Source organism: Oncorhynchus mykiss, chromosome 19 (assembly GCF_057628025.1).
Source record: "Oncorhynchus mykiss isolate SJ-2025 chromosome 19, ASM5762802v1, whole genome shotgun sequence".
In the NCBI taxonomy this organism is placed as follows: Eukaryota; Metazoa; Chordata; class Actinopteri; order Salmoniformes; family Salmonidae; genus Oncorhynchus; species Oncorhynchus mykiss.
This window is the reverse complement of record NC_143040.1, coordinates 23,147,544-23,435,901: the sequence shown is the minus strand read 5'-3', so window position 1 is coordinate 23,435,901 and position 288,358 is coordinate 23,147,544. Positions and strand designations below refer to the sequence as shown.

General features: G+C 43.5%; 11 protein-coding genes, 4 long non-coding RNA genes and 2 other non-coding genes across 27 annotated transcripts; 12 read left to right on the top strand and 5 right to left on the bottom strand.

Moving 5' to 3' along the window:
* Positions 1-7,623: 7,623 nt before the first annotated feature.
* Positions 7,624-11,331, bottom strand: LOC110497414 (uncharacterized). 2 transcript variants are annotated; one of them, XR_002469670.3, is made up of 3 exons: positions 10,902-11,331; positions 9,848-9,975; positions 7,624-8,791 (listed from the first exon to the last, which is right to left on the bottom strand). It is a non-coding gene; the product is annotated as an uncharacterized LOC110497414 (long non-coding RNA). The 2 variants fall into 2 exon arrangements; XR_005037590.2 differs by lacking the exon at positions 9,848-9,975 and having other exon boundaries at positions 10,902-11,330.
* On the top strand, positions 10,770-16,017 carry LOC118941340 (uncharacterized). The gene is made up of 3 exons (XM_036953787.2): positions 10,770-11,235; positions 11,664-11,794; positions 11,977-16,017. Exons 1-3 carry the CDS (start codon positions 10,977-10,979, stop codon positions 13,162-13,164), a joined length of 1,578 nt encoding a protein of 525 aa, XP_036809682.2. The 5' UTR covers positions 10,770-10,976; the 3' UTR covers positions 13,165-16,017.
* A 2,583-nt stretch (positions 16,018-18,600) lies between these two features.
* On the top strand, positions 18,601-27,724 carry LOC110497403 (uncharacterized). Its single transcript, XM_021573501.3, has 3 exons — positions 18,601-19,107; positions 25,663-25,787; positions 26,016-27,724. Exons 1-3 carry the CDS (start codon positions 18,825-18,827, stop codon positions 27,324-27,326), a joined length of 1,719 nt encoding a protein of 572 aa, XP_021429176.3. The 5' UTR covers positions 18,601-18,824; the 3' UTR covers positions 27,327-27,724.
* Positions 27,725-31,672: 3,948 nt separating this feature from the next.
* LOC149975119 (uncharacterized) lies at positions 31,673-36,384 on the top strand. The gene is made up of 3 exons (XM_090210481.1): positions 31,673-32,035; positions 32,419-32,543; positions 32,751-36,384. The coding sequence occupies exons 1-3, from the start codon at positions 31,777-31,779 to the stop codon at positions 33,867-33,869; spliced, it is 1,503 nt and encodes a 500-aa protein (XP_090066607.1). The 5' UTR covers positions 31,673-31,776; the 3' UTR covers positions 33,870-36,384.
* A 2,659-nt stretch (positions 36,385-39,043) lies between these two features.
* Positions 39,044-63,968, top strand: LOC110497407 (uncharacterized). Of its 2 annotated transcripts, XM_021573502.3 has the most exons (7): positions 39,044-39,323; positions 40,787-40,917; positions 41,861-42,019; positions 47,691-47,843; positions 48,878-48,989; positions 53,105-53,226; positions 62,261-63,968. In XM_021573502.3, the coding sequence occupies exons 1-7, from the start codon at positions 39,047-39,049 to the stop codon at positions 63,362-63,364; spliced, it is 2,058 nt and encodes a 685-aa protein (XP_021429177.3). In that variant the 5' UTR covers positions 39,044-39,046; the 3' UTR covers positions 63,365-63,968. The 2 variants fall into 2 exon arrangements, with proteins under 2 accessions (XP_021429177.3, XP_021429168.2); XM_021573493.3 differs by lacking the exons at positions 39,044-39,323; positions 40,787-40,917; positions 41,861-42,019; ... (1 more) ...; positions 48,878-48,989; positions 53,105-53,226 and adding exons at positions 60,823-61,549; positions 61,953-62,083.
* On the bottom strand, positions 48,684-50,841 carry LOC149975118 (uncharacterized). The gene is made up of 2 exons (XR_016488820.1): positions 49,268-50,841; positions 48,684-48,965 (listed from the first exon to the last, which is right to left on the bottom strand). It is a non-coding gene; the product is annotated as an uncharacterized LOC149975118 (long non-coding RNA).
* A 2,354-nt stretch (positions 63,969-66,322) lies between the features above and the next one.
* Positions 66,323-69,125, top strand: LOC149975117 (uncharacterized). Its single transcript, XR_016488818.1, has 2 exons — positions 66,323-66,430; positions 67,831-69,125. It is a non-coding gene; the product is annotated as an uncharacterized LOC149975117 (long non-coding RNA).
* Positions 69,126-76,393: 7,268 nt separating this feature from the next.
* LOC110497412 (uncharacterized) lies at positions 76,394-86,307 on the top strand. The gene is made up of 5 exons (XM_021573508.3): positions 76,394-76,568; positions 80,126-80,278; positions 80,704-81,620; positions 82,011-82,141; positions 83,024-86,307. The coding sequence occupies exons 3-5, from the start codon at positions 81,362-81,364 to the stop codon at positions 84,182-84,184; spliced, it is 1,551 nt and encodes a 516-aa protein (XP_021429183.3). The 5' UTR covers positions 76,394-76,568; positions 80,126-80,278; positions 80,704-81,361; the 3' UTR covers positions 84,185-86,307.
* Positions 86,308-98,867: 12,560 nt separating this feature from the next.
* On the top strand, positions 98,868-140,723 carry LOC110497400 (uncharacterized). Of its 8 annotated transcripts, XM_036953689.2 has the most exons (9): positions 98,868-98,998; positions 99,104-99,356; positions 102,359-102,489; positions 102,685-102,834; positions 102,909-103,028; positions 103,498-103,650; positions 103,976-104,087; positions 107,070-107,191; positions 113,480-115,755. In XM_036953689.2, the coding sequence occupies exons 1-9, from the start codon at positions 98,972-98,974 to the stop codon at positions 114,539-114,541; spliced, it is 2,130 nt and encodes a 709-aa protein (XP_036809584.2). In that variant the 5' UTR covers positions 98,868-98,971; the 3' UTR covers positions 114,542-115,755. The 8 variants fall into 8 exon arrangements, with proteins under 8 accessions (XP_036809584.2, XP_090066599.1, XP_036809583.2 ...); XM_090210473.1 differs by lacking the exon at positions 102,909-103,028; XM_036953688.2 differs by having other exon boundaries at positions 98,936-99,356.
* LOC149975116 (uncharacterized) lies at positions 99,954-101,284 on the top strand. Its single transcript, XR_016488819.1, has 2 exons — positions 99,954-100,024; positions 100,288-101,284. It is a non-coding gene; the product is annotated as an uncharacterized LOC149975116 (long non-coding RNA).
* An 8,527-nt stretch (positions 140,724-149,250) lies between the features above and the next one.
* Positions 149,251-162,333, top strand: LOC110498656 (uncharacterized). The gene is made up of 8 exons (XM_036954340.2): positions 149,251-149,741; positions 153,022-153,131; positions 153,365-153,476; positions 153,649-153,803; positions 156,591-156,681; positions 156,956-157,080; positions 160,338-160,431; positions 160,857-162,333. Exons 1-8 carry the CDS (start codon positions 149,444-149,446, stop codon positions 161,834-161,836), a joined length of 1,965 nt encoding a protein of 654 aa, XP_036810235.2. The 5' UTR covers positions 149,251-149,443; the 3' UTR covers positions 161,837-162,333.
* A 200-nt stretch (positions 162,334-162,533) lies between these two features.
* Positions 162,534-162,606, top strand: trnak-cuu (transfer RNA lysine (anticodon CUU)). Its single transcript has one exon. It is a non-coding gene; the product is annotated as a tRNA-Lys (tRNA).
* A 685-nt stretch (positions 162,607-163,291) lies between these two features.
* trnae-cuc (transfer RNA glutamic acid (anticodon CUC)) lies at positions 163,292-163,363 on the bottom strand. The gene has a single exon. It is a non-coding gene; the product is annotated as a tRNA-Glu (tRNA).
* Positions 163,364-168,389: 5,026 nt separating this feature from the next.
* LOC110497398 (DNA repair protein complementing XP-A cells homolog) lies at positions 168,390-173,362 on the top strand. Its single transcript, XM_021573485.3, has 5 exons — positions 168,390-168,817; positions 170,857-170,962; positions 171,253-171,418; positions 171,819-171,936; positions 172,326-173,362. Exons 1-5 carry the CDS (start codon positions 168,538-168,540, stop codon positions 172,478-172,480), a joined length of 825 nt encoding a protein of 274 aa, XP_021429160.1. The 5' UTR covers positions 168,390-168,537; the 3' UTR covers positions 172,481-173,362.
* Positions 173,363-175,264: 1,902 nt separating this feature from the next.
* saraf (store-operated calcium entry-associated regulatory factor) lies at positions 175,265-178,827 on the bottom strand. The gene is made up of 7 exons (XM_021573484.3): positions 178,558-178,827; positions 178,002-178,186; positions 177,709-177,889; positions 177,283-177,561; positions 176,843-177,086; positions 176,136-176,230; positions 175,265-175,835 (listed from the first exon to the last, which is right to left on the bottom strand). Exons 1-7 carry the CDS (start codon positions 178,622-178,624, stop codon positions 175,810-175,812), a joined length of 1,077 nt encoding a protein of 358 aa, XP_021429159.3. The 5' UTR covers positions 178,625-178,827; the 3' UTR covers positions 175,265-175,809.
* Positions 178,828-180,152: 1,325 nt separating this feature from the next.
* Positions 180,153-220,176, bottom strand: LOC110498655 (protein WWC2). 2 transcript variants are annotated; one of them, XM_036954338.2, is made up of 24 exons: positions 219,651-220,176; positions 211,050-211,159; positions 204,772-204,887; positions 204,494-204,581; positions 204,313-204,389; positions 203,434-203,513; positions 200,364-200,493; positions 199,983-200,111; positions 199,238-199,311; positions 197,725-197,967; positions 196,281-196,370; positions 195,246-195,925; positions 194,345-194,456; positions 192,728-192,814; positions 192,490-192,576; positions 188,294-188,492; positions 187,907-188,065; positions 187,084-187,199; positions 185,885-186,113; positions 185,531-185,698; positions 185,295-185,387; positions 184,001-184,252; positions 183,320-183,447; positions 180,153-182,867 (listed from the first exon to the last, which is right to left on the bottom strand). In XM_036954338.2, exons 1-24 carry the CDS (start codon positions 219,782-219,784, stop codon positions 182,801-182,803), a joined length of 3,648 nt encoding a protein of 1,215 aa, XP_036810233.1. In that variant the 5' UTR covers positions 219,785-220,176; the 3' UTR covers positions 180,153-182,800. The 2 variants fall into 2 exon arrangements, with proteins under 2 accessions (XP_036810233.1, XP_036810234.1); XM_036954339.2 differs by having other exon boundaries at positions 192,728-192,811; positions 219,651-220,169.
* A 10,062-nt stretch (positions 220,177-230,238) lies between these two features.
* Positions 230,239-273,992, top strand: LOC110497396 (deoxycytidylate deaminase). Its single transcript, XM_036954336.2, is given in 7 exon segments — positions 230,239-230,388; positions 234,645-234,762; positions 240,104-240,239; positions 251,651-251,744; positions 251,746-251,762; positions 266,135-266,231; positions 273,571-273,992. Coding segments are annotated over 7 exon segments (582 nt in total). The 5' UTR covers positions 230,239-230,347; the 3' UTR covers positions 273,650-273,992.
* The last annotated feature ends 14,366 nt before the right edge of the window (positions 273,993-288,358 follow it).

Sequence of the window (288,358 nt, the reverse complement as noted above, 5' to 3'; positions counted from 1 at the left end):
GATGTATGCAGGGGATATCTGGGAACCATTTTTTAGCTGACATATTATAGTTATTATGTGAAGTGTCTTGAGGTAAGCGTTTTCTTTCTGTGTCCTTTCACATTCTCAGATGACACAGACTTGTTGTTTGGTGTGCTAGCATAACAGAAACACTGTCATTGAAGTGTAGCACTGCATTTTTTTTGTTTTTTTCCGATGTTCTATTCATAACAGATATACCCCAACATTATGTGGTACCTGTTTCTTTATGTACCAAACATTTTTAAATAGGTGATAAAACCTGTTGATACGTTGACTCTGCCTGTTTATCATTTAGAATTTAAATTGGCCTTGGTTTTATTGGCTTCCTTCAAACCTATATAGGTTTCTGTCCCTACCACTGATGGGATTTAGCCAGCCATTCTTTTCAGGTCATTTCCGGTCATTTGTCCACCTCACGTGTAGTGAAAGATCGTGGGATGGCAATCGGCAGATCTATCACAGAGACCAACTGGCTGTATACACGGGAGAGCTGTGTTAAGGGTTGCGTCAATCGAATCTAGTATCAGGATAAAATTGTGAACCAGAGTCACTGATTTAAGTATATTACTTTAAGTATTTTTATTTAACACAAGCGATAAATGGCAAATGCAATTTTCGTATATTCGTATATAACACCGCTGTAACACCACGCAGGGTAGAACAGAGAACTAGCCAACACACTAATATTATCTTCTAAAATACTCTGACAGAAGTAGTTCCTGCTTCCGAGCTGGCCTGTCAGAGTAGAGATTGGGCGTGGTTTAAACTCACTCAGCCTATCGTTGATTGTTGGCGCATGAACTGGTCCCAGCCCCTAGGCGCTTCAGCGGTCAGGCGTTGTTGCTGTGTAGAATATCTATGCGCTCATACTCTCGATACAGTTATCACACACCTGGCTCCTGTTATCTAACAAAAGACTGTTTGTTCTCGCAACACTATGTTCTGCATGTGCCCCCAACAACTCATGATAACTGCCTACACCCAAGGCCAGCCACAGCCTTCTAACATACACAGACACCCTCATGATAGGCCAAGCATATTTTCAATCCTCACAGCTGATGGCAGTACTGTTGTCCTTGCAATGGGGAGGGTTGCTGTGTGTTCGGACTCGTGTGCAGTATTGATAAGTGAAGTCATTCAGATCACGGAGGAGACAAGACATGATATATGAGGTACTCCAAATTCATTCCCGGTGAGGCAGATGGCCATGTGGGGGTGGAAGAGACTGAGGAAGTAGATGTGCTAGCTAGACAGGCCCTTAGGAGAGAGGCGGTGCCCATGAGCAAGGCAGAGGCTAAGGGTGGGACGCAGCCGGTTGAATAAGACATTAAGGGCGCTATTGCTCATTGGCAATTTCAACTTGTTGAAATTGGCACTCTGCTATTTTCCAACCCTTGCGCCAGGGTTGCTAATTTACCTGTTTAACATCAACTCGCTTTCGCTGAGATGGGAGGAAATATTTGAGATGTGTCCTTAAAAACGTGAACCAAACTGGAGATATGTAAGAGTGAGAAGGTTACAGAGGCATAAATATCATACCCCCACTCAAAATAAAATGGCTAACCTCCCCTGTTATTGGTAATGGTGAGAGGTTAGCATGTCGTAGGGGTATGGTTTTTGTGCCTTTGACTTTCTCACTCATCATTATTCACGATTCGTTCATGATTATCCGCAATCGTTGTAGCATCCACATTAATGTAGCAGTGTTCAGAAACAAATTATATTCTTATTTACAATAAAAGTGACACCAAAATAATACAATACATTATTTACCATTAATTTATATTGGGCACAACATTATCCCCTCATATGAAACATTTGATCTCAAATCCAAAATGCTTGAGTATAGAGTCAAATTAAAAGTTTTAGCTTCAATGTTCAAATAAATATGTAGGGGAGTGTACATCAGTGTTTTTAGTCTACAGTCCTTGACCTCAAGCTGTTTGCAGTAAACGGTCAATTACAGTGGTCACCAACCGGTCGATCACGACTGACTGGGCGATCTTTAAGGCAATCCTAGTCCATCACCAAACATTTCTGTAGAACAGCCAACTATTAAGGCTTGTGCTCCGTTTGTTTTTGTGTTGAGCTGTTGGCGCACTAGATTCAGAAGCCATGTGCGCCGAGTAGGCAAGGTGATAGGCCTACGTTTTTATTAGTAGTAGCTCGTCGTGTCTATTATAATATCGAGGAATATTTAACTTTCTATGGTCATAGGAGTTTTGCCATCATCATCTGAGTTTTTAATCGAGTTTCGCCATCAGGTGGAAGACAGTCTCACCAGAGAAAAGGAGAGATCAGGGACCATGAGAGGCAGACACCCTCTGCTGAACTATCCTTCCCTCAGCTCAGACTAATGCTGTATTCAAAACAACTGGGAACTTGGAAATCTCAGACTTCAGTTTGTGGGAACTTAGACTGTGAAAAATAGTTTTGAACGGTAATTTCACCTGGTGAGAAGGTGGAAAGCTGAAATGGTGATCCACCCACACAGACAGTGTGGTGAAGAAGGCGCAACAGTGCCTCTTCAACCTCAGGAGGCTGAAGAAAATCGTCTTGGCCCCTGAGACCTTCACAAACTTTTACAGATGCACAATTGAGAGCATCCTGTCTGGCTGTATCACCGCCTGGTATGGCAACTGCACCGCCCGCAACCACAGTGCTCTCCCGAGGGTGGTGCGGTCTGCCCAACATATCACCGGGGACACACTGCCTGCCCTCCAAGACACCTACAGCACCCGATGTCACAGGAAGGCCAAAAAGATAATCAAGGACATCAACCACCTGAGCCATGGCCTGTTCACCACGCTATCATCCAGAAGGCAAGGTCAGTGCATGTGCATTCAAGCTGGGGCCGAGAGATTGAAAAACAGCTTCTATCTCAAGGCCATCAGACTGTTAAATAGCCATCACTAGCTAGCTACCACCCTGCTACTCAACCCTGCACCTTAGAGGCTGCTGCCCTATATACATAGACATGGAATCACTGGCCACTTTAATAATGGAACACTAGTCACTTTAATAATGTTTACATACTCATCATTTGTATATACTGTATTCTATTCTACTGTATTTTAGTCAATGCCACTCCTACATTGCTCATCCTAATATTTATATATTTCTTAACTCCGTTCTTTTACTTTAGATTTGTGTATTGTTGATACTACTGCACTGTTGGAGCTAGGAACACAAGCATTTCGCTACACCCGCAACAACATCAACTAAATACAGTGTGGCAAAAAAGTATTTAGTCAGCCACCAATTGTGAATGTTCTCCCACTTAAAAAGATGAGAGAGGCCTGTAATTTTCATCATAGGTACACTTCAACTGTGACAGACAAAATGAGGGGAAAAAATCCAGAAAATCACATTGTAGGATTTTTTATGAATTTATTTGCAAATTATGGTGGAAATAAGTATTAATACGTATCACATATAGGTTTGCAAATTATGTAAAAACATGGTCTCTTTTTTTGCTTTCTTGAGTCATCACAAAATCGACAGGTTGAGCTTGAAAATTCAAGCCCCTTGGGTAATGCCATAGTATAGAGTTACATTAGAAGTGCCCTTCCAAGAAGGCTTTCACTCTATAGCTACTCCTTGTTGCATGCTGGGCACCTGCAGTGTTTCCTCAGACCCATTGGTGCGGCTGGTTTCCGGGTTATGCAAGTGGGTGTTCAAAAGTGCGGTTTGGCAGGTCATTCAGAGGACGCATGACTTGACCTTCGCCTCTGCCGAGCCTGTTGGGGAGTTGCAGCGATGAGACAAGATCGTCATCATGAAATTGGGGAGAAAAGGTGGGTAGAAATTACCATCGGCCATTGGACATAAACATTACACAACAAGTTGGAAATCGCAAATTCAACAATGAGTGTTTTTGAAGGAATCAGTTGCCAACTGCAAGCATTGCAAAGCAATCACTAGCCTGATATTCAGTGTGTGGTCCAAGTCTGGGTTTTAGGGTGTCTTTTCCCAAGCTTAAAAGGAGAAACATTCAACACAATGGGCCAGAAAAAGTTGAATAAATTGGCCATGCTGTCAATCCAGAATGACTTCTGCCATATTCAAAACAACTGGAAACTCAGAGAAGTGGAAATCTCAAACTTCATTGAGTTCAAGACAACTGGGAACTCGGAAAAAATTAGCTCTGACTGGAAAAATACATTTTGAACGGTCATCCAACTCGGAATTCCAAGTTGGGAACTCGGGCCTCTTTCTAGAGCTCCGACCTGAAGATCACTGACGTCATAATTCAACCTTATTTTTTTTCCAGAGTTCCCAGTTGTGTTAAATGTACCATAAATCCAGACAATGTCAGAATTTGATAACAAAATTGGCCCACAACGACCGCCGCGCCACCTTCCTTTTCAATGGAGCACAACAGGTGGGGCTCAAAACTGCCCTGAATGACGGGATGCCACTGAGAGGGGGCAGAGTGGTTGAAGCCAAAATGCTGTAAAGTAAGAAAGAGGGGCAGAGAAGTGAAAGCCTGTCAGTACTATTAATGTTTGAGAAGGTTTTGCCTAAGAAAGTACAGATGGTCTTCCTGACTTTCACTGTTAGAGAGTTGGTCCCACCTTCATTAAGGTGTTTTGAATGCCAAAGAATGGGACATGTAACAGCTCTGTGCAAAGTAAAGAAAAGATGTGCCAAGTGAGGACATGATTATGGTGAATGTGTGAACAACGTCAAAGTTAACTGTGGTGGTGGGGGCATGGTGCAGCATTTGGTGGATGCCAGGTGCAAAAAGAGGCTAGAGAAGCCCAAAGATATAAAATCACTCATAATGTATCTTATGCAGAGGCTGCAAGGCAGATTGGTGGAACTATTAGGCAGAATGATGTAGATAATCGGGTTACTCCTGGAATAAGTGGACCTACTGTAGGAAATATTGCTTATGTTGGTCCTGACATGGATACGAGACCTGTTCAGAAATCTTGCTCTCACAAATGTGTTGTGTCAAAGGACACTTTGATAGTTCTATCAGATTGACTTCATAGCCGTCATTGGAAAGGTGATCAACCTGGCGGCGTTTGTGGAAGGAAGAACTGCCAGGTTGAAGATCACTGTGGAAGCAGCAATGGTTTTTAGGAGTAACAGATGTTAATGTCGCCATGATTGTTGATATGTTGATTCCCAATAATACTAATGATGTAACGTCTCAGTGTGATGATAGTTATTGTCATCCTTTAGTGGAATTCCAGAAGCCTTATTGCTAACGGTCAGCATTTTAAGGAATGTGTAATTGATTTAGAGATCAAACCTGATGTGATATGTGTTCAAGAAATGTGGCTTAGACCACGTCTTGTTTTTATTATTCCTGGTTATTGATCAACCAGTTCTGATAGATCAACTGGACAGTGTGGTGGCTGTGCTACGTTCATAAGGGAAGGTCTTGTATATCGTAATACACCTGTCCCATCTGAATATGTGAACATCTACAGTGCAGGTAGTACTATTAAATGTTTTTTTTTAAATGTACAACACTTGTCATCAAATACCTGTAGAGATGTTTGATGAAATATATGTCGAATTGGGCTCTAGAGAGATAGTGCTGTGACTTTAATGCACATAACTAGTTTATGAGGAAGAACAGATGCTGGTGGTACTATTGTGGAAGATGTGATGGAAACGAGCATCAGTATGTCTTAACGATGGATGTGGTACAAGAGTTGATGTTGTTAGAGGGGTTACATCCTGCCTGGACCTCACAATGGCTTCTAACTCTATTGCATCTAAGTGTGAATGTAATGTAATGAATGATTCTAGTGTTGGAGGTGATCATTTCCTGATTTGGTGTACCATGATTTGTTCCTGATTTGGTGTACCATGAACTGTGATGTTACTATTCCAGGTAGAGTACCATTCAGAAGATGGGGCTTTCATAAAGCAGACTGGTAAAAGTTTGGGGATCATTGCTTAAAGTCTGTTGGAGAGTTGTCTTTAGAGAGGCCGGTTGATGTATGTTCTGCCTCTGTGACCTCTCTGATTTTGAGTGCTACAAATGTATACAGTGCCCTCGGAAAGTACTCAGACCCCTTGACTTTTTCCACATTTTCTTACGTTACAGCCTTGCTCTAAAATTGATTAAATCGTCCCCCCTCATCAATCTACACACAATACCCTATAATGACAAAACAAAAACAGGTTTTTAGAAATGTTTCATTTACATAAGCATTCAGACCCTTTACTCAGTACTTTGTTGAAGCACGGTAGCGATTACAGCATTGAGTCTTCTTGGGTATGACGCTACATGCTTGGCACATCCGTATTTGGGGAGTTTCTCCCATTCCTCTCTGCAGATCCTCTCAAGATCTGTCATGTTGGATGGGGAGTGTTGCTGCACAGCTACTTTCAGGACTCTCCAGAGATGTTCGATCGGGTTCAAGTACGGGCCACTCAAGGACATTCAGAGACTTGTCCCGAAGCCACTCCTGCGTTGTCTTGGCTGTGTGCTTAGGGTCATTGTGCTGTTGGAAGGTGAACCTTCACCCCAGTCTGAGGTCCTGAGCACTCTGGAGCAGGTTTTCATCAAGGATCTCTCTGTACTTTGCTCTGTTCATCTTTGCCTCTCCCAACCCCTGCTGCTGAAAAACATCCCCACAGTATGATGCTGCCACCACCATGCTTCACCGTAGGGATGGTGCCAGGTTTCCTCCAGACGTGACACTCAGGCCAAAGAGTTCAATCTTGGTTTCATCAGACCAGAGAATCTTGTTTCTCATGGTCTGAGGTGCCTTTTGGCAAACTCCAAGCGGGCTGTCATGTGCCTTTGACTGAGGAGTGGCTTCTGTCTGGCCACTCTACCATAAAGGCCTGATCGGTGGAGTGCTGCAGAGATGGTGTCTTTCTGGAAGTTTCTCCCATCTCCACAGAGGAACTCTAGAGCTCTGAGTGACCATCTGGTTCTTGATCACCTCCCTGATCAAGGCCCTTCTCTGCCCAGCTCTAGGAAGAGCCTTGGTGGTTCCAAACTTCTTCCATTTAAGAATGATGAAGGCCACTGTGTTCTTGGGGATCTTCAATGCTGCAGTAATTTTTGGTACCCTTCCCCAGATCTGTTCCTCGACACGATCCTGTCTTGGAACTCTACGGACAATTCCTTTAACCTCATGGATTGGTTTTTGCTCTGACATGCAATTTCAATGTGGGACCTTATATAGACAGGTGTGTGCCTTTCCAAATCATGTCAAATCAATTGAATTTACCAGAGGTGGACTCCAATCAAATTGTAGAAACATCTCAAGAGTGATAAATGGAAACAGGATGCACCAGAGCTCAATTTAGAGTCTCATCGCAATACTTATGTAAATAATGTATTTCTGTTTTTTATTTGTAATACATTTGCAAAATTTCTAAAACATGTTTTCAATTTGTCCTTATGGGGTATTGTGTGTAGATTAAGGGTGTGTTTAATTTAATCAATTTTAGAACAAGGCTGTAATGTAACAAAATGTGGAAAAAGTCAAGGGGTCTGAATACTTTCCGAAGGCATGTGCCAGTGAGTGAAGTGGATGAGTGGACGCTTCATGTGCAGATAGTTACAGACCAATAGCACTGATCTCTAAATTGTGTGAACTGATGGAAAAGATGATTGTCAGATTTCCTGGAACATAGATTTTTATTGAGTCAATGGCAAAGTGGATTCCATAAAGGTAGATCTACTTTGGATGCATTAGTAAAGGTGAACAATGAAGTTGAAAAAACTCTGGTCATGAAGTAATGGCTACTGTCTTTTTTGACATTGAAAAGGCATACAATACAATGTGATTAAGATGGATAGACTTGGTATTGGTGGGAGAATATACAACTGAGTTTTGGTGTTCTTATTTAATCGCTCTTTTTTAGTTAAAATAGGATCCATTTTATCTGATGCCTGTGGAGTTGACAATGGTATTCCTCAAGGCAGTGTGATCAGTCCTATTTTGTTCAATATTATGATTAACAATGTGTTTTTGAATGTAGGTTGGGGTATTGGGGCTTACCTATATGCTGATGATAGAGCTATTTGAAAGGGGACAAGGAATATCTCTCATGTGACAATCTATTCAACAAGCTATAGTGGATTTTGAAAGATGGTCAATTGACTGGGGTTTTGAATTGTCAGTGGCGAAAGTCTTGCTGTATGTTCTTCTCTAAGAAGAAAGTTGCTGATAATATACAGTTGTTTCTGTAAGGTCAGCCTATGGGGAGGGTTTCTAAGTACAAATATTTGGGTCTATGGTTCAATGAGCGATATACATGGAAATATCATGTCAAATGTTGAAAAAAAGTGTTAGAAGGTGGTGAATCTTATGTGCTTGGTCTTTGGTTATGAATGGGGTGCTGATAGACAATCGTTGATGGATATTTATAGAGCTCTGATCAGAACGACAATTGATTACGGGTGTATAGTTTATGGAACAGCGGCAAAGACTTGTCTTCAGCAGCTGGACAGAATCCAGTATATAGCTTTATGGATATGTATTGGTGCATTTAAATCAACATCTGTATGTGCCTTACTAGTGGAGGTAGGTGAGATGCTTTCGGATATTCAGTGTAAAAATGGTAATTAGCTTATTGGGTTAGGCTGAAAGGCTGTGAGGTTGACCATCCCACTGCTACTGTTCTAGATGACTGTTGGGAATATATTAGTAGACAGGGCAGTGGTTTTGGTTGGACAGTTGGAAAGCTTGCTGATGAGTGGTCTGAGGGAATTGGAGGTTGGCCCTTCTGTGGTGATAGGGGATGTTCCTCAGTGGTTACTCCAAGATCCTGTTGTTGATCTAACCTTGGTAGAGAAAAGAAAAGATAGGTCAGAAGTCAGTGATATAGGGAAACTGGTTGACAATTACATTGGTATTAGTTTTTATGCATTTTTACGGCTTTTCACAGATGGATCCAAGGACCCAGCTAGTAGGCGCACAGGTGCAGGTGATTACGTTCCTGAATTTGATGTGCAGATATGTAGAAGACTAACAGATGAACTTTCCATATACTCAGTTGAACTGTGGAGGATGTACAACCTGTCAGAATTATAGTATGCTCAGATTCCCTGTCTGTACTGAATAGTTTATCATCTGGCAAATCGAATAGGAGTGATGTACTATTGGAGGCATTAATATTATTATGGAGAATTGAGAACCTAGGTATATTAGTGAGATTCTGCTTGGTCCCAGCTCATTCGGTCATGGAAGGGAATGAAATTGTAGACCAGATAGCCAAAAGAGATTTGAAACAAGATGTAATTTATATTAATGTTCCACTGGGTAGAGGTGAGGCCAAATGTAAGATCAAAGCCATTTTGATTGATGTGTGGCAGAAGAGATGGAAAAATGAGACCAAGGGTCTGCATTGATATGCCCTCCGAAGAAAGTCAGATTAGGAAGGAAGAGGTGGTTTTTGCCCGATTGTACCTAGTACATTACATCTGGTTGCCAAGCATGTGAATGGTTTGTGTCTGAAGTCTATGGTCGATGTATAGGGTTATTGAGGCTTAACGGGGTTTGGAAGGGATTTGGAGGATGGGGGGGTAGCCGTCGGTGATGGCAGAAGTGAATAGCGAGTTTGAGTTGAGTTGAAGGAGAGGAATGGACAACAGTAGTGTCGAAGAATGGAATGAAAAAATTAAAAAGTGTCAATAATTACAGGGGATGATAATATATCCGACAAGGATTCGTTTCTTGTTGGGGATGAGATTTTTTGATGATGATGTTTATCTGGCATATCCGTTCGGGGTCTCGAAGAGGGTGAATCGTATGTTGATAAAAGTTCAATCAGAGTGACCAGGAGTGGGCTAAATTCATTTTGTGTCTGAGGAACAGAGGAAGAGGGCAGTGGGTCTCACAAGAATCGAGTCACCCAAAGTATCGTGCTTTGAACTCCGGAGTAGGGTGTCTCCAGGGTGTCGATGGAAGTTAGGGAGGAAAACCTTGTGACAGGAATCCCAGGTGTGGTTCGTGCCCGTCGCTTGACCTGCATGGTGGAAAGAAGATTGGAAGAAAGTTAGTCGGTTCTATTGTTTTTTGATGATGAGCACCTCCCTACGCATGTGAAGCTAGGGTATATGAGTTACGCAGCAAGAGCTTTTATCACCAAAACAGTGTACAAATTGTATAGGATATGGCCATGTTTCAAGTGTGTGCAGACGGGTGGAGTATACAGATCGGAGTGAAGAATGGCCTTGTTGCAATTGTGGTTGGGATCATGGCCCAGAGTTCGTGGAGTGCCCTGTAAGGGTGAAGGAGGTTGAGGTGGCAAAAGTTAGGAGCTCAGATGTACAGCTCTATGCGGAGGCAATCAAAATAATTGAGTGAGCAAGTGAAGTTGAAGAAATGGTACTGTAGTTGATGCATCAATGCTCATAGTCAATAGGCCCATTTGACAACCAACAGAAGCAGACTTGCTGTATGTAAAGAAAGTGGATTTTGTGGCTTTCATTGCAGCTGTGAAGCTGCACAGCTCAAGTAGAAAGGAACTAATTGTAGCTGCAGCAGGAAAAGTATCTGGGTCTTCAGTAATTCACAGCGGAAGATTTACCAGGGTTATTGCAGATGGAAGAGGTGCTATCCTCCCAGGCTCCTGAGCCGGTGTAGGGATCAGACATGGATTATTGATTTAAACAGATGAAGACAGGATCATGTTGATGTGAGATTTCGGGTAGTCAGTATTTTTATCGACATTAATTTAGTATTTTGGGATCTTTTATTTCATTCCGCACAGTTGGTGGCGACAATACATATTTTTGCTTGTAGTTCGACATAAAACCCAAAGAAGAAGTGTAACCGGAAAAGAACAGCGACCAAGAACAATTTCCACGTTAGAGTTGTTGTTATTTATACGTTTATTAACACCATGGAACTCAAAATGAACAATTTAACTGCACAACATCACATACTTACATCACTTGGTTGACAGATGTTATCGATTGTCGAGGTAACGCTAGCCAGCTAGTTAGCGGATAACGTTAGCTAACGATGGCTAACAGTATGTTTTTTCACACTCAAATAGCCTCCATCATGGAGGTGCTAGCGAATGCAGCCGTGGCAGAGATCTGTAAACTCGTAGACGACGACTATGCAGTGTTTCGTTTGGAAATAACTCAAAGCCAGAAAGAAAACAGGGCATTGCGAAGGAAACTACAGCTTTTCGAACTGAAGGTGGCACGGGAGCGCGTCCTCGCCAGTCGTCCCAGTAGTGTCAAGCTCGTCGACAGACACAGAGGAATGGCAAGAGGTACTGTACATGTTGCAGAAGGCCGAGCTTGTGCGGCCTGTCGCGGTTCATATATAGCTCAGTGCCTGTCGCACCGTTCACCTCTGCACATGTGTTCAGATGTGTTCCTCAGAATTGGGTCTTGGTCATATTTTGGATAGTATGCAATAATTCGCCTGATTACTTAGTTATCTTGAGCAAAGACACAATATGATATTTTAACCATATTCTTATCAAATTCTTGATTTACTGCATGTCCTATTATTAACTCAATGAAAACATTGTGATGCATCAAACATAATACATTTCTCAATAAATAGTTTATCAATTTATGAGAAGCGTTATCTTACACCCTTACCAATTATAGCCAGTTTCAAAACTGTCAATAGAGTACAATACAGCGTTGAGCATTAGCTAACCTAACCATCTCTTTTCCCCCAATCACTCAGGTGAAGGACATCTCACTGGAGGCCACAGGAGTTTTGCGAAACCAGTGGGACACAATACATGGAGAGATGACCAACCAATCACTGTTGATGAGGGGAGTGGAACCTCAACCCAGCCCGTTATCGTGATAGAGGTTTGTGTAATAGTGTTACATTAAAAAACTACAGTTACTTTGTGAATCAAATGTGGCCGGCTATTCACTTGCTTACATGTACATCCTTATTTATCTGCCATAAGGGAGCTTGTGAAACTTTCTTCCCTACAACATTTATCCAATTTTACTAATTTAATGGTAACAACCTCTTCTTGAGTCAGTCTGCAGATGCAGAGGCTGCTGGTCCTGGGGTCAAGCAGGAGAAGACTGAAAGAGAGGAGGACCCACAGCAAAGCAGAGACATCCAGACTGGACCGACTGAAATGCCCCCTGTAGCCACGGAGGACACCGCCCCAGCGCAGTCCAGTTACCAACGCATTGTCACTGAGGTCTGTGGAACACCAAACGCTGTCCTAAAGTCAGAGACGGACACTGAGACTTTAACTGTAACACACAGGCTCTTACACACAGGACCTGACCACGAATCAGACCCAGAGAGACTTGGGCTGGGGCCATTGGGCTGTCCTCCTGTTCCTAGCTCAGAATACTTACCGATATTTCACCAGGTCCAGAGGACGGTTCATTCTCGTGGAGATGGTGAGGTGTTATACACAGGCATTGATGACCTGTCTTGTACTTACGCTACAGAGATGGACCCTGGCAACGTATCCTTGGATTTAGAGACACAGAATGATCTGTCTAGAGGGGACTGGAACCGGTACAGTAGTAGTGTATACTCTGAAGGGTGCCTAGATAAGAAAGGAGAGGTTATAGTCGTCGACGAAGTGACTGTGAAAGTGGAGGGTGACGCTCCTCCCACATGGAATGCAAATAGTCACCTAGGAGACAGACACTCACAAGGCAGAGATTTCTTAGATTACAGGGAAAACTTAGAGACAAATCCAAATGTCGTCCACCCGTTCCGGGATCGCGACCCAGTGTCCACGTCAATGGGGCCTTCCGATTCACACGGCTGTGCCCTTTTGGATCAGGCATTGAACTCAAAAGACAGGGCTAGAGCCCAGGCTCTGGGAGGGGAAGCAACATCTGGCAAAAAACAGGGGGTGAAACCCTTTAGCTGTACCCAGTGTTCTATGCGCTTCGCCCAGGCTGGCAACCTGAAGAGGCACCAGAGGGTCCACACAGGGGAGAAACCATTCAGCTGTACCCAGTGTCACATGTGTTTCGCCCAGGCTGGTGACCTAAAGAGGCACCAGAGGGTCCACACAGGAGAGAGACCTTACAGCTGCCCCCAGTGTGAGAAGAGGTTCTCCCACCAGCACCATCTGAAGATGCACTTGAAGATCCACACTGAAGCGAGGCTGTTTGCCTGTACGCCCTGTGGGAAGAGATTTTCAGATAGGAGCTACCTCAGGATACACCAGCAGAAAAACCATTCCACTCTATAACATAGAAAGTAACCATTTGACTCGATAGCTTCTGACTTTTAGATCAAACCCTGCATTAAAAGATTAACTTTCATTGTTGTCAGCAGCACATTTGGATTAACAAGAGTCACAGATTTCAGTGTTGAATATTCCTGGGTAGAATAATGCATCCTACAATACTGTGTAGGCCAGTGGTCACCAACCTATTCAAGATCACTTTCATTGATCTATCGCTCAGAATTTAAAAAAAACATTACTTAACAGTTTTGTAGGAATGAGGTTTGGGCAGTAGGACTAATACATTATCACAGCATTATCACAGCATGCCTGGCCTGCCAATATTTTTTCTTCTCAGACCTCTCAGACATATTTCAAAACTCAAGCTTTGTTTACAAAATAGATCAGTTGGTGTAGCAACTTGCTTAGCATAAATTGAAATCATTTGCTTTTTTATTTTACTGGACTGATGGTACCTGCATCTGATTGTCATGGTGCTTTCAATACAAATGAGAGCTCGGGGAAAAAACTAGGTCAAATCATGATGTCAGTAATCTTCAGGTTGGAAAGTCTGAGGTCTAGAAAGATGCCAGAATTTCTGACTTGGAATTCAAAGCAATTCTTTCCAGTTGGATCTCGATTTTTTCAGAGTTCCCAGTTGTTTCGAACACAGCATTAGTCTCAGTGGAGGGAGGGAAAGAACAGCAGAGGGTCCACTTCTCACAGTCACTGCTCTCTCCTACTTTTCCTCTGGTGAGACTGAACAGAGAGAGGGGACATCGTCTTCCACCTGATGGCGAAACTCGAGTCGGAAGTGAAATATTCCTCTTAAAGTAGACACGACGATGGACTAATAATAATAAAAACCGCAGGGCTAGCAATACACTTGGCTACTCATTCATTGCAGCTGCATCGTGAGTGGAAGTAGTATTGAAGAGCATTTTATGTATTGCAATGGTGCTGAATCATTTTTATTTTTGACATGAACTCACTCATAAAAACAGCAGCTCTTTACTGTATTCTTTGACAGTCTCTGTGGTCATGGTTTTAAAAGTTATTAAGTCTTACGTAGGCTAGTATCAAACTTTACTGTGGAAGCTCTGTAGGCACAGTGATTTGAGCTACCTGATTGGCCAGTGCAGTAGGCGCACTCACTCGGTCCGCCTGGTAGGTTTGTCTTTTCAAACAAATGGAATGGTTCAAAATGGGAAGACTTTGCTTAACCGGTGACGGCACCTACCGCCAACAGCGCAACACAAATCAAATTTAAAAAGGAGCGCAAGCCTTTATCACAACCTTTATCGTGTTTTCACAACCTTTACCTTCTTTTCTACAGAAATGTTTGGTGTGGAATGTCTTGAAGATTGACTGGTTGGTGATCACTGGTGTAGGCTATATGATGTTCACAAATGCCTAATTTATACATCCATTCACCAACTACATTTTTTTCCCAAGGCACTTTTAATGAGGAAATTAATGCAGTTTATCAAGTTAATGCAGTTTCTTAGTTGAGGTCTGTGTGTGTGTGTGTGTGTGGTTTTCACCCTGTTCTGCATTCACCCGACAGCGCTTTAACAAATCTAATCAAGTTCACTGGTCGCATACACAGATTTGCAGATGATATCGCAGGTGCAGCCAAGTGCTTGTGTTTCTAGCTCCAACAGTTCAGTAATTAATACCAGGTAACATAAAACAATACACACATAATCCCGAGTGGCGCAGCGGTCTAAGGCACTGCATCTCAGTGCTAAAGGCGTCACTACAGACACCCTGGTTCAAATCCAGTCTGTATCACAACCGGACGCAATTTGGAGTCCTATAGGGCGGTGCATAATTGGCCCAGTGTCGTCTGGGTTTGGCCGGTGTAGGCCGTCATTGTAAATACGAATTTGTTCTTAACTGACTTGCCTAGTTAAATGTTAACAAATATATATTTTATATATATGTAGAAATTAAGAAATATTAGAACGAGCCTTGTCAGAGTCCGGAATATACATTGAAAGTATTCATACCCTTTGACTTATTCCATATTGTGTTGTGTTACAGCCTGAATTCAAAAACGTGTTTTTAGACATTTTTGCAAATGTATTAATAATGAAATACAGAAATATCTAATTTACGTAAGTGTTCACACCCCTGAGTCAATACTTTGTAGAAGCACCTTTTGGCAGTAATTACAGCTGTGAGTCTGTAAGTCTCTAAGAGCTTTCCACACCTGGATTGTGCAACATTTGCCCATTTTATTATTTTCAAAATTCTTCTATCTCTTTCAAAGTGGTTGTTGGACATTGCTAGACAACTGTTTTCAGGTTAGATTTTCAAGTAGATTTTAGTCAAAACTGTAACTCGGCCACTCAGGAACATTCAATGTCTTCTTGGTAAGAAACCCCAGTGTCGATTTGGCCTTGTGTTTTAGGTTGTCATGCTGAAAGGTGAATTAATCTCCCAGTGTCTGGTGGAAAGCAGACTGAACCAGGTTTTCCTCTTGGATTTTGCCTGTGGTTAGCTCCATTCCAATTATTTTTTTATCCTGAAAAACTCCCCAGTCCCTAAAGATTACAAGCATACCCACAACATGATGCAGCCATCACTATGATTGAAAATATGGAGAGTGGTGCTCAGTGATGTATTGGATTTGCCCCAAACATAACACTTTGTATTCAGAGCAAAAAGTTAATTGCTTTGCCACATGTTTTGCAGTATTACGTTAGTGCCTTGTTGCAAACAGAATGCATGTTTTGGAATATTTTTATTCTGTACAGGCTTCCTTTTCACTCTGTAATTTATGTTAGTATTGTGGAGTAACTACAATGTTGTTGATCCATCCTCAATTTTCTCCTATCACAGCCATTAAACAATGTAACTGTTTTAAAGTCACCATTGGCTTCATGGTGAAATCCCTGAGCGGTTTCCTTCCTCTCCGGCAACTGAGATAGGTAGGATGCCTGTTTCTTTGTAGTGACTAGGTGTATTGATACATCATCCAAAGTGTAATTAATAACATCACCATGCTCAAAGGGATATTCAATGTTTGCTTTTTTTTATTTGTACCAATCTACCAATAGGTGCCCTTCTTTGCGAGGCATTGGAAATCCCTTTCATGGGATTTCCACAACATTCTAAAGGGTCCATTGTGACATCTTGACTTCCAACATTCTATTATATTCACTGTAAACAACAATATAACATTTGACACAAATCTGCTACTTTGACAACTTTCACAAAGTGTGTGTTTGAACTCTTCCTCTACTTTTCTGCTATTCAAATCTGAAATCAGAGCAAAAATATCTAACGATAGAGCTGTTTTGGTAACCTCATAAAAAAAATTCTAACAACTGCAATTCTAACCACTTTCCCAAGAAGTGAGACAAAAAGTTAGTGTAGGAAATCTTCCTCTGCTTTTCAAATATGAAATCAGAACAGGAATAGTTTCTAACAATCAAAGGTTAAAGATGTTTTAGTAACCTCATCGACTGCTTTCATTGAGCTAACGTCCCACTCATGTAACTTCGTTGGTGACATTTCCCTGGTTAGCATAGCAACATTTGGTCTCACTTTGCATTTAATAGCCCTCTTGACTCAGTCTGTTAGATGTGCCACAATTTTTGTTTTCTACAGTTAAGAAGTCACAAAAACATTGAGACCAGTACACACACTCCTTCCACAAGGATCTGCTGTCCAGATTGACAAGCCCATCTTGACGTTGTTGTACGAGAGAGGGTACGCACAGTTGATACAAGCTACGACCACAGAAAATAATACCCTGCTGGATCCAGTGTTCATTTCACAACCACAAACTTGCTTCCATTCAGATGTGCTGCAGAGATACTGAAGCTATCACAACCCAGTGTATTGCATTTTCACTTCAGACATCTCCCAGGTATGAATCTTGACCAAAACATTGGTATCACATTTCACTGCTTGCATTAGTTCTGTCTTCATTAGCATTAAAAAAAAGTCTACATTTGCATTTCAAATAATGAATTTTCACATGTACATTATGCTATACTCAGTTAATGTGTGTCCACGCCGGGGTCAGAGGTGCTCTGAGAGAAAGGGGTTCCCCGTTCCAGGCAGAGAGTCCCTCTACCCACTGATCCTCCTCCAGCCCAGAGAGGACTTCATGAACATCCCTCTGTTGTCCAAATACGTTGTGAAATATATATTTTTTTAATTTACTTAACTTCAGTGCCTCATTGTCTTCTGTTCTCTATTATTACAGTTGTCATATACTTATGACAAGTGTTTGATATACTTCATACTTTATAAAATATTGTAACGACCCTGGGGTTGTAAGTGCGGAAATCGACTCTGCCGCACGAGAATGCTTTTGCGGCACGGTCGATAGCGCGCCGGGGCTCGAAGGTCGAGGGTTCGAGACCTGCTCCCTGCCTGTTTCGTTACACTATGAAGCTTTTTGTCCATCTACTTTCATGGGATTTCCTCAGCATTCTAAAGGGCCCATTGTGACATGACTTTCAACTTTTGACACAAATCAGCTACTTTGACCACTTTCCCAACAAGTTAGACAATAACTTAGAGCAAATGAAAGAGATCCAGAGAGGATACATTTTAGAAAGGTTGGATTTCTTGTGTGTATAGCCATGGTGATCAACTGCACTGCACTGATGGAGCAGAAATCACATAAATCAAAGATAGATGTGGTAGTTGCAGCAGCAGAGAAATATTTGGGTATGAGGAATTCTAGTACAGAAGACCTACAGGGAGTTCCTCCCAGACCGGCGGCCTGATGTAGGATCTCTTGGGGCCAAAGTAGTGGGATGGGGTGGTGGGTTTTGGGGGATAGCATATAGGTGCAGGGTTAGATAGTGCTGCAATTTAAATGTTTCCCCTTTTCTCTTTTTTTTGGGACCAAAATGTAAAATTCACACTCCGACTTGTGAACAGCAGCTATACGCATCAAAGCGTCCAGTCTGCCGGAAAATCACATGAAGAAGAAGTAAACAACCCAGATAGTGGTCGCACAGGAACAGGCGTATACATTCCTGAATTAGATGTTCAAAATACTGTATGTAGAAGACAAACCGATGAACTCTGCCACTGGGTAGAGGTGAGGCCAAATGTAAGATCAGAGCCTATTTGATAGATGTGTGGCAGAAGAGGTGGGACTCTGAGCCCAAGGGCCAGGATTTATATGCCCTCTAAAGAAAGGTTGGTGGACCAAGATTCAAAGGTCAGATTAGGAAGTTATAGTTGGTGTTCGGTAAGCATAATGCTTTGCGTCTGGAGTGCATGGTTGATGTAACAGTGGAGCATGTGTTGTATTGTTACAGGTATGTTGAGGAGAGGGTGATATTCAAGTGTAGGGTCATTAAGGTTGGGGGGGGTTGGAAGGGATTTGGGGGATGGGAGGTCTGTTGGAAGTTAATATGGCTATTTTTTATTTTCTTAGTAGTATGAGGATTTAGTTTTATGTTTTTTTCTTTTCTATCAAAGTAGAGCTTTGAGAATCGTGATTGATCACGCACTCCAGCACAGTAGGTGGCGGCATGCACCTTAGACGTTTAAGACCGCCAATCTACCAAAGAAGAAGTCAACGGAATCAAGAACGACCAAGATCAATTTCCACGTTAAGCGTTTTTGTTTTTATTTAGACATGTATTAACCCTAGAACTCAAAATATTGATATATATTATCTAGGTAACGCTAACTAGCTACTAACAATGGCTAACTGTGTGGTTTTTCACACTCAAATAGCCTCCGTTATGGAGGTGCTAGCGAATGCTGCCGTGGCAGAGATCTGTAAACTCGTAGACGACGACTATGCAGTGTTTCGTTTGGAAATAACTCAAAGCCAGAAAGAAAACCGGGGATTGCGGAGGAAACTACAGCTACTGGAACTGAAGGTATCACGGGAGCGCGCAGAGAGAACAATGCGAGAGCGCGTCCTCGCCAGTCGTCCCAGTAGTGTCAAGATCCTCGACCAATACAGAGGGATGGCAAGAGGTACATTTTGCAGGACGAGGCTTCTGGGCCTGTTGCCCCGTTCCCCTCTGCGCATGTGTGACTTTAGATGCGTTATTAACCACATAGTTAACCAGAATTGGGTCTTTGACAGTTTTGGAATAGTATGCAATAATTCCCCTGATTACTTAGCAATCTTGCACAAAGACACAATATCATATTCTAACCATATTTAATTTATTTACTGCATTTATTTACTCAATGAAAATAAGATGCATGGAACATAATCTATAAATAGTATGTCAAGATGTTTTGCGACGTGTTACCTTACATCCGTGCCAAATCTAGACAGTGTTGTGTCCGAATACCCATACTTAAACTGCTTACTGTGTACTCATCGTCGCATACTATTTAGCAAGTACCATTAGTAAAAAAGTATGCAGTATGCAACGACCGCAACGCAGTAGCTACTCCTGACTGGCTGAGTAGGTGGGGCAGGACTGAGTGCGGGTGGATTTTTACAAATTCAGCAGACATTACATTAACCAACTTGATAATGATTAATTTCTCTAAATAGAATAGGCCTACTCAGGCTGGTTATAGTTAACTTGTCACATTCGACCTGCACTGTAGCCCAGGGGTCAGCCTGGTCTTATAGACTAGATGTAACATAGTAAAATGTAAATCCGGGAGACCAAATTAGTATGGTAGGTTATGTATGGTTACATAAGGCAGATGGTTACTTAAGGCAAAAAATTTAGTCGGATAACTCGAACATCTAGCAACCCGAAGGTTGCGAGTTTGAATCTCATTACGGACAACTTTAGCATTTTTAGCTAATTGGCAACTTTAACTACTTACTTTTTTTTAGGTACTTTGCAACTACATAGCATGTTATCTAACCCTTCCCCTAACCTTAACCCCTAGCCTAGCTAATGTTAGCCAGCTAGCATTCATAGCATATGTTCTGCAAATTCGTAACATATCATACGAAATGGGTGATTCAAATCAAATGTATTTATAAAGCCCTTCTTACATCAGCTGATGTTACAAAGTGCTATACAGAAACCCAGCCTAAAACCCCAAACAGCAAGCAATGCAGGTGTAGAAGCACGGTGGCAAGGAAAAACTCCCTAGAAAGGCCAGAACCTTGGAAGAAACCTAGAGGAACCAGGCTATGAGGGGTTGTGCCGGGTGGTTGTGCCGGGTGGAGATTATAACAGAACATGGCCAAGATGTTCAAATGTTCATAGATGACCCGCAGGGTCAAATAATAACAATCACAGTGGTTGTTGAGGGTGCAACAGGTCAGCACCTCAGGAGTAAATGTCGGTTGGCTTTTCAAAGCCAATCATTCAGAGTATCTCTACCGCTCCTCCTGTCTCTAGAGAGTTGAAAACAGCAGGTCTGGGACAAGTAGCACATCCGGTGAACAGGTCAGGGTTCCATAGCCGCAGGCAGAACAGTTGAAACTCGAGCAGCAGCACGGCCAGGTGGACTGGGGACAGCAAGGAGTCATCAGGCCAGGTAGTCCTGAGGCATGGTCCTAGGGCTCAGGTCCTCCTCCGATAGAGAATACTTAAATTCATACAGGACACCGGATAAGACAGGAGAAATACTCCAGATATAACAGACTGACCCTAGCCCCCCGACACAAACTACTGCAGCATAAATACTGGAGGCTGAGACCGGAGGGGTCGGGAGACACTGTGGCCCCATCTGACGATACCCCCGGACAGGGCCAAACAGGCAGGATATAACCCCACCCACTTTACCAAAGCACAGCGCCCACACCACTAGGGGGATATATTCAAACCACCAACTTATCATCCTGAGACAAGGCCGAGTATAGCCCACAAAGATCTCCGCCACGGCACATCCCAAGGGGGACACCAACCCGGACAGGAAGATCACGTCAGTGACTCTACCCACTCAAGTGACGCACCCCTCCTAGGGACGGCATGGAAGAGCACCTGTAATAGGGTTAGAGGCAGAGAATCCCAGTGGAGAGAGGGGAACTGGCCAGGCAGAGACAGCAAGGGCGGTTCGTTGCTCCAGTGCCTTTCTGTTCACCTTCATACTCCTGGGCCAGACTACAGTCAATCATAGGACCTACTGAAGAGATGAGTCTTCAACAAAGACTTAAAGGTTGAGACCGAATCTGCGTCTCTCACATGGATAGGCAGACCATTCCATAAAAATTGAGCTCTATAGGAGAAATCCCTGCCTCCAGCTGTTTGCTCCCATGCTTTTCTAGGGACAGTAAGGAAGCCTGTGTCTTGTGACCGTAGGTATGTACGGCAGGACCAAACCGGAAAGATAGGTAGGAGCAAGCCCATGTAATGCTTTGTAGGTTAGCAGTAAAACCTTGAAATCAGCCCTTGCCTTAACAGGAAGCCAGTGTAGAGAGGCTAGCACTGGAGTAATATGATCAATAGTCAAGATTCTAGCAGTCATGTTTAGCACTAACTAAAGTTGATTTAGTGCTTTATCCGGGTAGCCGGAAAATAGAGCATTGCAGTAGTCTAACCTAGAAGTGACAAAAACATGGATGAATTTTTCTGCATTATTTTTGGACAGAAAGTTTCTGATTTTCTAATGTTACGTAGATGGAAAAAAGCTTTCCTTGAAACAGTCTTGATATGTTCGTCAAAAGAGAGATCAGGGTCCAGAGTAATGCCGAGGTCCTTCACAGTTTTATTTGAGACGAATGTACAACCATCAAGATTAATTGTCAGATTCAACAGAAGATCTCTTTGTTTCTTGGGACCTAGAACAAGCATCTCTGTTTTGTCCGAGTTTAAAAGTAGAACATTTGCCCTCTATCCTCTTCCCTATGTCTGAAACACAGGCTTCCAGGGAGGACAATTTTGGGGCTTCACCATGTTTCATTGAAATGTACAGCTGTGTGTCATCTGCATAGCAGTGAAAGTTAACATTATGTTTCCTAATGACATCACCAAGAGGTAAAATATATAGTGAAAACAATAGTGGTCCTAAAACGGAGCCTTGAGGAACACTGCAATTTACAGTTGATTTGTCAGAGGACAAACCATCCACAGAGACAAACTGATATCTTTCCGACAAATAAGATCTAAACCAGGCCAGAACTTGTCCGTGTAGACCAATTTGGGTTTCCAATCTCTCCAAAAGAATGTGGTGATCGATGGTATCAAAAGCAGCACTAAGGTCTAGGAGCACGAGGACAGATGCAGAGCCTCAGTCTGACGCCATTAAAAGATTTACCACCTTCACAAGTGCAGTCTCACTGCTATGATATGGTCTAAAACCAGACTGAAGCGTTTCGTATACATTGTCTTCAGGAAGGCAGTGAGTTTCTGCGCAACAGCTTTTTCTAAAATTGTTGAGAGGAATGGGAGATTCGATATAGGCCGATAGTTTTTAAAATATTTTCTGGGTACACATCCGGTGGATAGAGAGCCCTTTATTATGTTCAACATAGGAGGGCCAAGCACAGGAAGCAGCTCTTTCAGTGGTTTAGTTGGAATAGGGTCCAGTATTCAGCTTGAAGGTTTAGAAGCCATGATTATTTTCATCAATGTGTCAAGAGATATAGTACTAAAAAACTTTAGTGACTCCCTTGATCCTTGGTCCTGAAAGAGTTGTGCAGACAGGACAACTGAGCTTTGGAGGAATACGCAGATGTAAAGAGGAGTCGGTAATTTGCTTTCTAATGATCATGATCTTTTCCTCAAAGAAGTTCATAAAATGTATCACTGCTGAAGTGAAAGCCATCCTCTCTTAGGGAATGCTGCTTTTTAGTTGGCTTTGCGACAGTATCAAATGTTTTTTTGGATTGTTCTTATTTTCCTCAATTAAGTTGGAAAATAGGATGATCAAGCAGCAGTGAGGGCTCTTCGATACTGCACGGTACTGTCTTTCCAATCTAGTCGGAAGACTTCCAGTTTGGTGTAGCGCCATTTCCTTTCCAATTTTCTGGAGGCTTGCTTCAGAGCTCAGGTATTTTCTGTATACCAGGGAGCTAGTTTCTTAAGACAAATGTTTTTGGTTTTTAGGGGTGCGACTGCATCTAGGGTATTGCACAAGGTTAAAATTAGTTCCTCAGTTGGGTGGTTAACTGATTTTTGTCCTCTGACGTCCTTGGGTAGGCGGAGGGAGTCTGGAGAGGCATCTTGGAAGCTTTGGGTTGTCCGAGAATTTATAGCACAACTTTTGATGATCCTTGGTTGGGGTCTGAGCAGATTATTTGTTGCGATTGCAAACGTAATAAAATGGTGGTCCGATAGTCCAGGATTATGAGGAAAAACATTTAAGATCCACACAACTACCTCTTTCCCTACTGTATTTGTTTTATTTATTTATTTTGCTCCTTTGCACCCCATTATTTTTATTTCTACTTTGCACATTCTTCCACTGCAAATCTACCATTCCAGTGTTTTACTTGCTATATTGTATTTACTTTGCCACCATGGCCTTTTTTTGCCTTTACCTCCCTTATCTCACCTCATTTGCTCACATCGTATATAGACTTGTTTATACTGTATAATTGACTGTATGTTTGTTTTACTCCATGTGTAACTCTGTGTCGTTGTATGTGTCGAACTGCTTTGCTTTATCTTGGCCAGGTCGCAATTGTAAATGAGAACTTGTTCTCAACTTGCCTACCTGGTTAAATAAAGGTTAAATAAATAAACATTTGTTACACTAGGTCCAGAGTATGACTGTGGCAGTGAATAGGTCCGGAGACATGTTGGACAAAACCAAGAGTCGATGATGGCTCCGAAAGCCTTTTGGAGTGGGTCTGTGGACTTTTACATGTGAATATTAAAGTCACCAAAAATGTGAATATTATCTGCTATTATTACAAGGTCCGATAGAAATTCAGGGAACTCAGTGAGGAACGCTGTATATGGCCCAGGAGGCCTGTAAAACAGTAGCTATAAAAAAGTGATTGAGTAGGCTGCATAGATTTCATGACTAGAAGCTCAAAAGACAAAAACGTAGTTTATTTTTTTGTGAATTTAAATTTGCTATTATAAATGTTAGCAACACCTCCGCCTTTGCGGGATGCGCGGGGGATATGGTCACTAGTGTAACCAGGAGGTAAGGCCGCATTTAACACAGTCAATTTATCAGGCTTAAACCATGTTTCAGTCAGGCCAGTCACATCAAGATTATGATCAGTGATTAATTCATTCATTGACTATAACTGCCTTGGAAGTGAGGGATCTAACATTATGTAGCCGTATTTTGAGATGTGAGGTATCACAATCTCTTTCAATAATGGCAGGAATGGAGGTGGTCTTTATTCCAGTGAGATTGCTAAAGCGAACACCACCATGTTTAACCTAGGTCGAGTCACAGACACGGTCTCAATGGGGATAGCTGAACTGACTACACTGACTGTGCTAGTGGCAGACTCCACTAAGCTGGCAGGCTGGCTAACAGCCTGCTACCTGGCCTATACTCTATCTCATTGTGGAGCTAGGAGAGTTAGAGCCCTGTCTATGTTTGTAGATAAGATGAGAGCACCCCTCCAGCTAGGATGGAGTCCGTCACTCCTCAACAGGCCAGGCGTGGTCCTGTTTGTTGGTGAGTCCCAGAAAGAGGTCTAATTATCTACAAATTCTATCTTTTGGGAGGGGCAGAAAACAGTTTTCAACCAGCGATTGAGTTGTGAGACTGCTGTAGAGCTCATCACTCCCCCTAACTGGGAAGGGGCCAGAGACAATTACTCGACACCGACACATCATTCTAGCTGATTTACACGCTGAAGCTCTGACTGTTTCATCCTAACATCGTTGGTTCCGAAGTAGATAACAATATCCCTATACTCTCGCCAGTTTTATCTTTAGCCAGCACCATCTTCAGATTAGCCTTAACGTAGGTAGCCCTGCCCCCTCGTAAACAGTGTATGATCGCTGGATGATTCCTTTTAAGTCTAATACTGCGGGTAATGGAGTCGCCAATGACTAGGGTTTTCAATTTGTCAGAGCTAATGGTGGGAGCCTTCGGCGTCTCAGATCCCGTAACGGGAGGAGTAGAGACCAGAGAAGGCTCGGCCTCTGACTCCGACTCGCTGCTTAATTAATGGGGAGAACCGGTTGAAAGTTTCTGTCGGCTGAATGAGCGACACCGGTTGAGCATTCCTACAGCATTTCCTTTCAGAAGCCATGAGAAAGTTGTCCGGCAGCGGGGACTGTGCGAGGAGATTTATACTACTATCTGTACTTACTGGGGGCATCCATACCTATGTAGGACATGCAAGGGTTAGGTTAATAAACAGGCTGGAGCTAGAACCTCGTTGTCGCGCGTCTTTATTTTAGATCATACTACATCCTACACTGAAATTACCATTGCCTAACGATTGCGTCTGAAGCTGGGCTTGCAGCACATCTATCCTCGCCGTAAAGCGATCGTTCTCCTGTATATTATGAGAACAGCGACTGCAATTAGAAGGCATAATGTTAATGTTACTACTTTTAGCTTTGGCTGGTGGAGGTCCTGACGAACCATGTCCAGATAAAAACTGTCAATGGTGTACTATATGGCGTTGAGCATTGACAGTAGCTAACCTAACCACCTCTTTTCCCTCAATCGCTCTCTCTGGTGAAGGACATCTCACTGGAGGCCACAAGAGCTTTGTGAAGCCAGCAAGAGACAATACATGGAGAGATGACCAACCAATCACTGTTGATGAGGGGAGTGGAACCTCATCCCAGCACATTATGGTGATAGAGGTTAGTGTAATAGTGTAACATAAAAAAATTACAGTACATCAAATAGGCCGTCATTGTAAATAAGAATTTGTTCTTAACTGACTTGCTTATAAATAAAGGTTTTTAAAAAAACAAACAATTAACTTGCTAACATGTACATCCTAATTTATAGCTTGTTAGACTTCACTATGACGTTGTTATCCAATTCAACTCATGTACCAATAATAACCTCCTCTCTTCTTGTGTCAGTCTGTAGATGTAGAGGCTGCAGGTCCTGGAGGATCGTCTCTGGTCAAGCAGGAGAGGACTGAAGAAGACGACCCACAACAAAACAGAAACATCCAGACTGAAGCAGCGGCTGGAGTGGCATCCCCTTTAGCCACAAAGTACCTCACCGCCTCACCCCAGCCCAGGACCAAAACCAACATCACAGAGGACAGTGGAACGCTGAACGCTGTCCTCAAGTCAGAGACCGACACAGAGACTTTAATTGTAACACAAAGGCTTTTACACACAGGATCTGACCACAGGTCAGACCCAGAGAGACTGGGGCTGGGGCCACTTGGCTGTCCTCCTGCTCCTGGCTCAGAGTATTTACTTTACAGTAACCCGAGCCCAAGGACAGTTCATTCCCATCGAGATGCAGGTGACGCGTTAGAGACGGGCAATGATCCGTCTTGTTCTTACAATACAGAGGTGGACCCTGGCAACATGCCCTTGGGTTTAGAGACACATAATGATCTGTCTAGAGGGGACTGGAACCGGTACAGTAGTAGCGTATACTCTGAAGGGTGCCTAGATAAGAAAGAGGAGGTTATAGTGGTAGATGAGGTGAATGTGAAAGTGGAGGGCGATGCTCCTCCCACATGGAATGCAGATAGTCATCTAGGAGACAGACACTCACAGGGCAGAGATTTGTTAGATTACAGTGGAAGCTTAGGGACAAATCAAAATGTCGCCACCCACTCCCCTTTACACGCGTTCAGGGATCGCGACCCAGTGTCCACGACAATGGGGCCTTCCGATTCACACGGCAACATCCTTTTCAATCAGGTATTGAACTCGAAGGACCAAAGGACCAAGGCTCAGGCAGGGGGAGCAACATCAGACAATAGTAATGAGAAACGGTTCCTCTGCATGTTCTGTAACAAAGGGTTCAGCTGCCTCCAGAAGTTGGAGATCCACCAGAGGGTCCACACAGGGGTGAAACCCTTCAGCTGTACCCAGTGTCATATGCGCTTCTCCCACTCGTCCAGCCTTAAGAGGCACCAGAGGGTCCACACAGGGGTGAAACCATTCAGCTGTACCCAGTGTCACATGCGCTTCGCCCAGGCTGGTGACTTGAAGAGGCACCAGAGGGTCCACACGGGGGAGAAACCCTATAGCTGTACCCAATGTCACATGCGCTTCGCCCAGGCTGGCAACCTGAAGATGCACCTGAAGGTCCACACGGGAGAGAGGCCGTTTGCCTGTACGGACTGCGGGAAGAGGTTCTCTGAGAGGAGCTACCTCATGATACACCAGCAGAAAAACCATTCCACTCTAGAACATAGAAAGTAACCTTTCCACTCGTTAGACATTTAGATCAAACTCCGCATTAAAGACAAAGATACAATTTCATTGTTATCAGCAGAAAAGATCCAGAGATCCATTTGGAATAACAAGAGTAACAGATTTCAGTGTTGAATATTCCTGGGTAGAATATTGCATCCAGACATAGTAGATATATAAGCCGAAAAAGTGTTATATATTGTGTTTGTACTGTGTAGACTATATAATGTTCACAAATGCCTATTTCATTACTTCCATTCAACTACTTTAGTTTTTTCCCCAAGACACTTTTAATGAGAATGTATGCAGTTTATTAAAATCATGCAGATTTTTTGTTGAGACGTGGTTTTCATATGGTGTATTTCAAACGTGTTTATGTTTAATAAACACAAAATGGGACTTTTAAATTCTAAGACTTTCATTGAGACTCCCTTTAACATACATCATATCTGATCTCACCCTATTCTGCATACACAAAACAGTGCTTATAAGCAAATAACTTACTAAATAATACTAACAAACCTACTGTACACGTCAAAATAGTTAGTCAGGTTGGTCTGACTTTTGACTTATCACAGCTGACTTATTTTTACCCACAGCAATGTTTATGTCCACCATGATGGGTTTAACAACAATGAAGTCATTGTGTAACTACAGTATAGGACTGAAACGTATCTGTGCGTGTGTACGTACCCGAGGGAGTGTATGTCTGTGTAATCTGTATCACCTGTCTCTTCCAGGAGGAGGGTCCAGAGGTGCTGCTTGTGAAGAGGGAGGGATGTGAGGAGGGTCTGGGGAACCATGGTCATGGAATTTCTATAACATTTAAGCTTATTTACTGCATTTCTACACAATTTAAAACTCTAAAATACAATTTGGAGAACAACAAAAACAAATGGACATCTTGTTGCTGTAGCTTCAAATTGAGGAGCAATTAGGGTTCAGTGCCTGGGTCAAGGGCAGATGAAGTAGACATGGAGGATGGGAAGCCTGATCTGCACTGGTGAAAGAGGAAACAATAGAAGACTAACCAGAGAGTATTGATCTGCTGAGTGGACAAAAGATGGGAGGAGCAAGGTAAGGGAGACATACAGTTAATTAGGTACACCCATTAGGTACACCCATCTAGTACCAGGTCAGACCCCCTTTTGCCTCCAGAATAGCCTGAATTCTTCGGGGCGCAGATTCTACAAGTTGGAAACGTTCCACATGGATATTGGTCCATGCTGACGCGATGGCATCGCGCAGCTGTTGCAGATTGGCCGGCATTACACCACCGCTACCAGCCTATACCGTTGACACCAGGAAGGATGGGTCCATGGACTCATATTGCTTGTGCAAAATCCTGACTCTGCTATCAGCATGATTTAACAGGAACCGGGATTAGTCAGACCAGGCAATGTTTTTCCCTCCTCCAGTCTTGGTGATCGCGTGCCCACTGGAGCCTCATTTCTAGCTGATAGGAGTGGAACCCGGTGCTGCAATAGCCACTCTGTGACAAGGATCGATGAGTTGTAAGATGTCGTTCTGCACACCACTGTTGTACTGCGCTGTTATTACTTTATTTGTGGCCGCCTGTTTGCTTGCACGATTCTTGCCATCTGGGTGGCCATCTTGGATTTCCAGACCCAGACGGGTGCAGCCAAGTGCCCAGGGAACGGCATCACCGAGCGGACCAGAACTGGAGGTTAGTGGCGACATAGTGGAGGTCAGTGGATGGGACAGCGTCCTCAACTCTGGGCTGGGGAACAACACTGTTAACCACAACCAGAAACAGACAGTCAAACACAAAACTTCCAAACTTAGTCTCCATGACAACAGACTGGTAGAGACCATGGCCAGCCTGCCTTCTATAGGTTCTATCAACTGGAACATGGACCCTGCAACAACACAGACACTTCCTGGCCTTCGTCCTCTTCACACTCTCCTTATGTTAAACCAGACCTGACAATGCCAGTGCCTCAACGCCGAATGGCTACACAAGCACATTGGCAAATGACAGTAGTTGAGAAAGAATCAGTAAAGGTGGCAGCGCCAAAGAGAAATTATTCCTGTGTTCATTCTGTGGGAAAGTCTTCCATTTCCCCAAACAGGTGTAGATCCACCAGAGGATGCACACGATGGAAAAACCATTCGGTTGCCACTTGTGCCCGGACTGTTTCACCCACTCGTCCAGTCTGAAGAGGCACCAGAGGTTCCACACAGGACAGAAACCCTACAGCTGACCCCGGTGTGAGAAGAGGTTCCAAAGAAACACATGAAGATCCACACGGGAGAGGCCGTTGCCTGTACCCACTGTTGGAAGAGGTTCTCAGAGAAGATCAACCTCAGGATACACCAGCAAAAATGCACATGGCCCATGTATAGAGTATAGTAATGTAATGTAGTACTAGGTAGTTTGTTTGTACTTAATTCTGTTGGTTTTGGATGTAGTAGGGAACTGGATGAGGTGAACTGAGGAAAGAATGAATATGATGAGGCAGAGTAGATGACATGGGGATGGTTGGTGTGATGGTGTCTGTAAAAGTTTAATACAAAATTGACTCTGTGCTGACTGACATGGTCATTTTTGTATCATTGCAGGGACTGAGCTCAGACGAATCAGAACCCTAGATCACTGTTCTGTTCCGGAACACTAGAGATCACTTTTGTTCCCGGTTCTGTTTCGTTCTTTTCCGGTTTTCGGTTCTGTTCTCTGAACTGGTTCCAAACCTCTTGAATGTTTTGTCATTCAGGTCCAAAAAGTCACTGTCTGAGCACTTCTACATTGGGCAAATATGTATGAAAGGTTTCATTTCAATCAAAAAGGGTGCAGTCAAAAAGGGATTAAATTCCAATAGATATACCCAGAGGCATAAATCAGGAATCTAGTCTGCAGCCCAGACCCTTCTCTTCACGGTCAGTGGAGGGAGGAAGCTGATAGAGATAGACCCTCCTGATACTACGATATTAACACCACAGTATCCATAATGAACAGAGCAGGTCACTCTGGGCTTCAGGATTCACAGAGAGTGGTGGGAGACTTAACAGGAAGTCTGTCTTCTCTTTCAGGATCTCATCTCATGCCTGGTGAATGGGTTCATACAAAGACTGGGCCTGGTTCAAGCCTTCCTCAGCTACCTCAGAGTTACCCAACCAATACAGACAAGCTAAGGACGGGCGTTCACCACAAGCGGTACCTAGCCTATAACACAGCACACAATCCCAACAACACCCAAACAATGGTTAGAGGTCAAGGAGGGAGCTCAAAGACTAACTACTTGAGGGTGGTGGCTCGTGCTTCTACCTCCTCTGGTGTAATTTGGTCACAACATGGGAGGGCGAGTATTGGGACGGACACCGATAAGCCTGCCACGTGTGGGAAGTGCTTCACTGATGAGAACTATATGAAGAAACACCAGACCATTCACACCAAGGAGAGGCCCTTCAAGTACAAACTATGTACACAATAACTTTTCCTTCCTGAGTACCCTTATCAGACATAGGCGTATCCACAACAGGGAGAAATTGTTGCAGTGTGTCTTGAGATGTACACAGGGGATATCTGGTAACCATTCTTTATCTGACATATTATAGTTATCATGTGAAGTGTCTTGGGGTAAGAGGATATTTAACCACATACCCCTCATTAACCCTTTGTTAAATTGTAATTTGAAACAGGCTTGTATAAATACCTGTTTTTAGAGAGACAGTAAACCTAGGCTAGAACAAGGACAGTTTAATATTTACCTTACTGAGGTGTAGATGGAATAAAGTAATATTATTTTCTACTATATTATTGCTAACACACTGTTCTTTTTTAAACAAGTCGGCTCTCATCTTGAAAGCTAGTGATCTTAGGAGATTTGATGTGTAATATAATAGATGGGTTGGTTGTTTAGCACCAAAACCGACATGTACAATAATGGAGCAAAACAGATTTTAGCCATATTTAGCCACAGATTTTAGCCATATTAGTATCGACATGAAATCAATCAAAACACCTCAAAACAAGGCATGGTATTAAGAACAAGCTGAAACGAGCCACTTATGATTCCACAATTAGCAGTTTCTTGTCATTCTTGCTAGCAATCTGGCCATCCTGAAACACAACAACAGGATGACTTTTGCCCCATGGAAACGCGCATTTTTCATGACGGCGTCACGGTCTATATGCAGCACTGTAAGTCAAAGAACAGGGCGCGTAACTTTCTCATTTAACCACACCATTTGAGCTATGACGCCAACCAATAAGATCACTTCTCTTTAGTTTAAACGGAAGTGAACATTGACCATGAACAATTTCCACGTTAGCGGTTTTTTGGTTATTATTTCGACGTTTATTGAAACCATGTAACTCCAAATATGACTAATTTAGCGGCACGGCATCACATACTTTTCCCAGGTAGTGTTTAGTTCGTGTTGGAGACAGGACTTGGTTGATAGATGGTATCTTGGTAAAGCTATCTAGCTGCTAACAATGGCTAACTGTATGGTTTTTCACACTCAAATAACTTCCATCATGGAGGTGCTAGCGAATGCAGCCGTGGCAGAGATCTGTAAACTCGTAGACGACGACTATGCAGTGTTTCGTTTGGAAATGTCTCAAAGCCAGAAAGAAAACACGGCATTGCGGAGGAAACTACAGCTACTAGAACTGAAGGTGGCACGGGAGCGCGTCCTCGGCAGTCGTCCCAGTAGTGTCAAGATCCTCGACCGAAGCAGAGGAATGGCAAGAGGTACATTTTTCAGAGGGCCTAGCTGCGGGGCCTCTCGCCCCCTTCCCCTCTGCGCATTTGTGACTTAAGATGAGTTAACCAATATTGTGTCTTGGTCAGTTTTTGGATAATTCCCCTGATTAATTAAATATCTTGCACAAAGACACTCATATTCTTACGACTTTCTTGATTTACTTCATTCCCTGTTATTTACTAATTGAAAACAATATGATGCATGGAACATAAATCGATCTATAAATAGTATATCAAGAAGTTATAAAAAGTGTTACCTTACATCCTTGCCAATTCTAGACAATGTCAATAGTGTACAAATATAGTGTTGAGCATTGACAGTAGTTAACCTAAACACCTCTCTTCCCCCAATCACACTCTCTCGGGTGAAGGACATCTCACTGGAGGGCACAGAAGCTTTGTTAAGCCAGCGGGACGCAATAGATGGAGAGATGACCAATCAATCACTGTTGATGAGGAGAGTGGAACCTTAACCAAGGATGTTATCGTGATAGAGGTTAGTGTAAAAGTGTTGCATAAAAATATTCCAGTTATTTGTAAATCAAGTATGGCCTGTTTATTTCAGAAATGTTTCCATCAGCTATTCACTTGCTTACATGTACATCCTAATTTATCTGCCATAGGGAGGCTTGTGAGACTTCCCTGCAACATTGTTATCCAATTAAACTCATGTGCCGGTAATAACCTCCTCTCTTCTTGTCAGTCTGCAGATGCAGAGGCTGCAGGTCCTAGAGTCAAGCTGGAGAAGGCTGAAGGAGAGGAGGACCCACGGCTCATCAGAAACATTCAGACTGGAGCGGTTGGAGAGTCCCCTATAGCTACGGAGGACTCCACCACCGCCCCAGCACCTTCTAGGACCCAACCCAGCATCACGGAGGTCAGTGGAATGCCGAACGCCGTCCTCAAGTCAGAGACAGACAAGGAGACTTTAACTGTAACACACAGGCTCTTACATACAGGATCTGACCACGGATCAGACTCAGAAAGGCTGGGGCCACTGGGCTGTCCTCCTGCTCCCGGCCTAGAGTACTTTCCGGTATTTCACCAGAGCCAGGTTCATTCCCGTGGTGATGGTGACACGTTAGACACTGGTGGTGATGATCCGTCTTGTTCTTACTCTACAGAGATGGACCCTGGCAATATGCTCTTGTCTTTAGAGACACAGACTGATCTGTCTAGTGGGGACTGGAACCAGTATAGTAGTAGTGTATACTCTGAAGGGTGCCTAGATAAGAAAAGGGAGGTTATAGTCGTAGATGAAGTGGATGGAGATGTTCCTCTGACATGGAATGCAGACCAGACTCAATTAGGAGAAGGACACTCACAAGGCAGAGATTTCATAGATTATAAGGAAAGCGTAGAGATGAATCCAAATGTCGCCACCCACTCCCCTTTACACGCGTTCAGGGATCGCGATACAATGTCCACATCAATGGGGTCTTCGGATTCCCACAGACGCGTCCTTTTCGATCAGGTATTGAACTCAAAGGACCAAAGGGCCATGGCTCAGGGAGGGGGAGCAACATCAGGCAATAGTAAAGAGAAACGGTTCCTCTGCATGTTCTGTAACAAAGGCTTCAGCTGCCTCCAGAAGGTGGAAATCCACCAGAGGGTCCACACAGGGGTGAAACCCTTCAGCTGTACCCAGTGTCACATGAGCTTTGCCCAGGCTGGCAACCTAAAGATCCACCAGAGGGTCCACACAGGGGTGAAACCTTTCAGCTGTACCCAGTGTCATATGCACTTCTCTCATTCATCCAGCCTGAAGAGGCACCAGAGGATCCACGCAGGAGAGAAATCCTTCAGCTGCCCCCCAGTGTGAAAATGCGTTTTCCCTCCAGAACCAGCTGAAGAAGGACCTGAAGGTCCACACGGGAGAAAGGCTGTTTGTGTGTACGCACTGCGGGAAGAGGTTCATAGAGGAGCTACCTCAGTATACACCAGCTGAAAAACCATTCCACTCTATACCTGAAACCCTACATTAAAGTCAAAGATTCATTTTAATTTCATTCAGCGGAAAGGTCCACAGATACCTTTTGTAATAACAAAAGTAACACATTTCAGTGATGAATATTCCTGGGTACAATATTGCATTCAGCCATTGTCTGATATATACGGCATATATAAACATATACAGTACCAGTCAAAAGTTTGGACACACCAAATCATTCAAGATTTTTATTTTTATTTTTTACTATTCTCTACAGTATTCGAACAATAGTGAAGACATCAAAACTATGAAATAACACATGGAATCATGAAGTAACCAAAAAAGTGTTAAACAAATCGAACCATATGAGATTCTTCAAAGTAGCCACCTTTTGCCTTGACAGCTTTGCACACTCTTGGCATTCTCTCAACCAGCTCCATGAGGAATGCATATGTGGGAAGGAGTTCCCACATATGCTGAGCACTTGTTGGCTGCTATTCCTTCACTCTGTGGTCCAACTCATCCCAAACCATCTCAATTGGGTTGAGGTTGGGGGATTGTGGAGGACAGGTCATCTGACACAGCACTCATCACTCTCATTCTTGGTCAAATAGCCCTTACACGGCCTGGAGGTGTGTTTTGGGTCATTGTCCCGTTGAAAAATAAATGATAGTCCCACTAAGCCCAAACCAGATGGGATGGCATATCGCTGCACAATGCTGTGGTAGCCATGCTGGTTAAGTGTGCCTTGAATTCTAAAAAAAATCATCGACAGTGTCACCAGCAAAGCACCATCACACCACCTCTTCCATTTTTCACGGTGGGAACCACACATGCGGAGATCATCCGTTCACCTACTCTGCGTCTCACAAAGACGCGGCAGTTGGAACCAAAAATCTAAAATTTGGGCTCAGACCAAAGGACAGATTTACACCGGTTTAATGTCCATTACTCATGTTTCTTCTTCTTATTGGTGTCCTATTAGTAGTGGTTTCTTTGCAGCAATTAGACCATGAAGGCCTGATTCATGCAGTCTCCTCTGAACAGTTGTTGAGATGTATCTGTTACTTGAACTCTGAAGCATTTATTTAGGCTGCAATCTGAAGTGCAGTTAACTCTAATGAACTTCTTCTATGCAGCAGAGGTAACTCTTGGTCCTCATGAGAGCCAGTTTCATCATAGTGCTTGATGGTTTTTGCGACTGCACTTGAAATAAACTTTCTTAATATTTTCCAGCACTTGAAGAAAAAGTTATTGACATTTTCCAGATCAACTAATCTTCGTCTTTCAAGTAATGATGGACTGTCATTTCTCTTTGCTTATTTGAGCTGTTCTTGCCATAATATACTTTAAAAACATTTTTTAAACCAAATATACCCTCCCCTACCTTGTCACAACACAACTGATTGGCTTAAACGCATCAAAGAAAGAAATTCCACAAATTAACTTTTAAGAAGGCACAACTGTTAATTGAAATGCATTCAAGGTGACTACCTCGTGAAGCTGGTTGAGAGAAGGCCAAAAGTGTGCAAAGCTGTCATCAAGGCAAAGGGTGGCTACTTTGAAGAATGTCAAATATAAAATAAATGTTGATATGTTAAACACTTAATTTAAGATGGGATTCATTTATGATACTCTTTGAAGAGGTAGGGTTTCAGAAATTTTCAGAAGATGGGCAGGGACTCTGCTGTTCTAGCTTCAGGGGGAAGCTGGTTCCATCATTGGGGTGCCAGGACAGAAATTAGCTTTGATTGGGCTGAGCGGGAGCTGATCCCTCGTAGGTGTGGGACGGCCAAGAGATAAGATGTGGCAGAACAGAGTGGTCAGGTTGGGATGTAAGGTTTGAGCAGTTCCCCTTGCTGCTCCGTAGGCAAGCACCATAGTCTTAGTGGATGCAAGTTTTTACAGGATGCCACTGGAGGAGCAGGGTGACATGGGAGAACTTGGGAAGGTTGAACACAGGCAGGCTACAGTGTTCTGGATAAATAGCAGGGGTTTGATGGCACAAGCAGGGAGCCCAGCCAAAAGAGTTGCAGTAGTCTAGACGGGAGATGACGAGCCTGGATTAGGACCTGCACCGTGTGAGGAAGGGTCGTACTCTACAGATGTTGTAGAGCATGAAACTGCGAGGAGCGAGTCACGGCCTTGCAGAGAATGACAGAGTGTTGTCCATGATCACACAAAGGTTCTTTGCACTCTAGGAGGACACTGTGGTGTTGTCAACCGTGATGGAGAGGTCTTGGAGCGGGCAGGCCTTCCTCAGCTCCTTCTTGTTGCGCTTGATGTGCTGCGCCGACATTAAGCTAAGATGTCTCTCTGCGTGCCTGGCAGACATGTATTTGTAGTTTTCATATTGTGCATTTAACACTTATGTTTAATAAAGACAAAATGGGACTTTTCATTCTAATACTTTCATTGAGACTCTCTTTATACATCACATCTGATCTCACCCTATTCTGCATACACACAACAGAGCTTTATAACCAATATACACTTACTAAATATACCTACACATAACCACACACACTAACAAACACCTACTGTAAACATTAAAATGATTTAAGGTTTGTCTGATTTTGACATCATAGCTGACTCATATTTACCCACAACATATTTATGTCCACCATGATGGGTTTAACAACAATGAAGTCATTATGTGACTACAGTATAGGACTCAAACGTAGTGGAGATGGGTAAACACTCCATGTTGAAAGTGTGTTTTATCTGTGTGTACATACCTGAAGGAGTGTATGTCTGTGTAATCTTTATCACCTGTCTCTTCCAGGAGGAGGGTCCAGAGGTGCTGCTGGTCAATGAGGGGTGTGAGGAGGGTCTTGGGAACACCTCCTCCTGAACCTACAGAGGAACCAGCTGAACAGCACTGAGGTGAGCCCACTGAACTAGTGTCTTAATGGTGTTAGGTTAGGGCCCGTATCCACCAAGCCTCTGAGTGCTGATCTAGTATCAGTTTAGCCTTTTAGATTATAATGAATATAGTAGGCTAGTAGCAAACCCCCACATTTTTTAGATAGTAGTTCTACCTACATACAAACAGCATTAGGATATCTTAATGCATCTAGGAAATATAGACCTGTAAACACAGAGATACAATAGATGGAAATGTCAACTATGAATATGTATCATGAATGTAAGCTTTACTTTTTTGTAGCTGATTAATAGACTTTCCAAGTCATATGTGCTCTCGTTCATGTATGGTCCTGCCTGACAAAAAGACAGTTACGTTTTGAATTCTTATATTTCTTAAATGTTTGGGCTATTGTAATCTGCTCAAAACAATTGGGCTCAGACATCGGAATTCGATTTTTTGGGGTGTGAGGTTGCTTGAAGGATTTTGTATCTTTAGCTCCTAGTCTTGTAATTAAGTCAAGCCACCAAAGATTATCTTTGGGGCCTCCATAGATTTAGCTTCAAATCCAATATGGTGTCCAAAATCCAATATGGCTGCCGTAATAACATTTGCATATAAAATTGCCCTTGTTTATTTTGGATTGTGTTATTCTGTCTTTAAAAGGGTTTCATAGGGCTGTTAGTATATAGTTGAAGTCAGAAGATTACATACACCTTAGCCAAATACATTTCAACTTAGTTTTTCACAATTCCTGACATTTAATCCTCGTAAAAAATCCCTGTTTTAGGTCAGTCAGGATCACCACTTTATTGTAATAAACAGTACCGTATTTCAAAGAACAGCGTGCTTTACTTTTTATTTAGCCACACCCTTTGAGCAATGAGGCCAACCCATAAGAGCCTTTCTCTTCAGTGTAAAAGGAGTTGGGTGCAGTTGAATCAGTGAAGGTAACCTGTAGTGAACTTGTGATATTTGTTTGTGTTTCTTCTGATCAGAGGGAGCAGGCACTCCGTATCACGCAACTTGGGTCAAGATCAGTTTCTTGCTTTGCTCTTAGGAAGAGGGCATCATAGAAAGGAGTGATTTCTGGGGTAGCGTTAAGTGTGGCGCTGGAGCAATTGAAGTTTGTGTTTGTGATGCCCCCCATTTGGTGTGTCGCAGACCCGGTGGGGAGGGTGGTGAAAGAGGAGTCACCGTCAGTCCATTTTTGAGTGTTGAGTCAGTCTACCCGGCAGTCATGTTAGGATATATCAGTTATCCTGTTAGAGCTTTTGTGCCAAATCCACTGCATTGTTTCAGGTGCAGCAGTGTGTAGGAGGGAGATTCCAAGATGTGGGAAGTATGCAGGAGGGCATGGGACAGAGGATTGTGAAGTTGTGTGTGTTAACTGTAGGAGTGCCCATCTTGCTGGGGTTTGGATGTGTCCGGTGCGAGAGAGGCAAATTGAAGTGGCCAGAGTCAGACTAATGCAGAGGGTGTAGTATGCTGAGGCCGTTTTGAAAGTGGAGGAGGATGGGTCACAGGTGAGGGTCCTGAGAGGATCCCAGTGGGTAATCGAGTTGTACCAGTACGGAGGGATAGGGTAACGAGTTATGCTTCAGTAAGGTTGGCTTCTTAGCAATGGTTATCAACTGTACCGCAGAAATGGAAAGTAAATCACATAAAATGGATGTGGTGGCAGCTGCAGAGATGTATTTGGGTATACGATTTGACTTCATAAGAGTTTTACTGGGTGTGTTGAGGGGTGGTGTCCCATCCTTCCAGTCCGTTGGTATGGTGCAGGAGATGATAGGGTAAAAGTAGTGGAATGGGGTAATGGGTTTTTAATGAGTGTAGGTGTCTACGGCTATATGTAACTTTCTTATAGGACCAGAACTAATTAAGATAATTTTATGTAGGTAGGCTGTGATTGGCCTCACACTCCAGGACTGTAGGTGGCGGTGTATGCGCCTACAATTTGGATGCGATCCGCCAACCAAATTCCAAGGACTAAGTAAACGGAAGTAAACATGGTCATGAACAATTTTCACGTTTGTGTTTTTGTCATTTAGACATTTTAACAACCATGGAATTCAAAATATGACGAATTTAACTGCACAGCACTAAACACCCCAGATAATCGTTAATTCGCGTTGGCGACAGGACTTGGATGATAGATGTTAACGTTATCTAGTAAGTAACGCTAACTTAGCTGCTAACAATGGCCATGGTTTTTCACACTCAAATAGCGTCCATCATGGAGGTGCTAGCGAATGCAGCCGTGGCAGAGATCTGTAAACTCGTAGACGACGACTATGCAGTGGTTCGTTTGGAAATAACTCAAAGCCAGAAAGAAATCACTGCATTGCGGAGGAAACTTCAGCTAATCGAACTGAAGGTGGCACGGGAGCGCGCAGAGAAGACAATGCGAGAGCGCGTCCTCGCCAGTCGTCCCAGTAGTGACAAGATCCTCAACCGATACAGAGGAATGGCAAGAGGTACATTTTGCGCAAGGGAGGAGGGGGGGGAGTTAACCAGAATTTGGTCTTGGTCAGTTTTGAGATGGTATGCAATAATTCTCTTGATTACTTAGCTTGCACAAAGACACTTTCAAATGTACTGCATTTCATATTATTTACTAATTGAAAGCAATGATGCATGGAACATAATCACTCGATCTATAAATATTATCTCCAGTTGTGTAGTGGTGCTTGGAGAAGTGGGTATACTTCAATTTTGCCCAAAAATTTCCAAACGGCCCACCCAGCGAAGGAAAGGCGCCCTTGTGTGAAAAATTGAGAAACCGTGACACACTCTGAATGACCTAAAATCATGAAAACCATATTGGTCTTTCAATATCAGGCCAACCCAAGCTGTACTGTGCAAGTAGAAGGCCAGCATCCCGGAGTCGCCTCTTCACTGTTGACGTTGAGACTGGTATTTTTCCGGTACTATTTAATGAAGGTGCCATTTGAGGACTTGTGAGGCGTCTGTCTCAAACTAGACACTCTAATGTACTTGTCCTCTTGCTCAGTTGTGCACCGTAGTTCTGTGAAGGGAGTAGTACACAGCGTTGTACGAGATTTTCAGTTTCTTGGCAATTTCTCGAATATCCTTAATATCTCAGAACAAGAATAGACTTGACAGGATTCAGAAGAAAGCCCTTTGTTTCTGGCCATTTTGGGCCTGTAATCAAACCCACAAATGCTGATGCTCCAGATACTTACCTAGTCTAAAGAAGGCCAGTTTTATTGCTTCTTTAATCAGAACAACACTTTTCAGCTGTGCTAACATAATTGCAAAAGGGTTTTCTAATGATCAATTCGCTTTTTAAAATGATAAACTTGGATTAGCTAACATAACATGCCATTGGAACACAGGAGTGATGGTTGCTGATAATGGGCCTCTGTACGCCTATGTAGATATCCCATTAAAAGTATGCTGTTTCCAGCTACAATTGTCAATGTTGTAAGTGACTGTCTACACTGTTTCTGATAAATTTGATATTTTAATGTACAAAAAAATAGCGTTTCTTTCAAAAACAAGGATATTTCTAAGTGACCCCAAACGTTTGAATGGTAGTATATGTGATTATTGTACAAATCTTGAGTTTGCTTCATTTAGTATCATCTTAAATTAAGATATTACATTTTTATCTAATTAATAATTGAGTCAGTTGACACACCGTGCAAGAATGGTCCACCACCCAAAGGACATCTAGCCAACTTGACACAATTGTGGGAAGCATTGGAGTCAACATGGACCAGCATCCCTGTGGAATGCTTTCAACACCTTGTAGAGTCAATACCCCAATGAATTGAGGCTGTTCTGAGGGCAAAAGGGGGTGAAACTCATTATTAGGAAGGTCTTCTTAATATATTGTACATTCAGTGTATAATATAGCGTTGAGCATTTACAGTAGCTAACCTAACCACCTCTTTTCCCCCAATCACACTCTCAGGTGAAGGACATCTCACTGGAGGCCACAGAAGCTTTGTGAAGCCAGCAGGACACAATACATGGAGAGATGACCAGCCAATCACTGTTGATGATGGGAGTGGAACCTCAACCCAGCACGTTATCGTGATAGAGGTTAGTGGTATACTATTACACCCAGGGCTTTAAACATACTATTTTTTGTATACCAGGCACTGTGGCAGGCAGGTAAAAAAATATATTTAAAAAAATATCATAATTAAAGCTATAATCTAACAGCCACTCAGATTTTTTTTTTACCAGACAAAATATTTTTGCCGCCATAATAAATAAAAAACATGAGCATGCATAGTAGAGGCAAAAAAATTAGCTGCCCCTTTAAGGTTACCTTAGTAACAGGGACACTTGCCTGTGACGATACCATATCTCTTTTTGCTAGCAGTGGAAGCAAACTCAAACATTGAAAGCAACCTAGCTTGTGAACAAAGCAATGTAAATAGACAAGAAACACAAGAACAAAGTCTCATTTTAGTAGACTTTTGAGAAAATTAGACCAACATTTAAGGCTGAGCGCATTGCTTCTAAAAAACAAATCCTTCAAGACTTCGCCCACAGCACAGGCAGTGTTGCTTTGCAAGGTGGGGTAGCTATAACGTTTGAATTCTGATTTCTTTGCGCATTACCAGATATGAAACAAAACTGCAGAAATACTTTCAAAACAGCTGCTGCAGCATTTATTTAGCTATATATCACAACTTGCACTTGTGCCCATACTTCACAAGACTATTTTTATGAAATGCTTGCACTGTAGAGCCCTGAGTGTGACCACCCACAAACGTAGCAGGTGAATTAGGCATTCTTACCCGCCAATGTCAATCTACACGCAATTGGTGGGTGTGCATTTTAGACCGTGATTACATCAAAATTACAGTATATCAAATGTGGGCAGTTTATTTCATAAAGGCTCCCCTCGGCTATTCACTTGCTTACATGCACATCCTCATTTATCTGCCATAAGGGAGCTTGTGAGACTTCCCTACGGCATTATTATCCAATTCTACTCATGTATCGGTAATTACCTCCTTTTTTCTTGTGTCAGTCTGAAGATGCAAGTCCTGGTGTCAAGCTGGAGAAGTCTGAACGGGAGGAGGACCCACGGCACAGCAGAGACATCCAGACTGGAGTAGCCCCCCCTGTAGCCACGGAGGACCCCACCACTGCCCCAGAGCTGCCCAGGACCCGACGCAGAATCACGGAGGTCAGTGGAACGCTGAACGCCATCCTCAAGTCAGAGACAGATACAGAGACTTTAACGGGGCTGGGGCGACTGGGCTGTCCACCTGCTCCCCGCTCAGAGTATTTACTTCGCGGTAACCTGAGCCCGAGGACGGTTCTGTCCCATCAGGACTCAGGTGACACGTTACAGACTGGCAATGATCCGTCCTGTTCATATGCTACAGGGACAGAGATGATACCTGGTGACATGACTGTGGGCTTAGATACACAGACTAATCCAATGGGAGCGGACTGGAACCAGTACAGTAGTAGTGTATACTCTGAAGGGTTCCTAGATAAGAAAGGCGAGGGTCTGGTCATAGATGAGGTGACTGTGAAAGTGGAGGGCGATGCTCCTCTGACATGGAATGCAGACGAGACTCACTTAGGAAAACAGGGAAACACCAGTGACTTCTTAGACTACAGGGAAAGCTTAGAGACAAATCTAAATGTCGCCACCCACTCACCTTTACACGCACTCAGGGATCGCGACCCAGTGTCCACGACCTTGGCACCATCCGATTCACACAGCAGCGTCTTTTTCGATCAGGTATTGAACTCAAAGGACCAAAGGGCTAAGGCTCAGGGAGGGGGAGCAACAACAGGCGGGAAAGAGAAGCGGTTTCTCTGCATGTTCTGTAACAAAGGCTTCAGCTGCCCCCAGAAGGTGGAGATCCACCAGAGGGTCCACACAGGGGTGAAACCCTTCAATTGTACCCAGTGTCACATGCGCTTTGCCCAGGCCTGCAACCTGAAGAGGCACCAGAGGGTCCACACAGGGGAGAAACCTTACAGCTGCCCCCAGTGTGAGAAGAGGTTCTCCCACCAGCACCATCTGAAGATGCACCTAAATGTCCATACGGGAGAAAGGCCATTTGCCTGTACGTACTGCGGAAAGAGGTTCTCAGATAGGAGCTACCTCAGGATACATCAGCAGAAAAACCATTCCACTCTATAACATAGGAAGTAACCATTCCACTCATTAGCTTCTGACATTTAGATCAACCCCTACATTAAAGACAGATTAATTTTCAGTGTTGTCAGCAGGAAAGATCCACAGAAACCTTTGGAATAATGAGAGTAACAGATTTCAGTGTTGAATATTCCTGGGTATAATATTTTATCCAGACATTGTGTGATATATTTAAGCATAACAAGTCTGTTACATGTTGTGTTTGTACTGTGTAGGCTATATGTTGTTCACAAATGCTTATTTATTTGATCCATTCAACTACTTACACTGAACAAAAATACAAGGGCAACAATTTCCAAGATTTTACTGACTTACAGTTCATATAAGGAAATCTGTCAATTTTAAATAAATAAATTAGTCTATGGATTTCAAATGACTGGGCAGGGGCGCAGCCATGGATTGGTCTGGGAGGGCATAGGCTCACCCACTGGGGAGCCAGGCCCAGGTAATCAGAATGAGTTTTCCCCCACAAAAGGGCTTTATTACAGACTGAAACACTCATCAGTTTCATCAGCTTTCCAGGTGGCTGTTCTCAAGACTATCCCGCATGTGAAGAAGCCAGATGCGGAGGTCCTGGGCTGGCAATGTTTGTGGTTGTGAGGCCAGTTGGATGGACTGCTAAATTCTCTAAAACAACGTTGGAGGCGGCTTATGGTAGAGAAATTAACATTAAATTATCTGGCAACAGCTCTGGTTGACATTCCTGCAGTCAGCATGCCAATCGCACTCTCCCTCAAAAATGTAGACATCTGTGTCATTGTGTTGTGTGACAAAACTGCACATTTTAGTGGCCTTTTTATTGTCCCCAGCAAAAGGTGCACCTTTGTAATGATCATTCTGTGTCATCAAATTATTGATTTGCCACACCTGGATTATCTTGGCAAAGGAAAAATGCTCACTAACGGGATGTAATCACATTTGTGCACAAAATTTGAGACAAATAAGCTTTGTGTGCATATGAAACATTTCAGGGATCTTTTATTTCAGGTCATGAACCACGGGACCAACACAAGTTGAGTTTATATTTTTGTTCGGTGTGACAAAACTGCCACTCTATATGTATGGTTTTCATATGGTGTATTCAAAATGTTTATTTTTAATGAACACAAAATGGGACTTTTTGTTCTAAGAGTTTCAATGAGGCTCTCTTTAGCGGGAGGCCCCAAATGTCATACTTGAGTAAAAGTAAAGATAGCTTTATAGAAAATGGCTCAAGTGAAAGTCACCCACTACTTGAGTGAAAGTATTTGGTTTTAAATATACTTATGTTTCAAAAGTAATTTACAAACAAAGCATGTATTTAGTGCGTCCACCAGATCAAAGGCAGTAGGGATGACCAGGGACGTTCTCTTGATAAATGTAGGAATTTGGCTATTTTCCTGTCCTGCTAACGAGTACTTTTGGGTGTCAGGGAAAATGCATGGAGTTAAAGTACATTATTTTCTTTAGGAATGTTGTAGAGTTAAAGTAAAAGATGTCAAATATAAATGGTAAAGTGCAGATAAGCAAAAAATCGCCCGCGCAGTCATGGGTGAACAGGGAGTATAGGAGGGAACTAAGCACACACCCCTGAGGGGCCCCCGTGTTGAGGGTCAGCGTGGCGGATGTGCCTACCCTCACCACCTGGGGACTGTCCGTCAGGAAGTCCAGGAGAGATGTTCACAATATACAGTGCATTCGGAAAGTATGTTTTCTTAAGTACTTTACACCACTGTTCATTAGTATACATCACATATTCTGCATACACCCAACAGCGCTTTATAACCATTACACATAAGGCCTACTATATATACCTACAAATCAAATGTTATTTGTCACATTAAATGTGCTTCGTAAATAAAAGGTGTAGACTAACAGTAAATTGCTTACTTATGGGCCCTTCCCATGCAGAAAGAAACATTTACAAATAATAGAAAGATGATAACATGAGGAATAAATTCACAATGAGTAGGGATAACTTTGCTATATACAGGGGTACCAGTACCGAGTCAATGTGCTTGGGGGTAGAAGCTGTTCAGGGTCCTGTTGGTTCCATACTTCGTGCATCAGTACCACTTGCCGTGCGGTAGCAGAGAGAACAGTCCTGGGTGGCTGGAGCCTTTGACAAGTTTTAGGGCCTTCTTCGGATACCACCTGGTATAGAGGTCCTGGATGGCAGAGAGCTCGGGTCCAGCGATGTGATGGGCCGTACGCACTACCCTCTTTGGCGCCTTGCGCTTGGATGCCAAGCAGTTGCCTAACCAAGGGTTGATGCAGCCAGTCAAGATGCTTTCAATGGTGCAGCTGTATAACTTTTTGAGGATCTGAGGGCCCATTACAAATCTTTTCAGCCTCCTGAGGGGGAAATGGTGTTGTGCCCACTTCACGCCTGTTTTGGTGTGTGTGTGGACCATGTTAGTTCCTTAGTGATGTGAACACCAAGATTGAGACTCTCTTGACTCGCTCCACTAAAGCCCTGTCGATGTGAATGGGGGTGTGCTCGGCCCTCCGTTTCCTGTGGTCCACGATCAGCTCCTTTGTCTTGTTGACATTGAGGGAAAGGCTGTTGTCCTGGCACCACACTGCCAGGTCACTGACCTTCTGCCTATAGGCTGTCTCGTCGTCGGTGATCAGGCCTACCACCGTCATGTCGTCAGCAAACTTAATGGTGGTGTTGGAGTAGTTCACGCCCGCGCCATCGTGGGTGAACAGGGAGTATGGGAGGGGACTAAGCATGCACCCCCGAGAGGCCCTGTGTGAGGTTCAGCGTGGCGGATGTGCATACCCTCGCCACCTGGGGACTGCTCGTCAGGAAGTTCACAATGTAGAGTGCATTCAGAAAGTATTCAGACCCCTTTGCGTTTTCCACATTTTGTTATTTACAGCTTTAATCTAAAATGGATTTAAAAAAAATGAAAACTCTTCAATCAACACACAATAGCCCACAATGACAAAGCGAACACAGGTTTTTAGAAATTGTGGCCAATTTATTAAAAATAGAAAAACATGAATGCCTTATTCACGTGTTATGTGTTCAGACCCTTTGCTATGAGACTTGAAATTGAGCTCCGGTGCATCCTGTTTCCATTTGGTCATCCTTGAGCTGTTGAACAACTTGATTGGAGTCCACCTCTGGTAAATTCAATTGATTGGACATAATTTGGAAAGGCACACACCTGTCTATATAAGGTCCCACAGTTGACAGTGCATGTCAGAGCAAAAATCAAGCCATGAGGTCAAAGGAATTGTCCGTAGAGCTCAGAGACAGGATTGTGTCAAGGCACAGATCTGGGGAAGGGTACCAAAAAATGTCTGCAGGATAGAAAGTCCCCAAGAACACAGTGGCCTCCATCATTCTTAAATGGAAGAAGTTGGGAACCACCAAGACTCTTCCTAGAACTGGCCGTCTGACCAAATTGAGCAATAAGGGGAGAAGGGCCTTGGTCAGGAAAGTGACCAAGAAGCTGATGGCTACTCTGACAGAGCTCTAGAGTTCCTCTGTGGAGATGGGAGAACCTTCCAGAAGGACAACTACCTCTGCAACACTCCACCATTCAGGCCTTTATGGTAGAGTGGCCAGACGGAAGCCGCTCCTCAGTATAAGGTGCATCACAACCCGCTTGGAGTTTGCCAAAAGGCACCTAAAGGACTCTCAAACCATGAGCAACCAGATTCTCTGGTCAGATGATTCTCTGGTCAGATGAACCAAGATTTGAACTATTTGACCTGAATGCCAAGCGTCACATCTGGAGGAAACCTGGCACCATCCCTACGGTGAAGCATGGTAGTGGCAGCATCACGCTGTGTGGATGTTTTTCAGAGAAAGGGACTGAGAGACTAGTCAGGATCGAGGGAAAGATGAACGGAGCAAAGTACAGAAAGATCCTTGATGAAAACCTGCTCCAGAGCGCTCAGGACCTCAGACTGGGGCGAAGGTTCACCTTCCAACAGGTGAACGACCATAAGCACACAGCCAAGACAACGCAGGAGTGGCTTCGACATGAGTCTCTGAATGTCCTTGAGTGGCCCAGCCAGAGCCCAGACTTGAACTCGATCGAACATCTCTGGAGACACCTGAAAATAGCTGTACAGCGACGCTCCCCAGCCAACCTGACAGAGCTTGAGAGGGTCTGCAGAGAAGAATGGGAGAAACTCCCAAAAATTTTGTAGCATCATACAAGAAGACTTGAGGCTGTAATCGCTGCCAAAGGTGCTTCAATAACGTACTGAGTAAAGGGTCTGATTACTTATGTAAATGTGATTTCAGTTTTTTATTTTTAATACATTTGCAAGGGATCTGAAACACCTACTGTACACTTCAAAATAGTTTAGTCAGGTTTGTCTGATGAATTTTAACTTATCATAGCTGACTTACTTTTACCCACGACATATTTATGTCCACCATGATGGGTTTAACAACAATTATGTAATTCTGTAACTACAGTATAGGACTCAAAAATAATGGGGCTGGGTAAACACTCCATGTTGAAAGCGTGTTTATTATCTGTGTGTGTGTTCAATCACTTGCAAGTAAATTGATGATTTTAATTGGCTGATGAGCATTTTTTTAATTGTATTTATTTTTTTGACTGTTTCTAATGTTCACAAGTATGGCCCATCCATCATTAAAGTGTGTATTTTCTGTGCGTGTGTGTACCTAAGAGAGTGTATGTCTGTAATCTGTATCATGGCTCTCTTTCAGGAGGAGGAGGGTCCAGAGGTGCTGCTGGTGAAGGAGGAGGGTTTGGGGAACCCTGAGGGGAACATGGTCATGGAGGACAACCAGACTAAACCTCCTCCTGAACCCACAGAGGAACCAGCTGAGCAGCACAGGACCACACACAGTCTCACTGAGGTGAGCCCACTGTAAACTACTGTCTGAATGGTATTAGATCAAATCAAATTATATTTGTCACATACACCGAATACAACAGTGAAATGCTTACTTACAAGCCCTTAACCAACAATGCAGTTTTAAGAAACAAGAAGTTAAAGTATTTGCTAAATAAACTGAAGTAAACAATAAATAAATAAAAATGATGACATTTTTTTGGAAAACTAACATAAATAAAGAGCAACAATTAAATAACAGTAACAAGGCTATATACAGGGGGTAACGGTACAGAGTCGATGCGTGGGGGCACAGGTTAGTAGAGGTAATTGAGGTAATATGTACATGTAGGTAGAGGTAAAGTGACTGCATAGATAATAAACACAGAGTAGCAGCAGCGTAAAGCGGGGGGGGGGGGGGGGGGGGTCAATGCCAACAGTCCTGTTAGCTGTTAAGGAGTCTTATGGCTTGGGGGTAGAAACTGTTAAGTCTTTTGGACCTATACTATCCAGTACCGCTTGCAGTACGGTAGCAGAGAGAACAGTCTATGACTAGGGTGGCTGGAGTCTTTGGCAACTTTTAGGCCTTCCTACACCGCCTGGTATAGAGGTCCTGGATGGCAGGAAGCTTGGCCCTAGTGATGTACTGGGCCGTGCGCACTACTCTCCGCATCCACAAAGCCTCTCAGAGTACAAGTGCTGATCTAAGATCAGTTTTGCTTTTTAGATTATAATGAATAAGACTATGTAGACAGGAGGGGACCTGATCTTGGATCAGCACTTCTATTCTGAGACTCTCTTCGGATATGGCCCCAGGTCTTGATTCATTTTGTTGTGTGGGACAAAATTAGTGTGGGACTATGCCTTTGAATTATCAAACCATTTTAATGAGCGTCATGTAATTAAATTAACTAATACATTTGCATAGTGTCAAATCAACTAACATGTTTGCATAATACTCATAGCAATCCCTCATTGCCCAATCAGAAGATGCTCCATAGCAGGGTGCGCATATCAGATTTCTTGATCCAACATCCTCTCACTCTGTATCTCTTACAGTCAGTAGACATGGAGGATGGGAAGCCTGATCTGCTGCTGGTCAAAGAGGAGACGATAGAAGATGGACCAGAGAGCGTTGATCTGCTGACTGGATTAAAGATGGGGGAGCAAGGTAAGGGAGAATTACATATAGCCAACATATAGATCTTCAATGGGAATAGTGATACATATAGCCTAGATACAAAATAGAATAGTGATGCAACTGGGTACTATTCTTTTATCAAATGAAATTAATACAACTTGTTTTTGTATACAAACATCACATTATAATGTATGAACTTGACCAGTTAATTGACTCAAATTATGTATGAGTTTCCCTTCAGTCAGTCAACTTCGACACAACATACTATGTGGAGTCGCACTCTCGCGACTTTGGTTGAAAGATCTCACCTGACAAGGCTAATGAAATCCGTGCCTCGCTGGAAGCCCCGCCTTCCACAGGTGATAAGCATGAGGCACAGATTCCATCCTTCAATTATTCTGCTCTTCACCTCGGTGTGAACAGGAACGATTCACGCTAATAAAACAAAGAGAGAATTTCGTTGCGCCAACTAAACTGTCCCATAGTGGTAGAGCGTGCTCACCCTCTGTATGTTGTGTGCTTAGTTTGTATTTGTTCTCACAAGTTTCCTAATCACAAACAATTAGTTCATCTTCAATTTGCTGGAAGAAAATTATTAAAACGGTTAAGAAAGAGACCGAGACGACGATGTGTTCATTCCCCCAGTCATGCAGTTATACTATTTCTCTGAAAGATGCTCACGATTTATGTGTATTTTGTCTCGGCTTTGAACACGCTCAGGCGGCCCTCGCTTGAATCAGTCTGTGTGAGCATTGCCACATACTGCGTGCAAACTCCCTGGCAAGACGTCTCGCATTCTTGATGGCAACTTTCCTTTCCCGGATGCCGGTATCTCGCCTGGGACTGAGGTGCAGGAAACAGAGAGAGATTCGGATGACAACATGGTGTTCTGGACGCTCCAGGAGTTTCTCGGAAGAGGACTTAGTTCCCGGACAGCCACCCCCTAACACTATGTGAGTAGCGGAGTAAACCCTTGTATCCAACGCATTGTTCATAGAATTGTGCCGCAGGGTGGCTATACATTTTGGAGTTGAAGAGGCCATGTTCACACCCGTGGCAAAGTCCAGGTTCGGTGGGAAGTATCAGCCCCCTGTGGTTGCCACAGTCAAGCACCACCTATCCCTGTTTCTGGATTTTGTCGAAGAATTGATGACAACCTGGTCCAACCCGCATTCAGCTCAGCTGATGTTGCATTGGTGTGCCCCCTTCATGGATCTGGAGGGGATGGATTGGGCGGGGCTGGTGCACACACCTCCAGTCTATAGCAAGTTACCTGGCTACCTAGCCTGTTGGTTAACAAGGGTGTGGCTAATGCGGATCCTATGCTCCCTAACAAGCACTGTCGCTTTTCAGCTGCTCAGCTGGATAAGGTGTATTGCACAGAGGGGATGGCTGATCCCTGTTGTCTTTAACTGTATTGCAGGTCTACTAGACAGAGTTGCTGCCGGAGCTTGGCATGGCTTTGGCTGCAGGAGAGTCCCACACAGAGCTCCTGGATGAGATTCGTGTTACGGCCAACTTCATTCTGTTCACGTCCCGGTGTACCGTTCTGGCACTCGGCAAGAGCAGGGGTGCTACTGTGGTGGCACACTGCCATCTTTGACGTTTTCAGAGAGAGCGGGACAGACAAATGTACCTCTGATGCTGGGCAGGCTAAGCGGGCTGTCCCAGGGGCCCGGCCCAGCACCAGGTCCAACCGGCCTGATTGACAGGCGCAACGCAAATCTGCCTGGCACAAGCGCCGCACCGCTTCCAGGGGCGACATGGTCCTGCTACGGCACAGGAAAGGAGACTTCGGGCAAACGTTTCCACCTAAACATATTGTTTCAACCCCATTGTTTGCAGATGTTAAGAGTGTTGTGTATTCCACATGTGAGATCACTAAAACATGTCCCTCCACATTCAGATATCAAATCAAATGTATTTATATAGCCCTTCGTACATCAGCTGATATCTCAAAGTGCTGTACAGAAACCCAGCCTAAAACCCCAAACAGCAAGCAATGCAGGTGTAGAAGCACGTACAAGTTTGTTGAGTGTGGTTGAAACATATTTTTCCCAGGCCACTACTGGGGGTGTCATGCCTTCTCAGATGGCCCTTTACAGGAGACTCACTGCCTGATCTGCCCTGGATCATGCGAACAGTGATGTCAGGCTACAATTCATTGTACGAATCCCCCCCACGTTTTTGCGGCATCATCACGTCAACTGTTCCCCTGGCCTCTGCCAGTATTAACTGAGGAAATATCCTCCCTGCTCCAGAAACAGGCAGAACGAATGGTTCCTCGGTTGGAAGCCCAGGACAGCTGGTACAGTCTGTATTTACTGGTTCCGAAAAGGGACGGTGGTTTAAGTCCTATTCTAGACATGCTTGCCCTGAACAAGCATCTCAGAGTTCGCAAGTTCAAAATGCTCACAAACCAGCGGCTGTTTGTGTCCAGGCAATTGGTTCACCCACTATCGGCCTAAAGGATGCGTACTTTCGTGTGCCCATGTACCCCAGTCACATAAAGTTCCTGAGGTTCCATTACAAGGCGATAGCCTACACGTTTTTGGTACTCCCATTCGGCTTGTCTCTCTCGCCTCTCGTCTTTTCACAGGTGATGGAGGCGGCTCTGGCACCCATCAGGAGCTGAGGGTGTTGGCCTACCTAGACAGTTGGCTGATAGCAGTCAAAGGAACAAGCAGTGTTTCACACCACGGCTAGTGCCCCATGTTCATTCTCTAGGTTTTATTGTAAACCAGAAAAAGAGCTTCCAGCTCTGCTTGACCCAATTTCGGTTGAGCAGCACAGTACGTTTTCACCAGTTCCTGCGCCTACTGGGGATGATGGCTTCTATTAGGGTGGTCAATCCCCTGGAACTATTATTAATGTGGCTGTTCCAGTGCTGGGTGCTAGCAACGCGCTTGGAAGCATCTCGCCACCTAAACCAGTCAATTCCAGTGTCCCCGACATATCTTCGGGCACTGGCCCAGTGGAGGGATCCCCAGCTACTGTCGCAAGGGGTTCTCATGGCCCAGGTGTTGTCCCGCAAGGTGGTCACAACAGACTCATCCCCCCAGGGGTGGGGGCGCGCTGTGCGATGGGTTACTCAATTCGGAAAGAACGGACGGTGTCATAGTGGGGCGCAGGGCGCTCTCTAAACACTCTCTCTCCCACTGGGTTGTGGTGGCTATCTCCCTGGCATATAGCGGCAAGGGTTACCTAGCTGTGGCAGCTCCTACTTCACAAGGGGTCTGGCAGCATATTGGGCATTGTTTAAAAGGTTGACTAGAGGAGATATTTGTGCCGTGGCGAGTTGGGCATCACCACACATTTTCTTCAAAGGTTTTAATCGCTTGGATGTCACTGCTCCAGTGTAGCCCACAATGTGCTTATGGCTGGGATGGGAAATAACCACTGTCGGTGGTCTGCCATGGGCTGTTTTATTTAGTATCCGTTGGGGTCGGCTTAGGGCGTGATTATTGTTCCCCATAGTATGCTATTCTGAATTGGACTGACTGAAAGGGAATGTAATGTTATGTCTATAATACTGTTCCCTGAAGGAGAGAAATTAGGTACAACACCCATTTGGCCCTGCGCTGCCCATTCCTGGACTTGGTGAAGAGCGGTGTTACATTTATGGAATAAATCCAGTTTCACTCCTTCAGGGAACAGTAGTTCTAGTCATACCGTTATGTTTTCTCTGGCATGTTTGTAAAGTCTTGTTAGCAGTTGATGTTATTCTTCAATAACACAAACTCCAAAGCAAATCAGTAAGAAAAATAGGTTTAGTCAAAGAGGACCAATCATAGATGTTATGCTGGGAGGTAGATGTTCAGTCTCTCCTGTCCTCAGCTTTTCTCCACAGAACAAAGGAACAGGATGCCATTCATAACCCTCCACCCTAGCATGCGGTTGACCAATCAGAAGCCCTTGCAGTACAACTGGGCCAATGGCCAAATAACAAGTATCCTGCTCCAGACACAATGTACAGACCAATGAAAACGTGGCACTCGTAGCACTGAGTGCAGGACTGCCATTCCACAGATTCTAGACAGCTGTTGAACTGAAGACCAACTATTTACTCTCGTCCTCGCTTCCTCTGCGTTGTGTATTTATCTTCTAAATATTCTTATAGTCTGTTTTGTTACCTCTTCCTGCAGGTGGTTGGCTGGAGGTTAACAGAGGAGACTGGGTGGCCATTTTGGATTGCCAGACCGGTGCAGTGAAGGGCCCAGGGGAGAACGTCACTGAGCAGGCCAGATCCAGTAGCGACATAGTCGAGGTCTGTGGATGGGACAGCGTCCTCAACTCCGGGCCTGGGATCAACACTGTTAACCACAACCAGAAACAAACTGCCGAACACAAAACCACAACTGAACTTAGTCTCCATGACAACAGACTGACTGAGACGACAGCGAGGCGTAGATTTGGTCTGCAGGGACGGGGAGGTGTCCGTATGCGGTTGGAGAGAACAGACACAGACTCGGCTAGCGATGCTCCGTCCTGCTTCTATAGTTGTGATTCAGAGAGACTGATGGCGCCTCCGGTTAACCCCCTAACAGATGCTGCCTTCAGCCTGCCTTCTATAGGATCTATCAACTGGAACATGGACCCTGTGAGAACACAGACACTCCCTGGCCTTCATCCTCCTCACACTCTCCTTATGTTAAACCAGACCTCAGACAATTCTTCAACACTAAATGGCTACACAAGCCCATTGACAAATGACAGTAGTAGAGACGGAATCAGTAAAGAGAAGCGCTTCCCGTGTTCGTTCTGTGGGAAAGCTTTCAGTTTCCCAAAACAGGTGGAGATCCACCAGAGGATACACACGGGGGAGAAGCCATTCGGCTGTCACCTGTGCCGTGCCCGTTTCTCCCGATCGACCCACCTGAAGAGGCATCAGAGGGTCCACACAGGAGAGAAACCCTACAGCTGCCCCCAGTGTGAGAAGAGGTTCTCCCACCAGCACAATATGAAAGTGCACCTGAAGGTCCACACGGGAGAGGCCGTTCGCATGTACGCACTGCGGGAAGAGGTTCTCAGAGAGGAGACACATCAGGATACACCAGCAGAAAATGCACAAGACCCATGTCTACCGTATAGGGACATGTAATGTATTATAAGCATTTTGCTACACCTGCAATAACATTGCTAAACACGTATGTGACAATATAATTTAATTTGATTATTTAGTGCTAGTTAGTTTGGGATGTAGTAGGGAACCGGATGAGGAAATGAGTGTGATGAGGCAGAGTAGATGATATGGTGTCTGTAAAAGTGCTTCGCTGATGTAAAGTGATAACCTTGTCCTGTTTTTGTGCAATGTAATGTTTTATCCTTTTCCAAAGTGTTCTAAAATGTATTTTATTAAAGTGAGAGTTCTAGATGTACGGTAAGTTTTACCATAGTGAGAACAGTTATTAAACTTGTCACACGTATCATTTTGTATAAAAAGTACTGAACTTCGTTATGAGTGTAGGACTATTTGGTTTACGTTAAATACAACATTAACTCTGTGCTGACTTACTTGGTTATTTTTGTATCATTGTAGGGACTGAGTTTTCCTTCTCTCAGTCGAACCGAAACATACACTGCTCAAAAAATAAAGGGAACACTTAAACAACACAATGTAACTTCAAGTCAATCACACTTCTGTGAAATCAAACTGTCCACTTAGGAAGCAACACTGATTGACAATACATTTCACATGCTGTTGTGCAAATGGAATAGACAACAGGATGAAATTATAGGCAATTAGCAAGACACCCCCAATAAAGGAGTGGTTCTGCAGGTGGGGACCACAGACCACTTCTCAGTTCCTATGCTTCCTGGCTGATGTTTTGGTCACTTTTGAATGCTGGCGGTGCTTTCACTCTTGTGGTAGCATGAGACGGAGTCTACAACCCACACAAGTGGCTCAGGTAGTGCAGCTCATCCAGGATGGCACATCATTGCGAGCTGTGGCAAGAAGGTTTTCTGTGTCTGTCAGCGTAGTGTCCAGAGCATGGAGGCGCTACCAGGAGACAGGCCAGTACATCAGGAGACATGGAGGAGGCCGTAGGAGGGCAACAACCCAGCAGCAGGACTGCTACCTCCGCCTTTGTGCAAGGAGGAGCAGGAGGAGCACTGCCAGAGCCCTGCAAAATGACCTCCAGCAGGCCACAAATGTGCATGTCTGCTCAAACGGTGAGAAACAGACTCCATGAGGGTGGCCCGACGTCCACAGGTGGGGGTTGTGCTTACAGCCCAACACCGTGCAGGACGTTTTTCATTTGCCAGAGAACACCAAGATTGGCAAATTCGCCACTGGCGCCCTGTGCTCTTCACAGATGAAAGCAGGTTCACACTGAGCACATGTGACAGACATGACAGTCTCGAGACGCCGTGGAGATCGTTCTGCTGCCTGCAACATCCTCCAGCATGACCGGTTTGGCGGTGGGTCAGTCATGGTGTGGGGTGGCATTTCTTTGGGGGGCCGCACAGCCCTCCATGTGCTTGCCAGAGGTAGCCTGACTGCCATTCGGTACCGAGATGAGATCCTCAGACCCCTTGTGAGACCATATGCTGGTGCGGTTGGCCCTGGGTTCCTCCTAATGCAAGACAATGCTAGACCTCATGTGGCTGGAGTGTGTCAGCAGTTCCTGCAAGAGGAAGGCATTGGTGCTATGGACTGGCCCGCCTGTTCCCCAGACCTGAATCCAATTGAGCACATCTGGGACATCATGTCTTGCTCCATCCACCAACGCCACGTTGCACCACAGACTGTCCAGGAGTTGGCGGATGCTTTAGTCCAGGTCTGGGAGGAGATCCCTCAGGAGACCATCCGCCACCTCATCAGGAGCATGCAAAGGCGTTGTAGGGAGGTCATACAGGCACATGGAGGCCACACACACTACTGAGCCTCATTTTGACTTGTTTTAAGGACATTACATCAAAGTTGGATCAGCCTGTAGTGTGGTTTTCCACTTTAATTTTGTGTGACTCCAAATCCAGACCTCCATGGGTTGATAAATTTGATTTCCATTGATCATTTTTGTGTGATTTTGTTGTCAGCACATTCAACTATGTAAAGAAAAAAGTATTTAATAAGAATATTTCATTCATTCAGATCTAGGATGTGTTATTTTAGTGTTCCCTTTATTTTTTTTGAGCAGTGTATTTAATTCATATGGACACGAAAGTTACCTAGCCTCCAACACAGCACACAATCCCAACAACACCCACAACGATGTCTAGAGGGAGCTCCTGCTTCTCCCTCTGGTGTCATTGGGTCACAACGTGGGAGGTCGCGCATTAGGATGGACGCCGACAAGCTGTGCGCCTACCCCTCGTTTGTTAAGCACTTTACTGAGGTGTACTGCAAATAAGCACCAGACCGTTCACACCAAGGAGAGTTCCTTCAAGTGCAAACTATGTTACAAGAGCTTCTCCTTCCTGAGTAACCTTATCAGACATAGGAGAGTCCACAATGGGGATAAATTGTAGCAGTGTGGCTTCAGATGTACAGTGGGGCAAAAAAGTATTTAGTCAGCCACCAATTGTGCAAGTTCTCCCACTTAAAAAGATGAGAGGCTTGTAATTTTCATCATAGGTACACTTCAACTATGACAGACAAAATGAGAAAAAAAATCCTGAATATTCATTAAAAATCCTACAATGCGATTTTCTTCACAAAGTTTTCACACACTGCTGCTGGTATTTTGGCCCATTCCTCCATGCAGCTCTCCTCTAGAGCAGTGATGTTTTGGGGCTGTTGCTGGGCAACACGGACTGTCAACTCCCTCCAAAGATTTTCTATGGGGTTGAGATCTGGAGTCTGGCTAGGCCACTCCAGTACCTTGAAATGCTTCTTACGAAGCCACTCCTCCGTTGCCCGGGCGGTGTGTTTGGGCCATGCTGAAAGACCCAGCCACGTTTCATCTTCAATGCCCTTGCTGATGGAAGGAGGTTTTCACTCAAAATCTCACGATACATGGCCCCATTCATTCTTTCCTTTACACGGATCAGTCGTCCTGGTCCCTTTGCAGAAAAACAGTGTGACTGTTTGAGGTTGTGGACAGGTGTCTTTTATACTGATAGCAAGTTCGAACAGGTGCCATTAATACAGGTAATGAGTGGAGGACAGAGGAGCCTCTTAAAGAAGAAGTTACAGGTCTGTGAGAGCCAGAAATCTTGCTTGTTTGTAGGTGACCAAATACTTATTTTCCACCATAATTTGCAAATAAATTCATTAAAAATCATACAATGTGATTTTCTGGATTTTTTTTCTCATTTTGTCTGTCATAGTTGAAATGTACCTATGATGAAAATTACAGGCCTCTCTCATCTTTTTAAGTGGGAGAACTTGCACAATTGGTGGCTGACTAAATACTTTTTTGCCCCACTGTACATGTGAAGTGTCTTTGGGTAATTAACCACATACCCCTTATTAACACTTTGTTAGCTTGTCATTTGAAACAGGCCTAAACAAATACCTGTTTTTACAGAGACAGTAAACCTAGTATAGAACAAAGACTGTTGAATATTTACCTTACTGAGGTGATGTTGATGAAGACTTTTACTCAAGTAATTGTGAGAACAACACAACATATCGCATGACTCCAAGTTTACTTCGATATATTATTATATCAATATTTGCGCATAAAGGCGTTTCCACCGCCATTTCTCCCATTTATTTACCTGACACAAAAAGATCCCACCATGTTGAACAAATAAATTGTCTGTCAGCATTAATAAAATTGTATCAGCATTTCATGTTCCCATCAGCCCTGTCGTTTCCTTTTTCATGCGTCAGGTACTTAATCTGCATGAAATGGTTGGATGGAAACGTGGTTATTGATTAATTTCTCAGAAGAGGGGGAGAAAAACATCAACAAATTCAGTAATACATTACATAGGATGAAGAAACAATACTCCATGCCGTAACTCCATACTACTTCTAAGACATAGAGAACTGATAATGTATACCTGGTCTCAAGAGCATTTTGTATTATTCTGTAAGTAAATCCGAGACACTCCATTTAGTATGATATGTTACGTTTGGTATGGTTACATACGACAGATGGTTACTTAAGACAATGGGTGGGCATATAACCAGAACGTCTAGCAACCCAAAGGTTGTGAATTCGAATATTATCACAGACAACTTTAGCATTTTAGCTAATTAGCAACTTTTCAACTATTTAATATTTTTTAGCTACTTTTCAACTACTTAGCATGTTAGCAAACCCTTTCCCTAACCTTTTAACCTAACTCATAAACGTAACCCTAACCCCTCGCCTAGCTAACATTACCTAACGTAATACAGCTAGCCAAAATTTGTAACAGAGCGTATCATACATTTTGCAAATTCGTAACATATTGTACGTTTAGGAAATTCGTAACATGTACACTACTGGTCAAAAGTTTTAGAACACCTACTCATTGAAGGGTTTTTCTTTATTTTTAGTATTTTCTACATTGTAGAATAATAGTGAAGACATTAAAACTATTATATAACACATATGGAATCATGTAGTAAACAAAAAAGTGTTAAACAAATCAAAACATATTTTATATTTGAGATTCTTCAAAGTAGCTACCCTTTGCCTTGATGACAGCTTTGCACACTCTTGGCATTCTCTCAACCAGCTTCACCTGGAATGCTTTTCCAATAGTCTTGAAGGAGTTCCCACATATGCTGAGCACTTGTTGACTGCTTTTCCTTCACTCTGCGATCCGACTCATCCCAAACCATCTCAATTTGGTTGAGGTTGGGGGATTGTGGAGGCCAGGTCATCTGATGCAGCACTCCATTATTCTCCTTCTTGGTCAAATAGCCCTTACACAGATTGGAGGTGTGTTTTGGGTCATTGTCCTGTTGAAAAAAAAATGATAGTCCCACCAAGCCCAAACCAGATGGGATGGCATATCACTGCAGAATGCTGTGGTAGCCATGCTGATTAAGTGTGCCTTGAATTCTAAATAAATCACAGACACTGTCACCAGCAAAGCACCCCCACACCATAACACCTCCTCCTCCATGCTTTACGGTGGGAAATACACATGCGGAGAACATCCGTTCACCCACACTGCATCTCACATAGACACGGCAGTTGGAACCAAAAAATCTTACATTATGACTCCATACCAAATGACAAATTTCCACCAGTCTAATGTCCATTGCTTGTGTTTCTTGGCCCAAGCAAGTCTCTTCTTATTATTGGTGTCCTTTAGTAGTGGTTTCTTTGCAGCAATTCGACCATGAAGGCCTGATTCACACAGTCTCCTCTGAACAGTTGATGTTGAGATGTGTCGGTTACTTGAACTCTGTGAAGCATTTATTTGGGCTGCAATGTCTGAGGCTGGTAACTCTAAAGAACCTATCCTCTGCAGCAGAGGTAACTCTGGGTCTTCCATTCCTGTGGCGGTCCTCATGAGAGCCAGTTTCATCATAGCGCTTGATGGTTTTTGTGACTGCACTTGAAGAAACTTTCAAAGTTCTTGAAATTGTCCGTATTGACTGACCTTCATGTCTTAAAGTAATGATAGACTGTCATTTCTCTTTGCTTATTTGAGCTGTTCTTGCCATAATATGTATTTTACCAAATAGGGCTATCTTCTGTATATCCCCCTACCTTGTCACAACACAACTGATTGGCTCAAACGCAATTAAGAAGGAAAGAAATTCCACAAATGAACTTTTAATTAAACACACCTGTTACTTGAAATGCATTCCAGGTGACTACCTCATGAAGCTGGTTGAGAGAATGCCAAAAGTGTGCAAAGCTGTCATCAAGGCAAAGGGTGGCTATTTGAAGAATATCAAATATAAAATCTATTTTGATTTGATTAACACTTTTTTGGTTACTACATGAGTCCATATGTGTTATTTCATAGTTTTGATGTCTTCACTGTTATTCTACAATGTAGAAAATAGTACAAATAAAGAAAAACCCTTGAATTAATGTGTTTTAAAACTCTTGACCGGTAGTGTACGTTTTTGCAAATTCATAACATGTCATTCATAACATATCATACGAAATGGGTGATGGAAATCCACACATGAATACATACCATAAGAAACGTAACGTTTCATACTAATTGGAGTGTCTCCGATTTACGTACAGTGCGAGTAGGCTAGTGAGTCTACATGATGAGATTATTATGGATAAGAGCCAGAATATTTGTATTTGTTATTCAAATTTACTGTGTATTTTCACCACCCTGTGAAGTTCAGTATAATTTATTTAATCTGTAGTTTAATAAACTGCATGGTTTCCCGAGTCGTAGTGGGAAGACCACACACCATATCATCGCGTGACTCCAAATTTACTTCGTTAAGATAGTTATTATATTAATATTTGCGCATAAAGTTGTTTCCACCGCATTTCCTAGTATAATTAATGTTAATGACACAAAAATATACCATGTTAAACGAACAAATGATCTGTCGGTAATTATAAAATTGTACCGAAACTTCCTGTTTCCATCACAGCTGTTGTGATTTTTTTTATATGGTAGGATTTTACTCGCATACAACTGTGAAGGGAAACGTTGTTAGAGTTACAAAAAAGTTTGGTTCAAATTGGATGTTAGGTACTATGTTTATTGAATATTATATGAGTCCTATAAATTAAAATGGCCAATTTGGGTGCCATCAATTGCTTTAATTTCAAATGATATTTCATCAAAATAATGTTTCTAACTACAGAAACGATTTCAGGACAGCCTAAAATGGCTTGCTGAAATGACATGGAACGACCCCTGAGATCATATCAGTCAGTTAATATGACCTTTATGAATTATGAAGTCTTTATGTGCGTGCATTGATTACATAAATGTTTTAACGTCTCAAATGCTTCAGAATTCACAAAAAGTTACGTTGGCTGATGAAGAATATCTCATAGAAGACGTATAAGATCTCCCAAACCTGTGTTTACCACGAACATGATGTTTTTTTTCGCGTTTATCCAAAACTCTTACACTTTCACCTTGGGCTTTGACCAACATGGCTGAACGTGTGCTTGCAGAAAGACGCCATTAGGTAATAACCAGTACAGTACTTCAAAGAACAGCGAGCGTACGTTTCACTTTAACCACACCCTTTCAGCTATTACGCTAACCAATAAGATCCTTTCTCTTTAGTGTAAACGGAAGAGAACAGTAACCAAGAACAATTTCCACGTTAGCGTTTTTACTGTTGTTATTTAGACCTGTATTAACACCCTGGAACTCAAAATATGATTAATAATTTCCCCAGGTAATGTTTGATTCGCGTTGGAAATAGGACTTGGTGGATAGATGTTATCTAGGTAACGCTAGCTAGTAGCTGTTAACAATGGCTAACTGTATGGTTTTTCACACCCAATTAGCCTCCATCATGGAGGTGCTAGCGAATTCAGCCGTTGCAGAGATCTGTAAACTCGTAGACGACGACTATGCAGTGTTTCGTTTGGAAATAACTCAAAGCCAGAAAGAAAACAGGTCATTGCGGAGAAAACTGCAGCTACTGGAAATGAAGGTGGCACGGGATCGCGCAGAGAGGACAATGCGAGAGCGCGTTCTCGCCAGTCGTCCCAGTAGTGACAAGTCCCTCGACCGATACAGAGGAATGGCAAGAGGTACATTTTGCAGATGGCAGGGGTTATCGCCCCTTTCCCCTCAGTGCATGTGTTCAGATGTGTTACCTATAATTGGGTATTGTAACATTTTTCGATAATATCCAATACTTCCCTTGATTATCTAGCTTTTATTTTACCAGGTAGGTCAATGAAGAACAAATTATTCTTGCACAAAGACAATATCATATTCTAACCAGATTCTTGATTTACTGAGTTTCCAATTATCATACTCAATTAAAATAATGTGATGCATGGAACATAATCAATCCATCAATAGTATATCTTGACTTTATGAGAAGTGTTACTTTACATCCTTGCCAATTGTAGACAGTCTTCAATATAGTGTTGAGCATTGACAGTACCTAACTTAACCACCCCTTTTTCCCCAATCACTCTCTCTCAGGTGAAGGACATCTCACTGGAGGCCACAAGAGCTTTGTGAAGCCAGCGGAACACAACTCATGTAGAGATGGCCAACCCATAGCTATAGATGAGGGGAGTGGATCCTCAACCCAGCATGTTATCGTGATAGAGGTTTGTGTCATAGTGTGACATTGAAAATGACAGTTCGTCAAACATTGCCCGTTTATTTCAGAAAGGCTCCCTCAACTATTCATTTGCTTACATGTACATCCTCAGGATGTGAGAGCCCTACGACATTGTTATCCAATTCCACTGTACCGGTAATAACCTTCTCTCTTTTTGTGTCAGTCAGCAGAGGCTGCAGGACCTGGGGTCAAGCAGGAGAAGACTGAAGGAGAGGAGAACTCAAGACACAGCAGAGACATCCAGACTGGCACAGCAGCAGGAGTGGCGCTCCCTGTAGCCACGGAGGACCTCACCACCTCCGTCGCACCGCAGGTCAGGACCCGACACAGCATCATGGAGGTCAGTGGAACGCCGAACGCCATCCTCAAGTCAGCGACAGACACAGAGACTTTAACTGTAACACACAGGCTCTTACGCACAGGATCTGACCACAGATCAGACCCAGAGAGACTGGGGCTGGGGCCACTGGGTTGTCCTCCTGCTCCTGGCTCAGAATACCTACCAGTATTTTACCAGAGCCAGAGAATGGTTCATTCTTGTGGAGATGGCGACACGTTAGACACTGGCAGTGATGATCTGTCTTGTTCTTACACAACAGAGATGGACCCTGGCAACATGCCCTTGGGTTTAGAGACACAGACTGATCTGTCTAGTAGGGACTGGAACCAGTACAGTAGTAGCGTATACTCTGAAGGGTGCCTAGATAAGAAAGGGGAGGTTATAGTTGTAGATGAGGTGACTGTGAAAGTAGAGGGCGACACTCCTCTGACATGGAATGTAGACGAGACTCCCTCAGGAGAAGGACACTCACAAGGTAGAGATTTCTTAGATTATAGGGAAAGCTTAGAGACAAATCCAAATGTCACGACCCACTCCCCTTGCTCCCAGAAGGTGGAGATCCACCAGAGGGTCCACACAGGGGTGAAATCCTTCAGTTGTACCCAGTGTCACATGCGCTTCGCCCAGGCTGGTGACCTGAAGAGGCACCAGAGGGTCCACACAGGGGTGAAACCCTTCAGCTGTACCCAGTGTCACATGAGCTTTGCCCAGGCTGGCAACCTGAAGAGGCACCAGAGGGTCCACACAGGGGAGAAACCCTACAGCTGCCCCCAGTGTGAGAAAAGGTTCTCCCGCCAGCACCAGCTGAAGATGCACCTGAAGGTCCACACGGGAGAAAGGCCATTTGCTTGTACGCATTGTAGTAAGAGTTTTTCAGAGAGGAGCTACCTCAGGATACACCAGCAAAAAAACCATTCTACTCTATAGTATAGAAAGTAACCATTCCACTCGATAGCTTCTGACGTTTAGATCAAACTCTTCATTAAAGACAAAGATTAATTTTCATTGTTGTCAGCAGAAAATATCCATAGATGGGTTTGGAAAAACAAAAGTAACACATTTCAGTGTTGAATATTTCTGGGTAGAATATTGCATCCAGACATTGTGTGATTATATAAGGCATACAGTTTATAACCCTAAAAAGTATGTTACATATTGTGTTTGTACTGTGTAGGCCAGGGGTCTCTTGTAGGTTTTCGCTCCAACCCTACTTATATCGAGCCTGGGTCAGCTTATCAACCAGCTAATTATTAGAATCAGTTGTGCTAGATTAGGGTTGGAGTGAACCTACAGGACGATAGCTCTCCAGGAACAGGGTTGGAGAGTCCTGGTGTAGGCTGTATGATGTTCAAAAATGCAGATTTCATGACTTCCATTCAACTACTTCATTTTTTCCCCAAGACACTTTTAATGAGAAAATGTATGCAGTTTATCAAGTTCATGCAGATTTTTAGTTGAGACGTGTATGTGTGGTTTTCATATGGATTATTTAGAACTTGTTTGTTTAATAAACACAAAATGGGACTTTTAATTCTAAGACTTTCATTATTATTTTTAGCCAGTTCTTCTGAAAGTAGCCCACGAGCCAAAAATGGTCCCCGAAAATTGCGTACTACCTCACATCACCTAAATTACGTGGACACCTGTTCGTCGAACATCTCATTCCAAAATCATGGGCATTAATATGGAGTTGGTCCCGTCTTTGCTACTATAACAGCCTCCACTCTTCTGGGAAGGCTTTCCATGTTGGAACATTGCTGCGGGGACTTAATTCCATTCAGCCGCAAGCATTAGTGAAGTCAGGCACTGATGTTGGGTGATTAGTCTTGGCTCGCAGTCTGTGTTCCAATTCATCCCAAAGGTGTTCTATGTGGTTGAGGTCAGGGCTCTGTGCAGGCCAGTCAAGTTCTTCCACACCGATCTTAACAAACCATTTCTGTATGGATCTCGCTTTGTCATGCTGAAATAGGGAAGGGCCTTTCCCAAACTGTTGCCACAAATTTGGAAGCGTCTAGAATGTTATTGTATGCTGTAGCATTAAGATTTCCCTTCACCGGAACTAAGGGGCCTAGCCCGAACCATGAACAACAGCCCCAGGCCAGTATTCCTCCACCAAATTTTACAGTTGGCACTATGCATTGGGGCAGGTAGCGTTCTCCTGGCATCCGCCAAAACACAGATTAGTTCGTTCGACTGCCAGATGGTGAAGCGTGATTCATCACTCCAGAGAACGCATTTCCACTGCTCCAGAGTCTAATGGCGGCAAGCTTTACACCACTGTGTGTGGCTGCTCGGCCATGGGAACCCATTTCACGAAGCTCCCAACAAACAGTTATTGTGCTGATGTTGCTTCCAGAGGCAGTTTGGAACTCATTAGTGAGTGTTTGCAACCGAGTACAGACAATGTTTACGTGCTTCGGCGTTCCCGTTCTGTGAGCTTGTGTGGCCTACAACTTCTCGGCTGAGCCGTTGTTGCTCCTAGACGTTTCCATTTCACAATAACAGCACTTACAGTTGACAGGGGAAGCTCTAACAGGGCAGACATTTGACGAACTGACTGGTTGGAAAAGTGGCATCCTATGATGGTGCCACAATAAAAGTCACTGAGCTCTTCAGTAACGCCATTCCACTGCCAATGTTTGTTTATGGAGATTGCATGGCTGCGTGCTTGATTTTATACACCTGTCAGCAATGGGTGTGGCTGAAATAGCCAAATCCACTAATTTGAAGATGTGTCCACATACTTTTGTATATATAGTGTATGTTCAATTCATGTCATTGCTCTCTCTCTTGCTCTGCTGTGTGTGATTCTTGCTAGCTATCACTCAAACGTCGAGGGGGTGAATGTCATTGGCTGGAATTCGAATTGCTAGGGGGCTGGTCCACGTGGGGAGAAATGTAGGGAAAATGGCGCAGCACAGCTTCCAGAAAACTGTTTGTCGCTTTCAAACTAGGGATTTCGTGGCTAATTGAGGTAAGACAGTAACTGATCTCACCCTATTCTGCATCCTGACAGCGCTTTATAACCAATATACACTAAATATGCCTACCTGCTCACACACACTGACAAACACCTACTGTATAGTTTAGTCAGGTTTGTCTGACTTATCATAGCTGACTTATTATTCCCAACATATTTATGTCCACCATGATGGATTTAACAACAATTATGTCATCCTGTAACTACAGTATAGGACTCAAACGTAGTGGAGATGGGTAAACACTCCATGTTGAAAGTGTGTTTTATCTGTGTGTGTGTATGTACCTGAGGGAGTGTATGTCGTGTAATCTGTATCACCTGTCTCTTCCAGGTGGAGGAGGGTCCAGAGGTGCTGCGGGTGAAGGAGGAGGGGTGTGAGGAGGGTCTGGGGAACCCTGTGGGGACCATGGTCATGGAGGACAGACTACACCTCCTTCTGAACCCACAGAGGAACCAGCTGAGCAGCACAGTCTCACTGAGGTGAGCCCAATGTAAACTATTGGTTGAATGGTATTCGTTCAGAGCCCGTATCCACAAAGTCTCTCCAAAGTAGGAGTGCTGATCTAGGATAGATGTAGCCTTTTAGATCATAATGAATAAGACTATAGACAGGTGGGGAACTGATCCTCGATCAGCACTTTGTGGATATGGGCCCAGTTTATCTTAAGTGTGGGACCATGCCCTTGAATTATCAATCCATTAAAGAGTGTCAAGTAATCAAATCAACTAACATGTTTGCATAGTATCACATCAACTAACACATTTGCATATTATCAAAACAACTATACATTTGCATAATACTCATAGCAATCCCTCATTGCCCAATCAGAAGATGCTCCATAGCAGGGTGCTCATATCAGATGTCTTGATCCAACATCCTCTCACTCTGTATCTCTTACAGTCAGTAGACATGGAGGATGGGAAGATTGATCTGCTGCTGGTCAAAGAGGAGACGATAGAAGATGAACCAGAGGGCATTGACCTGCTGAGTGGACTAAAGATGGGGGAGCAAGGTAAGGGATAAATACATATACAGAACATAATATACAGTGTCTTCAGAAAGTATTCATACCACTTGACTTATTCCACATCTACACACAATACCCCATAATGATCAAGTGAAAATATGTTTTTAGTATTTTTTCACATTCATTTAAAGTGAAATACAGAAATATCTCATTTACATAAGTATTCACACCCATTTGCTATGACACTCCAAATTGAGCTCAGGTGCATCCAATTTCCTTCAATTGTGGCCAATTCAATTGTTTGGACATGATTTAAAAAGAAACACACCTGTCTATATACACTGAGTGTACAAAACAGTTTAACTTCCTAATACTGAGTTGCACCCCCTTTTGCCCTCAGAACAGCCTCAATTCGTCAGGGCATGGACTTACAAGGTGTCAAAAGCGTTCCACAGGGATGCTGGCCCATGTTGACTCCAATGCTTCCCACAGTTGTGTCAAGTTGGCTGGTAGTGGATCTCTACTCTGAATAGCTCGTTCCATCTCATCCCACAGATCCTCACTTGGATTGAGAACTGGTGACTGTGCAGGCCACTGCAGTAAGCTGAATTCACTGTCATGTTTGTGGAACCATTCCTGGACAATCCTAGCCTTGTGGCATGGGACATTATCCTGCTGGAAAAAAATGTATTCACAGATGGATACACTGCTGCCATGAAGGGATGCACCTGATTGGCGACGATGTTCAGATATCCTGTGGCATTCAAACGTTGCTCCACTTTTATCAAGTGCCTAAATGTGTGCCATGAAAACACACCATCACACCACCACCAGTCTGCAATGTTGACACGTGGCATGATGGATGCATGTTTTCTCCGTACCCCAGTCCTCCCATCAGTGTAAAACAGCTGGAACCAGGGACGCACAATTGGCCTAGCGTCGTCCTGGTTAGGGAGGGTTTGGCCGGTAGGGATATCCTTGTCTCATCGCGCACCAGCGACTCCTGTGGCGGGCCGGGCGCGACTCTAAGCTGTAATCGCCACCAAAGGTGCTTGGGTGTAAATTAGATTTTTGCATTTCATTTTCAATATAATTGCAAACAGTTTTCACTTTGTCATTCATTATGAGGTATTGTGTGTAGATGGGTGAGAAAATAAATATATTAAAACATTTTGAATTCAGGCTATAACACAATAAGTCAAGCGGTATGAATACTTTCTGAAGGTTCAGTTGGTAGAGCATGGCACTTGCACAGTCATGGTTGTGGGTTCAATTCCCAGGACCACCCGTACATAAAATGTATGCACGAATGACTAAGTCACTTTGGATAAAAGTGTCTGCTAAATGGCATGTTATTACTATTATATTACTAATGGGCATACAATGAAATTGAAAAAACTTGTTTAGATACTAAAACAAACATTGACTCAAAACTGTATATGTAGAGTTCTCTAATGGTGGTTGGCTGGAGGCTAAAAGAGGAGACTGGGCGGCCATCTTGGATTCCCAGACCCAGATGGGTGCAGCCAAGGGCCTGGGGGAGGACATCACTGAGCATGCCAGGACCAGAAGCGACATAGTGGGAGTCAGTGGATAAGACAGCGTCCTCAACTCTGGTCTGGGTATCAACACCACAACCAGAAACAGTCGAACACAAAACAACAACTGAACTTAGTCTCCATGACAAAAGACGGGCTGAGTACCAGGGCGAGGAGTAGATTTGGTCTGCGGGACGGGGAGGTGTCCGTATGCAGGGGGAGAGAACAGATACTGACTTGGCTAAAGATGCTCCATCCTGCTCCTAATAGTTGTGATTCAGAGAGACTGGTGGCGCCTCAGGTTAACCCACTAAACGGTGCTGCCTTCAGCCTGCCGCCTTAAGGATCCATCAACTGGAACATGGCCCCTGCGACAATACAGACATTCACTGGCCTTTGTCCTCCTCACACTCTCCTAATGTTAAACCAGACCTCAGACAATGCCAGTGCCTCAACACCAATTTGTTACACAAATTACAGTAGTAGTAATGCTATCAGTAGATCCGGTGGCAAAGAGAAGCGCTTCCCATGTTCATTCTGTGAGAAAGCCTTCAGTTTCACCAAACAGGTGGAGATGTACCAGAGGATGCACACGGGGGAGAAATCATTCTGCTGCCATCTGTGCAGGGCCAATTCCTCCCACTTTTCCAACCGGAAGAGGCACCAGACAGTCCACACAGGGGAGAAATCCTACAGTGTGAAAACAGGTTCTCCCACCAGCTGAAGATGAACCTGGAGAGAGGCCGTTCATCTGAACGCACTGCGGGAAGGGGTTCTCAGAGAGGAGATACCTCAGGATACACCAGCAGAAAAGCCCATGTATAACGTTAGTTCCATAAAGTTTTCAGTCACTGCCATGGATTTCAGTCATATGGATTCTGGTTTAGAGATGACATAGCCTAATACAGCATGTCTGTTCTACGAAATATATTCCCAAACATTGTATTTTCTCTGTTAAACTGTGTGCACTGAACTGACATGCAGGATTGTTGATGACACGTCAATGTTCAGATGGAAGGGATGAAATGGTCTGTAAAGGGCACCTCAGCAGCGCTCTCAACTCAGACAGTGGTGTGTAGCTTACTGTAGCTGCTGGCAAAGTAATTCAAAGCCTCTAATTTATCACTCAGGATGTTACTTTCCAGTGCTACTATTTTTTTCCATGTAATGTTATTATTAAAACAAAATAAGACAGCCCAATAGTAGAATAGTGTTCAGTGCTTACTTTGTAAATTGGGAGGTACCAGAACAAAGTGAGCCCGAGAGGGGGGTGACCTGGGGAGTTCTAAGGTACCAGAATACATGAGAAAAAAGCAGGAGAGTAGAAGCACTTAGAAGTTGCACACACGGGGAACATTTTTAGTAGACTAGGGTCCAAGAAAATGTTGGCCTTTTATAAACGCATCTCATGCAATTCTAGGTCATTTACATGACTGGAGACTTTGGCAGAATCTTTTTTTTTTTACATTTTAAAAATTCTGCACAAATTATCTAAATGGCAGGTTACTTTCTCACGTTCAAACCGAGAATCTGAGATCAATAAAAAACCACCGTGTCTTGAATCCATCAATAGTCTAGGTGTGTATATAGGCTCGCTGGTGATTGTCGATGCGCTCATGCCAAAAGCCTCTCTCTCTTTTTGTAAAACAATATTTGGAAGTTGATCAAATATTTTGGTAGCATACAGAAAAGTCTTCTCTTTTCAGCAGGAGCCATTGCTTTCCAACCTGTGTTTTTCCCTCGATTGTATTTGAAATATTGCTTAGGGCCTGTTTGGTCTGCGTGCTGATTTTTCACTGACGGATTTGCCGGGCGTTCCCGACTATAGGCTATCCCTTGTTATTGGGGTACAATCCAAAGCTAGGCTATTTAAAAAAAGAAGCCAATGATCCTCTGTTGCTAAATTATAGTAATTGTCATGGTGTAGTAGGCTATTCAGAATGATTTCGGTTATTTTTGAACAAACATCAGTAATTCTATAACTTAGGCAAATGTGTTTCAATTTATCAGGGCTGCTGCAGTTCCTCCAGAACCCTTCGCGTAGCTATGATTCTATAAGGAAATAAATGATGAAGTGCAACGCTGGAAAGATAAGTTGCAGGCTCATGTCTATCAGAGCAGAGAGCGAAAGATCATAGAAAGTGAATCTCATTCTAGTTAGATACAGGCGCGCTTCTCACAGCCACCGCCAAGCGTTGGTCTCAAACATAGGTTACAATGTTACACAAACTCTAAACCCGGTCCGGCCCAACCCAAATCAAATCTTAGAACTGAAATCCTCTCCTGAAAATGTACTTTTTCACATTAGCTTTTTTTGTGGGGGAAGGAGAATAAACAGAGGCAATTGAGAGAGAAATCCATGTCAAAAGAGTTACCGGATCCTGACAAATAGGTTCCGGGACAAAACAGTCTTAAACCGAGAGGTTCCAGATCCGCCTCAAATGAAGCACTGTACCTGTTTACCTTGTTGTGTGTTATGATTCAGAGGGGTTGGGTTAAATGCCACATTTTCAGTTCATTCACTTCATTCATTTAGTTGTACAACTGACTGTCATGTACCTTTTACCGAGGAGTGGCTTCTGTCTGGCCACTCTACCATAAAGACCTGATTGGTGGAGTGCTTCAGAGATGGTTGTCCTTCTGGAAGGTTCTCCCATCTCCACAGAGGAACTCTAGAGATTTGCCAGCGTGACCATCGGGTTCTTGGTCACCTCGCTGAAAGAATAGACCCTACTGGTTTCAGTGGGATATGAGGCAGTGTTTAGAAAATAATCCCCCTTACCATTTTCCAACCATAGGAATGTTAAGACATGCCTCATAAACTGACAAAAAATGTCCAGGTTTTAAACAGTTCCATTTACAGTTAAATAGTTTCAAAATAAAATACAGATTGCAAGTTGGGTAATGTTGCAGTGCACTGGCACTGGCCTTTCTCTCCTGTCGGAATGAACAATGCCTCAAGTATTTGACAGAATCAAGCCTTTAGATAGTAATAATGATGCTACATTGTATTTGTCAAACATGACTGGTGTTTAGCCTAATAAATATATATATATATATATATAGTGCCTTGCGAAAGTATTCGGCCCCCTTGAACTTTGCGACCTTTTGCCACATTTCAGGCTTCAAACATAAAGATATAAAACTGTATTTTTTTGTGAAGAATCAACAACAAGTGGGACACAATCATGAAGTGGAACGACATTTATTGGATATTTCAAACTTTTTTAACAAATCAAAAACTGAAACATTGGGCGTGCAAAACCAATTTTTCAGTTTTTGATTTGTTAAAAAAGTTTGAAATATCCAATAAATGTCGTTCTACTTCATGATTGTGTCCCACTTGTTGTTGATTCTAAACAAAAAAATACAGTTTTATATCTTTATGTTTGAAGCCTGAAATGTGGCAAAAGGTCGCAAAGTTCAAGGGGGCCGAATACTTTCGCAAGGCACTGTATATACACACAGTATATAATGCGCAATTAAAAGTCTCATTACAGTTTGGCTACATTTTCAGGTGCCTCCCTCATGTCAGCATCGGTCTGGACATGACAGGCTGTAGCCAATAGGCATAGGCTATCACTTACACTTTGACTTGTAGGCAAATTATTTATGTACATTTACACCCACGTATGTTTTCTTAACAGAATAGCTAGTGTTTTTTGGTTTTCAAATCAATTTAATTGGCTATTTTTGTATATGGCCTTGGTGCCCTAGCAGATGGCCTTGGTGCCCTAGCAGATGGCCTTGGTGCCCTAGCAGATGGCCTTGGTGCCCTAGCAGATGACCTTGGTGCCCTGGAAGATTTGGCACCTCTTGAAGTTCAAATGGCCTTGCCACTAAAATCACGAAATTCCAGCATCCCCTGTGGGGAGTCTATCAGGAAGTCTGTCTTCTAATGCTTGGTGAACGGCTTCGTAGAAGGCCTGGACCTAGGTCTAGCCTTCCTCACCTACCTCATGGTTGCCCTATGAATACAGACAGCGTCTGGATGGGCATTCACCAGAAGAGGTACCTAGCCTATTACACAGCACACAATCACAACAATACCAAAAAAATGGCTAGAGGTCAAGGAGGGAGCTCAAACACTAACCACATGAGGGTGGTGACTCCTGCTTCTACCTCTGGTGTCATTGGGTCACAACATGGGAGGCCGAGTATTAGGACGAGCGCCAATTAGCTGTACGCCTGCCCCACGTGTGGGAAACGCTTCGCTGTGGCGAACTACGTAAAAAGGCACCAGACTGTTTACACCAAGGAGAGTTCCTTGTAGTGCAAACTATGTTACAAGAGCTTCTCCTTCCTGACTAACCTTATCAGACATAGGAGTGTCCACAATGGGGAGAAATCATAGCAGTGTGGCTTGAAATGTACACAGGGGATATCTGGGAACCATTCCTTAGCTGACATATTATAGTTGTGAAGTGTCTTGAGGTAAGAGGGTAATTAACCACATAACCCTCATTAACCCTTTGTTAATCATTTGAAACAGTCTTGTAAATACCTGTTTTTAGAGAGACAGTAATCCTTGGCTAGATAAAGGAGAGTTGACTATTTACCTTACTGAGGTGATGTAGATGGAATAATGTCTTTCTATTGTATTGTATTTTATTCTATTTCTACTCCATTCTTGCGAACACACTTTTTCACATTTTCATACAGTCCATTTATATTTTCCAACAGGGCTATACATTTGTTGAGGTTTTTTTCTCACCCGTGTAACCTCGTTTCACTGCCAAAAATAAAATCTAGTGTTCAGCAAAATAACAACACCATGTCAAATACAGGTAGACTAGACTAAATTCAGGTAGACTACACTAAATACAGGTAGACTAGACTAAATACAGGTAGACTAGACAAATAATTAACATCCAGTCACATTAACCGTTACTCTCTCGTGGGAATTCCACCAACGGTCCGTATGTAGCCAAACTGATAAAATTGATAAATGGTTTTAAAAAAGTAAGGCCCACGTCCAAAGAGACACATACCTGCTCTACTGGTAGTACTGCTAGTTGACACAAGTTGTTCTGCTTCCACGAGCACATCCAATGCTAGCATCAGTAATTCCACATTTGTTGTTAGACGAGTTATCATGGACACTGACAGTTGTGAATCTGATGCAGCCGAAGAGCTACTACCCCCTTACAAGAAAAGACTGACGAGTTTCAGAAGAAAGTCCTTTGTTTCTGGCCATTTTGAGACTGTAATCGAACCCACAAATGCTGATGCTCCAGATACTCAACTAGTCTAAAGAAGGCCAGTTTTAACAGTTTTCAGCTGTGCTAACATAATTGCAAAAGGGTTTTCTAATGATCAATTAGCCTTTTAAAATGATAAACTTGAATTAGCTAACACAACGTGCCATTGGAACACAGGAGTGACGGTTGCTGATAATGGGCCTCTGTATGCCTGTGTAGATATTCCATTACAAATCAGCCTTTTCCAGCTACAATAGTAATTTACAACATTAACAATGTCTACACTGTATTTCTGATGAATTTGATTTACTTTAATGGTCAGAAAATGTGCTTTTCTTTCAAAAACAATGATATTTTTAAGTGACCCCAAACTTTTGAACGGTAGTGTATGTGCAAAAGTACTATCCCATCTCGATGAAACCTTCACTCTTCACAAACATTTAGAAAGAAAACATGCCAATTTGAAAAATAAGCCACAGGAGTTTTTTGAGCAAGAATTAAGACAACTTTACAGTAGTAAGGTGTGTATAAAAGCAACAGATACCATTAATGAGAAGGGGCTAGAAGCGTCTTATATGGTGAGCTACGGAGTGGCTAGGACAGGCAAGCCCCATACTATTGTGGAGGACTTAATTATTCCTGCTGCTGCTGATATGGCTGGGACAATGCTGGGGGAAAAGGCCATAAAAAACTATAGACAATGCCTTCATCAAGCAACACTGTTTCACGACGCATCAGTGACATAGCAGGATATGTTTTAAAACAATTACTGCTTCGCATACAAGCGAGTCAACAGACGTGGCGGGCCTGGCACAGCTCCTGGTATATGTCCGTTACTTTTATGGGGGGTCAATTAAGGAAGACATCCTCTTCTGCAAACCAGGACAAGTACTGGACAGCTTTGTGATATCAAATGGACTTTGGTAGTCAAGATGTGTTGGTATTTGTACTGATGGCGCAAAAGCCATGACAGAGAGACGTAGTGGAGTAGTAACACGTGTGCAAGCAGTTGCTCCCGATGCCACTTGGGTACACTGCAGCATCCACCGAGAGGCTCTTGCTGCCAAGGGAATGCCTGACAGCTTGAAAGACGTTTTGGACACTACAGTGAAAATGGTTAACTTCATTAAAGCAAGGCCCCTGAACTCTTATATTTTCTGAACTATGCAATGATATGGGCAGCGACCATGTAACGCGTTTACAACATACAGAAGTGCGCTAATTATCAAGGGGAAAAGTATTGACACATTTCTTTGAATTGAGATGAGCTTAAACTTTTCTTTACTGACCATCATTTTCACTTGTCTGACCGCTTGCATGATGACGAGTTTCTCACATGACTGGCCTATCTGGGTGATGTTTTTTCTCGCCTGAATGATCTGAATCTACAATTACAGGGACTCTCCGCAACTATATTCAATGAGCGGGACAAAAATTAGGCTATGATTGAGAAGTTGGAGCTCTTCTCTGTCCTCATTAACAAAGACAACACACAGGTCTTTCCATCATTGTATGATTTTTTTGTGTGCAAATGAACGCAAGCTTACGGATAATGTAAAATGTGATATAGCGAAGCACCTGAGTGAGTTGGTTGCACAATTACTGTGGTGAAATTATTGTCATCAAAAGGAGAGACTTTTAGATTTCTTCAAAACAATCCAACTTTATTATTTAATTACTGCAGTAATGGAGCTGGTCGGTAATCACCCCTGGAGGTGATCACTGCGAACTCAACGAGCTGGTTTGAGCCACAGCATTTTATAGCAAAGTCCATCCTCCTTCAGTCTACATGACAAACAACAGATGTATGGAATTGGTCACAAGGTTAAGATCTGTATGAAAGATACTTATAATTCACAGCAGACAGTATCTGCTGTAAAAACAGTTATCATTGTGTAGAGAACAGTGTCTGGCCCCCCAACTCCATACTGAAGCCATCTCCCCCTGGTACCCCAGTACAGAAACATTAACTCATGTTCTGGAATGCCGTATCACCCAAATACATTGTAAATCTCTAGAGTCCCATCCTCGGTAGAACACACACAAATGAGTGTTCTAACAACCCCTTATTCTGTTGCATTAAACAACCATTTGATGCAATAACAGCATTATAACATAATCTTGTAATTTCCACCATATTATGCAGGTACTTTCCTGAAACGAATGACACAAACAACTGGATTCGTTATCCCTTTCATGTCCTGCCTCCAGTCCACTTACCGATATCTGAACAAGAGAGCCTCATCGAAATTGCAACAAGCAGTTCTGTTGAAAATTTTATTTAATCAGAAGCCACTGCCAGATTTCTGGATTGGGCTGCAATCAGAGTATCCTGCCTTGGAAAATCGTGCTTTTTAAGATACTGATGCCCTTTGTAACCACGTACCTATGTGAGAGTGGATTCTCAGCACTCACTAGCATGAAAACTAAATACAGGCACAGACTGTGTGTGGAAAATGATTTAAGACTGAGACTCTCCAATACAACCCAACATTGCAGAGTTTTGTGCGTCCTTTCAAGCACACCCTTCTCATTAACCTGTGGTGAGTTGTTCACAATTTTTGATGAACTAATACGGTTTTATATGTAAAATGGCTAAGTAAAGAGCAAAATGCCCTGGTCCTTTGTAAATTCCCACAATCTTGATTGTGACCAACTCACACTCATTCTAATGTATTGTAAAGTGTGTGTGTGGCAGACTTACAATGATGGCAAAAAAACAACATTTGAGAGTGCGATGACCCTAGTACTAGAGGGGGTACAGCTGGAGGTTGAATGTTTGAAGGGGTGCGGAACTATAAAAAGTTTGGGAACCACTGCTCTACCGGATGCTCGAAAAGAACAAGGTGAATGCTTCTCCTTTCAGGGTTTTTATTCATTTTCTTCATCACCACCACACATTTAGCACACACACACACTTTGGTTATTTACAATGGATCTTGGAATAACTGTTACTCTGAATGACTAGTGTGTATAGCCTATTTATATTGCATATTTATAACGCTTTAACTAATACCGTTTACATGTTGTGCACACTCTTGCCTAAAAGAACCACAACAGTTCAACTGCTGTCCATTCCTAATTGTAACCATGACGATCACTTTTAGTCTGTGCTTGTGTGGTAATGTGTTGTTGTGGCCAAGAGCCAATAAAACATCTGCCTTGTTCTTGCCGGACAGCCTGTAGTGAGTCAGATCCTTAATCAGTATTAAGTACTAGCGGATGAGGGCATTCACAGCTAACTGCTCAGATTTCTTTTTTTTTTTCAGACCATTTTTTTTTTCCTGGTCCTTCGTATTGCCTGATACTGACCTGGCTACAGTGAAGATGTTCCAGTATCCAAAAGAGTGTTATCAATGTGCGAAGGAAGAAGACATGTTTTTCTGAGGAGTTTTTATTGTGGACATTAACCCGAATACCTGAATGTCGTGTGTACGTCGAAATGTAAGTTGTATGAATTCTTATTAGGGGGTTTGACGTGCTGTGTAATAATAATAATAATTACCACTAATTACTTAAAGTTATTTTGATAAGCTTGCAGACATATTTTCTACTATACTACCAAACTGTAATGTAAGTGTGTTGCGAATACTGCTATGCATATTGTCTATATATACACTGAACAAAAATATAAAACACAACATGCAACAATTTCAAAGATTTTAATGAGTTCCAGTTCATATAAGGAAAAGAGTACATTTAAATACATTCATTAGGCCCTAATCTATGGATTTCACATGACTGGGAATAAAGACATGCATCCGTTGGTCACAGATACCTTACAAAAAAAGGTAGGGGCATGGATTAGAAAACCAGTCAATTCCCAGTTAATGCCGGGAAGAGCACACTCATCCAGCGTGCCAGTGGCCATTGAAGGTGACCGTTTGCCCACTGAAGTCTGTTATGGTGCCAAACTGCAGTCAGGTCAAGACCCTGGTGAGGACGACGGGCACACAGATGAGCTTCCCTGAGACAGTTTCTGCAAAAATGATTTGGTTGTGTGAAACCACAGTTTCATCAGCTGTCCGTGTTTCTGGTCTCAGACAATCCCGCAGGTGAAGAAGCCAGATGTTGAGGTCCTGGTCTGGCGTGGTTACACGAGGTCTGCGGTTGTGTGGCCAGTTGGACATACTGCAAGATTCTCTAAATCTATGTTGGAGGCGGCTTATGGTAGAGAAATTAACATTAAATTATCTGGTAACAGCTCTGGTGGACATTCCTGCAGTCAGCATGCCAATTGCATGCTCCCTCAAAACTTGAGACATCTGTGGTATTGTGTTGTGTGAAAAAACTGCACATTTTAGAGTGGTGTTTTATTGTCCCAGAACAAGGTGCACCTGTGAAATGATCATGCTGTTTAATCAGCTTCTTGATATGCCACACCTGTCAGGTGGATCTTGGCAAAGGAGAAATGCTCACTAACAGGAATGTAAACAAATTTCTGCACAAAATTTGAGAGAAATAAGATTTTTGTGCGCACATCGAAAATTTCTGTGATCTTATTTCAGCTCATGAAACATGGGACCAACACTTTACATGTTGCCTTTATGTATTTGTTCAGTGTAAGTGCCTGCTACTGCATTGGTTGCACAGGGGGTTATGCACAAGTGCACTGTTATTGCTTGTACTAGTAAATAGAGTGTCATATGAGCATGCTACCGTGACGCTTCTCATAGCCACTTACTGTTGTTGTTGTGCACTGTAATTTACGACTCTGTGGCGCCAGGCAGATCAGATCTTTAACCTAGCAGATTCAGAAGACAGCTTCACCAGGCTGGAGAGAATGCCAGAAATCTTTCTCTTGTCTGTCTTAGTAATTGGTTTCTCTCTCCTAGTGATTATTATTTAGGTTAATGTCATACTGCTATGTTTATAGCCCTGTTTATAGTTGTTATAATAGTGTAATGCTATGGTTATTCATTCATGTGTATATATCCTATTTATATTGCATATTTGTAACACTTTAACTACTGTTCACAAGTTGTGCATATTCTTGTCTTGTAAAACCACAACAGTTCAACTGCTATTCACATCCATTCCTAATTGTAACCATGAAGATCACTTCCTAATGTTTTAAAAGGCTGGTCATTGCTCACATCATCATCCCAGGCACCATGGAGCCACTCTGATTTACATACCGCCCAAGCAACCTCTTGGCATCCGACCTACAGAGGGTAGTGGGTACGGCCTAGTACATCACTGCCATCCAGAACCTTTATACCAAGCGATGTCAGAGGAAAGCCCTGCTGAACAGTTAATCAAATGGCTACCCTGACAGTTTTTATTGCAGCACGAGTATTTCGGGTATGAGCCCTTCTTCAGTAACGATGTCATTACCCAAATGTTTGGCCTATTTATATACTACTACAAAAACATACAACGAAAAATAACTTTCTTCATTCAGGCCTGCTGGGGCAAGAGTGCCCAAGTGGACTATCCAATATGTCTCTCTTTGGAGAGGTAATTGAGCACCATCTCCTCTCCTATGTGGCGTTAAGTTTATTTACCGGAGTGCTGTCCTATTTCTGTTCATTGGATTATATACGAGGATCGAGCACTTAGTTTATCTTTCCATATCCTGACTATTTGCATTGACACCTTTTTATTTGCACTGAGTCACTGACTCTCTTGCACCAGCTCTATGTTCACTCACTGGACTCTACCCACACACTGACACATACTACACTGACACTCCAACACAGAATAACACTTTTACACTCTTCACATACGCTGCTGCTACTCTGTTTATGATCTATCCTTGTCCATCTAGCCTAGTCCTTTTTACCCCTACCTACATATTACCTCAACTACCTCATATCCCTGCACATTGACTCAGTAGCGGTACTCCTTGTATATAGTCTCGCTGTTGTTTTATTGTGTTGCCATTTCCTTTTTTTCTAAATGTTCTCCATTTTTATCTCATTGTTCCCATTGTTGGGAAAGGGCTCGTAAGGTAAGCATTTCACAGTAAAGTCTACACCTGTTGTATTCGACACGTGACAAATAAAATGCTATTTGATATTATGTAAAGGCTTATTTATTCTACATGGACCTGATACTACATTTGAAAGCTATCAAAACACTTAGTTTAGAATATCTTGTTACTCATTTTGTATTTATTCCAAATACTTTTTATATTATTCTCTCTGCAATGTTGGGAAGGGCCTGAAAGTAATCATTTCACAAACATGTTTTTATTAAATGTTTTGATCTACATACATTTAGCAATTCCCCTTAAAAGAAAAAATATTTTGCATTGTTGTCACCAGAATCAATCAACCAAATGTATTTATAAAGCCCTTTTTTACATCAACAGATGTCATAAAGTGCTATACAGATTCACAGATGCATTTGGAATATTGGATTAACAGATTTTACTGTTGAAAATTCCTGGGTAGAATGTTGCATTTAGGAATTGTATATGAACCTAAAAAGTCTGTTAAATATTGTGTTTGTACTGTGTAGGCTATATGATGTTCACAAATGCCTATATTTTCAGATTTCATGCCTATTAATGCAGTTTAACAAGTTCATGCAGATTTTAAGTTGAGATGTGTATGTGTGGTTTTCATATGGTGTATTTAACACTTGTTTATGTTTAATAATCACAAAATGGTACTTTTAATTCTAAGACTAAATTGAGACTATTTAGTATACATCATCTGATCTCACCCTATTCTGTATGAACCCATCAACCATTATACACTTACTAAATGTACCTACACATATCCACACATTAACAAACACCTACTGTATACATAAATAGTCAGGTTTGTCTGATGACTTTTGACTTATCATTAGCTGACTCATATTTACCCACAACATCATATTTATGTCCACCATGATAGTTTAACAACAATGAAGTCTGTCACAGTATAGGACTCAAAACTAGTGGGGATGGGTAAACACTCCATGTTGAAAGTGTGGTTATTATCTGTGTATGTGTGTACGTACCTGAGGGAGTGTTGTCCTGTGTAATCTGTATCATCTGTCTCTTCCAGGAGGAAGAGGTGCTGCTGGTGAAGGAGGAGGGGAGTGAGGAGGGTCTGGGGAACCCTGAGAGGACCATGGTCATGGAGGACAACCAGATTACACCTCCTCCTGAACCCACAGAGGAACCAGCTGAGCATCACATCACAGGGCCACACACTGAGGTGAGTCCACTATGAACTCAAAATAAAATAAAATATAATTTGTCACATGCTTCATAAACAGTAGGTGTAGACTAATAGAGAAACAACTCTGAGCAGGAGTGCCTTTAGATAATAATAAATAAGACTATGCAGACAGATGGGGAACCTGATCCAAGATCAGCACTTCTACGCTGAGATACTTTGTGGATATGGGCCCAGGTCGTGATGAAATGTGTCTTAAGTCTGTACATGCCTTTGAATGATCAAACCATTAAAGAGTGTCAAGTAATCAAATCAACTAACACATTTGCAAAGTATCAAATCAATTAACATGTTTGCATAGTAATCATAGCAGTCCCTCATTGCCCAATCAGAAGATGCTCCATAGCAGGATGCTCATATCAGATTTCTTGATCCAACATCCTCTCACTCTGTATCTCTTACAGTCAGTAGACATGGAGGATGGGAAGTCTGATCTGCTGCTAGTGAAAGAGGAGACAATAGAAGACTGACCAGAGAGCATTGATCTGCTGAGTGGACAAAAGATGGGGGAACAAGGTCAGGTAGAAATAGACTACATTCAGTAATATATATTCGATGGGAGTAGTGATGCACACGCCTATATTTTTTTATTATTGTTCTTCATTCATAAAATGAAATCAATACAACTTTAGTACTAGTGGGTGCGGGCATTCATTACCGACCGCTCAGACGAGTTCCAGCTAGTCATTTTTTTCTGTTCTGAGCTTTAAAGATACTGATCATGAATAGGAGATTTAATGTGTAATGTAAAACATTTCCGTAATTCAAAGAACAGCACGCACATCATTTTCATTTAGCCACACCCTTTGAGCTATGACGCCAACCAATAACATCCTTTCTCTTCAGTGTTAACGGAAGTAAACCATGACCAAGAACTATTTCCACGTTAGCGTTTTTCTTGTTGTTATTTAGACGTTTATTAACACCATGGAATTCAAAATATGACTAATTTATCTGCACAGCATCACATACGTACCCCATGTAGTATTTAATTTGCGTTGGAGACAGGATTTGGTTGATAGATAGTATATAGGTGACGCTAGCTAGCTGCTAAGGTTAGCTATGGCTAACTGTATGGTTTTCCACACTCAAATAGCCTCCATCATGGAGGTGCTAGCGAATGCAGCCGTGGCAGAGATCTGTAAACTCGTAGACGACGACTATGCTGTGTTTCGTTTGGAAATAACTCAAAGCCAGAAAGAAAACAGGGCATTGCGAAGGAAACTACAGCTACAAGAACTGAAGGTGGCACGGGAGCGCGTCCTCGCCAGTCGTCCCAGTAGTGTCAAGCTCGTCGACCGATACAGAGGAATGGCAAGAGGTACATTTCGCAAAGGCACATTTTGCAGAAGGCCGATGCTGCGGGGCTTGTCACTCCGCTCCCTACTACACATGTGTTCAGATGTGTTACCCAGAATTTAGTTTTGGTCAGTTTTTGGAAAGTATGCAATAATTCCCCCAGTCCCCTGATTACTATCTAACTTGCGCAAAGACAAAATATCATATTCTAACCAGATTCTTGATTTACTGTTTTCCCCATTATTTACTCAATGAAAAATATATGATGCATGGAACATAATACATATATCAATAAATAGTAGGCCTATATCAAGAACTTATGAGAAGTGTAACATTACATCCACCAAATAGTGTTGAGCATTAACATTAAGTAGCCTGACCACCTCTTTTCCTCCCAACCACTCTCTCTCAGGTGACGGAAATCTCACTGGAGGCCACAGGAGCTTTGTGAAGCCAGCGAGACACAATACATGGAGAGGTGACCAACCAATCAATGTTGATGAGGGGAGTGGAACCTCAGCTCAGAACGTTATTGTGATAGAGGTTAGTGAAATAATGTTGAATTGAAAATGAGTCAATTAAATGTGGCCTGTTTATTTCAGGAAGGCTCCCCTTGGCTATTCACTTGCTTACATGTACATCCTCATGTATCTGCCATAAGCAGGCACGTGCACAGATAGACAACTATGCAGTGTTTCGTTTGGAAATAACTCAAAGCCAGAAAGAAAACAGGGCTGCCCTTCCAGTCTCCAAGGTGTCCTTTTGGGTGGTCGTATAATTTCCTCCAAAATATTTTTTTGTCATTGTTGTTCGGGAACCCATTGACCGCAAGTTGTTGTCAGGCTCACCACCCCCCTCCCCACGCCCTGTTGGTTGCGCCTGTTGATCTGCCCTGTACGGAGCTTGCGCACGCCCGGTTGCGTCTTTTTCCCAGTCTGCCCTGTACGGAGATTGCTATTAAATATCAACAGTGCTGCCATAGCAGCATAACATTTTATTAACACTTGATTAACACTTGATCACACATGATTTAGCCTACATCATCGTCAATATTTGGTTGGCTGATACGAGCAGCAGAGAGAGGCAGAAATACAGAGGTTAATCACAATCAGTAAAATAAATCGAGCTAGCTAACTAGCAGATTTACATCAATCATCAACACCAATAATCAGCTGATAGCCCAACCTCTTTTCCCGATGCCAGTCATCTCTTTAGGAGTTACTGTAACTAGCTTGCTTACAATTTGTGATGATTCAGTTGTTGCAGAAATAAATAGGCTTATGTTCATTATTTATTTATTTTTGCTACAGAGGCATTTTGGGGGGTCTGTGCACGGCCCTGTCCATAGGAGCTTATGAGACTTCCCTATGACATTTTTATCTAATTCAACTCATGTAACGATAATAGCCTCTCCTATTGTGTCAGTCTGCAGATACAGAGGCTGCAGGTCCTGGAGTCAAGCAGGAGAGGTCTGAAGGAGAGGAGGATCCACAACACAGCAGCGACATCCAGACTGGAGCGCCCCATATAGTCACAGAGGACCCCACCACCACCCCAGCGCAGCCCAGGGACATCAGTAGGACGCCGAACGCCGTCCTCAAGTCTGAGACAGAGACTCTAACGAGGCTGAGGAGACTGGGCTGTCCTCCTACTCCCCGCTCAGAGTATTTACTTTACGGTAACCAGAGCCATAGGACGGTTCTGTCCCATCGGGATTCAGGTGATGCGTTACAGACTGGCAATGATCCGACCTGTTCATACGCTACAGAGACAGAGAAGATACCTGGTGACGTGCCTGTGGGCTTAGATACTAATCCAATAAGAGGGGACTGGAACCTGTACAGTAGTAGTGTATACTCTGAAGGGTTCCTAGATAAGAAAGGGGATGGTCTGGTTGTAGATGAGGTGACTGTGAAAGAGGAGGGTGACGATCCTCTGACATGGAATGCAGACCAGACTCACTTAGGAGAAGGACAGTCGCAGGGCAACACTAGTGACTTCTTAGACTACAGGGAAAGTTTAGAGCCAAATCCAAATATCGCAACCCACTCCCCTTTACACGCGCTCAGGGATCGCAACCCAGTGTCCACGTCGATGGCACCTTCCGATTCACACGGCCGCATCCTTTTCGATCAGGTATTGAACTCAAACGACAAGGCTAGAGTCCAGGCTGGGGAAGGGGGAGCAACATCAGGCGGTACTAAAGAGAAACGGTTCTTCTGCATGTTCTGTAACAAAGGCTTCAACTGCCCCCAGAAGGTGGAGATCCACCAGAGGGTCCACGTAGGGGTGAAACCCTTCAGCTGTAGTCAGTGTCAAATGCGCTTCTCCCAGGCTTGGAACCTGAAGATCCACCAGAGGGTCCACACAGGGGAGAAACCCTACAGCTGTAGCCAGTGTCACATGAGCTTTGCCCAGACTTGCAACCTGAAGAGGCACCAAAGGGTCCACACAGGGGAGAAACCCTACAGCTGCCCCCAGTGTGAGAAGAGGTTCTCCCACCAGCACCAGCTGAAGATGCACCTAAAGGTCCACACGGGAGAGAGGGCCCAGTATTACCCCCAGACGAGCGGTCACGAGTCATGACCTTAGTTTAATTCCACGTGACTCACGGTAACTTGGCTACTCCAAAACTGCGCTCTGTAAATGAATGGCGCTGATGGGCGTTATAAGCCTGCCAAACTTGCTAACGGCCTTCAATTCGCTAATAACCTGATACTCGGCGCTCTAGTTAAAATTATAAAGTGTTGCATTCTGAAAACGCAGGTGTATTGACCATGACACTCAATTTCAAGTTCCACATTTTTATATTTAAATAGACTCGCTGCTATTATTCGAAACATCTCATCCATCCTCCAAACCACACTCTCTCTCTCTGGACTCTGAGTGAATGGGAGAGGAGAGTGAAATGCAAATCAAATTGCAATTGCGGAAAAATGACAGTTTGAAAAGCCAACAGGCCCACTGTTGTGACTGTTGGAGAGATGAGGGTCTCAGCTTTCCGTAGGTATTACATTTATTTCTCAACTCTCAATATGAATTGCTGGATCACTGTTTTTTAACCAAACTATCTGGTAGGCTATGGCTTTGAGATATAGCTTATACGGAATGGTGCCTCCTGTAGCGCACATCTGCCATTTGCAGTGATTGCGTAAGCCTATAGACATCATTGGGTATGCTGCAAAGTTTAAGACATTACATTAACTGTTAGATTAATGTTAGATTAGCTTGGTGACCCAAGCTATAGGCTTCTGAGCGCCGAACCTACCAAGTCGATTTATGCGCTATAGAAGGTTTTAATTATATGCCTAGGCTTTTCTCTATTTTTAATTTTTACAGTTTATAATGTTAAATAGTATCCATTCAATTGGGAGCCACTGCCAGTAATACCCACATTAATTTATAACTGTCACTTTAGTGTTAGTTTCTTTCAATTTGTAGCCTACGTTTCACATCCTTCCATTGCCATTCTATTTACCTTTCTTTCCTCTGTCACGTCCTTGTAAATGGTTCCAGAGAGTCACTAGCATTAGTGGCTCATATTAGGCTTACATTCTGCAATCATTTGGATCATGTAGCCTATTTAAATCATTATGGAACTGAGACCACACTTAGCAGTTTAAACCTGGAGCCTGGTTCATGATTACTGGACCAGTCATTAGGCTACAATTCCATGATTAGTGAGGGATAATGTATTTATAGGAATATTCTTGAACCCCTATTGTACAATTTTCTCACCTTCCAATATCTCATAGATTGAACTTGAATATGGCAACTTTCAGGATCAATATTTTGCGTGTAAAAGCTCTCCAAACCAATTTTTTTTGTGATTCATAAATACTTTCCTTACCCTAAATAATCTACAAGAGCAGAGTATTTTTTAAATCTACCAATTGGTGCTGAAACGGAGGCAAATATGCATATATTTAGATAACTTTCTTTCATTGATCCCTAATATTCTGAACCCGTTCTGTCGATATATTCTAGTGAGTCTGTTGACAAAGTTCTAACTGAAAAGGTACAGCGTATTTAAAGGGATTGCTTAAAATACATGTACTGAAAACCCTGTTGAATGGAAACTCCACAAGAAAATCTGTTGGACAGCAAGTGGGAGGGTTTTCAGCGGTTGAATGAAATGTATTTAGAGCATGCAAGGTAACCGCACCTGCAGAGCACGTTACACGACTGAGCAAGGTAACTCTGAATACCAAATACAGACATCGACAGCATCATTGCGTTTCGGTACATCAGAAGTACATTCATTTCCAATGGACTGCTGCGTTTGCCTTGCAGTTTCAGTGCGTTCTGTGTGGTACAAACCAATGTATGCATCAAATGGTATGCTAGACTTCACAGAAATAGTAGGAAAAGGTGAAGGTTGAATTTTTGATGCACACATCCGCTAAACATGTTGGATTACATATTGAAAAATGTTTGACTGCAGAATGTATTACGCTGTATTGATGTAATTAGCTGTCAGTCTGATTTGAGGCTTCAGAAGTGCATAGGAAAGTCATACATTTCCAAGACTGAATCTGCCCCTTTGAGTTTCCACTTCATCAGATGGTGAATTAGCCCAAGTACATTTGTTATATATTTTATCAATAAGATGTCCCTACTGTTGGTGAGTGCATCTGTCATTTCAACTGAACATTGTGGTTACATTAATGAAGAATGAAATCAAATAAATCGTATTCATAATGAATGAATGATGAGTGTCAGGAGCTTTTCATTTTTCCAACACACCTATTATAGCGCTCGTATTTCATTAACACTGTCCAGTACAAGCATATTAAGGCTATACTATCGATGGCAATTTGAATGCACAGAATAAGAGACTAATGAACAGTGTACACAGTCTAGGCAAGAAACTGAGAGCATTACCTTTTTTTTTGCGACTTTCAAATCATCAGACTAAAGTTGCATCATGCAGCCAATATGTTTTGATTTGTAAGAGGTTTGTATCACAACTAAAGTAGCCAAATAATTTTAAATTAAGTGTATAGGACCTGTTTTAAATGATCACTTTTTACATTCAACACAGAATAGCTGCTCCATGTGAGCACTGGCTAGGGAATCATTAGATAGCTGAATAAAATAGAAAGGATATTTCTATGTTCATTTATTCTTCTTACTATAAAGTTATATAATATACACTACCGGTCAAACATTTTACAACAGCTACTTATTCAAGGTTTGTTATTTCATTTGTTTTACTGTTTTCTACATTGTAGAATGATAGTGAAGACAAACTATGAAATAACACACATGGAATCATGTAGTAAACCAAAAAAAGTGTTAAACAAATCAAAATAAATGTCAGATTCTTCAAATAGCCACCCTTTGCCTTGATGCCAGCTTTGCACGCTCTTGACATTCTCTCAACCAGCTTCATGAGGTCGCCACCTAGAATGCATTTCAATTAACAGGTGTGCCTTGTTAAAAGTTAATGTGTTTAAGTTCTTTCCTTGTGTTGTGACAAGGTAGGAGTGGTATACAGAAGATAGCCCTATTTGGTAAAAGGCCAAGTCCATATTATGGCAAAACAGCTCAAATAAGCAAAGAGAAATGACAGTCCATCATTACTTTAAGACATGAAGGTCAGTCAATCCGGAAGATTTCAAGAACTTCTAAAGTTCCTTCAAGTGGAGTCGCAAAAAACATCAAGCGCTATGTTGAAACTGGCTCTCGTGAGGACCACCACAGGAATGGAAGACCCAGAGTTACCTCTGTTGCAGAGGATACGTTCATTAGAGTTAACTGCACCTCAGATTGCAGCCCAAATAAATGCTTCACAGAGTTCAAGTAATCAACATCTCAACATCAACTGTTCAGAGGAGACTGGGTGAATCAGGCCTTCATGGTCAAATTGCTGCCAAGAAACCACTACTAAAGGACACCAATAAGAAGAAGAGACTTGCTTGGGCCAAGAAACATGAGCAATGGACATTAGACCATTGGAAATCTGTCCATTGGTCTAAGGATTCCAAATTTGAGATTTTTGGTTCCAACAACTGTGTCATTGTGAGACGCAGAGTAGGTGAACAGATGTTCTTCGCATGTGTGTTTCCATGAAGCATGGAAGAGGATGTGTGGGGGGTGCTTTGCTGGTGACACTGTCAGGGACACTGTCAGGGATTTATTCAGAATTCATGGCACACTTAACCAACATGGCTACCATAGCATTCTGCAACAATACACCATCCCATCTGGTTTGCGCTTAGTCGGATTATCATTTTTTTTAACAGGACAATGAACCAAAACACACCTCCAGGTTATGTAAGGGCTATTTGACCAAGAAGGAGAGTGATGGAGTGCTGCATCAGATGGCCTGGCCTCCAATTTCACCCGACCTCAACCCAATTGATATAGTTTGGGATGAGTTGGACTGCAGACTGAAGGAAAATCAGCCAACAGGTGCTCAGCATATGTGGGAACTCCTTCAAGACTGTTGGAAAAGCATTCCTCATGAAGCTGGTTGAGAGAATGCCAAGAGTGTGTAAAGCTGTCAAGGCAAAGGGTGGCTACTTTGAAGAATCTAAATCTAAAATATATTTTGATTTGTTTAACACTTTTTTGGTTATTACATGATTCCATATGTTTAAAAAAATAGTTTTAATGTCTTCACTATTATTCTGAAATGTAGAACATAGCCAAAATAAAGAAAAACACTTGAATGGGTAGGGGTATCTAAACTTTTGACTGGTACTGTATATCGTGAATTGGTTTGGAAAAAATAGAGATGATTTTTAGGCCATATCGCCCAACCCTGGTCCTGCTGGTTGCAGACTTGGTGCACTGGTACCGCTTGCTGTGCACAGTGGTGTGAAGTACTTAAGTAAAACTACTTTAAAGTACTTCTTAAGTAGTTGTTTTTTTTTTTGGGGGGGGGGGTATCTGTACTTTACTTTACTATTTATATTTTTACTTCACCACATTTCTAACGAAAATAATTGACTTTTTACTTCGTACATTTTACCTGACACCCAAAAGTACTTGTTACATTTTGAATGCTTAGCAAGACAGGAAAATGGTCCACTTCACGCACTTATCAAGACAACACGTGGTCATCCCTTCTGCCTCTGATCTAGTGGACTCACTAAACACATGCATCTTTTGTAAATTATGTCTGAGTGTTGGAGTCTGCCCCTGGCTATTCATACCTTTTAAAAACAAGAAAATGGCGCCGTCTGCTTTGCTTAAAAGAAGGAATTTCAAATGATTTATTCTTCTACTTTACTTTTGATACTTAAGTATATTTAGAACCAAATACTTTTAGACTTTTACTCAAGTAGTATTTTACTGTGTGACTTTTACTTTTACTTGAGCAACTTTCTATTAAGGTATCTAAACTTTTACTCAAGTATGACAATTGGGTACTTTTTCCACCACTGGCCGTTCGGCAGCAGAGAGAACTGTCAATGTCTTGGGTGGCTGGAGTGTTTGAAAAGTTTCTGGAACTCCAGACATCACTTTTTCAGTTACCTGATACATCCCCTGTGTGTGATAAATGTCAGGCTGCGCAGGGTACACTATTCCACTGCTTTGCCCTATGCTCTAGCTTGTATGGTCATTGGTGTGGAATTTTTAGGATCCTCTGAAGTTCTGGAGACTTCAATAGGCCCAGACCCGCTTCTGATCCTCCTTGGAGTGTCTGATTCCCTAAACAGATTAACCAGCCCCCAAAAACAACTCATCTCTTAGTCTCAAAAATAATCTTTAATGTTTTGGAAAGGAGGGAAGTGCCCTCTACCAAAATATGGCTCAGCGAATTGGCAAACACTGTACACTTAGAAATAATTATATATATTCTGAACAATAAATTATCAACATTTGATCAAATCTGGCAACCTTTCCTCTCTTACTTGGACCAGTCGGCGCTGTGAATTTGTACATTTTAACGCACTCTCAATTGTAATATTTGAATCTACCTTTGGGCAGCATGTGCTGGCCCCGCCACCGAGCAGTTGGGGGGGATAAGGGGGGAATAAGGGGGGGACTAAATGGGGGGGATGTATGTATAAATGTATGTCATGTTCTGTATGATTTTTTTTGTACCCAGAACTCTGGGTCTTGTAGTTTCTGTCTGCTCTTTTATGTTTAGATAATAATTGTATACTTGTCTTTTATACCTATACACCATTATTGTGTGTTCAAGAAAAAATATTTGAACGAGAAAAGTTTTTGGACCTTTCCCTGACACCACCTGATATAGAGGTCATGGATGGCAGCGAGCTCGGTCCCAGTGTTATACAGCTGTAGAACCTTTTTAGGATCTGAGTGCCTCCTGAAAATCTTTTCATCCTCCTGGGGGGAATAGGTGCTGTCGTGCCCGCTTCACAACTGTGTGGGTGTGTGTGGACCATGTTAATTCCTTAGTTTCTTAGATCAGCACTCCTAATCTGAGACTCTTTGTGGATATGGGCCCAGGTCTTGATTAATTTAGTTTTACGTGTGGGACCATGCATTTGAATTATCAAACCATTAAAAGAGTGTCTAGTAATCAAATCAACTAACACGTTTTCATTGTATCAAATCAACTAACATCTTTGCGTAGTACACATAGCAATCCCTCATTGCCCAATCAGAAGATGCTCCATAGCAGGATGCTCATATCAGATTTCTTGATCCAACATCCTCTCACTCTGTATCTCTTACAGTCAGTAGACATGGAGGATGGGAAGCTTGATCTGCTACTAGTCAAAGAGGGGACAATAGAAGACATATCAGAGAGCACTGACCTGCTGAGTGGACTAAAGATGGGTGAGCAAGGTAATGGAGAAATCATATAGCCCATATAGTCTTCCGATGCTCATTCCCCCTCATAGCACCAGTTTCAATCCAACTACCAATACCGTTCCGCAAACTCCAGGCGGTGCTATGGTGAGATGACTTGAAAATAAAGCATATGTAGAAGACAACCTAATCTCATACCTACTGTAAAATATGATGGTGGATCTTTGATGTTATGGGGCTAATTTGCTTGGTTTCCACTGGTCCTGGGGCCCTTGTTAAGGTCCACGGAATCATGAACTTCCCTAAGTACCAGGACATTTTAGCCAAAAACATGGTTGCATCTGCCAGGAGGCTGAAACTTGCCCGCAAGTGGATCTTCCAGCAAGATAATAACCCCAAGCACACATCACAATCCACAAAGTAATGGTAAATTGACCACGAAATCATTTTGCAATGTCCATCTCAGTCTCCCGACCATTGAAAACCTATAGTTTAATTGAAGAAGGCAGTCCATAAGCGCAGACAAAGGATTTCAAGGATCTGGAAAGATTATTTATGGAATGGTCTAAGATCCCTCCCAATGTGTTCTCCAGTCTCATAAAACATTTTAGAAAAAGGCCCAGTGTCATTGTCCTTGCAAGGGGAGGGTGCTGGAGTATTGAAAACAGGGGTGACAATAATTTTGGCACCTATCTTTTTTTAGTATTTTTCATTCTCTGACCAGTTGTGTTAATATAAAATAATATAATTTGCCATTTAAAAAAAAGATGTTCATTTTTACTTCCACAATTCCACAACTTCCACAATTCCACTTTGACATTATGGGGTATTGTGTGCAGACCAGTGACACAATCTCAATGGTTTGCAAAGAAGGGCACCTATTGGTAGAAGGATTTAAAAAAAAGTAGACAGTGAATTTTGTTTGAGCATGGTGCAGTTATTAATTACTCTTTGGATGGTGTATCAATACACCCAGTCACTTTGAAGATACAGGCGCCCTTCCTAACTCAGTTGCCAGAGAGGAAGGAAACCACACCGGGATTTCATCATGAGGCCAATGATGATTTTAAAACAGTTACAGAGTTAAATGGCTGTGATAGGAGATAACTGAGGATGGATCAATGACATTGTAGTTACTCCACAATATTAACATAAATGACAGTAAAAATAAGTTAGCTTGTACAGAATAAAACATATTCCAAAACATGTATCCTGTTTGCAATAGGCACTTAAGTAATACTGAAAAAAATATGGCAAATTAATGTACTTTTTGTCCTGAATACAAATCATTGTGTTTGGGGCAAATCCAACACAACACATCACTGAGTACCATTCTTCATATTTTCAAGCATGGTGGTGGCTGCATCATATTATGGGTATGCTTGTCATCAGCAAGGACTAGGGAGTTTTTTAGGATAAAAATAAACAGAATAGAGCTAACCACAGGCAAAATCTTAGAGGAAAACTTGATTTAGTTGTTTTACAACAGACACTGGGAGACAAATTCACCTTTCTGCAAGACAATTACCTAAATCACAAGGCCAACTATACACCGGAGTTGCTTACCAAGACGACATTAAATGTTCCTGAGTTTTGACTTAAATCAGCTTGAAAATCTATGGCAAGACTTGACAATGGCTATCTAGCAATGATCAACAACCAACTTGACAGAGCTTGAAGAATTTTAAAAAGAATGATGAGCAAGTATTGTACAATCGCGGTGTGCAAAGTTCTTAAGAGACTTACCCAGAAAGACTCACAGCTGTGAGGTGATTCTACCATGCATTGACTCAGGGGGTTGAATACTTATCTAATCAAGATATATTATTGTTTTTTTTCTTCATTAATTTAAAAAGGTTTGCATTTTTATTCCACTTTGACAGTATTTTGTGTAGATCTTTGACAAAAAAATTATGACTTTGTAACACACAAAAAAAGTAAAAAGTCAAGGAGTGTGAATACTTTATGAATTCACTGTAGCTCAATATTTTATTTATTTTAATTATTAACTAGAGTCTTTTTTGCTCATCTTAATCAAGGGTGATGATAATTATGGAGGTGACTGTACATATACAGAACATAATATAGGGCCTTCAAACTCAAGTCTGGACCTTGAAGCCAGTTCCAATGTGCTTTTCATTGTTACCCTCTAAATCAGGGACTAATTTAGACCTGGGACACCAAGTGTGTGCAATTAATTATCAGGTAAAACAGAAAACCAGCAGGCTCCAGACCACATATGGTAAGAGTTAAAGAGCGACTGCCATTAAAAAGCAATGACTCCATTTGAAAACGGCCTATGTGGCATCGATATTGTCAAAATGGACTACAAGGTCATAGAGGTCATAAAGTCCGTCTCTTCTAAAACGGCATTTGGAACATCAGTGCATCACAACAGGTAAATGAAGGTTGGGTTTTGATTTGACAAGGTCCATTTGCCCACTAACATGGGGTTTACAGCTGCAGTGGCTGTGTTCTATCCAATAGCATAGATAGACAGTGAGACAGACATGCCCAGTAGCTCCTTAGATTATGTAAAATTGTGCAACTAAAACGTCAAAATTAATTAAAGATTTTTTTGTTATCTTAGTTAGATTCATTCTGGGGATTTTGAGGACGTGAAATAGGATTCCGCGTCTACAATGTTTCATGGGGGACATTTATTAACCAAATGCGGAATCAGTCAGGAAACACACCTCAAAGACTGAAATCTCAGCTCCATTCCAAACACTTAAAAGACACACCCTATCCCCTCAGCCACCAAATTAAGTGGACATTTCTGATAACGTCTGACGAGTATACACTTGCAGGGCAAGGGAGGAAGAATGATTTTTAATTTGATGATTGTGTTTTCAGCCACGGTAGCTAGTGGTTGCTTTATATGCGCTACAGTCAATTATGATTGTATTTCAATTTCTACTCATTAACTATATCATTATTAATATACGCCTACTGTATGATAGCTAGCAAATTAATTAGCTAACTAACGTTAGCCTGCCCAGCTGGAACTTCTTAAGAAGGAAAATGTTTTCTTTATACAATTTCCAAAAATTAACCAAACAAAAACATTTTTACTTTTTACGAGACGTGTTTGTGCGGTCGTGTGCATTAGTAGCGCAATTTCTAAATGATTTGAATTTGTTTTTACTTACACTTGTACGTTGACTTATCCATCTTTTTTTTATGTATTGCAACACTAATAACAATATTACACATCAATACAGGGACATTCCGGTGAATACAATAAAACATTAAAAATAGAACACCAGGCAACGCCCGGTGAAAAAATAAATATATATACACTGCTCAAAAAAAATAAAGGGAAAACTAAAATAACACATCCTAGATCTGAATGAATGAAATATTCTTATTAAATACTTTTTTCTTTACATAGTTGAATGTGCTGACAACAAAATCACACAAAACTTATCCATGGAAATCAAATTTATCAACCCATGGAGGTCTGGATTTGGAGTCACACTCAAAATTAAAGTGGAAAACCACACTACAGGCTGATCTAACTTTGATGTAATGTCCTTAAAACAAGTCAAAATGAGGCTCAGTAGTGTGTGGCCTCCACGTGCCTGTATGACCTCCCTACAACGCCTGGGCATGCTCCTGATGAGGTGGCGGATGGTCTCCTGAGGATCTCCTCCCAGACCTGGACTAAAGCATCCGCCAACTCCTGGACAGTCTGTGGTGCAACATGGCATTGGTGGATGGAGCGAGACATGATGTCCCAGATGTGCTCAATTGGATTCAGGTCTGGGGAACGGGCGGGCCAGTCCATAGCATCAATGCCTTCCTCTTGCAGGAACTGCTGACACACTCCAGCCACATGAGGTCTAGCATTGTCTTGCATTAGGAGGAACCCAGGGCCAACCGCACCAGCATATGGTCTCACAAGGGGTCTGAGGATCTCATCTCGGTACCTAATTGCAGTCAGGCTACCTCTGGCGAGCACATGGAAGGCTGTGCGGCCCCCCAAAGAAATGCCACACCATGACTGACCCACCGCCAAACCGGTCATGCTGGAGGATGTTGCAGGCAGCAGAACGTTCTCCACGGCGTCTCCAGACTCTGTCACGTCTGTCACATGTGCTCAGTGTGAACCTGCTTTCATCTGTGAAGAGCACAGGGCGCCAGTGGCGAATTTGCCAATCTTGGTGTTCTCTGGCAAATGCCAAACGTCCTGCAAGGTGTTGGGCTGTAAGCACAACCCCCACCTGTGGACGTCAGGCCCTCATACCACCCTCATGGAGTCTGTTTCTGACCGTTTGAGTAGGCACATGCACATTTGTGGCCTGCTGGAGGTCATTTTGCAGGGCTCTGGCAGTGCTCCTCCTTGCACAAAGGCGGAGGTAGCGGTCCGGCTGCTGGGTTGTTGCCCTCCTAAGGCCTCCTCCATGTCTCCTGATGTACTGGCCTATCTCCTGGTATCGCCTCCATGCTCTGGACACTACGCTGACAGACACAGCAAACCTTCTTGCCACAGCTCGCATTGATGTGCCATCCTGGATGAGCTGCACTACCTGAGCCACTTGTGTGGGTTGTAGACTCCGTCTCATGCTACCACTAGAGTGAAAGCACCGCCAGCATTCAAAAGTGACCAAAACATCAGCCAGGAAGCATAGGAACTGAGAAGTGGTCTGTGGTCAACACCTGCAGAACCACTCCTTTATTAGGGGTGTCTTGCTAATTGCCTATAATTTCCACCTGTTGTCTATTCCAGTTGCACAACAGCATGTGCCATTTATTGTCAATCAGTGTTGCTTCCTAAGTGGACAGTTTGATTTCACAGAAGTGTGATTGACTTGGAGTTACATTGTGTTGTTTAAGTGTTCCCTTTATTTTTTTGAGCAGTGTATATATAATAATAATAATGGACATCATTAATATATGACAAGGCAATGAGACATTAACAGACATTCAGAGACATGACTTCTAATAATTTTTCCAACTTTTTACGTTTCACAAGTTTGAGGGATTTATAAAATTGTAACAGTTCAATGGAAAAAAATGACAAAAAAGGGGATTTTTCCACCCCATTTACATTTGTGAATATAATATTTGGACAAGAGAATAATAATGTTAATAAAATAGTTATGATCAGAATTACAAGGATATGCATAATGCCATTCAACATCATCAAAGGTAAACATATAGGTATAGGTATTTCTGGAGATTTTATACACAACCATTCATGAACTTCAATACATGGTTTACTAGAATGGTGGCACGAAAAAAATAAATGCTCTATTAATTCTGAATCAGAGGAACAAAAAACACAAGGCATTTTGTCAAAATGGAATCTTTTGTGCAAGAAATCATTAAGAGGGTGGATGGAAGAAAATATTTTAAAATTAGTTTCTTTAACTTTTGGGATAACTGGACAAGTGAGGAAAAAGGTAGTCGCTTTTGACCATAGCATGGGTTGGTCACATTCATAGCAATATATTGAATTATAATCACCAAAAAATGACTTAATTAACTGCCAATCATATCCACTTATTGTTGCATTTTTTATCCAATAGATTCAAGTTATTAATTTGTAAACTTGGAAAAGAGAGAACAACCTCACAATATAACAGTGTTCTTAATATATCCAAGTAAAGGAAGTGGAATTGCTTTGCAAAACCTTCATATATTCTCTGAGTAATATTAACCTGAAATTTACCAATGAACTCAAACTCCCCAGTGTTGTCTACCAAATCACATACAAAATGAATACCTTGTCAAACCAAAGGCATTTGAAAATGGATTTCCTATTATTTCCTATTCCTATTTTAATAATTCTATTATTCCAAATCAATGTTTTGTAGGGGGAAAAATTGTGCTTGAATATCATTTTCTAGAAAAATAACATTTGCTGGTGAAACTTAAACAATTTCGCAGGTAATTTTGGAGGGTCAAAATCACATTTCATTAGGAATTCAAGTCCACATTCAAGTTTATTAAACAGACTGTTAGGGATATGATGCCACATAGAAGTAGGATTAGACAGACATAATTTCAACCATTTAATTCTAACGACTCAAAATCAATAGCCTGTAAACCTGTCATGAGAATTATGTTCTCAGTGTTCATAACACAATTCAATTAAACTACTGTCTGCAACCCAGAATCTGTAAAATACTGGTTGAATGAAACAGACGGAGGCCCAGCTAAGATAGTCAGAAAGTTTATTTACGAGAGCGCTGGTTCGTTGTACAAAACCATTCATTTGATACTGGCTCTTACGCACATACTTTCACACACAAACAGACTCCTTATGCACATACTTTCACACACAAACAGAAGGTATCCTACGCACATACTGTCTCACTACCCAGCCGACAGAGATTAGGGAGACCTTGGGACCTTGAGACGTACTCCCTGTCCTCTCACAAATCTCTAGTCAAGTCAGCACCGAATTTTGCTCAGACAGTCTGTGTTTAAGATACTATAAAGACATATTGTACAGATATATTGTTTTACCCTAATTCTGACTAAAACTACACTCACAGATATATAATTTTACTGACTACTCAATTTCATACAATTATATAGTTTCAGGGTGGAATATTCTAATCATTCATTTAAACATATAAATTGCATTAACAAAACCTCCACGATTAAAGCCTTTCACTAATTGTGATTCTGAATATAATATGTTTTACTCCTCCAAACAAATCTAAACATAACAGAATTGACTTTTTTAATGTTATTTTTTTATGTTAATGAAGGCTGATTGAGTTTCACTGATTATATCATCAAGGTCTTTTTCAGCCTATTGGCATAGACATTGGCTAGTAATTTATAGTCAGTTGCCAATAATGTGTTTGGTCTCCAATTGTCCAGGTAAAGAGTGTCCTTCTTTGGTTTGGGTATAAGAACTATTAATCCCTGTCTCAAAGAAGGAAGTAAGATAGCATTAGCAATACCCTCTTTGTAGACCAAAAGCAATAACTCTCAGGCCAAAAATGTCGATAGAATTGAGGAGTCAGCCCATCCAGTCCAGGAGATTTACCTATAGGCATTTGTTTAATGGCTTGGTCCAACTCAGTAATATCTATATCAGAAACACCAAAAACACAAGAAAACACATTGTAGAATGGATAGATCACTACATCAACAAATAAATAGCATCCAAACTCAGAACAGTAAATAAATGTAAATTAAATTCACTACCCATTTAACAAGCATTACAGCATTACACTACCCATTTTTCAAAAACATTACAGGCTATGTAGACAGGCTCCTTCTCTTCAGCAAGATCACCCTTGATCCAGCACTCTATGTGGGGAAGCTGTGCGAGCTGTCCATCCCAGGACCCATCTGCCCAGTGTGAGAGGCCTGACAAGGAGGAGGGCATGGCTGGATTTGTCTCCCGCTTTAATCTTGGGGGTGTCTGAAGCATGCTTGATTGAAGCGGGGTACATGGGTCACCCACCTCTCCCGCTGCCCTCCCCATCAATCTCGGCAGTTGTTTGCATTTCCTAAAGCATAACTTATTCACTTTTAGGTGATATCACATGTTACTTTGTATTGTTTTTTCAAGCATTTGGACAGGAGATTAGTGTTACAATTTGCACGAGTCAATGGGTTCCTGCACACTGTTTGTCAGTTGTCTCACCATTATTTTTCACCTTTATTTCTCATGAGTGTTCATGTTGCTCAACATATCAGCTATGCTGGCCTATTGTAAATGATCAAATAATTGTCTGATCAATACATACAATTCTGAACACATTGTCATTGATAATGCTAATGCAGGGCAAGCAATAAATTGTCCAGTACACTTATTGTATGCTGTTTTCATGTACATTCTCTTATGTCTAAGCTTCTAAGGTGACTCAGCCTTTACTAATTATTGTGAAGTGTATCAGTGACTTGTATTCTGTAATTAGTTACAAAACAATAGATTTGCAATTATGTATCGCTGCTGTTTGTCTGATATCCAACAGTCCATGATCAGCTCTGTTGACCATGAGAGCATTTTGCGGAGAATATGGGTTGCGGGCGCATACTTACAACATGTCTAAAGATTACTTTTCAACATTGCCTGCTTCCAAGCGTTCTCAATACTTAGAAAAAAGTCATATTGTTGGGCGTCCCTCATGACAGCACACAAGTTAGCCAGGTGAGTGCTAGCCAGCTACCTGGGTAGGTACTTTAAAATCATAATTTAACTATTCCAAATGTCGTGTATATTTTGTGGTAACTTGTAGAGATAGAAGCAGTCAACTAAACAGAACTCGGACAGATTAATATTTACCTTACTGAGGTGATTCTATTATTTTCTACTCTATCTTTGCTAACACAATGCTCTTTCTAAACAAGTCTGCTCTCAGCTTGAAAGATACTTTTTTTTTAAGCAAATTTTTTATTATTCATTATACAAAAATCAACTTACATTGCTACATCAAACATGTCTAGCATACTAAACACAGGTATTAAAAGATACTCGATCATTTGAGATTTGATGCGTAACGTAAAACAGGACCGTTATTCAAACCACACCCTTTGAGCTATGACGCCACCCAATAAGATCATTTCTCTTCAGTTTAAACGGAAGTGAACATTGACTAAGAACAATTTCCACGTTAGCGTTTTTATTAAGACGTTTATTAACGCAGTGGAACTCATGACATTTAAATGAACAGCATCACATACTTTTTCCAGGTAGTGTTTAATTCTCGTTGGAGACAGGACTTGGTTGATCGATGTTATCTAGTTAACGCTAGCTAGCTGCTAACAATGGCTAACTGTATGGTTTTTCACACTCAGATAGCCTCCATCATGGAGGTGCTAGCAAATGCAGCCGTTGCAGAGATCTGTAAACTCGTAGACGACGACTATGCAGTGTTTCGTTTGGAAATAACTCAAAGTCGGAAAGAAAACAGCTCATTGCGGAGGAAACTACAGCTACTCGATCTGAAAGTCGCACGGGAGCGCGCAGAAAGGACAATGCGAGAGCGCGTCCTCGCCAGTCGTCCCAGTAGTGTTAAGATCCTCAACCGAAACAGAGGAATGACCAGAGGTACGTTTTGCAGAAGAGGGAGGCTGCGGGGCCTGTCGCCCCGTTATCCTATGCGCATGTGTGACTTTAGATGTGTTAACTCAGCATTTCCCAAACTCGGTCCTCCAGACCCTAAAGGGTGTAGTTTTTTTTGTTATTGCCCTAGCACTACACATCTGATACAAATAGTAAACTAATCATCAAGATTTGATCATTTAAATCAGCTTTGCAGTGTTGGTGGGGGGAAAAAAAGTGCATCTCTTAGGACCAAGTTTTGACACTGTGTTAACTAGAATTGGGTCTTGGTCAGTTTTTGGATAGTATGCAAGAGTTCCCCCGGATTACTTAGCTATCTTGCATAAAGACAGAATATAATATTCTAACTAAATATTTGATGTACTGCATTTCCTATTATTTACTCATTAAAAACAATTTGATGCATCAAACTTAACCTATTTAATCCCATTTTGTGACCGGAAAAAACGTTTTCAGTTATAAGGCTCTAAAACTTTTACTGAATGATCTATCAATGCATTTACAGCAAATATTGAAATAATAAAGGGTCTCAATGAATGATGTGCAGTGTCACATGTTTATTGTAAATTGTCACATGACCAGAGCTGTTTACTTCCTGGTTGCACCATGAGAAATGAGAAGAGGATGGCTGCATCAAAGCTCCCGAACAACAGGTTAGTAAAGTATGTTAACATAAAGATAGCACAAAGATTTTTGGTACACATCATTTTAAGGTGTCTAGTATTGATATATGCATTTGCAATTACTCAACTTTGTTCAGTGTGGCCATAGAATGTGTAAACATGTTGACGGCAACAATAGTGACCGGGGGGATAACACAGTGCATCTAGGTATACACATAGGCAAAACAAGAACTATGTATGTGTATAACTAACTTTCTACTCTGTTCTTTCTTTTCGTATCACTTTGAGTCAAGTTCTGGATATGTTGGATCTAGGTGACTGCCCAGACAAGGCATGCAACATTGCAGTTATCCCTCAAAATGAGAAAGATGCTGTCCTGAGTGATTGTGATAGCGATGGGTCAGATATGGACTATGGACAGGCCATTCGCCAGCCAGGCTGTTGAATGCATATACTGAACCTATGCAAACAGATCACGACAGAAACAACGTTATCAGTGATTATTCCCCCCCCCCGATCCACAACCTCCCCCACCCCCCTCCATTGTTGATAATGAAGGGCCAAGGGCCTCTACCAGCCAGAGGGGTCAGCCAGAAGAGCCAAGGGGAAAGTTGCTGGTGGTCAAAAATAAAGATTGAGTTCAAACGATCGAAGAGGCCTGCCACCGATGTGATTCCAAAACACATAGTATACAGCCCAAAAATGCAAAAGTTTGGCACGAAACCACTGAGCCACGGAAGGAGATCTTTACTGGCCACCACTGTTGAAGATCAGGCAAGATATAACAAAGCTTCTCACTGGCCAATCAACACGATGCTCCGGTTCAGGAGAAGCCATCATTGTGACAAACGTACTACCTATGCATGTGAGAAATACAAAGCGCCACGGCACATTGATTGCTTCAAGATATACCATGGATCGTAGAAAAGGAGATGAGAGCGAATGAAAAAGGGCTGAAAAAGACAATAAAAGGAAAACAGAAAAGTCGATAAAGGGTGAGGAGAAGCAGCACAACGGACTAGGAAGAAAAGAAAAGTCGATAAAGGGTGAGGAGAAGCAGCACAACGGACTAGGAAGAAAAGAAAAGTCGATAAAGGGTGAGGAGAAGCAGCACAACGGACTAGGAAGAAAAGAAAAGTCGATAAAGGGTGAGGAGAAGCAGCACAACGGACTAGGAAGAAAAGAAAAGTCGATAAAGGGTGAGGAGAAGCAGCACAACGGACTAGGAAGAAAAGAAAAGTCGATAAAGGGTGAGGAGAAGCAGCACAACGGACTAGGAAGAAAAGAAAAGTCGATAAAGGGTGAGGAGAAGCAGCACAATGGACTAGGAAGAAAAGAAAAGTCGATAAAGGGTGAGGAGAAGCAGCACAACGGACTAGGAAGAAAAGAAAAGTCGACGATCAAGACAATCAAAATGACTGAAATGTTTTTGGAAAAGAAAGGTCAATTGATTCAAGACATACTGTATGACAGATGTACCAGGACTGACTGATCATAGTTCAAAACAGTGATGCACAAACTAATGCACTTGGTTCTGAAGCGTACCTCTATGATATATATATATTTACATATATTGTATTTTGTTCAGTGTAGGCCTCTACTTGAATGTATATTCTACAGGCTACCTCTATCCTAAATGTTACCTTTATGTTCAGTGGGAATGAATCACACGACTGCTATACAGTTGTTAGTGAATGTTCAACTAAAATGTCACAATGACAGTTACAATGAATATTGCACTAAAGTACAATTTGAAATGTTACAATAAAGTTACAATATTAATGTTTCAATACATGTTTAACTAAAGTAACAATGTTGAAATACGTTGATGGTTGTTTTTTTTTGTCTGTCTTTGCTCTCAGTATTCATATCGTGTTGTATAAGGGTTTTTGATGTGTAAAATAGTCACACTAGAATGTGACGGGGCATTCTAGTGGCAATGCTGGGGACTGCCAGTGACAGAGTTTTAAATGTGTGAATAACTGGGTTGGGATTTATAAGAACTTTGATAACTGCATAGGAGAAATATGTTAATTTAGTATACCTAACATTATCCCACCGGTCACAATTGTGACCGACCATAAAACAGACCTTTTCAACCTACTTTTCCATTCAAATGTAATAAAATAATGATGGATTACTTCAAAGGGTTACTAATGACACTTGATTTGGATATTTTCATGTCTGGGGAAAATATGGGATTAAATAGGTTAATACATTGATCAATAAATAGTATATCAAGAAGTTATGAGAAGTGTTGCCTTACATCCTTGCCAATTCTAGACAGTAACAATAGTGTACAATATACCATTGAGCATTGACAGTAACTAACCTAATCCATTATTTTCCCCCAATCACTCTCAGGTGAAGGACATTTCTCTGGAGGCCACAGGAGCTTTGTGAAGCCAGTGACAGACAATACATGGAGAGATGACCAACCAATCACTGTTGATGAGGGGAGTGGAACCTCAACCCAGCACGTTATCGTGATAGAAGTTAGTGTAATAGTATTACATAAAAATTACAGTCCAACAAATGTGACCAGTATATTTCAGAAAGGCTCCCCTTGGCTATTCACATGCTTACAAGTACATCCTCATTTATCTGCCATAGGGGAGCTTGTGAGACTTTCCTACAACATTGTTATCCAATTAGACTACCGGTAATAACCTCCTCTCTTCTTGTGTCAGCCTGCAGATGCCTGGTCTGAAAGAGAGGAGGACCCACGGCACAGCAGACACATCCAGACTGGAGTGGCTGGAGTGCCCCATGAAGCCACTGAAGACCCCACCATCGTCCCAGCACCGCCCAGGCCCAGGACCCAACGCAGCATCACGGAGGTCAGTGGAACGCCGAACACCGTCCTCAAGTCAGAGACAGACATAGATTTTAACACACAGGCTCTTACATACAGGATCTGACCACGGATCAGACTCAGAGAGGCTGGGGCCACTGGTCTGTCCTCCTGATCCGGGCCCAGAGTACTTTCCAGTATTTAACCAACGCCAGAGAATGGTTCATTACCGTGGAGATGGTGAGACATTAGACACTGGTGGTGATGATCCATCGGGTTTTAACTCTACAGAGATGGACCCTGGCAACATGCCCTTGGGTTTAGAGACAGACTGATCTGTCTAGAGGGGACTGGAACCAATACAGTAGTAGTGTATACTCTGAAGGGTGCCTAGATAAGAAAGGGGAGGATCTGATTCTAGATGAGGTGACTGTGAAAGTCAAATACTTATTGTACACTTCAAAATAGTTTAAGGTTTATCTGATGACCTTTGACTTATCATAGCTGACTGATTTATCCACAACATATTTATTTATGTCCACCGTGATGGGTTTAACAACAATGAAGTCATTCTGTAACTACAGTATAGGACTCAAACGTAGTGGAGATGGGTAAACACTCCATGTTGAAAGTGGGTTTATTATCTGTGTGTGTGTGTACGTACCCGAGGGAGTGTATGTCTGTGTAATCTGTATCACCTCTCTTCCAGGAGGAGGAGGGTCCAGAGGTGCTGCTGGTGAAGGAGGAGGGTCTGGGGAACACTGAGGGGAACATGGTCATAGAGGACAACCAGACTACACCTCCTCCTGAACCCACAGAGGAACCAGCTGAGCAGCACAGGACCACACACAGTCTCACTGAGGTGAGCCCACTGTAAACAACTGTCTGAATGGTATTAGGTCAGGGCTCGTATCCACATAGCCTATCAGAGTAGGAGTTCTGATCCTCGATCAGCACTCCTACTAAGACTGTGGAAACTGGCCCAGGTCTTGATTAATTTTGTCAAAAGGGTGGGACCATGCCTGAATTATCAAACCATTTTAAAGAGTGTCAAGTAATCAAATCAACTAACATGTTTGCATAGTACTCATAGCAATCCCTCATTGCCCAATCAGAAGATGCTCCATAGCAGGGTGCTCATATCAGATTTCTTGATCCAACATCCTCTCACTCTGTATCTCTTACAGCCAGTAGACATGGAGGATGGGAAGCCTGATCTGCTGCTGGTCAAAGAGGAGACAATAGAAGACGGACCCGAGAGCATTGATCTGCTGAGTGGACTAAAGATGGGGGAGCAAGGTAAGGGAGAAATACATTTAACCTATAGATTACATACTCCTTGTAAAAATAAAAGTAAAAAGTCAGCATAGAGCCTTCTTCAATGGTAGTAGTGATGCGCCTGTATATGATTCTTTCTTCATTTTCTTCATTCATAAAATGAAATGAATACAACTTATGTTGACATACAAAAACATGAACTTCCCCAGGTAATTGACAGAAAAATGTATTGGAGTTCCTCTTCAGTCAGTCAGTCAACTTCGGTACAACATACTATGGGGAGTCGCACTCTCGTGACTGGTTGAAGGATCCACAATCACGCCTGACAAGGCCAATGAAATCTGTACCTCGCTGGAAGCCCCGTCCTTCCACAGGTGATAATCGCGAGGCTCGGATTTATTCCGTCAACTATTCCACTCTTCACCTTGGTGTGAACAGGAACAATTAACCCTACTAAAACAAACAATTGGAAAACGAGACTGTGGTAGAGTGTGCTCACCCCCCTGGACGTTGTGTGCTGAAGTTTGTATTTGGTATCGTTAGTTTCCTAATCCCAAACAGTTAATTATTCATCAGTTTTCTGGAGCAATGAGTAAGATGGCTCAGAAAGCGACCGAGACGACGATGGCTAAGCCGGGTTCAGGGTCACGATCACGCCCCCAGTCATGCGGTTATACTATGCGAACCAGTCCGTGTGCGCATTGCCACATAATGTGTGAAAACTCCCTGGAAAGACGTTGTAGCATTCTTTGTGACTTTCCTTTCCAAGAATCCGGCAACTTGGCTGGGACCGTGGTGCAGGAAGCGGAGAGGGGCTTGAGGCTGTTGTCGGAAAAGGTGGAACTAGCCTCCCAGCAGGGAGGTGGTGAGCCGGTGGGTTCGGTGACATACAGGGCCCATGTTCGGATGACGCCATGGTGTCCCTGGACACTTCCGGGGGTTTCCTCAGGTGATGAAGAGGACTTAGTTTGGGGACAGCCACCTCCTCACGCTATGAAAGTAGCATCATTTTTTGGTAGTCCATGAGGGGCCAGGGGCTGAGTGTGTTGACCTATCAGGATGATTGGCTGATGGCAGTCAAAGGAACAAGCAGTGTTACACACCGAGGCTAATGCCCCATGTTCATTCTCTAGGTTTTATTGTAAACCAGAAAAAAGAGTTGTCTCAGCACATTCCATTCCTGGGTCTCGAGTTAGACTCATCCTTAAATTGCACTTTTCTATCCCCGGAGAGGTTGTTGGGTTTCCAGCTCTGCTTGGCCCAAATTTGTTTTTCACCAGTTCCTGTATGTTTTCACCAGTTCCTGCGTCTACTGGGGATGATGCTTCTATGGATGGTGGTCAGGCTGTTGAGGCTGTTCCAGTGTTGGGGGCTAGCGACACGCTTGGATGCATCTCGCCACCTAAACCGGTCAATTCCAGTGTCCCAGACATGACTTCAGGCACTGGCCCAGTGGAGGGATCCCCGGCTACTGTCGCAAGAGGTTCTCATGGGCCAGGTGTTGTCCCGCAAGGTGATCACGACAGACGGGCGCGGTGTGCGAGGGTTACTGAATTCGAGAAGTATGGACGGTGTCGCAGAGAGCCTGGCATATCAATTACCTGGAACTTCTGATTGTCAGACATGTGCGGGCAGTGGTGTTAAAAGTACTAAATTGTCATACTTGAGGAAAAGTAAAGATGCCTTCATAGAAAATGACTCAAGTAAAAAAAGTCACCCAGTAAAATACTACTTGAGTAAAAGTTTAAATGTATTTGCTTTTAAATATACTTAAGTATCAAAAGTAAAAGTATAAACCATTTCAAATTTCTTATTGAGTAAACCAGACGGCAGAATTTAATTTTTTATTTTGATTGACGAGAGCCAGGGGCACACTCCCAATACTCAGACATGATTTACAAACTAAGTATTTGTGTTTAGTGAGTCCGCCAGATCAGACTCAGTAGGGATAACAAGCGATGTTCTCTTGATAAGTGTGTGAATTTGACACATTTCCTGTACTTTTGGGTGTCAAGGAAAATGTATGGAGTAAAAAGTACATTATTTTATTTTGGAATGTAGTAAAGTAAAAGTAGGCACAAATATTAATAGTAAAGTACAGATACCCCAAAAAACTACTTAAGCAGTACTTTCAAGTATTTGTACTTAAGTACTTTACACCACTGTGTGCTGGTCGTATCTAACGATAGTGGCTGAGTTGGTAGAGCATGGTGCTTGCAATGCCAGGGTTGTTGGTTCGGTTCCCACGGGGAACCAGTATGAAAATGGTACACAAATGTGCGCTCTCACTCTTGTAAGTCATGCTGGATAAGAGCGTGTGCTAAATGACTTAAATGTATATATAATACATCAACAGGCAAAGCGGACCCTCCCCCTCCTCACCTTGGCTCGCTCCCTGTTGTGGTGGAGCAGTGCACATCACACATCAGGTGATGCATGTTCTTGGTTACCTCAACTCGGGTGGATCTGCTATCCAGGGGGGCCCCTTTTCGTCAAGGGCGGAGACTACACCCCTGGGTGGTTGCCCAGATATGGGAGAGGTTCGGCAATGCCGACATAGATCTTTACGCATTTCAAGAAAATGCGCATTGTCGTCTTTTTTTCTGCACGAAGGACCCAAGCGCCCCGTTGGGAAAGACTCTCTGGCGCACCAGTGACCTTTTGACCTTCCTTTATGCATTTCCACCAGTGGTGGAACTTGTGCTTGTGCTTTCGAACAAGTAAAAAAATCTGCACTACTTGTGGCTAAAAAATTTTGTCAAACCTTGAGAGAGATATTAACTTGAAGGAAGGAATGAATCCTGTTGACGGCGGGGTGTCCAGCGTCACGCGGATTTCATTGGCCTTGTCAGGCGTGATTGTAGATCCTTCAATCGAAGTGGCGAGTGTGCGACTCCCCATAGTATGTTGTACCTTGTTTCCCTCCTTCAGGGAACAGTATTTATAGTCATAACGTTACATTTTATCTTCCATGTTTGGAAAGTATTTTGTAACCTCTTGCAGGTGGTTGGCTGGAGGCTAACAGAGGAGACTGGGCGGACAACTTGGATTCCCAAGACGGTGCAGCCAAGGGCCCAGGGGACAACATCACTGAGCAGGCCAGGACTAGAGATGACATAGTGGAGGTCAGTGGATGGGACAGTGTCCTCAACTCTGGGCTGGGGAGCAACACTGTTAATAACAACCAGAAACAGACAGTGGAACACAAAACAACAACTGAACTGAGACCAGGACTGGCTGAGACCAGGGCGAGGCGTAGAATTGGTCTGCGGGGACTGGGAGGTGTCCGTATACGGCTGGAGAGAACAGACACTGACTCGCCTAGCGATGCTCCATCCTGCTCCTATAGTGGTGATTCAGAGAGACTGATGGCGCCTCAGGTTAACCCCCTAACAGATGCTGCCTTTAGCATACCTTCTATAGGATCTATCAACTGGAACATGGACCCTGCGACACCACAGACACTTCCTGGCCTTCATCCTCCTCACACTCTCCTAATGTTAAACCAGACCTCAGACAATGCCAGTGCCTCAACACTAAATGGCTACACAAGCCCATTGACACATGACCCTAGTAGAGACGGAATCAGTAAAGGTGGCAGCTCCAAAGAGAAGTGCTTTCCGTCTTCATTCTGTGGGAAAGCCTTCAGTTCCCCCAAACAGGTGGAGATCCACCAGAGGATGCACACGGGGGAGAAAGCGTTCAGCTGCCACCTGTGCCCGGCCAGTTTCTCCCGATCGTCCAACCTGAAGAGGCATCAGAGGGTCCACACAGGGGAGAAACCCTACAGCTGCCCCCAGTGTGCGAAGAGGTTCTCCCACCACCACAATATGAAGGTGCACCAGAAGGTCCATACGGGAGAGGCAGTGTCCCTGAGTAGCCTTATCAGACATAGTTGTGTCTAATAATTGAGAGAAATCGTATCACTTGAAATGTACAATGGGGATGTCTTGGAACTGTTATTTAGTTGAAATATTATAGTTATCATGTGAAGTGTCTTAGGATAAGGGGGTAATTAACCACATACCCCTCATTAATCCTTTGTTAACTTATTTGAAACAGGCTTGTGTAAATACCTATTTTTAGAGAGACAGTAAACCTAGCTGGGGGGGTGGAATGCATCGCTACTAGCATTAGCGCAAATACATGCTAACTGTTCCCGTAAACTTCCAGGCATTAGGCCAACAACTATCCATTTAAAAGCTTGTCTCTGCAAAAATATAAAAACTAAATGTACATATCTTTTGCGGAGGTGGCTAAATTAATATAGAGGAAAAACTCAATTCCCCTTTAAAAAAAACAGCCCCCTCCCACAATGGCACCATGTTCAGGAAGTATCATTTGTTGGTGGGGGGAAAAAACGGTGTAAAGCAAAATGATTCCACTCTAAGGTTCCACCCTGTTAGGATTATGCACCTAACGGTTGTTAAATGTTTGAGAAAATGGCAAATAAATGACTAATGTCAATATTAATTTCTCTTTGAATAATATATTTTATACAATTCTTAATTAGTTACATAGTCTAATGTAAGTAATGAAATGTGCATATATAATTGTAATTAGTAATGTAATTGGCTAGCAACAATAAATCTGTTCATGTTTTACAAACTCAGGTTGACGATGTTTAAAAAGTATTTTTATTTTATTTGATCAAATAAATAGAAAGTAAACTAATGCACAATATTCATTATTATTATAGGCGTAATGGTTTTCAGCCATTTCATTCATTTAACAAAAAATATAAAATGCAACATGTAAAGTGTTTGTCCCATATTTCATCTGCTGAAATAAAAGATCCCAGAAATGTTACATATACACAAAAACCTTATTTCGCAAAAAAGTTGTGCACAAATTTGTTTACATCCCAGTTAGTGAGCATTTCTCCTTTGTCAAGGTAATCAGCATGATCATTACACAGTTGCACCTTGTGCTGGGGACAATAAAAGGCTACTCTGAAATGTGCAGTTTTGTCACTCAACACAATGTCTCAAATTTTGAGGGCGTGTGCAATTGGCATGCGGACTGCAGGAATGTCCACAAGAGCTTTTGTCACATAATTGAATGTTAATTTCTCTACCATAAGCCGCCTCCAACATTGTTTTTGAGAATTTGGAAGTATTTCCAACCGGCCTCACAACCGCCGACCACTTTTATGGCGTCGCGTGTCAATGTTGTGAACAGAGTGCCCCATTGTGGCGGTGGGGTTATGGTATGGGCAGGCATAAGCTACGGACAATGAACACAATTGCATTTTATCGATGGAAATTTGAATGCACAGATATACCGTGATGAGATCCTGTCGGGCCCATTCATCTACCGCCTTTACGTCATGTTTCAGCATAATAATGCAAGGCCCCACATCGCAAGGATCTGTACACAATTCTTGGAACCTGAAAATGCCCCAGTTCTTCCATGGCCTGCATACTCACCAGACAAGTCACCCATTGAGCATGTTTGGGATGCTCGGGATCAACATGTACCACAGCGTGTTCCAGTTCCCGCCAATATCCAGGAACTTCTCACAGCCATTGAGTGGGACAACATGCCACAGGCCACAATCAGTCTGATCAACTCTATGTGAAGGAGATATGTCGCGCTGCACGAGGCAAATGGTGGTCACACCAGATACTGACTGGTTTTCCGATCCACGCCCCTACCTTATTTTAAGGTATCTGTGACTGATGCATATCGGTATTCCCAGGCATGTGAAATCCATAGATTAGGGCCTAATGAATTTATTTCAATTGACTGATTTCCTGATATGAACTGTAACTCAGTAAAATCTTTGAAACTATTTTTGTTCAGACCTTAAATCAAATATGTCATTGTTTAAATCTATTCATTATTGCTGTTTGTTCCCTCCCTATTGCTTTCATTTTCTATAAATGTATGTAGTTCTGTTCTTGAGCTGTTCTTGTCTATTGATGTTCGCTATTATGTCATTCTGGATTATGTTTCATCTTGACCCCAGGAAGAGTAGGTGCTGCTTTTGCAAGAGCTAATGGGGATCCTAATAAAATACCAAGTACCCTGTTGTGCTTCATTCTACCCTGTTGTGCTTCATTCTACCCTGTTGGGTTGGTATTTTAAAATCAGAATATAACAATACAATCAAATGTTCTGCATATTTTTGTGGTAACTTATAGCGATATAAGTGGTAAACTAAACATTCATCCCCCTTTTAGACTTTTCCTAATTTTGTTATGAACTGGAGTTAAAATGGATTTAATTGTATTTTTTTTCGTCAACAATTTAATCAAAATACTCTGTCAAAGTGGAAGATTTTTTTTAAATATAAAAATTGGATAACTAAAATATACAGTAATCATTGCATAAGTATTCCCCTTTTTTGTTTAGGCAAGCCTAAATGAGTTCAGGAGTACATTTCTCTAGACAAATCACATATGTTACAAGGAATCACTGTGACATGATTATACCCAGACACATCTAAGATAGTCATCCTTCTGAACTGAGCTTCAGGACAAGAATGCAACTGTTCAGGGATGTTACCATGAGGCCATTGGTGATTTTTAAAACTCATTGGTGAGTTTAATGGCTGAGATGGAAGAATTGAGGATGGATCAACACTGTAGGTAATGACAGAATGACAAGAATACAAATATTCAAAAACATCCATCCTGTAAGCAACAAAGCACTAAAGTAATACTACAAAATAAACACAGCAAAGGACGTTTTGGCCTAAATGCAAAGCCTTCTGTTTGGGGGAAACAGAACACATCACTGAGTAACTGCCTCCTTATTTTCAAGCATGTTGGTGGCTGCATTATGGGTATGCTTGACATCAGCAAATGCTGTTATTTTTCAGGATGAAAAGAAACAGGATGTAGCTAAGCACAGGCAAAATCCCAGAGGAAAACCTGCTTCAGTCTGCTTTACACCAGACACTCAGAGGAATTCACCTTTCCGCAGAACAATAACCTACAACACAAAGCCAAATCTACATTGAAGTTGCTTACCAAGAAGACCGTGAATGTTCCTGAGTGGCCAAGTTAAATTTTTGACTTAAATCTGCTTGAAAATCTAGGGCAAGACATAAAATTGCTGTCTAGCCATGATCCCCAACACTGACAGAGGTTGAAGAATTTAAAAGAATATTGGGCAAATATTGCACAATAGCATATAGGTGTGCAAAGCTCTCAAGAGACTTACCCAAGAAGATTCAACGCTGTAATCACTACCAAAGTATTTACTCAGGGGGGTGAATACTTATGTAATCAAGGTATAATAATGTTGTAGTTGTCATAAATCTTCAAACAATGTTAGAATTTTTGTTCCACTTTGACAGCGTATTTTCAATAAATTGTTGACAAATTACAATTAAATCCATTTAAATTCCAGGTTGTAACACAATCATATGGAGACGTTTAAGGTGGGCGAAGACTTACGCAACGCACTGTATTGTAATAATTATCATAAGAAGGACCGAAGCACAAGGACAGTTGAATATTTACCTTTACTGAGGTGCCGTAGATGGACTCTACATTCTATTATTGTCTCGCTATCACACTGTTCTTTCTAAGCTAATCTGCTGTCATCTTGAAAGGTATTGATCAAAGGAGATGTGATGTAATAAGCTGTACCGTAATTCAAAGAACAATACACATAAATACTTAATTTAACCACACCCTTTGAGCTATGACGCCAACCAATAAGAGCCTTTCTCTTCAGTCGATACGGAAGTGAACAGGAACCAATAACAATTTCCACGTTAGCGTTTTTTGTTGTTGTTTAGACGTTTGTTAACACCGTGTAACTCAAAATATGACTAATTTAACTGCACAGCATCACATTATTTCCCCCGGGCAGTGTTTACTTTGCGTTGTGTTGGAAATTTTCCAGTACATGTGTGCACATTATACATCTTATAGTAGTAGTAAGCAGAATAAGTGCACTCTATATGTGTCTAGGTCATTAGGCTAAGGGAAGCCATGACCTAGTCCAGTGAGGTACATTAGACACGTGCATTAGGAGCATTTGTTTATATTACTTAAGCACCATTAGACATGCACCTGCCTTGGGAGTGTGCATGTCTGTTTATTTTTGTACCATTGCTATGGCCTAATGTTTACTATTGCTATGGGTACGTGAATTATATGAAAAGCACGAAAGGATTACATGTAGTGTATATCTGTGGACACCTGCTTGTCGAACATCTCATTCCAAAATCATGGGCATTAATATGGAGTTGGTCCCCCCTTTTCTGCTATAAGAGCCTCCACTCTTCTGGGAAGGCTTTCCATTAGATGTTGGAACATTGGCTGAATGGAAGCAAGTCCCCGCAGCACAAGAGCATTAGTGAGGTCGGGCACTGATGTTGGGCGATTAGGCCTGGCTCGCAGCTTGGCGTTCTAGTTCATCTCAAAGGTGTAAGATGGGGTTGAGGTCAGGGCTCTGTGCATGCCAGTCAAGTTCTTCCACACCGATCTCAAACCATTTCTGTATAGACCACACTGTGCACAGGGGCATTTTCATGCTGAATCAGGAATGGGCCTACCCCAAATTGTTGCCACAAAGTTGGAAGTGTAGAATAATCTAGAATATCACATTGTATGCTGTAGCATTAAGATTTCCCTTTGCCGGAACTAAGGGGCCAAGCCCGAACCATGATAAACAGCCCCAGATCATTATTACTCCTCCATGAACCTTTACAGTTGGCACTATGCATTCGGGCAGGTAGCGTTCTGCTGGCATCCGCCAAACCCGGATTCGTCCATTGGACTGCCAGATGGTGAAGCGTGATTCATCACTCCAGAGAACGCGTTTCCACTGCTCCAGAGTCCAATGGTGGTGAGCTTTACACCACTCCAGCTGACACTTGACATTGTGATCTTAGGCTTGTGTGCGGCTACTCAGCCATGGAAACCCATTTCATGAAGCTCCCGACAAACAGTTCTTGTGCCGATGCTGCTTCCAGAGGCAGTTTGGAACCTGGTAGTGAGTGTTGCAACCAAGGACAGACGATTATTACGCGCTACAGCACTCGGCGGTCCAGTTCTGTGAGCTTGTGTGTCTTACCACTTTGCGGCTGAGCCGTTGTTGCTCCTAGAGGTTTCCACTTCACAATAACAGCACTCACAGTTGACCGCGGCAGCTCTAGTAGGGCAGAAATTTGACGAACTGACTTGTTGGAAAGGTGGTATCCTATGACGGTGCCACATTGAAAGTCACTCAGCTCTTCTGTACGGTCCATTCTACTGCCAATGTTTGCCTATAGAGATTGCATGGCTGTGTGCTTGATTGTATACACCTGTCAGCTACGAGTGTGGCTGAAATAGCCAAATCACTAATTTGAAGAGGTGCTATACAAAAGTATAGCTTGTGAGACTTCCCTACGACATTGTTATCCAATTAGTCTCATGTGCCGGTAATAACCTCTTCTCTTCTTATGTCAGTCTGCAGATGCAGAGGCTGCAAGTCCTGGGGTCAAGCTGGAGAGGACTGGAGGAGAGGAGGACCAACGACACAGCAGAGACATCCAGACTGGAGCTCCCCATGTAGCCACAGAGGTCCCCACCACCTCCGCCCCAGCGCCGCCCAGTACCCGACGTAGCATCACGGAGTTCAGTGGAACCTCGAACGCATTCCTCAAGTCAGAGACCAACACAGAGACTGTAAAACACAGGCTCTTACACCCAGGATATGACCACGGATCAGACCCAGAGAGACTGGAGCGACTGGTCTGTCCTCCTGCTCCTGGCTCTGAATACTTAACGGTATTTCACCAGAGACAGAGGACAGTTCATTCCTGTTGTGACACGTTAGATACTGGTGTTGATGATCTGCCTTGCACTTACACAACAGAGATGGACCCTGGCAACATGCCCTTGGGTTTAGAGACACAGACTGATCTGTCTAAAGGGGGCTGGAACCGGTATAGTAGTAGTGTATACTCTGAAGGGTGCCTAGATAAGAAAGGGGAGGTTATAGTCGTAGACGAAGTGACTGTGAAAATGGAGGGCGACGTTCCTCTGACACTGAATGCAGACAAGACTCACTTAGGACTTGGACACTCACAAGGTAGAGATGTCTTAGATTACAGGGAAAGTTTAGAGACTAATCCAAATGTTGCGACCCACTCCCCTTTACACATTCTCAGGGATCGCGACACAGTGTCCACGTCGATGGGGCCTTCCGATTCACACGGCCGCATCCTTTTCTATCAAGTATTGAACTCAAAGGACCAAAGGGCCCAGGCTCAGGAAGGGGGAGCAACATCAGGCAATAGTAAAGAGAAACGGTTCATCTGCATGTCCTGTAACAAAGGCTTCAGCTGCCTCCAGAACGTAAAGACTCACCAGAGGGTCCACACAGGGGTGAAACCCTTCAGCTGTACCCAGTGTCAGATGCGCTTCTCCCACTCGTACAGCCTGAAGAGGCACCAGAGGGTCCACACAGGGGAGAACTCTACAGCTGCCAGTAGAGTGAGAAGCGGTTCTCCCACCAGAACCCGCTGAAGATGCACCTTTGCCTCGCAAAGAAGGGCGCCTATTGGTAGATAGGTCAACAACAAAAAAACAGTGAATATTGCTTTGAGCATGGTGAAGTTATTAATTACAGTTTGGATGGTGTATCAATACACCCAGGTACTGCAAAGATACATGCGTCCTTCCTAACTCAGTTGCCGGAGAGGAAGGAAACCGCTCAAGGATTTCAACATGAGGCCAATGGTGACTTTAATACAGTTATAGTTTAATGGCTGTGATTGGAGAATTGAGGATGGATCAACAACATTGTAGTTACTCCACAAAACTAACCTAAATGACAGAGTAAAAAAGAAGAAATGTACAGAATACAACATATTCCAAAACATGCATCCTGTTTGCAATTAGGGACTAAATTAAAACAGCAAAAAAATGTGGCATTTCTAAAAACTTTGTCCTCAATACAAAGCGTTATGTTTGGGGCAAATCCAACAACACATCACTGAGTACCTACCACTCTTCATATTTTCAATGTTCTTATCCCTTGCTTGCTAGCTATCCAACTATGGCTAACTTAGTCACATCAAACAATGCAGGCCGAATAACAACAAAGTAGCTGCATTTACAGAAGCAGTCTTTTAGTGACATTTATTTGGATACATCCATAACAATGAGCTAAATGAGGCGCGATTTCACCTGGCATAGAAAATGTGCTCTCATGAGGACACTTGTTCAGAGGAGCTAGCTAACAACACAGCTAACACAATCACTTCAAACTGAAGCTGGAAAGACTGAAAACTAGCTGCACTTCGTTTTCGTTTTACCTGTTTTCTTTTGACATTTCTTTGTACAGTGGAGATCAAGTTTATAAATTGTCTGGCTGGGCTGTTGAGACAGTGGATTGCGCAGTGAGATGGAACAGAGTAGATAGGCATTTCAACGTCATAGTTTTAGCCGGTGGTAGCTAAAACCTGGAATGCAGATTTAAACAGCTTCCAGGATTAGTCCCACCCATTGTTTAATGATCAACAACTAACTTGACAGAGCTTGAAGACATTTTAAAAGAATAATATGGAAGTATTGTACAGTCCAGGTGTGTAAAGCTCTGAGAGACTTACTCAGAAAGACTCAGCTGTAATTGCTGCCAAAGGTTATTTTAACATGTATTGACTCAGGGATGTGAATACTTATGTAAATTACATATTTCTGTATTTAATTTTCAATAAATGTGCTAAAATTTCTAAAAACATGTTTTCAGTTTGTCATTATGTCATTCAGTGTTGTCACGATACCAGAATTTTGACTTCGATATCGATACCAGGTTTAGTATCACGATACTTGATACCAAAACGATACCACAAAAAAAAGGCGTATTTGCCAAAGTCACAGAATGGCACTTGATCCAGTCAGATCAACTCAGATACTGCTCTGTTCAATCGTTGGGCATCTTTTGAGTTCAATATCATTATATTTTAACAATTATATTCAAATGTACTTTTTTTTTTACCAATCTAACTAGAAAACAACATAATGGTAATCCTTTATTTTAATGGAAAATCTGTATTGATACACTGGGTAAATCAAGATGTAGCCTAGATCTATTCACTATACAGGTGAATGCATATTATTCAATAGGAGTGTGTGCATGCATTGAGTAATTGAGCTTGTTTTCCTTTCCATTTAGGACATACTTTGTTGGCAAGTGCTAAGAGAATATTATTTTGTTGTACTGATTAACAACATTTGCATAGAAGAAACAATCTCTTCTTTTATAATAGCGTGCACTGTCTACGAAATTAATGTCATTCGTAGGCAGAATGTGGCTAGAATCTGAGTTTGTTGAAATGGAATCGAATGGAAACCAGATGGGAGGCAAAGGAAGGAAGACAAGTTCATTTATTTTTTTTGTCGAAGGAGACGAAGTGAATTAATAACGTTTTTGGTGACAATCGTCTTTGAAATCAGCATATTTTGCATTATGGTTTGCATATTATCACAAACAAAGAACTAGGGTAGTAAATTCAGCTGTAAACTAGCAAGGAAAGTTAGCTTAATTAAAGCTGGAAGCTACCTTGTCTTACCATGGTTACTGCATGGCTTTTTCGGTCTGACTGAAGTCACCCTACAAAAGATGCAGTAGTCTCTACAAGCCAGAATGTTGAGTAAAATGATATTTACTTACTTTAGCAGTTGTACATGTTGTTGGTCCTTTTGGCGGTTGGAGGTTGTTTACCTGACTTTTTGCTGTGCTGGTAGGTTCGGCCATCAGTATTGTCAATCTCTCCATTGCACCTGATGAACAATATGTCAACCTGATTCACCAACTACTTCTCAGATAGAGTTCAGTGTGTCAAATCAGAGGGCCTGTTGTCCGGACCTCTGGCAGTCTATGGGGATACCACAGGGTTCAATTCTCGGGCCGACTCTTTTCTCTGTATATATCAACGATGTCGCTCTTGCTGCGGGTGATTGCAGGAACGCACTATTTGCATTTGAGACTAACTGACCGAGTTCGCTATCCATCCCAGCTGGCAGCAGAGGAAGAATTCACTGCAGAAGAGCTCTCATAGACTTTAGTTTCCTGGACTGAGAACTGAAAGGGAGAAAGAGTCTTGGACAACACACCTTTTCCGTCTCTATCCCAGCTTCATCCTATCCTAACGGAATCCTACTGGGCAGGCAACATACAAGTAAATTACCCCATTGCATTATTAATTTCCTCTGAAAGTGGTGCTTTGTATGTTTAAAGTGGTGGAAGTCATTGGGTGTTGTAAGACTGCAGATCTAATTTACAAACCCATGGTCAATACTATCCCGGGACTGTCCACATCAGCTGCTAATCGGTAGCCTAGTTCATGTCTATTCCTGGTTGGGGAGCTCTAGAGTTTCACAGTTGCGAAAGCCTATGTCGACATTTTCTCCTTCAATGAGTAAGATCATGCCATTCTCAAAAGTCCTGTGAATGTCCTGTTGTATTTGTCTGAGTTGAGTACAGAAACCTATTTCATATTGACCTGTGGGGCTTCTCACCTCAATAACTGTTGTACCCCATTGTACCCTGTCTTACATTGTGTCTTTAACTACCTATTTTCCAATTCATTTAGTCTAGCAAATAAAACCTTGACTTGTTTGTAACATTGAGTTAATTTGTAAGCGATTTGGTTCTTGAGGTTTCAGAGCTCGACAACTGTTGAGAATGAGAATATAGTAAATTGACAAATGATTAGTAAATTAAACGGTGTCTCTATATCCAAAACTTAATGGTGTCCCTCTTAGATTATTTGGATAACCAAATTCATGAAATAAACCTGATCAATTAATTAAATCAGTAAATTATCTTGAATATTAATTAGCCAAAAGTCACAACACCACCTAAACTGGTCATTTCAGGTGTCCCCGACATGCCTTCAGGCACTGGCCCAGCGGAGGGATCCCCGGCTACTGTCGCAAGGAGTTCTCATGCGCCAGGTGTTGTCCCGCAAGGTGGTCACGGCATGAGTGGAGACTACAGGGCAGACGTAGATCTTTACACATCGTGAGAAAAAGCGCAGTGTCGACTATTTTTCGTAATGAGTGACCCGAGTGCCCCGTTGGGAACGGACCCTCTGGCACACCAGTGGCCTCGGACCCTCCATTAAATGTTTCCGCCAGTGGTTCTGATTCAGCCCACATTGGAGAAGGTGTGCCGGGAGGGACCTGTTGTACCAGGCACGCATGGCTGGAGATTTGGTTCCTATGGGCCTTGCCCCTGAGAGGGCCAATCTGATGGCTAGAGGTTTACCGCTGAATGTTATTAATCCATTCAGTCTGCTACCTTCCACAAGAGGTCTATATGGTATAAGTGGCAAGTGTTTGATCTCTGGTACCAAGATAAAGGACTTGTTCCTTTTCAGTGCTCTGTGAGGGACATCCTTATGTTCCTACTGGAGATTTTTGAGCAGAAGCAGGCATTCTCCACAATAAATATGTACATGGCTGCTATCTCAGTGTGTCGTGGGAATTGTTGTTGGGGACTTCCATGTGTTATCTGTACACCCTCCCTGTACTCAGTTCGCCTTGGGGAACTCTAAGGTGATATTGCGTCCAAATGTGACCTTTGCCCCAAAAGTCATGGCTATGTCCTACAGTTTTTTTTAAAGCTATTTCCCTCTTCACATCCTCCTTTTGCTTCTGAATAGCAACAGCGGTTATGTGCCCTGTGTCCTCTGAGAGCTTTACGCACATACATTGAACGGTCCAGGGATATCCGGTTGTATAACCAGCTTTTTTCCCCCCCAGGGCATATAGCAGCAAGGGGCTAGGTTTACCTAGCGGTGTATGCGATCACTTGGGCATTGTTTAAAGGGTTGACTATAGGAGATATTTGTGCTGTGGCGAGTTGGGCATCTCCAAACACGTGATATTTTATTGCTTGGATGTCACAGCTCCCAGTGTAGCCCACAGTGTGCTTACGGCTGTGACAGGGGAAGTAACCAGGCAGGACACTGTGCTACATCTAGCGTGGTCAGGTCTGGGGGGTCTGTCTTGGGCCATTTAATTTAGTGTCCGTTGGGGTGGCTTGGGGCGTGATTATATTTCCCCACAGTATGTTGTACCAAAGTTGACTGACTGAAAGGAAACGTAGCGTCAAGACTATAACTATTGTTCCCTGAAGGAGCGAAACGAGGTAGAACACCTGTTTGGCCCCGTGCCGCCCGTTCCAGGGCTTGGTGAAAAGCATTATTCAATTGAAGTAATGAATCTGAGTCTCACGCTTATCATCTGTGGAAGGCAGGGCTTCCAGCTAGGCACGGATTTCATTGGCCTTCTCAGGCGTGATTGTAGATCCTTCAACCGACTCCCCGTAGTATGATGTACCTCATATCCCTCCTTCAGTGAACAGTAGTTAGTCATAACGTTAAGTTTTCTCTGCCATGTTTGTAAAGTCTATTTTGTAAACTCTTCCTGCAGGTGGTTGGCTGGAGGCCAACCAGAGGCGACATAGTGGAGGTCAGTGGATGGGACAGCGTCCACAACTCTGGGCTGAGGATCAACACTGTTAACCACAACCAGAAACAGACAGTCGAACACAAAACAACAACTGAATTTAGTCTCCATGACAACAGACTAGCTGAGATCAGGGCGATGCGTAGAGTTGGTCTGCGTGGACAGGGAGGTGTCCTTATGCGGCTAGAGAGAACAGACACTGACTCGGCTAGCAATGTGCCATCCTGCTCCTATAGTTGTAATTCAGACAGACAGATGGTATAGAATAACTACCTTCAAAGTAATGACTCGGGATGTCGGGTTTGAAATGAAAACTTATTTTAGTAGTATCACTTGTTCATGTCACATTTAACAACTTTAGATTCTACAAAACAATAAAAGAAAGTTGCTAGCGAAAGTCAGGATAATCACTTGTACTTAACTGGCGAGTTCTCTCTCTCTCTCTCTCTCTCTCTCTCTCTCTCTCTCTCTGGCCTGTTGCAAGGTATTCTGGAACATGCAGTCAATAGCATAATCCAATACTAACCAATACAACAGAAATTTGTATGTAGTTCTCTCAATCTCCAACACACGAATTCTAATACAATTACATATTACATATGTAAATAATATCTGTAGATACAGCTCAATTAATTAACTGTAAACAGTAACTCTGTAACCCATTAAAGTTACAACAGATGGTGACACAGGTTAATGAGTGGTATGTGGTTAAATACCCTCTTAATTAAACTCTTACTCAAAGACACTTCACATAACCATAATGTCAGCTAAAGAATGGTTCCCAGATATCCCGTGTACATCTCAAGCCACACTGCTAAGATTTCTCCCCATTGTGGACACTCGTATGTCTGATAAAGCTACTCAGGAAGGAGAAGCTCTTGTAACATAGTTTGCACTTGAAGGGCTTCTCCTTGGTGTGAACGGTCTGGTGCTTCTTCACATAGTTTGCTTCATTAAAGAGCTTTCTATATGTGGGGCAGGCGTACAGCTTGTTGGCGTCCGTCGTAATGCTCAGCCTCCCACGTTGTGCCCTAATGACACCAGAGGAGGTAGAAGCAGGAGCCACCGCCCTCAGGTGGTTAGTCTTTGAGCTCCATACTCTAACCATTGCTTGGGTGTTGTTGGGGTTGTCTGCTGTGTTATAGGCTTGGTACCTCTTGTTGTGAACGTCCATCCTGACCCTGTCTGTATTGGTGGGGTAACCCAGAGGCAGCTGAGGAAGGCTAGACCCAGGCTTTCCATGAACCCAGTCACCAGGCATTAGACCAGTGGTCACCAACCTTTTCTTTTTTCTTTTTTTTATTATTATTTTTTTATTTTAATTTTTACCCCTTTTTCTCCCCAATTTCGTAGTATCCAATTGTTGTAGTAGCTACTATCTTGTCTCATCGCTACAACTCCCGTACGGGCTCGGGAGAGACGAAGGTTGAAAGTCATGCATCCTCCGATACACAACCAACCAAGCCGCTGCTTCTTTAACACAGCGCACATCCAACCCGGAAGCCAGCCGCACCAATGCGCCGGAGGAAACACCGTGCACCTGGCCACCTTGGCTAGCGTACACTGCGCCCAGCCCGCCACAGGAGTCGCTGGTGCACGATGAGACAAGGACACCCCTACCGACCAAGCCCTCTTTTGTTTGAATTTTTGGTCTTAATTTAAGGTTAGGCGTAGGGTTATCAATGTGGTTAATGTTAGATTTTAAGAAGATAAATTGTAGAAGTGTGCAACTGCAGCCCGCAATTCGGGTCATTTCTACATGTGGCATTTTTGATTGGCATGGACCTGAAAAGACAGTGAATAATTCTAATCAAATTTTTATAAAACGAAACAGGAACTTGTTTTAAATAGGCTGTCTAAATAGTTACAGGCACCATAATTGCTCCCCTTGGGCATATATTATTAAGATAACAAAGACTATGGAGGATTTTACGCACATGCAAACTTTTCACAGGAGCTGGAAAAAGATCCCGTATAAAGAGAATACACATATATATATATATATATATATATATATATATATATATATATATATATATATCCAGCTCCTGTGAAAAGTTTGCATGTGATATATATATATATATATATATATATATATATATATATATCCTACCATTGCCGTTGATATGGCCAGTAGTGACTTGCCACATTAAAAGTAAATAAATAAACATTCTAATATAGCCTTCAAGCGGATTCAGAACCCCGGACAGCGATCAAAATTCCTGTGATTTGATAGTTTGGTCCAACAGGGGAAAGTGGAGGATGTTTTTTTTTTTTACAAAATGATAAACAAAAAACAAGCAGTCATTTTAAATAACTTGATGTTCCTGAACAGGCCACTGACACCTTTCATGCAATGGGCATCGCACGTGTCCAAACTTTTCACAGAAGCAGGACAAAAATAATGTCCAAAATATTTAAAAGCCTTAGACTAGATGTAACATAGTAAACATAAATCCGGGACACTCAAATTATACTGAACAAAAATGTAAACGCAACAATCAACAATTTCAATGAGTTACAGTTCATATCAAGAAATCAGTCAATTTAAATAAATTCATTAGGACCTAATCCATGGATTTACATGACTGGGCAGGGGCGCAGCCATGGGTGGGCCTAGGACAACATAGGCCCACCCACTTGGGAGACTGGCCCACCCACTGTGGCGCAAGGCCAAGCCAATCAGAAGTTTGCAAGAGCGTAAAATCCTCCATAGTCTATGTTATCTCAATAATATAGGTTAAAAAAAGTGTTATCCCCACAAAAGGGCTTTATTAAAGACAGAAATACTCCTCAGTTTCATCAGGTGTCTTATCTCAAACGACACACAGGTGAATATGCCGGATGTGGAGGTCCTGGGCTGGCGTGGTTGCATGTGGTCTGCGGTTGTTTGGCCAGTTGGACGTACTGCCAAATGCGCTAAAACGACATTGGAGGATTATCGTACAGAAATTAACATTAAATTCTCTGGCAACAGCTCCGGTGGACATTTCTGCAGTCAGCATGCCAATTACACATTCCCTCAAAACTTGAGACATCTGTGGCATAGTGTTTTGTGTCAAAACTGTACATTTTAGAGTAGCCTTTTATTGTCCCCAGAACAAGGTGCACCTGTGAAATGGTCATGCTGTTTAATCAGCTTCTTGATATGCCACACCTGTTAGGTGGATGGATTGTCTTGGCAAAGGAGAAATGCTCATTAACAGGGATGTAATCAAATTTGTACACAACATTTTAGAGAAAAAAGCTTTTTGTGCATATAGAACATTTCAGGGATCTTTTCTTTTATCTCATGAAACCAACACTTTACATGTTGCGTTCTTATTTTTTGTTCAATGTAGTATGTTAATTTGGTATGTTACATAAGACAGAAGGTTACTTATGGCTAAAAACTAAAGATGGGTTGGAGTATAAAACAAACATTAGGAACCCAAAGGTTGGGTGTTCGAATCTCATCACGGACAACGACATACTACTTTTGAGCTACTTTGCAACTACTTAGCTAACCCTTCACCCTTTAACAAAACTCCTGACCCCTAGCCTAGCTAACATTAGCGACAACAAATTGGAATTTGTAACATATCATACGTTTTGCAAATTCATTACATGTACAAATAGCAATTCGTGCCGAGTTTGGGAAACCCTACGTTAGCCCATACCCAAGTAATGTTGTTGACTCATCCTATAGTCGTTAGAGATGGGGGTTTGAAATAATTTCACTATTCGAATAGTATGAATTTTGGACGGATATCCAGACATTTTTTAACTTGTCGTTAACCAGAGTACTGCTGAATGAGGAAGAGACGCTGGCTCTCCATTGCAGCTGCGGAGGGGCCGGTGAGATGGTAGTGAGCAGAGGGAGAGAGAGATGATCAAAATCCAGAAAAGACCCGTTAAATTCTACAACCACCTAAAAGGAAGCGATTCCCAAACCTTGCATAACAAAGCCATCACCAACAGAGAGATGAACCTGGAGAAGAGTCCCCTAAGCAAGCTGATCCTGGGGCTCTGTTCAAACAGACCCCCAGGACAGGAACACAATTAAACCCAACCAAATCATGAGAAAACTAAAATATATTTACTTGACACAGGATTTTTATTTTTTAAACAGAGCAAACTAGAATGCTATTTGGCCCTAAACAGAGAGTACACAGTGCCAGAATACATAACCACTGTGACTGACCCAAACGTAAGGAAAGCTTTGACTATGTACAGACTCAGTGAGCATAGCCTTGCTATTGAGAAGGGTCGCTGTAGGCAGGCCTGGCTCTCAAGAGGACACAGACTATGTGCACACTGCTCACAAAATGAGGTGGAAACTGAGCAGCACTTCCTAACCTACCAAATGTATGACCATATTAGAGACACATATTTCCCTCAGAATACACAGATCCACAAAGTATTCAAAAACAAACCCAATTTTGATAAACTCCCATATCTACTGGGTGAAATACCACAGTGTGCCATCACAGGAGCAAGATTTGTGACCTGTTGCCACAAGAAAAGGGCAACCAGTGAAGAACAAACACCACCCATATTTGCCTGTCTTCACTGGAGTATCCTAGACAGCTTGGCAAGGTAGGTTAATTGAGGCGCTATCTTCAACCCCATTCTGTAAGCAACAGCTGGTTGTAGCCAACTCCTAATCGTTTCAAAAACGTTTAATTACGTAATTGTATTCCATTGAACATTGCAGTAGTGAATGAACTGTCACGTACTTGAGACACATTGAGCCTATTTGCCAGTTTGATTGGCCAACATAAACAAGCTACACGTGAAGTCTACCGGTTGGCTACTAGTCTTTACGGGGCGCACGTCATAACTACATTGAAAAGTTTGTTTTATTAAATGAATCATTTAAAATGATTGTCAGAGGGTGGGTATAATTTGGGCAACGTTACAACAGAAACTTCGTAAACAAGGTTGCCAACAAACAACGCATACAAAGTTGCTATTTAATTTTTCACTCACCATGTTTATTACGAAAAATGTCTGTCCTCACTCTGGTAGCCTATGGACAAACATTAAGAATAAGCTACGTAGTGATTTGATGCCTATTCGGCAGCTAGTTGCGACGTGAATTGGCAAATCTACTCTGTGTTTGTTGGCAACCTTGTACATTACGAAGTTTTTGGAACACATTCCCGTTGAACGTTCAACAAATTATACCCACCCATTGTCAGACGGATGTTTTAATTAATGTATTTATACTCACAACTATTCGCATACTGTGGATATTCGAATAACCGTGCACATCCCTAATAATCGTATTTGTGGCCAAAACATACATTTGAGAAAACACTTAAAACCCCACCTTAAACTTTTCTCAATCAAAGGTTTAAAAAAGCTTGCTATTTCCTTATAGAGGATGAACTACTCGCGTAAATGTTTACGACCGGTATATGTTCACACCATTCCAACACAAAAAAAAGTGATTTTTAACATAATAATTACAATTTTAAGCAGTACCGTATTTCAAAGCAGGGTACGCATATTTTTTATTTATTTAACCACACCCTTTGAGCTATGACGCCACCCAATAAGATCCTTTCTCTTCAGTGTAAACGGAAGCGACCTGTAACCAAGAACCATTTCTACGTTAGCGGTTTTATTTAGACGTTTATTAACACCCTGGAACTCAGAATATGACTAATGTAACTGCACAGCATCACATACGTACCCCATGTACTGTTTAATTCGCGTTCGACTTGGTTGATATATGTTATCTCGATAACGCTAGCTAGTAGCTGCTAACAATGGCTAACTGTATGGTTTTTCACACTCAAATAGCCTCCATCATGGAGATTCTAGCGAATTCAGCTGTGGCAGAGATTTGTAAACTCGTAGACGACGACTATGCAGTGTTTCGTTTGGAAATAACTCAAAGCCAGAAAGAAAACAGGGCATTGCGGAGGAAATTACAGCTACAAGAACTGAAGGTGGCACGGGAGCGCGTCCTCGCAAGTCGTCCCAATAGTGTCAAGATCCTCGAACGATACAAAGGAATGACAAGAGGTACATTTTAATTTTGCAGAAGTCGGGGGCTGTTGCCATGTTACCCTCACCACGTGTTCAGATGCGTTACCCAGAATTGGGTCTTGGTCAGTTTCTGGTCACTTCCCCTGATTACTTGGCTATCTTGCACATTTTATTTTATTTGATCAGGCAGAGGTCAATTAAGAACACTTTTATTATTGCACAAAGACACAATATAATATTCTAACAAGATTATTGATTTACTGAATTGCCTATTGTCATACTCAAAAGAATGTGAGCATGGAACATAGTAAGTCAATCAATAAATAGTGTATCAAGAAGTTATGAGGTGTTTCCTTACATCTTTGCCAATTGTAGACTGTGTACAATATAGCTTTGAGCATTGACCGTACCTAACTTAACCACTCCTTTTTCCTCAATCACTCTCTCAGGTGAAGGACATCTCACTGGAAGCCACAGGAGCTTTGTGAAACCAGCGTGGAGAGATGACCAACCCGTAGCTCCACATGAGAGGAGTGGAACCTCAACTCAGCAGGTTATCGTGATAGAGGTTAGTGTCATAGTGTGACATAAAAAAATTACAGATAATCAAACATGGCCCGTTTATTTCAGAAATGCTCCCCTCAGCCATGGGCGCCTGACTTTTTCTGAAAGTGACAGTGCAAAAGCTTTGGCATCTGGGGGATCTCTCCAAGAAATTCTTGCCATTTAAAAATAAAAAAAATCCTGCCATTCTACTTTTTTTCTTAACGGGGGGAATACATATGAACAGAACATAACTATTTTTTTTAGGTTTTATATTGAAAATGTGTTTTAATTACTAGAGTACTCATCTTCTCCCTTCCCTGAAAATCCCACCCCTAATAATGAATTGACAGATCTGAAACCTAAACATGCCTGTGACTTTCAAATATTCTGCTCCTCCCCTGACAATCCCACCCACCGTGATTGATTGACAGGCCAAACTGTCAAGGATAAAGCATAATAATGAAATCAAAAATGGGAGGAATGATATTGTTTTATTCAATAAGGATTTAAATGTTGTACTTGGCAGGTTAAAAAAAAAACATTGTCAAATTGCACATTAAATTTGCATTATTTGTGACAAAAAAAGATGACATCACCTTTTCATTCATAAATGCTACTTCATACGAAAAGAAATGTACTCGTATACAGACTGCATACTAGTAGCCTCCTACTCTAACAACGATACAACAGCACAACAAAATAGATAAACAATTTTATTTTGCAGATTCCTTTTCATGTTAAACACCAGTGGTGCAACTAGTGCTTTCTAACTGCAAACCATTCATCTTGAAGAGACGGGAGGAGGGGGTGCAAAATGCCATCTGTGAGCTATCATATCCTATATATAACATGGACATGAACTACATAGCCAAAGGTATGTGGACACCTGCTTGTCGAACATCTCATTCCAAAATCATGGACATTAATATGGAGTTGGTCCCCCCCCGTTGCTGCTTTAACAGCCTCCACTCTTCTGGGGAGGCTTTCCACTTGATGTTGGAACATTGCTACAGGGACTTTCTTCCATTCAGCCATGAGCATTAGTGAGGTTGGACACTGATGTTGGGCGATTAGGCCTTGCTTGCAGTCGGCGTTGTAATTCATCCTAAATGTGTTAGATGGGGTTGAGGCCAGGGCTCTCTGCAGGCCAGTCCTACAAACCATTTCTGTATGGACCTCGCTTTGTGCATGGGGACATTGTCATGCTGAAACAGGAAAGGGCCTTCCCCAAACTGTTGCCACAAAGCTGGAAGCACAGAATCATCTAGAATGTCATTGTATGCTGTAGCGTTAAGATTTCCCTTCACCGGAACTAAGGGGCCAAGCCCGAACCATGATAAACAGCCCCACACTATTATTCCTCCTCCACCAAACTTTACAGTTGGCACTATGCATTGGGGCATGTAGTGTTCTCCTGGCATCCGCCAAACACAGATATATCCATCAGACTGCCAGATGGTGAAGCATGATTCATCACTCCAGAGAACGAGTTTCCACTGCTCCAGAGTCCAATGGCGGCGAGCTTTACACCACTCCAGCCGACGCTTGGCATTGTGCATGGTGATCTTAGGCTGCTCGGCCATGGAAACCCATTTCATTAAGCTCCGACAAACAGTTCTTATGCTGACGTTGCTTCCAGAGGCAGTTTGGAACTCGGTAGTGAGTGTTGCAACCGAGGACAGACAATTTTTTTGCTCTTCAGCACTCGGGGGTCCCGTTCTGTAAGCTTGTGTGGCCTACCACTTTGCAGCTGAGCTGTTGTTGCTCCTAGACATTTCAATTTCACAATAACAGGACTTACAGTTGACTGGGGCAGCAGGGCAGACATTTGTCAAACTGACTTGTTGGAAAGGTGGCATCCTATGACGGTGCCACGTTGAAAGTCACTGAGCTCTTCAGTAGGGCCATTTTACTGCCAATGTTTGTCTATGGAGATTGCATGGCGATGTGCTCGATTTTAAACACCGGTAAGCTACGGGTGTGGCTGAATTGTCCGAATCCACTCATTTGAAGGGGTGTCCACATACTTTTGTATATTTAGTATATCTATTTTAATACAGACTAGCTCAAAACGTTACTAATCATTGAAAACAACATTCATTTTCTGGTATAAAAGTGGGTGCGCAACAACATCAGTTTGCACCCCTATTTTGAAAGTGGGGGTGCAGCTGCTCCATTGCTCAGGCACCTATACCTACAGCTATTAATTTGCTTATAAGTACACCGTTATTTATCTGCCATAGCCCTACTCACAAGCTCCCCTATGGCGGTCACAAAATTTCATCAGCCAGTGATTGTCAAGCAAACCTGGCTTCCACACAAAGCCTACAAAGCCACTGATGCAGACCTTTGGAACATCTACATTTAAAAAGTCTAATACATCCATGTAATATAGCCTACACCTTCACAATAAATCTATGTATTTTAGACAGGTCTAAAGAAGCATGATATGAAGAACATGTAGTCTATTTCACAAGAACAGAATAGCATACTCTGAGTTGTCCTGATGTTAGGCCCTGATCTGGCTATGCCAAATGGCTGTGGGCTACACTAGTTCATTTAGCAGACAAGATTTGCTTAGGATTCCGTGGCATCGTTTTATAGTATGAACAATACAATTGAACAAAGCTGAATAAAATCGAAAGGATATTTTCTCACCTATTTAATGGAGTGCGCACATGCGGCTATTCTGTGTTGAGCGGTTAACAAATAAGTAAGTAATCCTATATTCTTAATTTAGAGTTATTAATATAACTTTAGTTGTTCTACAAACGTTGGGCTATATGTTTTGAATTGTAATACATTGTAAGGCTAATGATTTTTTTTTTAAGTCGCTTAAAAGGCATGAGCTCTACTTAGTTTTTTTGCGCAGTACACACTTTATCAGTCTCTCATTTCACCGCGGCATCCCCTTTGTGTGGCCATAATACATCCTTGAAAAAAAGTCATACCTTTTGAGGCCAGTGGCGGTTGTGCCCTTGGCCTGGAGTGCTGCGTTGTGCCCTTCATATTGAGGGCTGCGCGATCCGAAGCACCTATCACTCGCATGGCTCTCCAACACGTGATTGGGTCTTTGTCATAGACTACAAATGAAGACGGACATCGTGAACGCAACTGCGTGCATTCTTATCCAATTCCAAGGTGCATATTAAAGATTTTGGAAGAACTGTCCACATTTACTTTGTCAGCCAACAAGATAAATAGGCCTAACGAACAGCAAAAGCACTAGCCTATGTCAATCTACTATCACCAATAGTGCAAAAGTTGACCTATTCTGTGCGAGAAATAAATATTCCAAACGTAGTCTGGGACAGTTGTGGGATGCGATAGATCCCAAATTAATACAACCACTAGCAATAAAATATATATTTTTTTACACAATGTGGCTGACGCAACAGCTTTAAATGTTGATAAACGATTAGGCTATTTCTTCACATAAGCGCAGCAATGCGCACACTGCAGCGGGCTATAAGCGCAAATGTTCCATTCGCGGGAAACACCATTATCAAAAGTGACCGCAAATGCAACAATGCTTTTATTATAAAGGTGCATTTTTATGGTGAAAAGGATCTTCCCCAAACTTGAAACTCACACGCGGCTTGTGTATGTCAGTTAGGCTCCACACCCCTTGTAAAGCAGATGAATGTGCTTAATTTTAAGACGTTATTTGGCACTCGTGATACGCTGACCAGGTCGCCAGGTGTTCGGTGTTTCCTCCGACACATTGGTGCGGCAGGCTTCCGGGTTGGATGTGCATTGTGTCAAGAAGCAGTGTGGCTTGGTTGGGTTGTGTTTCGGGGGACGAGTGGCTCTCGACCTTCGCCTCTCCTGAGTCCGTACGGGAGTTGCAGCGATGAGACAAGACTGTAACTACTACCACTTGGATACCACGAAATTGGGGTGAAAAATAAATAAATAAAACATGAGTTGTGCGACAATGATTAGAAAAAGTAGTTCAAGAAAAACATTGTTTCTTGCCTTATGCTGGGCATCATTCACAAGTGATAGGCTAATATTGTCACCCATCCCACTATTTTTGATTTTATCTTGTCTTTACATATACTAAATAATATACAGTGCATTTGGAAAGTATTCAGACCACTTGAATTTGTCAAAATGTTGTTACCTTAGCCTTATTCTAAACTGAATCCAATCAATACAAAATCATCAGCAATCTACACACATTACCCCATAGTGACAAAGTGAAAACAGTTTTTTAGAATTTTTTGCAAATGTATTCAAAATAAAACACGGATACCTAATTTACATAAGTATTCAGATCCTTTGCTATGAGACTTGAAATTGAGCTCAGTTGCATTCTGTTTCCATTGATCATCCTTGAGTTGTTTCTTCAACTTGATTGGAGTCCACCTGTGGTAAATTCAATTGAATGGACATGATTTGGAAAAGCACACTGTTTATATAAGGTCCTCCACTTAACAGTGCATATCAGAGCAAAAACCAAGCAATGAGGTCGAAGGAATTGCCCGTAGAGCTCAGAGACAGGATTGTGTTGAGGCACAGATCTGGGGAAGGGTACCAAAACAATTCTGCAGCTGAAAAAATACATGTCATCTATGCACTTAAACAGCGAATGGAGGACGATTTTCCCGTGGTTCATTTTCATGCCAGCCAAGTAGATTATACTCCTGTTGTAAAGATAAACAATGTGCTTAATATTAGGAAACTTGAATTAAATATAGTAGGCCTAGCCAATCAAAAGCTGATGGGATCCTCTTTTTAATAGAGGCCATCGCTCTGTTTTTTCCCGCGCAGTTGCATAGCCTATAGAAATGTTGCGCAACATGAGCTCATGGGCTCTCATGACGTGTTTGATTTAGATTTCCAATTACATTTGCATTAATGTCAGAGTGATTAGAGGGACAATAGAGTGCTGAGCACCAGGCAGTTAGCAAGTTTGGTATTCTACTAATGACCATCGGCAGCATCGGAGCTTGGAGAAACTACCTGTGTGACTCGTAACCACCGGTGTGGCGGTAATACGCTCACCGCAACAGTCCTACTTGTGAGACTTACCTACTTCCCTGTTATCCAATTCAATAACCTCCTCTTTTTGTGTCAGTCTGCAGATGCAGAGGCTGCAGGTCTTGGGGTTAAGCAGGAGACGTTTGAAGGAGAGGATGACCCACGGCACAGCAGAGACATCCAGACTGGATCGGCTGGAGCGCCCCCGATAGCCACAGAGGACACCGCAACTGCCACCGTGCCCCAGGCCAAGACTCAACGCAGCATCACGGAGGTCAGTGGAGCGCCGAACGCCGTCATCAAGTCAGAGACCGACACAGAGACTTTAACTGTAAAACACAGGCTCTTGCATACAGGATCTGACCACAGATCAGACCCAGAGAGACTGGTGCTGGAAAGACTGGTCTGTCCTCCTGCTCCTGTCTCGGAATACTTACCAGTATTTCACCAGAGCCAGAGGACAGTTAATTCCCGTGGAGATGGTGACGCGTTAGACACTGGTGTTGATCTGTCTTGTTCTTACGCTACAGAGATGGACCCTGGCAACATGCCCTTTGGTTTAGAGACACAGACTGATCTGTCTAAAGGGGACTGGAACCAGTACAGTAGTAGTGTATACGCCAAAGCGTGTCTAGATAAGAAAGGGGAGGTTGTAGTGGTAGATGAGGTGAAAGTGGAGGGCGATGCTCCTCCCACATGGAATGCAGATTGTCACCAAGTAGAAGGACAATCACAGGGCAGAGGTTTATTAGATTACAGGGGAAGCTTAGAGACAAATACAAATGTTGTGACCCACTCCCCTGTACACATGTTCTGGGATCGCGACCCAGTGTCAACGTCGATGGCATCTTCTGATTCACATGGCCGTGTACTTTTTGATCAGGTATTGAATTCAAACGATGAGGCTCCGGGAGGAGGAGCCACATCAGGCAATAGTAAAGAGAAACGGTTCCTCTGCATGTTCTGTAACAAAGGCTTCAGCTGCCCCCAGAAGGTTGAGGTCCACCAGAGGGTCCACACAGGGGTGAAACCCTTCAGCTGTACCCAATGTGATATGCGCTTCGCCCAGGCTGGCAACCTGAAGAGGCACCAGAGGGTCCACACAGGGGAGAAACCCTACAGCTGCCCCCAGTGTGAGAAAAGGTTCTCCCGCCAGCACCAGCTGAAGATGCACCTGAAGGTCCACACAGGAGAGAGGCTGTTTCCCTGTACTCACTGCGGGAAGAGGTTCTCAGAGAGGAGCTACCTCAGGATACACCAGCAGAAAAACCATTCCACTCTGTAACATAGAAAGTAACCATTCCACTCAATAGCTTTTGACGTTTAGATCAAGCCCTGCAGTAAAGACAGATTAATTGTCATTGTTGTCAGCATAAAAGAGCCACAGATGCATTTGGAATAATGAGAGTAACATATTTGACTTTAGAATATTCCTGGGTAGAATATTGCATCCAGACATTGTGTGATATAAGGCATATATACTGAAAAAAATATAAACGCAACATGTAAAGTGTTGGTCCCATGTTTCATGAGCTGAAATAAAAGATCCCAGAAAAGTTCCATACGCACAAAAATCTTATTTCTCTCAAATTTAGTTAGTGAACGTTCCTCCTTTGCCAAGATAATCCATCCACTTGGCAGGTATGGCTAATGGTTAGAGCGTTGGGCCAGTAACCGAAAGGTTGCTGAATCAAATCCCTGAGCTGACAAGGTAAAAAGTTGTCGTTCTGCTCCTGAACAAGGCAGTTAACCCACTGTTCCCCGGTAGGCCGTCACTACTGTAAATAAGTATTTTTTTCTTAACTGACTTGCCTAATTAAATAAAGGTAAAATAAAATCAAGAAGCTGATTTAAACGGCATGATCATTACAAATGTGCACCTTGTGCATTGGCATGCTGACTGCAGGAATGTCCACCAGAACTGTTGCTAGGGAATTTAATGTTCATTTCTCTACCATAAGCTGGCTCGAATGTCGTTTTAGAGAATTTGGCAGTACAACTGGCCTCACAACCACAGACGATGCGTAACCATGCCAGCCCAGGACCTCCCCATCCGGCTAATTAATCTGCGAGATCGTCTGAGACCAGGCATCCGGAAAGCTGATGAAACTGAATATTTCTGTCTGTAATAAAGCCCTTTTGTTGGGTAAAAGTCAGTCTGACTGTCTGGGCCTGGCTCCCCTGGCACCCCATTCATTTGAAATCCATAGATTAGGGCATAATGCATTTATTTCAATGGGCTGATTTCCTTATGTTAACTGTAACTCAGTGAAATTGTTGAAATAGTTGCATGGTGCTTTTTTATTTTTTTGTTCAGTTTATAAGCATAAAATGTCTGTTCAACATTGTACTGTGTAGCCTATCAGATGTTCACAATGCCTGTTTCATTACTTCCATTCAACAACTTAATTTTTTTGCTTCATTTTTTTCCCCCAATACACTTTTTAATGAGAAAATGTATGTAGTTTATCAAGTTCGTGCAGATTTTTTGTTGAGCTGTGTATGTGTGATTTTCATATGGATGGTTAATAAACACAAAATGGGACTTTTCATTCTAAGACTTTCATTGAGACTCTTCAGTATACGTCACATCTGATCTCACCCTATTTTGCATACACCAGACAGCTCAACGTCAACAGTGAAGAGGCAACTCCGGGATGCTGGCCTTCTAGGCAGAGTTGCAAAGAAAAAGCCATATCTCAGACTGGCCAATAAAAATAAAAGATTAAGATGGGCAAAAGAACACAGTCACTGGACAGAGGAACTCTGCCTAGAAGTACAGCATCCCGGAGTCGCCTCTTCACTGTTGACGTTGAGACTGGTGTTTTGCAGGTACTATTTAATGAAGCTGCCAGTTGAGGACTTGTGAGGCGTCTGTTTCTCAAACTATACACTCTAATGTACTTGTCCTCTTGCTCGGTTGTTTACCGGGCCCTCCCACTTCTCTTTCTATTCTGGTTAGAGCCAGTTTGCGATGTTCTGTGAAGGGAGTAGGACACAGCGCTTTATGAGATCTTTAGTTTCTTGGCAATTATTCGCATGGAATAGCCTTTATTTCTCAGAACAAGAATAGACTGACGAGTTTCAGAAGAAAGTACTTTGCTTCTGGCCATTTTGAGCCTGTAATCGAACCCACAAATGCTGATGCTCCAGATACTCAACTAGTCTGAAGAAGGCCAGTTTTATTGCTTCTTTAATCAGAACAACAGTTTTCAGCTGTGCTAACATACTTGCAAAGGTTTTTTTTAATGATCAATTAGCCTTTTAAAATGATACACTTGGATTAGCTGACACAACGTGCCATTGGAATACAGGAGTGATGGTTGCTGATATTGGGCCTCTGTACGCCTATGTTGAAAATCCATAAATCTTCCGTTTTCAGCTACAATAGTAATTTACTACATTAACAATGTCTACACTGTATTTCTGATAAATTTGATGTTATTTTAATGGACAAAAAAATGTGCTTTATTTTCTAAAACAAGGACATTTCTAAGTGACCCCAAACTTTTGAATGGTAGTGTGTTTATGTCCACCATGATGGATTTAACAACAATGAAGTCATTCTGTAACTACAGTATAGGACTCAAACGTAGTGGGGACGGGTAAACACTCCATGTTGAAAGTGTGTTTTATTATCTGTGTGTGTGTGTGTGTGTGTGTACGTACCCGAGGGAGTGTATGTCTGTGTAATCTGTATCACCTCTCTTCCAGGAGGAGGAGGGTCCAGAGGTGCTGCTGGTGAAGGAGGAGGGTCTGGGGAACACTGAGGGGATCATGGTCATGGAGGACAACCAGAATACACCTTCTCCTGAACCCACAGAGGAACCAGCTGAGCAGCACAGGACCACACACAGTCTCACTGAGGTGAGCCCACTGTAAACAACTGTCTGCATTGCATTAGGTCAGGGCCCGTATCCACAAAGGCTCTCAGAGTAGGAGTGCTGATCTAGGATCAGTTTTATCTTTTACATCATAATGAATAAGATTATATGGAAAGATATTAGATCGCCACGTTTGCATAGTATCAAATCAACTAACATGTTTGCATAGTACTCATCGCAATCCCTTATTGCCAAGTCAGCAGATGCTCCATAGCAGGGTGCTCATCAGATTTCTTGATCCAACATCCTCTCACTCTGTATCTCTTACAGTCAGTAGACATGGAGGATGGGAAGCCTGATCTGCTGCTGGTCAAAGAGGAGACAATAGAAAACGAACCAGAGAGCATTGACCTGCTGAGTGGACTAAAGATGGGGGAGCAAGGTAAGGTAGAAATACATATAGTCTACATACAGTAATACATCTTCAATGGGAATAGTAATACATATAGCCTCCATACAGTAATACATCTTCAATGGGAATAGTAATACATATAGCCTCCATACAGTAATACATCTTCAATGGGAATAGTAATACATATAGCCTCCATACAGTAATACATCTTCAATGGGAATAGTAATACATATAGTCTCCATACAGTAATATATCTTCAATGGGAATAGTAATACATATAGCCTCCATACAGTAATACATCTTCAATGGGAATAGTAATACATATAGTCTCCATACAGTAATACATCTTCAATGGGAATAGTAATACATATAGCCTCCATACAGTAATACATCTTCAGTGGTAATAGTAATACATATAGCCTCCATACAGTAATACATCTTCAATGGGAATAGTAATACATATAGCCTCCATACAGTAATACATCTTCAGTGGTAATAGTAATACATATAGCCTCCATACAGTAATACATCTTCAATGGGAATAGTAATACATATAGCCTCCATACAGTAATACATCTTCAATGGGAATAGTAATACATATAGCCTCCATACAGTAATACATCTTCAATGGGAATAGTAATACATATAGCCTCCATACAGTAATACATCTTCAATGGGAATAGTAATACATATAGCCTCCATACAGTAATACATCTTCAGTGGTAATAGTAATACATATAGCCTCCATACAGTAATACATCTTCAATGGGAATAGTAATACATATAGCCTCCATACAGTAATATATCTTCAATGGGAATAGTAATACATATAGCCTCCATACAGTAATACATCTTCAATGGGAATAGTAATACATATAGCCTCCATACAGTAATACATCTTCAATGGGAATAGTAATACATATAGCCTCCATACAGTAATACATCTTCAATGGGAATAGTAATACATATAGCCTCCATACAGTAATACATCTTCAATGGGAATAGTAATACATATAGCCTCCATACAGTAATAGATCTTCAATGGGAATAGTAATACATATAGCCTCCATACAGTAATACATCTTCAATGGGAATAGTGATGCGCCTGGCTATTATAATTTCTTCGTTATCTCCCTCACCAACTTCAAACATCTGCTATCTGAGCAGCTAACCGATCGCTGCAGCTGTACATAGTCTATCGGTAAATAGCCCACCCAATTTTACCTACCTCATCCCCATACTGTTTATATTTATTTACTTTTCTGCTCTTTTGCACACCAATATCTCTACCTGTACATGACCATCTGATCATTTATCACTCCAGTGTTAATCTGCAAAATTGTAATTATTCGCCTACCTCCTCATGCCTTTTGCACACAATGTATATAGACTCTCTCTTTTTTTCTACTGTGTTATTGACTTGTTAATTGTTTACTCCATGTGTAACTCTGTTGTCTGTTCACACTGCTATGCTTTATCTTGGCCAGGTCGCAGTTGCAAATGAGAACTTGTTCTCAACTAGCCTACCTGGTTAAATAAAGGTGAAATAAAAAAATTAAAATAAAATGAGATCAGAACAGTTTATGTTTACATACAAAAACACATATTATGATGTATGATCTTGACCAGGTAATTGACCCCCCAAAAATAGTTCTCTCTGCCATGTTTGTAAAGTCTATTTTGTAACCTCTTACTGCAGGGGGTTGGCTGGAGGCTAACAGAGGAGACTGGGCAGCCATCTTGCATTCCCAGACCCAGACGGGTGCAGCCAAGGGCCCGGGGGACAACATTACTGAGCAAGACAGGACCAGCGGCGATATAGTGGAGGTCAGTGGATGGGACAGCGTCCTCAACTCTGGGCTGGGGAACAACACTGTTAACCACAACCAGAAACAGACAGTGGAACACAAAACTACAACTGAACTTAGTCTCCACGACAACAGACTGGCCGAGACCAGGGCGAGGCGTAGATTTGATCTGCATGGACGGGGTGGTGTTGGTATGAGGCTGGAGAGAACAGACACTGACTCGGCTAGCGATGCTCCGTCCTGCTCCTATAGTTGTGATTCAGAGAGACTGATGGCGCCTCAGATTAACCCCCTAACAGATGCTGTCTTCAGCCTGCCTTCTATAGGATCTATCAACTGGAACATGGACCCTGCGACGACACAGACACTCCCTGGCCTTCGTCCTCCTCACACTCTTCTAATGTTAAACCAGACCTCAGACAATGCCTGTGTCTCAACACTTAATGGCTACACAAGCCCATTGACACATGATAGTAGTAGTAACGCTATCAGTAGATCCGGTGGAAAAGAGAAGCGCTTCCCGTGTTCATTCTGTGGGAAATCCTTCAATTTCCCCAAACAGATGGAGATCCACCAGAGGATGCACACAGGGGAGAAACCTTTTGGCTGCCACCTGTGTGAGAAGAGATTCTCCCACCAGCACCACCTGAAGAGGCACAAGAGGGTCCACACAGGGGAGAAACCCTATAGCTGCCCCCAGTGTGAGAAGAGGTTCTCACGCCAGGACCAGCTGAAGATGCACCTGAAGGTCCACATGGGAGAGCACCTGTAACCACTGAGGGAAGAGATTCTCAGAGAGGAGCTACCTCAGGATGCACCAGCAGAAAATGCACATGTAGTACTAGTTAGTTTGTAATTCATTCTGCTGGTTTTGGATGTAGTAGGGAAGTGGATGAGGTGAACTGAGGAAAGAATGAGTATGATAAGGCAGAGTAGATAATATGCTGATGGTGTCTGTAAAAATGCTTAACTGATGAAAAGTGACAACTATGTCTTGTAGTTTGATGCTGGTGTTTTATAATGAGGAAATTATAGTGCCTTAATTCATGTTTACTTGACATGAAGTAGTAAAGATGTGTGTAATGTTGAACCTTTTCATAAGTATTCTAAAATACATTTTATCAAAGCAAGGGTACCAGATTTACAGAAAGGGTGTTACCATAGTGAGAAGTGAAGTTTTTGTACTCGTCACGTATCATTTTGTGCAATAAACGTACTGTACTTCACGTTATGTGAGTGTTTGACCATTTTATTGAAATTAAATGCAAAATTGACTGTGCTGACCCCCTTGTTATTTTTGTGTCATTGCGTGGACTTCCCTTATCTCAGTCGAACCAAAATGTATTTAATTCTGGAATCAACACGTGGGAATGTTTTTATAATACTCTCCAATCGCTCTATATTGTTGGGTACTTGAATCAGTGTTAGAGATGGGCTTGACTGTGGTTAAAACATTTTAATGTCATGTTTCTGTGTGTACAACAAAAAGTTTCTTATATAAACCTTTAAACTTTCCTGTTCAATTTGTTATTACAGTGTGCAGTCCATGAGGACCTGCTGATATCCAGGGTTGCTGGAGGGAGAGACTGGACGTCTAAATCGTCTTGTCACAAACCCTGGTCACGGATCAGAACCCTGGATCAGGAGCCGTCGCACTTCCTTCCTGAGTCGGAACCAGGACCTAACCATGAGGGACAGAGACTCCACCACCACACAGAACACAACCAGTGGACAGGTGGACTGAACAACCTCAGTCCTGGTGGTCATCAGAGAGACAGAGGCTCCAGTCAGGGATCCAGTCTGCAGCCCAGACCCTTCTCTTCACAATCTCAGTGCAGGGATGATACAGGGCCTGGAGCTGATAGAGATGGACCCTCCTGTTCCTATGATTTAAACACCACAATATCAATGAACAGAGCAGGTCACCCTGGGCTTCAGCCTTCAGAGAGAGTGGTGGGAGACCCCCCTGGTGGGAGTCTAACAGGAAGTCTGTCTTCTCCCTCAGGGTCTCGTCTAATGCCTGGTGACTGGGTTCATAGAACGCCTGGTCCTGGGTCTAGCCTTCCTCAGTTACCTCATGGTTACCCCACCAATACAGACAGGGTCAGGATGGGCATTCACCACGAGAGGTACCTAGCCTATAACACAGCACACAATCCCAACAACACCCAAACAATGTTCAGAGGTCAAGGAGGGAGCTCAAAGACTAACCACCTGAGGGTGGTGGTTCCTGCTTCTACCTCCTCTGGTGTCATTGGGTCACAACGTGGGAGGCCGAGCTTAAGGTCGGACGCCGACAAGCCGTACGCCTGCCCAACCTGTGGAAAGCGCTTCGCTGAGGCAAACTATGTGAAGAGGCACCAGACCGTTCACACCAATGAGAAGCCCTTCAAGTGCAAACTATGTTACAAGAGCTTCTCCTTCCTGACTAACCTTATCAGACACAGGAGTGTCCACAACGGGAAGACATCGTAGCAGTGTGGCTTGAGATGTACACGGCATATCTGGGAACCATTTTTTAGCTGACATACTGAATTATAATTATCATGTGAAGTGTCTTGGAGTAAGAGGTTTTTGGTTTTATTACTAAGCCCCTCAGTTGAGCATCTGGGTTTGCTAACATTCTCAGATGATACAGACCTGTTGTTTGGTGTGCTGGCATAGCCAAAACACGGTCATTTTATTGAAATGTAACTATATCTCCCCTCTGAATTTGTTTTTTTCCTATGTCCTATACCCTCTTTTTTATAATATATTTATAACACCCCATAACATCATTGGGCATAATCAGGTTGTAGCTGTTCCTTTATGTACTAAAACAATGTGATCAAATCTGTTAATAAATTAGGAACCATTTTGTCCTTTTGATACTTTTGGTCATGTAGTGTATGTGGATACCTGCTCGTCCAACATCTCATTCCAAAATCATGGGCATTAATATGGAGTTGGTCCTCCCTTTGCTGCTATAACGATTTACTCTTCTGGGAAGGCTTTTCCACTAGACGTTGGAACATTGCTGCAGGGACTTGCTTCAATTCAGACACGAGCATTCATGAGGTGAAGAGCACTGATGTTGGGTGATTAGGGCTGGCTCGCAGTCGGCATTCCAATTCATCCTAAAGGTGTTTGATGAGGTTGAAATCAGGGCTCTGTGCAGGCCAGTCAAGTTGTTCCACACCAATCTCAACAAATTGTGTTTGTACACAGGGGCATTGACATGCTGAAACAGGAAAGGGCCTTCCCCAAACTGTTGCCACAAAGTTGGAAGCACAAAATTGTCTAGAATGTCATTGTATGTTGTAGCGTTAAGATTTCCCTTTACTGGAACTAAGGGACCTAGCCCGAACCATGAAAAACAGCCCCAGACCATTATTCCTCCTCCACCAAACTTTACAGTTGGCACTGCATTCGGGCAGGTAGCGTTCTCCTGGCATCCGCCAAACCCAGATTTGTCCGTCGGACTGACAGATGTTGAAGCGCGATTCATCACTCCAAGGAACGAGTTTCCACTGCTCTAGAGTCCAATGCCGGCAAGCCTTATACAATTCCAGCTTGGCATTGTGCATGGGAATCTTAGGCTTCTGTGCGGCTGCTCGGTCATGGAAACGCATAGTAGCCTACTGGTAAAAAATGTAAATGGCAATATAGAAGAATAAATCATTACTTTGATGGTATGATTCTTGTTAATTTACTGGTGCGATTGTTCAAGGATGTAATTTTGAAATGTAATGTTTAAAAAAAGTCTTACAGTATTTTTGCACTGTACAAATTGCACTGTACAGGAAAAGCAAAGTCCATAAAACCAGGGTCCAGTCTATTCATTAGATCCTTTAACCATGTTGATAGGCTATAGGCATAATTGGGGTTATACTAACCTATAGCATCATCAGCTTACTAGGGTACTGCCTCAAAATTTTTTTAAATAAATGTGTTGTCTAGCCAAAACGCTTGACCTGATGCACGTTTTGACACATAAGGCTGGCCTTGGGCTGATTTAAATGTAAAGTCTGCAGCCTGCTCATCATCAAAAGGATAATGTAGGTAATTTACAGGTATGCCAGTCAGTTAACACCCCATCTACTGGTCACATTGTTTCCATTGGGTAAGAAGCTAACTGCTTCAAATAAACAATCACCTGCTTATACTAGTAGGAATTCTGCACCTAAATTATAGTGCAAGTCTGGTATGGAATGGTGTTTTCTTTCACACTGGTATCAAACAAAGACTAAGCTAAATTAGTTCCTTTATTGTTTTGTTATTTGGACATAGTCCTGAATTAGTCAGTCAGCAGAGTTAAAGTGCCAGTACAAAAATGCAGATCTATGATTTAGACTCAACCAACATGAGTTCACTGATCTCATAGCCTGTTTTGTATGTTATTTTGGCATTAATAACGGTCACATATCAGTTTGCAAACAATGCAAAACATATATATATATATATATATATACTTGAGTTAATAATCCCGCATACAAACAGGGACTCCCTTTTTTTGTTTTCTTGAGTAAGGGAACTCCAAAATGCAGGTGTTTCAATGGTTTCTGTGGTGGGGCAAACCAGCAAAAATACAGAGCGTTGTGCCGTGATTGGCTCAGTGTTCTGTCACTCATGGGGACACTACGTCACCGCCAAGTCTAAGGGTAGAGCTAAAAAATTCAAGCCTTTTGGGTGCTGCCATAGAGTTACATTAGAAGTACCCATCCAAGAAGGCTCGAGGTCATTAGGCACAGATAAAATGTCAAATCACATATCTACAGTAGCTTTGATTTGACTGATCATGTCAACATCATACTTTCAAACTCTTAGCTAGCAGTCATCATCATGAATCAAGTCAATAATCTACCGGCAAATCCTTTTTAATCCTTGTTATATGAAGAGAAATTATACATATAACATATCGGTGCTCATCGGCCATGGGACATTAACATTACACAACAAGTTGGAAATCGCAAATTCAACAATTAATTGTTTGGAAGGAATCAGTGGCAAACTGCAAGCATTGCGAAGCAATCATTAGCCTGCTATTCAGTGGAGTGTCTGTGTGGTCCCAAGTCTAGTATTAAGGGTATTTTTTCCTAGTTTAAAATGATAGCATGACCAATGTTGAATGTTTGTAAATGAAACATGATTTGTGCCGCGCTCAAAACAACTTACCTCAGAACTGCAAAATCTGACTTCAGTGAAATCAAGACAACAGGGAACTCGGGGAAAAACAAGCTATGACTGGGAAAATACGTTTTGAACTTTCATCCAACTCAGAATTCTAAATCGGGAACTCTGGCCTCTTTCTAGAGCTACGACCTGAAGATCACTGACGTCATCATGATTCAACCTTTTTATCCCCCCAAGTTCCCAGTTGTCTTGAAAGCACCATACATTCTTAGAATGGCAGACTTTGATGACAAAGTTTGATGACAAAATTTGCCCACGAAGGACCACCACGCCACCTTCCTGTTCAAGTGAACACAGCACAACAAGGTGAGTCCAAAAATGTATTGTATGCTGCTGCATAAATGATCTAAGAAAGTAATAAGAAAGAAGAAAGTAATACTAAGTTTATGTTGTGCAGTAATTGGACCCCTCTGCTACTCGGAACCCTACTAATCCATCAAGACTGGTCTATTGACGTCACCGCACGAGGAGGCTAAAACAGACTTTCCTCCGTTGCGACGTCCCTCTAAGGCCCTTCTGCTAGCTTGCTAGCCCCGGCCTGCTAGCTGTCTGAATCGCCGTGTCTCCAGTCAGCCCAACCATTCACTGGACCCCTATGATCACTCGGCTACGCATGCCTCACCCTAATATCAATATGCCTTGTCCATTACTGTCCTGGTTAGTGATTATTGTCTTATTTCACTGTAGAGCCTCTAGCCCTGCTCAATATGCCTTAACCAACCATTTAGTTCCACCTCCCACATATGCGGTAACATCACCTGGTTTAAACATCTCTAGACACAATATCTCTCATCATTACTCAATGCCTAGGTTTACCTCCAATGTACTCACATCCTACCATACCTTTGACTGTACAGTATGCCTTGATTCTATTCTATTGCGCTCAGAAACCTGCTCCTTTTACTCTCTGTTCCAGACGTACTAGACGACCAGTTTTTATAGCTTTTAGCCGTACCCTTATCCTACTCCTCCTCTGTTCCTCTGGTAATGTAGAGGTTAATCCAGGCCCTGCAGTGCCTAGCTCCACTCCTATTCCCCAGGTTCTCTCATTTGTTGACTTCTGTAACCGTAAAAGCTTTGGTTTCATGCATGTTAACATTAGAAGCCTCCTCCCTAAGTTTGTTTAATTCACTGCTTTAGCACACTCTGCCAACCCGGATGTCGCAGCCGTGTCTGAATCCTGGCTTAGGAAGACCACCAAAAACCCAGAAATTTCAATCTAAGCTTGATGCCCTCAATCTCACACAAATCATCAATGAACCCACCAGGTACAACCCCAAATCCATAAGCACGGGCACCCTCATAGGTATCACCCGAACCAACTTGCCCTCCAAATACACCTTTGCTGTTTTCAACCAAGATCTCAGCGATCACTGCCTCATTGCCTGCATCTGTAATGGTTCTGCGGTCAAACGACCACCCCTCTTCACTGTCAAACGCTCCCTAAAACACTTCAGCGAGCAGGCCTTTCTAATCGACCTGGTCCGGGTATCCTGGAAGGATATTGACCTCATCCCGTCAATAGAGGATGACTGGTTATTCTTTAAAAGTGCCTTCCTCACCATCTTAAAAAATGTAGAACCACAAAAACATCCTGTGGTGTTCTGCATTAGCATCGAATAGCCCCTGTGATATGCAACCTTTCAGGGAAGTTAGGAACCAATATACACAGGCAGTCAGGAAAGTTAAGGCTAGCTTTTTCAAGCATTAATTTGCATCCTGTAGCTCAACTCAAAAAGGTTCTGGTGTACTGTAAAGTCCATGGAGAATAAGAGTACCTCCTCCCAGCTGCCCACTGCACTGAGGCTAGGAAACCCTGTCACCACCGACAAATCCACAATAATTGAGAATTTCAATAAGCATTTTTCTACGGCTGGCCATGCTTTCCACCTGGCTACCCCTAACACGGTCAACAGCCTTGCACCCACCACAGCAACTCGCCCAAGCCTCCCCATTTCTCCTTCACCCAAATCCAGATAGCTGATGTTCTGAAAGAGCTGCAAAATCTGGGCCCCTACAAATCATCCGGGCTAGACAATCTGGACCTTTCTAAAATGATCTGCGAAATTGTTGCAACCCCTACTCCTAGCCTGTTCAACCTGTCTTTCGTATCGTCTTTCTAAGGTCGTCGAAGTTAACAAACAGATTACCAGCCATTTTGAATCCCACCGTACCTTCTCCTCTATGCAATCTGGTTTCTGAGCTGGTCATGGGTGCACCTCAGCCCCGCTCAAGGTCCTAAACGATATCATAACTGCCATCGATAAGAGACATTATTATGCAGCCGTATTCATCAACCTGGCCAAGGCTTTCGACTCTGTCAATCACCACATTCTTATCGGCAGACTCAACAGCCTTGGTTTTGCAAATGATTGCCTTGCCTGGTTCACCAACTACTTCTCTGATAGAGTTTAGTGTGTCAAATTGGAGGGCCTGTTGTCCGGACCTCTGGCAGTCTCTATGGGGGTGCCACAGGGTGCAATTCTCGGGCCGACTCTCTTCTCTGTACACATCAATGATGTCGCTCTTGCTGCTGGTGATTCTCCGATCCATCTCTACGCAGATGACACCATTCTGTATACCTCTGGCCCTTCTTTGGACATTGTGTTAACTAACCTCCAGACGAGCTTCAATACCATACAACTCTCCTTCTGTGGCCGCCAATTGCTCTTAAATGCAAATAAAACTAAATGCATGCTCTTCAACGGATCGTTGACCACACCTGCCCGCCCGTCCAGTATCAATACTCTGGACGGTTCTGACTTAGAATATGTGGGCAACTACAAATACCTGGTTAGACTGTAAACTCACATTAAGCATCTCCAATCCAAAATTAAATCTAGAATCAGCTTCCTATTTCGCAACAATGCTGCCAAACATACCCTCGTGAGACTGACCATCCTACCTATCCTCGACTTTGTAAATGGCGATGTCATCTATAAAATAGCCTCCAACACTCTACTCAGCGAATTGGATGCAGTCTATCATAGTGCCATCCGTTTTGTCACCAAAGCCCCATATACTACCCACCACTGCGACCTGTATGCTCTCGTTGGCTGGTCCTCGTTTCATACTCATTGCCAAACCCACTGGCTCCAGGTCATCTACAAGTCTCTGCTAGGTAAAGCCCCGCCTTATCTCTGCTCACTGGTCACCATAGCAGCACCCATCCATAGCACGCGCTCCAGCAGGTATATCTCACTGGTCACCCCCAAAGCCAACTCTTCCTTTGGCCGCTTTTCCTTCCAGTTCTCTGATGCCAATGACTGGAACGAACTGCAAAAATCACTGAAGCTGGAGACTCATATCTCCCTCACTAGCTTTAAGCACCAGCTGTCAGAGCAGCTCACAGATCACTGCACCTGTACATAGCCCATCTGTAAATAGCCCATCCAACTACCTCATCCCCATACTGTATTTATTTATCTTGCTCCTTTGCACTCCAGTATCTCTACTTGCACATTCATCTTCTGCACATCTACCATTCCAGTGTTTAATTACTATATGGTAATTACTTCGCCACCATGTCCTATTTATTTCCTTACCTCCCTTATCCTACCTCATTTGCACTCACTGTACATAGACTTTTTCCACGGACTGTATGTGTAATGCTCCGGGTGTCGTGGGTGTGGAGTCAAATGCAGGAGACAGAGAGTTCAATGCTGCGCGTCTTTTAATCGCACCAACGCACCACAGGGTGCTCACAAAAAAGTTACGTTCCCAAAACACAGGGAATCAAAATGTACAATGGGAAACAATCCCGACCGGACACTAACACGTGCCTATACCACAGAGCCGAAGGTTACATAGAAATAATCCCGCACAACAACCAGGCGGGCCGGCTGTCTAATAAAGACAAACTAATTAAACATCCACAGGTGCTACCACTCAACATACAAGGAGGGGAAGGAAAAACAATCAGTGGCAGCTAATAGGCCGGTGACGACGACCGCCGAGCGCCACCTGCCCGGGAAAGGGAAACACCCTCGGTCGGACTCGTGACAGTATGTTTGTTTATTCCATGTGTAACTCTGTTGTTGAAATTGTCAAATTTCAAATCAAATGTATTTATTAAGCCCTTCTTACATCAGCTGATATCTCAAAGTGCTGTACAGAAACTGTTAAGAGAATTATGTTCATAAACTGAACTTCAATTAACTACTCAGTCTGCAACCCAGAATTTGTAAGATACTGGTTGAAATGAAAACAGACAGAGGCCCAGCCTACAATAGTCAAATGTAGGCAGCAAGCAATGCAGGTGTAGAAGCACGGTGGCTAGAAAAAACACCCTAGAAAGGCCAGAACCTAGGAAGAAACCTAGAGAGGAACCAGGCTATGAGGTGTGGCCAGTCCTCTTCTGGCTGTGCCAGGTGGAGATTATATCAGAACATGGCCAAGATGTTCAAATGTTCATAGATGACCAGCAGGGTCAAATAATAATAATAATCAGAGTGGATGTCGAGGGTGCAACAGGTCAGCACCTCAGGAGTAAATGTCAGTTGGCTTTTCATAGCCGATCATTCAGAGTATCTCTACCGCTCCTGCTGTCTCTAGAGAGTTGAAAACAGCAGGTCTGGGACAGGTAGCACGTCCGATGAACAGGTCAGGGTTCCATAGCCTCAGGCAGAACAGTTGAAACTGGAGCAGCAGCACGGCCAGGTGGACTGGGGACAGCAATGAGTCATCAGGCCAGGTAGTCCTGAGGCATGGGCCTAGTGCTCAGGTCCTGAGAGAGAGAGAGACAGAGAGAGACAGAGAGAGTCAGAGAGAGATGTTAGTAACCCATGTGCCTCACCATACTAATTTGGTCTATTTTCACCTCTTAATTTTGCCTGCTGTTCTGACTGGGTGGTGCATATGTAGCCTATAACCTGATTTTGAGAATTGTAATCATTGAATATTGTAAGAGCTTTCACTGTCTGCTTATATGCCCCCTTTCATTTATCCTACGGTTCAGACTTGGTGTACAGAGCGAACACTGTAAGAATGGCCCATGTTCTGAATTCTGTCACTGTACATTTCAAAAGTGCTGAACAAATAGTTATATTGACTACATCCGTCCTAGCTCGCTCATTAATGTCTTAATTGATATTACGGATTAGCCTCATATCCGCTTGTCGTCCCCTTATGCCATAGTTTGTACATCTCAATTGTCATTAGAAATCTCATTTGTTTACGCAAGTCAGCAATTTCAGCGTTGTATTTTTTAAAGGCAGTAAATGAGGCTGTCCTAAACTGTTTCGCTGCCAGACAAGGCTCAGCTGATAGCCAGGTGTAGCAGTGGTACAAATATTTGATTTTATATTTGTATCTTATAGTGTCGAATGGCTCCATTTAAAGTAAATTGAAGTTATTTGTCAGGCAGGCCATATGCATTTTTTTTTTGGCACAGGTCAAGGCTGTCCTTGGGCTGATTTACATGTGTAAAAGGCGCAAATGGCTCATCATCATTAGGTTAAACTATATAGGTTGTTTACAGCAGGATTTCCCAAACTTGGTCCGATTCTCCGGTTGGAACATTATTGAAGTTTTATTTTAAAAACATCCTAAAGATTGATTCTATACATCGTTTGACATGTTTCTGCGGACTGTAACGGAACTTTTGGACATTTCGTCTTCTCCTAGTGAGCACAATTCGTGACTTTGGATTTGTTTACAAAACGTGCTAACAAAAGTAGCTATTTGGACATAAATTATGGACATTATCGAACAAAACAAACATTTATTGTGGAACTGGGATTCCTGGGAGTGCATTTTGATGAAGATCATTAAAGGTTTGTGAATATTCATAATGTTATTTCTGACTTCTGTTGACTGCACAATATGGCGGATATCTTTTTGGTTTGTTGGGTCTCTGAGCGCCGTACTCAGATTATTGCATGGTTAGCTTTTTCCGTAAAGCTTTTTTGAAATCTGACACAGCGGTTGCATTAAGGAGAAGTTTATCTAAAGTTCCATGTATAATACTTGTATCTTCATCAACATTTATTATGAGTATTTCTGTAAATTGATGTGGCTTTCTGCAAAATCACTGGATGTTTTTGGATCTACTGAACATAACGCGCCAATGTATACAGAGATTTTTTTATATAAATATGAACTTTATCGAACAAAACATACATGTATTGTGTAACATGAAGTCCCATGAGTGTCATCTGATGAAGATCATCAAAGGCTAGTGATTAATTATATCTCTATTTCTGATTTTTGTGACTCCCCTCTTTGACTGGAAAAAATGGCTGTGTTTTTCTGTGACTTGGCTCTGACCTAACATAATTGTTTGTGGTGCTTTCGCTGTAAAGCCTATTTGAAATTGGACACTGTGGTGGGATTAACAACAAGATTACCTTTAAAGTGGTATAAGATACTTGTATGTTTGAGGAATTTGGCGCCCTGCACTTTCACTGGCTGTTGTCATATCGATCCCGTTAACGGGATCTCAGCCCTAAGAATCTCTAATCTCACCCATAGGCCTGCAGTGAATGGAGTGGGTGGAGTAGAAAGTGTTGCTGGGTATTTACACCTCAGTCCCCATAAAATAACACTATATATAGATTCTGCAGACCATGGAGAGTTATCCCAACCCCATTTTTACTTTGGCACATAGAATAGTTCTCTCTATTAGCCAATATGTAATTTATGGGCCTATAGTGTATTGCATTGCGACCAATGGAGTGGGTGGAGTAGAAAGTGTTGTTGGGCATATATAAATTACATCATATTCTACAGACACTGGTGAGTAATCCCAACCCCACTTTTATGTCGGCACGTAGTTCTCTCTATAAACCAATATGTATTTCACATACAATGTATTGTATCGGGGGCATTTATTTGACCTTGGAACATTTTTTAAAACCCACATTTATGGCAAATGTCCATAAATAGGAAAAATATGAATCATTATTAATGTTTAGACAATTATGTTTCATATATTGTGAATAAAAACAGGTTAATTACACTTTTCTACTATTACGTAGGGAACTTTTATTTTGAAAATTTCCGAATTTCCGTGACCCGGAAATATTTTTTATTGTTGCTGACGAAAGACTGGTAGCACAGAAGAAGAAACTGGAGCTACAGATCTATCAAACTACTGGTTTTAGTTCACTATTTACGTTTAAACACTTCGTCGTTGGCGATATTTGAAGTGAGCGTGATCCAATATACATCGCATGAGACTGTATTTATCGACTTTTAGTGCTCGCGAGTCAGTCGTCCGAAAATGTCGAGTCGCCTTGCGTTCCAGACACAGCTAGCTTCCATTATGGAGGTATTGGCCAATGCAGCCGTGGCAGAAATCTGCAAACTGGTAGACGACGACTATGCGGTTGTAAGTTTGCAAATGTCACAATGCCAAAGGGAGAACAAAGGTTTGAAGCGAAAGCTGAATCTTCTCGAGCTGAAGATGGCCCGTGGTTACGCCGAACGAAGGCTACGGGAAAGCGCAATGAACAGCCGTCCCAACAGCAGAGTTCATATCAACACCAATGAAAAATTCAGAGGGTCGTCTTCATCAACTGGTAAGAAGACTGTAATATCATACCATGTCTGATACTAGTTTATTTGATTACCCTGCTGATAAAGTAAATAAAAAAACACCACTGGAAAATAGGTCTGGGTGACATGGCCAAAATATCATCAATATAGTATTTATTTTGTATTTTTAACGGTATGACGGTTCTGAATAATACAAGTTATAAATATGCTTTCTGGGTAGTGCATAAAAAAACAACTGTTTTTAATGGACTTTTTCCATTCTGATTGATTTATACTGTTCTATCAAACTAGATCAAAAAATAATAGGACGACTGACAGTAGTCATTTTTGTAGAACATGACATAGGTATCAAAATCCTATTTTGTAGCCTCACTCTGGTACTCGACCAATTGTTACCATTTGCATAGTTATTTGTTAATTTCCAGTATTCATTTCCAGGATTTTAATCAATTTCCTACACTAATTTATAATTGTATATTTTCCACTCTAACGTTGTCTTAGTATGCCTCTATTTCGTAAAATCGAGGCATTTTGTCGGACGATTTTCGTGGGTTTATTTAAGTCAAAAGTTGATTTTTGTTTTTAGCAATTTAGCTAACCCTAACCGAGGGATCTCCAACAGGTAGATAGATGACAGATCGCAAGCTACCAGTAGTAGTTCTCATCCCACCTATAAGTAGCTCGCTAAGCAATTCTGAAAGTACATGCATTTTTTTCCCCATGTTCCATCGCAAAATGCCAAACATAAAGCTCCTCCCTACTACTATCAAAGCTACGTTGACATTCTCACCCGTTTAGCCACTATTTCCATACAAATCCAAACCTAACATTATCTACCAATTAATTTCCATAAATATTGCCCGTCTGTCTGTTTGGTGCACGCTTTTGTCTATCACTCTGTATGTAGCCAGTTAGTGATCCTAGTAATGATAACCATCTTGTGGGTAGGCAGACTTTCCCCAAAAAAACTTATCGTTTAATGTTAACTGCAAATTAGCCTTACCTGACAGAAATATATTACGGTTATTTGTATCAATCGGATGGCCGTTTTTTGCAAATTCTGCCATGACGTGCTGCTGCAGTAGGCATCGCGAGACTCACACATTCCTCTTTGTCTAAATGTGCAATTAAAAGGGTATTGCACTCAAATCAAAACCTGTTCGGTTTTTTTCCAGACCTAAAAATTGGTCTTCTGATGGGATTTAAGCATTGACATGGACTCAGAACATACATTTTCGTTGTTTCTCTATGAATAATTGTAATATTGAGAGTATAAACAAAACAATAAAAAAATAACAGAATTCTCGGAAAATACAAAACATAATTTTATGGGGCTTCTTAGGCCTTATTGCTTAAATAAACAACTGACAGTCTGTGGAATATGGCCAATGTACCACAGATAAGGGCTGTGCTTAAGCACGACACAAAGCAGAGTGCCTGGATACAGCCCTTAGCCGTGGCATAGTGGTCAAATACCACAAACCCCAGAGGTGCCTTATTGGTATTATAAACTGGTTACCAATGTAATTAGAAAAGTAAAAGAGTAAAAATAAATATTTTGGAATACGGTCTGATATACCGCAGCTTTCAGTCAATCAGCATTCAGGGCTCGAACCGCCCAGTTTATAATAACCATTATTTTACAAGGTATATTGACAGAACACATCTCTTGTACACCAAGGATCTGGGGTTGCAGGGTAAAGAAGTGAAGACTGTGCCAATAAGAAAGCTATCAACAAAAAAAAGTAGCTCATGTTAAAAAAAAGTTGGAGACCCCTGCCCTAACTGTTTTCTTAACCTTAACCTAATTCTCCTAACCTGCTATGTTAATTATCCTAACCTGCTGTTGACAAGCTGTATCCTTTCTAAACAAAACCCTTGACCACCCGTAGTTGTTGACTTGTGCTAAAAAGTTAGTTAGCTAGCAGTTTTCAGCTGTTATGCATTTTTATCGGCAGTTAGGAAACTGATGATTGCCATAATTTTTTTGTCATTACGGAATAATTTAATGTAACAAATCAAACATTAAAATAGCGTTATAGAGGTTAGTCAACATTTTTACGTTTTACGCCCAGCCCTACTGGAAAACCATCAACTTGTGTAATATTGACTTTTTTCCCCCATTCGGGCCACATATACAGTCATTGGGGCCACCTTCACTGAGTGTACAAAACAGGAACACCTTCCTGCAGTAAGCTGAATTCGCTGTCATGTTCGTGGAACCATTCCTGGACAATCCTAGCCTTGTGGCATGGGGCATTATCCTGCTGGAAAAAAATCTATTCACAGATGGATACACTGCTGCCATGAAGGGATGCACCTGATTGGCGACGATGTTCAGATATCCTGTGGCATTCAAACGTTGCTCCACTTTTATCAAGGGGCCCAATGTGTGCCATGAAAACACACCCCACACCATCATGTCACCTCCAGCCTGTATTGTTGACACTTGGCATGATGGATGCATGTACTCATGGTTTTCTCCATACCGTAGGCCTCTCCTCAGTGTGAAACAGCAGGAACCATGATTCATCCAACCAGGCAATGTTTTTCCAATTCTCCAGTGTTTTCGTTCCTTAGCCCACTGCAACCACAGTTTCTTGTATTTTGCTGAGAGAAGTGGAACTCTGTAAGGTCGTCATCTGCCATACCCCATTCGTGTCACAGACCAAGGAGTTGTACATTCTCTTATGGGTCTTTGGGCACCAATGTTGTAGTGAACTGTCTGTTTCTCTGCACAATTCGTGTCAACCTCCTTTGTCCTCTTTCATCAATGACCCGTTTTTGACCACTGGCATGTCGTTGGCTGGATATCCTTTTGGTGGTGGACCATTCTTGATACACACAGGAAACTGTTGAGTGTGAAAAACCCAGCAGCGTTGCAGTTCTTGACACACTCAAACCGTTGCGCCTGGCACCTACTACCATACCCTGTTCAAAGGCACTTCAATATTTTGTCTTGCCCATTCATCCTCTAAATGGCACAATCCATGTCTCAATTGTCTGAAGGCTTACAAAAAAAATTCTCCCTTTAACCTGTCTCCTCACCTTCATCTACACAGATTGAAGTGGGTTTAACAGGTGACATCAATAAGGGATCATAGCTTTCACCTGGATTCACCTGGTCAGCCTCATGAAAAGAGCATGTTCCTAATGTTTTGCACACTCACTGTATACAGTCATTGGGACCCATCTTTGTTTTGGTCATTCAAATCTGACAAAGCTCATCTAGGCCAATGTGGGCTCGAGTCAACCGGCAATTTCTTTTACAAGTAAGTTGATTTATTTATTTTTTAATCGTAGGTGGTGTCTACGACATACAACTAGATCACATGGGGATGTGGTCAGGAGGCCCTGGAGCCAGTAATGATCACAACAGTCCTCAGATGCATCCCAACCCCATCCGAGACAAGGTAAGTTCAAGAAACCAAAACTGTAATACTGCTTGTCAAGGTCTTACACACTTCAAGAAAAAATATATACTTGGTTGCTCACCATTATATTCCATTATAGCATAGTCCTACAGTGCACAATGGCCCATTTGAACCATTTTGAGCACTTGGCAGCATCAGTCACCAGAAGGTCATTATCAACCATGTTGTGGTGTATATTTATGTGGTTAATTCCCGACTTTTCGATCTTCCAGTCGCCAGATCTGCAGCTTGTGGAGCCTGAGTCTCTGCTGGTCAAAGAGGAGAGGATGGAGGATCCCCTTGGAGACGCGGAGGCAGACGACGTACCACTGATTGGAGAGGACGGTGAGTGTGTTAGTCCGTCTCAACTTTGGTTGCTGTGTTGCAGATATTGCAATTACTCACCCCATGCATCTGCTCAACATCAACACTCCATTCTCACACTACTCAACCTGGCCATACCTTTGACTTGAGTTAACCATTAACTTGCTCTCATTAACCTTCCTCTCTCCTCCAGGAGTGGTGGAGTGTGGACCTCGTGGAGGCAGCGATAGAACTGGCCCTGGGGACTCCACATCCCATCCACCCACTTCAGCCCATGGCCCAGAGCAGCTCAGCCAGCCTCAGCACCCCGAGCAGCAGCAGGGCCCCAGGAACAGGCACCGTGTGGAGGTCAGTGGCTCGGCACCTCTCCTTAAGTCTGACTGTGAACCCCAACACGCAGGACTGCTGCACCAACCCCACCCTGCTGCGTTTGATATGTACAGTGCTGATGACGACAGAGGGGACGGTCTGGGGCAGCTGGGCTCGTTCTTTAATGAGCGTAACCAGGCAGAGGCGGCTGGGGCTGGGCAGCCATCTTGTTCGTACAGCACAGTCGCCGAGGCTGCTGCGTCTTTTCAGTCCGGGCACCGCCGTGCACTTCCTGCTTCGGTCACCGTCCACCGCCATCTCCCGGGGAGCAGAGAGGAGGTTCTGAACGTCGACTCGGAGGAGGAGGATGGAAAGGCGCCTCTGGAGAAGTGGGGTCGCGACAGTGGAATGTCTGCAATGTTTGGGGGAGGAGGCAGGTTCCAGGGTAACCATGGCAACATGACCGCCCCATCACAATCTCACTCCAATGACATTGCGATGCCGTCGACTTCTGACGCGAACGGGTGGACACACGGTGGCGGGGGCAGAAACACTGGCGGCGGCAACACTGGCTTCCCCCTGACGAGGGACGGCAAGGTCCCCCACAGGACCAGTGCCCGGGAGAAACTGTTCATCTGCAACTTCTGCGGCAAGGCGTTCAACCGGCCCAAGAAAGTGGAGATCCACCTGAGGACCCACACGGGGGAGAGGCCGTTCAGATGCAATACCTGTGGGAAGATGTTCTCCGAGGCTGGCAACCTGAAGAAGCACCAGAGGGTCCATACAGGGGAGAAACCCTTCCACTGTGAGCTCTGTGGGAAAGGATTCGCCTGGATACGGAACCTCAAGACCCACCACGAGAGGAACCATCCAGACGTATATCCCCCGGACACGAGTCCTAGTTTTATCCCACCTGCACTACTGCCCACTCATATGGTCAGGTGCCACAAAGAAGAACATAGGCAAATTACAGTTGACCTAGAACCGAGCAGTACGGCTGGCCCTTAAATGTACGCTGAGCGTTAATATCAACAACATGCATGTCAATCTGTCCTGACTCAATGCAGAGGAGAGATTGACTGCATCCCTACTTGTCTTTTATGAGCGGTATTGACATGTTGAAGGCACCAAACTGTCCGTTCAGACAGCTGACTACATGGAACTCTCTTCCACATCAAAGTAACTCAAGCGAGCAGTTAAATCTTTTATTTTTTCTGTATCAGATAAAACAACACCTTATGGCACAGTGTGGACTGTGAAGAGACAAGCACATATGCTAACACGTTAACACACTCTAATATGCTAACACACTCTACTCACGTATGCATTGTAATATTGTGGATGTGTAGTGGTGTAATAATGTGATGTGTTGTTTTTTTATATTATATTTTGTGATGTTAATTGTTTTAATCCTGTTTTGCCCTCCTTGGGCAGCAGCTAGTGGAGATCCTAATGAATACAAATTAGCATCACCTAGAGCAGGGTCGGGACCCTAACTTACTTATTAAGCAGTAAACTCATCACATAGAGCAGGGGTGGCAGGGTAGCCTAGTGGTTAGAGCGTTGGACTAGTAACCGGAAGTTCAAACCCCCGAGCTGACAAGGTACAAATCTGTTGTTCTGCCCCTGAACAGGCAGTTAACCCACTGTTCCTAGGCCGTCATTGAAAATAAGAATTTGTTCTTAACTGACTTGCCTAGTTAAATAAAGGTCAAATAAAATATATATATTTTTTTGTTTTCCTTACTCCATTAAGCTAATCAAGTTTCCACTGTGTTTTAGAAACCAGACTGTTTCTAGCCAGGAGGTCTCAACCTTATGCTTAAAAATGACTCAGGGGTGACCTACCATTTGGCAGACAAAATGAACAATGATCTAGGGTCCAGTCATCATGAATCACAACTCACAGGTGCCCCTGTGATAGGTGGGCACGCGTGGAAATGTTTTTGGGTATGAGAGGTGGTTTTGATTATGTACATAAGACATTTCATATCAGTGGACTAAGGAAGGGTGAATTTGGTCCAAAAGAAGCTACCGATTTAAGGTATTCATGGTAAAGGTCAACCATAAAATGTAAATCTGGAGAGGATGATGCTGGTTCTTTGTGTACATATTTAAAATGGTTCTGTATATCTAAGTGGACAGATTCACTTTTTAATAAGTTATTTAATGCCAGTTTATGAATGAGTGGCAGTTTATTTACTATAACAATCTTTCCCCTAAATAATAATCATGTATTACAATGCCTCTGTTTTTTTGTTTTTTTCTACATATGGAACTATTATGAATAAAATACATTCCTTACACTGAGGTTCCTGTCATTATTGAAATGAATAGGCAAGACAAAGGAAAGCTGAAGTGATTCAAACAATTATCCAATAAGAAAAGCTCTTCTGGGGCTGCTTTACAAGTCTGTCACACACACATATCTCCCACCACCTGCAAGAACACTCATAAATAGCTAATGTTTGATTAATCATTATTGAGCGAGGCACACGTTTTGTTAATCTTCCAGTAAATTCTAGGTCACTTAATCTTTGTTAAATAATGTTATCACTCAAACCATAAGGTCACTATAACCACTATATTTCATTGGAGATGTCCTGTATTAAGAGGTTCTGAGTAACAGACATCCATTCACCAGTCAAATGATGCAACAAGATGCATATAAACCTCTGTAGCTACATAAGATACTTGTTGCATGCATGTAAGATGTACACAATTTGTAATCCGTTGGTCCATAGATTTATTCAAGTCACACAGTTACGATTCTTTGCATAATAGTAATTGTGATGCCTAATTCCTGGTCCGTCCCTGTGTTTCCAGTCTGCAGCGGTGGAGGACAGAGACCCTGACATCCTGCTGATCAAGGTGGAGGATCTGGACCCACGGGGTGGAGGACTCAGCATCCAGGAGGGTGAGTGGAGACTACAGGGGTGGAGGGCTGTGTGTGTGGTTAAAGTGGGTAGTGGCGCTAACAGCAGGGCTTGATAATCAAGGGTTTAGACCTATGACACAAGGCTAGTTAGATCCCATGTGAAGACTACACTGTTGCATCCATCCCTGCCTGTTCCAGAGCATAAAGCTTTGAAAACATGTTCTAATGGCATTGACATTCCACAAGTTTAGTTCTCCCATTGATTTCAACAACAGCCAGTGGTGTGATTGTGACGCTGTGTTCTCTTCTCAAGGGCCGGAGGAGTCCAGTAGAGACGACTACAGAGGAGGAGCATTACCCCTGGAAGCCACCCACCACACCTCACCCCCAGACCACACCCACCACCACCCCGGGCCGACCAGGCACCACACCACGGAGGTCAGCTATGGCCGTGTGTCGTACGAGAGCCACCCCCTTCCGCTGTGGACCAATGGGGGCAGTGGTGGTAGTGGTGACGTTAGCGTCCCAGGGCCATCCTCCCTCAACCTGTCCTACCCAGCAGGCCCAGGCATGCTGATCATGGGAGGGAGGATGGGGCCTGCTGGCTCTGAGATGGGTCAGCACAGGGGTTTCACTGTAGAAGGCTCCGGAAGCTTCTCAGGTTCTATGGGTTCTAGAGAGGGGTCAGACATGGCTGGTTATGATGTCGGAATGGGGGGGTCGGATGAGGCACAGGGGGGTCAGGAGACGTACAAATGCGGGAGGAAGAAAGTGGTAAGGAAGAAAGCATACCTCTGCAAGTTCTGCGGTAAAGGGTTCTCCTCCCCGGCGAATCTAGAACCGCACCTTAGAACCCACACGGGCGAGCGGCCGTTTGGGTGCACGGTGTGCGGGAAGCACTTCTCTCAGTACTGGAACCTTAAGATCCACAAGAACGTTCACACGGGGGAGAGGCCGTACGCCTGCCCGCTCTGTGGGGAACGCTTTGCCGACCCTAGCAACCTGAAGAAACACCAGAAACGACATCATCCTCAGCAGTAGTACTACGACCTCATCCTCAGCAGTAGTACTACGACCTCATCCTCAGCAGTAGTACTATGACATCATCCTCAGCAGTAGTACTACGACCTCATCCTCAGCAGTAGTACTACGACATCATCCTCAGCAGTAGTACTACTAGATTGGACCGGGGTATTATATCAACCATCTATTTCAATATGAGAAGGGCCAGGTTTTTTTTCTCCTGAAAACTCAGATGGTAAAGAATTGATCTAGGGCCAGGAGTTGTCCCTAATCACTTGACCTGACCAGAAACAACTGATAGTTATAGGATAAAAATAGGACCCAGAGTTTTTCCTCTGGTCAGGTCACATGATCAGGAATAACTCTTGGTCATTGATATAGACACTATGTTGATATTAGTAAAGGGGTTTAGGGAAGGGTTGTTAGTGAAATCTCTCGTGGACGCACAAGCAATATTTTAAATCTGAGTGTCCGAGATTAGTGTAGTCTGGGTAATTTTGTCTTTGTCTTTTCTTATCTGATCAAGACAAGTCCTTTTAGTAATTAGATTTTGTTCCGGGAGTCCTAAAGCTGGTGATAGTAATAAGCATATTTTTTTGTTTTCTACTCATAAAGCTGTATGAAAATGATAATATGTGGTGAGAATAGTGCATGTTTGATTCCCCTTGTAACACCAAGGTATATAGGTTCAACATACTCCATAAACCAGTAAATGGGTTGAAGTAACAATATTTGTTAGCAGTAAACGTGTAAAAATCTTGTTGGGTGATTTTTTTAAATATTTTGGGTCCAAAATGCTCTACGCTTATAAGGGATAAGTCTATTGTGTCACAATTCTGTGAAACTTTGATCGATGTCCTTCTCTTGTAATGTTAAAAGAAGATTAAAATGTTTCTTTGCAAAAACGATGAATGAATGAATGTGGTTATTGACATTACATTACTCCATCACAGGACATTCAATTTCCTCAACTGTGACACAATATCAATATGTTAAAGAGCATTCATCACAGCCACAATATTTGCCTGAAATGGAAGTCAAAATAATGATCACTTAAAAGATATTCTCTGTTTTTTTTGTATACTTTTTAGCCAGTAGTTCTGAAAGTAGCGCCCACGAGCCAAAAGTGGTCCCGGACAATTGCGTTCTACATCACAAATGTGCAGATGTGTGCACCACGTCATTGCTCTCTCTCGCTTTACTCTGAGACTGTCTTGCTAGCTGTCACTCAAATGGCGAGGGGCTGAAGCTTATTGGACGAAATTCAAATTGCTAGGGGGCTGGTCCGCGTGAGGGTAAATGTAGGGAAAATGGCGCCACACAGCTTCCAGAAAAGTAAGGATTTTGTGGATAATTGAGGTAAAACCGTTATTCTGCTCATAGATTATGCGTGTATGAACTACACATTGACACATCCAGCCCAAAGCGGAAGGGTTAAAAAATACTTACTATATACTCGCCAGTACCGGAACATGTCTTTAACAAATTTACTCACTTTAATGAATTATTATTTATTGCTACGGAAGTCAAAACGGTGAATTAGACTTTCCTAAATATATTTTTGATTTACAGTACACTGAGTATACAATCGGGCACATCCCGTTCATGGCAACAATGTATCAATCTGCGAATTGCCACAAGACTAGGATTGTCCAGGAATGGTTCCACAAACATGACAGTGAATTCAACTTATTGCAGTGGCCTGCCCAGTCACCAGATCTCAATCCAAGTGAGGATCTGTGGGATGAGATGGAGCGAGTAGAGATCCACTACCAGCCAACTTGACACAACTGTGGGAAGCATTGGAGTCAACATGGGCCAGCATCCCTGTGGAATGCTTTCCACACCTTGTAGAGTCCATGCCCTGACGAATTGAGGCTGTTCTGAGGGCAAAAGGGGGTGCAACAGAATATTACAGCAACACCTCTAAATTAAATCGAATTTCATTTGTCGCGTACAAATATTTAGAAGATGTTATCGCGGATGTAGCGCAATGCTTATGTTTCTAGCTCCAACAGTACAGTAATACCTAACAAAATACAAAGAAAAACGTGAATGTAAAATTCCCCAAAAGAAAAAGAAAGGGATTAAGAAATATACAAATATTAGAAGGAGCAATATCACAGTCCAGAATATAAATATATATGTATATGATGGTGTGTATAGACATATGAAGTGGGTAAAACAGTATGTAAACATTATTCAAGTGACCAGTGTTCAATGACTATGCACATAGGGCAGCAGTCTCCAAGGTGCAGGGTTCTAGTACCGGGAGGTAGCCAGCTAGTAACAGTCACTAAGGTTCAGGGCATGGTACTGGGCGAAGGCCGGTTAGTGGTGACAGTTTAACAGTCTGATGGCCTGGAGATAGAAGCTAGTTTTCAGTCTCTCAGTCCCAGCTTTGATGCACCTGTACTGTCTCCGCCTTCTAGATGGTAGAGGGATGAACAGGGCGTGGCTCGGGTGGCTGAGGTCCTTGATGATCTTCTAGATGGTAGAGGGATGAACAGGGCGTGGCTCGGGTGGCTGAGGTCCTTGATGATCTTCTTGGCTTTTCTGTGACACCCTGTGCTGTAGGTGTCCTGGAGGGCAGGCAGTGATGCGTTTTGCTGATCGCTATCTATCTAGTGTTTAGTTTATCTCATAGGCTCTTTCTCCTCTCCTCTTCCTAGCCTGCAGCTCCTGAATCAACTCCATCAACACTAAGACTGGAACAGAACCTGGGAAGTATCACAGCAGCAGGAGGACCTGACCTGACAGCAGAGTGTAAGTGGAGAATGAAAATAAACCAGGAATGCATGACAACTGTGTCGGCGCCCACCAGACAGTGTCACTGAGCTACTCACTTATAACAGTTTACTAAAAGCTATTTTCTTAATGAGGGAAACGAGGCCAGTTCAGCCCCCCTTTAAGTTGAATGCACTAACTGTAAGTCGCCTTGGATAAGAGTGTCTGCTAAATCAGGGTTTTCCAAACTTGGGTCTTGGGGTCCCCCCTGGGTGCCCGTGTTGGTTTTTGCCAAAACATGCACCCAGGGGGGACCCCAGGACCGAGTTTGGGAAACCATTACCAAAGTGTACATGTAAAAGCCCTCTCTAGCTTATCATCATTTACCATGTCTTTTAACTCAGAATGAGCGTCTCAACTAGTATTTACAATAAACATGCACCTTTTCTATGATCTTTCTCCAGGTACTGGGGAGTCTTCCTCACAAAAAGGTATTGGAACCACCAGTCCCACAGCGAGCCTAGGTAATAAAGCCAATATACCCAAGGGAGCACCAGACAACACAACTCCAACCCAGACCACACAGCAGCTCAGCAAGCAGAGAGCAGCCAACACGCTAAGCTCTGAGTACTCACTGTTTGAGCTGGAGACCTTCTTCACGCGCTGGGCCCCAGACACATCGGCATCAACATCGCCCTCCGGTGGGCCCTCGTGCTCCTACACCGACGACACTACGGACACTGACCCAGACTGCCTCATAGTCGACCCAGAGCCTAAGCCCCAGCTCCTCTCAGCGAGGCCCACAGGGGAGGGTGTGCCTTTCTCTGGGCATCAGGGAGTACAAACAGCCACTCTGGGTGTGGGTGGGGGCATCCAGGGGCATCCCACATGGAGCAGGGCAGCCATTTTGAGAGCGTCTCAACAAGCACATCAGCGGCAGCTTCAACGACGTCTCAGAGCACAGCAGCTACAACAGACTCACCCAGAAAACCCAACTACCTCCACCACCAACACTACTAGTACCGGTATGTCTTCCCAATCCCTTCACTCCCTGGTAGGTCTACCACCAGGAAGAGGGACCACGGCCAAAGGCTTTGCCCACATCGAGGTGACCCTGGCTGGGCAGCAGGCAGCCCAGCTGGCCCAGCAGCACTGCGATGCGGCCGGGAGGAGAAAGAGCTACGTGTGCCGAGCCTGCGGTAAGGCCTTCACCGGTCAGTCCAACCTGGAGGCTCACCAGAGGGTACACACAGGGGAGAAGCCGTTCAGGTGTGCCACCTGTGGGAAGATGTTCTCCGAGGCTGGCAACCTGAAGAAGCACCAGAGGGTCCACACGGGGGAGAAACCCTTTGCCTGTAGCCACTGTGGGAAGCGCTTCGCCTGGATATGCAACCTCAAGACACACCAGCAGTCAGTCTGTGGAGATGGGGGAGAAGGGGTGTGAGGCATAAAATTAGAATCAGTAGGCTGGACGGACATGGTTCTAAAATCTACGATAGAATATTGCTGACACAGACATCAACGGGAATTCATTCTAATCGTAATGATGTGAGACCGACAACCCCCCAAACCTCCAAAACAAACACTACAATATAAAGGAAATGTAGAAGGGATTAGCAGAAAGTTGTCTTTACAGGTGACACTTTTTTCCTCTGTTCAGCTCCAGATCGTTGTTACAGTAGTTAAAGTAACTATGTTAGGCGATTATTAGATAAAGTATCTTTATTTGAAAATGAAATGTGGAATTAATATCGAATATCATGTGCATATTATATGAACAAATGTGTTCCAAGACATGTATTTTTTTATATTATTAGGTAAACTTTTTTTAATTTGCAAGATTTGACGTCCTTAATAATTGCCAATCTGCGTCCGTCATGCAATAGCAAGTAATGTGGCCACAGACAGTGACATCAAAATAAACATATTTTCTTAACACAATAAGGTAGTACTAAATATTCGCATCGATTATGAACTATTCTGTTCTTTTGTGAGACCAGCAGGTTCGTTTGAAAATCAGCTTTTGTTATTGGGGCCAAGTCACTATGTAATACTAACTGCAACCGCAATGTGGCAACATTTTATTTTCAGACTTTCCCGCCCTGCTTTCAAAATCATCTGCAAATACAGTCTACTGATAGGCCCGGCTAGCTCAGTCGGTAGAGCATGAGACTCTTAATCTCAGGGTCGTGGGTTCGAGCCCCACGTTGGGCGCTGTTTTTTCTTTAAACCTTTGAAATGAAAAAAAGCATATTTTTAGCACTTTTGTTGTACTTTGTTGTACTGTATTTTTTGTACTTTTGTTTTAATTACGCTGCATTAGCTATCGCTTCGTACTCCATACATTCATCGTGGAAAATAAACGCTAGTGGGCGTGGCGTTTGGCCAGAGCGATGTGGATAGAGCAAGTCAGGTAGCTAGGTTCATTTTTCTATCGCTTCCCTTAAAAATATAATTAACATAACATAACATACGCCATTACATGATGAATAAATATACCACAATCCATGTTGGTGAAAAAGGTTAGCAGAGGATGGTTTCGATCCATCGACCTCTGGGTTATGGGCCCAGCACGCTTCCGCTGCGCCACTCTGCTCCACAGCGTTGGAGTAAATAATTGTGTTAATAAACCTAAGGAGTCGCACACGTAACATTATCAACTGTAGTATTTCTTTGGTACTCTTTTCTTGTTTCGATATTATTAGTTTATATTTATTTTTGTACCCATCATTTGTCATCATTACAGTTCAATACATTCCTACACTTCCCTTTCAAAAACTAAACCTTTTCAGAAGGTAAACATGTATATTCAGATATACAATGCGCATAATATATAAAGCAAATGAATTTTACACGGGTGGTCGGTCCGAAAATTACTGAGAATGAAGAAAACATATTGTTCCCTGACCGGGAATCGAACCCGGGCCGCGGCGGTGAGAGCGCCGAATCCTAACCACTAGACCACCAGGGAAGGCTAGAAAACTTAGTACAGTTTGACTATTGATCTGTGTTACTACTCAAACCCGGGCTTTACAATTACTTGATCGTGGATGATGTTTCCAAAGTGAAAAAAATATTCACTTGAACTCGATTGACCAACTCGCGCAGCTCTCCTGCATTAATGTACATAAATGGCATCATTTTGGGTTACTGGAGTTAAGTTTTGTGGCACTCTAACTAGAACCTCGGTCCTCTTAGTAGAGTAACGGCCAACTAATTTTCAGGGTATGTTGCTAGAGGCAGGATGATTTGTTGCTAAAAGTTGCTAAATTACGTTGTGATGTCATTGCGTGATAACGTAAAACTGCGTTGTTCTGGTGCAGACTCCTATCCCACTTTTTTCTGTATTTCTGGCTGTACAATTTTGATTGAGACTTGTTGATTGATATTGTAAGTTCTGTTCAAGATCAAACATTCGTGACCAACAGTATTCATTGGGTTTGCCTCGTCGAACCCGTACTACTGCGGCAGTCAGCCAACAATGATTTGCAATTTGCTGAAATTGCTGCTGGCCTGCTGCTGATGTCACTCACAATGCACTTTTGCAGCCAGGCACGTGTGTTGTGACTGAGTGTGTGACAGAGAAAATAGTATTTGTGTCATTTAGAGGGAAAATGCGTGCATTTTAGCATTTGAGTCACGTTTCAAAAGTTGCTAAAAGTTCCAAATACATTTTTAAAAGTAGCTAAATTTGTTGCTAGGTGTTGTTTGGAAACAAAGTTGCCAGGGTAGTCTGAAAAGTTGCAAAATCTAGCAACAAAATTGCTAAATTGGCATCACTGCCAAGGGGGTGTGGTATATGGTCAATATATCAAGGCTAAGGGGTATTATAAATGAGTTACCAACATAATTACAGCATTAAATATAAATACACCTCATGTAGCCTAGCCCATAGGCCTATAACGTGGCCAAATAACGTCTTAAAATAAAGCTCATTAATCTGCTTAAGCAGCGTGTGAGTTTCAAGTTTGGGGAAGATCATTTTCACCATAAAAATGCACCTTTATAATAAAAGCATTGTCGCATTTGCGGTCACTTTTGATAATGGTGTTTCCCGCTAATGGAACATTTGCGCTTACTGCTGCAGTGTGCGCATTGCTGCGTTTATCATGTGAAGAAATAGTCTAATAGTTTATCAAAATGTTAAGCTAATCGTTCTGATCTGGTGTGTCAGCCTCATTGCTTAAAAAAAGTGTTTTTGATGCTAGTGGTTGTATTAATTTGTCCCAGACCATGTTTTAAATATTTATTTCTCGCACAGAATAGAATAGGTCAACTTCTGTATTATGGGTGATAGTAGGTTCCAATATCTTCAATATGCACCTTGGAATTGGATAAGGATGCACGCAGTTGTGTCCCCATTGTGTCTGTCTTCACTTGTAGCCTGTGAGAAAGACCCAATCACGTGATGGAGAGCCATGAGAGTAACAAGTGCTTCGCAGCAATCAGGGAGAAGGGAATTCTAATTATTATATTTAGCCCAAGGGCACAACGGCCACTGGCCGCAAAAGGCATGGATTTCTTTTAGGGTGCATTACGGCCACACAAAAAATGATGCTGCCGGGAAATTCGAGGCATTATCAAGTGCTTGTCAAATTGTGAATGAGAGACTGATGAAGTGTGTACGCCTGGCACAAAAAAAACTAAGCAGAGCTCATGCCTTTCAAGTTCCTTTTTTCAAATCATCATTAGAGTCGCATCATGCAGCCTTACAATGTATTAAAAATCACATCATACTAAATGGAGTATCTCGGTTTTTCATAGAGAATAGTACGAAATGCTCTGAGAACAGGTTGAGAAAGCGCATGTGATTCTCCAACACACTTGGGTGAAGCAATAGCCAATAGAAAGGCAGTCTTGACTGAGAGCTCACATAGCTCAATTGAAGACAGGGGCTCAAATGGTGGGCTCATAAATGATCGTAGGACAACATCTAACTCCCATGAGGGTACTGAAGGTGCCCTGGGGGGCAGTAGCCTGCTGGCACCTTTCATGAATTGTGTGATTTTGTGTAAACAAAAGGTATTGCATTGTTTACCAGCATTTGTAACTTCAGTCTGAAAGTGATCTGTACAAAACAGTTAATCTGATAATACTTGTGGAATATAAAAAACTTGCTTGATATGCCTATATGTTTTACAGTTTCTTGAAATACTTTGCAAATGCAACTTTTTTCTAATGTTTCCAATGTTTTTCTAATGTTCTAATCGACCTGGCCGGGGTATCCTGGAATGACATTGACCTCATCCCGTCAATAGATGATGCCTGGCTATTATTTAAAAGTGCCTTCCTCACCATCTTGAATAAGCATGCCCCACTCAAAAAATGTTGAACTAGGAATAGATATAGTCCTTGGTTCACCTGTCTGCCCTTGACCAGCACAAAAACATCCTGTGGCGTTCTGCATTCGCATCGAATAGCCCCCGTGATATGCAACTTTTTAGGGAAATTAGGAACAAATATACACAGGCAGTTAGAAAAGCTAAGGCAAGCTTTTTCAAACAGAAATTTGCATCCTGTAGTACTAACTCAAAAAAGTTCTGGGACACTGTAAAGTCCATGGAGAATAAGAGCACCTCCTCCCAGCTGCTCACTGCTCTGAGGCTAGGAAACACTGTTACCACCGATAAATCCACTATAATTGAGAATTTCAATTTCAATAAAGCATTTCTCTACGGCTGGCCATGCTTTCCACCCTCTTTTATATCGTTTGAGATTCCCATAGATTGGAAAGCTGCCTCGGTCATCCCCCTCTTCAAAGGGGGAGACACTCTAGACCCAAACCGCTACAGACCTATATCTATCCTACCCTGTCTTTCTAAGGTCTAAAGCCAAGTTAACAGATTACCGCCCATTTCGAATCCCACCGCACCTTCTCCGCTATGCAATCTGGTTTCAGAGCTGGTCATGGGTGTACCTCAGCCACGCTCAAGGTCCTAAATGACATCATAACCGGCATCATTAAGAGACATTACTGTGCAGCCGTATTCATCGACCTGGCCAAGGCTTTCGACTCTGTCAATCACAACATTCTTATTGGCAGACTCGACAGCCTTGGTTTCTCAAATAATTGCCTCGCCTGGTTTACCAACTACTTCTCTGATAGAGTTCAGTGTGTCAAATGGGAGGGCCTGTTGTTCTCTTTTCTGTATACGCTTTATCTTGGCCAGGTCGCAGTTGCAAATGAGAACTTGTTCTCAACTAGCCTACCTGGTTAAATAAAGGTGAAAAATAAAAAATAACAATAATAAATGTGAAAACTAAAATGGTCTATTCATTATTTTTTAGTAGATGGTCTTATCCAGAGCAAGTCCATACATTTACATACTAGGTGCCCCATGGGAATCAAACCCACAACCCTAGTATTGCAAGCGCCATGCTCTACAAACTAAACCACATCATCACAGACCACTTGATGTCTCAATGTACTCAAAGACTGGATTGTACATTGTTTTTCTTCATGGTGATGTAAAGTCTACAGGTACAAACGTAGATGATCAGCTTCTGTACAATACAGTAATGTGCATTTACATTAAGGGGTTTGTAAGAATGGTACGTTAATACTGCACAAAAAGTGTTTGTTTCCTTGTTATTTGATCAAGAAAAATATTGAATTTGATGTGGATGTTTTGTGTCTTTGGACATAACTTGGCACCTTTTGATGTAGATGTTTGAGGTCAGGGTTTTGTTCTTTCTGGATCCCATTAGAATGATGATCAACTCTTACAATTCCAGCTATTGAGTCCTGCAAGATACTCTTCTTAATTAGGTAACTACCTTTTTGCCAAAGCAGAGATGCTGAATTTTTGTTGCTTTCACTATAGATGCCTATATCGGTCTGCTAATACTAGTAAAGACCCAGTGCACTACTTTTGTGAACAAATCTTTTTTTATTCATCTTTTTTTTTTGTATTCTGATTTTTCAGGTGGTGCTGCAGCACCCTCAGCACCCCTACTTCCTGTGGCTATGCCTGGAATAGCTCAAGAAGTAGGCTAAACTGTTCTGTCGTAGCCAGCAAAGAGTCCAGATCTGAGTCACATCCCTAACCTATGGCGAGAACTGAAAACAGCAGTCGGTGGAGGGCAGCCCTAAAACATTGAAGAATTAGAGCAGTTTGCTGCTGAAAACTGGGCCAAAATGCCTGTAGAAAGGAGCAGCAAGCCTATTGATGTCTACAAGACGTATTTGTCAGGAGGTATCTTGGTCAACGGCTGTGCAACCAAGTACTAGCTCCTGGGTGCCAATAATTTTGCCAATGCCATTTGTCTTTATTTTCTAAATTAAAATTGTAAACTTATGTTTACAAAAATATATATATATTTGGCCGCAACTGTATGATTGAATTGTTGACAACACACTATATTATGCAACATAAATGGGTTAAACCCCATTTCATGCCCCATGGCGTTAATAATCAATATTCAGACTAAAGGTTGCCTAGAAAATAATCCCTGTAATAGTGATCAAAACTGCACTTGATGATTTATTATCTCAAAATGTGTTCGGAACATGTGGGAAACATGATGGAAAAACCTAGATCATTTGAAATTCAAGAGAAACATTTTGGGGGATACTGCACACTACACAACACCTGAATAAGCATTCATTTCAATGTAATTGAAAATGTATGTTTGGACACACAAAATTGCCATCGTTTTCTCAAATTCAACGTCAGTCCTCATTTAACAATGCTTACCTACCTATGAAAGCCATTGAAGCAGACCTAAAGTAATTTATGTAATATCATTTTTTACAAGCAAAAATGTTATGCAAATTGCAATTCTAATATGGCATTGCTAATATGAACCTCTTGACTTCTCAACCGTCTGGTAGAGCTCTGTAATTTCCTGATTAAATATAAAGTTGCATTTTTTTTATATTGGAAGTTCTGATTAGAGTTTACAGTGAAATAATTTGTTCAACATGTTTTTCTAGAAGTGACAGTTAAGGGTTAAGATGTGGTTTTGTTTTTGTGCAAAAGCACAGGTGGATTGCCACTCTAACAGCTGTGTACGGGCTAAAAAACATCTTTGCCCTCCTTTCAACCCTGCCAGCTGTCTTTCTGGTAAACATCTTCAATGTATTGCCATTTCCAAGACACTGGAGAGTGTAACAGCTAGCTAGCTCCAGTCCTGCGTTTTGGGATGGATCTGTTGGAGCTCCCCACGCCGATGAATGATCATGCTGCTTCTCCCCCTTCGGAGCCCAAAGCCAAGAGCTGCGATCTGTCCCCCGCTATGAGAGCCAAGATCGAACGGAATAGACAGCGGGCTGTGATGCTGAGGCAAGCCCGCCTGGCCAACAGACCATCGGCAGGAGAAGGGGGTGGAACATCGGCTAAAGTCGCCAAGACAGTCGACTCTGGTGGAGGGTTCTTCATTGAAGAAGAAGAGGAGAAGCAAAGGAAAGTGGTGCATCAACCAGGTATGTGGGTTTATAGTCAATTAAACATTTCCGGGGGCTTCAAGGTATCTGTTGCATTATGTCATCTCTCTCAACTGTCAAGATGTCAGATGTGTAACAGAGAAAGATGCATTTGGTGGTTCATGTGCGCTCTCTTGTGGATTCATGTCATACCACATGCCAGTTGCTGAGTGGAGTCGGTTTCTTTCAATCATTTCTAACTACCTACTACTGTAAATAATGGACATAATAAATTATTTACGGCACACGTGACGCAACCAACCACTATCCGAATGACTGGTGTTTGACGACTATAGCACCTTGGCTAAACTCTCCTCCTAGCACTCTTTCTAAACTGATTATAAGTTATATATACTGTGTGTGTGTGTGTGTGTGTGTGTGTGTGTGTGTGTGTGTGTGTGTGTGTGTGTGTGTGTGTGTGTGTGTGTGTGTGTGTACATTACCATTCAAAAGTTTGGGGTCACTTAGAAATGTCCTTGTTTTCCATGTACATGAAATGAGTAGCAAAATGAATAGGAAATATAGTCAAGATGTTGACAAGGTTATAAATAATGATTTTTAATTGGAAAAATAATTGTGTCCTTCAAACTTTTCTTTCATCAAAGAATCCTCCCTTTGCTGCAATTACAGCCTTGCAGACCTTTGGCATTCTAGTTGTCAATTTGTTGAGGTAATCTGAAGAAATTTCACCCCATGCTTCCTGAAGCACCTCCCACAAGTTGGATTGGCTTGATGGGCACTTCTTACGGTCAAGCTGCTCCCACAACAGCTTCAGTAGGGTTGAGATCCGGTGACTGTGCTGGCTACTCCATTATAGATAGAATACGAGCTGACTGCTTCTTCCCTAAATAGTTATTGCATGGTTTGGAGCTGTGCTTTGGGTCATTGTCCTGTTGTAGGAGGAAACTCCAATTAAGCGCCGTCCACAGGATATGGCACGGCGTCATAAAATGGAGTCATAGCCTTCCTTCTTCAAGATCCCTTTTACTCTGTACAAATCTTCCACTTTACCACCACCAAAGCACCCCCAAACCGACATAACCTGAAAGGCCGCTCAGCAAGGAAGAAGCCACTGCTCCAGAACCGCCATAAAAATGCCAGACTACGGTTTGCAACTGCTCATGGGGACAAAGATTGTACTTTTTGGAGAAATGTCCTCTGGTCTGATGAAACTGTTTGGCCATAATGACCATCGTTATGTTTGAAGGAAAAAGGGGAAGGCTTGCAAGCCGAAGAACACCATCCCAACCCTTAAGCGCAGGGGTGGCAGAATCACGTTGTGGGGGTGCTTTGCTGCAGGAGGGACTGGTGCACCTCACAAAATAGACGGCATCAGGAGGAAGGGAAATTATGTTTATTGAAGCAACATCTTAAGACATCAGTCAGGAAGTTAAAGTTTGGTTGCAAATGGGTCTTCCAAATTAACAATGACCACAAGCATACTTCCAAAGTTGTGGCAAAATGGCTTAAGGACAACAAAGTCAAGGTATTGGAGTGGCCATCACAAAGCCTTGACCTCAATCCCATAGAAAATTTGTGGGCAGAACTGAAAAAGCATGTGTGAGCAAGGAGACCTACAACCTGACGCAGTTACACCAGCTCTGTCAGGAGAAATGAGCCACAATTCACCCAACTTATTGTGGGAAGCTTGTGGAAGGCTACCCGAAACGTTGACCCAAGTTAAACCATTTAAAGGCAATGCTACCAAATACTAATTGAGAGTATGTAAACTTCTGACGCACTGGGAATATGATGAAAGAAATAAAAGCTGAAATAAATAATTCTCTCTACTATTATTCTGACATGTCACATTCTTTAAATAAAGTGGTGATTCTAACTGACCTAAGACAGGGACATTTTTACTAGGATTAAATGTCAGGAATTGTGAAAAACTGAGTTTATATGTATTTGGCTAAGGTGCATGTAAACTTCCGACTCCAACTGTGTTTATATATATAAATAAGAGCGTCTGCTAGCCTGCTGTATGTGATGTAGACAGTGTTGAGCTTTTACTGCTCTCTCTGACTGTCTCTGACTAGCCCCTGTGATAAAGGCAGACTACCTGGTGTGTGATGACTGTGACAAGACGTTTATGGATTCCTACCTCAGCAACGGCTTCGATCTGGCAGTCTGTGACAACTGCAGGTAAAACCAGTGCTCTTCCTTCTTGTGTCAATGACATCAGAACACGCAACTATACAGATATTGTGTTACTTATATTAGCCTTGTATTTCAGCTTGAAGGATATAAGAATAATAGCCTGGTCCAGATTTGTTTGTGCTGTCTTGCTAACCGGTCATTGTCACGCACACCACTATTACCATAGGAGTTGGCAAGACAGCACAAACTGATCTGGGACCAGGTTATAAGAATAGAGGCAGCAAATGAGCTAGTATTCCATATGATCTCTTTCCACTATGAATGTTCCCCACCAGAGACTACGAGGTTAAACACAAGCTGGTATCCCGTACGGAGGCTAAGCAGCTCTACCTACTGAAGGACTGTGACCTGGACCAGAGGGAGCCAGTGCTGAGGTTTGTCCTGAGGAAGAACCCACACAACCCTCACTGGGGAGACATCAAACTCTACCTCAGGCTGCAGGTAGGATGAGCTCACAGCCATTATTAATGCTTTTAACTCGCTGCTTTTCCTCATCTTGGCTGTGTCTGATGCCTCCTCCAACGTGCTTATAGAGGAAGATGAGGAAGCAAGTCTTTGGTGGCTAGTGATGTTTTCAGACACAGCCCTTGCCTTCACCTGCCACTGTAGTGTTCCCCTACTATTGTTTACAGCCACCCCATAATGTGTTAGTGGGTCATGGTAATTAGGCAACAAACAGAAGAAAGCATACAGAGATAGGGAAGGAATACCTAAACTTGTCTATAAGACATTTTTATTATCGTTTTCCGTTTCTAAACTTTTTCCGTTGCATGCCCCAATGAACATGACCCAGGTGCATTTAGGTTAGATCAGTAGACATGATGTTGTGCTCTGTTCCCAGGTGGAGAAGCGCTCCTTAGAGGTGTGGGGCTCCGAGGAGGCCCTGGAGGAGGCCAAGGAAGCAAGAGAGGAGAACAGGGAGGTGCAGAAGCAGAAGCGCTTCAACAAAAAAGTCAAAGGTCAGTAACACAGTAATTGCTTTATTTATTAAACATGAATTAAATCGTGGGATTGAGACAGACAATAGGCTTTACAGGCAACGGAACGACTGTGTTCGGATCCTCCCTCGGACACGAAGTCCCCTTTTTCTCTTTAAAAAAAACCTCTGTTTTATTTCTTTATTATTGACTTAAAAGAAAAACCTGCACACTGAGCTTGCCAGTATCACTTGAGATTATTCCGTTTATGTATTTTAAGTCAATAATACTGAAACAAACTACGTTAAAAAATACAAATTTACCAAATAATTCCCACAGACCTGCAACAAGTAACCTCAAAATGTGCGACTGCTTTCCTTATTTCTGTATTTACAATTTATTGTATTATCGATTGTCGCTGTGGTGGCCAGAGCTGCGTTGTGCGGTGAGGAGAAGCATGTGGACCAAGGGAACCAGTGCTCACCAGCACGAGTACAGCCCTGAGGAACTAGTGGATGAAGAGGAGGATCTCTACAGGAAGGTCTGTAACGCCTGTGGACACGAACTGACCTATGAGAAGATGTAGCCGTGTGTCCTTTAAACCTTATCCCCGGTGGCCCACAGGGTAGTTATTTTTATGTGGACCACTGTACTTGACACAGGCCTTGAAGCAAGGAGGCCTACCTGAAATCATGTCTCAGCACATGCCATACACAACGCAGACATACATCAATATTTCTCTCTTACAATATGTTGTGCTCAGAAGCTGGTGATTGCTGTTATACTATAAAATATGAACTGTTATGCATATTAACTTCCCTTTTCTATAGACCATTTGTAAAATCATGTAATGCCAAAGGATTTGCATGTCTGAAATTACTTTTGAAATTGTAATGAAAAATGCATATTTTTCCATAATGTGATCACTTTTTTTGCAATAACTAGAACATTTAGTTGGATTACTGTGGATGGATAAAGACGGGATTCATTCTGGACCGCAAAAGATCCGCGTTGTAGCGGTAAAATTAACTTGCCTCATTATTCTGAGGTTGGTGGTTCAAACCCCATTTAATATTTTTCACAATTCTAAATATTTAAAGAGAACATTTAAATGTCAGATAGATTTGAGGGTCAGATAAGATCTGTGTTCTGTAAATCTGGGCCCATTTTTTCAGAAGCTATCTGATCGGATTTCAGCAATCGGATCGGATTAAATGCATAGAAATAGAATGACCCGATTGCTGAAAAATCCGATCACATAGCTTTTGAAAAACTGGGCCCAGATGAGTCAAAGCTCAACTGCTTAGCCTTCCCTGAGTGTTAAGAAACAATGTGATGTTGGCTAAATGTGCAGGTGGCTCAGTGCTTAACTCAACTGTCTTAGTACTCGGAGGTTGTGGGTTCCTAATATAATGTACAGTTAGTGCTTTTGACTGTACTTTACGATGTCAAATACACCAACCTGGTCTCAGAGCATTTCGTATTATTCTGTACGTAAACCCAAGACACTCCATTTACCATATGTTGTATGGTATGCATTAATTTGTTGATGTCCGTCTATTTCGTATATGTTAAACCCCGTGATTCCAGAACAGTAACCAGCAGTGGTTATGGAGGGAAACCTTTGGGGAAAAAGTAGTCCCTAAGATTTTAAAAGCACTTTAAAATAATACTTTTTAGAGAGAGGTTTCCCTTTATAAAACGCTGCTTTTTACAGGAGGGGGAACCTCAGGACTTAACCCCCATTAGTGATCACGGTCCACCAGCCATCAGCGAGCGTCAATGCAACCACACTCACAGGCTCTGCCTGGGGTAGAACATACAACCCTGTGCTTATACTCAGAAAGCCTCCTGAGTGGTCTAAGGCACTGCATTGCAGTGCTAGCTGTGCCACTAGAGATCCTGGTTTGGGTCCAGGCTCTGTCGCAGCTGACCGCGACCGGGAGACTCATGGGGCGGCGCACAATTGGCCCAGCGTCTTCCGGGTTAGGGGAGGGTTTGGCCGGCAGGGATGTTCCTGTCCCATTGTGCACTAGAGACTCCTGTGGCAGGCCAGACGCAATGCACGCTGACATGTTGCCAGGTGTACGATGTTTCCTCTGACACATTGGTGCAGCTTGGCTGGGTTGTGTTTCGGAGGATGCACGGCTCTCCCGAGTCCATAAAGGAGTTGCAGCGAAGGGACAAGACTAACTACCAACTGGATATCACAAAATTGGGGAGAAGTATCCTAAGAAGCCAATAAGTGGCAACATGGGAGCTGGAAATAGCAGTCTGTTAGTGACCTCTACTGGTCAGGGCTATAGTCCAAGAACACCTGGGGTGTATTCATTACAAAACGTTTTGTTTTTGCAACAGAAACCATTTACTCAAACGTTTAACAAATTCAGTTCGTTCCCTTTCCGTTTTTGTTACATTTGGTTCTTAAACAGTTTCGCAAGACTTGAATACAACCTAGGTGTGGGAGCTTGAAGAGACAACAGGCCCTAAGACAACCGACATGGGTGGAACTAGCTGGAGAAGACTACCCAGAACAGAGTGCTCTGTGGGGAGAGGCGTCGTCGCTAGCCTATGCAAGAGCTAGATTCTACCAGATGCGCTAGCCGACACCCGCGTAGCGGTTGTTTTGCAGGTGTCGGAACTGTGTTAGACGTCAAATCCACAAGCTGCTCACGGCATTATACATATCACATTGCTATTGGCTGCATGGCAGTTTCGCGGGGTTCCTGACTCCTATTTTTACAGCTCATTTCCCACCTTGTGCGTGTGTATGTGGGGGCGCACGTGCGAACACGAATGTGTGATGTCATCTACATTTCAGGCTGACACATTGAGCAAAATAATGCAGAGTTCTATGCGTCATTATTTCTATAGTCTACACTTTCTTTCTCGTTCTGAACTTTTAAAGTGAGTGGGACGGATGTGGCTTCGTGACAATGAATACACGAGCAGCGGCTTACCCATTTGACAGCTCCAACGCAGTTACACCTCCGACATACCGCGTAAATAAGTAATACGATCTGCTATGCAGGTTATCCCCGAATTGATTAACTCGAGCCCATAGTTGTCAAGCAGCTTCAGGTCGAGGTTGGATACATGGCCTTTCTAGCCTAGTCGTATGGGCCAGACGGCTCTCCCTCAGACACGGGTTAGAATCAAATCAGAATGCAAAACACAGCCAAACTCTGGACAGGTCAACTAGACAAAAAGGCCACACTTCTGATCTTTACCACAACTCACATTTAGCTTTCATCTAAATTGTGCAGAGGGATATTAATGTCCGAAACTTCTAAAATTGTCATGAATAAGAGAACATGATCAAACACAATCCTCAATATCAATACATTATCAAAATAAGTTCTACAGTAAACATGTTTTGTTTGTTTTTAATACAAGAAAGAAAAGCATTATACATACGACCAGCTGAGAAACTCCAGAGGTTGTCCTACAATTTTAAAACAGTAACAGGTGACTGTACTCGTATCAACACTGCCATTGAAGAACACATTCACAGCAGTCTGATAAACAAACCAGAAAAACATTTATACATCCTTCCTTCTGAAGGAATTTTAGAAATGACCTTATCAACTAAGCATCAAGGAAATATGTGTTAAATTCAAAACAAGTTAAAAAACCATTGAAACATTTGCAGTTTCAGGACACGGGTGGCCATACAGGTAAGATGGATCAACTATTAGTCGATTACACATTCCTATCCCGCAGACACGGAACATTTAAGAGTTCTTGAGTCATTCATCTTTTAAATATCAATCATTGTAATATTGACAATTCCACAGCAACCCTACCAAATTAAGTACAGACCACCTATGCTTGTCCCAGATCCCCGATGACATCACTTGGCTTTCTTCTGGCATCATGGAAAGCTGCCAATGGCCTCCTGCCCATCTTCCACATCTATCTTCTCTTGGTCCCTCCAAAGCCTGACAAAAAAAAAGGAATCAGAAAGCCACCCTAAGAAAAACTCCCGTAGAGGCAGGACGTGGGACAGAGTAACTGTGTGGAACTGAGAATAACTTCATGAAGGAGTCATACAAACATATGATATACTGTATCCACACAAACGTTAATATTTTAGACGTCTATGATTTTACAGTAATTCACAATTTGTCAAGATGACTTGACTGATTTGACTAAATTGGTTCAGTTTATAAAACCACACATCAGTAAGTACGTACATAGATGCTCTGGCTACATTAGTTATAGTAGTTGGGCAGCAGTACCTGAAGCCGCGCGTGTTCCGGTGCTAGGGGCTGGGGTCGGTGGTGATCTGGGTGCAGAGTAGTTGGAGTGGGTGTTTGTGTACGGCGTCTGGCTTCTACAATAAACAAGGACATGAAAAAAAACACGACCAACAACTTTAGCTGAAAATCTGAGTAAAAAAATATATTTTTTAAATGTCTAGTGATTGTCATGTTGGGCTCCCGAGTGGCACAGCGGTCTAAGGTAGTGCATCTCAGTGCAAGGGGCGTCACTGCAGTCCCTGGTTCGAATCCAGGCTGCATCACATCCGGCTGTAATTGGGAGACCCATAGGGCGGCGCACAATTGGCCCAGCGTTGTCCGGGTTTGGCCGACAATGTAAATAAGAATTTGTTCTTAACTGACTTACCTAGTTAAAAAAAATGAAATGTCCTACCCTTTCTCTAAGCCGACACTACCTGCCCATCCCTGTATAACCAATCCTTCCCCAAGAAGGGTCAACGACACCGTATCATGCCAAACCAAAAGATATGCACACACCAGTGTTTCCCAGCTCCAGTCGAGTGCCCCAAACAGCACACATTTTTTGTAGCCCCAGACAAGCACACCTGATTCAACTTGTCAACTAATCATCAAGCCCTCAATGAGTTGCGTCTGTCCAGGGCTACAACATAAATGTTTGCTGTTGGGAGGACTGGAGTTCAGAAATACTGGATTACACCACTGACCTTTGGCTCCCAAACAGATAACCGAGGACTCCTCCTGTCCCCATCCCAGTCCAGAAACTATTCCCAGTTCCTCTAGCAGCACGGGCCCCTGCAAAGTGCTGCTGCTGCTGTCCACTGTAGTCACTGCGGAACCCGTACCCAGGGTTGGCACCATAGCCAGCAGAACCAGCATATCCTCCGGCAGAACCGGGGAACCCAGAAGCACCGGGGAACCCGGAAGCACCTGGGTAACCTGAAGAGGAACCTTGGATAGAGAAAGATTCCATTTATGATCGGTGACAGCCTGGTCCCAGATCAGTTTGTGCCATCTTGCCAACTCCTATGGTCATGCCAATTGGCAATACAGCACAAACTGATCTAGGACCAGGCTACATACCTGAACCATAAATAAAAGCAAGGGTGTGTAAGCCGACGGCGTAGGTGTTTAAACTTTAGCCTACCTGTGAAGTCTGGCTTGAATCCAGGAGGTGGTGGCCCATGGGGATTGTGGGTATTGGAGCCGTTATCAGGGAACTGCCCGTCTTGTCCTAGATTTGTCGGTCCACTCAGGAAAAGCTTGTACACACCATAGGCCAGAAACAAGAGCAGAGCGACTACCACTAACCCACTGGAATTTCCTTCCCCTGTTGAACTCTGTTGTCTGTTGTTGCTATGGTGATGCTGGTTGTTGTTGTCTGAAGAACCCTTGAAGAAGCTGGAAGCGAAGTCACTGAAGCCACCTGAGAAATCATGGTTTTGTTCAATGGTATCAAACGGAAGAAAACGTACAGAAACAGGGAGGGAACTTATCCAATAAGACAATCGTTATTGTTTTCCGTCCCATAACGTTGTGAAACATTTCACAACGCTGTGTACTAACCACCCACCTGTTGAGCCATGTGAGCCCCCCTTGTGCCTCCTCTTGCCTTCCTCAGTCAGCTCCAGTGAGTACTCCAGTCCACACGAGCCCTTCAGTATGTAGGCATCATCTGGATGGCTGAATCCCTCACAGCTGACCTCTATCCGACCAAATTTGTAGGCGTTGTCCATGTCTGTTTTGCACTCCCACTGAAAGTGAAACAAGGATCTGTGCCATCTTGCCAACAGTAATTGGGCTAGATCTGGGAGCAGGCCTAATGTGTTACACCCTTTTCCTCTATCTGCAAGTGTTCAGTCTTACCTGCGCGTCGACTCCGTCCCAGCCTTTGTTTTTGCATTGAACCACTTCAGGAATGAAGGATCCACAGCCGGCTGAGCCTCCAACACACTGCAGCTGAGGTACAGCACTACTGCGTCTGGCAGTGGTGTACTTGCCCTTGTACAGGGTGAGTACCTGCACGTCTCGGAGCAAAACACTACCTGGAGCTGTATAGAGAGGAATCATTATTCTCCATTCCAGGCATTATAAGGCTAAGCAAATAGGCTGATGAAAAACGTATGGCAAATTGGCAATCTTCAACAACTTAGGTGTAGAATATGTTCATAATATAATGTTGCCTGAGCCTCCCTTGTATGCATTCTGGATCTTTGATCTTTACGGCACAAAAGCAAAAGACCCGCAGCTATTCTTTATCATGAAAACTAATATCCACCTGCTTAGCTAGCCATTTCTGAAATTGGTACAACGAGCAAGAACCATAGATATTTTAGATATAATTTTGTAGCCTAAACGTTTTGCAAGAAAGAGAACTAGATTCTAGAAAGTGAAAAGCTATTATGCGGAAATAAACACTGGCCTTCATTCCAACTTCTGATGTGAGCTACAGAGAGGAAAAACAAAACGATTTGAAGCAATCCCTTCATCGTTGGTATTCTTCCACCAAATCCTTCAGGCGTCGTGGTGTGTAGTCAGTTGTAAATGCTAATTTGAACAATATCCTGGGAAGAAAAAATAGATAAATTTACTCGACTGATGAGACAACGTCCGGGTGTAACGTCATCTGTTTTGAGCAGGAATGAGCCAATCACGAGCAAGCACGACAGTGCTATTACGTTCATTGCTCCGTGGCGCCCTCTAGCGTACATATCTAGGTGGCTAATGATGGAAGAGAGGATTATAGTAATGTGATGTACTTTTAGGCCAGGCTAATGGAGATAGTTTTTATCCAGATTACTTTCCTTTTTTGTCCATATAGTCTTGCTCAATGGGTTCTTCAAAATTGGATGTGATATAAGCCCAATGTTCATATGATTGGAATTAATACCAAATATGTACTTGATAAATGTGAAATCAAAAATACTCTGACAAGGTTGTTTGTTTCAGTTATCAATATAATGCATTGTCATGAATACAAAGTGTTACGTTTGGGGCAAATCCAATTAACACATTACTGAGTACCACACTCCATATTTTCGAGCTGCATCATGTTATGGGTATGCTTGTAATTGTTAAGGACTGGTAAGTTTTTCAGGATAAAAATTTAACAGAATTGAGCTAAGCACAGGCAAAATAGAAGAAAAACTGGTTCAGTCTGCTTTCCACCAGACACTGGGAGATGTGTTTTAGGTAATACTTTAGTGCCCTGTTAGAAACAGGCTGCATGTTTTGGAATATTTGTATTCTGTACAGCAGTGGAGGCTGCTGAGGGGAGGGAGGAAGGTTCACAATAATGGCTGGAATGGCATCAAACACATCAGATATTTGGTTTCCATGTGGTTGATACCGCTCCATTCGAGCTATTATTTGGGGCGGCAGGCAGCCTAGTGGTTAGAGCGTTGGACCGAAAGGTTGCAAGATCGAATCCCCGAGCGGACAAGGTAAAAATCTGTTGTTCTGCCCCTGAACAGGCAGTTAACCCACTTTTCCTAGGCTGTCATTGAAAATACGAATTTGTTCTTAACTGACTTGTCTAGTTAAATAAAAGGTAAAAAAAAAAAAAAAGCCATCATGAGCCATCCTCCCGGCTTCCTTCTTTTCATTAGGACAACAATACTAACCTAATTGACATATCACACATCCTACCATTAAACTCACCATTGGCCTCATGGTGAAATCCTTGTGCGGTTTCCTTCCTCTCCGGCAACCAAGTTAGGCAAGACGCCAGTATCTTTGTAGTGACTGGGTGTATTGATACACCATCCAAAGGGTAATTAATAACTGCACCTTGCTCAAAGAGATATTCAATGTCTGCTTTTTGTTGTTGTAACCATCTACCAATAAGTGTCCTTCTTTGCGAGGCATTGGAAAACCTCCCAGGTCTCTGTGGTTGAATCGATGTTTGAAAATCACTGCTCGACTGAGGGACCTTACAGATAATTGTATGTGTGGGGTACAGAGATTAGGTAGTCATTCAACAATCATGTTAAACACTATTATTGCAAACAAAGTGAGTCCATGCAACTTGTGATTTATTAAGCACATACTCCTGAACTTATTTAGGCTTGCCATAACAAAAGGGGTTGAATACTTATTGACTCAAGACATCAGCTTTTCATCTTTAATTAATTTGTAAAAAATAAATCGAAAAACATAATTCCACTTTGACATTATGGGGTATTGCGTGTAGGCCAGTGAAAAACAATCTATTTAATCCATTTTAAAATCTGGCTGTAACACAATCAAATGTGGAAAAAGTCAAGGGGTGTGAATTCTTTCTGAAGGCACTGTAAGTCAGTTGTATAAAACATATTTGATATCAGTGTGTCTCTAAACTAGCTGATCATCAGCAGGGAAACAGTGAGTTAACATTTGAACCATCCATACGTTGCTAATTAAAAAGGTCCGGAGGGGGTATGTCTGTACAGAACCAAAACATAAATAATACAAACACAAAAAAATAAATAAAAACAGGAAAAATAAAGTCCAAACTTTTCCGCCTACCCACAATACAAATCCATGTTTATCTTCCTGGTTGATATTGTGAGGCAACATTGTATTGGTAAACTAAACGGACGTGAACACATTTGATTGGAAGTGCCATATATATGTTGAGTCCAGGTGTAGCTATGCAAACTAAGTACGATACCACAGATACTGTTTATGCTCACAGTTCAATCAGATGTTGGCTCCTGTTCAAGCGTTTCAGAGTAAGGGTGCTGACCTAGAATCAGGTCCCCCTTCTTATTCATTATGAATTAAAAGTCAAAACTGATCCTAGATCAGCACGCCTACTCTGAGAAGTGCTTTGAATACCAGCCTTGTTGTTCCTTAGCTATTAGCTGTTAAAGGCAAAGTAAAAACAATACTGTTTGTTCTCTGGTTTACAGACACACAAACAAAACATTAGATACAAAATAATGAGAAGAAACCACAAAGGTCAATCATTGTCCTATGATTTAGAAAAATAGAGCAGGAGACTCCTTGGAGAAATAATAAATATAATGAATTACTGGAGTACAACACATTATTATACAAAGAAACTGATGTATACTGAATATTATAGCTTTCGTGTCTATGATAAAATACAAAAAAAAGTATTGATTTGACTTTGTCTGAAATGCCACCCTGTTTTCTATATAGCCCATTGCTTTTGACCAGGGCCCATAGGGCTCTGTGCTTTTGACCAGGGCCCACAGGGCTCTGTGCTTTTGACCAGGGCCCACAGGGCTCTGTGCTTTTGACCAGGGCCCACAGGGCTCTGTGCTTTTGACCAGGGCCCACGGGGCTCTGTGCTTTTGACCAGGGCCCACGGGGCTCTGTGCTTTTGACCAAGGCCCCATAGGGCTCTGTGCTTTTGACCAGGGCCCACAGGGCTCTGTGCTTTTGACCAGGGCCCACAGGGCTCTGTGCTTTTGACCAAGGCCCCATAGGGCTCTGTGCTTTTGACCAGGGCCCACAGGGCTCTGTGCTTTTGACCAAGGCCCCATAGGGCTCTGGGTCAAAAGTAGTGGACCACATAGAGAATAAGGTGCTATTTCGAACCCTTAAACACTGGAAGGCTGGAAATGACATGATTTGGGTCCAGTATGTTTCCTGCATGGTATTTTCTCTAGTCCAGAGAACCTATCTGTAACAAAAGGCATTAACACAGAGGTTTTATGTTCATCCTTTGAATAAATACTTCATCCGTTGGGAAACAGGTGGGAAAGGAAAACCAATCTCACAAATGAAGTTGCAGAGTGAATTACAAAATAGCCTGGTCCCAGATCAGTTTGTGCAAAAACATATCCTGGACCAGGCTAGTAACTGACAAAACATTGAACTATAAAATTGAGACTAGAGCCCAGCGAACGCAGTAATAATTAGCGTTGCGGCGGGTCGGTGTAAAAAGCATGAAGCCACAGAACAGTATCAGTGCAGTATCTCAGAGATAGATAGAAGTGGAAAAGCGGTTACATTACATTCACAAGGTGTATGTTTGTTTTGTTCTGGTATGAGAGAGAGAAAAAAATAGCAGAGCACCAGCTTTGGACAGAAGACATTATATATGATATACTGTAGTAGGTCGCCTTCTCTCTCTCACATACGCACACTTAGCTAACACTGATGCCCAATAACAAATCAACCCATAGCCCCTACCCACTATACACCTCTGGAGATCAGAGAGGATTGGATACATGGAAGAAATACAGTGAACATGCCATCTAGACTAGCAGAAGGTAGTGTCGTTATTACCATATAACTTACACCTATCCCATCCTGTTAGATCTCCATAAATGTGTAGGGGATCGGGGGTTGATTTGGGACTTAGACTCGCTCAATCAACCCCGCACCCTGCCCTGTGATGTAGTTCCACCACAGGACACCAGAGGGCGACAAACACACACACACGCACACACTATAAAACTGTACAGAAAAATCACAAGCAGAATACAAGTACCAAAACAACTCTATTTTGGGTTTTCTCCTGATACAAGAAAGCCATTACTTAGTTTCTTTTTTCTTATTTTTTTTTACAAGACATTATTCAATTACAACTTATTATACAAATGCATAAACTATAGTGTACAAACTATTCGATTGTTTTCATTCAAAGTAACTACACCATTAAAACTCTGCTATAAAAAGTTTGAAAAATACTTCATTGTGTCACAATGTAATCATACATCGTCAGCTGGTAGGGATGGTATATTGATCTTAGCGCGTGTGAAGTAGGCCATCTTCTCCCTGCAAAGAGAGAAGAAATGGCTATCAATCAAGCTAATGTATTTATATAACCCTTTTTACACCAGCAGTTGTTCACAAAGTGCTTTTACAGTAACCTGACCATCAAGGCCTATCAGGATGGAGCATAACAAGTTCAGAGACTATAGCCTGTTTATACCTGATTCTAACATGATCTTGTTCACATTCTGATTGTGCCCACATTTTCTTCTGACAGGTGTAGACGATTAAAAGACGTAGTGGGATCAGATCTTAGAAGTGTAAACGAGATCGGGGTCACGATCGGGATATGAACAGGACAAAGGACGCATGTTAACGGAAGGTATAAATGGGGCTTATATGACCAGTAGGATCAGTTACCCAAGATGGCGAGACAAGATACAAAACAGTTCAAACCCTATGGTCAAATAGTTGTCCATAAAGGCATAAGGGCTGGACGGAGGGATCTGTGTCACCTGAAAGACTGGACCTGCAGGGGGACCTTCTGGCTCTGCTCTCTCAGCCGACACACGTCTTTGGAGGCCCTCCTCATCAGCTTCTCAGCCCGCTGCTCCTGACGCTGCTGCTCCTTAGACTGCTCCGCCTGGGACAGAGGGAGACAAGAGAAAGTTTTCATTGAAGGAGACTGGAGAGAGAATTCCATAAAAGTGAGCGCAACAAAGTATTTCACTTCAGTTGCTCTGAAATGCAGGATACTGTGTCTTCCGACTGATGTGGATTCTGCAAATTAATGGTTTCATTCTTTATGCAAAATCTTACTCATCAAGTTGCGACCTGGGCAACGTTTTATTTATTTTAAAAGGGTCACTTCAGGTGGAAGCGAACGGCACCAGATTATACAGCCATTAAGTCTCTTCAGTGCCTAATCAAGCTTGAGAGAGAACCTGGGGCCAGAGGCCTGGCATTAACTGCCGTTAGCTGCTATTAGCGAGAGTGGCTGATGATGGCATGGTAGAGTGCCTGGAGGGGCATAAGGGGGTATAAGGTATCCTTACACAAGCCATCAGATCCCGAGTGCCATTCAGACCATTGCAAAACATTGTGATGTCGAGTGGCCTAATCATCTCACAGCTGGAAATGAGCTGTGTGCATGCATGTGCATACTGTATCTATCACACGTTTATCCAGCCACGTGCCTGTCTCTCGGCCTGCTCCAGCAGCCTGTGAAACCGGTGGTCGTGCAGAACGGACCCAGGCAGCGCCGTCTCTCCCCGAGCCTTCAGGGCCTCCAGGTGGGCCCTCAGGTCCCTCAGGGCCTGGAGCTCGTCGTTCAGACGGCTCTGGCGCGTTCGCGAAGCCTGGAGGGCCAGCTCCAAGTCCAGGGAGGTCCGGGTGTTTGTCTCCCCGGCTCCGCCACGCCTCCGCACCACCACCGGCTGGCACAGGGTCTGAGGGAGGGAGAGAGAATGAAAGAGCAATGCAGAAATATTTGGTTCCTTATACTGCACATTGTTTATTTTTAATAATACTTTTATTATTTTCCAATAAAAAAAAATAAGACAAAGATACATTGACATTCATTGTAGTGTTGAATGGAATGGCATATCTAGAGGACATAACAAAACTTAACTCATAAATACAAAAAATGAAAAATCCTACTAGGTGGTATTATAAGAAGACAGTATATAGTCATTACAAGCAGTGTAGTTAAACCCCAAATAAGTATTGAGTGGAGTACAACACAGAGCAGCAGCAGACCATCAACCCAGTTATGAAGCGGGACGAGACCATTTATCCAGCATCGGCTGACATATTACCAGCAGCATACCACTGCTGGCTTGCTTCTGAAGCTAAGCAGGGTTGGTCTTGGTCAGTTCCTGGATGGGAGACCAGATGCTGCTGGAAGTGGTGTTGGAGGGCCAGTAGGAGGCACTCTTTCCTCTGGTCTAAAAAAAAATATCCCAATGCCCCAGGGCAGTGATTGGGGACACTGCCCTGTGTAGGGTGCCGTCTTTCGGATGGGATGTTAAACGGGTGTCCTGACTCTCTGAGGTCATTAAAGATCCCATGGCACTTATCGTAAGAGTAGGGGTGTTAACCCCGGTGTCCTGGCTAAATTCCCAATCTGGCCCTCAAACCATCATGGTCACCTAATAATCCCCAGTTTACAATTGGCTCATTAATCCCCTGTAACTATTCCCCAGGTCGTTGCTGCAAATGAGAATGTGTTCTCAGTCAACTTACCTGGTAAAATAACGAATAAATAAATAAAATAAATATTCTGTAAGACATTGGACTGGAATATACTGCACATTGTTGAAGAACATTCTCAACATTGCTCTTCAGATTATGATGAGTTTCATGCTACTTATTGCAACGATCTGGTGCTCCTTTGCCTGATGTAAATGTCCCCCTTTATTGGCCAAATCACCACCATGAAGTTAACCGAAACCAAATGCAAGATAAAGAGAGGACACATGTTAAACTCACCCTCTTAACCCTTAGGCTGCGTCTCTCCGAGGTGTTCCGGACAAACGGGCACTTTTTGGATAATGTGGAGCTGTCGCTATCGCTCCGGTTCAACTGTAAGAAGGAGAGATGGAGAGAGGGAAGAGAGGGGGAAGAATAGAGAATAGGAACATCCACTGGTGTTAAGTCTGGGAAAGCTCTGTGGTAGTTTGGTCTGGGATTGGGGTGTGTGTGTGTGTGTATTACAACCCACTCACCCTGCAGATGTACTGGTTGCGCTCCCCAGGGGAGAAGGTTTGAGACCTCATGATCATACTGTTCCGTACGAAGCCTCTCTGAGCGCTGCGTGGTCCTGGTCCCAGGCTGGGTCTGTCTTTAGGCCTCACCGCCATACCACACATCTCTGTGTTCGTCTCCGCATCCACCTGGAGAAGGTTTGAGTATATTACAGCTACAGAGATGTGGGTTCACCAAATAAAAGTGGACTTTTTGAAGTGTGTGTGTGTCTAGATCTAACGGCTCTGGGTTCCACATTAAACACACCTCTCGAGGCCAGATTTCTCCATTCAGCCGGGTGTGTGTGTGTGTGTGTCAGAGCTCACGCAGCTTACCAGCGTTGGTCCTTCATTTGCCTGAGGGATTCTCTCTTTATATCTCCTCTCCTCCTCTTCCTCTCTGGTTGGCTCTTCTCGACACTCCTCCTCCGGCTCTTCCCCTCTGTACGCCTGCCCAGAGCCAGCAAACTTCGTCTCCGCCTTGACAGAATCTTTCCTCTCCTCCTCTTCTTCCTCCTCCAGTCCGAGGACCAGTTGAGCGCTGTCCTCTCCCAGCATGCTCAGCCTGTCATGAGAGGAGAGGTCAGGGTCAGCCAGAGGTCAGGGTCAGCAACCTGTCCATTCAAAATGTTACGGTGTGTGCTCACAGCGAGAACATTTTTATGTTTGAGTAAAATGTTGATGTAGCCATGTTGCACGTCTTGAAAGCAAGAGTGACACGTCGTTTTGCGAGAGGAAAATGTCTCCCGAAGATGTTAAAAAAGAGAATTCAATTCATTTTAAATGTTTAATTGAATATTAAAACATACAATCTACCACCTGCAGTAAAGCCACTCAACATTTACATTCCATTCAGTCATCTTACCGTCTCCCATCCAGAGCGACCCGCAGGATCAACCAGGGCCAAGCGCCCTGCCCAAGGTCACGTCGACAGACCTCCCGCCAAGTCAAAAGGTGTTTGTAATGATTATAAAGTGTCATCTGTGAGGGACGGGTCAGTACCATTGGTCTCTGTCCATCCCCAGGTGGCTCCACCTCTCCACCTGTGGTGTGTGTGTGTGTGTGTGTGTGTGTATGTGTGTGTATTGAAAATAATGGTGTTTGTAATGGTAGTAAAGTGTCATCTGTGAGGGACAGTGGGTCAGTACCATTGTGTGTGTGTGTATTGAAAATAATGGTGTTTGTAATGGTAGTAAAGTGTCATCTGTGAGGGACAGTGGGTCAGTACCATTGTGTGTGTGTGTGTGTGTATTGAAAATAATGGTGTTTGTAATGGTAGTAAAGTGTCATCTGTGAGGGACGGGTCAGTACCATTGTGTGTGTGTGTGTGTATTGAAAATAATGGTGTTTGTAATGGTAGTAAAGTGTCATCTGTGAGGGACGGGTCAGTACCATTGGTGTCTGTCCATCCCCAGGTGGCTCTACCTCTCCACCTGTGGTGTGTGTGTGTGTGTGTGTGTGTGTTGTGTGTATTGAAAATAATGGTGTTTGTAATGGTAGTAAAGAGTAGGCTGTGAGGGACAGTGGGTCAGTACCATTGGTGTCCGTCCATGTCCAGCTGGCTCTCTCTCTCCTTCTCCTCCAAGGCCAGCTCCTGTTCCACAGCCTCCAACTCGCTGGAGGTCCTCTGCAGCAGGGCCGACACCGCATCCTGACAACATACACACAACACAATATTGGAACGAGGCACCACTACAGCCTGGGGTTCGATCCCATGCTGTGTCACAGCCAGCCGTGACCAGGAGCCCATTAGGTCGGCGCACAATTTGCCCAGCGGCGTGTGGGTTAGGGTAGGGTTTGGCCACGGGGGGGGGGGGGGGGGGGGGGTTCCTTGGCTCATCGCACTTTAGCGACTCCTTGAGCCGGGCCCCTATCAAGCTGACTTCAGTTGTCAGTTGAACGGTGTTTCCTCCGACACACTGGTGCGGCTGTGTTAAGTGAGCAGTGTGTTGAGAAGCAGCGTGGTTTGGCGGGTCCTGTTTCTGGGGACGCATGGCTCGACCGTCGCCTCTCCCGAGCCCGTTGGGGAGTTGCAGCGATGAGACCAGATCGTAACTACCAATTGGATATCACGAAATTAGGTAGAAAAAAAAGGGGGTAAAATTACAACAACAACTTTCCATTTGACTTTCGTGTGCTGCCATCTGAGGTCGATACAGCTATAGGTGCCTGCAGAGATTGAGGCCTCCACTAGTCATTTCCCCCTCAGTAGAATAGAATGCATATTCTGTATAACATAACCTGCATGCAGCAGTGAATTTGAACTGATCTCCAATCAGAGTGAAGTGGGCATATCCAGAAACATGTAGACTGAGGCAGGCAGTGTCAAGTGGTCTGAAGTGGTGGAGGAGGACTCACCATGTCCACGGGCCCTGCAGGGTGCTGCTCTGGCCCAGGGCCGGGTCTCTCCTGGCTGGCCTCCATCTCTCTGGTCCTCTCACTGGTCAACAGGTTGTACCACACACGGGTCATATCCCCACTCACTGGAAGCTCTCCCAGACTCACATGGGCTCCAGCCTAGCGAGAGAGAGAGGGTCAGGAGAAAGTTCATCGTGCCCATCTTTGGTCACATTCTATACCCTGTCCCAGTCGTAATGGTTGACGCTGTTATAAGCAAGCAATATGTTATTGTGCGGTAAATCTACAGTGGAGGTCCAGTATCAGCTCTGTATTTAGTTAACTGGGTGTTGGTAGGTGCTCAAAGCCTGTTGGTAAGTGCGTTTGTGCGGTGCGTTGTGAACGTACCAGGCAGTCCTCGGTGCCTCCGGGACCCACGGTGCAGGCGTCGACGCGGAGCGTCTTGTGCCGGAGGACGGCGTGCGGCGCGGCCGCCCTGAACACCTCGTTGAACGTCACGCTGTCGGGCAGCGCCACGGGCACCACACGGGTCCTGAACAGACTGCTGACGTCACTGGAAGACGGGAGGAGCGCCACCCGGATGTATCTGTTGGGGGGAAGAGAGTTACACAAAAAAAAATATATTCAATGACATTTCAATGTTGTTGAGGTCATGTCGTCCAATAACAACCTAATACTCCTAAACTCAGAGAGTTAATGTGGAGACCGAGGCAGTAGGTTGAAAAAGTGAACGTGGCCTGGGGACTGTTGGGATAAAGGCTGGTTACCTCTGGTGTGTTGTTTTATTGAGATGTGTGCTCTTCCCTTTCTGCCTGCTGTTCTGTAGCTTCCGGCCAGAGGCCCCAAGCATCTTTGAGGAGTTCTCTCTCTGCTCCAGTTAACATTGACTCAAACACTTCCTGGGAAAAAAAACCTCTCTGCAAGACTCCTCTCCTCTCACCCGCAAACGAACCCCCACACAGCAGACTCATCTGCATATGCATATTTCACAAACTACAAAGGAGCCCAAATTTTCACTCAAATGAGTTGAATGATAATAAGATGAAGGAAGTTTGGTTGAAGAAAGAATAAAACATTTTTTTTTAAACGCGTAGCTACCCCCTGCTAAGTTGCATCATATTTTGGGGGAGATATTCCAGCTGAATATTGAGCGAGGGATTCAAAGGCGTTTCCCCGCTGTTCGATTGGACACAAATGTCTTTTCAAGCCTGGGAACATGAGAGAATGGATTAACTTTTTAATTTTTGTCGGCCATAAAAGAAACAGGAAAAGGGGCTGCTGGTGGGAGAGAAAGCCGCGAGGGGTCTCAATAAATAATAACATGACAGAGCCCACCCACCCCTGCAGAGAGTAGACAAGACACACCTGTGTGATGTAAGGCCAAGTGTGTGTATGTCTGTGTGGGTATGGATGTGTAGGTGTGGATGTGTGTATGGACGTGTGTATGGATGTGTGGATGGATGTGGATGTGTGTATGGATGTGGGGGTGTGTGGATGGATGTGTGTATGGATGTGGGGGTGTGTGGATGGATGTATGGATGTGGATGTGTGTATGGATGTGTGTGTGGATGGATGTGTGTGTGTGTGTGTGGATGGATGTGTGGGTGTGGATGGATGTGGGGGTGTGTGTATGGATGTGGATGTGTGTATGGAAGTATGGATGTGTGGATGGATGTGGATGTGTGTATGGATGTGTGTATGGATGTGTGTATGGATGTGGGGGTGTGTGGATGGATGTGTGTATGGATGTGGGGGGGTGTGGATGGATGTATGGATGTGGATGTGTGTATGGATGTGTGTGTGGATGGATGTGTGGGTGTGGATGTGTGTATGGATGTGTGTATGGATGGATGTGGGGGTGTGTGGATGTGTGTATGGATGTGTGTATGGATGTGTGGGCGGATGTGGATGTGTGTATGGATGTGGATGTGTGGATGTGTGTATGGATGTGTGGGCGGATGTGGATGTGTGTATGGATGTGTGGATGTGTGTATGGATGTGTGGATGGATGGATGGATGCATGTATGGATGGATGCGTGTATGGATGGATGCGTGTGGGGATGGATGCGTGTATGGATGCGTGGGTGTGGATGCGTGGGTGTGGATGTGTGTGTGGATGCGTGGATTTGTGTATGGATGTGTGGATGGATGCGTGGGTGTGGATGTGTGTATGGATGTGTGGATGCGTGGGTGTGTGTATGGATGTGTGTATGGATGTGTGTGGATGTGTGTATGGATGTGTGTATGGGTGGATGGATGTGGATGTATATATGGTTGTGTGGATGGATGTGGGGGTGTGTGTATGGATGTGGATGTGTGTATGGAAGTATGGATGTGTGGATGGATGTGGATGTGTGGATGGATGTGTGGATGCGTGGGTGTGTGTATGGATGTGTGTATGGATGTGTGTGGATGTGTGTATGGATGTGTGTATGGGTGGATGGATGTGGATGTATATATGGTTGTGTGGATGTGTGTATGGATGTGTGTATGGATGTGGATGTGTGTATGGATGTGTGTATGGATGTGTGGATGTGTGTATGGATGTGGATGTGTGTATGGAAGTATGGATGTGTGGATGGATGTGGATGTGTAGGTGTGGATGTGTGTATGGATATGTGTATGGATGGATGTGTGTATGGATGTGGATGTGTGTATGGATGTGTGTATGGATGTGGGGGTGTGTGGATGGATGTATGGATGTGGATGTGTATATGGATGTGTGTGTGTATGGATGTGTGTGGGGGTGTGTGTATGGATGTGGATGTGTGTATGCGTGGGTGTGGATGTGTGTATGGATGTGTGTATGGGTGGATGGATGTGGATGTATGTATGGATGTGTGGATGGATGTGGGGGTGTGTGTATGGATGTGGATGTGTGTATGGAAGTATGGATGTGTGGATGGATGTGGATGTGTGGGTGTGGATGTGTGTATGGATATGTGTATGGATGTGTGTGTGGATGGATGTATGGATGTGGATGTGTGTATGGATGTGTGTGTGGATGGATGTGTGTGTGGATGGATGTGTGTGTGGATGGATGTGGGGGTGTGTGGATGGAAGTATGGATGTGTGGATGGATGTGGATGTGTGGATGTGTGGATGGATGTGGATGTGTGGGTGTGGATGTGTGTATGGATATGTGTATGGATGTGTGTATGGATGTGGATGTGTGTATGGATGTGTGTATGGATGTGTGGATGTGTGTATGGATGTGGATGTGTGTATGGAAGTATGGATGTGTGGATGGATGTGGATGTGTGGGTGTGGATGTGTGTATGGATGTGTGTATGGATGTGGGGGTGTGTGGATGGATGTATGGATGTGGATGTGTGTATGGATGTGTGTGTGTATGGATGTGTGTATGGATGGATGTGGGGGTGTGTGGATGTGTGTATGGATGTGTGGGCGGATGTGGATGTGTGTATGGATGCGTGTATGGATGTGTGGATGGATGCGTGTATGGATGGATGCGTGTATGGATGCGTGTATGAATGGATGCGTGTATGGATGCGTGGGTGTGGATGCGTGGGTGTGGATGCGTGGGTGTGGATGCGTGGATTTGTGTATGGATGTGTGGATGGATGCGTGGGTGTGGATGTGTGTATGGATGTGTGGATGCGTGGGTGTGGATGTGTGTATGGATGTGTGTATGGGTGGATGTGTATGGATGTGTGTATGGATGTGTGGGTGTGGATGTGTGTATGGATGTGTGTATGTGGATGCGTGTATGGATGCGTGGATGTGGATGTGTGTATGGATGCGTGGGTGTGGATGTGTGGGTGTGGATGTGTGTATGGATGCGTGGGTGTGGATGTGTGTATGGGTGGATGTGTATGGATGTGTGGGTGTGGATGTGTGTATGGGTGGATGTGTATGGATGTGTGGGTGTGGATGTGTGTATGGATGTGTGTATGGATGTGTGTGTATGGATGTGTGTATGGATGTGTGCGTGTCTGTGTGGATGCGTGTCTGTGTGGATGCGTGTCTGTGTGGATGCGTGTCTGTGTGGATGCGTGTCTGTGTGGATGCGTGTCTGTGTGGATGCGTGTCTGTGTGGATGCGTGTCTGTGTGGATGCGTGTCTGTGTGGATGCGTGTCTGTGTGGATGCGTGTCTGTGTGGACGCGTGTCTGTGTGGACGCGTGTCTGTGTGGACGCGTGTCTGTGTGGACGCGTGTCTGTGTGGACGCGTGTCTGTGTGGACGCGTGTCTGTGTGGACGCGTGTCTGTGTGGACGCGTGTCTGTGTGGACGCGTGTCTGTGTGGACGTCTGTGTGGATGCGTGTGTGGATGTCTGTGTGGATGCGTGTATGGATGTCTGTGTGGATGCGTGTATGGATGTCTGTGTGGATGCGTGTATGGATGTCTGTGAGGATGCGTGTATGGATGTCTGTGAGGATGCGTGTATGGATGTGTCAACGCAACACTGACAGGCTGAGCACAGAGGCACTCTCAAAGTCAACATGGTCTGTAACACACTGCGATGCTGTCTGTGTCAATGCAACACTGACAGAGTCTAGTTAGTACACATATACGGATATACGAATGAATGAATGAATGAGTGAGTGGGTGAAAACTCACACTCTGGTAGTGGAGGGGACTGACAGGGCAGCAGGGTTTTGCAGCTGCATGATCACCATGACAAAACTGGAGTTGGCAGCATCATATCTGTAAACAACAACACTATCTTTCAGTTGTCCGACAACAGGGCAGGATGGAGTAATAGACATTGCATAGCTTAATGTGTGTGTGTGTGTGTGTGTGTGTGTGTGTGTGTGTGTGTGTGTGTGTGTGTGTGTGTGTGTGTGTGTACTCTTACTTCAGGCCTATCTGGACCTGGGCAGACTCAGGAAGGACAGGCTCGTCCTCCAGGTAGACCGCCGGTTCATCAGACTCCATTGACCTACTAACACAGCAGGTTCTTATTATTACCAATCAAAAAGAACGTCTGGAATATAAAACAGAGAACAGAGGTGGAGCAGAGGAGAGAGACAGGAGGGAGCAGAGGAGAGAGAGAGAGGAGGGAGCAGAGGAGAGAGAGAGACAGGAGGGATCAGAGGAGAGAGAGAGAGACAGGAGGGGGCAGAGGAGAGGGAGGGGGCAGAGGAGAGAGAGAGAGCAGAGGAGAGAGAGAGGAGGGGGCAGAGGAGAGAGAGAGGAGGGGGCAGAGGAGAGAGAGAGGAGGGGGCAGAGGAGAGAGAGAGAGGAGGGGGCAGAGAGAGAGAGAGAGAGGAGGGGGCAGAGGAGAGAGAGAGAGGAGGGAGCAGAGGAGAGAGAGAGAGGAGGGAGCAGAGGAGAGAGAGAGAGGAGGGAGCAGAGGAGAGAGACAGGAGGGAGCAGAGGAGATAGACAGGAGGGAGCAGAGGAGAGAGACAGGAGGGAGCAGAGGAGAGAGACAGGAGGGAGCAGAGGAGAGAGACAGGAGGGAGCAGAGGAGAGACAGGAGAGGGCAGAGGAGAGAGAGAGACAGGACGGGGCAGAGGAGAGACACAGGAGGGACACAAGCAGGAGGGAGCTGAGGAGAGAGACAGAAGAGACATTTCAGAGTGAGAGCAAGAAAGGGTGTCCTTGGCTCATCGTCTAATTTAAATCAAATCAAGGGGAGAGCAAGAGAGGACAGGAGGAGAAGAGGGTATGAAAGAGAGAAAGAAAGAGAAAAAAGAGAGCAAGCAGAGGGAAAGCAAGTGACAGAGGAGGAAAGAAAGAGAAAAAGGGAGCGAGAGAAGGAGGGAGAACGCTAGCTGAGAGAGAGTCCACACCACACTGGTTGAAGGGATCAGCATCAAACCCCCCCTTTAGGGGGCAAGAGATGATGAAAGAGTTTAACCATAGGAGCCGTTTTAGTGGGAAAAACAGACATCAATGAGGCCAGTCTAATCACGAAAAGCAAAACTGGGCAACCGAGCCCATGCACTAATTAGGAAGACAACTGGGCAACAGAACTCTGCGTGTCAGCATCTCAAACATCTCTCACGTTTGACAAACAGACAGGGCTTCTTCAATTCAGTCATTAAAGAGCAGATGCAGCTCTGTCTCCGACTGTGTAATACACGTGAGACGAAGCTAATTGTGTGTGTGTGTGTGTGTTGAGGAGCCTTCAGTTTGGTGGTCTGTTTTAAGTGAGGTCTTGTGGTTCTCTCATCACAGCTTGCGCCAAACATCGCAGGCGTTGGGTTAAATGGAAGAAGGGGAGAGGAAGAGGAGGTTAAAAGACCCATCGTGACCCTTTGAGTGGACCAACACTATTGGGAACAGCAGTACCGCAAGATAAATGAGAGAGGGATGGAGAGAGGGGAAGAGGTTGAGAACGAAGGGGGCAGAGGTTGAAAATGAAAGGCACGGGGCAAGGGAGGGATGGAGAGTACTGAAGAGCGAGAGAGTGTGTGCGACCGACCGATCGAAATAATGAAAAGAGCGGGAAGTGAGTGTGACCCACCGTTTGACATTAGAGGCCTCGTACACCCCACTGTCCCCGGCCACGGACTCGTCTGACACGGCTGCTGACACACAGGTGGGCCTGTCTTCCCCCGGCCTCTGGAGGTCCACGTCTGACAACAACACAGACGAAGACATGAAGTACAACTGAAATAAGACACCACAGTTGATATGCCGGGGGGGGGGGGGGGGTTCATTAATCCAGAAAAGTGTTTTGGTATATCTACGAGACACATCCAAAGGTGCGATGGGAGCCTCCAGTCCCTCCACTAGTACACCTTTTAGCTGGAACTCTGGACAAGCACACCTGACGCAACTTGTCGACTAATCATCAAGCCCTTGAGTTGAATGCAGAGTATCGGTTCGGGGCTACAATAGAAATGTGTGCTGTTCGGGGGAACTGGAGGACTGTTTCAGTGCAGCTCCATTTTGAGCTGCTAGGTGGCAGCGTTGCGCCATGCAGCGCAAGGCATTTCTAATCAGTGGTAAATTCCAATGAAGGGAGGAAGGAAGGAAGGAATCATTTCCCGTATGAATAAAGCCAGTCCTAGCTCTCTGGAAACACGGAAAGTAGCCACCTCAGAAATCTCTAAACTGATGGATAAGATGTAGGTGTGTGATGTCAAATGTTTATTTGACGGTGTTGCATCAGCAAATGACTGTGTGAATATTGTAGTGTAGTACAGGTTGTTTATTCTAATTTGATTCAAATAAATATATATTATGGGTTGTCCAAGGTTCGGGATAGGGTGGGATAGGGGTATGCTTGGAATTGTGTAAGTACAAAAAAAAAGGGGGAGGGGGGTGTGTAATATGATTGATTATATTGCCCTTGTGACCCAATAAATTAACCATTGTTCACAAAAAAAAGAAGAAGAATTTGAACAGAGCAAACGTCTCACCTGTGATACTCTCTCTGAGGGTAGCCAGTGCCCCTCTCCCTTCCCTCCCCCCCTCCCCTCCTCTGTCCCTCTCCCCCGTCTCTGGCTCAAACATCCCCATCCCCTGGCCGTCGTAGAATCCCAGGCTGAGACCGCCAAAGTCCGACACCACCAGACCGACGTCGCCGTCCCCAAAGTCCTGTGGGCCCACCGACGGGAACGCACCGACCCCCTCCTGCACCAGCGGCGAGCTCGGCGGCGAGAGAGAAGACAACGACGACCTCGAGGAAAGCGACGTCACTGACTTGGACGGCTCGGCCGGCTTCGAGGACACCGCAACCAGCGGCGCTAATGGGACCAGGTTGGTGGTACCGGTTCCGACGGCGTGTGTGTGAAGCGACGTGTTGTGTGGGTGTGGGTTCTCCACCTCGTGTTCGTGGATGGTGGTGATAGTTCCTGGGGGGTCTCCCCGTCTGTAGGTTATCCCAGAGGGGGTCAAGGGCTCCTGGAGGAGCAGGTCCAGTTTACACTGGTAGTCCAGGTCCAGGGGAGAGGGGGGTTCTGCAGGGGTGTAGTAGAGGTCTCCGGAGGAGAGGGAGTTGAGGGAGCCGCGGGAGGAGGATGCGTTGAGGGAGCCACGGCTGGAGGCCAGAGAACCCAGGCTGCTGCCTGATGAGACGGACAGGGTACTGGCCGACAAACTGTAAGGGAGAGAACACACATGACACACACAGCCAACACGCACCATGAACAAGCACCTCAACCAGCAACGTTTTACTTACTGTAGCTGTATGTATGTGTATTGGAGGAACACTTTGGCTGAGTTTAGACAGGCAGCCCAATTCTGATCTTTTTTTCCCACTAAATGGTCTTTGGACCAATCACATCAGATCTTTTCAAATCAGATCTTTTTCAGAGCTGATATGATTGGTCAAAAGGCAAATTAGTGAAAAAATATCAGAATTGGGCTGCCTGTATAACCGTAGCCTTAGCGCAAGAGTGCGTTTGTGTATAGGTATACAAGCTTGAAGTGCACGGATACACAGGCACACACACCTCTTGAGCTGAGAGTGGAGCTGTGTGGTCAGTCTGGTTGATTCCTCCAGTCTCTGCACCAGGACTCGTCTCCTCTCCTGCACCTTCAACCTAGAGAAACAAATCATTACTGGTACAACATGTCTGGGACAGAACACATATCCATGACTGGGACAGAACACATATCCATGTCTGGACCAGAACACATATCCATGTCTGGACCAGAACACATATCCATGTCTGGGACAGAACACATATCCATGACTGGGACAGAACACATATCCATGTCTGGACCAGAACACATATCCATATCTGGGACAGAACACATATCCATGACTGGGACAGAACACATATCCATGTCTGGACCAGAACACATATCCATGTCTGGGACAGAACACATATCCATGTCTGGACCAGAACACATATCCATATCTGGGACAGAACACATATCCATATCTGGGACAGAACACATATCCATATCTGGGACAGAACACATATCCATATCTGGGACAGAACACATATCCATATCTGGGACAGAACACATATCCATATCTGGGACAGAACACATATCCATATCTGGGACAGAACACATATCCATGTCTGGGACAGAACACATATCCATCCATATCTGGGACAGAACACATATCCATGTCTGGGACAGAACACATATCCATATCTGGGACAGAACACATATACATCCATATCTGGGACAGAACACATATCCATGTCTGGGACAGAACACATATCCATGTCTCCTTTGGGAAAGTGTTCTTCTGACCTCAATGAGACTTCTTGGTCTAATAAATACTAAATAGACAACAAGCCCCCTTCCCTCTGGTAGGAATCCCCTCTGTTCTGCTAACTAAGCTTCAAGAACACTAACCTTAATTACTGTCTTCATTGATCGAGCAATTACACAGAACCTAATTAGCTCAAGACACAATTATAGGGCTTCTTCAAATGTAGGGTGTGTGTGTGTGTGTGTCAATATGTAATTACAATTACAACCCATACAAGCGCCATGTTTCCAATTACGGCTGTCGCTCTGTCTAATGTGACGCGATGTTGCAGCGACACATTCTGCTTCCAAAACAAGACAATTACCACACAGTGTGTGTGTGTTCAGTGTGTGGGTGAGTAACAATTGGTATGCTAATGAACGGTAATTAAAGGCACCTTACAATGTTTACCCTTTGGAACGCTGGCGTCGTTCATTAGGAAAACAAAAGGCCGTAAACCGCGTGGGCGGGCAAATCAATTAGTTTGTTATCTGTTGGACGTCAACGAGGAACTCACGTAGGGAACTCACACAAACACGACATACACACAACCTCACGTATCGCCTACGTCCGGGGGACTTTTTAGACTTCCCTCTGTCTAAACGTCTGGAACTGCACGGCTACGACTAGCTGCGAGGCAACCACAGGGTTTTTAAAGGGAAGGTGCCGGGGATTGTGGGTCACACCTCTGGGCCAGGGCGTGGCTGGGGGTGTTCCTGACGGCCTGCAGGTCCTGCTCCAGCTGCAGCCTCTGGGCCTCCAGACGTTGGAGGTCCTGCGGGGTGCGTCGCCGTGGCGACACGAACTGCAGCTCCTTGAGGAGCTCCTCCTTCTCCGAGACCAGGAGGAGACGTTCCCGCTCCACGTCCACCGCCCCCGGCCACGCCTCGCTCTCCAGCTTGGCCAGCTCCACCTGCACGTTGGCCATACTGTGGGAGGAAGGAGAGAAACAGAAACAGAGGATAGTGATGCTGTGGACACCCTTTCAAATGAGTGGATTTGTCTATTTCAGCCAAAGTGAATAAAATCAAGTACACAGCCATGCAATCTCCATAGACCACTTGAGTGGCCTGCACAAAGCCCTGACCTCAACCCCATCGAACACCTTTGGGATGATTTGGAACGCCGACTGTGAGCCGGGCCTAATCGCCTAACATCAGTGCCCGACCTCACTAATGCGCTTGTGGCTGAATGGAAGCAAGTCCCCGCAGCAATGTTCCAACATCTAGTGGAAAACCTTCCCAGAAGAGTGGAGGCTGTTATAGCAGCAAAGGGGGGACCAACTCCATAGTAATGCCCACGATTTTTTCGAGAATGTGTCCACATACTTTTGGCCATGTAGTCTATTTGAACCCCTATATAAAAACCCACACGCGCTCATAAGGGAACGCAGTGAAAATGCTCGTCTTGAACTCCTTTCTCCTGGCACACACTCTCAGGGGTCTAAAGCCAGCAGCAGGCACACATCTCCGAAAGGAGGAGGGGTAACAGGGGAGTTGTCATGCTGCCACACTCTACCGCCGGCTCTCTGTAGAAACACCTGTTCTATACCGCCGGATTAGAAAACGTTTCAAAGCCCAAATGTCAGGGATTACAGTCCATAAGGGGAGGGGTTTACCTGCCTTTTATTCACTGAGCCTAAAACTGCCCACGGTGGTCCCAGATCACATCGCTAATGTGTGAAACTGACAGCCGTCCAAGTCACCGCCTGTGACTGATAATGTATAACCATTTAATGGCTAGACACGGACCCTTAATTGCTCTGATCTGAAGTCAGATCGGATGGGATCTAAGGCCCATGCTAACGTGACCCAAGGCCCATGCTAACGTGACCCAAGGCCCATGCTAACGTGACCCAAGGCCCATGCTAACGTGACCCAAGGCCCATGCTAACGTGACCCAAGGCCCATGCTAACGTGACCCAAGGCCCATGCTAACGTGACCCAAGGCCCATGCTAACGTGACCCAAGGCCCATGCTAACGTGACCCAAGGCCCATGCTTTACGTGACCGAAGGCCCATGCTAACGTGACCCAAGGCCCATGCTAAAACAGGCTTTCTGGTTAGTGCGCCCTCTATCCATCTCTATTGAGTTGAGTTTACTGTTGCAGTTCTGTGGTCAGGTGATATGCATATTCACATAAGGAATGTCTGCAGTAAAAAAAACAGAGAGAGAGAGAGAGATGGAGAGAGAGATTACCTTCTTTTGGCCTCTTCATATTGGAGACTAAGTCTAACCTTCTCAGCCAAGGACGATCTGCTCCTCAAACCAGCCTGAGAAACGGAGGGAGAACAAGCGAGCGAGAGAGAGAGCGAGAGCGAGAGAACAAAAAACATCACATGTACCTGCTTCAAGTTCAAGTGACTGGGTTTCATATCATTAGAGAGACCTCCACATCTCCATCCCTCGTTCTGCCCTCCCTCCATGTAGCATTCCATCGGTGAAGGTCTCGCTGTGTGTGTGTGTGTGTGTGTGTGTGTGGGGAGGGAGGGAGAAAATCCCCAGTGTAGTAAGCAGCTTTGCCTCTCTACCTCTAACCCTGAGCCCAGTCTGCCTGGCTGGGCCCCTGGCAGCTATCATCTGCTCCGAGGAACCAGAGGAATCCTGTGTGTGTGTGTCTGTGCAGAGGAATCCAGTCCCACTAGGGAAGGCCCACAGACGGGGGGCGGGGACATTCCTCTTAGCAACACACAGGCATTTTATTAAGACAAAGGAGGGACATGGGAGAGAGAGAGAGTAGAGAAAGCTCAGATTTTTTTTGTTTTGTTACGCTTTGGCAGAATTTACAATTACCTGTCTTTTCCATTTGAATCTGTCTCAATCTGTTTATCGTTCTCTCTCTTAAGTAGAAGTAGAGGGGGGGGGGGTGACAAATTGTTGAGTGAGAGTGGGAGCAAGATAGAGTTGGAGAGAATAAGGGGAGAGAATGAGAGGTGGTGCTCACCTCTCCAGAGACGTCTGTCTGGGAGCCGGCTTCAAGCGTCTGTCTGGAGCCCACTGGGTTCCGGAGGTCTGGTTCCGAATGGCCCATGTTGTGTTCCGTGTGGAACCTCTCCTTTAGCTTAGCCAGAGACTATGGGAGAGAAGAGAACATGGAGTGGGTCTAGACTCTAGAGGGAAGTTCAGGGTTGAAAGGCACACCATACCAAAAACAGAAAACGGAAAATGAGCATTTCAAAATCGGATAAGTTCAGCCAGTCCCTTCCTGTTTCAGTCGGTTTCCTTCTTTTGGGTGCCTAATGAACATGACCTTGCCAGGAGCTCTCAAAAAGCAGATATTTGAACCCACACACAGACCAAAAATATTTCCCACACACACACGTACCTGCATGAGGTCCTGTTTCTCCTTCTCTCCAGAGCTGATGGCCCTGCGGAGAGACTTGAGCTCCGTCACGATGGCCTTGGCCTCCTTCAGACGGTATCCACTCTGCTCGCCACACAGTTTTTGGTCGATCCTGCAAAAAGGGAGAGCACACACACATACAAATTAAATACAAAAATAAAAACACCAAAGAGAGCAAAGGTTTGTTCACAAATATCAGAATCTCCAATGATCTGGATTCTGCAAAGATCAATTTGAATGTGAAGACATCAATATCTATATGGGTGTTAAAGTCCAGATACACTCTACCGTTCAAAAGTTTGGAGTCACTTGTTTGTTTTTGAAAGAAAAGCAATTTTTTTGGTCCATTTTGGTCCAAATAACATCAAATTGATCCGAAATACAGTGTAGACATTAATGTTGCTGGCCATCTTGGCAGAGTTCCTCTGTACAGTGACTGTATTCTTTTGCCCATCTTAATCTTTTCTTTTTATTGGCCAGTCTGAGATATGGCTTTTTCTGCCTAGAAGGCCAGCATCCCATCCCGGAGTCGCCTCTTCACTGTTGACGTAGAGACGAGTGTTTTGCGGGTACTATTTAATGAAGCTGCCAGTTGAGGACTTGTGAGGCGTCTGTTTCTCAAACTAGACACTCTAATGTCTTCTTGCTCAGTTGTGCACCGGGGCCTCCCACTCCTCTTTCTAGTCTGGTTAGAGCCAGTTTGCGCTGTTCTGTGAAGGGAGTAGTACACAGCGCTGTATGAGATCTTCACTTTCTTGGCAATTTCTCGCATGGAATAGCCTTAATTTCTCAGAACAAGAATAGACTGATGAGTTTCAGAAGAAAGTACTTGTTGGGACTTGTTTCTGGCCATTTTGAGCCTGTAATCAAACCCATAAATGCTGATGCTCCAGATACTCAACTAGTCTAAAGGGCAGTTTTATTGCTTCTTTAAATCAGGAAAACAGTTTTCCGCTGTGCTAACATGCTAAAGGGTTTTCTAATGATCAATTAGCCTTTTAAAATAAACTTGAATTAGCTAACACAACATGCTATTGGAACACAGGAGTGATGGTTGCTGATAATGGGCCTCTGTACGACTATGTAGATATTCCATTTGAAAAAATCAGCTGTTTCCAGCTACAATAGTCATTTACAATATTAACAATGTCTACACTGTATTTCTGATCAATTGGATGTTATTTTAAATGGAGAAAAAAATGTGCTTTTCTTTCAAAAACAAGGACATTTCTAAGTGACAAACTTTTGAACGGTAGTGCTAGCTCTGTTGAGTGTTTGTCTAACAGCATAGTACGACAAAATTACATAACAAGCAACCTTTGTTAAGCTGCCATGCGTGATTTCTGACCTTCCTAATGTGCAGTTTGTGTGTGTGTGTTCCTGCCCCCTTTTCGCTCTTTTCCTTTATTGTGTGTGCCTCCTGAGCGGATGGAGTGTGTGTGGAGGGTGAACGACAATGCTTCATTGTTTCAATTATTGTAATAAAAAGTGGCTGCTTTGGACAGGGCTTAATCCAGAGCCTGCCATGTGAGCAACATAACCCCTCTCTCTCACCTCTTACTTTCTGTCTCTCCTTCTATCATCCCCTCTTCCCCCCTCATTCTCTCTCTTTACCTCCTATCGCATGGTCATTCTCTCTCTTTACCTCCTATCGCATGGTCATTCTCTCTCTCTACCTCCTATCTCATGGTCATTCTCTCTCTCTCTCTCTTTACCTCCTATCGCATGGTCATTCTCTCTCTCTTTACCTCCTATCGCATGGTCACTCTCTCCCTCTACCTCCTATCGCATGGTCATTTACCTCCTATCGCATGGTCATTCTCTCTCTTTACCTCCTCTCTCTTTACCTCCTATCGCATGGTCATTCTCTCTCTCTTTACCTCCTATCGCATGGTCATTCTCCCTCTCTTTACCTCCTATCGCATGGTCATTCTCTCTATTTACCTCCTATCGCATGGTCATTCTCTCTCTCTTTACCTCCTATCGCATGGTCATTCTCTCTCTCTCTCTTTACCTCCTATCGCATGGTCATTCTCTCTCTCTCTCTTTACCTCCGATCTCATGGTCATTCTCTCTCTCTCTACCTCCTATCGCATGGTCATTCTCTCTCTCTTTACCTCCTATCGCATGGTCATTCTCTCTCTCTTTACCTCCTATCGCATGGTCATTCTCTCTCTCTTTACCTCCTATCGCATGGTCATTCTCTCTCTCTTTACCTCCTATCGCATGGTCATTCTCTCTCTTTACCTCCTATCGCATGGTCATTCTCTCTCTTTACCTCCTATCTCATGGTCATTCTCTCTCTTTACCTCCTATCTCATGGTCATTCTCTCTCTTTACCTCCTATCTCATGGTCATTCTCTCTCTTTACCTCCTATCTCATGGTCATTCTCTCTCTTTACCTCCTATCTCAGTCATTCTCTCTCTCTTTACCCCCTATCTCATGGTCTCTCTCCCTCTCTTCCCCATCATGGTCATTCTCTCTTTACCACCTATCTCATGGTCATTCTCTCTCTCCCCCTCATGGTCATCCTCTCTCTCTCCCCCTCTCTTTTCCTCCGATCTCATTCTCTCTCTCTATGAATGTGAATTCCTATTAGTAGATTGTAGCGGCTCTCTCAAATAATCCTATACAGTGGTTCCTACACATGTCTGATCTTAATTTGAGCCAGTTTGCTACAGAAGGAAAATAATCCTGCAGTAACAGAATAGTGAATTATTATGTGGAATATAATTAATGGCAATTTTTGCAGTTTTAAATGTCCCGCATTGCAGGAAAGTGCTCCTGCACCAAAGTGATCAAATTAAGCTCCTTCATCTGTAATCAAACTGTTTTATGACCGCCCTCAGGCACTATCAAGTCCAATAGACACGTAACAACTAAAGCTGTAAAATCACAACATTCACAGAGCAGCATACAATACACAGGTGTGTGTGTGTGTGTGTGTGTGTGTGTGTGTGTGTGTGTGTGTGTGTGTGTGTGTGTGTGTGCGCGTGTAATAGGCAGGTGTGTGACAGACCAGTGTGTGATCAATATGAAAAGGGGACTTACTGCTGCAAGGTTTCAAAGCCTTGTTCTTTGTAGATGAGCTCCTGTTTCATCTGGGAGAGCTCTCTCTTCAGCTTATTCACCTACAGTAGCGGACAGAGACAGAGGCATTAACAGAGACATAGAGGAATGCACTTTCATTGAGAAGAGGGGTGTTTTGTTTCTTGTTTTTTTTTCACTTGCTTTGGCAATGTAAACATATGTTTCCCATGCCAATAAAGCCCCTTTGAATTGAATTGAGAGAAAGAGAGCGAGAGACAGAGAAAGAGAGCGCGCGAGAGCGCGCGCGAGAGAGAACGAGAAAAATAAAGAAAAGTGAGAACGAGATAGACGGTCAAGAAGACACTAGTTGCCCTCCCGAGTGGCGCAGCGGTCTAAGGCACTGTATCTCAGTGCTTGAGGCATCACTATAGACCCAGATTCGATCCCAGTCTGTGTCACAACCGGCTGTGTTCGGGAGTCCCATAGTGTGGCGCACAATTGTTCCAGCGTCGTCTGGGTTAGGAGAGGGTTTGACCAGGGGAGGGTTTGGCCGGAAGGGGGGGGGGGGCTTTACTTGGCTCATTGTGCTCTAGTGACTCCTTGTGGCAGGCCGGGAGCCTGCAGGCCGACTTCGTTCATCAGTTGAACGTGTTTCCTCCGACACATTGGTGCAGCTGGCTTCCGGGTTAAGCGGCGGGTGTTAAGAAGCGCGGTTTGGCGGGTCACGTTTCGGAGGACGCATGACTCGACCTCGGCCTCCTGAGCCCGTTGGGGAGTTGCAGCGATGAGACCAGATCAAAATTGTGGAGAAAAAGTGGGTAAAATACAACAAAATAAGTTGAGAAGAGGTGAGTGTGAGTGAGTGAGTGAGTGAGTGAGTGAGTGAAAGATGCACCTTACCCTGACTTTGGTGGTGGAGATCTCAGCCTTGAGGATATCAGGGTCATACTTAGTGCTGGACGAAGACCCCGAGAACACTGGACGAGAGAGAGCCATCTGGACCGTTAGTGTGTGAAGGACAAAACACGCGTGTGTGTGACAATTGGTTGAGAACTAGGTTCGGGTTAGGTTCACTACTCACGGCTGGTGCGTGAGCTGGACTTGTCCTTGTATGCGTCGTTGAGGCGTGTGTACTGATCCAGGGCCAAGGCCAGCCGCTGCTCTTTGACCTGGTATCGAAGATCACAACGGAAATAAGTCTTGTTCATTCATACGGTCCTTTGTTCATCCATTCCCTCATTCTATTTGTTCATTCATTCATTCATTCTTTCACCCACCCATCCATCCATTGTCATTTTATATTTACCCATCAATCCATCCATATATCCTTCCATGCATTCACTAATCCATCCATTTCACCTGGTACAGCTCTTTCTGGGTGACCAGGGCATCCTGGGCTACTGTCAGGTACTCCTTCAACATCCTCTCCTGCTCCTTCCTCCACTCCGCCCGGGGGTCCTCTAGCTGGGTACTCTCTAGAGAGGGAAGAATGTCATCAATGAGATCTACTCCCATAAACAAACGATGATGATGGCGACAACAATACTTTATTTGTAGCCTCCTTTTGTGTCATACAGCTACAGCACGCCAGAACCCTGATTCAGATATACAGGTAACTGTCAAAGTAATGGAAACACTTGAGTAAATGAGGGATACAAAGTATATTGAAAGCATGTAGTTCCACACAGGTGTGGTTCCTGAGTTAATTAAGCAATTAATATCCCATCATGCTTAAGGTCATGCATAAAAATGCTGTGCAGGCTATTATTTTGGCCCCATAGGATGACAATGCCCTCATCCACAGGGCACGAGTGGTCACTGAATGGTTGGATGAGCATAAAAAAAATATGTAAACCCTATGCCATGGCTATTAAAGTCACTAGATCTCAAGACAATTGAACACTTATGGGAGATTCTGCACCATCAACAAAACACCAAATTATGGAATTTCTCATGGAAGAATGGTGTCGCATCCCTCCAATAGAGTTCCAGACACTTGTAGAATCTAAGCCAAGGCCCATTAAAACTGTTCTGGCGGCCTGTGGTGACCCAGCATCCTATTAAGGCACTATGTTGGTGTTCCTTTATTTTGTCAGTTACGTGAACATTTTCTCTTGGTTGACGTTTTCATCAGGTCAATCCTATCCAAAAAAAATCAACACTAACAGCATTGGCATTTTACTGTGTGTTTTACACAATGTTCCTATTCTTTTAATCTTCAGAATGTTGAAAAAGTCAAGGGGTGTGAACACTTTCTGAAGTCACTGTATACTGCAAATGAAGCAGGCCTACACCCACATCTAACAGTGGGTTGTTTTGAGGAAAGAGAAAGGCACAGTGGGAGAGCAGAGGAAGCAATCCATCTGAATCAATCACAACATTTCTTCCCTCACTCTCTCTCACTCCTTTTCTCTCTCTCTCTACCCTCTTTTTTGTTTGTCTCTGACCTGCTCTTCTGGGGTAGCCCTGTCCGGTGGCAGGGCAGGAAAGGGTTAATCCTTCATTCCTTACTGTGCTTTGTCTGTGTCCCAAATGCCACCCAATTCCCTATGTAGTTTAGGGCCCATAGGGCTTTGGTCAAAAGTAGTGCACTATATAGGGAATAGCATGCCATTTGGGAGACATACAGCCTGTGTGGAAAACAACAAGTCTCTCTACACTGAGAGTACGGCCCCCTCCATGCCACACTAAGTATGTCAGCAATGCAGAGACTGACTGCTATGAGGAATAACCGGATTTCACTACATCAGGATTTGTGTGTGCGTGTACGTGCTTGTGACTGTGTCAGTGCCCGTCTCCACTCTCCCGCTCTCTCCGTGGAACTCTCAGCCCTGTGTATTCTTCTGCTGAGGGTGTAGGCTACTCAGCAAACCAAAATTGGTTATGTGAAAGTTCCCAGAACATTTGTTAGCTTGCGCCGTATGTTCGAACACAAAAACAAATATTTTATACAAACATAGTATAACCATCAGCACGACTGGATCTGTGTTATGAAAACGTTTGACGCAACCTAGCGAATGTTCTGGGAACTTCCACAGACCCAATTTTGGTTTGCTGGAAAAACATCACTGGTACATTGTGTTATTACATTGCCTGGAAACCCAATGAGAACGTTTGGGGAATGTGGTTGTTACAGATGTTGTGCACAACATTTTAGTAAATGTTACAACATTCCACAGATATGTTTTAAATTAAATAAGAAAATATGACAATTTGCTATCATCCTAATGTTATATAAAACCTTAGAACTTAATGGGAATCTTCGCTAATGTTCTGGGAATGTTCCCAGGTTTGCTGGGTAGGATAATCCTCGGCTAGGCCCTAAGTAATGTTTTGTTTCTGATCTGCTATATAACTTGTGGTCAGTGTTGGGAGTTGCTCTTGCGCTCCGGGGTTGGTAACGGTTCCCTATTTATCGAACGATTAGCTTGTGAATCAATGTGTTGTTTCATGTTGGCTAGACACTGTATCAATGTCCTACAGAAGTCATTGTATGATATGATAAATTATTTGAGCCTCACACACACACACACACACACACTTGCGAACACAAAGCCACATGCTGATGATCAACCCTAAAAAGGTACGAGGTAGTGGCTAGAGCACAATAGACAGTGTTGACACAGTCGGTCTGTTGTTTCGTCATTGGTATCTGACAGCACACTCCTGCCTGCACGGGTAGAACACACCCACCTCAACTTTCAGGATGTGACTGAATATCTGACCGAATGACCAACACACACACACACACGTGTCCACCTATAGCCTACAATGTCATGAGAGCCTATAAGAGTGTGAGGGAGAGCATGTGTCTGTCTACCTCTATGCATAATAAACCCAAAACTTCAACAGGACCTCCACTAAGACCAGGGGGGAACCCAAAGCAACTCGCTGAGTGGTTATGTGAAGTCAGGGAAGTTCCCACTAGGTTAGGCAACCCTTCTTCTCTGGGCCCATCTACGCCACATAAGAGAAGGCAAATCACCACACATAACAGACCCTTATCAACCCCCGTCCCGTCCCTCCCTCCACTCCAACAATGCAGGGAGGCCACAGGGCAGCAGCAGGGTTTACATAATAAGGAAGTGAGGCCTGTCGGGGCGGGGGACAGCCTGGGCAGGGAGGGAGAAGCTAGGACAGGACAGACAGGGCAGGGAGAAGTAGGTACCCACCCAGACTAAACCCCTAGCTACCCCTGCCCACCGTCTTGCCCCAACTAGGGCCAGGAGTTTTTGTTTTCCAGACCACCTTTCCTGCCGAGGATAGACTCTGGGCCCTTATCAATCAGTCCACATTCTCCACTCACCTCACAGGTATCTGGGATACAGCCTAGACAGGTGAAGGGAGGTTCAGCGTGAAGAGAGTTTGATGGCCTTGAGTTAGACATTAAATATGCATTGACAAACGGTCATTGGGGTGTTTGCTGAGAAAGGAAAGTGTATCACTTCTATAAAAGGAGGCTTTCAACCTAAATTGGTTTTTCCAGCTCTCGTGCATTTACCTCCTTAGTTCAGTCCTTTTTCTATACTAGAACATGAAAAACGGTTCAGTACTAGATAAAAAAAAAATTAAAAATAAAAACTTTTGTCCTGCTGTCGAATGCGTCTCCCGGATCAACTCTGTCAGCGCAGCCAACGTCCCCCTTACAGAGCAAAAGTAGTGTGTGCTCCACTTAGCCTGCTCTAAGCATCTGGGCTGCATCATGTTAGCTCCCCGTCATGTTAGCTCCCCATCATGTTAGCTCCCCATCATGTTAGCTCCCCACTCATGCTGCACAGAAGTGAACACACCTGAATAATGCGACACGGCATGTAGAAATGTTGAAACTGTTCATTACTGTTCGCAAAACAATGTCCATACAGGCTAGAACAATGCATGACGACACCAGTAGCTTCCAGCTTTGTTTGTTTTAATATGCAAACCATAACGCAAAATATGAAGATTTTAACGCTGATTGCCACCAAACTTTATTCATTCACTTAATTGGTCTCTCACGTCTCAACCCAAAGATGGTCTATTGCCTCAGTGAATTAACTCCGGGCTGCCCCCTTCTTGCCTCTGAATGACTTCATTACTGGTTAAAGAGACAGCGCGCACTTTTAGCAAATAAGCTACTCCTATGTGAATGTTGTTTATCAGTACACTCAAATAAAAATGGAAGGGAAACAAGACTTTATGTGAATACAGATGAACAGCAACCAAAACGAGCTCAATAACTCAATGCACGCACACACTCCTATTGATTATATGCATCCGTGTGAATAGGCCAAGGCTACATCTCGATTTACCCATTTAAAATCAATAGAGATGTACCATTCAAATAAGGAATTACCATTAGATTGTTTTTACAAACTACATAACAACCTAAGTCACATCGATTGATTCGTTAATGCATGCACGGCTGTCTCTGAAAAATGTTGACGCAAAAAAAATGGCAAATGTCATGATATTGAACCCAAAGGATGCCCAACGATTGAACAGAGCAGTAGCGGTGTTCATCTGTCTGGATCAAGTGCCATTCTGTGACTCAGGTTCATATGCCTTCTCTTTTTTGCAGTGGTGTCGTTTGGGTATTGTGATGGTATCGAGAATCGTGATACTTAACCTGGTATCGAAGCCCAGATTCTGGTATCATGACAACACTCATAGGCTACTGAATATAGCCTATTCACCTTGCGGTTAGAGGGGATATTGCGCTTTCCTCCCGCATGTTGTTGGAAGACCAAAGCGAAGGTAAAATGAAGTTGACACACACAAGTTATGCTTCTTCATAATCATAGATGGATTTAACATACGCATTTATCTCCAATAAACAAATTATTTGTGGTTTTGTTTAGGCATTTTAGCTCGTTTGACATTCGCCAATGTGAAACCAACCAGACAAAATGAAAAAAAAAAAAGATATACAATGCAACAAGCCAAACTCTGATTCAAACTACAGCTCAGAAGTGCAGAAATACACCGTGTCCAACCACCCACAGGAGGGCCAGCCGTAACACACCGAAGCTAAGCCCCGAGTCTCCACACAATCATCCACTCCTGACTGACAGCTGACTGCGTTTGTTTACCCACCGGTGTTAGACAAAACAACAACAAACAATCGCAGTAGAAATGTGTTGTGAGTGCAACACATAAATAGAATCCCTGGCCCACACAACAACAGCAGCAGCTAGCTCACACCTCAACCCCGCGGGCTACAGCCAGGCAGCACAATGAAAAACATTTGGGAAATGGATTCCAATCTGCATTGGGAGAAAACAAGTCTCTGATTGAATTGAATGGAGTTAATAGAAGTAGGTTTATTTAATCCCAGGTAATGCAGGTGTTTTCCTAAGGGATGAGCAGAAGACAGGCGGGTCCCTGTGGAATTTCATCTGCTCATTTAGAAATGAATGTGACTAATCACAAACGCATTTCATTTAGTGGAGATTCTCACTCACTCACTATATCAATATGTACAATTAATTTGAAAAAAATCCTGTGACAATATTTATATCAACATCAATCTGCTGACAATATTGACAAATTCAACATAGCTTATTGTCTTGGCCTGATAATTGTCCAAGAATGACATCTGTGAGTTTGCTAAATGTTTAGACTGCTGGCAGTCAACATCCTTGCCTCCTAATATCTCTGGATATCATCAGATTAGGGTTATTTAGCCCATTTCATTTGAAAACAGTTTGACAAATGAAAAGCATAAAACTCAGATAAAGACTAACTCATTTCTCAAAGTTCAGTCAATACAAATAATTACATTCCTCATTCGATGGAGACACTTGGCGAATGATCATACGACTCGTCAATATCAAACAACATGGCACTCTGACTAGAAATAATACAATAAGTTCCAGTGGTTTTCAGCTTCTAAATAACGATACTGTAATGAACACGGGGGAGACAGAGAGCTGGTTTCAAGCGCAGGTGTTTAATGTAAAGGACCACAGGAGGAGGAGGAGACAGGAGGAGGCAGGTAGCTGGGTCCAGGGGCAGGCAGAAGGTGGGTCCAAAAGGGCAACAGTACAGAAAGGGAAAAGGCTAGTAACATCGCCCGGGAGATCAGGCAATAGGTAGTTAACAGGAAATCAGACAGGCTAAAGTACAGGCAGGGAATAGGCAAAAGGTGTCGTTAGTGAGGCGGGAGGAGTAAATCACGGGATAAACAGAGCTCTGAATAGAAGTGTGTCAAAAACAAACAACACCTCACAATGATGAGGAGCAAAGAACTGAACTAAATAGTGTGTGATAATGACACACGGGTGTGTGAACAGTTGATCAGAATTCAGGTGATTGGGATCCGGGGAGAGAGAGCTGCGTTCAGGGGATCTACGTGTATGAGAGTGTGAGCTGGAAGCAGACGATACAGACATCATTCAGAGAAAGAAAACCAAACAAAATCTACATCATTACAGTTTCTGCCGTTCTACCAATTTCTCTGTGTTGTGTTTGGGAAATTCAAATCCAGTGTTGGAATACCCCTGCCAAAACATCTGAGGCGGAATCTTGGATGAAATAGCCTGGGGTCCTTTGTTTAGGATGGACAGATCAATGATTGCCCGGTTGGATTGCCCAGATGGTTTGGGCATAGACATGATGTTAATGAGTGGGGTAACACCGAGGTAAACCTGTCAACTTACTGTTGATGTGGTCGATGTAGTAGATGCCAATCTGAGGGTCGTATGAGGCCTCCCATCCCCACGGTAACTCGTCTCCCACACAGTCCGCAAACGACAGGGGCTTCGTCAACCTGAGAGAGAGAGAGAGAGAGAGAGAGAGAGAGAGAGAGAGAGAGAGAGAGAGAGAAAAACATACAGTATCTGTACACAGAAACACATGAAACGTAAAGCTAGTGCATATCTTAACCAATCTATAAACTACATCAGGTGGTTCATTCATATAAAAAGACGAGTAAAAATAATTACTACAAGGCTGGTTAGACTGTCATAGTGACCTTAGAAACTAGAGTTCAGAAAGACAAGCCACTAAACGACAACACTGGAGCATCCAGCAGTAACAGTGACACATTCCTGAGGGACCAAAGTCTAAAACTGGCATCGTGGTACCATTCACTCAGCTCAGTGTGGCTGGCTGTGGGCTGGGGGAAGTCTGGCTAGACAGGGAGAGAGAAGGGACACTAAACCACTGTGCCTTCTATTTGGGATGCGTTGCCCAAAGACTGGCTGGGTGGCTGCCTGTACATTGTTCCCACTCTCCTTTCCACTGGTAGCTTGGATGACTTGGCCCATGTAGACAGTAGATGAGAGACAGCCAAGTTCACTGGCGGGGTCATGACAAGATGGGGGTGGAGGAGTGAGAGGGAGAGAGCGGTTTTGGAAGAATGTGTTGTGTCTTTGAAACTCCAAAATCTGTTTGAGAAACTGGGACATAAGTCTATATTGGATAAGTCTAAGAATGTGGGCAAAGGGTATTAACTTGCAGTTTAAGCCAAGCCAGCATGCCGCCCGGCGTACTTCACTGTGTTTATTCAGTGCACTCTCACTCGAAGACACACAAACGCTAATGCTAACAAACAGGTGCACACACACACACAGGCCATCTCTCCTGGCCTGGGCGGCTGTCAGTCTGGTATGCACGCTCCCTCTTGGCTGTAAAAGTTAAAAATTAGACAGGCGGTATTCCTGGTATGTCCCCTCGGCTGGGTCGGCCGACTATCGCACTCCGTACACCACCGACGACCTTTGAACTCAGAAGCCAGTCTCTGGACTGGTCTGCTGTCCTCCTACTACAGGTATTGGCCTACTATGACTAACTACAGTTACTATGCTACTAGTTTAGCATCAGAGTGGCTGTTCAACTGAAGAATGAATGCATACAAAACTCAGTGAGGTCAGCAGCGACACTGAGCAATGTCAAAATAGAGGCCGTACTGAAGTGACAGGATAGGGAGGGACCGCCCTCCTCCACTATTTAATTGGGATTTATTTTATTTAACCTTTATTTAACTTGGCAAGTCAGTTATGAACAAATTCTTATTTACAATGACGGACTAGGAACAGTGGGGTTAACTGCCTGTTCAGGGGCAGATCTAGCAACCTTTGTTACTGGCCCAACGCTCTAACCAATAGGCTACATTTGAAGTCAGAAGTTTACATACACTTAGGTTGGAGTCATTAAAACTAGTTTTTCAACCACTCCACAAATTTCTTGATAACGAACTATAGTTTTGGCAAGTCGTTAGGACATCTACTTTGTGCATGACACAAGTAGTTTTTCCAACAATTGTTTACAGACAGATTTTTTCACTTATAATTCAATGTATCACAAGTCCATTGGGTCAGAAGTTTACATACACTAAGTTGACTGTTCCTTTAAACAACTTGGAAAATTCCAGAAAATGTTGTCATGGCTTTAGAAGCTTCTGATAGGCTAATTGACATCATTTGAGTCAATTGGAGGTGTACCTGTAGATGTATTTCAAGGCCTACCTTCAAACCTCTTTGCTTGACATCATGGGAAAATCAAAAGAAATCAGCCAAGACTTCAGAAAAAAATGGTAGACCTCCACAAGTCTGGTTCATCCTTGGGAGAAATTTCCAAACGCCTGAAGGTACCATGTTCATCTGTACAAACAATAGTATGTGAGTATAAACACCATGGGACCACGCAGCAGTCATACCGCTCAGGAAGGAGATCCGTTCTGTCTCCTAGAGATGAACGTACTTTGATGTAAAAAAGTGCAAATCAGTCCCAGAACAACAGCAAAGGACCTTGTGAAGATGCTGGAGGAAACAGGTGCAAAGTATCTATATCCACAGTAACACGAGTCCTATATCGACATAAACTGAAAGGCCGCTCAGCAAGGAAGAAGCCACTGCTCCAAACCCGCCATAAAAAAAGCCAGAATATGGTTTGCAACTGCACATGGGGACAAAGATTGTACTTTTTGGAGAAATGTCCTCTGGTCTGATGAAACAAAAATAGAACTGTTTGGCCATAATGACCATCATTATGTTTGGAAGAAAAAGGGGGTGCTTGCAAGCCGAAGAACACCATCCCAACCGTGAAGCACAGGGGTGGCAGCATCATGGTGTGGGGGTGCTTTGCTGCAGGAGGGACTGGTGCACTTCACAAAATAGGTGGCATCATGAGGCAGGAAAATTATGTGGATATATTGAAGCAACATCTCAAGACATCCGTCAGGAAGTTAAAGCTTAGTCGCAAATGGGTCTTCCAAATGCACAATGTCCCCAAGCATACTTCCAAAGTTGTGGCAAAATGGCTTAAGGACAACAAAGTCAAGGTATTGGAGTGGCCATCACGAAGCCCTGACCTCAATCCTATAGAACATTTGTGGGCAGAACTGAAAAAGTGTGTGCAAGCAAGGAGGCCTACAAACCTGACTCAGTTACACCAGCACTGTCTGGAGCAATGAGACAAAATTCACCCAACTTATTGTGGAAGGCTACCCGAAACTTTTGATCCAAGTTAAACAATTTAAAGGCAATGCTACCAAATACTAATTGAGTGTATGTAAACTTCTGACACACTGGGAATGTGATGAAATAAATAAAAGCTGAAATCACTCTCTACTATTATTCTGACATTTCACATTCTTAAAATAAAGTGATCCTAACTGACCTAAGACAGGGATTTGTGAAAAACTGAACTTAAATGTATTTGGCTAAAGTGTATGTAAACTTAGACTTCAACTGTTCCTGCCGCCTCAATAGTCACACTATGGTGTCACACTATGGTGTGACTATTGAGACATCTTCTGACAGGTAGTCTGCCCCTCAGTGTGTGTACCACATTCCAGAAATTGATAACTCACTCACACCTTGGCTATCCACCCCGCACCCCACAATGAGATATCCTCACCTCACCCAACTGCCATGTCACACATTCTGTATCACCATACACACATCGTTGTGCTCTGAACCCGCATACACACACACACACACACAATGGCTAGCCCAACATCTCCATCAGCCCCATACATCACCTCTGGGCACCTCCTTCCCTTGCACAATAACCAAGACTGCTACAAATGACATGTCCAAAAGAGAGAGAAGTGTTCATCTGGCCCTTCACACGTCAAAGGACACATCACTGAGGTTGCCAGCCACACAGTCAGCAGTGGGACACAAAGACCTGGACTGGAGCTTGTTGCTGTGACTGAGATAAGATGTCTGACTGACTAGCACCTTTTGATGCGTCCCGACCAAAAGAAGAGGAGCCAAACATCACCACTACAGAGAGGAGTGGGTGTGCGAGTGTGTGAAGTGGAGGTATGTGAGGGAGAGATAAGAGGAAGACAACAGGAAAGGTGGGGTGGGACGATTGGACTGTACACTGTCGTCATGGTAACAATGATCCAAGGTCTCTAGGCCTGGGACTATTTCTCACCACAACGGTCGGCTGAAGGGACATAAAGAGACTAAAAGAGACTCCCATTAGTCACGGTCTCTGACAGTATCTCCAGAACAGAACAGGCTGATTGTTGAATGGATGTGAGAAACAACCTGTAACTATCCTAACAACGGAAACCCCAAAATGTGAGTTAGTGCTTCGTTTCTGGCCAAAGCTAATTTTGCACATAAGCAATTAGCCTATCAGACCACAACAAAAACAAGCTAGCTGCCAAGTCTCCAGACGGGCCTACTTTGCGGAAATTCACTTTCACACTAGAATGTTGACCCCTGTGTCAAGAGATGCTCTACGGAAGAGGTCAGTAACAGGCGTGCAGGCTTTTGTTCCAGCCCAGCACTAACACCTAATTCAACTGAACGTTACAACCTTGGTTAGCTGAATACAAGTGAAAACATACAGTGGCAGGCTACTAGATAGACACACATTGAAAGCATTCAGCCTAGTCCCTAGGAATATGTTGGCCGGCCAGTGAAGGAGCAGGAAACAGTGGCCTGTGGACGGCCATGTGTCGCACATTACAGGACGCGGCCATGTTTTCTGGTCTCCAAGGCTACCACACACTCTTGTTTGTGTCTCTCTACCCTCTTCCCTCCCTTCCTCTCTCTTCTCCCTCTCGTTCAGACTCAAGCACAGACGCCAGCAGCTGTGAAAAGCCAGGATTTACATCACTTCTTTTATTATCGCCCCCCACCACCACCGTGCCAACAAAGTCATACAGAGCGCCAAAAAAATGAAGAAGAAAAAGGAGAGAGAGGGAAGACTTTTGTGGCAGAGGGCGTGCTTGTACAAATTCGCCCCAATTAAACGGGTCAAGCTCCAAGCAGAGAGGGCCAAGAGAATTTGTGTGTGTCTGCGTGCGTACGCACGCCTGTGTGTGCATGGGAGGGGAGAAACTTGGGCTGGAGTCTTATCTCTGCCTCCTCTTCTGGAAATAAACATTTTGGGGGCTGGAGCAGTGAGGAGGGAGGCACGTTCCTCTCTTTTCTGGGGGATTTAGACAGGGAGGGAGGGCTCAGGAATGTGGTGCAGCACTCTGACACAGCCTCTTATTCTCCGCCACTCTCTCATAAATGCGAGATCTGGATGGCGGGGCCTTTCAGACGTCAGGGGGAGGAGAGAGAAAGAATGAGGGGAAAAGATAGAGGAAGGAGGATGTCTGAGGGAGAGTTGAAAGTGAAATAGAAAAAGGGGGAGGCAGAGGGGGAAGAGAGGGGGGGTGAGAAAGAAGAGAAGGATGGAACGCGAGAGAGATTGAAATAATTTGTCAACCACTGTAGAATTTGTGAAATACTGTAGAACTTACATTGTTTGCACAACGTTAAATCACTCCTGTCAGTTAGGCCTCGGCCAATGAAGCTTGTTTAAATGTGAATTTGAGAGGCGAGGGAAAGCAAGCGAGAAAGGTGGGAAAAAAAGAGAGGGATTCCTTTTTCCTGCCAAAAATGTGTATTCCTTCACTGGCCAGCCAGGGTCCCCTCTGCTTGACTGAACAGAACAGATCTAGTCTCTGGCCTGACTGTAACCATGGGGATGAGAGGGTATGACTTGCAGGTGAAGCATGAGACAGTCTTGGCGCGGCTTGGAGGAGTGCTATGCTAAAGGTGGGAGGGTCCACTTGGATTCCAAGTATAACACACACCAAAATATTTTCAAAACGCATCATTTTGGGATTAATCGGGGGATATTGCGTTGACAGGGTTCGTGCTCTCCAACTTCACTTCATAATATCAGAGTATAGAGGCATTTGTAAATATGAAACACCTGTTGCTATCTGGCAATGGGACGTTCCCCCAGTTCCCATACACGAATCCATCTTATGATGAAAAGTTCCATCCTATGTCAATGGAGAATCATTTCTGGACAAATTATACAGGTGAGATGAGTTATTCTTTGTGGCACACTATGCATGTCTCTGTTCCATCTATCCTACACTCCATCGCAACCAAACAAAACAATATGATGGCCACATTCACCAAGTCATAGAACATGTCAGCAAAATGCATCCAAGTCGCCTTCCTTGCGTTTCCAAGCCGTCTCCAAGCTGTCAACAAGCGGCCGCAATTAACACCATAGGCCTACAACGGCATTGGATTACGACAAGCCAGTAGTGGTGTGGGGGGGGGGGGGGGTTGATACAGTTACACATTACAATATTATTTTTGGATGATATTATATTATTTGACTCCAAGCCGTCTGTACCTGTAGCTTGTTCTCCATCTTCTTTTTAAATAGTGAACCAACGTGTTTTCAGCACTTTTATTTCCCCGACTGATCAAAACTCGTTTTCTCATGGTCTCTCGTCTCTCTGCAGCAGACATCTAGTGAGCAACTCTGTCCATGTAATCTTATTGATTATGATCTAAAAGGCTAAACTGATCCTAGTTCAGCACTGCTACCCTGAAAATATTTTTTAATACAGGCCCCAAACTATCTTTGTGACAGACAGAATGCCTAGAAAGAAATGGTCTGTAGCATATCAGGCTGAAATAACTGGAGGGAGTAATAATAATATTAATTGATTTAAACTTGTATAACGCTTTTCTTTAAAGTAAAGAATCTCAAAGTGCATAGTAGGCCGGATGAGTAAGCTGATCCTAGATCTGTGCCTACCTGCAACATCTCTCCTGAACAGGACGGTGAGGTGTGGCAGAGGTGGAAAGAAACAGGGCACGCCGCCAAAGCTACGGCCGCCGGTAACACGGAGGATATATTAGTCAGGCGAACCCTCCTATCACAGTACACACCATCTTTATAACCGTTATGTTCTTCACAACAATGTATCGACAGACAATACAGGGACAGAACCTAATAGTAAACCTACATAACATGCGTTTACAGAATATATGATTTCTTCCCCTCAACATATCACGGCAAGGTCCTTAGGGTCGTGAATACCATTAGGATTTCTGAGCCTGGGCCAAGATTGAGATTGTGAAAAGGCGTTGAGTATGATTCCCTTCCACCCTGACACGGCATCTTAGCATTCTTGCCCGATTAACACCGTTCTAGAATTAGAGGAATTAGTCTATCATTCTAGAAGGTTCATATTCTAGAATGTGTAGAATCTAGACACGGTTCAGGTGGAGGGAGGGAACCGTGGATAATGATGATTTGGCTGGTTTCTGAGTGGGAGCAACTTGATGTATATCATTCACAATGCCTGGTGGTGTTGGTGGTGGCCTCATAGGAATGACTGGCATGCCACCTATTATAGGCTAGCAGTTTTCTAACAATATAAGGCATTAAGACACACTATAGCAGCATTTGGCTTCAATTACCCTCGCTCGTTAAGCTTAGGGGGGTCTGAGTGAGAGCAGACTGGAACATCCGTTTTCAGCACAGTGTCACATGGCCTTCTCTTCAGGCTCTTTAGGTTTCAATCAGCAACACACATCTGACATACATATGAGGCGTCAATATGACAACAATATAGGACTACTGTTGCGATTGATATGAAGCAAATTGAATTAAATAATAGAACAGGCTAATGACTAGAATGGTTCAGTCATTGAGCGTTTTAATCAAGTGTTTAATCATGTTCTATTCATCATCTATGCATGACTTGACACTAACGTACAACTAAATTAGCATTAACGAATCTCACATTTCCATAGGGCAGTCAGGCATCATCTTTCCATTACGGCCGTACTTTCTGACCAATTATCCTCATAATTAGAGCTTAATGGTTTGTCATAAGTGGCTTGTGTCGTGTGGTGAACCCAATGTAATAAAACCCTGGTAAGAAAGACCTCAATTGAATTAAGTATGCGTGTCAATACTGGCTAATGTACAGAATTAGCCTATTATTGAAAGCAATGGGCTGTTAGGTTTCTTCCTCCCCATGAAATTAGCCTATAATAATATGCCAATCAAATATGCTACAGTTTAAGATGATTGTGTGTTGCATGTTAAATGTTTTTTTTTTTATCGAACCAGGGTCTGTAGCGACTCCGCTAGCACCGAGATACAGTGCCTTAGAACGCTGCACCACTCGGGAGCCCCTAAATTTGGGGGATCTCAGATGCTCAGATTACCATATTTTTCAAGACAATTTAATCAAACATTTACAAAAGCCAAAACGATAATTTAGGGAAGCTGGAGCTTTAAAAAAAAAAAAAAAAGTGGCATAGATTATCAGAGTCCTTTCAGAGAGTGCAGGAGACTCCACTTTCTTCCTAGCATTGTAATTGCCTTTTCATAGATAGTAAGTATAGCCATCTGTAATGAAATAGCTTATTTTACTGTAATAACTTTAGTATTGCTTTTATTTTCTACCTATTTGCGTCTCTGATCAAATGGAATCATACGCAGTAGAAGTTCTAGAATCTCAGCAACAACAGCAACACGTTGGTTTGATATGCTTGCTAGCTCACAAGAATAATGGTGCTAGCTATGGCTTGTTGAATCCTCATTGAAATTGTGAAACTAGCTAACGTTAGCATCGTAAGGAATTTATTCCAAACCATGGCATCAGAAAGTTAGCTATCCAGTTAGCAAACTATAGCTAGCTGCAAGCTACATCCGGCATAGCCAGCTGAAATTCAATTTCTCTAAACTATGCAACTGGCTATCAGTTAGAGTTTTTGCAATAGCTAAGGTTAGATATGCTCAAATATCCTGCACGTTCTCGCAATAACATTATGCTATGCTAGCTAATTTAGCAAAGGCGTGTTGATAGTTTCACACTATAAAAATACAAACTAGCCACTGTAACCGTTACTGTTCAAGGCATTTGCTTGTTCGAAACCCTTTTGTGTCGTAAAAGTGTGTAATCAACTGTTCATAAACTGTTTACAAACGCTGCCCGTGTCAACTTCGCAAAATTTCGCAGACGCTCTCTTGCTTACCTGTCCCTCGGGTCTATCCAGCTTGTTTGTTTAGTGTTGTGGTCGATATAAAACACTTTGCCGTCAAAGTCCCTCGCTTCTTCCCAGCCGTCGGGTAACGGCAGCTGGCCATTCCCCTTCCTAGGCATGTTCATCTTCTAAAAGTTCCGCCATAAGTACGGTTAAAAAAAAAAACTCCAGTGGAATACTAAAAAGCGACGGAAAAAACTCAGTAAAGATCCATGTTTTGCGTTCCCCTGTCCTCCATCTTGGGTTCCTAGCTGAACACATAGGCCGGGACAGACAGACTTGACTCCGTTCCCAGCCAACGGGACATTAGCATGTCATTAGCATAAATCTATTTGCATGCGCATTCCTGAGCGTTGCATTCCTGCGGCTTAACCCTTTCCAAGACATCACCCGTGGAAAATGTGTGTTGTCAGGACAACTTGTTCCACTGGTCCCATCGAAGTATTTGGTCCCATCCCCACGTTCCCGTTCCCCATACCAGACAAGCGGGACACATTACACCGCCGCGTTAAATAGTTTTGTTATCGGCCGCTGTCGCTCTATGCAAGAACTGGGAGAAAAGGTTTTGGAATGGTGAAATATGCACCATTGCAAAATATAGGCAGATAGGATGATGGGACAGTGACAGGGATACAATATGATATGTCCCCAGATAATTAAATTTCTACATATTCTTGGGGAAATAATTATCGAACATAATAATAGAGAAAGTTTAACAACACTGCATAACTTTTAAGGGACAATCTGTGATTGCTGTTTAAAAAAAAAAAGTATTTTATTGGTGTCTATGTTGAAGTGGTAAACGGTCATTGTGATACGAATAAGGGAGGGAAATTACTCCATTAGGGTGTGGCTCCTTAACTTTTTGTAAAGGGCATCCTATAAGCCTATACACATTATGAACACCTGCTCTTTCCCATGACATAATCTGACCTGGTCAATATTAGGAAGGTGTTCTTAATGTTTTGTAATGTTCTTAATGTTCTTAATGTTTCTCAGTGTATATCAGTGTTATAGCATATGTTATAGAATTATATTGTCTATTTCTGACTGTTATGGGGGAATCAGTACATATTTCAGCTTTGTATATAGCCCTGACAGATATACATGTGATTATCTAGAGACCTGCTGATTCTCACGCATAGATCAATAATAAAAGTAACAGACTAACAGCATTGTTTTTGTGGCTAGTGAAATAATCACATTGCTCTTCACTCCTGCGGTTAAACATCAGCTGTAATCCTGCAAGGCATTATGGAGTCACACTACAGGGTACGTAGGATACAAGACATTGCCTTGAGTGAACTCTGGGCCAGGGGGAAAAACACCAGTTTTATTCATACAATTTCAATTGCTTGTCTGTTCTCTTTGGGCTAGGATGCAATTTGACGCATTTTCTGTACAGATATTTGGAAAAGGTTTATCTCCCCTTCAAAAGGAACTATAGTGAGACAATCTGTTTCTAGGAATACACAGACTGCGGATGTTTTTTGTTTTTCTCAAACTTTTCCCAACCATTCTCAACCAATTGTTACATTTTTGTTAACTTCTGTCCATGGCAATATGAATCCTTTTTACTTTATGAGAGAACCTTTGATCCCCCTGTAGGTGGGCCTTTTCAGAATAAAATGTCACTCTCTGATCAGAGCCGGGATATGTCTTTATCTCAGAGTCTGTGTGATGTCATTTTCGGATGTGAGGTACACAGCACCTTTCTCTTTCCTTTCCTTTCCTCTCCTCATCTCATCAGCCTCGCAGGCTGCTCATTCAGACCAGGGAGGAGACGGAGAGGGCAGTCAGGTCAGAAGGGCAAGGCTGGAAATATTGTTTGAAATTCAAGGGAGCAATGGAGTAATACAGAGAGGTAGATAGAGAGACGGGCAGAAGGGAGGAGAATACATGGAAGACAGGTCAGTGTAGGGCATAGCCAGAGATATTGTTGATATGACATTCAAGAGAGAAGTTGGGAGACAGGTAGAGACAGGGCGGGAGGAGATGCATGAGAGGTCCCAGTGGGCACAAACTGTTTGAATCAATGTTGTTTCAATGTCATTTGTCAACGTATTGTGACTTGGAATCGATGTAAATAATGCATTGGATTTGCAAAAAGTCATCAATGTAAACTGTTGTTTTGAGGGTGAAATTTCAACCACAGAATTACATCATCATGGTCATCTCAATTATAGACAAACCCTTATATAATATGTTGAATTTGTACCTTTGAAATAATGTTAGATCTTCAATGTCATATCCACTATCAGAAAAAAAAACAATAGGCTAGGCAGCACCTCCTACTGGAGAGTTAATCTATCTACAGCTATCCATTTCGTCTCTCATCCAGGGTGTTAACCAGTCCGGCTTGACTTTGATATTTGTGACTGACTACTAGCAATGTGCAATCATGAGAAGTATTATTGAGAGATCTCTTTCATAACGAAATAGATTCACAGTTGCGATCGAAGTCATTCCAAAGGGTAGGCTCAATAAAGAAAATGAAATCTAAGTCATTCAGGCCTATGTCACATTTGCGAAGTCAGTCAACAGCTATTGTTTCAATTCAACCCAGGGTTCAACTCAAAATCGATGTTACATATAGATAGGCCTTGTGCTCCAAGCTTTGGTTGATGTCAAATGTAATCTTAACTTGCCTATTAACTTAACAAATGATATGTTGGATTCACGTCTCCCAACTAAACCAAAAATAAAACAAGTTTAAGAATAGGAATAATACAGTGGTTAAGATGGAACTATCAAAGCATTCAATACATCTCCTTTAACGTTGATATTTGGTCGCGCTGTCAACCAAACACAATTCGATGTGACTTGTAATACAGTAAATTAAGGCTATCTTACAAACTAACGTAACAGTTTTTTTTTTGTTAAACCTTAAAACGAGTAACTAAACCATGGCCAAATTTTGAGGTTACTGTAACTATAAAGGTCTAATTGTGTAATCATAGAAAGTATGTATGTTCAAGCTAGCATGCAAAGGTCGCAGGTCTGTGGAGATCTTCACAATATAAACATCTGTCACAGAATTGAGAACAGCATTGATCACTTGCAAATGCACTTTCAATGTATTCTCAACTGCAGTCCAGGTCATTTGGTTGTGCTATTAGATGAAGCACAGTGATAAGACATTAGGTTGCTGTATAAATGCAAAATATCTGACATTGTTTTCCCATTTGAACTTTGTCGTGCTTTTAAATTGTCGAGAGCGCGGCGATAACACATTTAGATGACAACGAAGCAAAAAATCTGACATTGTTTTTCTATTGGAATTTGGTTGTGCTTTTAGATAGTTGAAAGCATTAGTGATAACACATTGGGAATTCAGCAAACTTATGGCAGTCTTTTCGAGGGGGTGAATAAAGGCTCGTTGATCAACGTCTCAACCAGAAATGCCCACGTTAAAATGACGTGGTGAGCCCAGTGGGGTGGTAAATAAGACAGGAAGTTTGATAGATGTTGAAAGCAATACATAGATCAAGAAGAGTTGGAGAAGAAAGAGGGAGGAAGAGAGAATAGCTCAGGAAAGGGTGCCATTTCTGCAGTGCTGCTGACTACGCAATATGATGAAATAAATCATTCTCACATCGCTGCGGGTAAACATCTTTTGTCTTTTTGTTTTTTACCCACTATCTCCAAACTCAATTTGGTAGATCGGGGACATTCCCGACCTTTTGATCAGATTTTCTGAACATGCAGGAATCATATTAGTAGAAAACCAAAAGCTTCTACTTTCCTTCTATATCGTCTGTCACATTTGATAAATGAATACCAGTGGATGCTGCTGAGAGGAGGATGGCTCATTCCAGCCATTATTATGAGCTGTCCTCCCCTCGCCAGCCTCCACTGATAGATACTTTAGGGATGGTGACTGGCTGCCATCTTAGTTTTGGTTGGAATAGCAATGCCCTACAAGTAAATCAAGTAAACACTTGAGTAAATGAGTGATACAAAGTCAATTAAACGCAGGTGCTTCCACACAGGTGTGGTTCCTGAGTTAATTAAACAATCAACGTTCCGTCATGCTTAGGACCATGTATAAAAATGCCTAGTTGCTCATTATTTTGGCTACCCTGGCTGGAAGAAGAGGTATCAGTGACTTTGAAAGAGGGGTCTCAAAGGAGCATAGGGGGGGTGTGTGTCTTAGTCCCCAGATCTCCCAATTAAACACTGCTCTTTGACCTGGTAATGAGGACCGAAATGGAAATAAGTCTTGTTCATTTATTCATTCATGCATTCCTTTGTTCATCCATCCACTCATCCTATTTGTTAATTCATCCATCCTTTCACCCACCCATCCATTCAGTCATTATTTTGTTTACCCATCAATCCATCCATATATCCTTCTATGCATTCCCTCATCCATCCATTTCACCGGGTACAGCTCTTTCTGGGTGACCAGGGCATCCCGGGCTACTGTCAGGTACTCCTTCAACATCCTCTCCTGCTCTTTCCTCCACTCCGCCCGGGGGTCCTTTATTTGTAGCCTCCTTTTGTGTCATACAGCTACAGCACGCCAGAACACTGATTCAGATATACAGGTAACTGCCAAAGTAATGGAAACACTTGAGTAAATGAGGGATACAAAGTATATTGAAAGCATGTAGTTCCACACAGGTGTGGTTCCTGAGTTAATTAAGCAATGAATATCCCATCATGCTTATGGTCATGTATAAGGCTATTATTTGGGCCATTATTTTGGCTACCATGGCTATGGCACCCTAGGATTAAATATTCCCCCATCCACAGGGCACGAGTGGTTGGATGAGCTGAATGGTTGGATGAGCAAAAAAATATGTAAACCCTATGCCATGGCCGTCTCAGTCACCAGATCTCAACACAATTGAACACTTATGGGAGATTCTGGAGCGGCACCTGAGACAGCGTTTCCCAGCACCAACAAAACACCAAATTATGGAATTTCTCATGGAAGAATGGCGTTGCATCCCTCCAATAGAGTTACAGACACTTGTAGAATCTAAGCCAAGGCCCATTAAAGCTGTTCTAAAGGCCCGTGGTGGCCAAACGTCCTATTAAGGCACTTTATGTTGGTGTTTCCCTTAATTTGGCAATTACCTGTACATTCTAACGAACCAATAGAAGCTTCTTTAAAGGTCACACAAAACCCTTTCAAGAATGTCATTTCAAACCACCAAGACAGAGAGATACAGTATCTTCCATTCATTTCAATATTTTCAGGAAAATACAGATAAACACTTGTTCATCAGTTTTCTCGGAGTTCTCCATAGACTTCATTGTGTGGTGGTGAAGCTTTAGCTGCTAAGCACATTTCTGGAGAGTTAGGTCAGTGGGCTCTCCTCTCTACTTGTGGTTTAGCACGAGAATTCCGCAGCATTCTTGTCGTCGGTAGTCATGTGCTACATCCCAAACAGAACCCTATTCCGTTCATAGTGAGATAATGTATGGGCCCCTGGTCAAAAGTAGTGCACTATATAGGGAATAGGGTGCCATTTGACACTCAGACATGGCTTTCTTCAGATGCTACCTCTGGTTCAATCCTCTACCACTATTAGCTAAGCTGCTAAAATTGCTCTAATGGTAAGTAGAGCTTTGATGTTGCTGAGAGCAGTTCCACCCGTCTTTCCCCACTTAAATCACCCCCCCCCTCCGCCCGCCACCCCTTCAAAGCCAAAGTCATCTGAAAGTTACCTGTTTAATCCCCTAAACTCACTGTATCTGCAAAAACATTCCATTGATCAATTCTACTACAGCAGAATTGGCTAGATCGTACTCAGACGGACTAGAATGCAATAGTAAGTTGCATAATGATGACGTCTATTTTAGCAGTAATCTGTCACACTATACATTGACATAAGATATCGCTCGAGCACTTTTACAGATACGGACACCTATGGTACGGCGCTAGGGCATGACGTCAGGGGTTAAGGTATGATGTAATTGGACTGAAGTTGATACCTTTGTTACCCTTCTGGAAGTCTCGTTCCCATCCGATGCCTGTGTGTAAGTCTGGCCAAGTGAGACTACCTTTTCGGACCAGTCAGTCAAACACCATTTTGGCTGTGACTCTTGAGAAGGGCACCATTGTGAGTTTGTGACATGGTCAACACGAGGCAGAGGGAAATATCTTTGGTCAAAATAGAGCCTGCATCAAAGAGAGAGAGAGGAGAGAGGTGAGAGAGAAAAAGTTAGTCGTCAATACTCTCCCTATTCAACTCAAACAAACACCTAAACAAACTGCTGAAATACATATTTACGTAATCAACTACAGCATGACTGATGCATTCCTTAGGAAAAAGCCATTTTAATCTTAATCGGTTTAGCAACAGTGGAATTCAATGCATCTGGCCAATATCTCTTGGAGATCCATTCCTCCTGAAAGTGGCAGAAGGGGGAGGGAGACGGGCAGAGAGAGAGAGAGGGGGGGGGGGCGGGGAGAGAGAGAGAGAGAGAGAGAGAGAGAGAGAGAGGCAGAGAGAGAGAGAGAGAGTGGCAGAGAGAGCGAGAGAGGGGCAGAGAGAGAGGGAGTGTGCGTACTACAGCAGCCAGATTTGTGACCTGTTGCCACAAGAAAAGAGCAACCAGTGAAGAACAAACACCATTGTAAATACAACCCATATTTATGTTTATTTATTTTCCCTTTTGTACTTTAGACATAATATTGACATTTTAAATGTCTTTATTCTTTTGTAACTTCTGTGAGTGTAATGCTTACTGTTCATTTTTATTGTTTATTTCACTTTTGTTTATAATCTACTTCACTTTCTTTGGCAATGTTAACATATGTTTCCCATGCCAATAAAGTCCTTGAATTGAATTGAGAGACAGGCCCATACCATATGCCAGACCACCTGAGCAATCGGGCCCATTACCCACAATGCAGTAGTTCATTTCCATAAAAGGACCCATGAGCACCAACATGAGAAGGTCATAGGAACGAATTTCAAGGGAAATTTTTCTTGTTACTTACAACGTCATGCTAATCACATTAGCGCACATTAGCTCAACCGTTCCACAGGGAGGGTCACCGCTCCCGTAGAGGTTAAAGGTATCAGAAATACATCTAAACACAATAATGTTGAAGTAAAGTCCCCCTGCTAACTAATATCAACCCATATTTAATTTGGGATGAATTATTTGCCGTCTGCAAGTTTAAGAATCAATGCCTTGTGCTTTGGAATTCCTTTACCAAAAACCCACATACTGTATCTTTAAGATGTTTTCTAATTTCAAGGCACAAGGCAAAGTTCCCAGAAATAACAAGTAAAGATAGACATACCAATTAGCTAGTGTATTTACTGATATACATTTTTGTTCATGAATTGTAAAGGGATTAAAACTCGTAATTCTGTTACCAAATCTGTAACGGAATTATTGCAATTGAATTGGCTACAATGGGAAATCATAGTAGCCACAAACCATAGCTAGGTGACTTGCTACTGTCTTCCCTTCCACTGGCATACTGTTGTGTACAGATCCAGTTCATTTGACCTCTCCTGGAATTTACCGACACCCATCCTCGCTTTCCATTTACTGTAACCAGCTTCTGCACCCACTGAACACCGACCGACACCGGAAGCCCATGGACATTGAAAAGTCAGTGAAATTTGGTCAGTTCGCCCTGGCTTTAATTTCATCGTCCACAGACATCGTTTTTTTTAGTCCGGACCGGACTTGATTTCAACATCCACAGACCAAATCTGAACCAACCATGTTTGGAAAGCACAGTACAGTGAAGCACAGTAGAGTACAGTAGAGTGCAGTACAGTAAAGTAAAGTGTAGTTCAGTACAGTAGCCCTACAGTACTCTCCTGTACTGAACTATACTCTACTGTACTATACTCTACTCCAGTGGTTCCCAACCAGGGGTACTAGGACCCCTGGGGCTATTTGGCCTATCCACAGGTGGCACATGAGAAGTCTCATGAGACCATAGGCCTAGTGGTAAAATGCACATGAGGGGGTAAATCAGGGTTATTCCGGGCAGAGAAAAATAGTTGGAGGTACAGTAACCTAAGAGGTTGGGAACAACTGCTCTACTCTACTGTCCTGTACTGAATTCTACTATACTGTACTCTGGTGTACAAACTTGTGAAACGTTAGACGTCTATGATTGGTTCAGATTTGGTCTGGTCCGGACCAACCAAATCTGTAGGCCGTCATTGTAAATGAGAATTTGTTCTTAACTGACTTGCCTAGTTAAATAAAGGTTCATTAAAATAAAAGAAAAGAAATGTGGTCTTGTTTGGGGGCGGAAATCATTAGAATAATAGTCAGTTTGTATAATAATAGTCATATATGCAAAGGAAGATATTGTATATTTCTCCCTTCGTGTACCTATTCAGGATAAATCACCATGCAGAATGACATTCATATCTATAATTATGTATTTCTGTGTAGTACAGATCAGGGACCCATGATGTAATTATGTTACCATATTTCAGTTACCAGTGGAAATCCACTTCACCTACTGTAGTTCAATAACCAAAATATATTATTTCAAACTCAAGGTGTCACAGCTGACACCCCATTCTTTCTGCAGACATCTTTGAATCTTAATTCAGAGCAGCTGTTTAACATCGTTTTTGGAAAACTTAGCAGCAATTATATTCACTCTGAAAATATCTTATTATAATGATTATAATGATTATAATGATTCATGAATATGTTATTCTTGTTGTTATTCACTAGGGTTAATGTTTTAATAAGATCATTAAATGAAATCAGAAAAATGTGTAATTTTGGTATAGAATTTTTGAATTTTTGTTTGTGTATAAAGTATTTTGGCAACAAGAATAAAAAAAAATGAACAAGCATTTCAGTGGTTTTGTTATCATTGCAATAGTAACATGTCTATCATGTCAAAAATATAGGCAGTGTTCATAATGGTAAATAAGTACTTTGCAAGGTTTTTCCAAAATTCTGACACACATTTTTATTCAAAGAACAAGTGAGACAGATTCTCACCTTCTTTTTCACAGAAAATGCAGATATCATCAATAGCCACACATTTGGAAATCATAGAATTACATGGATATATTTTATGTAAAATTTTGAAGTGCACTTCCTTAACTTTGTTTGGTATACAGTATTTGTAAGGCCTTAACCGTGCATTTTTCCAGACAATGTCAGGAATAAGCATGTTCCAGAAAAACTTTCCTCTCGGTGTAAGTTGGTTTTGTGAATTAAGAATTTGTCTTATATATTTATTACAACAAGATCTCTCAAGTAAGCCCACGCCTTCCAATCTGAGTTCTGGATAAACTTTGTGATCATTCCCAAAATTAAGATGAGTTTTCATAAGTGTAGTTAGACCACTGGGAACGGCTTTGATCACAGAAATAAACTCTCTGAAAGGTATTGGAAGCTCTTTCAATGTTATAAATTGTTCATGTGTGAGAATATTACCCTTGTTGTCGAAAATATCAAGAACAAAGTCAATATTCCTCTCATGCCAGCTGGGGTAGAATAATGACTTATTCCTTACAGTTATGTCTGAATTATTCCACAAAAGAGCTTTATGAGGGGGAAAATTGTGCAGGAAACATATTTTCCAGGCCATTAAAGCAGGTCATCTTTCAGGAATATCATTACATTTCAGTAAAAATGGAAGACCTCCCAATGTATTACAGTTACAATAACACCTCTGACTCTCTGTGACGACACACAAAGCCACACAGCTAACTCCTGGTTTTGTCTGTGGTTTTAATAAGACACATGACTGCCACGTAGTGGCCGGGGAGGATATATTATGTCCCTCGCTTTACTGTTTTTTTTGGTCGTATGCAGCAATTTCTTCAGTTTACAGTGGCAGAGAGCACACATTTCGCAGGTTATACATATTGTTCACGGAAGTCCACCTTGGAAGACTAACTGTAGTTTGGTGCGCTCTACAGATGTTTGTTCAACAAGACAACCACACATTCACTAATATAGGCTGGGGGTTGGACCTTATTACAATTTCCAGCGTGGGAGATGTTCATGCTTGTGCTGTGTCCGCGTCTTTCTTTCCCCCAACGCAGTTATTAAGCCAAAACCAACGCTCCCGGTGTTCTACTACGCTCCCATTGACTAGCTGGCGTTGTCTCACTCATAGGCGATCAGCGCAGAGACAGTGACCTTCCAAGGTATGGATGGAAAGTGTCATTTAACAATAAACTGCCTACCGTTATCATGTTTGGTAACATTTGCCCATGTATTTATTTTCAGAGTTTCAGTGATTTGTAAAAATGTCTCCGAGAACTCTGCTGAACTCCCTCAATTGAAGGTCCGCCAACCTAGGCTACTTAACGTTACAAGCTCGGTATTTGAAGTTGCTATATTATCAGTAGTAGCCTATTATCAGGTAAAAGAATATGCGTATTATTCTCAATTTCTCAAATGTTTATTAGCTAATCATTCAGTTGAATGCACTCTGCTACAGCCATTGAACCTGTCTTTGAGCGTTTAAGGGACGTTAAGGGCTCACTCGGTCCACGACATTATGTTATTATATTGTCAATCTTGAAACACGGGGAAATGTTATTAATCAGTGGCTGATATTTCGCGCTAGGTGATATTGACTTCCAGATTTGGAGAGCGCTCAACGCCTTGTGAAACGCCCCTCGGGAATAACAAGGCGTGGTTTTGGCTTGTGTTGGGGGGGGGGGGAAGAAAGGCGCCCTACGACTCATCTGTACAGTGTCAGCTTGGCAGCAAAGATGAGCCAAGAAATGAAGAACGAGGCAACCCAACTGAATGGGTAACTTTTATGTGTTCCCGTTGAAGTTCGCAGCGAATTGTCAGTTGTTTGGTCGCATGCGTTTTACAGTAGTACCAGCTAGCTAGGCTAAGTAGTAGTAGCTAGCTAGCTCCTTTAGTTCTCTGATAGCAACACACAACTTCAAGAAATACACATAGATCGCGTTTGCTGTTAGCAGTATATTCAGAAAGTCATTAGCAATGTAGCTAGCTAGTAAGATGGATGGACATATATATATATATATATATAGCTAAGTTACAGTACAGTATATTGGAATAAGATCACATACAAGCTAGGCACTTAGTTTATCGGTAGGTATACATTAAAGCTAACTTCATTGGGATCAAGGCATTTAGTGAGAGTTGTGGGAATAACGAAGAGGGAAAAGTGTGTGTGCGAGACTGGGGAGGGTTGGCAGCTTCAACTGTGTGTGTGTGTGTGTGGACACAAAGTCAGAAAAATGATTTTCACACCTTTGAAACTGCTGTAGCTGTCCTCATTCTCAGGATAAAATATAATCTATCCTCTATAGACATGATTTTCACTTAGTTTCCGTGCACTGTGTCTCAGTTTTATATTTAGCATCAGGTAATATCTTTCCTATTCCCCTTAGTTCCCGATCCCATCTTGGTGAAAGACATGGGGGGGGGGGGGGGGATGTGTAAGATGTAGAATTATGGATCCTGCATAAGCCATGACACACACACACACACACACACACACACACACACACACACACACACAGTTTCTCTTCAGCTGAAAATAGTACAATATGAATCCGTGGCCCTCAAAACGGGATGATGTGTGTCCCACCTTTCATCCTTATTTGAGGGTGTGCCCATGGAATGACAGCAGTGTTGGCACAGGGCATAAGCTAACGAGCAGGAGGGCAGTGAGGACAAACACACATCCCACACACACTGCTCCCAGTCCCAACCACACTGTCACTCTGATTCTGTGTCAAATGTCAAACACGAGGAGCACTCTAGCTCAACCAGTAACATGCCCTCAACTGTCTCGCACAAACTTGGAGGGGTTCCCGTCGCCCAGCAGAGTGCCAGGGGCCCAGAAAGGTTAAGGGGACCTGGGCCAACCCCTGTGGCCCCTGGCCCTCTTCACCACCCCTCTTAGCTGGCTGAGGGCCCACTTTGGCTCTTTTGATCCCCCAAAATGAGCCAGTGCCTCCCAGGGCCTTTCCACAAGCTCGATAAAAGTCTCTTTGCACCGGGATTTCACGCTGTTATGAAGGCTTGAGTTCCGGATGTGGTTGATTTGAAATCTGGATGGCATTTTGAGACTGGTTGCATCAGGTTTAGCCTTCATCATAGATGTTTTTCAGTGTACGGCACACCGCTGTTCTGTCTATTTTTACTAGTTCAGCCTTTGAATGTATTCAACTCTACACCCTGCTTACGCTTGTATCACCTTCACTGATGTGAAGAATGCTTTGGCTGAAGGCCTATACCGTTTCCATGTCAACCCTCAGTCTGAACTCTTTAGGCTGCCTTCAGAGTAACTGTTGCTTGCCATCGCATTGACAGTTTGCTCATGTTCTTCTGTCCACCTCTGCTTTTGCATCCTCATCATTGCCGTGAAGAATGCTGAGGCTGACGGCTAGGCATATAAGCCGGCCTATTTCATATCTACTCTGGACTGGTTGCAACCATACATGTCCTATTAAATTCCTAATTCAACCATAGGGTGCATGTATGGAGTTGACAGTTTGGTCGCGTACCTCTGACCTTTCCATCCCCACGCAAGGTGCACGTTGGCAAACTTGGCATTCCCGAGGTGCCTTCCTGCCTTCCCTAATACCACTCACTATGTCGACCGTCCCTTTCGGACAGGCTTTCTGCACTTTCACTAAGCCAGGTAGCCTAATGCCTTCATTTTCAAACCTCTGTCCCCAGATAGAGCCTACGATGTAGGCCCGAGTATAGCCAGGAAAAGTCCTATTTCGACGTGCTGCTTTGAAGCGCGATGATAGCCTAATCCTCCCGCTCATTAAGCCAATAAGGAATGGGCATTTTTGGGAATTATAAATCCCAGAAGGGAGAACGCCCAGGAAGCATTATCCCATTGCATGTTATCTCTTCTCCCAGCAGCTGTACGGTTGAAAATCCTGTTTAGGAAGGCCGGCCACCATTCTGCAGAGAGGAGGACCTCTGATATGACAATCTGGTGCCTAGGAAAGCCAGTAGAGCCCAGGGGAGCAAACACACTCATCTGCATCTCATTTAAAGGACTAATGTCCTGGAGGGAAGGGTGGACTGTGAGACCAGAGCAACAGCTGGCATTGGAGTAGCATAGGAGAACCATAGAATTACAATGAATTGAACTTGAGCGGCATGGGATTGGGCACTGGAATGTCTGACTGTTCTAGTCATTGTAATTCTATGTCAGCATTTGAACATATGGCAGCAGGACGATTCCAGGGTTCTGAAAGACCGCGTGAACTCCACCAGGTGTCAGGTCTCAGGTGGGGCGATTTATTAAGATTCTCGGCCGGTGCGGTGATGCTTTAATGAACGATGAGAAGGAAGACCCATCTGCACAAGTTGACAACAGAAGACGTTTACGCTACCACAGCTTCCCCGGAGACCAATGCTTAATTAGATGTATCAAGGAAGAGTCAGATGCTCTCCTTAAAAAGCTGGACCAGATTGAAAGTCTGCATTGGAAGGTGGAGGCCGACTCAACTGAAAATGTGTTTCGGCGAATGTTTTATGATTCATTTCATGTATTATTCCCCTCATCTTGCTTATTAAAAATTTGAACAAATCAAATCGCTACATCAACTGTAAATGATTTTACAACAGCCTCTCTAACGAGATTCTCTCGGCCTAATTAAATACAAATGCCACCTCATTTGATCAAGCCGCAATGAAAAGGCACACACAAGTAGTTTCTTTTGTCTTTTGAGAGACGACGGACCTTCTGCCCTATGATGTGGGCCCCTTCATGCGGCCGAACGCCTGGAAATGTCACTTTAAAGTTTTCCCCTTTTGACAGTCTTGCTCCGCATGCTGGCAACCATTAGCCAATTTGAAATGTAGGGACGAGATCTCCGTCTGCGCTGTGGAGGAGTTCAAAGTGTCAGACTCCGAAAGTATCCCTCTTTCTCCCTCCATCTCTTTCTCTGATCCCTTCTTCATTTCTTTCGAGTCTAGTCGTGTCTGCGGGGAGGGGGGTATAGGCAAAAGACGTCACCGATCTGGTCTTTGTAGAAAGGCAGATGTGGTGCGTTGCCGGACAGCAATGGGTCTCGATTGGCCCTATTGCCCTAGGTCGGAACTCTTTTCATTTCTTTGTCGTGTGCCAGCCAGGTGGGTAGGGTTTAATTGCCAGGTCGGAAAACGCACGGCCGAGAGATCACACCCCAAACTGTGGAGGACCTCAAAGTATCCCTTCCTCTTCTGCTGTGTCTTTGGATCCACTTTAGAGAGTGCTTTGTAGACCGGCAGACATGGTATCTAGGCCTAGATCTATGGCACGATCCGCCCTAGGTTGGCGTTGGGTAGTATTTAATTGCTGGGTACTGCTGCTTCAGTTTCCAAGGTGCTCCAGCCTGACCCAGTGGGACTTTCTGCGACTGTACCCATAATAGCTCCCGATTCCTGTGTCTGGATCTGTAATGGTGGGTGAGTGGCCTGGAGCACAGCAGTGAAGAGAGGATATAATGGTTTTCAAAACGCGAAGAAGGTACGCTGGGATAGTGAGGGCTCTAGACAGGGGTGTTGTAATTATAAGGAGTGGGCGTCTGCTCTCCGTGGGGTTAAGACCCAGGTTTGAAGCCCTTTGAATCGATGCGTGTGAAGTGTCGGTCTGAACTTGTTTGTGTGCGGTTTGCGTTCACGCCGGCACGCGTGTTCCTTTGTAAAGGACGGAGACCGAGACGACATCATGCTGCCCTCAAGTGAAACATGCGACCGATGCCCGACTGCTCCTTTTTGACCAGCGAGCATTTTGAAGATTTAATTGTTGTTTTACTCCATCCCTCCCTACCTTGTCACTTTCCTTCTATTGTCTTCTCTTATCCCGAAGACTCACCTGCTCTCCTTCCCTCATCCTCCCTCCTTTTGTCTTCTCCTTCTCCCCTTCTCTCCTCTATTTCTCTTCCTCACCTTTCTTTCGCCCATTTTTCTGACCTCCATTTTATTTTGTCTCCTTCTTTTTGTCTCCCCCCGTTCTGACCTTTTCTCCGTTTCCTTCCTTTCTCTCTATCCATCTCTTTCTCCTTTCTTCCCCTCCATTAGGACCCCGGCCTCTGGTTCCGCTCAGACGAAAAAGCGTGAGGACTACCTGGAGTGGCCTGAATATTTCATGGCTGTAGCTTTCCTGTCAGCTCAGAGAAGCAAGGATCCCAGCTCACAGGTAAACTCACACACACAGCTCAGAGAAGCATTCAAGATCCTAGGTAACATCATCACCCCCTACACCACCTCTTCATTGATCCTGACCCCCCCCCCCCAGCCCTCCAACCCGCTTTCTCTCCCTTTCTCCCTCTACCATGGCTATGTAAGGTGTCCACAGCCCCGCCTGTTATTAAATATTAATCCAGATGCCAGGCCCTTCGCCCTTAATGAAGCCCCCCTGCCTTTCAGATCAGGCCCTGGCACAGACGCCACTCTTTGACACTGCCGGTCAAGACGGCGGCGGGTATCTGATTGAGTTCCCAGAGTTCCCGGCTGTGGGGCAAGCACCCGGTTTGGGCGGTGGTGGGTGTTTCAAGCGGTCGGGGGCCTTAGCCCTTGTCTGCCTTAGTCAGGGATTGGTTGTCTGGTGTAGGCCTGTAAGCGCCAAGTTGGATGTCTGTTTTGATTTGTTTCGACACCTATACCCCCTGTCTGCACTGCGCTGTCTAGTTTGATGATCGACCTAGAGCTTGTTTTGAAATGGATTTCTGACCCACAGAAGTGGATGGAGAGTGAGGGATATTGGAGAAATGGAGGGGGGAAAATGGCTACAGGGCAGAGATGTTCAATACTTTTTTAATGGTTCCTAAAGTATTTGGTCAAAAAGAGATGTCTTGTGGGAAAGCTGGACTATGCAGGGTTCATTAGGGAATATTTAATTATTCGATACAGCTGTATGAAAGTGTATGTGCATTGTGCACGTTAGTGTGTGTGTGTGAGTACAAAAGTCTCTCGCCCTAGCCCCGCCCCCTGTCACTCGAGCGCATTTGTTGTTGCTCGACCACGAAACACTTGCGCTCAGTAATATAAATCCACAAGCATTCTCTGATTACACTATTAGTTTGATTCTTATATCTGCAAACAGCTAGTCTGTCTTTTCTTAGCAAGTTGCCACTAAATCGTGTTAACATCTAATGCTAATTGCTAGTTATAGCTAGCTAATAAATGTATTGAGTCAGTGCAAACATAGCTAGCTATACATCCTGATACCAGTGACGGTTTAGGCCTAAATCAGCATGTTGTTTTTGCAACATGCTTCTAAACCAAAGAGTATTAGGCAAAACATGAGTATGTTAGCTACATGAAGTAGCGAAAAGAAAACAACATTTCATGTAGCCAAAGATATTAGTGTCCCGAAGGGAACACTGACCAACACTTTGGTTCCTACCCTGTCACAATAACTCCTCCCTAGCATTTTCATTTGTTGTCATGTACTGTATGCCCACTATTATATTCTAACTATAGAATTTAAAAAGTAATAATAATATTCCATGATTCCAATAGTTCACCTAAGAGTTTTGATCAGCAATTGCAACATTTGGTTAAAAATCGCAATTGCAAATATTTGCCAATGTTGTGCAGCCCTGTGGCAGTGTGGATATGATCTCAAATTAGTGCAGAAAATGCTGAACAATTCTGAGTTGAAGTTGAATTGAACAGTATAAAACAATAAGAATGTTGAGAGAGACCCATTGAAATCATCCTAGGGTCACGCACTACTCATCAATCAAATTTTGTATTTGTATAATTCAAAAACATAAAACACCGTCCAATAACGTCAAAATATGAACCACAGTTGAAGTCACTTGAAACCCTCAAAGAGTTGCAGTCTGTTTTGGAATGGGTGGAATGGTATTAAACCAGTCCTGAACATCTCTAAAACTAACAGCATTGTATTTGGTACAAATCATCCACTAAGTTCTAGACCTGAATCTGGTAATGAATGGTGTGGCTGTTGAAAAAAACATATTGATTCAATGGTTGTAAAGATGGGGAGAGGTTTGTCCGTGATAGAGATGCTCTGCTTTTTTGACACCACACTCCACAAAGCAAGTCCTGACAAAACTAGAGCCTGCAATCTTAATTATTGTCCAGTCACGTGGCCGAGTGCTGCAAGGAAAGACCTAGTTAAGCTGCAGCTGGTCCAGAACAGGTCGGCACGCCTTGCTCTTCATTGTAATCAGAGGGCTGATATAAATACTATGCATGACAGTCTCCCTTGGCTAAGAATTAAGGAGAGACTGACCGAATCACTTCTTCCTTTTTATAAGAAACATTGTTGAAAATCCCAAATTGTTTGCATAGTCAACTTACTCACAGCCTTGACACACACACACACACACACACACACACACACCACCAGATATGCCAACAGGGGTCTTTTCACAGTCTCCAAATCCAGAACAAATTCAAGAAAGTGTACAGTATTATATAGAGCCCTAATTGCATGGAACTCTGTTCCATCTCATATTGCTCAAGTGAACAGCAAACCTGGTTTCAAAAACAGATAAAGCAACACCTCATGGCACAACGCCTCTCCCATATTTGACCTAGATAGTTTGTGTCTGTATTGATATGTAGGCTACGTGTGCGTCAAGGTCTGTCCTTGAGCTGTTCTTGTCTATTAATGTTCTGTGTTATGTCGTGTGTCATGTTCTGTGTGGACCCCATTCGCTGATTTTGCAACAGCTAATGGGGATCCTAATGAACTACCGTCAAACATTAGAAAAATACCATGATATGCTACCTCTGCTCCTCTGTGATAAGCTCAACCCCAGGGGAAGGAATGGGAACGGAGGGGGGAGAGACCAGTGGGGCACAGCAGGGGGTCTATGGATCCAATAATCCTCACTCCATCTCTCTCTATCCAGGTGCCCACTGACTCCACCCCTGCTGCTGGGAGTAAGTGCCTTCAGAAAGTATTCACACCCCTTGACTTGTTCCACATGTTCTGGTGTTAAAGCGTGAATTCAAACTGGATGTAATTAATTTTTCTCTCTCACCTATCTACACACTATCCCATAATGACAAAGTGAAACATTTGATTTCTTTATATCACAAACTCCCTAGTCCTTGCCGATGACAAGCATACCCATAACATGATGCAGCCACCACCATGCTTGAAAATATGAAGTGGTACTCAAGATATTGAATTTCCCCCAAACATAACGCTTTGTATTCGGGACATTAATTATATTTATTTGCCACAATGTTGTGGATCCATCTTCAGTTTTCTCCGATCACAGCCATTAAACTCTGTTTTAAAGTCCCCTTGGCTTTGTTGTGTAGCCTACATACCAATATGTGTGCGCGAGTGAGTGAACATGAGGTGCGTGTCTTCGACTGTCTAGAAAACCTCCCTGGTCTTTGTGGTTGAGTCTGTGTTTGAAATTGACTGATTTGACTGAGGAACCATACAGATAATTGTATGTGTGGGGTACAGAGATGAGGTAGTCATAAAAAAAAAATCACGTTAAACACTATTATTGCACACAGTGAGTCCATGCAACTTATTGTGACTTGTTAAGCAAATGTTTACTCCTGAACTTATTTAGCCTTGCCATAACAAAGGGGTTGAATACTTATTGACTCGAGACATTTCAGTTTTTCATTTATTAATTTGTAAACATGTCTAAAAACAATTCTACGTTGACGTTATGGAGTGTTTTGTGTGTGTGTTTGTAGGCCAGTGACCGAGAATCAATTTTAAATTCTGCCTGTAACACAACTAAATGTGGAAAAAGTCAAGCGACCGAGAAAGGGAGGAAATTTCAACCACCAGCCTTCTCTAATGACCTCTCATTTCTAAACTAGTTCAGGATGTTGTCTTGTCGCCACCTCCAGGAGAGAGAGAGAGAGGTGGAGGCGATGGGGATTAGAGGAGCGACAGAAAGAGAAGTTTTTAAGCCAGCCAAGCCTTCCCTGATCAAAACAGTGCGAGGATGAAACAGAGGGTTTGGAGCTTTAGTTGTCTATCCTTCCTTTATTTTCTCCTCCTCTTTCCCTCTCGGAAGAAAGGGATATCTGGCTCCGTTTCATGTCTCTCAGCGACGGGTCCTCGCGAGGCCTCTGTGTTTACAGACCGCCACGGGGGGGCCGAAGGACGAAGCTTTCGCTTTTGCCACAATCCCCCCCCCCCCCCCGTTGATATCTGACCACCTTAGTTGACGCAGTCCACCCACAAGAAAGGATGGTAGCTTATCCCTCAGCTCTCTCTCTCTCTCTCTCTCTCTCGCTCTCTCTCGCAGCCACTTTCTTAGTCCCCTCCCCTTCTGTCGATGTGGTCGTGTGTGCGCTACAGCCTCTGTTTTAAGGCTCGGCTCTCTCGCTAGTCTCTACCCTCGTCAGATGTACCCTTCAAATAGTCCCCCCGACATTAATTCAGCAATGCTCTCTAGACAGTCTCATGTGTGCACAAAGCCAAGGGGACGCGAGTCGAGACTGAACTTAATTTGATCTCTGATCTGAACAGCAACACTACGTATCATCTTTGAGCTTCGTCTGACTTTGTCTTAGTCAGTCCTGTGACACAGAGAAGGACCCTCAATCATTTCGCTCTCTCTGACTCGCTCTCTAGTCTTTTTGTCTCTCTCTGTCTCTCTGGCTGACTTTGTCTTTCACACATTTCTCTGACACACTTCTATCATTCTAACATATGAGTGATGGGGCTGGCTTGAGGGTATTGGGGGGGGGGGGGTTGATGTATCGATGGATGGGGTGAGGCTAGGAGAGGGGGGCGAGCGGAGGAAGGTGGTGCGTGGGTCTTTTTAAAGTGATAAGGGGCCTGGCGGAGCGTTTCTAGCCCTGATCAAAGCACAGCGTCCTGGGGAGAGCCATGGCGGGGGGTGGGCTCTCTGGGTCGTTTGATGTGTTGGAGCTATGCCAGTTCATCTGGAGAAAACCAACTAACAGTACAGTGAAGGGCAACCCTCATTGGTTGGATGACCGATCGTTATTAGAGCAGAAGTGGTTGGAGAACTCCGATGTTTTTTGAGTTAGACTAGAATCCCTCCTGATTGCCTGTTCCACTGTGTTAGTTACGGTGGAGTAGAGGTTTTGTGCTTGCATGCGATTCCTGATAAAGTTGATGTCTTTCTCATCTCTCTCGCTCGCTCCGTCTCTAATTGGCCTAGCTCTCAGCTGGACATCCCTCTCTTCTCTCCTCTCTTCCCCAACTCTCTAAGCCACTGAACATTGACCTCACTTTTCATTCCAAGTTGCTCTGCCTCTACTTGCATAAATGTTAAACTCTTAGGCCTACATGCTTGGCTAGATTGGGTAGGAAAATATTTTCTCACCCAAATACCTCATGCTTTGCCGTTTGTTTTTGAGGGGGACCAATGGTACTCCCAGTCACATCTTCTAGCCTAGATGCACACAGAGAAATAATATGTGCACTCTGTCTGAAAGTTAAATGAACTCTCTCTCTGTCTCTCTCTCTCTCTCTCTCTCTCTCTCTCTCTCTGTCTCTCTCTCTCTCTCTGTCTCTCTCTCTCTCTGTCTCTCTCTGTCTCTGTCAGGTTGGAGCATGTATTGTTAACCAGGAGAATAAGATAGTGGGCATCGGCTACAACGGCATGCCCAACGGCTGTGATGATGACCTGCTGCCCTGGTCCTGCTCTGCCAACGACAGACTGGATACCAAATATCCCTACGGTAGGATCTCCCTAGCAACATCGCCATGGTACCACAGTCCACTACCAAGTATCCTTATGGTAGGATCTCCCTAGCAACATCGCCATGGTACCACAGTCCACTACCAAGTATCCTTATGGTAGGATCTCCCTAGCAACATCGCCATGGTACCACAGTCCACTACCAAGTATCCTTATGGTAGGATCTCCCTAGCAACATCGCCATGGTACCACAGTCCACTACCAAGAATCCTTATGGTAGGATCTCCCTAGCAACATCGCCATGGTACCACAGTCCACTACCAAGTATCCTTATGGTAGGATCTCCCTAGCCACATCACTGTAGTACCACAGTCCACTATCAAGTATCCTTATGGTAGGATCTCCCTAGCAACATCGCCATGGTACCACAGTCCACTACCAAGTATCCTTATGGTAGGATCTCCCTAGCCACATCACTGTAGTACCACAGTCCACTATCAAGTATCCTTATGGTAGGATCTCCCTAGCAACATCGCTATAGTACCACAGTCCACTATCAAGTATCCTTATGGTAGGATCTCCCTAGCCACATCACTGTAGTACCACAGTCCACTATCAAGTATCCTTATGGTAGGATCTCCCTAGCCACATCACTGTAGTACCACAGTCCACTATCAAGTATCCTTATGGTAGGATCTCCCTAGCAACATCGCCATGGTACCACAGTCCACTACCAAGTATCCTTATGGTAGGATCTCCCTAGCAACATCACTGTAGTACCACAGTCCACTATCAAGTATCCTTATGGTAGGATCTCCCTAGCAACATCGCTATAGTACCACAGTCCACTACCAAGTATCCTTATGGTAGGATCTCCCTAGCAACATCACTGTAGTACCACAGTCCACTATCAAGTATCCTTATGGTAGGATCTCCCTAGCAACATCGCTATAGTACCACAGTCCACTACCAAGTATCCGTATGGTAGGATCTACCTAGGGACATCACTATAGTACCACAGTCCACTACCAAGTATCCTTATGATAGGATCTCCCTAGCAACATTGCTATAGTACCACAGTCCACTACCAAGTATCCTTATGGTAGGATCTTCCTAGGGACATCACTATAGTACCACAGTCCACTATCAAGTATCCTTATGGTAGGATCTACCTAGGGACATCACTATAGTACCACAGTCCACTATCAAGTATCCTTATGGTAGGATCTCCCTAGCAACATCGCTATAGTACCACAGTCCACTATCAAGTATCCTTATGGTAGGATCTCCCTAGCAACATCGCTATAGTACCACAGTCCACTATCAAGTACCCTTATGGTAGGATCTTCCTAGGGACATCACTATAGTACCACAGTCCACTATCAAGCATCCTTATGGTAGAATCTCCCTAGCAACATCGCTATAGTACCACAGTCCACTATCAAGTACCCTTATGGTAGGATCTCCCTAGCAACATCGCTATAGTACCACAGTCCACTATCAAGTACCCTTATGGTAGGATCTCCCTAGCAACATCGCTATAGTACCACAGTCCACTATCAAGTACCCTTATGGTAGGATCTACCTAGGGACATCACTATAGTACCACAGTCCACTATCAAGTACCCTTATGGTAGGATCTCCCTAGCAACATCGCTATAGTACCACAGTCCACTACCAAGTATCCTTATGGTAGGATCTCCCTAGGGACATCACTATAGTACCACAGTCCACTACCAAGTCAATGGTAGGATCTACCTAGGAACATCGCTATGGTACCACTACCTCCTATCCCTGCGGTAAGATTTACTTTAGTAATATCACCACAATGAGGAACCCTGGGTTAATGTGAAAACTCAACTACGTACACAGAGTGTACAAAACATTAGGAACACCTTCTTAATGTTGAGTTGCACCCCCCCTTTGCAGTCAGAACAGCCTCAATTTGTCGGGGCATGGACTCTACAAGGTGTCGAAAGCGTTCCACAGGGATGCTGGCCCATGTTGACTCCAATGCTTCCCGCAAATTGTATCAAGTTGTGTGTGGAAAAATCCAACAGCGTTGCAGTTCATAAACCGGTGCGCCTGGTACCTAGTACCACACCCCATTCAAAGGCACTTCAATCTTTTGTCTTGCCCATTCACCCTCTGAATGACACAATCCATGTCTCAATTGTCTCGAGGCTTAAAAATCCTTCTTTAACCTGTCTCCTCCCCGTCATCTACACTGATTTGAAGTGGGGTCAATCAGGGGTCATTGCTTTCACCGGATCAGTCTGTCATGGAAAGAGCATGTGTTCTTAATGTTTTGTATACTCAGTGTATGCTGGTTCCATAACTTGATGTAAGCCAGAACTAGGTTGAAACAGTACGAGCTTTCCTTGAAATACTTGGAGCATTTGAAGGGAATACTAAAGCATTTGAAGGGAAATGAAGGGTTGAACCCAGGCCTGGGCAACATGCCGTCCACTTCAGCAGCTCGTGAACTGTGAACCCCAACTGACATGCTGCTAGGCCATAATCACACTAGCCACTTGAACAGCACTAGCCAGTCCAACATGTGACGTGTGTGCGGCGATCGACTCCTGCCTTCTCACCCCCCGATACCCCTCTCTCTCGCACTCGAGACAGACGCTAGGCTCCATCTGTCTGGGCCTGCCGAGGCCATCTTTTTTTTTCTTCCTCACAGGACCACATGGTGTGCTTTTTCACACTCATCTTCACTCTCGTTCTCTCGCTCTCTCTCACCTCACCTCGTAGTTGCCTCATTACAGTGCACAGCCTCTTTCAAACCAGACAAGCCCTTAACAATAAGCAGTATCTGTTGTTACTTAAGGCAGTTATTTATTTATTTTACGGGCGAAACAAGCATCGCGCTCAGACAACAGCTGAGGCCAACAAGGAAGAGAGCGACTACTCGGCAGCACAGATGGGGTTTTAATGTAACACCGGAGATGGAGGCCGGTGCTCTTAACCCCAACGAGCAGGAAGGGAAAGGAGAGCGATGTTTTTTTTGCGTGCAGTTGTCATGGAAACCAGGTAGTTTGAGGGTGAAATGAGAGCGGATGGCACACGCTGGAAAATACATGTATTTCTTCGAAAACGATAGACTAGCTGGATGGAAGATGGAATGCTCTCCTATCTGTTTCTTCTTCTGAGAGAGAGAGAGAGAGAGAGAGAGAGAGAGCGTTTACAGTGAAATGATTCAGTAGCTGTACCTCTGTTCTACAAGGACATCTTGATTCTTGTCTCAGCCCTTGGAAGTCTGAACTAGAAGAAGTGACACAGTTTCACCTGAAGAGGGCGCTGGAGACTACAACTTCCAGTTAGTCTCCTTGCCCTCTCAAAGCTCACAGAGCGAATATACACACACACACAAGCTAGAGGGAACTTGCTACTAGCGTTTTCTCTCCCAACTTCTGATTTTAATGACGATATTAGCTCCGACTCTGGCAACCATGACTGGCATATTTTCAACGTTTCTAGTTGTTGCTGTGAACCAAATGATCAGTGAATATTTTTTGTTGTTGTGTGTGTGTGTGTGTAAACTACATTAGTAGTGCAGCTGTGCCTCTCGTACCAGACGCTATTCTAATCAGGTCCTGATCTATTAAGTGTTCTGGTTGGTTTGAAATGTAGGAAAGTTTGAGTTGTAAGTCTTGAGAGCTCATGATAGGTAACAGGACCAGTGGGGGCAGTTAGTTTGTGAAGTGAAACGATTACATCCCTAGTACATACGGACTTACTAATCATATGCAATTATAACCTGTTGGAGATACCTAGGGTGGCCGGACGTCCCCGGTTTCCGCTGACAGTCCCCGGTTTTGGTGGCCTGTCCCCTTAAAATGTCCTCGTTGGACCTTTATTCTAAGAAGGTTTGATCGGCGATGCGTTGTAACCATCTCATGAATAACCATGGCCAGAAAGTGTCTCCAACAGCATAGGCTACCAGACTTGGGTAGTTTTTGAATTACTAGATGGGCTAAGATGAAGAACTGGAGGGGTAATTCATTTTGTGTTTTACAATTCAATTATTTGAAAGAACTATAGCGAAAATTGATAGTTAATTATAGTTGATAGTTAATTATAGTTATTATTTTCACGCGGTTAAACATAAATAAAATTCCCACTTTTTAATTTCCTAAATCCGGTCACCTTACCCAGGGCTTTTCTTTCGGAGCCATACTTTTTAATTTCCTAAATCCGGTCACCTTACCCAGGGCTTTTCTTTCAGAGTCATACTTTTTAATTTCCTAAATCCGGTCACCTTACCTAGGGCTTTTCTTTCGGAGCCATACTTTTTACTGCAATCGTATACAGTATTGAATTGAATTGTTTATATACAGTGTAGGCCACTTTGGGGAACTCTGGAGGGGGGGGAAGCTAGACTATTCTGAATGCTATGGGGACAAGGCCCACTGGGAGAGTTATGGAGGGGGAGCCAGGGCTGAGGGCACAGTTGGCAGACTGTGGGCAGCAGATGCCAGCGTGGGAGACTATCACCGGTTGCCATGGCGAGGGTGTGAAGAGGCAAAGCACTAAGAGCGTTTTGTCAATTTTTTTTGGGGGGGGGGGGGGGCTGATCTTTTAAACTCTTCCTGACCCTACAAAGTGTGTGTCTCAGATAAATGACTTACTACCTCTATAATATCACAATATGTTGCATTGTCCCACTTTGTTCAACTAGAGGGAATGTATGATCATACTATAATATACCGAGAAGGACAGTATATTCAACACGATCAATACTGCGTCCACCCTTTTCTAAAAGCTCATTCAGAAAACCCTCATCCCTTTAAGCCCAGTAACTATTGTATCTCTCTGTTCTGTAGATGAAGCATTCTTTAAGTACTGTTATTAAAGAGAATGAGAGGAAACCCAACCGCTCCCTAGGCAGTGACTCTCTCTCACAGACACACACACAGCAAAACTATCCAGGAATGATAGAAACTCGCTCGTCTGCCCGTAACTCTGTTCTGCTCCCGACCCGGTTCGTTCCGAATGCCTAATTCGTACCCATTCTTTCCCCTACCAACACACAGGAATAGCCATGTAATTGCTTGAGCCGATGTAGCAAAGTTAACGGCCCTCTATTTGTCTGCTGTGTTCGTCGGCCCTACAGCCTCTCTCCCACTGGCACACTCTTGCTTTTGTTTTTGCTCTCCCTCTTTCTCTCTCCCTCAATCTCTTTTCTCCGCCTTCCCTCCCTACGCCCCCCCCCCCCCCCTCTCTAGTCTCCTCAGGGTTGTGGCATCTCTGGCTAGGGGCCAGGCACTCTCTCTGGTGTCCCCTGGCAGCGGAGACAGAATCTATGTTCCAAGTGACACCCTATTCCCTGCATATTGCACTACTTTTGGCCAGGGCCTATGGGGAATTGGGTGCAATTTGAGAGGCAGACAGAATCTAGTGGAGCTTTAGAAGTCACATGACTCGACAAGCCTGTGGGAATCAGGAAAGAGGTGCGTCTTAAATCAGGGTGACTGGCTCATAGGCTGCAGTGCCGCAATACTTTGTGCTGCAGTGGTTATATTAGCGCATTTTGTTGTTGTGTGAGTGTGTTGACTCAGGGAGAGAGTCCGAATACCCATAGTTGCTTCCGAAATAGTAAGCAGAAAAAAATGGACATTTTTGAAAATCGAGTATAATTTTATTGTCCGGATGTCATACTCATGTTGTCTTTGACAAAAGCTGATCAATTAGGTAAGGGGATGAGCTACCGAAAATCAGCGAATAGCCCGAAACAACGCAATGGCGCGTTTTCAGTAGGCGAACATGTGTTTTATATTATGTGAATTTTTTAAAATCGGGATGGTTTAAACGCCAGGATGTTATACTCATCTCAGTTCTTTATCTAGTGGGATTAGATGCACACTTTCCCACAATGCATTGGAAGAGGTGGGCTGCGAGTGACAGGCCCTAGTTCTCTCCGAGTAGCCAAACAACACAACTAGGCTACTTAATTGGGAAGATGCCCGAATAGCGACGTTTCTGCGGCGGTGTTCAAATGTAGTCTAAGTAGATGTTGTGATCCTTAAAATGATTGAGTATTGCATCGTAGACTACATCTTTGAATTTTTTTAAAATTATTTCGGTTTACTCATTTGAAAAGTTTTCCTTTTTCTCTTGGCCTTCTAAACCATATTTGGATTTCTGACAATGTCGGCACCAGGGACAAGCCTTAGCAGTCATTCTGATCTCGTTCCCAATGACCAGTGCTTTAGTTTACCATGTTGCTGCCCAGCGGTTCTGAATGTGCCATACACCCGATTTGAACAGTTCAAGTGTTGGTGTGTCCTAGGCTATTTGAGTTATGTTACAGCACTTTGGTTTCACTAATAAATATGTTCAAGTGGGAAATATTTACCTACGGTATAGGTTAAATGTGATGCTCTGCTTATAACCAGCCTGAGTAGACCTATAACTCCATACCTATTCCATTCAGAGTTTAGAGAAATTAATCAAATTGGAAGTGAGCTTCAGACACTGTGTGTGTTTTTTTTTTTTTTTTTTACATTTCTTTAAAAAATTTAAGGTGCATGCAAATACAAGGCTCCATGTTGGTTGGCAGGTGGCCAATCTTGACCTCTGACCTCTCAATAGCTTCTCTAATTGGCTACAGTGGTCAGAGAGCACCTAACTGACCATCTGCCAGAACACACACACACACTGACTTTGCATGTGTACAGTTTCTCTTACCTAATAGCCCAAGGCCTACTACTACTGATATTACAATTGTAGCCTTATATAAACTTCTACAGGGCTTTATAGGTTGACAGTCCTAACCCTTCAGTGCACTCCAGTCTATCCTCTCAATTCCAGACCCCTCCCTCTCTGGCTTCCTACAGAAACCCTATACACTATGCCATTGGGTCACTGGCAGCCCAACATCCACATGTAATTGGCTACAGTTGTTCCAGAATATTCCATTCCAACATTCCCAGACAGACTGTAGGTTAGACACATCACCGTTTCATCACAGCATTTTTCTAATGGCCACGGGAACCAGAGAAGGAATCTCCTGAGTTCAGGAGAGAGGGTTCTACCCCAAAAAATATGGAAAGTCAAACTAACTGCCCAGTTATTAATTTTTGAAGTAGTTCTTTTTGAAATCTTTGAATTTCACCGGTAATTGAAAGCAGTTTGAGTTGAGACCTGAAGCTTTGTGTGTGTGTGTGTGTGTGGAGATACCTGAAGCTTTAAGGATGTCTCCAGTTAATATGCAGAGGTTAGGGGGGGGGGGTTGCTTAGTTTGGAGGACAGAGAGGGTGAGCGAACCGCTGAAAGTAAATGAGTTGGCGAACCTCCAGACAGCCCTTTTTTTTTACATTCAAAGGATGTAGGCCTATTTCTTCCTCCAGTCCACTTCAGAATAATTGAAAAGGTTTTTAGAGAAATACCCTAGTCTCTCCTGTCTAGTTTCTCCCTACCTCTCTCCAAGCTCTTTCATAAAGATACGTTTCTGTTTTTTGCAGATGGGCAACGCATTGTGCATAGCTGTGACGCAGATATGCCCAAGTCTTCTCGTGCTGTTAGCAAAGCTAGGTGACGAATCACTTATTTCCCCTAATCTCTTTCTCTCCCACTCTTTCTGGCCAATGGGTCTCTCTCTCTCTCTCTCTCTCTCCCCTCTTCCTCGCTCTTACGCTCTCTGCTCTGCATCCTCTTCTCGTTACAAAAATATAATGAGGTTCTTTCTATCTTCAAGCACAAGATTTCTTCTTCTCCTCATCTCCCATCCAGGGGTATCTTAAAAGCCCTCTTAGGGTTGCCACTATCCAGGTCCTTGTCTACATTTGCTGCCCAGGTCGTAGCATGATGCTAGACACAATGTGAAGGGTTTTTCACAAGGCAATTTCATTGTGAAACTGGGTAAAGGAAGAGAAAAAAAAACCTCTTAAAAAAAAACAACATGTCTAATCATCTTCAAAGGGAAATAATTGGCCATAATAAAGGCTGTAATATGCAATTACAAGGAACAGCAGTCTTCTTAGCCAAGACCTCTCCTCTCACACACACACACACACACACACACACACACACACACACACACACACACACACACACACACACACACACACACACACACACACACACACACACAACATCGCTCTTGTTCAGAAAGTCTCGCTCATGGTTACTGGGGATAATTGCCCTCTACCTGGGAAGGCCATTCTGGTTTCAAGTAACTCTGCAGCTAATTGGGACCACAAAAGGCTTTTGTGAGGTCCACATTTTTAGTCAATTTTAGGAGCAGTTTTAAAGGGGGGGGGGGGGGGGGGGGGCTGTTGGATCACACTGCGGATCAGTGTTCATTTACGCTATTCACCAGTGACTGTAATGGTAACTACCACTGTTCTAATAGTAACTGAGACCAGTGACTGTAATGGTAACTACCACTGTTCTAATAGTAACTGAGATCAGTGATTGTAATGGTAACTACCACTGTTCTAATAGTAACTGAGACCAGTGACTGTAATGGTAACTACCACTGTTCTAATAGTAACTGAGACCAGTGATTGTAATGGTAACTACCACTGTTCTAATAGTAACTGAGACCAGTGACTGTAATGGTAACTACCACTGTTCTAATAGTAACTGAGATCAGTGATTGTAATGGTAACTACCACTGTTCTAATAGTAACTGAGACCAGTGACTGTAATGGTAACTACCACTGTTCTAATTGTAACTGAGACCAGTGACTGTAATGGTAACTACCACTGTTCTAATAGTAACTGAGATCAGTGATTGTAATGGTAACTACCACTGTTCTAATAGTAACTGAGACCAGTGACTGTAATGGTAACTACCACTGTTCTAATAGTAACTGAGACCAGTGACTGTAATGGTAACTACCACTGTTCTAATAGTAACTGAGATCAGTGACTGTAATGGTAACTACCACTGTTCTAATAGTAACTGAGACCAGTGACTGTAATGGTAACTACCACTGTTCTAATAGTAACTGAGACCAGCGACTGTAATGGAAACTACCGCTGTTCTAATAGTAACTGAGATCAGTGACTGTAATGGTAACTACCGCTGTTCTAATAGTAACTGAGACCAGTGACTGTAATGGTAACTACCACTGTTCTAATTGTAACTGAGACCAGTGACTGTAATGGTAACTACCACTGTTCTAATAGTAACTGAGACCAGTGACTGTAATGGTAACTACCACTGTTCTAATAGTAACTGAGACCAGTGACTGTAATGGTAACTACCACTGTTCTAATTGTAACTGAGACCAGTGACTGTAATGGTAACTACCACTGTTCTAATAGTAACTGAGATCAGTGACTGTAATGGTAACTACCGCTGTTCTAATAGTAACTGAGACCAGTGACTGTAATGGTAGCTACCACTGTTCTAATAGTAACTGAGACCAGTGACTGTAATGGCAACTACCGCTGTTCTAATAGTAACTGAGACCAGTGACTGTAATGGTAACTGCCACTGTTCTAATAGTAACTGAGACCAGTGACTGTAATGGTAACTACCACTGTTCTAATAGTAACTGAGACCAGTGACTGTAATGGTAACTACCACTGTTCTAATAGTAACTGAGATCAGTGATTGTAATGGTAACTACCACTGTTCTAATAGTAACTGAGACCAGTGACTGTAATGGTAACTACCACTGTTCTAATAGTAACTGAGATCAGTGACTGTAATGGTAACTACCACTGTTCTAATAGTAACTGAGACCAATGACTGTAATGGTAACTACCACTGTTCTAATAGTAACTGAGACCAGTGACTGTAATGGTAACTACCACTGTTCTAATAGTAACTGAGACCAGTGACTTTAATGGTAACTACCACTGTTCTAATAGTAACTGAGACCAGTGACTGTAATGGTAACTACCACTGTTCTAATAGTAACTGAGACCAGTGACTGTAATGGTAACTACCACTGTTCTAATAGTAACTGAGACCAGTGACTGTAATGGTAACTACCACTGTTCTAATAGTAACTGAGATCAGTGACTGTAATGGTAACTACCACTGTTCTAATAGTAACTGAGACCAGTGACTGTAATGGTAACTACCGCTGTTCTAATAGTAACTGAGACCAGTGACTGTAATGGTAACTACCGCTGTTCTAATAGTAACTGAGACCAGTGACTGTAATGGTAACTACCACTGTTCTAATAGTAACTGAGACCAGTGACTGTAATGGTAACTACCACTGTTCTAATAGTAACTGAGACCAGTGACTAACATTAAACAGTGCTCAGGATAATATCTTATCGTGTTCCCCACCGAAGACATGCTGCCATGACAACTGTTTGTCACAAATTCTCCAAGTTAACCATCCCTCGGCTCTCTCTCTCTCTCTCTCTCATGAGTTCTGCCTGCTTGCTGTGAGCGCAGTGGACCAACGTGCATGTCGTGCCGTGCCGTGCTCTGATGTTGTGCCAAAGCAAATCTGCCGCAGTAGCGGGTGGCGGCATGGTTGGCTGGCTGGCATGGGGCTAGTGGTGGGGGGGGGGGGGTATGGTAATCACACTACAGTTTGGGGGTTGGCGGGTGTGCTCTGTAATCGGCCACCGTTGCTGATAGGGGGCAATTCATTTCCCGTAATTAACGTTAGGAAGGAGTCATTTTATGGCTGCCAGGGTGGAGGGGAGAGGAGGCATCTGTTCACTCTCAGTGCATCACTTTCCACTGGACAATGGGAATTAAGGTCTGTATTGAGTCTCGGTGGAATTGCTGAACTAGAATCAGTTTAGCCTTTTTCAGATCAATGAATGAGCTTATATGGACCGAGGGGACCTGATCCTAGACCAGTGAATTTTTTTATGTGGCTGTTGGAACTAGGAAACCTGTATCGTCTGCATATAAATGTCTCTTTTGATTCACTGCCACCCCTGGTGTGTTGACCAGATTTTCACTCTTCCTCCCCCTCTTCCTCCCCCTCTCTCTACCTCCCCCCCCTCTCTACTCTCTACCTCCCCCTCTCTCTTCCTTCCCCCTCTCTTCCTTCCCCTCTCTCTTCCTCCCCTCTCTCTTCCTCCCCCTCTCTCTTCCTCCCCCTCTCTCTTCCTCCCCCTCTCTCTTCCTCCCCCTCTCTCTACCTCCCCCCTCTCTACTCTCTACCTCCCCCTCTCTCTTCCTCCCCCTCTCTCTTCCTCCCCCTCCCCCTCTCTCTTCCTCCCCCCTCTCTCTACCTCCCCCCTCTCTACTCTCTACCTCCCCCTCTCTCTTCCTCCCCCTCTCTCTTCCTCCCCCCTCTCGCACCTCCCCCCCTCTCTACTCTCTACCTCCCCCTCTCTCTCTCCCTCCCTCCTTCCCCCCCTCTCTCTACCTCCCCCCCTCTCTACTCTCTACCTCCCCCTCTCTCTCTCCCCCTCTCTCTCCTTCTCCCTCCCTCCCTCCCTCCCCCTTTCTCTACCTCCCCCCCCTCCCCCCCCCCCCTCCCCCTCTCCTCTCCCTCTCTTCTACTCCAGTGTGCCATGCGGAGCTGAATGCGATCATGAATAAGAACTCAGCGGACGTGAAGGGCTGTTCCATGTACGTGGCTCTGTTCCCCTGGACCGAGTGCCACCATCATCCAAGCAGGTGGGACCCCCCCCCCCCCCCCACACACACTCACACACACGCAGATGAGACCCCTCCCTCTCCTTCACCCATCCCTCTGTTCTGTCATTTTTGTTCTCCATTTCCAAACAGGTGAGCCTCCTCCCACCTGTTGCCTTCCCCTCCTCACAACCCGCCTTTGCTTTCTCACCCTTCACTTCCCTTTTCATCCCCCCTTTGTGCACCTTTCTCTCACCCACCCCGTCCAGGACCAGACACCCCTCGCCCGCACCTTTGGTGTTGTCCTGTTTCTTCTCTCCGCATTCCTATTTTCTTCCTTCGTTCGTGCTCTTCCCGTGTTGCACTCCTCCTCCTCCTCTCTTTCTACACCTCTTCACACACACACACACTCCCCCCTCCTCTCGTCCTTGACTCAGCTAGTCACAGCGAGACGCCTCTCCTCCTCTTCCACTAAACACATCACCTCTTTCCTATCTTTTCTCCCTCTATACATCCCGGTTGACAACCACAAAGCATGTCAGTTTAGCTCACATTGTGTTTAGCCTAAGTGCCATACAGTGTTCCCTCTGTGCAGTATGAGTTATGCAGGTGTTAGACGATCTGTGTGCCGTGGTACGGTCTGCGTGCCGTGGTACGGTCTGCGTACCCTGGTACGGTCTGCGTGCCGTGGTACGGTCTGCATGTCAAGGTGATTCTGTTAGACAGAATGCTCGGCGAGGGAGCGACGTCACACTGGGGATTGGGGACGACCCCCCCCCCCCCCCCCCCCCCCATGGAACAAGGTTTCAAGGGGGGTGGTGCAACCCGTACCCTTACCCCTCTTGTTGCTCCCCCCCCCACTTACGATAGGAAACATTATTATACTCCGCAACCTCCGCTTTTTTCAAACATAGCAACACGAACGGCAAGCACAGCTTTTTTCCCTCTTTCGATCCTTCTCCTTCGCTCCCTCTCTACTGCTTTCTGCCCTCCCTCGAAAAACTTTCCTTCCCCCGTTATCTTCCCACAACCCCCTGCTGTTGCTCCTTAGGCAAGAGGCCCTCCTGGAGCTGCATACCGAAGTGAGACACACACAGGCACACACACACACACACACACACACACACACACACACACACACACACAGCTATATATACTGACATGTATGCAGGCATGCATACACACACTCATAGTTCAGACACACTCCTACACACACTATTTCACTCTGATCACAAATGGGTCTTGCCAGGCCCTCTTCTCTCCCCGGCACAGTGGGGTGTATAAGCTCCATCTCCAGGCTCCTACTTCATTAAGGAGGGAGTTTATACACACACAGACACACACACACACACTTTTTGTTCACCTGCACCTTCAAGAGGAGAGAAGGAAACTGAACAGCAACAAGCCAACCTAATTTGTGATGCAGTTTCAACCTGGCTTGTCAAACGCTTAGCAACAAGTGCCATGTTTCACAAAGGTGGCGTGTGATGACTGTTCACTCCGCCCCGCCTCTAGAAAAATCTATTTTTTTTTCCCTCTGCTTCTGTCTTACTAATTATCTTTCTCTCCCTTTCTCTCGCTCTCTCATATCTATCCTTCTCACTGTCATAACAGCATGATGAGAATCAGAGGGTTTAACAATAGATGTGTTTGCTATTTACCGTGAAACGTGTCAGTGAATCCGATAGGCCTACGGAAGGCCGTTGGGCTCAATTCCACAGCGCTCCTTAGCGCTGCACCTGTTCGTCTGGTTTTAATCTCTCACTCTAGAAATGGGCTTATTTCCATTCTGCCTTGATTACAACTTCTCCATTTGTGGGGTCAGAGTGCGTTTGAACCTCAACCTAGGGAATAGGTTAAAGTATGGTCTGACCGAGTGGGCCGTGCTCTCGCTCTCTCTCTGTGTGTGTGTGTGTGTGTTTGTGTGTGTGTGCGCCGCTCTGTCCGGTCGTTTGTGTGTTTAATAAATGCGCCTCATGTACCGACGAACAGAACGGCTCAGCTCTCTAAGAACGGGAAGGGATCCTCCGAGTCCTTTAAAAATGTTTTTTTATTAAGTAACGCTTGCAAGGCCTTGAACGGTAGCCCCTCGGCCCCTCAACGTGTGTGTGCGCGCGCGCCCTGAACGAAACCCTCTTGGCCTCTCAATACACAGGCTCTTCAGATGAGAGATGGAGGGGAAAAAGAGGTCTACTCTTCTGGCTTTAGGGGGCACTGTGGTCTTCTCATTCTCACCGCTCCCCCCTTCGTTTCCTCTCGGTCTCCAGCAGGCCACCCGTTCAGTCAACGTTTGAACAAATCTCTCAGTTGGCTTTTATTTTTGGACTGGAGTTCAAATGAGTTGCGCTGCTTCTCAGTAACCGTGTGGAGCCCCCCAGAACTCTCTCTCCCTCCAATCTCTTTCCACCTTTTTATCGTTCGCTTTTCTATTTCAATCATTCTGTTTTTCTCCCATTTCTCCCTGGCACACTTTTATTCACCCAATTACTTACTTTGACTCACTCCTCTCTCCTCCTTTCCTCCACCCCCCTCTCTCTCCACCCCCCTCTCTCTCTCTCCACCCACCCTGTTACCAGACGGTTAATAGTACGTAACTGTCTTGTTATTTACACTATAAATCCTCAAATCAGCCTCCTATTATATTCTCAGCCGGTCTCAGTTCTAATGTGAAAAAGCTGCTGCTGTGGTCCGGCCTGACTCCCACGCTGGCAGCGCTGTGGTACGGCCTGACTCCCACGCTGGCAGCGCTGTGGTCCGGCCTGACTCCCACGCTGGCAGCGCTGTGGTCCGGCCTGACTCCCACGCTGGCAGCGCTGTGGTCCGGCCTGACTCCCACGCTGGCAGCGCTGTGGTCCGGCCTGACTCCCACGCTGGCAGCGTTGTTACGTCTTTAATACTGAGAGCTGTGTTGGTGTTGGGCGCCATTTTGAATTGAGGAGTCATTATCCATCTTAAGATCATTGTACAGAAAATGAAGAATGTTTGTGTTGACGAGCAGGCGGCACTGTCCTAACACCTAGCAGGTTATCCGTCCTCTGAGTCTACGTAGCTAATTCACTGGTTGCCCCTCTTCACCCCTCTCCTCCCAGCAGCCTCGCTCCCATTGTATTCCCTTGAGCTAATCTGGAGGCCTTTTGTTGCTTCCCTAATCCCATTGGAATGCTCCTCCATAGTGTGTGTCCCTCTCCTGTTTATCACTGGCTCATTACAAGACCTGCTATTGTAAGTCACTTGAAATAAAAAATCAAATAACATTTTATTTGCCAAATACAACTGTTCTGGACTTAACTGTGAAATGCTTGCTTACAACTCCTCACAACAATGCAGAGTTTAAAAATAAAATGGTAACGAGGAATAAAATACACAAGAATGGAGCTACATACAGTTGGAGTCGGGAAGTTTACATACACCTTAGCCAAATGCATTTAAACTCAGTTTTTCACAACTCCTGACATTTAATCCTAGTAAAAAGTCCCTGACCTACAGTTAGGATCACCACTTTATTTTAAGAATGTGAAATGTCAGAATAATATTAGAGAGAACGATTTCTTTCTTTCATCATATTCCCAGTGGGTCAGAAGTTTACATACACTCAATTAGTATTTGGTAGCATTGTCTTTAACTTGGGTCAAATGTTTCAGGTAGCCTTCCATAAGCTTCCCACAATAAGTTGGGTGAATTTTGGCCCATTCCTCCTGACAGAGCTGGTGTAACCGAGTCAGGTTTGTAGGCCTCCTTGCTCACACACGCTTTTTCAGTTCTGCCCAAAAGTGTTTTATAGGATTGAGGTCAGGGCTTTGTGATGGCCACTCCAATACCTTGACTTTGTTGTCCTTAAGCCATTTTGCCACAACTTTGGAAGTATGCTTGGGGTCATTGTCCATTTGGAAGACACATTTGCAACCAAGCTTTAATTTCCTGACTGATGTCTTGAGATGTTGCTTCAATATACCCACATAATTTTCCTGACTCATGATGTCATCTATTTGTTTAAGTGCACCAGTCCCTTATGCAGCAAAGCATCCCCACAACATGATGCTGCCACCCCGTGCTTCACAGTTGGGATGGTGTTCTTCAGCTTGCAAGCCTCACCCTTTTTTCCTCCCAACATAATGATGGTCATTATGGACAAACAGTTCTATTTTTGTTTCATCAGACCAGAGGACATTTCTCCAAAAAGTACAATCTTTGTCACCATGTGCAATTGCAAACCGTAGTCTGGCTTTTTTATGGCGGTTATGGAGCAGTGGCTTCTTCCTTGCTGACTCGTTTTACTGTGGATATAGATACTTTTCTACCTGTTTCCTCCAGCATCTTTACAAGGTCCTTTGCTTTTCGCACCAAAGTAAGTTAATGTGTAGAAGACAGAACTCGTCTCCTTCCTGAGCGGTATGATGGCTGCGTGGTCCCATGGTGTTTATACTTGCGTACTATTGTTTGTACAGATGAACGTGGTACCTTCAGGCATTTGGAAATTGCTCCCAAGGATGAACCAGACTTGTGGAGGTCTACAATTTTTTGGCTGATTTCTTTGGGTGGGATTTTCCTATTATGTCAAGTGAAGAGGCACTGAGTTTGAAGGTAGACCTTGAAATACATCCACAGGTATACCTCCAATTGGCTAATTGATATCATTTGAGTCAATCAGAAGCTTCTAAAGTAATTACATTTTCTGGAATTTTCCAAGCACAGTCAAACGTATGTGAACTTCTGACCCACTGGCATTGTGATAGATTATTTCACGATCTGTAAACAATTGTTGAAAAGAATAAATTACGTGTGTCATGCACAAGTAGATGTCCTAACCGACTTGTCAAAACTAGTTTGTTAACAAGAAATCTGTGGAGTGGTTGAAAAACTAGTTTTAATGACTCCAACCTAAGTGTATGTAAACTTCTGACTTCAACTGATTTGGCTGTTGATGACAGGTGTATAAAATCAAGAACACAGCCATGCAATCTCCACAGCCCATTGGCAGTAGAATGGCCTTACTGAAGAGCTCAGTGACTTTCAACGTGGCAAGTCAGTTTGTCAAATTTCTGCTCTGGTAGAGCTGCCCCGGTCAACTGTAAGTGCTGTTATTGTGAAGTGGAAATGTCTAGGAGCAACAACAGCTCAGCCACAAAGTGGTAGGCCGCACAAGCTCACAGAACGGGACTGCTGAAGCTCGTAGCGCGTAAATATTGTCTATCCTCAGTTGCAACACTCACTACAGAGTTCCAAACTGCCTCTGGAAGCAACCTCAGCACAATAACTGTTTTGTCGATAGCTTAATGAAATGGGTTTCCATGGCCGAGCAGCCGCACACAAGCCTAAGATCACCATGCGTTGGCTGGAGTGGTGTAAAGCTCGACGCTGTTGGAGCAATGGAAACGCGTTCTCTGGAGTGATGAATCTCGCTTCACCATCTGTCAGTCTGATGGACAAATCTGGGTTTGGGGGATGAAAGGAGAACGCTACCTGCCCAAATGCAGTGCCAACTGTAAAGTTTGGTAGAGGAGGAATAATGTTCTGGGGCTGTTTCATGGTTCAGGCTAGGCCCCTTAGTTCTAGTGAAGGCATATCTTATCGCTACAGCATACATTCTGTGCTTCCAACTTTGGGGCAACATTTTGAGGAAGGCCCTTTCCTGTTTCAGCATGACAATGTACCCGTAAACAACGTGAGGTCCATACAGAAATGGTTTGTCGAGATCGGTGTGGAAGATTTTGACTGGCCTGCACAGAGCCCTGACCTAAACCCCATCAACCACCTTTTGGGATGAATTGGAACGCCGACTGTGAGCCACACTTAATCGCCCAACATCAGTACCCGAACTCACTAATCCTTGTTTCTGCTTCAATGTTCCAACATCTAGTGGAAAGCCTTCCCAGAAGAGTGGAGGCTGTTATAGCAGCAAACAGGGACCAACACCATATTTATGGCCACGATTTTGGAATTAAATGTTTGACGAGAAGGTGTCCACATATTTTTGGTCATGTAGTGTATATACATTAAGGCAGGGTGAAGTGGCTAGGCATCAGGATAAATAATACAATAAAGAACAGCGTAGCAGTAGCTTTCCGCTAGATGTTTATTTATTTTGACATCATTTGTGTGTGCGCGTATGTAGTTAATGTGTGTGGGAGTGTCAATGTAGTGTATGTGTGTGTATACACTGTTCTCTCCATGACAAAGACTGACCAGGTGAACGCTACAATCACTTATTGATGTCACTTGTTAAATCCACTCGGTGTAGATGAAGGTTAGGAGTCTGGTTAAAGAATGATTTTTAAGCCTTGAGACGTGCCATTCGGGGGGGGGGGGGGGTAGAACAGTTTCAAGTCTCCCAACGTTAAAGTCTCCGCCCACCAAAAATGCTTCTTCTGGGTGAGCAGTTTCTGTTTATGGCCCCATACAGTTTGACAGCTGTGATAATTACAAATTAGAACTCTCTTGGTAGGTCAAAGGGTCTGCAGCTTACAATGACCATATACCAGGTGAGCAAAAGCTAGAGATTTCCTTCACACTTGAAGCAGCAGAACCAGTTACTTTATAAAAGTTACATTTCTGTAAGACACATAATGTTGCAGCTTTTCAAGTCTCTCTGATAGGAGACTCTCGAACGGAGCTCATCCATGTTATTCTCAAGTGATTTGCCAGTCGAACGGAAGGCAGCGCCGTTCGGTTTTCACTTCGCCTCAATTTCACCAGGGCTCCACCTCGTCTCCCACGTCTATGCCTGCAGCGTTTTGGTAGCCCACGGAAACAAAGGAACAGGGTTCGGTATGAACAGTGGAACAGCTGAGTCGGGAGTTGAAGTCAAAATCTAGGTTAGTAGCTGTCGATCTGATGTCCAGAAGTGCTTCGGCGGTCATGTGTGACAATAATATGAAGTTTCTGTACAAAAAAAAAGATAATCACGGTAGAAGTCACTATATAGTAAAGTTGGGTTGGAACTCGTAAGATGATGCCCGTCCTTCCACTTAGCCCTAACGAGAGGCCGCTTTCTTCCTCACTTCGGATTTCCCTTGCCTTTTCTCTCTCTCCTCTTTCTCATTTGGTCTCTCGACTGCCACGTATTAGCTCCCCCCCCTCCTTTTTTCTGTTACTTTCCTTGCCTGATATTCCTCTCTTTTCCTCGCTCTCTCCTTCACTCTCTTTTCTTTCCGTAGCTGGTCAAAAGGATGCGTAAAACATGGATTTATGGGAGCCTCCTCAGTCTATTGGGCTTGGACTGACTCCCCAGCGCCTGCCTGCCATCCTTCTCTGCCATCTTGTAACTTTGGGCTCACGCTGGCGAGGGGCCGAGCATGTCTGTCACAGGCACACGCTCTCAGGCATTCACCCGCACACACACAAACTCTCTGTGTCTGTCACCAACTTCCACTGGAGTGGGCTAATTTTGAAATGTTTCAAAGTTTTAGTCTGGTCCCAAATGGCTAGCTACCCTACCCTCCTCCCTCTCTTTTGAGTTACTTAAGCTGCCCTCCCGTCCACTTAAGTCACTGTTGTGGAACGTTCCAGAATGTTGCGTTTTTTACAACTCAAACTGCCTCTGAGTTTTCCATCCCATTCATGACTGGTCACTAGTATTAGTTACATAACAACAATATCAAATAACATTTGATTTGTCACATGTGCCGAATTAGACGGGTCTAGACTTTTACAAGCCCTTCCCAACAATGCAGAGTTAAAAATAAGAGTGTTTAAAGCTGTCATCAAGGCAAAGGGTGGCTACTTTGAAGAATCTATAATATAACATTTATTTTGATTTGTTTAACACAATTTTTGGTTACTACATGATTCCATAGGTGTTATTTCATAGTTTTGATGTCTTCACTATTCCACATTGTAGAAAATAGTAAAAAAGAAAAACCCTAGAATTAATAGGTGTCCAAACTTTTGACTGGCACTGTGTGTGTATGCATGTATGTGTATACACACTACCGTTCAAAAGTTTGGGGAACTTAGAAATGTCCTCGTCCATTAAAATAACATTAAATTAATCAGGAATACAGTGTAGACATTGTTAATGTTGCTGGCCTTCTAGGCAGAGTTCCTCCAGTGACTGTGTTCTTTTGCCCATCTTAATCTTTTATTTTTATTGGCAAGTCTGAGATATGGCTTTTTCTTTGCAACTCTGCCTAGAAGGCCAGCATCCCGGAGTCGCCTCTTCACTGTTGGTGTTTAGACTGGTGTTTTGCAGGTACTATTTAATGAAGCTGCCAGTTGAGGACTTGTGAGAGGCGTCTGTTTCTCAAACTAGACATTCTGTCCTCTTGCTCAGTTGTGCACCGGGGCCTCCCACTCCTGTTTCTAGTCTGGTTAGAGCGCGTTTGCGCTGTTCTGTGAAGGGAGTAGTACACAGCGTTGTATGAGATCTTCAGTTTCTTGGCAATTTCTCGCATGGAATAGCCTTAATTTTTCAGAACAAGAATAGACTGACGAGTTTCAGAAGAAAGTACTTTGTTTTCAGCCATTTTGAGCCTGTAATCAAACCCATAAATGCTGATGCTCCAGATACTCAACTAGTCTAAAGAAGGCCAGTTTTATTGCTTCTTTAAATCAGGAAAACAGTGTTCAGCTGTGCTAACATGCTAAAGGGTTTTCTAATGATCAATTAGCCTTTTAAAATGATACACTTGGATTAGCTGACACAACGTGCCATTGGAACACAGGAGTGATGGTTGCTGATAATGGGCCTCTGTACGCCTATGTAGATATTCCATAAAAAATCTGCCATTTCCAGCTACAATAGTCATTTACAATGTCTGCACTGTATTTCTGATCAATTTGATGTTATTTTAATGGACAAAAAATTAGCTTTTCTTTCAAAAACAAGGACATTTCTAAGTGACCCCAAACTTTTGAACGTGTGTGTGTGTGAGAGAGATATATGTATATACACATACATATACACACAAACATGCATATATACACATACATGCATATACAGTGGGGCAAAAAGTGTTTAGTCAGCCACCAATTGTGCAAGTTCTCCCACTTAAAAAGATGAGGCCTGTAATTTTCATCATAGGTACACTTCAACTATGACAGACTATGATATACCCTTTGTTGGCAATGACAGAGCTCAAACATTTTCTGTGAGTCTTCACAAGGTTTTCACACACTGTTGCTGGTATTTTGGCCCATTCCTCCATGCAGATCTCCTCCAGAGCAGTAACACATACATGCATGTATACATACATAGATAAACTCAGCAAAAATAGAAACGTTGTCAACTGCGTTTATTGGAATAATAAATTGAATAATTTGTCCCTGAACAAAAGGGGGGGGGGGGTCAAAAGTAAGTCAGTATCTGCTGTGGCCACCAGCTGCATTAAGTACTGCAGTGCATCATCTCCTCATGGACTGCACCAGATATCCCAGTTATTGCCTTTTAGATGTTACCCCACTCTTCCACCAAGGCACCTGCAAGTTCCCAGACATTTCTGGGGCGGGAATGGCCCTAGCCCTCACCCTCCGATCCAACAGGTCCCAGACGTGTTCAGTGGGATTGAGATCCGGGCTCTTCGCTGGCCATGGCAGAACACTGACATTCCTGTCTTGCAGGAAATCACGCACAGAACGAGCAGTATGGCTAGTGGCATCGTCATGCTGGAGGGTCATGTCATGATGAGCCTGCAGGAAGGGTATCACATGAGGGAGGAGGATGTCTTCCATGTAATGCACAGTGTTGAGATTGCCTGCAATGACAAACTCAGTCCAATGATGCTGTGACACACCGCCCCAGACCATGACGGACCCTCCACCTCCAAATCGATCCCGCTCCAGAGCACAGGTCTCGTTGTAATGCTCATTCCTTCGAAGATAAACGCGAATCCGACCATCACCCCTGGTGAGACAAAACCGTGGCTCGTCAGTGAAGAGCACTTTTTGCCAGTCCTGTCTGCTTCAGCGACAGTGAGTCCAGGCGACACTGTTGCTGGTGATGTCTGGTGAGGACCTGCCTTACAACAGGCCAAAAGCCCTGGTGTAACTCGGACAGTTGTTGTTGCCATCCTGTACCTGTCCCGCAGGTGTGATGTTCGGATGTACCGATCCTGTCCAGGTGTTGTTACATGTGGTCTGCCACTGCGAGGACGATCAGTTGTTCGTCCTGTCTCCCTGTAGCTCTGTCTTAGGCGTCTCACAGTACGGACATTGCAATTTATTGCCCTGGCCACATCTGCAGTCCTCATGCCTCTTTGCAGCATGCCTAAGGCACGTTCACGCAGATGAACGGGGACCCTGGGCATCTTTCTTTTTGTGTTTTTCAGAGTCAGTAGAAAGGCCTCTTTAGTGTCCTAAGTTTTCATAACTGTGACCTTAATTGCCTACCGTCTTAGCTTCTAAGCTAAGCTACCTAGCTTCTACCGTAAGCTGTCAGTGTCTTAACGACCGTTCTACAGGTGCATGTTCATTAAATGTTTATGGTTCATTGAACAAGCATGGGAAACTGTTTAAACCCTTTGCAATGAAGATCTGTGAAGTTTAGATTTTTACGCATTATCTTTGAAAGCCAGGGTCCTGAAAAAGCGACGTTTCTTTTTTTACAGAGTTTACATACATACATTTTTGAGCTGCAATATATTTGCCTTTGTTAGTCTGCGTAGAGTCTGTGCATAATGGGGTTCGATGCAGATACTCAGGGTAACCATTCAATTAACTATTTAGCATTCATATGGCTTGGGGGTAGAAGCTGCCTCGGAGCCTGTTGGTCCGAGATTTGATGATCCGGTGACATTTGCCGGATGGTAGCAGAGTGAACAGTTTATTGTTTTAGTCTTTGACAATTTCGGGCCTTCCTTTGACACCGCCTGGTCTAGAGATCCTGGATGGCAGGGAGCAAGGCCTCAGTGATGTACTGGGTAGTCTGCACCATGCTTTGCGATCGATTATCAGTTCGAATGTATTGTTTCTCAGTCTTCAATCTATAAAATGTGTTTTCTTTATTGCTAGTCTGTCGTCTTGGCAACGGGTAGAGATGGATAAAGGGCTATTTATGTTTTTACAGACATGATAAATGATACATTGTGCCGTGCAGGCCTTCTACAGTAGCATCGGTTTTTTGAAAGGTCGTGGATGTGCATATCACCTTCAGTGTACTTCACAAAAATATCTCCCAGACATAGAGAAAACAAATGTGCTTTATTTTAAAGATATTTTCATTTTCCGTTTTATATTTCAACTACGGATCTGGATCTGGATCTGGATCTGTTTTCCTCTGTTGCTTCACTATAGATCAGTGGAAAGAAGTTGTGGTGGGGGATTTTTCAATAGTACATTTGTTAAATTCCACACCTCCTTTTCTAACATGACTACTACTGGCGTCTCAAGCTGTCAGACTCAGAACCCCGTCTAGGAACATCTGATCTCTGTTGTATTTCTTTTGTCCGTATTTGGACAGCACACGGGGACAGGGAGACCGATAGTAGAAGCATAGGCAGAAGGTGGCTGAGACTGGGCTGCTTGACCAGATTCTGACACTCACAACCTCATCTCTATGGTCGTAAAGCAAACCTCCCATTACACCCCCCCCCCCCCCCATCTTGGCTCTGAAGGATGTGTTTTAGAAGGACTAGATTAATTTCATCCCATTTGCTTTTTAAATGATGTGTATCGGCTACCGTACGCTAGACTAAAGCTCCTGTCCTTGGTGACTTGTAAAGCTCCCCGCTTGGTGCAGAAGGTTATGTGAAACGGTTTCTGTCTCAAGCAGTGCGGATGTTGAGTCTTTTCTCTCTTGGGAGCAGCGCTTTCAAACAGAAACACACACCACTTCTCCATGCTGCAGCCTGTTAACTCCAGGCTGTTGGTTGGGCTGATCTTGGATCCTCTAGAGGCTTTTCCTTCTTATTAGAGCTGTGAGGCAGTGAAGCCCCACTTCATAACCACTGCACCCCCAAACGACCATATCTCGGCCCACAGAACACACACACAGCCCGCGCCTTCCTTACACACATCAAAACGAAATTCCCTGTTGCCCAATTACATAGTAAGGACATCACACACACACACATTTCTCTGCCAAAATAAACCAGTGTAATTTCAAGCCATCTCCCTGATTTGCCCCTCTGTGCTACTTAAGAGTCATGGTGGTCTGACAGCATGAGCAACACCTACTGCTGGAGCACACAGACACCCTGTGGCCCTCACCATCACCACCACCAATCATTATTCCCCTTCCATCACACCCCAGCGGAGTCAGCCAAGCACGAATGCCAAATCCTGCAGAGCCCTCACTAGGCAATATTGACAGTCCATTGTGTGTGCATTTTTATTCATGGTTTGTTTATTGGCTATACATTTGGAACACTGGCATTATCCCCGTTCAGACTGCTACCATATGCAAACTCACACCCGGACATTACTTCAATAAGTAAGTTTGATTCAATGTTTTATTTATTTATTGCGGTTATTTCTTTTTTGCAGGGAAAAGTTTTTTTTCTTACATTTTTCTTTTATTTTACCCCTTTTTCGTGGTGTACAATTGTTTTCAGTAGCTACTAGCTTGTCTCATCGCTACAACTCCCGTACGGGCTCGGGAGAGACGAAGGTTGAAAGTCATGCGTCCTCCGATACACAACCCAACCAAGCCGCACTGCTTCTTAACACAGCGCGCCTCCAACCCGGAAGCCGGCCGCACCAATGTGTCGGAGGAAACACCGTGCACCTGGCAACCTTGGTTAGCGTGCACTGCGCCCGGGCCCTAGGCCAATTGTGCGTCGCCCCACGGACCTCCCGGTCGCGGAGTTGCAAACCCAGGGTCTCTGGTGACACAGCTGGCGCTGCAGTACAGCGCCCTTAACCACTGCGCCACCCGGGAGGCCCTTCTTTACATTGTTTTCTTTGCGGTGTTCAAGTTCTTCCCAAGAATGTCATAGGTGGGTTTTTTTGTTTTTAAGGACGTAGATTCACATTCATTGCATCTCTGTGCTTTTCAAAACCAATACACCTGGGAATAACGATAATACCTTATATGCAAATCCAAATATCAGAGATATTATTTTCAGCGGGAGATTTACGAATAAAGGAACTCGCCCACGTACTGCCTCTGCACTCTGTGGCCTTCTACGGCTGCAAACAATCCGACCATAAAGGTCTTTGTTACTTCCACTTGGGAGAAGAGACGCTTTGTGTGTTTGATCTATTTATCTGATCCATTGTTAGGCCCAGGCAGCGCCGCTGCACCCATTCAGACATGCTTTTGTTGTTTTTCGTACACATTTATCCGCTGCTAATGTTTCTTTTGAATAGTCGCCTGTGTCGTGGTGGTGAAGTAAGCTTTGCTCTTGTAGTCATTCAGACCAGTGTTTCTTAATCTGCACCACACACCTGACTCCACTGGTGAAAGGTTTGACGACGAGTGGCATCAGGTGTGTAGTGTTAGGGCAAACACGCATGCGCCCTGGATTACCAGGACCAGACATAACGACCTTTCTCTCCTGTTAACATCAGCGATCAGAGTAGTAACTCTACAGCTACTGGTGTGATACGAAGTGAAGAGAATATGATGAGCATAACAGTCCAGTCCATACCAGGTGAGTGGATATTATCACCACTGTCTGTCTAGCCTGTCTTTCACTCCCTGTATAGATAGTGCCGCTAACAGTAACACCGCCAGCCCTATAGTCCGTCGCTCTTTATCTACTGTGGTGAATAGAATTCACTCTGCGTGGTCTCCCCTCAGCGGATCACAGGATAAATACCGGTTCTCTCACAGTTTCCCGCAGATGAAACTGTCCAATAATACAGGGCAGGTGAGACTGGGAAGCCATGCTGGGTAACGCTGAGCCGGATTGAGCCAGCGGCTCCTAAAGCTCTGATGATGCGGGGAAGATATCAGGCGGGCCCAGCACAGAGCCATGGGGGACAACCAATCCTATCTCTGCAGTTTAGGGGGTTTCAGTGGGGTGTTGGCAGATAAGGCAGGCACCCGCTGTATGTGACCTTTTTGACAGAGTGATATTGTGTGTGTGTATATTGTGTGTGTGTAGGGAGCCGAGGACCTCCCAAGCATGATGGTATGGTAGATATACTAATCGAGCCAGGCCCTGTTGTATACCGCTTAGGCTCACACGCACACACACACGCGCACACACACACACACACACCTCCATTAAGCGGGAAGGGGGTGCTTTTAAAGATGACAGCTGGGGTTGGTAGATTTCCTGCTTCGTCTTTAGTTCTCGGTATTGGACTCTGCCTGCTGTTGAGGGTTTATCGACCTCCCCCATACAGTACACACACTCAATTGCACCCCTCCTCCCTCTCCACTCCGCAGGGTTTACTGAGACCTCCCTCCCTCCCTTAGTCACCACTCACCATCATCCCGAGCCTGTCCGATAGATAATTGACTCTCTCTCTCTCCCTCTATTTTCCCCTCCATCCATCCCTCCCTCTTTCCCCTCGCTGTCTCTTACCTACAGGTATAAAGGACGTGATTTATTTGTCAGACAAGTACCACGACATCCCTGAAATGACTGCCTCCAGACGGCTGCTTAACTTGGCAGGGATCGAATACAAGTGAGTCTCCTGAGCCGCCGTGTGTGTGTGTGTGTGTGTGTTGCTCCTGGATGGAGGGAAGAGGAGTGTGGATGACTTAATTGACATCTGCCAGCCAGAGAGGGCTGACAGTTCTGTGAGAAGAGGTTCCAAACAAACAGGGTTGGAGCTAAGATGGCGCTCCCCTTGGGGTTACACACGTGTGTTTTTGAACCTGTATACATGCGTGTCAAAGGGTTGGGGGCATGGTTTGGGGGGGCCTAGTGCCTGGATATGAGGCTTAGTGCCTGGATATGAGGGTTGTTTCAGGGGTGTAAACCCTACCCACTAACGACCTGTCCTGGGACTACTGGGGGGGGGGGTCAGCAGTGCCAGACTGCACCAGACCCCATACAGCCTACAACTAACTACCTGCTGCCAATCTGCTCTCACAAACAACACCGGATTGAGTGGTGGTGGTGGTGTGGGGGGGGGTGTATGTGATGTGAGTGTGTGGAAAGAGGTGTGATGAAAGGAGCAGATAGATATTTTGATAAATGTCATGTCTCTACATATTCTATACTGAACAAAAATATAAACACAACATGTATATTGTTGGTCTCATGTTCCATGAGCTGAAATAAAAGATCTCAGAAATGTTCCACACTCACAGAAGCTTATTTCTCTCAAATGTTATGCACAGATGTGTTTACATCCCTGTTGGTGAGCATTTCTCTTTTGCCAAGATGATCCATCCACCTGACAGGTGTGGCATATCAAGACGCTTATTAACCAGCGTGATCATTACACAGATGCACCTTGTGCTGGGGACAATAAAAGGCCACTCTAAAATGTGCAGTTTTGTCACAGAACACACAGATGTCTCGAGTTTTGAGGGAGTGTTCAATTGGCATGCTGACTGCAAGAATGTCCTCCAGAGCTGTTGCCAGAGAATAACATTTCTCCACCATAAGCCGTCTCTGTTTTTAGAGAATTTGGCAGTAAGTCCAACCGGCCTCACAACCGCAGACCGCTTGTAACCACGCCAGCCCAGGACCTCCACATCCGACCAACCACCCAGACTGAGGGTTTGAAAAGCTGAAGAATTTCGGCTCGAACTATCAGAAACTGTCTCAGGGAAGCTAATCTGCATACTCATCATCCTCACCAGGGTCTTGACCTGTCCGCAGTGCTCACCTTCGATGGCCACTGGCACGCTGGAGAAGTGTGCTCTTCACGGATGAGTCCCGGTTTCAACTGTACCTGGCAGACGTTGTGTGAGCAAGTGGTTTTCTGATGTCAACGTTGTGAACAGAGTGGCCCATGGTGGGGTTATGGTATGGGCAGGCATAAACTACAGAGAACAAACACAATTGCATTTTATCAATGCCAATTTGAATGCACAGAGATACCGTGACGAGATCCTGAGGCTCATTGTCATGCTAGTCATCCATCACCATCACCTCGTGTTTCAGCATGATAATGCACGGCCCCATGTCGCAAGGATCTGTACACAATTCCTGGAAGCTGATAATATCCCAGTTCTTCAATGGCCTGCATACTCAAACATCACCCATTGAGCCTGTTTGAGATGCTCTGGATCGATGTGTTTCAGTTACCGCCAATATCCAGGAACTTCGCACAGCCATTGAAGAAGAGTGGGACAACATTCCACAGGCCACAATCAACAGCCTGATCAACTCTATGTGAAGGAGATGTGTCGCGCTGCACGAAGCAAATGGTGGTCACACCAGATACTGACTGGTTTTCTGATCCACGCCCCTACCTTTTTTTAAAGGTATCTGTGACCAACAGATGCAGATCTGTATTCCCAGTCATGTGAAATCTATAGATGGGGCCTAATGAACTAATTTATTGACGGTCCCCACAAGACAACTCTCGTTTGGCTTCAGTCATGGCTGCAGCATTTCTTAATGACCAAGCCGAAAAACCAAGACCAAATCAGGAAGTTCAGCTCCTCTTTAAGAATTATATCTTCATATTTTCACAATGCGATGCGGCACATTGACAACTCACATTTTGAAAAAGAGCCTTCTATAGGCTTTCTTACTACCAAATGTAAGCCTGTAGCCGACAAAACAATACCTTTACATTCAATATTATTTGGATAATTAAATAGTTTAATTGAAATTGTAAACAATTCACAGAATCAAATAGGCTATAGGCTGGAAAAATAGCATTCATTTATTTTGTAGGCTATTGGCTGCACAGGTTTAAACTTGATATGGCTGTGTGTGTGTGAACAAAAGCCTGAATTAATGTAATCTACTGAATTATCATTAACAAATACCTGCTTGCACTTTTGCAGGCTGTGTATCCATCTACTGCTGTCGTCCTTGTCCACAACTACTCCAAAACCCTTCCAAATCGGCGATTTCAATCGAGCAGCACCCAGTTTCCACAATGGTGTATTTCACCATCGTGACCTTTTTGGTTTTATTTCTCCTGTTACGTTACCCATCTTCACGTGAGCTAGTAGTCAGGGGAAATAAACTTTGCAACATATTGTCACGTGGCAGAAGGAAACACAAGATCTGCACGTCGACAAATGTAGGAATGTTTCAGCACCACACATTCTACTATTGGACAGTTTCCTGCTCCACTCTCTGGTTATGTGGCTGGGAGCCTAGGCCCAGGCAATGTCTGCCTCACCGCTCACATAGCCTAATTGATTTTGCAACACAGTTCAACACAAGAAGTTCCTGGGTTTGTATTTTTTTTAAATTAATCTTGATTTAAAAAAATTCCAGCCCGCAATATAATTGTTCTGATCCGCGTATTGAATGTTTTCATTCCCACCCGCAAGCCGATTATTTTACTAATTATTTATTTTTGTGGCTCAACCGCAGGGAATCGTGGGTATCCGACCCGTTGCAGGACTTTTAACAAACTGTATAGACCCCGAACAGCACATGCATACTCTATAGATACACATATACACACGGGGAAAGATAAAGCATATTTTTCACCAACATGTCCTTATTTGCAGGTACATGAACAAGCAGAACGTTCTTTAATTGATTCCCATTGAAATGTCTCGCTACCACACATGCTTGGAAATCTCCCCCTGAGCCACATTACACACACAGGGTTACAGCTCAGGTATTTAAATACTGTCTTAATACTTCATCCTCGTCAGATCAAATAAGAGACTTTTACTGTTGGAGACAGGAAGCCAGAAAAATACTATATATATATATATATATATATATATATAAATAATGTGTGTTTGCGTTCCAAATGGCACCCTGTTCCTTATATAGTGCCCTACATTATGGCACTACCCATAGGGCTCTGGTCAAACGTAGTGCACTCTACAGGGAATTCGGTGCCATTTGGGATGTACCCATACACTTCCACTGATTATTTTTATATATATATAGAAAGCTTTGAAGATGTGTTCATATGGGGGTAGAGTTTACTTCCAATAGCTGGTTTTATTGAGGATGCACACACACACACACCTATTCAGGTTGTCCTCTAGCTCATGGTTTCCAAAACTCGATCCTGGTGCCCCCCATCAAGCTTAGATTATTTTAAATCAGCTGTGTAGTGCTAGGGCAAAAACCAAAATGTGCACCCAGGGGGATCCCCAGAACCCGAGTTTGGGAAACGAGGCCAAATCCCTGAGCTAGCTGATCATGTACTTCCTCCTACACGTTTGCAATGACTATTTTATTCCTCTCCTTTCCTCCATCCCTCTTTCTTTTTTTTCCATCTGTATCCGTTGGCATTTTGGACCGAAAGCGTGTATTAAATTTGACTCTTAACTGGATCGCATACTCAATAGAAGTTTCAAGGAACATTTTTGACCTTGAGGAAAATACACGAATGAATGAATCAGTGTTGACGCAGTATAACCAGTTGAATTGACCTTTATTTGTAGATAAGAATTATTGCCTTTATTGAAGGCTGAAGCATTAATCTTTTAACCCTGCTAAAAAAAAAACAGATTTCTAATGGTGAGCAAGTGTTACGCCTTTTCCTTTTCAATTATGAGTACTTTTTTCTTTCTTTGGTAGAACCTCGACTCACGTTGGTTGGGCACCCTCCCCTTTCCAAAAATAGGCATTACAGAAAAATACATTTTGTGTTTTGTAAAATTTACTGTAGTTTGTCAAATATTATCTGGACTGAAATGTAGCCTTTGAAAATGCCTTTACCATCTCTCCTACGGGCTAACGCGCAATCTCTGGAAAAGAGATTGCGCGTTAGACTATCTTACCAATGGGACATTAACTGTAATATCTTATGTTTCACTGAGTCATGGCTGAACAAGGACATGGATAATATATAGTTGGCTGGGTTTTCCGTTCATCAGCATGACAGCAACCTCCGGTAACACGGGTGATGGTCTATGATGGTATAACAACAACAACCTCTATAGACCTTTACTCCACACAGACGCATACAAAGCTCTCCCTCCACTTGGAAAGTCTCACCATAATTCTATCCTACTGGTTTTTTCTTACAAGCAAGCACTCGAGCGCAAAGTACCAGTGACTCGCTTATGACGGAAGTGGTCTGATGATGCGGATGCTAAGCTGCAAGACTTTCCCACAATGCCTTCCGACAAACCATCAAACAGGCAAAGCATCTTTACAGGACTAAGATTGGATTCTACGACACCGGCTCTGATGCTCGTCGGATGTGGCGGAGCTTGCAAACTATTATGGATTACAAAGGGAAACCCAATCGCGAGCTGCCCAGTAACGCGATCCTACCAGACGTGCTAAATGCCTTCTATGCTTGCTTCAAGGCAAGCAACACTGCACCAGCTGTTCCGGACGACTGTGTGATCACGCTCTCCGTAGCCGATGTGAACACAGGTGAACATTCACAAGGCCAGACAGATTACCAGGACTCGTACTCAGAGCATGCGCTGACCAACTGGCAGGTGTCTTCACTGACATTTCAAACCACTCCCTGAACGAGTCTGTAATACCTACATGTTTCAAGCAGACGAACATAGTCCCTGTGCCCAAGAACGCCAAGGTAGCCTGCCTAAATGACTACAGGCCCGTAGCACTCACGTCTGTAGCCATGAAGTGCTTTGAAAGGCTAGTCATGGCTCACATTAACAACATCATCCCAGAAACCCTAGACCCACTACAATTTGCATACTGCCCCAACAGATCCACAGATGATGCAATCTCCATTGCACTCCAAACTGCCCTTTCCCACCTGGACAAAAGGAACACCTACGTGAGAATGCTGTTTGTTGACTATAGCTCAGCGTTCAACACCATAGTGCCTTCAAAGCTCATCACTAAACACCTCCCTCTGCAACTGGATCCTGGACTTCCTGACGGGCCGCCCCCAGGTGGTAAGGGTAGGCATCAACACATCTGTCATGCTGACCCTCAACACGGGGGCCTCTCAGGGGTGCATGCTTAGTCTCCTCCTGTACTCCCTGTTCACCTCACAACTGCATGGCCACACACGACTCCAACACTATCATTCTGTTTGCCAACGACACCGGTGGTAGGCCTGATCACCGACAACAATGAGACAGCCTACAGGGAGGAGGTCAGAGACCTGGCAGTGTCGTGCCAGGACAACAACCTCTCCCTCAATGTGAGTAAGATGAGCTGATTGTGGACTACAGCAGAGCTAACTCTGGGTCTTCCTTACCTTTGGCGGTCCTCATGAGAGCCAGTTCCATAGTTCTTGAAATGTTCCATATTGACTGACCTTCATGTCTTAAAGTAATGATGGACTGTCATTTCTCTTTGCTTATTTGAGCTGTTCTTGTCATAATATGGACCTGGTCTTTTACCAAATAGGGCTATCTTGTGTATGCCCCCCTACCTTGTTACAACACAACTGATTGGCTTAAACGTATTAAGGAAAGAAATTCCACAAATTCATTGAAATGTATTCCAGGTGACTACCTCATGAAGCTGGTTGAGAGATTGCCAAGAGTGTGAAAAGCTGTCAAGGCCAAAGGGTGGCTACTTTGAAAATTCTCAAATGAAATATATTTTGATTTAACACTTTTGGGTGACATGATTCCACATGCGTTTCATAGTTTATGGCTTCACTACAATGTAGAAAAATAGTCCAAATAAAGAAACCCTTGAATGAGTAGGTGTGTCTGAACTTTTGACTGGTACTTTACATATTACCTTGACTAACCTGTACCCCAACACGTTGACACGGTACCGGTACCCCCTGTATATAGCCTCGTTATTTTGTCACTTTTTCCCCCCCGCAAGTATTTTCTTACTTTAAAAAAAACGTGCGTTGGGCTTGTAAGTATGCATTTCACGGTAAGGTTGTATTTGGCGCATGCGACATAACATTTTGATTTGATTGAGTGAGAACATCTTTGGCCTTGGGATTTAAAAGCAGGTGGCAAAACAGTATTCATTCCGTGTGTGTGTATGTGTGTGTGTGTGTGTGTCATTATGTGTGTGTGTGTGCGCGCCTGTGAACAGGCCACGGGCGTGTCTGTGCAGGACGGTGGGTCTGTCTTCAGAATGAAAGGTGTCCTGGAACGCTATTAGTGGTGGCATTTTACAAGGCAGCAAGGCTTTTAGTGTGTCGTGCAGTGGTGAACTGTGACACGCTACAGTGCCTCTTCTCTTCTGCCTGGGCACGTACTCCACGACAAGGTGTTAAGAAACTGCTTTATAAAAAGCCTCCAGAAAGGCTAGTGGCCTGCCATTTCACTGCGGTAATCGTAGCTGTTGTGCTACAAAACTTTTTACGTCCCAAGTGGTGCCCTAGGCACTGGTCAAAAGTAATGCACTATATAGGGTGCCATTTGGGATGTAGCCTGCGATGCGCTTGCTTACAGGCCTCTCTTTCCAGGGCCCCGGGACAGATCCAGGGGTCCTGCTAATAGACTTGATCTAACTATACAGCCTCAGGTCTGTACGGGGAGTCCAGGCATGGGGACTGAGAAAGAGGGACAGCGAGAGATAAGTAAAGAGACATAAAGAGAGCGATGAGGACAGGAGTAGTCTACTCTCTGCTGGTATTGGGGACCTCGGCAGGGGGTTGTGGCGATAAGGGGGCAAAATGCATCCCTGGTCCCTGTCAGTACCTCCTCGAGGGGGCGGCCGCTCCACCCTACACCCCCTCTCCCCAGGCAAGCTTATGGGTAATTGGATCCCCCAGAGCTCCTTCCTGGGCGCAGGAGAAAAAGAAAAGAGTTTCTTTCTTTCTCTCTTTTTTTGTTTTACCCGTGTCCCATCCTTTCATCTTTGTCTCTGCTGCCTCCCCCTGTCTCTGACTCAAAACAGTCCCTGTGCTGAACAAGTTCCGGAAAAGTTCATGGCTTCACAAAGTGTGACTTGCTTTTTCTCCTCTTCTCAACGCTCTCTCCCTCTGTGTGTGTCTGTTTGTTTCGCAGGCAGTTCAAGCCCAAGCGAAACAAGATTGTCATCGATTTTGATTCTATTAACTCTGGGATGTTCAGCGGAACAGGCTGAAACACACTCACCTTGAGAAAGAAAGAAGAGGGAAAGAAAGAGTGGACATCTCTACACCTCTACTGTAAATGTTAAATCTTATAGAAACATTTCATGGTAAAGATTTAGTTTGTCTTTTACAGTGCGGAACTTTATTTTAATTGACATGGGGTTACTTTCACTGCGGTGTCTTTTAGATGCATTTTTTTTCCCACCGTCAGGATACTCTTCCAATCGTTACTGTTTTAGTCGTAATAAAATGTTAGACAATGTCACAAATGGCGGGAGTACCGAAACACTAAACACATTGTGTGCTGCACATGCAATGTCAACCTAATAAACTATGAGCAATGTTTTAAAATCATTCAAGTGTACAGCGTTTATGCAAAAAAATATGGAAACTGCTATAGCTTTGTCTCTCATTGTTTTTAGTTATTACTTTGAATAGAGGTGCAATCAGGTGGTAGAAGTACTCTACATTGACAAAAGCTCTAATTCCTCAAAAGACACACACTATTTTGGGTAATATCCAAGCACAGATCTGCTGTGTGTGTGTAATACTGTGAATATGCAGGTCAATTCAATATCCCACACTAAACTGTTGCGTTGCCAAGAAACAGGTTTGCCAATCGAGCTAGTGGTTGGACCTGGACAGAAGAAAGTGAGAAAAAATAGAATAGATATTTGGAGAAGGATAACTCCATATCAGATGCCTTTTTAGGTGTGCTACTCAAACAACCTCCATGTAGACATGTTTACAGAATATGAAATCATCCCCACTCACTCCTGACAAAAAGGCAGTGCGAGAGCGTGTGAAGTGGCCATAAAAAAAAAGAACCGGACTTTTCCGGTAGCATTGCCTTAAACAATTTAAACTTGGGTCAAACGTTTTGGGTAACCTTCCACAAGCTTGGGCGAATTTTGGCCCATTCCTCCTGACAGAGCTGGTGTAACTGAGTCAGGTTTGTAGGCCTCCTTGCTCACACACACTTTTTCTATTCTGTCCATAAATTTTCTATAGGATTGAGGTCAAGGCTTTGTGATGGCCACTCCAATACCTTGACTTTGTTGTCCTTAAGCCATTTTGCCACAACTTTGGAAGTATGCTTGGGGTCATTGTCCATTTGGAAGACCCATTTGCGACCAAGCTTTAACTTCCTGACTGATATCTTGAGATGTTACTTCAATATATCCACATAATTTTCCTGACTCATGATGCCATCTATTTTGGGAAGTGCACCAGTCCCTTCTACAGCAAAGCACCCCCACAACATGATGCTGCCACCCCCGTGCTTCACGGTTGGGATGGTGTTCTTCGACTTGCAAGCCTCCCCCTTTTTCCTCCAGACATAATGATGGTCATTATGGCCAAACAGTTCTATTTATGTTTCATCAGACCAGAGGACATTTCTCCAAAAAGTAAGATCTTCGTCCCCATGTGTAGTTGCAAACTGTAGTCCGGCTTTTTTATGGCAGTTTTGGAGCAGTGGCTTCTTCCTTGCGGCCTTTCAGGTTATGTCGATATAGAACTTGTTTTACTGTGGATATAGATAATTTTGTACCTGTTTCCTTCAGTATCTTCACACGGTCCTTTGCTGTTGTTCTGGGATTGATTTGTACTTTTCGCACCAAAGTACGTTCATCTCTAGGAGACAGAAAGTGTCTCCTTCCTGAGCGGTATGACGGCTGCGTGGTCCCATGATTTTTATTATTGTGTACTGTAATGAAACAGCAGGGAGCAAGTCTTGAACCCTCAACCTTCTAGCCCGGTGTCCAGCGCGCTATCGACTGTGCCGCAAAAGCATGCTCAAGCGGCAAAGTCGATATCCGTGCGTATAAACCCAGGGTCGTTACAGTACTCTTTGTACACTGAGTGTACAAAATATTAGGTACATTTGCTCTTTCCATGACCGACTGACCAGTTGAATCCAGGTGAAAGCTATGATGCGTTATTGATGTCACCTGTTAACCCCACTTCAAAATAAGTGTAGATGCAGGAGAGGAGACATGTTAAAGAAGGATTTTTAAGCCTTGAGACATGGATTATGTACAGTGGGGCAAAAAAAGTATTTAGTCAGCCACCAATTGTGCAAGTTCTCCCACTTAAAGATGAGAGAGGCCTGTAATTTTCATCATAGGTACACTTAAACTATGACAGACAAAATGAGAGAGAAAAAATCCAGAATATCACATTGTAGGATTTTTAATGAATTAATTTGCAAATTATGGTGGAAAATAAGTATTTGGTCACCTACAAACAAGCAAGATTTCTGGCTCTCACAGACCTGTAACTTCTTCTTTAAGAGGCTCCTCTGTCCTCCACTCGTTACCTGTATTAATGGCACCTGTTTGAACTTGTTATCAGTATAAAAGACACCTGTCCACAACCTCAAACAGTCACACTCCAAACTCCACTATGGCCAAGACCAAAGAGCTGTCAAAGGACACCAGAAACAAAATTGTAGACCTGCACCAGGCTGGGAAGACTGAATCTGCAATAGGTAAGCAGCTTGGTTTGAAGAAATCAACTGTGGGAGCAAATATTAGGAAATGGAAGACATACAAGACCACTGATAATCTCCCTCGATCTGGGCTCCACGCAAGATCTCACCCCATGGGGTCAAAATGATCACAAGAACGGTGAGCAAAAATCCCAGAACCACACGGGGGAACCTAGTGAATGACCTGCAGAGAGCTGGGACCAAAGTAACAAAGCCTACCATCAGTAACACACTACGCCGCCAGGGACTCAAATCCTGCAGTGCCAGACGTGTCCCCCTGCTTAAGCCAGTACATGTCCAGGCCCGTCTGAAGTTTGCTAGAGAGCATTTGGATGATCCAGAAGAAGATTGGGAGAATGTCATATGGTCAGATGAAACCAAAATATAACTTTTTGGTAAAAACTCAACCTGTCGTGTTTGGAGGACAAAGAATGCTGAGTTGCATCCAAAGAACACCATACCTACTGTGAAGCATGGGGGTGGAAACATGCTTTGGGGCTGTTTTTCTGCAAAGGGACCAGGACGACTGTAAAGGAAAGAATGAATGGGGCCATGTATCGTGAGATTTTGAGTGAAAACCTCCTTCCATCAGCAAGGGCATTGAAGATGAAACGTGGCTGGGTCTTTCAGCATGGCAATGATCCCAAACACACTGCCTGGGCAACGAAGGAGTGGCTTCGTAAGAAGCATTTCAAGGTCCTGGAGTGGCCTAGCCAGTCTCCAGATCTCAACCCCATAGAAAATATTTTGGAGGGAGTTGAAAGTCCGTGTTGCCCAGCAACAGCCCCAAAACATCACTGCTCTAGAGGAGATCTGCATGGAGGAATGGGCCAAAATACCAGCAACAGTGTGTGAAAACCTTGTGAAGACTTACAGAAAACGTTTAACCTCTGTCATCGCCAACAAAGGGTATATAACAAAGTATTGAGAAACTTTTGTTATTGACCAAATACTTATTTTCCACCATAATTTGCAAATGAATTCATTAAAAATCCTACAATGTGATGTTCTGGATTTTGTTTCTTCTAATTTTGTCTGTCATAGTTGAAGTGTACCTATGATGAAAATTACAGGCCTTTCATCTTTTTAAGCGGGAGAACTTTCACAATTGGTGGCTGACTAAATACTTGTTTGCCCCACTGTATGTGTGTCATTCAGAGGGTGAATGGGCAGGACAAAAGATTTATGTGCCTTTTGAAGGGGGTATGGTAGTAGGTACCAGGCGCACTGGTTTGTGTGTCAAGAACTGCAACGCTGCTGGGTTTTTCCACGCTCAACAGTTTCCCGTGTGTATCAAGAATGGTCCACCAGCCAAAGAACATCCAGCCAACTTGACACAACTGTGGGAAGTATTGGTGTCAGCATGGGCCAGCATCCCTGTGGAACACCTTCGACACCTTGTAGAGTCCATGCCCTGACAAATTGAGGCTGTTCTGAGGGCAAAAGGGTGCAACTGAATATTAGGAAGGTGTTCCTAATGTTTTCTACACTGTGTATATTTCACGTTATATTTGTTACATTTTTTGGTATGGGTCCGTCTGTCGCTTTGCCTCACCTGTCAGCATCTCTTCCTTTCTGTCTTTTCTCTCTATCCACCCCTCTCTTTTTCCCTTCTTTCTTTTTCCTCTCCAGTAGCGAACACAACTGCACCTGTGTTGAATAATGATAATGTCTCTTTCCCCCGTCTTTAGTGACCAAGTGACGACGTCTCATTAACGTCTTTGTAGCGCTGTGACCAAGGTCTTTGACGACAGACCTGCTGTTATGTAGGTGAAATGACGGGGTGTGTGTGTAGCGAGCCACTGCAAAGTCGCTCTTCTCTACCTATATGCACCTGAAGATTTCTCCCACTTTGCGGAAGTTCATCATCTTAGAAGTCACTTATACAGGAGAGGAGAAGTTGAGTGGAAATAAAATGACTCAAGATGAATAAAGGCTCATTTTAATATGGTTGTACCACTGTCTTTTCCCCTCCACATAAACAGATGGGTACATAATCAGAGGTTCAATTTGAATTATAGTAACTTTTCTGTTAATCAGACCAAGCAATATCACAGTACTGTCATATTCTCTTGTTGAATCCATAGACTTATAATGATCAGTCAATATAATGGCTAAATCAGATGAAGCGGAACAATGTGTCTTTACATGGCATCCATTTTGGGGTTCACTCCGGTGATTGTGTCAGATTGGGCCTAGATAGCGACTGATATAGAGGATTTACAGGGGCACCCTATCTATAGACATGTAATACCATTCATCTCGTACTCCTTGTTACTCTGGATCCACAACCCCATCTCCATTTAAATCAGGTGTAACCAACCCGTCGATCTTGGAAGCATCAAACTAACAAAACGATGGCGGATGCCCAACGGTAGTTAAGGACAACAGGATTTGCCATCAGGCTGTAGTGCTCGCTAAAAGGGCTAACGTGGAGGGCACCACCACCATCCATCCCAAAGAAACCTACCTGCTAAAGAGCACGCTTCTTTCAAAGAAAGTTGATGAGCTCAAGTCTATATTGAAAGCACAGCTGTCGCTTTTTACCAAACCAGCAGCTAAAAGTAAGGAGGGTGCAACAGAGGCATCCTTCCGTGTCAGCCATCTCTTGGCTAAACATAAGAACCCGTTCACTGATGGAGAGCTATACCTGGAGGCAATGGCCGTTGCCCCCCGAGACGTTATTCAAAGAATTTGAAAAACAAAGAGGACATTAAAAATGCTGTCGGAAGCGTTCCAATTGGCCCAGCCACTGTGACAAGAAGGGTAGAGTTGTTGTAGGAGGACGTGAATCAACAAGTGCTCAAGGATATCACTGAGTTTTTTTCACTGCAATTTGACGAATCCCAGGATATGACAGACACTGCACAGCTGATGGTGTTTGTTCGCATGGCTTTTAAGGTTTCAACTACTAAGGCGTCTTACCATTAAATGGGAGGATGAGAGGTGAGTACATTTACAACGATTGTAAACGTTATGTGCATGATAACAGCATTCCCATTCATAAGCTGGTAGCGATCACTACAGACGGACACCGGCAATGCGTGGGGTGCATTCGGGCAGTCGTGATCCCGATTTCCGAGTTTTTGAACTATCACTGTGTGATCAATCAGCAAGCACTAGCTAGTAAAGCTGTGGACTTGTCTCATGTCATGACACTTGTCATTATGATTGTTAACTTGATTCGCGCAAAAGGACTTCAGCACCGCTTGTTTAAATCTTTATTAGATGAGCTCGATGCCCGCATACGGTGACTTGATTCTCCACGCTTGCGTAAGGTGGTTGAGTCGCGGGAAAGTACTGCAGCCATTTGTTGACTTGTTGCCCGAGATCAAATCATTTCGGGATTCTCGAAATGAGGAGCATGAGGACATAACAGCAAAACTGAACCAGCTCAACTACAAGCTCCAGGGAAAAGACAGAGACGTGGAACACATGATCAACGCTGTCAATTAAGGCCAAGGTGGGGGTGTGGGCCTCTCAGCTGAGGAATGGAAGGCCGGTGCACTTCCCAAACCTGGAGAAAATGTCGCAAAACATCGAAAACAAAGGTGTTTTTCTCCCGCAAGAATTCTGTGCCCACCTGGAGAAACTGCCATCTGAATTGAAGCAGGCGTTTTCAGGAGTTAAATGACAGGGGAGGTTGTTGCATTTATCTCAAACCCTTTCATCCCCATTGGGATTCAGGAGGTGTCTGCCAAATTCCAGCAAGTATTTGCTTTACCAATCGGAGTTGACGTGGAGATAATTGAATTGCAAAATGACATCGAGTTGAAAGCAAGATCAAGAGACAGTGATTTTGGGGTCTTGTAAATAAACACTGAAAAGTTCCCCCTCATTTCATCCAGCGCACTTATGGCAAAGTCCTACTTTGGATCGACAAATCTCTGTGAGATGGCCCGTTCATAGATGAAAATAACCAGGTCAAAGAACAGGTCTTGTCTAACTAATAGACATCTCACAAGACAGTTTGACGCAGAAAGGCTGATACTTTGAGCCAGACTACAGAGCACTTGCTGATAGTGTGAAATCACAGCCATCACATTGAATGTGTGAGTGTGGGAGGGGATCTCATCCACAGCCAGAGTGAGTGAGTATTGCCAGTTTGAAATGTGTTGTAGGCTAAATTGTTTACAATAGGATATGATCTGTGTTGTATGTTGTTCAAGAAGGGAAAGTGAAACAGTACTGTACATGATTGGCTTAGGCCTGTAATTGACGGATTTATTGAATAGGGTAATGAATAGGGCTGTGATTTGTGTGAACATATTTTGGAACAATTGAATGATGTGACTGTTGTCATAATATTTTGAATGCTAGTTGCACTTACTTGAGTATTGTCATTTTGAAGTGTCTTGAAATATGATGTTTAAAAAGGGAACGTGAAACAGGACTGTAGATGATCGGCTTAGGCCTGTAATTGACTGATTATTGAGGTTAAATATGAAAGGTGAATGAGTAATAGGCCTGTGGAAATATTGAAAAATGTAATATGACTTATAAAATGTTGAATGATAGTTGCACTGATTATACTATTTGTATAATTAAATTAACCCTTTGCTTGTGACTGACAGGTAACAAAAATAAAGAATGTCAAAGTGGAACTACATCGTGGCCTCGTTTTTTTTTTCGTCATTTTTTTTGCAAGTGGTAGATCTTGGTTTACATTTGAACTTGGGATCAAATGATCTTAGGCTTGAAAAGGTTGGCGACCACTGATCTAAATGGTGTTTATCTAGCTGGGCTTCAGTGGAGCCCAGTGTGCACACTGCTGGCTTTAATCCATTCTACCAGGCGTGACGTGGAGGATTTTAAGGTTACAGAACGTTCAGATACAGATGCGATTGTCTGTCAGTCCTTGTCAGCTCTATTCAGTCTACTTCTATCTGCCACGTTAAGAATGTTTCACATCACTCACTACACCCATGATGCCACCTCCATTCAACTACAGTATTGTCCCTTCACAAGACCAATTTAGCTTGGTTGCCCAGAGTGTCACTGAGGTCCACAGGGAAGCAGTGTAGGTAAATGACTGGATTATGCCCCTTGAGACATTCCTGATATATCGTATGATCCGATATGATGAGAGCTATGACTGGTCAAAGGTCATATATTGAGTTGTAGTAAAGAATAGTGACCCCCCCCCCCAAAAAAAACCCCCCCAAATTCCTTGTTTTAATTATTTTAAAACTACTATAACGTGGCCATTGATGGTTCACTGACAACAATATTGTTGTTGTGGCAACGGTTTGTTGTTCATGTAGAAGCCTATAACAGAAAGGCATTACAGAGACATTATTTTACAATCTGTGTGCATGCCAGTCTGGGACGATGGAATCCGATGTGAAAGGAAAGATATGACATCATGCAGGGGCTTGCCAACAATGTGTGAAGTTGTCACCGTGGCGATAGGGACAGAAACAGGAAATGCAGTGTAGAATGAGCGTCATGCTTGTCATAGATGCTCTGGTATAAATGAGCTTATACACACATGCTTAGAGACTGATAGATGTGTAACAGAAGCCGTTGATGGAAAAACATGCAAGCAAGCACGCACACGCAATCAACAAAAGGTACCTTAACAGGCCTTTGATTGCATTCGCTGACTACAGATCACCACCGAAGCCTCTGATTGGAAAGAACAGATCATCCACAAATGGCTACAAGACGTGATACATCACGAAAAAAATTACAGCTGGGCCCGTTACGGGATGTGAAGTGGATTTCTGGGAAATAGCATATTACTGATCCCGATGCCCCATACCCCATCTGCTTTTCCCTAGTGGGAAACGAGCAAAATAGTTCACAGCTGGAAATCCTATCTTTGATTACGAACAGCGGAAATAAGGGATCGGGTGGAGATCGACAGAAGACGAAGATTCATTTTTTAAATTTTTTTATTAACAGACGTCTTTTTTAATATGTCAACACACGAGAGCACAAACGCGGATAGTTTGTGAGACGATTTGCGCACCTTGAAATTGATTTACAGTGTACACTACGGCAGATGAAGTGTACTGAACATGGCTAGAAACAAAATACATCTTCAGCTGAATGTGTCAAATATGTTTTAGTAGTTTTACGTTTCAAAGATAGTTTTCATTATTAAGCTGTACTAAAACTGACTATATTTAAACATCACGTATTCTGTTTAGCCGATTTGAATATAGAACAAAGAGATGAGTTTCAACTTATGTTTAGTCATTGACTTTTTCCCACGGTCTTCTCATCTTAATTCCATTTCAAACAGGTAAAACCTCATCTAATCTCAAACTGCAATGTAAACCTTTTTCATCTGCCAAACATTCACACTCTCCTTAACTATGTACCCATCTATTTATGTATCTATTCATCTATTTACCCAACTATTATCTATTTACCTATCTATTCACCCATCTATTATCTATTTACCCAACTATTATCTATTTACCCATCTATTTATGTATCTATTCATCTATTTACCCAACTATTATCTGTTTACCCATCTATGATCTATTCACCCATCTATTATCTATTCACCCATCTATTATCTATTCACCCATCTATTATCTATTTACCCATCTATTTATGTATCTATTCATCTATTTACCCAACTATTATCTATTTACCCATCTATGATCTATTCACCCATCTATTATCTATTTACCCATCTATTATCTATTTACCCAGCGATTATCTATTTACCCATCTATTATCTATTTACCCATCTATTATCTATTTACCCATCTATTATCTATTTACCCAGCGATTATCTATTTACCCATCTATTTATGTATCTATTCATCTATTTACCCAACTATTATCTATTTACCCATCTATGATCTATTCACCCATCTATTATCTATTTACCCATCTATTATCTATTTACCCATCTATTATCTATTTACCCATCTATTATCTATTTACCCAGCGATTATCTATTTACCCATCTATTATCTATTTACCCATCTATTATCTATTTACCCATCTATTATCTATTTACCCAGCGATTATCTATTTACCCATCTATTATCTATTTACCCATCTATTATCTATTTACCCATCTATGATCTATTCACCCATCTATTATCTATTTACCCATCTATTATCTATTTACCCAGCGATTATTTATTTACCCATCTATTATCTATTTACCCATCTATTATCTATTTACCCATCTATGATCTATTTACCCATCTATTATCTATTTACCCATCTATGATCTATTCACCCATCTATTATCTTTTTACCCATCTATTATCTATTTACCCATCTATGATCTATTCACCCATCTATTATCTATTTACCCATCTATTATCTATTTACCCATCTATTATCTATATACCCATCTATTATCTATTTACCCATCTATTATCTATTTACCCATCTATGATCTATTCACCCATCTATTATCTTTTTACCCATCTATTATCTATTTACCCATCTATGATCTATTCACCCATCTATTATCTATTTACCCATCTATTATCTATATACCCAACTATTATCTATTTACCTATCTATTCACCCATCTATTATCTATTTACCCATCTATTATCTATTTACCCAGCGATTATCTATTTACCCATCTTATCTATTTACCCATCTATTATCTATTTACCCGTCTATTATCTATTTACCCATATATTCATCTATTCAACCATCTATTAACCCAGCTATTATCTATTTACCCATCTATTATCTATATACCCATCTATTATCTATTTACCCATTTATTATCTATTTACCCATCTATGATCTATTTACCCAGCTATTATCTATTTACCCATATATTCATCTATTCAACCATCTATTAACCCAGCTATTATCTATTTACCCATCTATTCACCCTCTGGGGAAAGGGTTTTACATGGAACCCAATTAGGGTCCTACCTGGAACCAAAAAGGGTTATCATACGGGGACAGCCAAAGAACCCTTAGGTTCTAGACAGCACTTTTTTTTCCAAAGAGTGTAGGGAAAGGAGAGGAAAAGATGATCCAGGGAATCTGTAGCAGACACATATGCACAAATGCAAAGACCCATCCACCGCCCTCCAAAACAACAACTCGCTCCAGCAGCGTCTCTCTACGCTCCGACTAGGACGGACGGGCAATTTGTGACACATTCCATAGCGGTCTCCTCTGCTGAAAGACAGGACAGGAGAGTGTGGCCAAATAATAATCATTACACACTTGTCTCTTCCCATTAAGTCAGTGTGTTAGATTAATAACCGCTGCGGAAATAACTCTACTGCTTCGCAGGTTGACATTTTTTGGGGTGAATCATGTTCTGGAAGCAGCTCTGCCCTGAAGGAAAACGCATGTGATTGGTTGAAGTCAACCTGCTACTGCTTCTCTCTGACAGGGAGGGTCATGCCAGTCGCCTAGCTAGCTGACAAATCCTGGGTGGTTGTGGAAGTGGTATTTGAATGCACGGCAATCAGATAGAGAGACATGAAGGTCCTTCACGGTTCTGTAGATGTCAATCTGGCATCTTAGGGAGCAACACAGAGTGCTGAAGCACGCTGGAAGACATCTTAGTTTGTGTTCATGGTCAGAGAACAGATGTATGCATGGTTTGTGTCAGTGGGACGTCAACGTCGCTGTTGTAGAATATCCCCCCCGCCCCCTGCGTTACAAACCTATTCCCACCGGTAGTAGACAGCCGACTCCATCTAATACTCAGGAAATGAATAGAGATGAATGAGAGACATGATGAGATCCGTTCTTCTGTGGGGTCCTAATGATATCTCACAGGCTAAATCTATCAAACACTTTGCTCTCTCTACCTGAGCAGATGTGTAATTGACTATTCACAGAGCTGTCCTGTCACGGTGCCTGTGTAAAAATTGGGTTTCAACGCTCCCAAATGGGAATAATATTGTTTCCCCATCAATATTCCCGGGATAACATCTTATCTCAAGAAAACAATGTTGTGGAGAGGTTCAAGGACCTCTTCCGCGCACAATGCACGCACACACACACAGGAAGAATAGTCCGTGTTCAATTTAACAAGTGTTAATTTCCTTCTCGCTGCATCAACATGTCATTCATTATTGGTAATCGAGTAGAGGGGAAGAGAGTGTTGTTTCAGCTAATAGGAAAGGAAATTAGATAGAGTTACGGAAAAAGAGAGAGCGAAAGAAAGCGAGAGGAAGGGAAATCAGTAAAAAGAAACAGAGAGACGGAGAGAGAGAGAAGAGCTATCTATGTATCCCTTCTGTGTTAACAGGTTGTAGGAATCAGGATGTGTCACAGTGGGCCAGCAGAGCCCCAAGGTCTGGGCTTTTGGATTTCCTGCTCTGCTAAACGCACACACACACACACCGTTCTGGGTTGTCCGGGAAGCTTCTCTAATTGCTGTGGGAGCTGGTCATAAACAGTGATGTGTGTGTGTGTGTGTGTGTGTGTGTGTGTGTGTGTGTCGTTTCGCTAATGAAAGACTGAGCTGGCCATGGGCTAAATTAGTAACTCCTAAATACACTCTCATACATACACACACACACACATCTGCTAAAGAGTGCACACAAACACTCACACACTCCTGACTCTTTCTGACAACTCTCTCTGTGTGTGTGTGTGTGTGTGTGTGTGTGTGTGTGTGTGTGTGTGTGTGTGTGTGTGTGTGTGTGTGTGTGATTTATTATGTCCTCCCTTAACCTCCCCTGCACTACAGAAACTCAAACTCCTTCAAAAGGTCAAAAGTAGTGCACTATATAGGGAATAGGTTACCATTTGGGACGCACACAGCAGGCACAGTTAATGGTTACACCAGTAAAGGGGGAAATAAAGCCCAATTCTTCACATTATGTTTGGTCCATCTCCCAAATGAGTAATAGCCTATGCATACACAGTGGGTTCCAGTACAACGTCAAGCTAAATAGCGTTTCTATTTTCTTTGGGAGGGAGCAATGCTCGCTGACTTCTTTTCCAATGTTATTCAATGGGGATGGAATCTTGAGGGTTCTCGTGATAGAGTTTATGCACAACGTAGTTCATAGTGGTGAAATAAGTTTCCCCCGGTGCCATTCACACCGAGAATGCACGCACCCATGCACGCCGCGCGCATCTACGCACGCACGCACAAAGGTAATTTACAGCGGCAGAATCTCCCACTTATTGCATCGCGCTCGTCGCCAATTATTGGGCTAGCCGCCGAGCGGCACTTCATTAACGTCCTCCTGGCCCGCCTGGCTGTCTTGCTGTTAGGCAGGGTGTGCGTTTTGTTGTATTTGTTCCTTCAATTCATTTGGAGGATCTGTTCCGACAAGGGGAAAGCTATAGCTCTGAAGTGGAATGGCTTGTGTCCAAGTCTTTGTTATCTCACACATTTCTGTTTTCATTTAGAAGATGAAAAGAGAGTCAACTGCATTTTATCTGGCATTTTCTAAACACCCCTCAGGGGGAAACAGCACAGGAATTCCCACTGTGGCTATACAGTCTGGAGGTGTTGGGTGAAATCCTGTTAAAATATATTTTGTTCCCCGATGTAGAATCCTGACATGTGGCTGACTAAAGGCCTACCAGTGGAGGCTGCTGAGGGGAGAACAGCTCATAATAAAGCCCTGAATGGAGTGAATGGAATGGTATCAAACACATGCTTTTCATTTGTTTGATACCATTCCATTACACGCCATTCCAGCCATTATTATGAGCCGTCCTCCCCTCAGCAGCCTCCAATGGGGCCTACTGTATAATACTTATAAAAACCTGTCAGTCTCACGCATCTTGTCTGTCAGTCCGTCCACAGTGTATAAGACAGAGAGGGGTGATGACACCCGACAACCAAGGAAACAAGCATAGATGTACAGACAGACTCTGCGTCCCAAATGCCACCTCAATCACTTTATAGTGCACTACTTTTGACCAGTGTCCATAAGGCTCTGGTCAAAAGTAGTGCACTATATAGGGAATAGGGTACCATTTGGGACGCACACAGCAGGCACAGTTAATAGTTACACCATGCAAAAGTAAAGGGGGAAATAAAGCCCAATTCTTCACATTATGTTTGGTCCATCTCCCAAATGAGTAATAGCCTATGCATACACAGTGGGTTCCAGTACAACGTCAAGCTAAATAGCGTTTCTATTTTCTTTGGGAGGGAGCAATGCTCGCTGACTTATTTTCCAATGTTATTCAATGGGGATGGAATCTTGAGGGTTCTCGTGATACAGTTTATACACAGCGAAGTTTGCGATGAGAGAAGCTTTTCACAATGCCATTTACAGCGAGAATGAACACACACGCGCCACAATCTCCCACTTATCGCATCGTGACTGTCGCCAATTATTGGCCGAGCCGCCCTTCGTCAACTTCCTCCTCGCCCGCCTGGCTGTCGTCTTGTTGTTAGGCAGGGTGGGCGTTTGTTGTTATATTTGTTCCTTCCTGGTCAATTCCCACAGAGGAGCTGTTGAAAGAGGAAGAGAGCTAGTCTTTGAGTTTTGGAGCTCTGAATTGGAATGGCTTGTTTCCCAAACCTTTGTTGTGTCACTCATTTCTGCTTTCATTTAGAAGATGAAAAGAGCGTCAGCTGCAATTTTATCGGACTTTCTCAAAACACGCCTCAGGGGAGGAGACCTGGGGACGCCACACACATTCCCACTGTGGCAACACTGTGGTACACTACACCGTCACCGTTTATCTGGTGGTCAGTCTGGAGGTGTTGGGTGAAATCCTGTTCAATTCAAAGTGTTCCCCCATGTAGAATCCTGACATGTGCCTGACTGAAGGCCAACTGTAGAAGACTTTTCAAAAACCTGTCAGTCTCACGGCCTTTTCTGTCAGTCAGTCCACAGTGTGTCACCGCGTCCTAACCCCGGAGTGACCTTCAGAGGGTTACAGTTAAGGGTCACCTTGAAATGTCCTTAAAGAGATCGTCCCTCAGGATAGCTTGACAACTGACCCGGCCAAAAAAATTCATGCCGATTGAATATTGCCATGGGCTTAGAAGCAAGTACATGAGTTGCTTTATTACTGCAGGATGGAGACACACGAGAAGGAAGCTGGTAAATTAGGTGCTAAGTAAGATGGAAAACACACGTGCTCGCTCTAAGCCGACATCAGGAAATGAGAGGGTTCAAAAGCTTGGCCCAGGAGGACTGCTGGTAATCTTTTGGCAGACTCAGGATGCTATCCTGCTAATGTGTGGTGTGTGTGTCCATGTGTTTGTGTGTGTGTGTGTGTCTTGCTTGGAACACTCAGGATGCTATCCTGCTAATGTGCGTACCCTGGCTCATTGGGACTCTGCTTA

What these genes read in the sequence shown, in the direction of transcription:
- LOC110498655 (XM_036954338.2), bottom strand. Translation starts at nt 219,784, where the DNA reads ATGAACATGCCTAGGAAGGGGAATGGCCAGCTGCCGTTACCCGACGGC. An exon ending in AGACAGACGTCTCTGGAGAG is followed by an intron (nt 199,312 to 199,982) that starts GTGAGCACCACC and finishes TCCGTTTCTCAG; the next exon opens with GCTGGTTTGAGGAGCAGATC. An exon ending in TGGAGCAGGCCGAGAGACAG is followed by an intron (nt 183,448 to 184,000) that starts GCACGTGGCTGG and finishes CCTCTGTCCCAG; the next exon opens with GCGGAGCAGTCTAAGGAGCA.
- LOC110497398 (XM_021573485.3), top strand. Translation starts at nt 168,538, where the DNA reads ATGGATCTGTTGGAGCTCCCCACGCCGATGAATGATCATGCTGCTTCT. An exon ending in AACTCTACCTCAGGCTGCAG is followed by an intron (nt 171,419 to 171,818) that starts GTAGGATGAGCT and finishes CTCTGTTCCCAG; the next exon opens with GTGGAGAAGCGCTCCTTAGA. An exon ending in CTTCAACAAAAAAGTCAAAG is followed by an intron (nt 171,937 to 172,325) that starts GTCAGTAACACA and finishes TGTGGTGGCCAG; the next exon opens with AGCTGCGTTGTGCGGTGAGG.
- LOC149975119 (XM_090210481.1), top strand. Translation starts at nt 31,777, where the DNA reads ATGGCTAACTGTATGGTTTTTCACACTCAAATAACTTCCATCATGGAG. An exon ending in AAGCAGAGGAATGGCAAGAG is followed by an intron (nt 32,036 to 32,418) that starts GTACATTTTTCA and finishes TCTCGGGTGAAG; the next exon opens with GACATCTCACTGGAGGGCAC. An exon ending in AGGATGTTATCGTGATAGAG is followed by an intron (nt 32,544 to 32,750) that starts GTTAGTGTAAAA and finishes TCTTCTTGTCAG; the next exon opens with TCTGCAGATGCAGAGGCTGC.
- LOC110498656 (XM_036954340.2), top strand. Translation starts at nt 149,444, where the DNA reads ATGTCGAGTCGCCTTGCGTTCCAGACACAGCTAGCTTCCATTATGGAG. An exon ending in CCAACCCCATCCGAGACAAG is followed by an intron (nt 153,132 to 153,364) that starts GTAAGTTCAAGA and finishes TCGATCTTCCAG; the next exon opens with TCGCCAGATCTGCAGCTTGT. An exon ending in AGGACTCAGCATCCAGGAGG is followed by an intron (nt 156,682 to 156,955) that starts GTGAGTGGAGAC and finishes TCTCTTCTCAAG; the next exon opens with GGCCGGAGGAGTCCAGTAGA.
- LOC110497400 (XM_036953688.2), top strand. Translation starts at nt 99,074, where the DNA reads ATGGCTAACTGTATGGTTTTTCACACTCAGATAGCCTCCATCATGGAG. An exon ending in AAACAGAGGAATGACCAGAG is followed by an intron (nt 99,357 to 102,358) that starts GTACGTTTTGCA and finishes AATCACTCTCAG; the next exon opens with GTGAAGGACATTTCTCTGGA. An exon ending in ACTAAAGATGGGGGAGCAAG is followed by an intron (nt 104,088 to 107,069) that starts GTAAGGGAGAAA and finishes AACCTCTTGCAG; the next exon opens with GTGGTTGGCTGGAGGCTAAC.
- LOC110497412 (XM_021573508.3), top strand. Translation starts at nt 81,362, where the DNA reads ATGGCTAACTGTATGGTTTTCCACACTCAAATAGCCTCCATCATGGAG. An exon ending in ATACAGAGGAATGGCAAGAG is followed by an intron (nt 81,621 to 82,010) that starts GTACATTTCGCA and finishes ACTCTCTCTCAG; the next exon opens with GTGACGGAAATCTCACTGGA. An exon ending in AGAACGTTATTGTGATAGAG is followed by an intron (nt 82,142 to 83,023) that starts GTTAGTGAAATA and finishes CTATTGTGTCAG; the next exon opens with TCTGCAGATACAGAGGCTGC.
- LOC110497407 (XM_021573502.3), top strand. Translation starts at nt 39,047, where the DNA reads ATGGCCATGGTTTTTCACACTCAAATAGCGTCCATCATGGAGGTGCTA. An exon ending in CCCGACGCAGAATCACGGAG is followed by an intron (nt 42,020 to 47,690) that starts GTCAGTGGAACG and finishes GCTCTCTTTCAG; the next exon opens with GAGGAGGAGGGTCCAGAGGT. An exon ending in CCAGTAGCGACATAGTCGAG is followed by an intron (nt 53,227 to 62,260) that starts GTCTGTGGATGG and finishes TTTTTGTGTCAG; the next exon opens with TCAGCAGAGGCTGCAGGACC.
- saraf (XM_021573484.3), bottom strand. Translation starts at nt 178,624, where the DNA reads ATGAAGGGATTGCTTCAAATCGTTTTGTTTTTCCTCTCTGTAGCTCAC. An exon ending in GGGACGGAGTCGACGCGCAG is followed by an intron (nt 177,890 to 178,001) that starts GTAAGACTGAAC and finishes TTTCACTTTCAG; the next exon opens with TGGGAGTGCAAAACAGACAT. An exon ending in GGGCTCACATGGCTCAACAG is followed by an intron (nt 177,562 to 177,708) that starts GTGGGTGGTTAG and finishes ATGATTTCTCAG; the next exon opens with GTGGCTTCAGTGACTTCGCT.
- LOC118941340 (XM_036953787.2), top strand. Translation starts at nt 10,977, where the DNA reads ATGGCTAACAGTATGTTTTTTCACACTCAAATAGCCTCCATCATGGAG. An exon ending in ACACAGAGGAATGGCAAGAG is followed by an intron (nt 11,236 to 11,663) that starts GTACTGTACATG and finishes CCAATCACTCAG; the next exon opens with GTGAAGGACATCTCACTGGA. An exon ending in AGCCCGTTATCGTGATAGAG is followed by an intron (nt 11,795 to 11,976) that starts GTTTGTGTAATA and finishes TTCTTGAGTCAG; the next exon opens with TCTGCAGATGCAGAGGCTGC.
- LOC110497403 (XM_021573501.3), top strand. Translation starts at nt 18,825, where the DNA reads ATGGCTAACTGTGTGGTTTTTCACACTCAAATAGCCTCCGTTATGGAG. An exon ending in ATACAGAGGGATGGCAAGAG is followed by an intron (nt 19,108 to 25,662) that starts GTACATTTTGCA and finishes TCTCTGGTGAAG; the next exon opens with GACATCTCACTGGAGGCCAC. An exon ending in AGCACATTATGGTGATAGAG is followed by an intron (nt 25,788 to 26,015) that starts GTTAGTGTAATA and finishes TTCTTGTGTCAG; the next exon opens with TCTGTAGATGTAGAGGCTGC.